This window comes from Manis javanica, chromosome 13 (assembly GCF_040802235.1).
Source record: "Manis javanica isolate MJ-LG chromosome 13, MJ_LKY, whole genome shotgun sequence".
NCBI classification, from domain to species: Eukaryota; Metazoa; Chordata; class Mammalia; order Pholidota; family Manidae; genus Manis; species Manis javanica.
The window spans coordinates 66,774,622-66,983,716 of record NC_133168.1 but is presented as its reverse complement, the minus strand read 5'-3'; the positions used below and the strand labels follow the sequence as shown (position 1 = coordinate 66,983,716).

At 40.9% G+C, this 209,095-nt stretch overlaps 1 protein-coding gene and 2 long non-coding RNA genes across 10 annotated transcripts; 2 read left to right on the top strand and 1 right to left on the bottom strand.

The window, feature by feature from the left end:
- Positions 1-4,687: 4,687 nt before the first annotated feature.
- On the bottom strand, positions 4,688-207,294 carry PLEKHG1 (pleckstrin homology and RhoGEF domain containing G1). Of its 7 annotated transcripts, none has more exons than XM_037022991.2 (17): positions 207,123-207,294; positions 156,027-156,089; positions 88,122-88,630; positions 58,048-58,148; positions 46,245-46,314; positions 38,720-38,766; positions 34,659-34,809; positions 31,390-31,521; positions 29,479-29,661; positions 29,293-29,388; positions 29,020-29,106; positions 22,705-22,738; positions 21,264-21,359; positions 19,549-19,587; positions 18,064-18,086; positions 13,672-15,310; positions 4,688-8,164 (listed from the first exon to the last, which is right to left on the bottom strand). In XM_037022991.2, the coding sequence occupies exons 3-17, from the start codon at positions 88,530-88,532 to the stop codon at positions 7,098-7,100; spliced, it is 4,176 nt and encodes a 1,391-aa protein (XP_036878886.2). In that variant the 5' UTR covers positions 88,533-88,630; positions 156,027-156,089; positions 207,123-207,294; the 3' UTR covers positions 4,688-7,097. The 7 variants fall into 7 exon arrangements, with proteins under 7 accessions (XP_036878886.2, XP_017529425.3, XP_017529418.3 ...); XM_017673936.3 differs by lacking the exon at positions 207,123-207,294 and adding an exon at positions 156,458-156,776; XM_017673929.3 differs by lacking the exon at positions 207,123-207,294 and adding an exon at positions 156,311-156,333.
- On the top strand, positions 96,889-125,625 carry LOC108405683 (uncharacterized). Its single transcript, XR_012124318.1, has 3 exons — positions 96,889-97,014; positions 99,721-100,027; positions 117,683-125,625. It is a non-coding gene; the product is annotated as an uncharacterized lncRNA (long non-coding RNA).
- Positions 133,943-151,984, top strand: LOC118973305 (uncharacterized). Of its 2 annotated transcripts, XR_012124320.1 has the most exons (3): positions 133,943-135,410; positions 135,501-135,594; positions 138,168-151,984. It is a non-coding gene; the product is annotated as an uncharacterized lncRNA (long non-coding RNA). The 2 variants fall into 2 exon arrangements; XR_012124319.1 differs by having other exon boundaries at positions 135,501-151,984.
- Positions 207,295-209,095: the final 1,801 nt, after the last annotated feature.

Sequence of the window (209,095 nt, the reverse complement as noted above, 5' to 3'; positions counted from 1 at the left end):
GAAGCCCTTGCAAATCCATTCGCTGACATCCTTTCCTTAGTGGACAGAGGTCATTTCAGAGCTCTTCGAGGTAACATTCGAACATATATAAAAAAAAATATATATATATATATTTATATCTGAGGTTAAAATTATATATATTTTATGGATATATAATGTATAATTATTAAATCATATAATAAATACATTAATACTTATAACAAACATATATTTATATTAATATGTAGTTATTACATATATCAATATAATTAGCCCATTGATAAATATCAATTGATATAACTAATGTTGATATAATTATGACATAATGTACTGATATACATAAATGTATATTATACACACACACACACACACACACACACACACATATATGGAGAGAGAAAGTGAGAGAAGGGGCTGCATTTGCTCTATACCGGACTATGCTAAGCCTGTTGGGGAATCAACTTTGAACAGGACAGGCACGGCCCAGGTCTCCGAGCTGACTGTGCAGAAGTGCAGGTGAACACAGGCATGTTAATGGAGAGTTATGACTATGATGGTTCAGAGTCTTGTAAGCTTTCGAAAAAAGAGTCACCTTCCTCAGCCTGGAGAGTCCTAACAGCCTGGTAACGCTCAGGGAAGACTTAGGAGTCAAGCTGAGGGAAGGAGCCTTGGGGAAGGAAGATGAGAGCTGAGTCTGGGCTGGAGACAGTTCTGACTGTACCTCCTGCTCTTGGGTTGGATCACAGGAGAATAAATAGCCTCCCCCTACAGGAACCTTAGGAGGAACAACATCCTCAACGGAGAGCTAAGTTTTAGCCCCAAAAGAGAAATGAATTAAAGGGGCACATGAGGAAAGGCTGTGGGAAGAAGAGCTGTGAGGAGGAGCAGGGCAGGGATGCCAACAAAGAAAGATGGCCCTGGGGGCATCCATCCTGGGAGACGAGGCCCAGGATATCAGGGACAGGAAGCATAATGACTGAAGTGATCCAGAGGCCAAAGAGACAGATGCAGCAAATACTGGGAAGGTTAAAAGCATAGCAAGGACACTTGGACTTCTCAAAGCTCAGGTTGGATTGCACTTCACGGGAGTCCTGGTCTTCTGGGGATGAGGAGACTTTGCTCTCAGAAGGCTTACCTGAGGCTTGAATGGATTGCCTGGACTTAGAAGCTCTGCATTTAGTGCAGCTTTTCTGAAACTCCCAGAATGCAGTCTGTGCTCTGTGTGTTTAGAATGGAAAGCATGACTCCACAAGGCTCAGGCTTGATCCCTAGGAGCTGGAGTGACACACACCAACACTAGCCTGCAACATCCACATTATCACCAACCAGTTCTGCAGGCAAGGCTATGCATTCAATAATTCTGTACATATCTTTAACTGCAGCTGATGATTTTCTTAGAATAAATTTCTAGGTGTATTAATTACTGGGTCAAAGATTAGGAATTTTTGATGCTATTGACCTACATTACCAAACTTTTTTTCTGAAAAATTTATAGCAACTTATATTCTCATTTAGTTGGGAGTAACCATCTTTCTCCATTCTTAATATGGGATAATAATTAAAAAAATTTTTTTTGTATGTCAGAATTTTATCACTGTTCTGAGACAACTCTCCCTGAGTCTCTAGCACTTGGCATTTCTTCCTGTCTTGTCCCAGGCTATCACTGCAAGGACATCTGTACAGCAAACAGCCTTGGAAGATACAGTGTCTCCCTTTGACAGATATATTTGCTGTCCAGAGAGTAAAGATAATTTTTCCCTGCAGGAGCGAAGATTGGGCAGGTTTGCTAGTAGCCCTTTAAGACTTGGGATTTCTAAATTCAGGGTTCCTCAGCTGTGAAACAAACCCACTGTGTGCAGAATGCACTGGGCTGCTCTGCGTTGCCCCCCATGAGCCTGGAGGAGAAAAGGGAACCAATACAAATGTGAAGCTCATGCTGTTTGCAGTGCTGGTAGTAATAAAGCTCTTTATCTCTGACCTAGGAGTCTTGTTTTTTCTGCCAGCATCCATGAAACTGAAGCAGGCTAACTTTTTAGCTTGCAAACTGAGTAAAATCCCAAATCCTGCAGGGTCCTTGACAGTGATTTTTGAGGTGAGTCTTGAGGCCCATGCAGATCTCCTGGATGAAGAGAAGTAAACAAATCTGGAAGTGGGGAAGCCAGTGGCCAAACAGGTAGGAAGCTATAGTAAGAAGCCGAGAAAAAAAAATACCAACTAGAGAAGGAGCTTCAAAGGAAGAAAGAGCACTAGACTGAGGAAAATGACAACTCAGGTGGAGATGTCCTGTGGGATCTTCTTTGCACTCAGAAAGGAAGTCTAAGCTAGAAATGGTGTTTTAGGGGACAGAGGATAAATGGTAGCTCAAGCCTCAGGTGAGCTCATAATATTAGAGGAGAATGGAATGGAGAACATTTGGTCTCACAAATTTGAGGCTTATTGAAATCAGGTGGATAATATAAACTAGTGAAGTGAGCCAGGTGTAAAATTTCCTCCAAAGAAGCAACAGGTTCTTCACACTTTCTATGACATGTTTGTTTTACTTTAAGAGGAGAAATCTTATTTTCTATCTAAAACATTTGCATTTAATTGCTTTAAAATTTGCTGACAAAGTCTATTATGGAGAACAAAGGAACAATCTTCCCAGGGGTTAAGACTAGTCACCGCAGTTTAGGGTGATTTTGTACCTTTAGATTCTCTCTTCAGATCTCACAGAGTTGCCTCAGCAGTCCAGTTTTTTTTAAAGAAGCTGGAATTTGGATGTTTATTTTAAAACTTTAAAAAATCATGCAAGCCGGAGTCAGCCTCACTGCTTGCTTCTCTTCCTTCATTGATGCATTGTCAATAAGCCATTATCAGGAAAATCAAGTTTTGTTTTATAGAGACATAAAGTGAACTTAGTCCATGGGAATGCACCACCATTGTAAAGTAGGCAAGTTTGTCTTTTGGCATAACAAAAAAAAGCTGTGCATTCCCCACCTCATCACAACTAGTTATTAGGAAAGACATTTGGTCTTAAATGGATTTCAGAGAAGGGAATGATAATCCAGTTTTCACATGACCATGTGGATTCTTAATTTAAGATGTTACTGGAAATCTCACTCAGATTAAATATCTCTGGAATTCTATCAGCCAAGAAAAGGGTCTCATAGTATTTTTTCCCTGACCTACCAAACAGGAACTCTAAAAGTGCATGATGACATTGGATTTCTGAGGGTAGGTGCTATGAATTTTAAAAAGCAACTTTGCCGTTGTTCTTACTTCCCTCCTTTGTGTCTCCAATTTGAATGTTTTTTCATGCTTTGGGCTCAAACAAGTTTTTAACTCTATCTATTCAATCATAAATATTTATTGATCACCAACAGTCAGGCACTGTGAAGAGCTGGTAAAAAACATTTCCACCTCAAGGGGTCAAGTGAGACATGCTGCTCTTTAGAATCTTCCAAAAAGAAACTTCTGAGCTCCTAAAAATGTTCTCAAAAATGTTATAGACCAAACATCCCAAATTATATTAGTTTACAGTTATATGGATTAATTGTGCAATAACTAATGCAGCAAAATTCTACATTATCTTGGTGTTCCATGCCATAAGCTATTTGTAAGGAAAGAAAAATGTGAGAAGCTAGATGTGCACAAAATATTATGCTCTCGTACTATTTTAAAAGAAAAAGTATGCATAAGAAAGCTCCAGGTCTCATCAAGGGTTAAGTTAAAGGCACAGACATATGTAAAATAGCAAAAAGCTGAAGTAGTTTCTTTTATTGCCCTGCCTTTCTGGCTGATAGAATTGAGTGCAGTTTCCACTGTACAGGTAGAGGAAGTTAGATCTAACACAGAGGAGATGAGAGCTCCTCAAGTACTGTTGACATTTGTTCTTCAATGTCGAGATGATTTAAAAGATTTAAACTTAAGGGACAAATGTTATTAAATATTTAACAGCTATATTTAGAGCTCATCACAAACCTGCGGAGTTTTAAGATTTTTTTCTTCTAAGCATTTATGTATAGACTTTACATAGGGCACAGTTTATATGTCATTCACTTCTCTAAACTGAACTATAACGACTTATATAAAAGCCCATCTATTTTCAACCTTAAGGTAGAAGAGTACGAAAGGTAAGTCTGATGGATCCTCAATGTGAAGTTTTAGAAACTCCACTCAAACACTCTAAAGAAATTTTAAAAGCCATTTTCCTCTGTATAAGGTAAGTTAGGCAACATTTATATTCATTATACTGGAGTAGGGTACTAAGCGCCATTTGGCAACAGAATTGCTTTAGAAAGTGTCTATGAGCATCAATTTATATTAACATGCTTTTGTTTGCCATAAATTTTTTATCTGTTAAAGAAAATTCAGAACATGAACTTACATTAGAAAAACCTTCATTTGTGACAAAAAGTGAGTTGTACATTAATTTTTTGATCCAATAATGAAATAAGTAGAAGTGAATCTTGTTACTACAAAGTAAAAAAAAAGATAATATAGTGATTGTTTTAACTTAGCCACCAATCAAGAAAATACCATCTCAAACATTAAATTCATTATTTAAAAATTATCCGAAGATACAAAAATAGTCTGTCACTGAAACATGGTATATCATCATTACCTGAGCCATTTTCTGCACAGCTCATAAGGCAAGACAAAGTATTATAACTAAAGGTAGTTTGGAAAAATCGTGACCTTTCTGGAGTAAACACATTCACACTATAAGTTACTTTGTACTTTACAAACTTTATTAAATAATGAGCATTACTAACTTTCATTATCTTATATACAGTATTTAAACTATGTTTTCCTAGATGCATTGTTTTTGCATGAAGAATAGAGTAGGTGAAAGGTGAACTTATAAAAAAACCAACTGAACCTTCAGCACAGAGCCCTAATAAGAACTTGACATACTGTTAAGTACAAATAACTTCCCAACTATATACATCCCTTCCCCACCTCCAAAAGGAACTTTTAAACAAAAACCCTTAATTGACAACTTTGAAGAAAAATACAAACATGATTATATATACACAGCTCTCAAAATCTGCATCCTGGATGACAGAGGTGATCATTAAAACTAAAGATTTGTCCTAGAATTTGAAGACAACCACAGATTTTATACAGTGAGACATCCACCTTCCTGCAGCAGAGTATTCCTACAGGTGACATCAAAGCCGTGCAACAAGAAACTGGTGTGAAGAATCAATGATATCTGAGTGTAAGATGCCACATTAATACGGACAATATAGAATTTGGATCATATGAACCAAAAAGCAAAAGTGGGGAACTGTATTCTTGGGACAAGAAAAATCAGGTGACTGTTTTGCAAATGCACTTCTAAGTACCTCTAGCAATCTAGGGACATACTTTCCTACAGTGCTTGTCTTTTCTGTTCCTGCTTAAATCTTAAAAACTCATACCATGTTTAAAGAAAGGCCAGAAGGAAGAAATATTTTCAAAATCATGCTATTCAATATGGATTTTGTTTTACAAGCTACAAGGTGAAAGAACAGTATAGCAAAGCAAGAAACAAGTTATTCTGTGGTATTTAAAAAAAACGAATGCCTTAGGTACCTGTTTGTAAAATGAGGACGGTCCCATTTTATGTTTTATGGTGAAGAAAAGAATGTTGATAAGATGTCCCTGATTCAAATCAGTATCATTAATATCATTAATATCATTAAATGATAAACTTAGATCCCCTTTCTCTACACATATTATCGTAACTTTTAAAATGAAAACAAAGATGGCGAAGGGGGCACAGAATATAAAACTGCTTAAAATGAGAATACAAAGGGGTCTGAGAACATTCACGTTGTATTGACTAGAGTCTTCAGTAAAATAGAATATTTTTATAAAGTAGCCATAAATTTGCCTTCATTTTTCTCTTTAGTTTCTTTGATTTTGCTTTTTACTCACAAGGTCTTGCTTTTGTTTTTCAGTTTCCTTCCATAAAGTCTCACAGTAGTACATAATATCACAAGGAACCACTATTTAAAGACCATAGTTACCACATAGAAGATGTTAGAACTTAGTAGCCAAAGGTTCTATTCTTATATATACCTCAAAACAATGAGAGAAGGCCCCATGTTTTATGTGGTTTAGAAAATAAATTTCATTGCAGTTGTTGAAAGCCTCCAGGGTATGTGCAGATCTTTTGACTGACTACGAATCTCACGACGTACTAATGAAAAACCTCTCTGGGAAGAGTAACTTCAAACTGCTTTGTTTTATTTGAGCTTATGGTTTACTTTGTACTGATCAGAGATAAGCACAAAAATAGTATAAAGGGTTCTATTATCCTCATCCAACTCTAATAGGAGAAAATAAAAATAAAATTGTTCCTAGTGTCAACTCACCTTTCTAGCAGTTAAGTCAATTTGTATTTTCTTAGACTTGGTTTTCTTTAAGCCACTGACAGAATCATTCATTCTACCCCAGAATTCATAAACATGATGAGCCGCACATTCCCCAGGCATTGTCCAGGAATGCGGGTAAGGATTTCTGTTTAATATTGGACGTGCTACATTCTAATTTCCAAGTTACACAATTTCTGCATTGTAGGAAAACCAGCACAGAAACCCTAAAATGGGTACTTATAGACTATACTCCAACTAGAGATCTCTAGCTTAAGTTATTATCCTAGGGTTTTGCCAGAAATGTAGCAGGAATGCTAGACAGAATAAGCATAATCCCCCAGACAGCTTTAGTTTCCTTTCCTTTTTAAAAGGTGAAAAAGGCTCCTTGCTGCCTTTGAGTCCTAGGATAAAACTAATCATGGCTTCTGGATAGTAAGAAAGGATTACTGCATTTCTTAATGCTATCAGGATATGGGAAAAAATATCTGACCACATTGTTAAAAAAAAGCCTAAAAATTTTCAAGTGAGACTGACTGACATGAAATATGATGATAATCAGCATCAGAAAACCTACTGTTAGGTGCTGACATTTGCTACAGTAAAATCCTGGCTGGATTGTCAGCCATTTCAAAAAGTTGTGCGGTAAAAGAAAGTCTGTTTTACACCTCTGGTTATTACAAAATTGTTTTAATCTGGTACATATAAAATACCTCTCAGTAACTGTGACTTAGGAGCATAATGAGAAGTTACTTCTGGCAGGTCCTTGTAAGAACCTCAGGCGAAGCTGCTTGAACTAAGACACTGAAACTTTTCCCTCAAAGACTGGACAATATTTTGCTGACTGGGAGACGGCCCCCTCCAGAGATAGTCATTCAGTTTGTCAGAATCGCTGTATGATGTCAGATACGGTGAAATGCCAAGCTTGCCACTTACTGGCCTTTTTGGAGTGCACGGCGTATTCAAAGGGTAAGATGTGCCACTGCTGCCAACGGTACCAGAAAAGTCAGCATCCATCATCTTGGAGTCAGGTTCCTTTCTTCGACTGTAAGAGAGCTCTAACTCTGACGACTCCTCTTCTTCGGACTTTATTTCTACATAGTCATCTTCATCTTCTTCAGTCTCTTTGAAATTGGAAAGGTAGTTCTGTGTAGCTATTTGGGAATTTAAGGGTAGATTTCTATTTACTACCAGAACTTTCTGTGAGTCTTGGAGTATGAGATCTGAGCGTTTTTCAGTTCCCTGTTGACATGAGTCAGCAATACCTGGCAGCAAATCCTGGTGACTCTCACACCTTGAACTTTTGTGTAGAGGCAGCACCTGTTTCTTTCCCATTTCACCAGGGTAGTTGATGGAGTCCATGGACTTGTTTATCAAGATGGAGGAAGATGACTGAGACCTGTTATATGGCTGAGATTTAGCACTGATTCCTTTCCGGCCCAAAGAGTTGTAAAGGTGGCCCTGACATGGGTTTTCTTTGTGGGGCTGGCTGACTACCACACTGTGTCTCTGCATGGAGCCCAGCGGAGGGTCGGACATTTGAAGGGAGGGCACGGAGCAAGCTGTGGTCAACTGTCTTGGAGTACTTTTTGTACTGACCTCTAAAGTGGAATATTTTGACTTCAAGTCTTGCTCTGGCTGGGAACAGAAATCTGCTAATTCTCCATTACTATAGGTGGAGTGCAAAAGCCAATCCTGACTACCTTGTTGGGCCTGGGAAGGTGATGCACACCTGAGGTTGGAAGGCTCTTGAGGGCTGGCCCAGCCATCCTTCTGAGGCTTACAGGGAGTCTCTCTGAATACAATCTGGTCATACACTTGGGAATACTCAGCAATCCTGGCACCTGGAAGGCAAATATTGAAACAATCAATACACATGGGATTATTTCTATGTATATAGGATTCTATGTATATAAATATACATAGGATTATTTCTATGAATGAAGAGATTTTAAAAGCATAAAACATTCTAACAAACATTAAAAATATTTAAACAGTAGACAGCACTTTTTAAATTAGTTTGAGTATGAGTAGTCATTGAATACTAAGCAACACAAACTAATAAAATAATCCACAGTTCAATAAAAAAATTAAAATGCCACCTAAAGATCATTTAATTTGATCCAATTATATCATTTAGTTTGATCTAACAATTCTGGATTATTTTATTTCAACAGCAGGTCTGCAAGAGTTCACTGTTCATAATGAACATTTCTAGTGTTCTTTATAAGCATGAAAGTGTCAGTGCTAAAAACAGGCGTCATAAAGACAAGAAAGTCAGCACTTAAGCCCTGGTCAATAAAAAGTAACTCAAGTAGTCATGGAAGGAAGCATGACCACAATCTGCCATGCAAAGGCTACCCTGGCTTCCCACCGGTCTTGACTGAACTCAGACAACTACCCCAGAGGTTTTGCTCCCAGTGGCTATTCCTGTACTTCTCGTTTCCATGCAGCATGCTGCTGTCTGGGTAACCAGGGTCTACAGGAGGTCCTCCTTCCCAGTATTTCAAAACCACATGCATTGACTGACCCACATCTCTCCTCCCATCTCCAAGAAGTCAGGAGCTGAAGTCTATGCTTCTAAGACATTAAGACGGAACCATCTGTGCATATAACTGCTAATCTAATGCTCTCTAGTACTGGGGCCAGAACAGGATTTGCCTGCTATTTCCACAAAAGCTGTTGGCACTTCCGATTAGGCTATAAGGACACTTTCCTTTCTGCTCCATTTCTGAGTATAGACATTTCTAAAGACATTAACAGAACCATTGTGTGGATAGAGAATTCTCTTGGGGCAGGAATGATTTAAAAGAGAGAGCCCAGAAACAGCAGTTTTGAGAACTGTTTCTTCCCCATTCCCCAATCCCCAATCCAGGAACCCACATGACCACCCTAGAATTCAAGAATTCCATGAGTCCTATAAATCTCTCAGAACACATCTAATCAGTCCTATTCCGGGAATCTATCCCAAATATGATGACCAGCAAAGTGACATATTTCCTTCTTCTTTAAGTTAGTCATGTTTTTAGTAACCTGCTATTAGTAAGTCATTCCTTGAATTTAAACTAAATATCTAGTTGCATTTCTGCCATTTCTTTCAAATTATCTTCTACAAGGACAGAAAATAGTCTATTATTCTGTGTACCCTTTAATTTCAACCCCTCAAATTGCTTGCTCCCTGTCCCCAAAATCAGTAAATAGTCTGTTGAACTTCTCTCTATAGATCTTATATTCAGATCCTTCAGGTTTTCAAGTGCAAATTCCTCGAAAAGACAGAGATAATTAGTTTAGAATTTCTAGTAAAAAAACTTGAGCTGTTATTCCTCAAAGGGTATTGTAAAGACTCAGAATGCCAATTACTATTTGGCAACCCCTTAAGAGGCTAAAAGTCTGTATGGACACCGAGGGGTCCACATAAGCCACCCTGAAACCTACCATGTTCCTTAACTATGAAACCCAACCAAAGGCAGCTGAACCTTTAGACAAAATTGTTGGTTAGCTGCCCACCTGAGCGTCAGATGGTTCTGCACACACCCATTCTCACCCACACTGTGGCCCACAGACTGATCCCACAGCTGAGTCAGGTAGGCTCTGAACTTTCACAAAGTTCCAGGAAGATGACATTTTTGGGGAAAGCAATGAAAGCTAATTAAAAATTTTGGCTAAATTGTTCCAGTACCACATTTAACCATAAAAATCTTGTAAGAACAATTAGTTCCTGACTTTAGAACATGGTGGCCCACATAATCTGAAACCATGTCTTATCCAAAATATCCATAGTATTTCTCATGCCTTTGTCTTCCTTATCATATCCTCTTCTTCATTTGCTTCATCAAATGCCATTTACCTCTTAAGACCCTACATAAGCCCTACCCTTTCCATGAATCCTTTTCTTCCTGATTTCTCTGACGCCTTATATGCTCGGTGAGCATAACACTTAACTATTGATTGCACACGCATGCTTGCACATACATGCACACATGCGCACAATCTGGCATTGCTAGTTTTACATGGGCTAGTTTATTATTCCAGCTAGTCCATAATCTTGGAGAATAGTCCGCACAGAGCACCAAACATCATTCTAGATAGAAACTGGTCTCAAAAACGACTTAATCACTCCAATAACTTCGGGACTGCCTTCTTTTAGGCGTATTGTTATAAATGGATGTGCTTTACCTAAGACCATATCACTGAGAGTTGAAAGGCAGCCTAGAAATCAGGGGCATAGCAAGAAAAGGGGAAGAGGGAGAGAGCCTTTGATTAAAATGCTTCTTATAGATAACTCATAATGCACACAGCTTATCATTGGATAATAAAAAGTTGACCATTTATAAATTTTGGAATAAAAAGTATCTCATAAGTTGACAATATACTCTACTAAGTTTTTGGGGATTTTTCATCTCAGCATGACCTAAGAGAGTCTATAACTTGCTTGGTGCCAATGAGAACAAGAATCCAGCTTCCAGAGATATAGCTGTCATTAAATAGATTCCCTAAGCCAGGTGTATAGGAAATAGTCAGTCCAAGAAGACACCCCTAGCCTAAAAAACTTAGTATTAGTCAGCTGGATCAAACTTCCCCATAATCCTTAGTTCTGATATTAATAGGCTTTATGGAACATGTCCATTATCATTGCGTGACAAAAGGGCTGTCTTTGGTTTATTTCTCTTTGTAAGTTTAAAAGATGGAGTTCTTATGATTCCAGATAAAAATATAAGGTGACTCTTGCTGAGAGAAATATGAAGCATACTGTTCTCGAGACAGAGGATTAAAATCAATGTTTCTGGTGTTTTTTGAGACTCAAGCATAAAATTATTTGCTTTCCCTACTTTATACAGGGAGGAAAAATCCTCAAGCCTGGATGGAGTTTTCTCCCGTGTCAAACATGGCCTCAAGGACAGTCAGGAGGGAGGCCTGACAGGACAAGGCCGGCATGCTGCAGCAGGCTCTTGAAGGCGGGGGCCACTAGACCTGGTTGAGTGATTTATAGGCGGAAATCTGGCCCAGGGCCGGTAGACCCCGGCTAGAGAGTTCAATATAGGTGCTCGAGAGTTTCGGCAGGTGAATAGGGTGCTCCTCCTTCCGTACAGCACCGAGAGCAAGCTCCTGGCAAAGTGGCAAGGCCCACACGAAGAAGTCTGGAGAATCGGTCCATTCGATTACGACGGCCTGTGCCCAGATAAACAAGAGAGAGAAAAGGGGTCATCACGTCAACTGATTGAAAGCCTAGTGGGCACAGGAAGTGGTTTTGATCCACCCAGATGGAAGACTCCTCAGGTCTGAGAGACGGCAGGCCCTAGGGACGTGCTCCTGCCAGACATCTCAGAAGATCACTTTGGAGAGGCTGTCTCCTTTTTGTTGGGGAGAACATCAATAGTAGCCCCCATGTCAAGAAAGGACCCAGACACAGAACTGAGAAAAGATCCCATGGGATCCCAGAAGAGACCAGTACGCAAACCAAAAGGGAGAACAAACCAAACGTGAAAAGAAGCAAAAGAAAACCCCAATGGGAAAACTAAGACTTAAAAGGTGGGTCAAAAAGAGGACTATTCAAGGTGGTCATAAGCCCTAAAGATTCAGCCGCGAAGGACATGCTTCTATCAGGGTTAGAGTTTTGCATTTTAATGGATGGATCGTCTTCAGAACAACCTGGCTCAGGTGATCACCACTTTTTAAACAGTCTGCTGGCCTCATCCACCACCATCAGGAACCTTGCGGTCATACCTTCTCTCGTTCTGAGGCTCACTAGCCCGGATTCAGTCAGGGGCTGCAGTGCCACTACTCCACTGTTTCGAGTGCCATCTATGCCCCCCAAATAGTCCTTCTGCAGCTGGAACTCAGTCATGTTTTCTATGTAGAACAACAAACCATCTTAGCAATACTAGTGTTGAAAAAGGGCCATGAATTAATTCCAACATATTATTTCCAGGTGAGAAATATATGTGCCATCTAGTCTCTCTCACAGTCACATAAAAATCACTTTTAATCTTTATTTAAGAACAAAAATAACAACTCAAAGAGAGTCCATAAAAATCCTCTAGGTATTAATTTGAGGGCTTAAGGTCCCTATCTGTTAGGAAATTTTACTGTATGATTTAGCTCTAGAAAAAGAGTAAAACTTTAGACAACTCTTAAATACTTCCAAACTTAAAAAAAATTTCCTACAGATTCTTGTCACGTAACTTGCAGATTCATTTAGGATTTGGATGTCCTCTTTCTATTGTCTGGTTGCCACAGAGATAAAGCAATCTGTCCCAAGGAAAGGAGATGAGTGACAGCAACCTGGCCAGATGGGCAGCATCACCATCAAGCTAAGTAAGTATCTGAATGGGCCCTGATACTAAGCCATCTGGCTTTTGCTTTTAATTGGAGAACTGTCCCCTCTTATTTGACACTGAGGTGGTTCTTTGTCAGAAAATCTAGGGCAGGGAAAGGCCACACTGCTTTAAAATGCAGATTCTTGGACCTAACCCCAGAAATCTCTCTGGATCTAGTGGTAAAAAACTCCTCAGATGAAAGCCAGCACCCTCAGATTTATCTTTCCATGAGAATTATGTGCTTTATGCACATACATCTGTGCTCTTACACCGTGTTACGTTTTGTCCTTCAGAACCCTTTTGAATTTAGCCAGAGCATGTGTACTTCTTTATAATAGAGGGGAAAAAGTCAAACCTTTAGCCCTAATTGTACCAGTATCATAACTGAGATCCTTGTTCTCTGCCCTACAAAGGAGGCTTGATAAAAAGAAGTACACTTCAGGGAGGCTGTCTGAGAATAGCAAACGAGATGGTACTAAATGTACTATTACAGCAGTAACCCAGATATATGAGAACACACCTCACACCTCAGTTATAGTGTGAACAGCTAAGAAAATGCAAAAAGGACCCCCTTTTTGTTTTTGTTAGAATAAGTAGGCATGTTTGTTGGGATTCCAGAACAAAGAGCAGTCCCACTCTACATGCTCCCAGGCCCCAAAGGCTGACGCGAGCTACTCCTCCTAACACACAACACAAAGGGAAAAGGTCCAGATGCCACAGGTTACATGGATCACTATTTTTCACACTTCAGATTACATTAGAGAAAACGTCTCAAAACGTCAAATCTGTAGTGACAAGGTTACGCACACAGTGAAACCCTTGGAGACCAACTCACACTCCTACTTGTGTGATTCCGTGAGGTGCAGGGGGAGGTTAGCAATGGCCTTGTCTGCGTTCGTGAGTCTGTGGTCTCACTCTGAGAGAATGGACCTCAGACTGACAGCCTTCTCACGGCTCCAAGGGCCTTTAGAACCTGAAAGCTGCCCTCACATCTTACTTTCAAGAAGGAAGAGAAGCAGTGGGAAGCAACGTACCGATGCCAGGCCCCCCTTGCTTCTTTTCTTCTAGGATGGCAGCCAGATCTCTGTGCACAGATTTATGCTGCTGGCTGGCCAGTGGCTGCTCCAACTCTGGGCTTTTCACTTTTAAAAGTTGATTTGCCTTCTTGATCTTCTGACTGTACTGCCTCGCCATCATAAAAACCCTGCTTTTTGTCTTATCCGTGGCCTCCATCCCAGGGTCAGGGGGTTCCAGATCTGTTTGGGACAGACGACTGTTAGCCAAGTCATAAGGATTTTCCATGGCGGGTATTTCACTGGCCAGAGAGAGCCGGTTCAGACTCAGAAAGGAGCCCTCTTTGGCAATCAGGTCTTCTTCGAACAGGCAGGTGGCCCGTCTGGCTCTGCTGGGCCTGTCTTTGAGGGACGTGAGGCAAGCAGGGCCCGCAGGCAGCGAGAGCGTGGAGCGCGCCACGTCTCTGCTCAGCTCAGGGGTGCTCTCCGAGCGCAGCCTGTCTTGCACATCATCTTTGCTAACAGGAAATGCCGCAAGGAGCCGGTCTCTAGTTTTGACTTCATTTTTCTTGATGTAATTTTCCAGGTCATTCCAGATTTCGTCTACTTCTTCAGACAGTTTATCAGATATAGACTTATCTCCTAGAGACAAGTTACAGCTGAAGGAGTTATACAGCAAGCTCAAATAGTCGTTCTCTGAGGGTCCCTGGGGGTAAGGCGTTTCATCCTCGCTGAACTGGAGGCTGTCCTGGGAGACGAAGGGCCGCAGGCTGTCGCAGCATGCAAAGTCGGCGTCCAGACCTAAGAAGGTGCTCCTCTTGGAACGCGGCAGGCTGCTGCCTTTGAAATCCGGCGAGGGTGGATCTGGGAGGCCTATAGTGTCATAGATGTTCTCCTCAACCACCTCGAGTTCCTGCGTGCTTTGGTTCGATGCCTCGAGGCCCGTCGGAGCCCCATCTCTCTTTGTGTGCAGAGAGCTCTTCCCGTGGCCAGCCTGCCTCTTTGAGAAGGCCAGCTCAGGGGTGCTCTTGGGGCGAACAGAGTCCCTGACTGATTTGGGGGGAGTGCACTCAGCTTCTTCCCGTTTAGCAACTATTAGTTTTAAGTCCTCATAACTTATGTTGTCATAGACATGATCTATATCATCAATAGTCAACTCTATAGACGACCCAAAGGGAGTCATTCCGTCCTGCCCGTCCCTTCTAGAGCCATTCTGCAGTTCTTTTCCGGGGCTGTACTGACAGCCACCACTGTCCCTGACGCTTATTTCAGGAGGGCACGTGTTGCTTTCGCCAGCACTGCTGGCCCGCCTAACAACCCTATGGCCCGAGCCGGTGGCCTCTGTAGGCTCAATCTGTCCCATATGCCAGCTACAAGGGCGACTTGAAGGGCCATCCTCACACAGCCGGGGAGAGTTCAAGTCTGAAGAGGAAAAGGATGGCACGAACATCTGGTAATCGTCTTCGTCATCCTCGTTCTCCTGTGGGGACCGGCGGCTGGGAAACAAGGCTTGCCTGATCTGGTGGTCCGTCCAGAGGTTTCTGATGGCTCCACGCCCTCGAAGTGCACTGATAATGGCAGAACTGCTTGGCTGACTGTTCCTCTGGGCGGGAGATGGCCCTGCTGAAGTCAGCTGGGGAGACCCTTCTTCTCTGGACACCTGAGGGGGACAGAAACAAATCGACTGAATTGTAGCACTGTGGATAAATGACTTTTGATGTTTCCCTGGATTTACACATTGCCTCTGCCACCAGACTATAATATTCTTAAAAAAAATGATAAGTAAAACGATGTCAACTGAATTGAAAAGCACTGGATTTTCCAAAAGGAGCAGAAAGGACTACTATTGATATTTACTTAGAAATAGACTAGGTCATTTGCACATTCTCCAAACTAATTAGTATCAGGGACATATTTTCTGCTCAACACTATACTAACCTATTGGAAATGTTGAGTGAGCAAGAATTTTTCATCACTTGCCAGTGAAACTGGGATACAGATTGTTTGCCTTGGAATAGCCAACTATCAGTATTTCTGTTGTCTGTCTGTCTGTGTGCCTGCCTGCCTTCCTTCCTACCTATCTGTCTGCCTTCCTAGCAGGGAGTAAGGAGAAGAATAGAGAGTGGAAGAATAAAATTTCATCCTGTTTGAAGATAAAAATATCCAATAGTTATTTAATCTTTCGTTCACTTTTTTTTTACATAGCCAGACAGTGAGTCATTTGAGGCCTTGGAATAAATCAATACACACACACATACACGGATATATGTATACACGCTCACCTACATATAGAGTAGTATACTTATGGCCCTCGTATTTCTCCTTTACCCTTTAGTATCTCTTTCCTTCCATTTTACTCAGACTGCACTGGTATTGTATTTATAAAATATGGGCACCAGTAACTATGTTGTATAAAATAAAACAAGTTAGTCTTAATAAAATCTCAACTTTTAAAGTGTAACAGTATGATTTTGTGAACAGCCAGTAAGTAACACCCTCTCAAGATCAATCATCTCAGAAAACTTTTCAGATGTTTTAAAAAATTAGGAGATCTGAATTGCTTTGCTAATATCAAAGTGTATTTTTAAGGTAATTAAACTTTAAATGAGATAGTAGTACTTTGGAAGCTAAAATTTTACATCAAATAGGTCATAAGGAGAACTGAAGAAGTTCTTAGATTATGAAATAATCAGTGTATGGATGGGCACAACCCAGAAATGTGTGGCTTAGTTACTTCAATTTCCCTGGAGCCATGAGGAACATTCTCTCCTGCCTTGTTTTTCCACATTCTCAGCATTATGGCTATTTAATAATAATATGATAATAGCTATCATTTACGAAGCACTTGCTTTGCTCCAAAAAATGTATTTAAAAAATATATGATCACATTTAATCTTTATAACAATTATACAAATTAGGAAACTTAAGTCTTGGTAAAGTTAACAACTTTTATACCTATAGCCATAGAGCTTATAAGTGGCAGGAATGGATTTGAATTCATGTCTTAATCCACAGTTTATATATGAATTTAGCCGCCCTCCCTCCTTCCCTGTCTATGTACATAAAAATATACATATATACACATCCATATACATACATACATACATACACACATGGCCTTGGAATACATATTCTGGAAGAAATGTTAGGTAATTATTAAGGACTCTTTCCCATTATAAACTCTTTAATCATCAGGAAATCTGTTCTCCTTGCATTTCATATAGGAGATAGAAATTTACCTCTAAGAAAAAAGTACATGGGTGTTTTATTCCTTTCTTGTTTTCAGATTTTATAAGGTTTAGTTAGCCCCCACATGAAGACTTGGTTTGATCACTATTGCAGAAAGTTCCAAGAAGCCCTTGAAATTGTATCTCTTGGGCTACACAGCGATTCCCCCACCTGCTACTGAGTGAGGCTGGGCTCCATGATCCCAGGCTGGCTGCTTAAGGAGCAGGGCACCTTCCTACCTTCCCCAGTGTGTGTTTATGAAAACAAAGTAGATTAGAAAATCAAAATTTCATCCCATATTTCAGGACAATGAACCAATTAATAAGCTTCAAAATCTTCCAAACAAAAATACGTACTACCTGAAAAAAATCCACATGCCCTAATTTGAAGAAAATCACTTAGAGACCATGTTAATTTTTAGATGTCTCACTGGATGTAACTGAACTATATAGCATTTATTAACATGGTCACTGTGGTCCTGGGCTAAGGAGTTGTGCAAGTGGAATTGTGGGGAGAGATTTTCATAGCCACATCCTTATAGATACAGGACATTAAACAAGAAGCCACAATCAGTGCTCTAAAACTTGTTAATTGAGACAAGTGGCTGTATTGGACATGTTTTACCCAGGTCAGGATGTAATACTGATTCCTGAAAAGTAACAAATTTGGATATATACCTTCCAACAGTGCATACTATTTTTATTCCCCTTCTCATAACCTTTTATCAGAGGAAGAAAAAAATGAAACTCAATATGGTGAAGTTTTACTATATGACAAATGATCACACCTCTTAAGCCAACATCAGGACTACATTATTAGAAGGGATCTCTGTGATTGAAGGCTAGTGCTTTGAGGAGAGAGCAATACTCAGGATGCAAGAGCCTTGGTCTTCCTGGGCAGAGGTACCGGGCAACAGGGGGTGGGCAGCACCAGCACGGGGCAGGCACTACATCCTGAGCAACCTTATAGTTTCTGGTGGTTAGATGGGGCAGAGGGGTGAGGTTACTGCCTTGGTTCCAAGAGATGAAGCAGGGGGAGTGAGGTTAGAAGGACAAGTCCTCACTTCAATCTGTTTCAAATGTTAAAGAATTGTTTTCAGTTGGAATATAGGCTGGAGAAGCGATAAAGATATTTAAAAGGTGCCTATAGTAAACATTTCAAAGTAAGAAATGCAATAGTGCTTACCTTTTGGATGTCTTGTGCTGTTTCTGAAAAAGAATTTTTTTTAAAGTTTGAGGATTAAAATCATATCTCATACATATGTAAGCACTCATATTTGTAGGACTTTTAAAACTTATTGTTAATCATTGAAGCCCAAGAGGCTTCTGAGCCCTTTAGACCTAATTTTCAGAAAATGCCTTTCCATTATCCTAGTTTTATATCCTTTACCATATATATATGTAAATAAAACAACCTTACATATATCTGAGTGTTAGGTATCTTCCTTAATCCCTGAGAGCAACTCATGTTAATAAGTTTCAAAGGCGTCTCCCCAAAAATATGTTACCTGAAAAAAATCCACATGCCCTGAGCTACAAAAATCACTTAAACATAAGACTATGCGTCTGTTAATTTCTAAACATTCTACTGGTTTTAATATGAAGATACAGCATTTACCAAAAGGGCCATCTTGTCACTGTGCTGACAAGTGGTGCAGCTGTGGGGAAAGGCGTACCGAGCTGCATCCTCACAGACACCCTTGATTATGGACATCTCATCTTTAAAAACTGTTTAATTACAGAAGCAGATAATGTAAAAATCCCACCCTGTAGAGGTAACCACACTTAGCAGTTGTTCATCTTTCCAGGTACCACACCCAGCACCCTCATCCCACCCCAATGCCAGTTTTTTTGTCTTTAAAATAAAGGTGCAATATGCAAGACTGCATTTCCTGCTAACATCTAGTGGACACTCTTATCAGTAGAAACATACTTCATTCTTTTTGACAACAGAATATTCCATGTAGCATTCCAGGATATGCTACAACTTATTAAACCACTTCCCACTAGATAGATGGACATATTTTATGTGGTGTTTTAGTACACATGCTGCAAAGAACAGGCACACGTAGATCTATCCATGCATGGTGAGGCTTCTGTATAGGAGGTGTACATTGTGAAATTTACAAAAGTGAAAAAAGTGAAACTGTTGGGTCAAGGGCAAATGCACAGTTTGAATTTAAATGGGCATTACCAAATTTTGCTCCAAAAAGGTTGCAGATATTTACACACCATTAATTTCAGAGTACCTGTTTTCTAATATTTTTAGCCAAGCTCATAGCTTTCTCCCCTTTATTTATTTCAAGTAAATGTATGATTTTTCTGATTACCAGTATAGATGACCTTTAAAAAAATTATTGGCAATTTGTGTTTCTTTTGTGAAACTGCCCAATTATATTCTTTGCCTTTTAAAGAAAGAGTCATTTCTCTCTTGTTTTTGATGTATTGGATTTCTTTATATAACAGGGATATCATCTTTTTATGCCTGTTATCTATGTTGCAAACATTTGGCACTTGGCTGTACATTTTTAAATGGGGCACTATTACTTAAAGAAGTCAATTAAATCTGTCAAACTGTAATACATCTGGTATTCATGTGTATGTATGTGTACGGCTTGTGGTTAAGTTAGCGGACATCAACAAGAATGAAAAAAGAAATTTTAGAACTCACCACTGGTTTTCAAGACTTTATGTGATCTTGAGGAAGGTTCTGGGAGAAAAATAAAGCCAACATATTTGCAAAACCAAATAAAGATTTTTTTCTTTATAAATGAATTATTAGTTTATGGGAAAATTAAGTGCTATTAATTTGCTATCAAATTTAACTAAATCCCCACTGCTTAGAAAGACATTCTTAGCAGCAAGACTTGCACTCCGTCATAACATAATGTCTGTCCGGGACAGACATTAAGTTGTTCAATCAGGAGCCACCTAACAGACAACTAACCCCACTAACCAGTCATGTAGCTTCCTTTGCTTTAACTACCACCTTTAAGCTGATAATGTTCAGTTTACCTTCTTATGCGACACCCCTGTCCCAAGCCTCAGACCTCAAATGCCAAATGCCAATCGGACCTTTCTCCAACTGGTCCACAGATCCAGCAAACTCCACATGGCTCAATCTCAGGTGCCTAGTGTCCCATATCGGCTCCTTCATTTGTATTCCCTATTTTGAATGTCACTGACATTACCCTTCCCAGTGGTGGGCCAGCATCATTCGGATTTCCCTGTTTCCATCCATCACAGTCTTGTGTGGTCTGAGCAATGTTCCTCCCACCCTCCCCCCAGTCACCACTGCCTTAATCCAGGCCCTCCCAGTCACTTCCGCAGAGGGGCATCATCCTTGGCTCAGTTTCCACGTCAAGCCAGCTTTCCCTTTTTGTGATTTTTTAAAAACTGAAGTATAGTTGATATACAATATTATATTGGTTTCAAGTATACAACATAGTGATTTGACAGTTATTTACATTATTAAATGCTCACCTCCAACTACTGTAGTTCCTATCTGTCAACATAAAAAAATGTTACAGAACTATAGAATATATTCTCTATGCTGTACTTTCATCCCCCAGATTTCTCTTTTTAAAATGCAAATATATCACTGCTTAAAATCCTTCCATACCTTGCAGGATCAAGTTCAAATCCTCCACATGGCTAATGTGACCTTCACGTCTCAGGGCCTCTGCATGTGCTATTCCCGCCCCATCTACCTCTGCACCACCAGGTTCCATCCAGGTCCTGTCCTCTGCTCTGTGAAGCCCTCTCTTTCCTTCCTAGAGGGTTATTGAATCTCTCTCTCCTTTGTCTCTGCACTCATCCTTGCATTTAACGCCTACCACAGCTCCATCATACAGACTGGTATTTATTCACCTTTTTGGACTCTCCCAGGAGGCTATGAACTCCCTGCAAGCAGGAATCATGAACATAACTTATTCTTGCATTCCTAGTCCTTACCCCAGTGCAGGGGGTTAGGTAGGTGTTCAATAAACATGGATTCAAATGAAGAAAGAAATTTGAGGGCTAAGAGAATACTGCATAGGGTCTGGCTCAGTGAATGAGTATTAAAACTTCAGGTTTGAATAGTCTTTTGTATGTGTCATTTACAGGACACAATTTTCCACTAGTGGTAGTAGTGGAGTTTAAGTACCCGTATGCTAATGGTGAAATGCTATGCAAAGCAAAATGTTTAATATTCAGTGGAAAATGGAGAGTTAAGTAGAAAAAGAGTTTTAGAACAAAAGCTCAGAGCCCCATCTTAAGGCAGCCTCAAATGTAATCAAATGGGTGGTGAGCTTGAAAATCAGAGAGAAAATGCCTTTTGTCTGACTGAAAGGGACTTTATTATGCCCTAAAATTATTAAATTTTGATTACAACACCCTATTTACCAGATTTTCTTCTCAGCCGATATGGAGTAGAACCGTCTTTAGAGCCACAGAATGCTTTCGCCTCTCCGGCAGGACTGTAACAGAAGCCTGGGTAATCTGTAAAGATAACCACATGCACCTGTAAGGACGAGGCATCCAGGGATTCCTTGGCAAATGGGTATAACTTGTTTTGGGTATCTATGGATTTATTCTTTCTCATCAGATGTGATAGCATCCCTCCTTCCAAAATTGCCATTGAATATGTATGTTGGGACTTTTCATTTATTATTGGGACTTCTGGGAGTGTGTTAGCAAGTCAAGCTGCCTTTCTTTCTCTCTCTCATACATATACATACGCACGCATGCACGCTGCCTATGTACTCTCCTTTTTCACGCACTGGCAGGAAGAACTTTGACTACTGGCTTTATGTTTCCTAGAAAGTCAGTTTAACTGTGTAAGGAATAATAACTTCCTACCACCACACAGAATCACCTGCAATTCAATGACACCAGAGACTAGAAAATTCCATTCAAATAAAAATCACTGCTAACTTGTTACCAAGTTCCCTGACTGACTGCACGGATGGGCCACAGCAGAGGCCAGTCAAGGTAAAACCACTGGACAACTCAGTCTAAGTAACAGTCTGGTGAGGCGTTTGGGCCGGTGTGGTGGTGGAGGCTGCTCCTATGGAAGTTGTCCTCTAGGGCAGTGGCTCTTAATATTTTTCTAGACATCACACCTTTGAACATTTGATGAATACTTTAGGTTCTTTTGTTGGAAAAGGGATTTTAATTTAATTTCATAGTTTATATCTTTTTGCCTCATGTAAGGGGTACACAGATTTTGGATTAAGAAAATCTGGTCTAATCCTGACATACTGCAGCATATTCAGTGATCCTCTGTACCCTGAAGCCTGAAGGTAAACAATCTGGGGACATAGCTGTACACTGGTCTTCGTTATATTGGAGTTTAGCTCTTTAAAAGTGGCTAAAGTTCGAGAGACTTCTAAAGATTGTAAAGACAACATACATTTCTCCAATGTCAGTGGTAAAGTAATAGAAATGAGGTCATTTGGTTCACTACTCTGTTCACACTAAGCCAAGCTCAAACTCAGTAGGGCAAGTAAGGCTATTTTCCTGGGCGGGGTTGGGCTGCTCTGGCCTCATCCTGGCCCTGGAAGAGTTGAGCCTGGAAACATATTTTACATTGTTAGCTGATATGGAGACCCAGACATGAGGCCAGCCATAAGGTGATTCACAGGTAAGCCAGGTGAAATTGAGGTAGGAACAGGTCAGTGTGTCAGGAAAGATTATACTGTTTGCAGCTCTATTTGTTAAGACAGCGAATGTTCAGCTGTTAGTTTCTTTAAATTGCTTGCAGTTTCATGAACTTAAAGATAAAAATAAAATAGATACAAGTAGAAAATGACAATATAAAGTGTGTTAAGAAAACAAAACTTACGAATGGCATCCATTTCAAGTATTGCTTGCTTGGCCTGAAAGATAGAAAGTGTAGCTGTAATTGTAATAACCTTTTTTTGTTTCGTCTTTAAACTAGCAATCCTTATCGGGTCTTATCCCAGCTGAACAAGTGGTTTTTGAAAAGCTTTAAAAAACTCAATATTTCTTTTAGTGCAGGATATTCAAATGAATCCCCGCAGTGAGCAGTGGGGATGCACAACTGATGCACCAAAGCTAAGCTTACAGCTTCCACCTGGAAAGAAGAGAGGGAAAGAGAAGGGAGGGAGGGGTGGAGGGAGGGAGGAAGACAAAGAAAAGAAAGAGGATGGAGGGGTGGGGAAAGAAGGGAGGGAGGGAGAGAGAGAGAGGTGGGGAAAGGCAAACTTTCCTAAGGTTTCAAAGCCTGGCTGATCCTTGGCATTTGTTGTTCAGTTATTGTAAAATGCAGATTCCTGCTACCCAACCCTGATCTACTGAATCAAAAAATCAAGGAATAGGTTCTGGAATGTATACCACCACCCCTCCCCACGTCACTGGAGCCTTCTAACTATTTTGAGTTGACTGCAAAAAAGACCGCTGGACATTTTTTCTGTTTTCCTCCTGAATGTTCTGTGATTATCATTGGCTAACTCTCCTGGCTCCCCACACCTACCATCTCCTTTGTGTGCCCTAGAATCTCCTGGAGCAGGAGAAACAGCTGTGATGGTGGAGGGAGAGGGTTCTGAAAGATGTGGTTAGTGATCCCAGCCCTGGCACTTAACTAGGTGGGTGCTCTCACATCTAGGAGATGTGTTTCCTCAGCTGTAACATGGGAAGATAGGGCATTCCTTTCAGGGTGACTACTAGGACCGACTAATGGGCACTCAACCTGTTTACCATCCACCCCTCAAAGGGCTGGGCTTGTAACCCTTGCCTCTGGCTCCTCCATATACTTACTTCTTCCCACCTCAGGCTGAACCTTCTGAGTTTAATGCTTTGAGGCTTCTTTTTATTGTTATTACCACCATATACAACTCATGTTTAGGGAAATATAAAAGGATAAATTAATTACGCTACCATGAGTTGTCTTGCCTGAAGAATCAAAGAAGAAAAAATTTAGTTTAGGTAGGCTTTCTTGCTCCTTAATGTCATTTGCATAGTAAAGCTTAATCTTCAAACAGTATGCTAAAAAACTCACATTAAAATTATTTAGCTTGGCCTCGACACCCAAAATGCAAGTAACCAGATTAAAAAAATGGATGGAGGATATGACCAGACACTTCTCCAAAGAAAAAATTCAGATGGCCAACAGGCACATGAAAAGATGCTCCACATCGCTAATCATCAGGGAAATGCAAATTAAAACCACAATAAGATCTCACCTCACACCAGGTAGAATGGCCAACATCCAAAAGACACAGAACAACAGATGCTGGCGAGGATGTGGAGAAAGGGGAACCCTGCTGGTGGGAATGTAAATTGGTTCTACCACTGCAGAAAGCAATATGGAGGTTCCTCAAAAAACTAAAAATAGAAACACCATTTGACCCAGGAATTTCACTCCTAGGAATTTACCCAAAGAAAACAAGATCCCAGATTCAAAAAGATATATGCACCCCTATGTTTATTCTACTATATGGAAGCAACCTAAGTATCCATTAGTAGATGAATGGATAAAGAAAATGTGGTACATATACACAATGGAATATTATTCAACTATAAGAAGAAAACAAATCCTACCATTTGTAACAACATGTGTGGAGCTAGAGGGTATTATGCTCAGTGAAATAAGCCAGGTGGAGAAAGACAAGTACCAAATGATTTCAGTCCTTTGAGGAGTATAACAAAGCAAAACTGAAGGAACAAAACAGCAGCACTCATAGATTCCAAGAAGGGACTAGAGGTTACTAAAGGGGAGAGGTCGGGGAGAGCGGTAGGGGTTGGGGGGAGGGAGAAGGGGATTGAGGGGCATTATAATTGGCACACATGGTGTGTGTGAGGGTCACAGGGAAGACAGTGTAGCACAGAGAAGACAAGTAGTGACTCTGTGGCATCTTATTACGCTGATTGACAGTGACTGCAATGGGGTGTAGGGAGGACTTGATAATGTGGGTGAGTGTATTAACCATAATTATGCTCATGTGAAACCTTCAAAAGAATGTATATCAATGATTCCTTAATAAAAAGTAAAAATAAATAATTTTGCTTGTATTTTGCCACAGTCTGTGACACCACAGTAAAAATATTTAGGTGAAGTGGCAATTATATCTAGTTTTAAAAAAAGGGGTGAAAAAAGCCTCAGTGTAGTCACCTTAATTTTAAGAAAACAAATGCTTAGATTTTAATAACACTGATAATTTTTATTATACATTCAGAGTGAGATTACTAGTTGCAATTAATTTCAAACACAAATGTTAGTTCAATTTCTGGGAAGTACACTTACAGAACAATGTGAATATACTAAATGCACAAGTCTCTAATTTCACCTCTGTTCAGAATAAGACAAGGGTTTGTTATACACCATGTATATGAATAGGCAATATGACTACTTTCAAGAAGTTTCCTGGTATCTATAAATTTGACTTGAGGAACTCATTTTTTTTTTCCTGTCTTGGTCTTTAATTTGAAAAAGTACTATTCCCACATTTTCCACTAGGAGTCAGCCAGTGACCATTAATGAATTAAAGGAATGGGAGGAGGTTGGAACTCCACTGATGAATTTCCAACAGCTGTGTTAGCATTATTAGGTCAGGGATACATACGTTTTTTGATGTTTAAAAAATTTCCCATTATGTGCTTTTTTTATTTAATAGAAATAAATCTATTTTGAAAGCTTTAAGAAAAAAATTTAATAAATACTCAAAGTTCAACTGAGTAATAATCCTGCTTAAATAGAAAATTTTTATAATTGTACAAGTAGATAAAGTGTATTATATGAGTGTGTTTTCATTGCCACTGGGAACAGTGTGGTTAAGACTTGCTCTTTGGAGCAGAGCTGGGTTTGAGTCTTGGCTCAGTCATGTACCAGCTGGAAGAACGTCTGTGATTTACTTAACATCTCTGTGACTCTTTTATTTCTCTAGGATGGGAAGAATAAGACCTTCCTCATAACGTGTTTGGTTGAGGTTGAAATAAGAATATAAATGACTTAGTACCATGTATGTGTACTCAAGAAGTTGTAGCTAAAACAGAAATGTTTAGATTCTAAAAGGATCAAGAACTTGGGTAAAAAAGTACAATTCTGTTGTGACTCTACTAACCATTTTAACACATAAAGGGAGGACTGCCTGGAACATACACATCTAGTGTGGGAGAAAGAGGACAGGTAGGCAAGCCAGTCTTGTCTTATAATGGCCTATAATTACCCTTCAGAATCCCTTTGGCAGTTTTGATTTTCCCAGTAGACAGTTAAACAATAGGTGGTGCGTATCAGAGACGCTTGGCCATTGCTCAGAAGGGCATTCCAGGGCGCAGGGCCAGCAACCCAGTGACTAACCACGAAGAAAACTCAGTCGGCTCTCTGCATGAGCTACCTCACATGTTGTAACAGCCCAATGAAGTGAGACTCATGCCAAAGTCAAAGCTCACACCTGTGCACATTCATTTCCTGGGTACAAGATCATTACTGACAGCCCCTGAGAACAAGCTTTAAGTGCTTCTCAAAATACAAAAGATAGACTCTCTCCTTCCTCAGATATCTCTTCTTATTCCCCACCAGTTCTGCTCTCATGACCGTTACCCCATTTTCTGCTCCACTTCACCCCTCTTCCCCGGAGCATGAACCATTTCACCACTCGTGTGGATAATCCAATCTTCACCGGCACCCTAGTTCCCAGCTGCTTTATTTCTGCTAACCTTTTCCTGCACTCCTGAATAGCAACATGCAATCTTAGTCGACCCCAGAACCTTATCATCACCAGGAACTGCCCTGCCTTGAAGGCAGGACTCCAAAGTCTCTTTTTCAACTACAGATCCGTTTCCATCTCCCCTCCTTTGACTTTGGCTGAACCAGGTCTCTGACTTTATGAGACCAGCAATCCTTCAACCCGTGCCCATTTTCCCAGTTGCTGTTGCTCTCCACTCAGCCTGGAAATCATGCTCAATCACCACAACTATGTGCAGATTAGCACGTTGTCTCCCCTCATCCTGTTAACCTTCCCCCTCACCGACCCTGCCGACCCCCAGCCATGGGGAACCCACATGTGCCATGGTTCCTCCACAAGAGTTTCCAAGTTGCTGAGCAGATTTTAAAATGACTTCAATACACTGAATCATGGTGGCCAGCTTCATTTGGTCTTGCATGCCTTTTGCAAACGATTTCAGTTATCCCACCGACTTGACTCTCTGGCCCATTTTCTTTAGCAAGTATTCTCAATCTCCTCACTTTTGCTCAGGAACCCACCCCGTCTCAGCACTGACATGACCACCAACTTCAGTGAAATCAAAGTCAACCTTCCCTCAAGCCTCTCTCGAAGTTTCTCCAGCGTGGGAAGATGTTTCTGACCCTTTCCAAGACTGCCCTCTATCTGCGTCCTTGGGCCCACACCCCACTGTGCAGGGCCATATTCCACCCAGCACCCCTCCCCTTATCTGTATCTCCTGCCTTCCATTCTCCTTCCTCTCAGCCTAGTTGTGTCCATGGATTTCTTCACTCACACTGTGCCTTGCTTCACCTCGCATGTCCTCAAACCACCATCTTCTTTTGTCTTTTCTGAACTTGTTAAAAAAGTCTACACCCAGTCCATCTGTTCTTACCCCCCCACCTCCCTTTCTCTTCAACTCACTGCAATTTACCCCTTTGTTTCTTGGTTGTCAAATCTAATATCTACCTTTCTGTTTGAATTGGGTTTGACCTCCGCAGCATTTGTGCCTGCTGCTCCACACCCTGTCTTTGAGATTCTTTCCTCCTTTGTTACCCCACCTTTCTCCTCCAGCTTTCTTACCACCTCCTGGGCTGCTCTCCAGGTCCCCACCCCTCTCACAGATTACTTAGATGCTCAGGTTCCCCAGGGGGCTTCTTTCTTTTTACACATTTTTATGGGCTAGCCTATCAAATCTCAGGGCTTCGGTTTCAGTGTGTGTGGGGAGAGCCTCCAGATCCTCAGCTTCCGAGACGGGAACTCCCACCTGTGCTGTACCCCCACCCCCCTCCACCACCTGAGCACAGAGGACCCCCTCTCACTCCGCCCTGACCAGTTAGTCCCCTTCGTAGCCTATCCTGCAGCTCACAGCCCCGTCCTCCTGGCCCAGCTCCTGACTCATCCTTGACTCACTGCTCTCTCTCCTCCTGCACTTGGTGGGTAAATCCTGTTCCCTCTGCCTCCAAGACGGGCTTCACTTCTGCTGCCCCCTCTCTGTTGCAGCGGCTCCCTGCAAGTACCCCTTAACTCTTTCCCAGAGTATTATGGTAACGTGCTAACTTTTCTCCTGCCTCCAGCCTCACTCCTCCAAGTGATCTGTCACACTGTTCCCAAAGTTACACTCTCAGAACACGGGGCAGGCCATCCCATCCCCTTCCTCCAAAACCTTCAGCAGTCTCCCACTGCTAGTAGTGCCCGGACCCCGAGTGTGCCTTCAAAGACCTTCTGAGCCCCAATGATGGCCTTCCACCTCTCCACCCTCACCTACTACTCATCTGAGGACTCAGCCCTTCCATCTAGAGTCTGTGTGCCATGTACTCCGAGCACCCACCTGCTCACCTCTCTCTGTTTCTGTTTACGCTGTTCCCTCAGCTAGGTTTTCCTCTCCCTTTCCCCTACTTCCTAAAAATGTTCCCCATCCTTCAAGACTGGGGTAAAAGGCATTCTCCCTCCTCTCGGCCCAACTGCAACTGAACACTTTATCCTTCCACAACCTGGTATATGCCTCTGTTAATTCATTATGTTTGGCAAACAGCTTCTGGCTTACATGGCTCACTCCCTCATCTACAAACTCCTTCGCAGCTGAGCCTGTGTCCTATTTCCCCAGTGTTCCCCCAAAACCCAAGCTAGCTCAAGTCCCCAGCGGGTGCTCAGTGCACCTTCAAATAATTCTCATAACCCTATTTTGTATGAATTGTCTAGAAATTTTCTTAAAGTCTTTTCCTTGTATTTTCTTCTTTTAAGGTCCAAAAGAAAATACAACAATTAAATTAAATTTAAAAAGCCCTCCACGGAGTTTCCCTACAATTGTGGGGAGATTGTGAATCTTCAATGTACATGGCTGGTTTAATTGACCCCATATGTATCCCATTTCTCATTTTTCGTCATCTTGAAATTGAACATTTACGGCTGGCAGGCTGCCCCCCTAGGACCTGAATTCCCTTGCATTTTCCTGTTTCTTGACCTCTTCGTCTTACCTTAGCAGGAATCTTTGCTGCGTGGTTCTCTAAGATCAGTCTCTTCAGGTGCAGAACCCATAGGCGTTTGTCTTGCTGGGATTTAGCCTAATGGAAGGAGGTTTGGACAGTCAGACAACTCACACCTCCACCATGCACAAGATTCAGATGGTCCTGTAGCCCTCTGATAAGATGGGAAACACACTGCATGGCCAGAAAGCTCTGGAAAGGCCGCCTGGTGCCCGGTGCCCATCCTCTACCAGATGAGCCTCACAGGAGGCGAGCCCGTGTTACCTGAACTGTGTGCTGCAGCTTGGCGTTCTTGTAGTGGAAGACACTGAAGCTGAGCGGCTCCTTTGGAATCATCTCCACGAGCATGAGGTTGCCACACTGAGCAGGAGACAGAGAGGGTGAGGCTCGCTTGGAAGAGAAAGGAACCAGCCACTCACGTCCTTGCCTGTGACCAACATGCAGACCTACCAGGATGTGAGCTTTGTATGTAAACGTGTCATCTCTCTTCTTTGTGATGAGAAGCAGCTTGTCAAAGAGGAAGAGCGTCCGCTCGTTCTTGGCCCGCTGGATGCGGAAGGTGCCTTCAAGCACCAGCTCTCCGTAGCTGGTCAGGTCTGGCCCCTTCCAGTTAGTGAGCAAGCTCTGTATCTCCTGAAGAAAGGAATGCGGCATGTGACTGAACAGGAGGTGGGAAGGAAGGCAGTGAGTACAAGGCGGCTCATCTGCTGAGCTTCAAGAATGGTGTCTAAGTCTCTCCAGCAGGTTTTAATGCATCTAATAGCATCTAATGATACATGACAAAAATACACATGAATGGGTGTCACTTGAGGGTTATTCCAAATGAATCAAGTTGTTAGTTGACAAGTCACCAAACACTTGTTTCTATTCCTTGATAATCCCTCTACGAGGGCTGGTGGCAGCAGCTGTGTCTTTCAACAGCTTCGTAAAGAGGCCACTGGCATCTGACCTTCTCAGATGGGCCTCCATCCCTAGACTTTCCGACCCTCTAGTCTCTGGACAAAAACCTTCAGAGCTATTGATTTGGAAAGACTGCCTTCAGAAACTGAAGTCTACACCACAGACAAATAACTCAAAACTAAAGCCTATGTAAAAGCACACAAGATACAGCTTCTCAGAAACTTCCTGATAGTAATCCCATACAGTTGGGGAAGAAAGAAAAGGAGATTGATAAATAAACATTGATAACATGAATTTGAAGTTTCTTTGGGATTTATATTACACCCATATCAACACTTTTAAAGGAAGCTGATTTTATTATTTTGAAAAATGAAAAATGAAAAATATTCACAAACAGCATTTTATTAAGTAGCCCATAAAAACCCAAAACTTCATTGACTGAAAGTATAAATGGAAATGGAGATTAAATCTGAGCCAGAGCCTGACTCAGCAGTGTCTTCAGAATGCTAAACAGACCCAGAAGCTATGAGAAACAAGACATTTAGCCATTTCAGACATTATGTGTACAAAACACTTGAATGATGAGGCATTAAACTTTTCTTACTGCTATAAAAACAGACATGGTCTTGAAGATCAGAATGTGGCCTTCCTTTGATTTTTGATAGTCAGTTGCATCACACTACACTCTGGCTGCCTACAGATGAAACCTAGAGTTTTGTTTGGACTAAATAATGTATCTTTTTTTCTGAATTGGGCACAGGTATTCAGCATAGCATGGAGTCACTCTGGGCTTTTATTTCTTACTCCAGGGATACCCAGAAACCTGTGACCAGCCTCTGAGCCTACATAACTTTCTGTTTAAAAATAGTACATCATCTGAGGTGTCCAGGACATGATCACTGGCTCATGACGTTCCCAGGGATTTGGGGCTGAAACTGTTGGTGATGGAAAGGACCTTAGCAAATACCTCCTCTGTCTGATGTTAAAAGTGAGGAAGCCAAAATGAACTGGCGAGGGCTCATTCTTAGTGAAACTGCAAAGGACCTGGTCCAACACTTAGTCCTTTTTCCTGTGCGTCCCCTGCCCCATTAGCGCACACATGCCACCTCCTGATTTGGCATTAACTAGTGAGAGAGGAATGGAGGCTTAAAACCATTTTAACAGCTTGGAGAAAGTTGCTTTCAACAAGAATTAATTACTTGAAATTAACATAAGATAAGGCCTTGGGAGACTCATATTTTTAATATGGGTTATTGAAGGGGTTATGAGCTAATTATGAGTTTTAAGGCACCAGGTAACTTTCTGTTAGATACCACATTATACAATGATCAGTATTTTTGGTGTCTTGATCTTTCTTCAGGGAGAGCTGTGATGAAGACGGTGGATGAAGCACAGTACTGGAGCAGCCTTAATGGTGAATTTGGAAAATGACAATGAGGGGCCACCGCCTAGGGAGCTCACCTGCAGCCGGACCGCGTGCTCGTGTTTCCTCTTCATGTCGTTGATGTGCCAGGCTACTCGCTGCATCGTGTCGATAGCATCAAGCACCACATCATAGCCTTCTGTGTCCTTGTCAAGGTGATTTTCGATTTCCTTAAAACAAAAACAAAAACAAAAACAAAAACCTAGTTATTTTCATCCTTTTTTTTCTTATGTAGCCAGTGAAACATATGCACCTCTCTCTCTGATTAGTTCTTCGTATTTCATTTTCCTATTTATTTACACACCACCACCATTCCTTAAAATTTTTAGATAGCTTACCAGAAATACCTGCAACAGAATGGTAAAATAGGAATAAAAAAGGAGCTAGGAAAAATAGAAGTAGATTAGAATTTCATGACAAGGAGGATAAGAAAAAACGTATACATACACAGGCCATTAAGTCTCACAGAGATAGATATTACAATTATAATAAATATGAGAGGTGATACTACAGTTGGAGATTTCTGAGCTTCCTGGTGGCCAGTGTAATATAGATTTCAGTAACACAGTTCTCACTCTTAAAAGATAGAGAATATCCTTTCTCCCAGAGGAAATAAAATGTCTCATACAGCATTTAATATGTAAAAGACTCAAAAACGTAGTGGACATTATCTTTAAAAAATACTTCCATAACAAGTGCATTTTCATGCAGGCAAGGCCTTAAAGTCCACAGGAAGTTCACTAAAGACAATCCTTTAGAGTTCTGGCATAGATCTCATGGGTCAAGTACTTACTCGCTGACGGTCAGCACTTAGCTTAGCACTCGGGTTCCCTGATCCCAGGGACATAAGGAAGGGACATGGTCTCTGTTCTAATATTTCCAGCACGTAAAATACGTAAGTCCCCGGAATCCTCAAGAGTCTATGGATAGGGACGATTACATTATTTCTTTAATTCTATGTACTCAACAGTGTCTGTCAGAGAGCTGGGTGGCCAATAATGCTTATTAAATTGAAGGTGTATCTTCTTAAAACAATAACAGAAGTCCTATATAAATATCTAAGATAGTAAGATGGTACTGTAGTCCATTAGATCATTTCTATGACATTTATCACACACAATCATTAAGTTAAAGGATGGAGGTTGAATCTTATGGTGCAACATAAGATTAGGTCCATTATTTTATAGTCAGACTTTTTAAATCTTTGTTTACTTTTACTGAGTACTCACATTCTCCATCTAGCTAGAAATTAGAAAGAAATTTACGTTTTCTTTCCACACTCAGACTCAGCTGTTAAAAGCGTCCTATGAAACTGTACCACTGAACTAACAATTCCCAGGTAAGCTCAAGCTCAACAGCAAATTTAAAAAAGCAGTAAGTTCTTCCTCTAGTTTAGAAGCAGTCCTGTTCATCAGCAGACGGGAGGACAGAGTGTGTTCTTAGGGCATCTTCACGGATGGCTACACAACTTTGAAGTGATGTGAACGACACAGGAAGAACACTCTGCATCAGCTGTGAAGCAGAAATACTTCAAAAGCAACCAGAAGTTGGTTTTCAATTAATCTAACCACTGTTCTTCCATTTTTTCCTTCATTCCCAGTTGCTAGGGACCGAATGTTTGTGTTCCCCTCAAATTCATATGATGGAATCCGAAACCCCATGGTGCTGGTATTTGGAGGCGGGGCCTTTGGGAGGTAATCAGGTCATGAGGGTGGAGCCTCATGAATAGGAGGAGGGTCCTTACAAAAGAGACCCCAGAGAGCTCTCTGGCCTTCTTCCACCACCTAAGGAAGCAAGAGTCTGTAACCCAGAAGAGGGCCCTCACTAGTGCCTGACCATGCAGGGACCCTGATCTCAGATGTCCACCCTCCAGAACTGTGACAAATAAATGTTTATTGTTTAAGCCACCCAGTCTGTGGCACTTGGTTATAGCAGCCTGAACCAAGACACCAGCTCTTAATTTGAGTGTAAGGGCTGTTTTTCCTATCAATTATGTTTTTGTAAGGATCTTGACTTGTTATATGTGACATGCATAAGTAACTGTGATCTTAGACTTTTCTTTTCGCTGACAGCCACCTTACTGTCTATAAGGCCACACTTAGAGATTAGTGAGACACACTAATCTCAGATGCCATACTAGCAGAGCACGGCAGAGATCTATTTTGGGACAGGTATTATTTAAGAATTATTTGGGCACTGAATTAGAAAATTAATCCTACTAATCTAAGAAGTCATTAGTATCAATTTAACAATTAAAGCAATAACCCTGATACAGCCTCACGGAACGCAAGATTCTCCAAAGATGAGTCACCCCAGGCAAAAAGACAAAGCTGAGAAATTTCTGGTAAAGTTAAACCATAAGAATTCTTCAAATTTTAAATGTGTGTCAAGTGAGCAACCTTGGAATGATTATCCAAGTTCAAAACCTAAAATCATTTAAAAAGAGATACATACAAATTGCAGGCATGTTGATACGGATAAGAACTCTGGATTAAAATATGCTTAAGATTTCTAATGTAGCATAAAAACAATAAAATGAAAATGATAGCTTACTTTTATCTGCAGCCTGTGAGCCACACTGGACGTGGACAATTCACAGGATTTGCCCCAGATGCTGGCCCCTAACCACTGTACCATCCTGTCTTTCTCATATTGCAAGGGCAATCTGATCCTACTTATAGAATGAAAATTACTCTCAATGGAATATTCTTCCCCCCATTTTTATCAACTTTCTTAGAGGATAAGAAATGAGAATATGAGAGCTATTTCTATCTTTGTTTCTAAAGCCTCCTTAAATTTTGTACAAATAATGGGAAATGATATAAAGAAAAGATACCCTGAAGTGATGCTGAGCTGAGCTCAGAGATCATTCATCACACCGCTATCTGTCTTCTCCCTTTTCAGTCCCTTTTCTTTGCTCGTACAAAAGAAAGTCTATGACAAACAGCTCCCCTTCCTAACTGACTCTAGGCTCATGGAAATAGAATAAAACATAAAAAATCTGTTTTTCATTAAGATGACAGCTTCCTGCCTGAAATTTCACTGCCCAGAATGAGGTACTCTTAAGCCCTATCATGATCAGAGCTAAAATCAATCTTTTTACTTGGCTGCAGTCAATGGGGCTTCAGGCCTAGAATATAAATATCTCTAATTCCTCAAAGCAGATTAGTCAGTTGTAAAGTATGAGTGTATAAAACGTTTTCATATGTCCACAGCCTTTTTGGATATATTTTTTCCCCCTAATCTTAATATATACACATAAAATCCCCATTCCCTGGAAAGTCCTCATGCGCAGACAGAAACTTACATGCAAAAGGAGATGATACTTGAGAATCCGCTGAACTGGTTTCAAGAGATAGGATCCCAGTGGCAGTGAGTGTTTCAAAGTTTCCTGACGCTCCCTGAAGAATTTGGCCAGCATCTTGTTCCTCATGCACTCTGTGAGCACAGCCACTGATCTGCAAGCAGAATAAACATTTGTATCTAAATTGCCATGCTTATCATGGGCATTTAAGTTTTAAGGACCAGTGTTAAGTGTAAATGCCCTTCAACAGGTAGGATAGTGCCACTCAAAGCTAGACTAAAATGCCTCTGGGTAAACTGGAGAAACGGTCTCTCTGGGTGCAAGAACGAGAAAAGGCACCGGAAGAAAGGCAGCGGTACCTGGACCTCCACCTCCTAGCAGCAAGCTCTTTACTTCCAGGAGATGCAGCCCCCTGGCAGCACACGTGCTTGGCAAAGGGGATGTGAGCAGGAGTCAGCCTCGCACTGCCTCCTAGCTGGGTGTCTGCTGAGTACTCAAACCGCACAGGTTAGACCGCAAGGAGGCGGCACCTTTGTATTAAGCAAAAGGAGTTCCTTCTTCACAGCAGATCCAGCCCATGCTGGGCACTTGTCACCCGCTCTGCTGGTCGCCCTTGTATAACACACAAACTGTGTGACCTTACGTGTAGGTCATTGGAGACCTCATCCCATGGGTTAACTTCCTTTTGAGAATCTTTGAACAGATCCCTCTGTCCACCTCTAACCGGCTTTCCTCATTCTACAGACAGCTTCTGAAGTAGCTACTTAACCTCACCTCTTAAGGAGCATTACCTCAGCAAAAGTATTAGAAAAGCAGGTCAGGATTCTTCTTCCATCCCAGCTCCCCCAAAGGTAACAGGTATAGCCCCCAAACATCCTAGGGGAATGGTTCAAACAACGTTCACATCTTATATGTAAAGCTGGCTAGTGAGCTTGTGGACTCACTCACTCATACATGTAAATTAAAATCTTATGTCTCATAATTTAGAAGGAAACACGTGGAAGTAATTTCAGCCTTTTTCCCCAAGTGAGTAATGTGTTTTCAGGATTAATTTTGAAAATCAGATAGAGCCAAACAACAAAATAAGACTCCTTGAAAGGTAATGAAATGGAGGTCTCCTAATTAAAGTGATTAGGATCCTTTCTGTGCCCATATGCTTCGAGAAATACCTAGTCAAATGGGTTTATTTCCCCCACATATGGAGATTTCAAAACTGTTCATCATGTAGCCTAGAGAATCTTCTAAGGCTCTTCAGAGTCAGGACCAGCTGCCCAGGAGCCCCTTGGCCCTCTGAGGGTTTGAGCACCTGCCTGAGGATAAGGCTCCTGCAGCACACTGAACCCGGAGCACGCTGAGCTCTCGATCCAGGGCACGGGAGACATCTGAGGACCATGACCCGAGGGTGCTGGGCCCCTCCCTGGGGGAGGGAGGAGGCGCTCTTTCTCTTCACAGCGAAATCACTGGGGTGTGACTGGTATGAAGAAGGTGGCACCTGTCAAGGTGTGCTAGTGACAGTTACTATCACCAGCCTGGATCCAAAGTGGGAAGAAAAGTTGTCAGATGGGCTTAAACACCTGGCACTCTTGGCGTGTTAAGGTGGGAAAGGAAACCTCGGGCCTCAGAGAGCAAACTGGACACAAGGGGACGAGAGGAAATATTTTTCTATGAAAACCACACTATCGGGCAAGAAGTGGACATGCCTGCTTCACTGAGAATGCCTTTTGAGCATCTATTCACTAGTATGTTTCTTTCCTTTTTGAATGTCAGACTCAAAATTAAAAACACTTCCTCTAGGAAAATGTCCTTACCTCTCCTCCCTGGGACTTGTTACTCCTTAACTGTACATATCCTTGGCTTCTTTTACACATTACTGAGTCCTTTCTACATTACTTGGTATTTATTGATTTGATCTTCCCTGACACAATTTTGCTAATGCATTTAGTTGAACTCTGACCTTCAAAAGAATATGAAATTGCTAGAAGGCAAAGAATATTAGCTCCTATTTCCTGCCAACACACACAGCTTAGAACCATGTTCCATCAGTGCAAGCCTCTTAAAAATTTTCTTGCACAAATGATTTTGCCTGTCCCTTGACCCTGAAACAGCCTAAAAGGATGCCTTTAGTTTGTACTCTCCTTTTTTATTACTAAGTCCGAAAAATCTTAACTTCCAAAATAGCAAAATCAGAAATTATTTCTTCAAATGACATGTTTATACTGAAATTTGCACAGACACAATTGCCCAGACAAGCCCCTCTAGCATCTCAGATTCTGATAATTGGGTCCAGAACTTGGCTGACGCCTCAGAGTCTGAATGTTTTTTCTTTCCCCCAGGAAGACACGTAGAGGAGAAGTTGAGGGCCGGTTCTGAGATTTCTCTGAGTTAGGGATGGGGCAATGCTGCTTTTTTGCTTAAAGTTCATGTGTTTTAGTTGGGGGCATCTTATAATTTCCTGATTATCTTCAGCATATAGGTGGAAACAAATACATTAGGAGAGCATTGCTTAAGTGAAACTATTAACTCTGGGTGGGTCTGTAAAGGACATGGTGATAAATGTGCTAATCTGCATGTGCCTTTGTTTTTTGTTTCTAGGGAAACCTGGGAAAGATATGGCTGGCCACCGACCAAACAGCCACAGCACAATATATCCTGACCAATATTTAGAGGATGAGACTAAAATCCTCCAGTGGAAATGATTTTGCCATCAGCAAGTCTGAGTCCCTGGCCTCGTGCCCCTTAATCCTTTGGCCATCTGGATTCCCCCAAACTGGCTTTTTGGGGCCACTCACACACAGCGGGTGGGGAACATGTGTTCTGCTTTATAGTCACAGCCCTAGAGGCTCAGCCTGCTGGCTTCTCTTCTGGGTGGATCGCACTGCCCTCTCTACTCTTGGGGATATGTTTCTACCAAGACTGCTACAGAGCATGTAAAACCTCCAGAGCTCTCATCTTCCTGGCTGGTCCCGGAGGTTCCAACTTAGGTCCTGCTGATTGTGGGAAAGCAGATGGTACAAAGGCACAGGGGCAGGGAGGATCACAAAGCTTCAGAGACATTACAAGGACAGAGTTGCATGAGGTCTGAGGTGAGAGACACCTCAGTTCACATCCTAGCTGGGCGCCACACTCATCAGCTATTGGACCCTTGAACGTCAGTACACACGTCGGAGCTTCGGTTACTTTATTCATACAGTGGGGATGTGGCAGGGGAGGCAATAAACTAGCATTGTTGACAACCTACTATGTGCCTGGCACGGAGATGGATGTTCTCCTTTCCTTTAATCCCTCAGCATCTCTGGATTGCTGTGAAAGTTAAATTCAACAACATTCTGTTTTTATAGCATTTAACAAAGTGGTTAAGGATCAGTAAGTGCTCGAAAAATGTCTTCTGCAGAAAAAGGAGATTCCAACAGTGAGACTGTGGCCTTAGGCTTGGCTCCCTTACTGACTGAGGTGGTCAGTGTATTGTCAGGATACTATTTTTGGATACAGTTTAGGATACTGTATTGTGCTCCATCACTCACTTCCTGCCCTGGCTCCCAGTGAAAACCAAACTGGAGCCACGGTCCAGGCGAGACAATGAGGCCTCTTCTCACATGAGCTTATCATGACCTTCCCTTTTTCTAAACTCCATAAAATGTACATAATTCACGGGACTTACATAGCAAAAAAGAACATATTTTATCCCCAGTGAGATTACAAAAATTCATTCGCAGTGCTTCCCAAATTCTTAAAAATATGTCACACATACAAAAGGGATAACAGACCAGAAATTACAGCCAAACACAACTGGTTTGCTTCGTTTCTCACCTACCAGTCTTTTTGGTCTCTTTCAAGTTCTTTCCTAATTTTTCCACTGCTGGCTCTGCTGGGAGTCCCAGAGCCCAAATGGATCAATATCTGCACCCACCCCCCAACCCCCGTCATTCATTCTCAGCAGGCTCTGCATTTTCTCTGCAGCATTCAGCACAATGCCAGGGACAAAACGCCCAACACCGACACACAGAGGCCTCACTTGAAACAATAAGGATGAGAACAAAGTGCTCCTGCACATGCGCAGTGCATACCTTGGATAGTTAGTGCAGTACTGGGTATAAATGTGGAACTCTTCACTCTGCAAGGAAACAGAAGAGACTGTCATAGGCAGAGAAGCACCGGCATCACCATTCACTTAAAAACAATAAAGAGAAATGGCATTTATACCTTTGAATTTGTTTCTCTAATCACACGGGCCTGTCTCCTGAGCCCAGGGCAAACATCTAAGCCAAAACATCTCCCTGTTTTATACCTAGAATCCACATACATGTAAACTCATTTCAGTTCAATAAACCCTTATTGAGCATCTATTGTGTTTAGGTGAATCTGAAGGCAAACTGGAACAAGAGGAAAAGAAGGTTTCTGCTCCAGTGCTCATAGTCCTGTGGTGGGTTTGCAGTGCACAGAAACATAAAAAGGTAGTTTAAATATTATGTACGTGTTGGAAATATGCACAGGGCATGAGAAAGCTGCTATCTCCTTTCAAGCCCTCGTGTATGCAGTCATCTCTGCCCACCGTCTCCCCCACGTTTTTCATAGGGCCACTATGCATCCTTCGACACTGAGCTTAGGCTTCATTCCTCCAAAGAGCCTTCCTTGAGCTGTCTGGCTGAGCCAACTGCCCCTACTCAGGGACACAACACCCAAATGTCTGTAGCGTTTATCAAATGACAGTGATACTTTCTGTGTATCTGTCTGTCTCCCACTCGCTGTGGGTTACTGCAGGGAAGGCAACATACTGTGTTCGTTTGGCATATAATATTTGTTGAACTACTAAATACTCCTGTCACATACTAAACTAAAAACTGTATTTCAGATCAGGATCCCCGTCTCATCTGTACATACCATGCACAGCAGCAAAGCCTCAAATGCACTGAATGTTTCACTAACCAATGTAGAGTCTTGCCTTTTGCTCTGATCATATTCCCAGTTCCCAGGTGTTCTCAGTCTTTCAGTCCCAAAGTTATCAAATTCTTCTTGCTCTTCAAAGTTACTTTTTTCAAAGGGTAAAACCGTGACCTCCATTCAAATGTAAAATGAACACTGTCATTTTATTTAACCTATTCCCAAAGATTTCGTGTAACCTTTCAATCAATGAGGAAAGCAGTAAGTAAGATACTATAGCTGGATTCAAGGGGAAATAAAAGGATCATACTTTTAGGTCGAAGGAGGATGCCAAGATGAATTGACAAATAGACACAAAACTGCTTCTTCATACAGGGATGAGTGGGTAAAGAAATCAAGCATCCCTCTATGGGACGGTATTCATTTGCATGTCTGTGGTCAAGAATCTTTTACACTGCTATCAGTTATCTACAATTTAGGGAGTTGTAAAAGAGTTCAAAGGCAACAACAAAAGGTACAGAGACCATGCTGCATCATGTAATTTAGAGGGGTAAATTGGAAAATACTTATTAACTCTTCTATTGAAGGTACCCAGTAATCTTTTCAGTTGATTTCAAAGTCATTCACAAATTTCCCTACACTGCCAAGGGAAAGAGGTAGTTAAGGGGCAGAAGCTAGGTTGTTAAACTTTTGACAGTAATTAAGTCAGAATAAGGAATTCAAGGCCAATCAATTGCTAGCTCTTGGAAACTCTAAAATGGAATCACATCATGAAAAAGAGCCTCAGGCTATTTGGTTCGTGCCCCACATTCTGCTCTTCTTACTTTCTTTTACTTCTTAAAACCATTTCTTGCTGGATTCACATGTGACTCCAAGATGGTGTCTTTTTGGGGATAACTTCAATGTTTTTATTAGTGTTTTTTCCCCTGAATTTTAAGGCATTCCTACTTGGAATCCTTTTTGTTAAACTCAACCAGCATTAGATTTAATTTTTTTTAGAAGGTTTCAAGCATATATGAAAGTAGGGAGGATGGTGTCATGAATCACCAGCCCCAATATTAACTCATTACCAATATCCACCCATTCGCCTGCTTTCCTGTCACTCTGAAGCAAACTGTAGACATCACATCACTTCACCTGTAAGTGTTTTAGTGTGTATCTCTAATAATACAAGAACTCTTAAAAAGAAGCATCACCACAATGCCTCTATGATATTTCAATAATTCCATCATAGTATGAAGTTTCCCTAGTCATTATTCATATTTCCTATTTTCTTAATTTTTTCTTTTTTAAAAAAATAGTTTGCCTGTTTGATTGGAATCCAAATAATATCTCCACACAGCAACTAGCTAAAATCTCTTAAGACTCTTCTAATCTACAAATCCCCCCTCTATCTTTTCTTCCCTTGCAATTTAGCTGAAGAAACCAGATGTTTTGTCCTGCAGTTCCCCATAGTTCCAACTCTGCTGATTACACCCCGATGGCTTCCTTTAATGTCCCCTGCCTCCTGCTCTTTTGGTGGTTCAGTGAAGGCTTGAACAGATTTAGGTTCCATAATTTGGCATGAATACATCATAATTGCATTGTATTTCCATCAGGAGGCACATAATGTCTGGCTGTCTTTCCTTTTGTGATGTTAACAACCATTGGTGATAATTGCTTAGACCTATTAACTCGTTAGGGGGTACAAAATGTGGATAATTCTAACTCTACCATTCCTTCTTCATTTATTAGCCAGATTCTTTCCAAAGAAGAACTTGCCTGTATTAACCATTTGTTGCCCTACAGTCTGGTTTCCATGGGAAAGGCAGGATAAATGCTTGATTGTTTTCCTTAATTTTCAAAACAATGCCTTTGTTCTCTAGCATCCTGCAAAAGGCTACCAGTTTGGGTTTTAAATATCACCATGAATTCCTGAATATAAACATATGTAATGAGTTTTAGTTGTTCTCAGTCAATTATCTTTACTGATGCTCAAATTATGCCATATTTAGCCAGTAGGAGACACTTCAGCATTCACGACCTGACTTACGGCCTTCTGTGTTTTCTGGCGTGATAAGATATCTAGACCATCATGTACATTTCCTACCCCATCCTCAGTCTTCATGGGGCCATTTCCTTTTGGTAGGAGGTAGTATTTGGAGACCATGGTTTGGGTATTGGAGGTGCTCTTGCTACTGCGTCAATCATTATTTCTATGCCTTTTTAGTGGACAGAGTTAGGAATTATGGCTTTTGTTAAAGGTAAAACATATCCTTAGTTCAAACTTGCAATTCAGATTCAGGACTACAGCATTTAGTTAGCCCCATTCTCCTCTGCATTTTCTGTCTCCTATCAATTCCAGTTCAATGACACAAACATAAATATTCATTTGCTTTAACCCACAATACGCCATGTACTTTCAGCAAAACAATACAGGCACCAGCATATACAATTTCCTGAAAACAGTTTAAAAATGTATTTGCTCTATTTTATCCATAGCATATTTAAAATTGACTGGAATTCCCTCTGAGAGGTTATGCCACAAACTGGATATACAACAGGCTCATTGTTTTTGTTTTGTGTTCAATTTTTGGAGACTGCTTTTTTAAACTTTAATTTTGTTTTATAATTATGTAAAATATTTACATGGTTTCAAAGTCAACTCTGAGAAAACTCATACTCAAAGAAGTCTAGTTTCTGTAACTTTCCATTCTGGTCTATTTCCTCCCTTCTCATCAGTAACCAATTTTAATTTTACAGTTTATCTTTTTTTTTTCAAGCGTACATATTCAAATACAGGCATGTCCTCCCCCATTCTTAGATTAATAACAAGCTATACCAGTGTGTATCAGAATCAACAGGTAGGCTTGTGAGAACCCAGATTATTGGTTTGCACCCCCAGAGTTTCTGATTTAGTAGGTCCAGAATAGGGCCCAACAGTTTACATTCTAACAAGTTCCCAGATAGTGCAGATGCAGGTCCAGGGACCACACTCTGAAAACCACAGGACTATATACACTTTTATCTACCTTTGCCCCATCCCTCCTAGTAGTATACAGACACTCTGTATTTGCTTCTACTGCTTCATAGTAGTACATTATGTGGCTATATCATGGCTTATTCAAACAGATTCCTGTTTACAGATATACATATTTCTACACACACACACACACACACACATATACATATATATACACACAAAATACCTATTTCTACATATTGTATGTATCCATAACTATTACTGCAAAGAACAGCATACTGAATTTTTGTCACTCGTCTTCAGAAAAAAATACTGGAAGCAGGACTGCTGGATGAAAAGGCTGAATTCAGACGTAACTTTGCTAGACACAGCCAAACTCCCATCCACAGAGTTGGTGCCATTTTGTTTTCCCACAATCATAAGACTGCCTGTGTCCCCATGGCCTCACCAACTTAGTATGCTGCCAAATTTTCAAGCAAAGTACTTTAACAAAATCTAAACTAGTTGCCAACTTTTAAAAGATGGAAGGTAAAAATACCTTGATTTCTGGCTTCTCCTGAAAAAGTACTAAATGCACTGGCCGTGGCCCCACAGCTTCACGTGACATGAATGTCCCCACATCAGTACCTACACTGCTCTAGCCCCTGCTTGGGCCCATTCATACACTGGGTTCACCTGCTGAACTCCCGACGGCACTGAAGTGTCCAGCCCTGCCTGGCTCCATGGGAAAGAGAGGCAAAGGGAATTGCTCACCGTCTTCCAGTAAATTAACACCAGGCTGGAGCTCTGCTCTGGGTTTGCTCCCACACTTAATTTCTTGCTGCTTCTTTCCTGTCTGCCTCCCACTGCACTTAACTTGGGACTGAACATGAGGCTGACTTGCCTTAAATTTAGCGACCTTCAGGATCATTTGAAATACCAAGTTTAAAAACAATGGCCTCAATGAAAATAGGTCTAAATTACTTCATATACTTGACCTACATATACCAGTCCTTAATATAGCCTCAATGCTCTGCACAATTGAATTTCATTGCATTTTGTGACACCCTGGCTCTATTCCTATCTCATATAGAGGGTTTTGATTTAAATCAGCTATATGTGCTCAATGTAAAATCAAATGCATATTTGATCTTAGATTTATAAGTTCTGTGGAAAACGATAAAACTTTGTAGGTTTATACAAAAATCAATAGTCCCTAGTTAGTTATTCTTAAATGCCCATTACTTATTACATATGCTTTTTAGAAGCACTTAGGGAAAAAGAAGGTAACAATAAAGAAACTTTACAAAAGTAGATACTTCCTCCTGATGCAAGTCTTTCAAATTGTAATTAGAGATGGTGTAGAAATGAGACATTTAATTATGAAAGAACCAAAATTTAACAGTCAGCGCTGGCCAGTTGGGCACTCAGATGTTTATTGAATGAATAACCAGAGTAAAGAAATCTGTGTGATTTTAGGGTTTCTTCTGCAGAGGGGTCAATTTCTCCCTCACCCCCAACAGGCTCACATGCATGCACATGGGTGCATATACACACACACACACACTTTGATTCCTGAGTTTGCACTGGATACTATGAGAAAGGCTTCATATGTGAATAGCATATAGGTAAGGTAACACTGATAAGAATTCACTCCAGTGATATGAATATCCAATATCAGCACTTTCTTGGATAATTTCAGTAAGTGGTGTGTGTGTGGTGTACACGCGCAAGCGCACGTGTGCACTGGCCACTGAAGGGAGAAGGGCACCAATGGAGAGGAAGAAGGTCAGGGGCAGTTATGGAGACAGACTGTCTCACTCCCACACGCTGCCCTGGATCAGCCCGGCTGATGGGCAAGATCAGGGATGGAAATGAGGGTGGAGGTGAAGGCAGGAAACCAAGGAAACCTGTTGTGGGTGTTTCCAGAGTCTGAGAGCAGCACATGCTCTGTGGGACACGGCTTGGCCTGTCCAGAATGCAACTATTATTTCTCTCCCTCAAGAGAATGGCCTCCACTGCCCTGTGCTCTTCCTTTATGAGCAGCAGTGAAGGACTATTGTATCCTCCTTTTGTCAGGAGGGATTTCTGTAACCTACACATACCACAAAAACAAGGTCAAAGATGAATCTCTTGTGAGACCCAGTGATTCAGATAAAAGCAGAAGTTAACTGCCAGCTTTACCTCTTTCATTAATGGCCTCTCAATTAAAGCAATTTTCCATTCCTCCCCAGAGTTGAGTGGCTGGTTGTGTTTCAGAAAACGTAACCATCTTCTAAATTTCAGGGTGCTGAGTGAAAAGCAGGCTGTGCCAAAACCAAATACTCCCTCGCAGTTCCCTGCTTACATGTGGAGGTGTGGAGTGCTGAGCTCGGATTTCTAATTAAACTTGGCAATATTACAATGAAAAAAAAGATTTGGGAGTTGGCAATGTGGCATATAAACAAACTTTTATGTGAATAATTAAGCCGCAGCTAAGCATATGCTGGACTGTCTTTAGTCACCTTGTGATTACAGCTCCCAGTAAAAGCCCAAATGTTTCCGAAAGCGTCTATGTTGTTTAGGTGCTGTGGTTATTTTATCATATCTTCTTCGATACATTCGGCATATCTTTCTACCCATTTCTCCCTCTTTCATTTCCCTTCTCTTTTCCAAATTTCTACCCATAAAGAGAATTAGTTATGACATAGCCAATGTGTGAAAAGTACTGTGTGTGTATACACATGTGTGTGTATTTCCCATGTTAACATTGACACACTCACTCACAAAGTCAAGAGTGTTTTCTATATAAGCCCATCAACTGCTTTTAAGGAGCCACCCTTCAGTAACACCCAGAGTGTCATGTTTTGATACAAACCACTGGGTGGCTCTGCGGCCGTCAGGAATTACCTTGTGGAACAAGCCTGAGCCCAGGCAGGCAGGGAGGACATCTCAAAGTTCACGCTGGACTCCAGAGCTCCAAATGAGGTGCTCAGCTGATCCCAAAGCACCATCATGAACTTTGCTTAAACCACATTTGAAACCACAACGGCAGAAATCACATGAAGTTTCGCTACAAAGCAATTTCTGCTAGGGGTTTTCCAAGGAAAAGCTGTTGAATTTTCAAAAGAAACTTAAGATGGGATTCTATACTTAGTAGGGAGCATAGTAATGAAAAGGTTCACCCTGCAGAGCTGAGAACTCTACCTCCTAACCTGGCACAGAGTGTGATTTGACTATTCAAGTTTTAAAAGTCAAATCCTTTCCTTGGATTTTTCTAAAGCATCAGTGAAGCTTAAGAAAAATGTAGGAAAATGAGAGTGCATTTTTAACATGTAAGAGATTAATTCTGCATCTCTTTTTCCCCCAAATGATAATTACATAGCCTAGGCTAGTGCCACATAAATAGAAAATATTTAGATTCTAAAAATTTTTGTAACTGGTCTAGGGGTATTTTATATGTATTTATTTTTTAAATTTTCTTCTAATCTGGACTCTCCTCACCCCAAGCTTAAATTTTTTCTTAGGAAAGATGAGTAACATCATTCAGTTACTATACAAGTTCTAGGAAATCTACTAAGTTAGGATTTTCTAACTTACTGGGGACAGTAACAGTGTTTTTTTCTGCTGCTGATGGAAACAAACAAACAAACAAACAAACCAGAGTGAGCTTAGTGAGGCTAACTTCATCCAAAATGGAATAAACCAGTCATTTTAACTTTCAAATGTAAACAGTTTGTTCTCAATATATTATCTGTCTCGACTGGCCCAGAGGAATGAACCAGGCTTACCTTAGACACAAAACATTCTGCTATGGCCACAGGATCATTTTCACAGTTTTCTAAATCTTGCAGAAGTTCACTAAAAAAAAAAAATAACAGAAATATTACACTATAAGACTGATGGTTGAGGATATCTTACATAATTTGGGAGGTCAAACATTTATATGGTGTTTATAAGAAATCATATTTAATTGGATAATTGAGGATCTACTGTCATTATACCCAAGGCTTAGATGAGGGACTGGCCCAAGGTCATGGTGAAGCAGGGATTTAATCACAGGTCTGACCTGCAACTCTTGCACCCAGAGATAAGCCCTGCCTGATATCTGAGTCTTCTGGGCCTTTGTCATCATCCTTACGCAGGCGCACACAGTTATTCATTCATCAAATAGCTGTCTTGGTACCAAATACTAATGCAAGGCATTAAGAACAAACACATCAGTGAGCCAAATGAGATAGGGTTGCTGGGCTCTCGGAGTTTGGAATCCACTGGAAGAGTCAAACATTCAGTGAAAAGTCACACTAACAAATTGAAAAATCACAAATGGAGCTCATGTTCCAAGGGAGAGATATGCTCTGGAAGGTAATATCTTTCCTTTGATGAGAATTTTATTTATTTATTTTTTTTGAGAGGGCATCTCTCATATTATTGATTATATGGTTGTTAACAACAATACAATTCTGTACAGGGGACTCAATGCACAATCATTAATCAATCCCAAGCCTAATTCTCAACAGTCTCCAATCTTCTGAAGCATAATGAACAAGTTTTTACATGGTGAACAAGTTCTTACATAGTGAATAAGTTCTTACATGGTGAACAGTGCAAGGGCAGTCATATCACAGAAACTTTCGGTTTTGGAGAATCTTATTTTTTAATGGTAGTATCATTATTTTAAGTAACTGCATAATATTTCATTATGTGGATGTAGCATAATTAATATAACTAATTACTAATTTAATATTCACTGTTGGATAAAATTCTATAAATAGAATTGCTAGGTCAAACAAAGGGCATTAATGGGGTAAATGTCTGCACATTTCCAAACTGCATTCTTTGCAAATTGTGTTAATATATTATTTACTATGTTAAATGTTTATTTTAGTTAGTGAGCCAATTTAATATTTACATATTTAATAAAGATTTAAGTAGTCCTATAGGGATTATGATAAATAATAATCCCTATAGGGGTTTCTTGCTTTCTGTTTCCCATTCTCTACTGCCACTCTCCAGGATAATTTTCAGCTCTTTCGGTGTTTCTAAACATGCTGATACAACATTCTCATTATTTTTAAGCTTTAGATAGTTACTTCTTAATTTCCCATTCTATCTTCTCAATGAGTTTTGTCATGAAATTTGATTAGATTAAAAGTCAGAGCTTACATTTTTAAGACTATGTAAATATTATTCTCAGCTGAGTCTCAGAATATACCATAATTACATTTTCTTTCTTGTACAACCATGTTTTCCTTGGAAAATTTGAGGGGGTTTTGCTTTGTTTTCAAAGTACACACCACTAATTTATCTTCAAACTTTGTGTCAGAAGTTTAACTCTTGTCTCACTGTGTCCAAACATCAGGTCATCTATTGGCTGCATTCCTTTTTGGTGACCTCTCTGCTGGGGCCTTGATCCTTCTGCTCCTTCCTGAAGAGGTTGCTCCCGAGGCCTGCTGGGCTGTCTCCTCAACACCATCCTGACCACGCCCTTCACCTACCTGTGTTGGACGCCTTGTTTCTTAGATATCATTTCAGATGTGCTCCTTTTTTCAAGAGATTACAACATCCAGTAGCTGTCTGAGTAAGAGTACTAGGAGTAAACTTTCTGAGACTTCCTGTTTCATTATGTTCTCCCTTCACACTTGGCTGATAATGTCAGTAGGTATAGAATTCTTGGTTGGAAACCATTTTCTTTTAGTATTCAGGAAACTCTCTGTTGCCTTATGAATTCCAATGCTGCTGAGAAGTCTAAAATCATTCTAATCCACGACCCAGGTTCCATGTGACCTGTTTTTCTCTTCTGGAAGCTTTTAGAGTGTTCTCTTTGTTAACATAATTCTGAAAGTGTTGATGGTTGGCTTTGAAGTAGGTTTTTTTCATGTATGGAACCAATTTGAACATTTGGGAAATGCTCATGAGCATCAATTCTCAAAGTGACCTCTGGTTTCCTGAAACCCCTTGGGAGGTCCATAGGTCACTATTCCTTAAAAATACAGATCTTATTGGATTTTTACTTATATTCTCTCTCGACAGTACAGTGGGCTTTTCCAGAGACTACATGAACAGTGATAACAAACCAGTGGAAAGTAAAAGCGGATATGAGATTCCAGCTGTCTTCCACTAAGTCGGACAATAAAGAGATTGTGAAAAAGTAAACAACTTGCAACATGCAAAAAAATGTTGTAATAGTAAAACTATTTTTTTAAGAACATGTGGCCTTGCTATTTTTATTTTTGAATAAGTTGATATTTTAATTGTTTCTTAGTTTTAATTTCTATCATGGTAAACAAAACACTGTAAACCATGAGCAAAAAAGCTTTTTCAGTCTTTTAGTAGTTTATAAGCCAAAATTACATTTATGTGTAATCTGGGACCAAAAAGCTAAGGAACCTCTTTTGCAGAATTATGTCTTTGATATTTCACCCCCTCTATTTTCTCTCTATTTGAAGCTCCTACTATTCACATCCTGTATCTCCTGGTTTGATACTCAAATCTTTCTTTTCCTTCCTCTTTTATTTTCCACCTTCCAGTTTATTTTTCTGTTTTCTGGGAGACATCAACTTTTTCTTCTTCTCTTCTATTGAATTTTTTCATTTCTACTAACTGTTTTGTGATTTTAAGGTATGTGTGTGTGTGTGTGTGTGTGTGTGTGTGTGTGTGTGTGTGTGCCTTTTTAGTATGCTCTTTGGATGCTTTCTTATGTTTCTGTTCTTATTTTGTGGGTGCAAAATCTTTTATGTCCAAGGATGATTATTACTATATTATTGTTATCATCATTATTTTGGACTTTTCTTTCCTGCTCCTTGCTTTTTGCTGAGTTCCCTTTACTCTCTGATCATTCTGGCTTCTATTGTTCTTATTAAAAGCTCTCCCCACATAATATAAGTTGGTCACAGGGATGGAAGTGTGGCATGGAGAATATAGTCAATGGTTCTGTCCTATGTAACATATTTCTAGATAGTAACTGCACTAGTTGGATTTAGTAATGTGTCTAACTGTTGAACCACTGTGCTGCATACTTGAAACCAATGTAAGATTCTGTATCAACTACATGACAATTTAAAACAAAGCTCTCCCCAGATATCTGGGGGATCTTCATTTGTCCTTTCCTATTTGAAGGTGAGACGCTACAATGAGAGCTGTAAACTCTGTGTAGATGTGGAGATTTTCATGGGGTGTTCTTCACTCAACGTAGCTGGTCTCAAACTTTCTGGTGTCAAGATCTATTTATGCTCCTAAAAATTCTTTATGTGGATTATATCTATCAATATTATTCAAACTGAGTGATTTTTAAAATTTGATCCAGTCATTTAATAACAAATCCAATAATTTTAATATAAATAACTTTTTATGAAAAATTTTATGAAACAAAAAAATTAGTGAGAATAGCATTGTTTCACATTTTTACAAATCTCTAACATCTATCTTAATAGAACACACATGGATTCTCATACCTGCTTCTGCATTCAATTGGTTATTATGGTTGATGTATGTACACAGAACAAAAAAATCCAGGCTCACACAGGTATGTCATTAGAAAATGGAAGAGTATTTCAATGGCTTGTGAGAAAAGTGTGTCTATTGTCCTTTGATATTACACTGAAACTCAACAACTAGTTGCTTGGAGTTTGTTGGAGTCTAAAAAATACCAATGTACTATACCTTGTTAACTTTAAAACCCCAGTCTCTCTTGCACCTTGAAAGGATCTTTCACCATTGCATGATTTCAGGATAGCCCCAACTTGAAACATTCTTTCCTAATATTCCTATAAAACATTCCCTTTGTAAGGTTACTTTTAGTTTGGAAAATATAGCTCTGATATTTGTATCAGTATCTTTTATAGAAAGATGGGTGTGATTAAATTAAAGACAGTTGGAATCTAACCCTTGGGACCTAAACACTGGATAAAGTAAGAGAAAAGGTCAAAGAGAAGAAACAGTAGAAAAAAAGCAGCAACGTTTCTGAGCCAGTGTTCCTGATGGCTGGAGGATGCGTGCACTGGGCGTAGGCTTTGTGGCCACATCTTTCAATATAAATCCTCTTTCTGAGCAAACACCTTGCTCAAGAACCTTAGAACTGGGAGTGAGTCAGGACACCTTCCAGTCCCAACCCCTAATTTTAACGTGAGCAGAATCCATCAGGTTACTTTTCATGGCTTAACAGAAAAACTCCTTGATAATATTTAACTCCCTGTATTCCAAATGCTGTGCTCAAGTTCCCCTCTGAACTTTAATTTCATCTCCAGAGTGGACTTTCTGGTAGGAGGTAGTGTCTCCAGGGATCCACCCTGGCTCTAGGCATAGCTCACTTGTAACTGAATGGCTGGCATTCATTGCTCAAGGACCACAAGGCTGGGAGGAAGCTCAGACACCTTCTGGTCCCAGTGCCTAATTTTAAGGTGAGGGAACCAGGACTCATAAAAGGGAGGTAGCTTGCCCGAGGTCACACAGCTAATAACTAATGGCCACATCTGGGGTTAGTAACAAGACTCTTATATCCCAGTTCTGCACTTTATTATAAACACATCTATTGAAAGATATGTTTCCTGATCGACTCAAGAAAGCTGCGGGCTAGACTGCTTGGTGGTGTCTTCAGTGGGAGGCCTTGTCTACCTGGGAGGTCTTGTTTTGAGTCACCTGGCCAGCTTTCCTTTAGAGCCCTTTTCTAAAATAGGGTAAATACTGAAAATGGGAACAGTGTGGAGAAAGTAATGGGACTTCTTTAATGTTCTTGTCATCAGGGTTATCGTCCTGATATTATTGGCCCCCCACCTTGTTTGCTCTCATTCAACAGTAATTATTGAAAACCTCCTATTTTCAGGTGTGGAGGTGACAGGATAAAGATAACGGACAAAAGCCCTGTCCTATGGCAATTATGTTCTGATTAGGGATGATAAATGTTAATAATTAAATAAATCAACAACACAGTATCAAACAAAAGACAAGTGTGGGTGAAGATGTGAGGAACTGGAACCCTTGTGCACTACTAGTGGGAATGCAAAATGGTGCAGCCTCTATGGAAAGCAGTTCTTCAAAAGCTTAAAGATAGAACTATCAAACTATCCAGCAATTTCCAGGTATTTATCTAAAACAACTGAAATTAGGATCTTGAAGAGATATTAGCATTCCTGTGTCACTGCAGCATTATTTATGGTAGCCAACATGTGGAAACAACCTAAATGTCCATGAGTGGATAAAGAAAAGATGGTAGACACATGTAATGAAATATTAGTCAGCCTTAAAAAAGAAGGAAATTGTGTAATATGCAATAGTATGAATGAACCCTGAGGACGTTGTGCTAAGTAAAATAAGTCAGACATGAACTAAAAATACTACATGACTCCACTTATATAAGGAATTTAAAATAGTCAAACTCACAGAACCAAATAGTAGAATGGTGGTTACTAGGGACTGGAGGGTTGAGGGAAATGGAAAAGTTTCTAAGTAATTGCATAAGCTTTCAGTTAAACAAGATGAATAAATTCTACAGATCTGCTGTAAAACATTGTACTGAGGTAACAATAATGTATTGTATACTTAAAAGTTTATTAAGAGGGTATTCATGTTAAGTATTCTTACACAACAATTTAAAATTTACAACAACCATTTTGCTAAAAAAAAAAAAAAGACCCCAAAACCTAAAAAAAATTACTATAGAAACACATACCATCACACATTATTGCTGAATTAGAAATGTTTACGTGAAAATAATGAAGTATTGGTTTTACTGAAAAACAGAAACCAAAACCTACACAATAGGACATTATACTCTGTGATAAGAAGCAAATAGGGCAATGTGTCAGAGAGCACCTGAGGCTGGATGGGCAGTGGCTCACTGGAACGCTGAGGGGGTGGTATTTGAGCACAGGGAGGGTTCAAAGAAACTCATTCAAGAAATCAATTGTGAGTCCAGGACAGAACGAACTTAGCGTGTTTTTGTGTGAGGTACTGAAAGCAAGCCACTGGGGGATGAGGTTGGCGAACAACAGGATGGGGGTGATGCAGGAAGAAGATTCACTGTCAGATAAGAGGCCATGTACTATGGGAGCACAGATGGGGCCATGGAATGTGGTGTGTCAGTCACTGAAGATACTCCAGAAAGACCAGAAACAGGACTGTCCTGCCAGAGTTACAGACTAAGAAGGTGGGTGGGGCCTAGATTTTTCATTGCATCAGTATAACTAATGAGCAACTCCTCAAGGTGCATGAGCAGGAAAGAGTGACTCATAGATTATGTTTTGTAGTCAGAGCTAAAATTAGAGTCATCCTACCTTTAGGTTCTGGGTATTTTCCCTTCTTCCTTAGCAATTGTTTCAAATATTCCTTTCTTTTTAAATGGGACTATGAGGAGAAAACTATACAGTTTTCTTACTTGAGCCCACGTCCCTTGTTTGGGTTGGTAGTTAGAAGAAACACTGTTCTCTTTTACAGTACATATTACATGTAAAATATTCTCTGGCCACTGATTTGAACCTGAAGGCAGGAACTGTATTTTGACCCTGAAGATTCTGCTGCCATGTAGTGAATGAGAGTCAGGAATGAGGCCTCTCCCTTCTGGTCAGCAATAGACTTTTCCCTTGCACCACTTCTTTTCCTACCCACCTAACTGGATCAGCTGGCATTTTAACTTGTTCCTCCACAGAGAGATATGTGTATGTGAGAACAGAAAATGGGGTGAGATTAAGAGCATCAAATGTTCAATTAATTTTATCAATACATTAGCACTGACCTTGAAAAATCCACTTGGAAAAAGCCTGTGGGTAAAAATATTTCTACCATTGTGCAGAAGTTGAAGACATTTTGGCGGCATGAAAATGCACTGAAAGAAAAGATAACTGCCCCACCTTTCATTGCCTCATTGTTATATGTATCTCATAATTCATTTTCTAAATTACATTTCAAGGGAGGGGGAAAAAAGCATGGCCCAAATAATTTTTTTTTTTTTGTCTTAACATACGTTCCTTGCTCTGTGATGCTTTCACTTGCCGCCTCAGGCACAATTAAGTGCATGCTCCTGAGAGCTCTCCAAGCACGCCGTCCTTCCTTGACTGTATGACTTACTACCTCTGCTATACAGGGGTGTCAGTCATCCTTACACTTAGACTTATCCCAGTGTTTTATACACAATAGTAATTCAAAACAGGTAACTGAAAAAAGAGAAGGAGGAAAAAGGGAAATTTTATTCTCATCTTTTAAGGAAAGAAGAAAGGTGATAATTTTAATTTGATTAAAAAATAATTTAAAAATAGAAACTCAATATGGAGGAATGAACTCTATTTCCTCATCCTTCAGTCTTAAAAAAAGGTTCAAATTATAATTAGGTAACTCTTCCCTATTCCAAGAGAGGGGTGCTGTATAAAACAGCTGGGTATTTCTTTCTTTGTTGGCAGTATTAAAAAATGTTTTGGGATTTTAGGGGCAAGTTAAAATGGGGAAAGTGTTTCCTTTGACTGACCTAGTTTCCTTACCATCTGAGAATTCCTTCCAGACACCAAACCAGAGACTTCCATTTCTAGGCTATCATGGGGATTATGGGAGAAAGAAATTTGGCTACAAAAAGGAAAATAAAAATGAAGTATCAATTATATCACAGAACATTTCATGATGGAAGATTTCATAAAATAATAAATATGTGATTCAAATCTGAATGTCTATTAATATACTGTACCACATTATGAATTGAAGGTGAAAAATCACATGCTAATTTTCTTAAAGTCAGATTAAGCATCTGATGAAATTCACTATCTATAATATCTTAGCAAAATAGGAAAAAGTGTTTATCTAAATCCTACAGAAAATATCATCCTTAATGGTAAAGCTGTTAAAGCAAGGAAGGAAGGAAGATAAGGATGTTAACATCTAGTTGACATTGTATGGGAAGGCTTATCCAAAACAATAAACAAGGCAAAAAACATAGGCAGTAGAACTTAAAAGGAAGACCAATAGTTCTCATTTTCAGACACCACTGTCTATGTAGAAAATTCAAAAGAATTTATAAATTACTATTAGACTAATGGGAAAGTTGGGGAAGTGAAGTTAACTGGATATAGTATCAACATATAAAAATCAAAAACCTAAATGAAATAATGGTTAATTAAAAAATAGAAAAAATAGTCTAGTCAAAATAACATCAAAAGGCATTAGATTTTGAAGTTGCATTTTTGAATATGATGGAGAATTATAAAACATTATTATGGAACATTTTTTAAAAAGGCTTGAAGAGATATATGCTTTTAGATGGGATGACTCGATATTGTAAAGATGTCCCTTCTGCCAAAATTAATCTATGAATTAAATATAATTCCAATAGAAATCCCAACAGAGTTCTTCATGAACTTGACAAACTAATAAAAAAAATTTACTTGACAGTGCAAAGAGTCAAGAAAAGCTAAGCCTGTGTTGAAGAAGAGCAATGTGGGTTTAATTATGGAGACAACGCATGGTCTGGGGCAGGGATGGACAGACTAATGGAACAGAATACAGAGCCCAGAAATAAGCCCATACATACATGTAAACTTCATGTGGGAGGAACATGGAACTACAAATCATCATGGAAAGGATGTTCTTTTCAATCAGTGGTGATGGGACCATTGGCTAGACACATGAACATAAGAATCTGTATTTCTTACCATATGCCAGACTTCCAATTTTAGTTAAAAACAAAGCAAAATATTAAGACTTTTAGAAAAAGAGAGTGTATTTATGACCTGAGATAGTAGATAATTTTTAAATACATATCCACATACTATCAAAAGTACATTTATTTGGTGTAGTCAAACTTACAAATTATCCAATTTCTTTTCAAAGACAATGATTAAAGTTAAAAGACAATCTCATACTAGGAGATGATTTGCAACTCACAGAATCCACAAAGATCACTAGCCAAAATTCATCAAAAACTTGTATACAACAATAAGAAAAGAAATATCCTGACAGAAAAATGGACAATAGGTATAAGCCAGAAATTCAAAGAAGAAATCTAAGTGGCCAAGAAACAAGAAAAGGTGCTCATTCTTAATACAGCAGGCAAAATGTGAAGTAATAGATCCTCTGGTGGACTATTATATTGCAGTTAAAATCAATGAAGTAGAGCTATAAATCTCAAAAACAGTGTTGAGTGAAAAAAATTGTAAAAGGTTGATACAATTTATGACATGTTTGAAATAAGTGGAAGCATGTTGTATGTTTTAAATAAATACTTACATAGTCATGGCAACAAAATCATACTTGGGAATGAAACAGCCAAGTTTTGGATAGTAGTTACAGCTGTGCTAGTAAACTGAGCCAGATCACACTGGCTCGCCTGAGCCAATTCTGCACACCTCTTCCTGATTCTGTGTTCAGTGATATCTTGGTAGTAGCTTAAAATTACCTGTGATGGAATGTTTATACCATAGAAATGTGCAAACACTGTAAATCCTAGATTTCCCCCTCCCCTGTCCTCGCCTTGGAGAACTGGTTTCCTAGCACATCACTGTATCATTCTCCACGGAGTGGGATTCAACTGGGAGGGGTATATAAGGGGCTTCCAAACTATTTACAGTGTCCTTATGCTTTAAAGACTTTCTAAAGCAAATCTGGCCCAGGGAAAGGCTTTGACAGAGTAAGGGTGGGTCATGGGTGTGTATCATATTACTCTATGCTTTACTGTATTTTGGAAATATTTCCTGAAAAACAAAATCTAGTCGGCTCAATTTTTCAGGCCAGCATGAAAATGTTTTCTTTTTTCCCACTTTAATTTTACAGATTTAAATCTTGCTCCATTCGTCACAATATTATATTATGTTGAAAAACCTGGACCTCAACTAATAATAGAAACTTTAAAATTATTTCAAGACCCAACCGTAGGTTTACCAGATAGTTATACCTTTGAAATCAACTGATGTAGGGTATATAGTAAAGAATTTGTAAGAGGCATTAACATAAAAAGTCACCTCGGTACTCTTACTTAACTAAATATAAAAGCAAAGACATTTGAGCTCTAAATTTAGAGCCAGATTTAAAAGCAAATAAAATGAATAGACACAAAATAGTACAAATAATTCAACTGTAAAAATTGCGTAAGAAATTTTTAGAAATAAAATAAAATTTTAAATAAAATAAAATAATAATATGATGGAGATTTGACAAAACCAGGTGTTCAAAGAAGGCTCACATATACCACTTTCAGTAGGCAAAGAGAGGTAGGATTTATAATTTGTATTATAGCTGAATCACACAATGACAGGGCATTATAGATTTTTATAATGGGATCTTTTTTTTTAATTTTTAAAAAATTTTGGTATCATTAATATACAATTACATGAGCAATATTGTGGTTACTAGATTCCCCCCATTATCAAGTCCCCACCACATACCCCATTACAGTCACTGTCCATCAATGTAGTAAGATGCTATAGAGTCACTACTCGTATTCTCTGTGCTATACTGCCTTCCCCGTATAATGGGATCTTTTATAATAAAATCATCATCATCACTGGTTCCAAGTATTTCGGAGCTTATCCTCATCTAGCACTGAGTCAGGCACTTGAGGTGTATTATCTCACCAAAGCTTCACAATAACAATGAAGTAGATATTCCTATTATTTCCATCTATTCATTCCACCAAAGTCTGAGTGCCTTCTGTGGGTCAGCACTGTTTAGGCACTTAGGCAGTCACGAAGCAGGACAGATCTCTGCCCTCAGGGAGTGTTGGGTGAGTGGGAGTAAGGGGGAAAGAAAGAATATCTAACCCAATGATAATTGTACATGTTAGAAATCAAGAAAAGTCCAGGAGAGAAAGAAAGAGCAGAATGTGTGTCTAAGGTGTGTGTATAAGCTGGGTACGCTTCACTGAGAAAGGAAGATTTGAGTACAGACTTGAAGTGACAAGGTCAGTTACTCCACTCCATTTAAGGACTTCCCCAAGGATACACACATGGCTCAGCTGAGATGCAAACCCAGATGAGCTGGAAACCACAGCCTGTGCTCAGAACCTGCCTACTACCTGGTCTTCCAAGCGGCATCACAATATATAACATATAACAAAGGATTTGCTTGTTCTCTTTCAGCATCCCTTGTGTCTCATTCACTACGGTAATTTTCTAAGCCCAGAGCTGCTACATAGTAGGTACTTAACACATGTTTGAATCAAATCAGTCATTTTAATTTGAGTTAATGTACATTATGATAAAGTCTTTATTGCGTGCCTTCTGTGTCCTGCCCACTTCCCAGGTAGAAAAACTTTGAGAAAACCCAGTGTAGGTGCTGATGCTGCAGCCCAAGCGTGTACGTATTTTTGGATGCCCTGCTCGTGTTGTGTTGTGTTGTGGAAGGAAGATACCAGTTTTGTGTTGTGTTGTGTTGTGGAAGGAAGATACCAGTTTTGTCAAGGCAAACAGGTCTTTCTACGAGGAGGGTGGAGTGGGATGGAGTCTTAAAACGGAGAGTTGTATAGAACAAGGATGCTTCTAGGTAGAAGACCTCATGGCACGATAGCCCACAAAAATTTACGAAGTCAAATCAGGGGTTACAGGTAAAGTTTTCTTAGGCTGTATTCATTTGAGAGAAATTTATAGTATCTATGTGAGAACAATCTTTTGAGTATTAACTTACCTATTGAAGTGGTAGATATCCTGTATATTTCCAAAAAGGGCTGACCTCTCTTCTGTCCCCAGAGGGAATTTTGATTGGTCGCTGATGCAGTCAAGGTAATCCTGTGAAGTCAATGGGAAGGATGTCTTAAACACTCCTGTCCTTCTTCAAGACATTTTAAGTTAGGCAAGAACAATCTTTCCTACCAGTTTCCAGCAATGCTTATATAAATGTGCTCATTAGCTCTACTACGGAATACAGAGTCTCTCATTTATGGTGATAATACTTACCTATTTGCAGAACAGAGAATTACAGCAAGGAAAAAGAAGATGGTATACATTAATGTATCTACCCCCCAAATGTATTACAGCTTCCCTAGATGGATATTATTTCATGGCCATAGTTATCGATAATGTCAGGGTTTTGGCTTAACAACATCATCTGCTGTTTCCTTGACTGATTTATAAACTAGCAAGATACTCAAGTTTATACAGTGGGAAACCAGAAATATAGATTTGAAATTTCTCATCACAAGAAAAAAAAATTGTTGACCATGTGAAGAGATGGATGTTATCTAATCTGTGGTAAATATTTCATGATCTAAACATACATCAAATCATCATGTTGTATACCTTAAACTAATACAATATCTAATAAAACTGGGAAAAAAGTGACAGGATTGTTTTAAACATAACCGTTAAGTCAGAAGGCTCTCTGTTGGTAAAGTAAAATTAATTCTTCCCCACATACTAATTAATAAAAAAAAAATCCTTTAAAAAAACCCCACATTACTCACTTACACTAATTGGCTATGTTAAGGAGCCATGGGAAACTTAACCTGATTTTATAAGTTCTAACACAAAACAGAGCTCCCAATCAGAGCTCAAGTGGGCTCAGACCCAGAGTGAGGTAAGTGAGTGTAAGTGGTTTAGAAGCGCTTTGAGCTGCTGAGAGGAGAAAGCCGCCTTCCTCCCTGTGTGCTAAAGAGCTCATAACTGAGTGTTCCCCCACCCCGCAGCAATGCTTGAAAAAGAACACTGTAGGAGGCAAGAAAACAATAAAGGAAACAGTGAAAACAGCTGAAATAACGTAAAATAAAAAACAAATGCAGTCCCTTGCCCTGGGCTGAACAATGTACTATGGCCCTCTACCAAACGTCACACAGCGCTCTGCAGCGTTTGGAGGAAGCACCCCAGTGATAAGCCAGCCAGGCCTTAACAACCCAGCGCTAGAAGCACATTCCAATGTCCAGCCACAAACACAATAGTATTTAGGTGCAACTAGTGAAAGGAGAAACTGAAATTTAAGAACCATCAGTTAATCGCATCTTCTCTTTTAATAAGCCACATTCATTCTCTCAGGCCCTTATGGTCTTCAAATGAAAACAGTCAGGGCTGCATTGTTAACCTTCTCAGTAGCACATTTCACAGACGGCATCAAATAACCCACCAGTCCAGGTCTTTAAGACGCAAATCATTGACGTGCATGAGCCAATGTGCATAACCTGTTTTTTCCCTTTAATAAGCTTTGTGGTAACATCGTTTCTTAAGAAAGTGATCATCTCACTAAGTAATTAGATTCACAAGTGTCACTGGCATCGCCCACCCACACTAGCAAGACCCAACTCCTTACTCTTATGAATGGAGTAATTATAAGGAGCTTAAATATCTGCATATAAAGTTAGTAGCCCAAATAAAAAATGCTAAAGAAGGCTAGAATTGAAATAAGAGTATGTTTTGAACATGTAAACTTAACTTACACTGCCTTAGAAAACATGTATTCTCTGATATTTACATAAAATTCCATGGTACCAAAAGAAGGGCTCATATTTAACTTGCACTGAATGCTTATTTGATTGCTGTTTAATCCTTTGACCACCATTTTAAAGGACACACATACAAAATTAAGAAGGTAAAAAAGAAGTTATAGATGGGTACAAAATTATAAAGTAAAACAGAAGGATATGTATAAGCATGATCCACACCAAAGAGCAAGATGAAGGATGGGACAGAGAGGATGTATACATGCCAAATTCACCTGGCTGCCTGCAGTGGGACTTAACAAGAAAACAAATAATCCTTTTTCACACTTGAAGTGCGAAGCTTGTTCATTTGCAGAAACCTGATACTAAATTCTTCATGTAAGGGAAAGATTGGGTTAAGGGGCTTAAAGAATTTCATCTGGGTTTAGAGACAAAGAACCATGGCCCACTTCCAACAAATGATGGCCCATCTCCAAAGGAAAGAGTTTCAAAGCCCCAGAGTCGGTGGTAGAGAAACTAGGTTTTTAAGGCTGCTTGTTTTTTGAAATTGTTGAGAAAATAGATTGTGGGAGTCAAATTTTTTTAGGCCACTCTAGAAAACAGATCAAAGTCATATGGCCACAACTTGTTACCCCCCACTGATCATAATTAAGTCTTTTAAATTTATACTTTAACTCTAAACCAGTGACTGAAAACTACCACATAGCCTGCCCTGTATTAGCAGCTGTAATCATCTGAAGCCAAAATGAGAGGTTTGAAGCTCAGTGATAACAGTCTATTCTGTGCTCAAATGACAGAGTAAAGACACCAATGAAATTTATTAGAGCCTGTCATGCTGCTTATTAATTTTATTGGCTTGATGTCAGCACCTGTGCCAACCCAGCAGTTAAAAAGAAGGATCAATTTAAAACGTTCGCACTGAGAACAATTATTCTCGGATCAAAGAATTCATTCTACTTTTGGGTGAGAGGGGATGGGATAAACACAAAAAAACAACTTTTCACTATTTAAAAAAAATTCTATTATACGATTTTAAACTTTATCTGATGTATTTCTTTTCTAATCAATTTATGTCCTAAAGATCTCCACCATGGTAAGTAAGATTTGTAAACCAGTGTCTTCCTCTCATTAACTTTTTCATTCCTTGTAATGTCTGTTATTGAAAATATCCAAGTCAAGTCTCATGCGCGCTATTTAAAGTGTGGCAAATGGACAAGAGTCAGTTTGCAGACTGTTACTGATTTGCAGCAAGTGAGGAAACCGGCAGTAAGCATGTGGAAGCTTTGATGGCATTTTGACGAAGAAGATCTGTTGAATCTAATGATAAATATGCGTGGCTAACTGGAAACACACACACACACACACACCACCACCACCACCACCACCACCACACACACACACACACACCACCACCACCACCACCACCACCACTATAGATGGTTTGAAAAGCCCTGGTATAGATAACCATCCTGCAGAGATGCTGTGGAATCTGGGACAGAATTCAAATTCAGATTCAAATTCAATGTCCTGGGTAGCTTGTCTAATTTCTCTAAGATGCCCTGAAGGAAGTAATTAATATCTCTTACTTATTCCCCCACCTCCCTCTTCCCCTAAAATAACATCTAAAATGTTTTAAGTGATAACCTGTTTAACATGATAATGAAGAGAGATCATAAGAAGGAAAAGATTGATTTAGAATTGTAGAGTCTATCATTACTTTATATGCCCTCTCTACTCTCCCGCGCTTCTCTCTTGTAGATTGTTCCATCATGGAAACAAAGTGAAAAAGGTTCTGTTGCTAAATCCTCTTGCTCACATTTCAAAAGTATACCTAGTGGTTTTATGGTTTGCCCTTTTTGGTCTAGTTTCTGTTGTTAGCACTTCTAAATTCCAAGCCCTTTGATGTAACACCTATGTAAGTGTTTTTGGAGGGAAAAAAAACCCTTTATTTTGGAAGAAGCATCTTTTTCTGTTCCTCCAACGCCTTTGCCTTTTCTAGAAAGTAGTCATCTGTTTATTCAAAAACCTGCCCTTCAAGTTGTACATATTACATTGGGGCGCTATTGATACTACACTAACTTATGTTTATACACCAGTTTACAGTTTAAAAGCACACTCACCTTCATTCATACAAACTGTGATCCCCTTTTTTAAGGACATAAAAACATATGCCAATGTCTGTTTTATAAACTAGGAATTTAAAAAATGAATAAAATATGAGCCCTTCCCGCAAATAGTCCCTGTGTAGTTGAAAGACAAATGTAAACAAATAAGCACGATACAGTGTTTAGGCCACACAAGTGATAAATACTCAGCTCACAGCGAAAGATGTAGCGAACGAAGTGGTCAAATCCAGGGCAGAAGGGGGGCATCAGAGACGTGATGGGGGCGCTGAGTCTTTGAGGATGACCAGCAGTCTGAGTACACATAAAGGAATAGGAAGAAGATGGCAATATCCAGAAAGATGAGAAAAATAAATTAATAAATTAAAAAACCGAGGCATAGGGTAACGAGTTTAGGCGTAGTCAGGACGTGGATAGGAGTGGGGACGGGTGAGAATAGGGTGTGCGCCTGCGCACAGATCCTGAGGGCGGGGCGCCCCGTGGGCGGGGTTGGGAGGGTGTGGCTGATGATGGATCCTCTCCATGCTCTATAAGCAGCACCCATGAAGGATGTGAGGAGACCAAAGACACCCCAGAATCAATAAAAAAAACAGAACCAAGGTATAAAACTGCGGGTGGGGAGGCCAGTTGGACCAGCCCAGTCCTCAACACTGTCCACGGGGTGAGCCTCGTTACTGGATGTGGAGAGAGAAGAGAGCCAGTCCAGGGTGAGGGTCGGGGCTTAAGGATTGCGGGGTGCTGGCTTTTAGAAGACGGCCTGGTCTCCTCTCTTCCTGAGGAGCGGGGGTGCTGTTCCCAGAGCTCCCAGGGAGAACACTTTCTCATCCACCTTGGCAGCAAGCAATTCAAAAGGCGGTGAGCTCACATCCTGGTCTCCTGGTTCGCTTGGCTGCAGCAGGGAGAGCTGGGCTGCTTCCTCTGCGGAGAAGGACCCGCCGACTTTGACCTTCTTTCAGATTTCTTCCGGGGAGGCTGGTGAGGTAAGACAGGCTCCTGCTGAGCCTGCAGGGGCCTCCAAACGGCCAACGTAGGCCTTGCTGGCTCCCTGGGACCCTCTGTACTGGACTTCCTCACACCCAGATATTTACACACTTCTGCGGTAAGACGGAGACAAGGTTCACCTTTTGGCATAGCACATCTACACACGGGGTCTTCCTGGGACTTGGGCTTGCTCACCCTGTACTTGTTAGAGGAAGCTCTGAGAAGAAATATGGTTTCCTTTCCCAGGCATTGCCCCTGCACACACAGTGCCCTTAGGGACCATCACGACAGATGCGACTGGTTCAGAATCGCCAGCCCCGGACCAAATCCCACTCCTGCACTACCTCTTCCCACTCCTCAGGGAACTAAAGAGAAGCCTGGGGGTGAAGACAGGGTGACGGGCATGGGTGAAGACTGGAGTGACTGTAGGATGCCTGCTGGGAGAGGCTGTAGGGTGCAGAGTCTGGAAAGAAACAGAACGGTCTGCTCAGAGACTGTGTGTGGAGCTGGAAGTGGTACACGGTGCAGCTTTTGGCTTTGTCTCATGTGGCACCGGCTGAACGGCAGGGCCAAAATACACTCCCATGCTTCAGGGTCCAGGGCCACACCAAGCTCCTGATCCTGAGAAAGCAGCTTTAGAGAACCTCAGTGCTGACAAGTGGCAAACATGGAGAGAGTCAGCAGGCCAGGGACCTCCAAGAAGTCTGCAGCGGTTTAGGCACCACAGGGCCCTTGCAATGGCAATCAGCGGTACAGATCCCGAGCCACAAGGCCTTGGGCAGCGCAGAACTCTGTGACTCATCCTGCTGGGACTGCACCCCTATGTGCGGGCAGTGGTGAGAGGCCTCATGGGGTCCCACAGATCTTGGAGCACAGAGAGAAGAACGCACTTGCCATCTCTTCCAGAAACAAGCTCATGGGAACTGAAGGGCGAATGGAGTCCTGAGGCCAGTGACTAGAAAGAGGTGCAGATGGATTTGTAAGTAGGGAAGAGGGAGTATACATTTTGAGATGCTGGGCTATAAAGGAAGGAGAGTGGTAGGGCAGTAATTGGAAGAGTTGAACCAGGGGTGATTATCAGTTTATCTGTCCATCTGTCTATCCATCCATCCATGCACCCATCTGTGAACCGGCTGGTGGTAGGTGTAGGGAAGGACAAGGTGGGGGAGGAAGTCTGGAATGACAAGAAGGAAAGAGCCAGCAATGCTGAGCACTGGAGAAGACAGAAGGCGACCATCAGAGTCCAAGTGGATGACGGGGGAGGCAGGGCACAGAGGGGAGCCCCTCTCCTGGGGACCTGGGGCAGCAGCCGCTGCCTCTCCAAGAGGTCAGGGCGTGGCCAAACTGACTGCAGCTTCGTTTCACGCTGCAGAAGACTAAATTCTAACAAGCAGAGCATATGAAGCAAAAAGTTCCCTGTAACTCCTCAGGGGCCCTCGTCCCCCCCCCGCAGCTGGCACTCTGAAGAGGTAACCCCGGTCACTCACGCGGGGTGCATCCTCTGGGCTGTGTTCTGGGTGTCATTATATCTGTCAAAAATGAGATTCTGCACTTAATTCACAACTTTGTTTTTTTTCCCTTATTGTATGAAAATACACATAATTCCTATATGTAAATACAATTCTTTCTTATTCTTTATAATGGCTGCATTGTATTTCATGCAATAGTTTTATTATAATAGGCTTAATAAAGATTTGGGGGGCATCTCCAATGTGCTGGCCACTGGGTGAAAAGGGGAGAGCATTCAGAAATGAGTAAGATGGGATTCTGGTTCCTCGAGGTGTTCACAGCCAGGGAGGGAGAAAGGCATGTAGAAGTCATAACAATTTAAGTGTTATAAGAATTATTTTAAGTGTGCGGTGGAACTATAGAAGAACACATTTTCAAATTAAAGAAATCCTTTGTCTTTCTTCCAAATAAGCCACGGAACATAGTTTCATAGTAAAAATTTCCCGCTGTGGCCTGCAGATAAAGTGTCAGAAGTCTAATCTTCAAGGTAATCTCTTTTCTTTTTCTATCTACATCCATGGGGGAAGAAGGCACAGCCAAAGAAAGGGGTGCTGGGGGGTCTCTGGCCACGCCATCCAGCTGGAACAGAGCTCTTATCTGCGGGGCAGGGGTTTCCCTAAGTCTATGGAACAGCCCCTCACACCGAGAGAGCGCTATGCTGAAAACACATTTCATCCTCAAGGCAACAAGATCTTCTGCCAACATTGTTGGGGGTGGGGGAGAAAGGGGGAATGGGAGGGACGGGAGGTGGAAGGGGAGAATAAAGAGCAGGGAGGAAAAGAGGGGAAGAGAGGAAGACACACGTGCACACTGGGGGGTAAAGGGGAGCAGGGGGAGGGAGGGAGGGGGAAGGGGAGAGAGACGTGACCTGAATCAAAGTTAAGAGCAGCTTCTGTTGCTGACACGGTATCAGATCTCATTCAGAGTTTTCCTAATTGACGGTATAGAGGCTGATCTTAATTGGTGGTACGTGTTAAGTCGGTGTTAATGGTTCTGAGATATTTAAGTATAAAATTATTTTTAAAAACTGGGAGGTTTCAGCCTCATCTACCTTCTATAATACTTACAATACATAAGACATCAGTAAAAAATGTCAGGAATGGCCTTCTTGTTAAGCCGTGACAAATGATACATGCGCCTGTTCAGTCCCCGCTATTGTTTCACGTTTCCCTCCCAGAAGAAGGGGGCGAGGAGGCTCCAGGCAGGGAGGAGACGGGGCAGCTGGTCTAGAAAGGGGGGAGGATCTGGCAGAGGAGGGCAGAAGTCTCCTACAGCAGCAGTGGTGAGGAGAGGGGGAACACGTCTTTGCTTGAAGACCATCAGGAATATTTGGTTTTTCCCAAAGACTTTAAGCAGAAAACATTTATGAATTGGCTGTCTATAGTAATCTAATGACATATTAAGAAACAGGATTAGCAGGAATCTATAAAGTTCTTAAAGCAAATAGACGCCTACCTTTTCCTACACTTCTGATAACTATTATAGATATTGATTGTTTTTATTCACTCCACATTGATTTTAAGAGGAGGAATTTAATGTGTACAAATAAATATAAATCTAAAAACGTTATGATTTAAATGGAGTCTGGTAAAAATATAACACTAAAATTAATTTTTTACATGGCTCTGAGTTGTAACAATTAGAAATCTTCTGATGAGTCCCTTCTATCATAACACAGCAGAAAAATTGAATTTTCTATTGCTTTGTTAAATGTTACTTTAAAAATTGTGCTTAGAGTTTTCCAATTATGTAGACAATGTTCTCATAGGCAAGAGCTCTTCTTAAGAGGGGAACATACACCTATGAAGTCCTGCTGCATGCTGAAATACTTTTCCCTTCTTATTTGAAACCATTCTTACTTCATTGCTTTTTTTTCTGTACTCTTAAATGTGATCACTATTTCTAGCTCCCAAAAGAGAGAAAAAAAAGTATTTCTGGGATGATCTATGTTCTTATTGAATGTACATAACTATAATGTATGTTTAAAATGTTCAAAATGGGCAAGCAGACAATTTGCCAGAACCAGTTTGCCAGAGTAAAGCATCGCCCCAGGGTCTCAGCAGGCTGCAGAGATGGGGAAGTGGAGGAAATTTATTATACACCTGTGAGTCCTCAAGGTCACCCTACTTCCTCCAGCTCTCCTTTTCTGTTTGCCTCCTTGCTGTGTTGACTTCACAGAGTATAGTTTTTTCACTGCCTTTTGACTCTCCAGTTTCCAAGCCAGGTAAGGAAGCAGACAGATACAATTAGAGGTGGCTATAAACCTTAAAGAGGGAGCTGGCACGGCCTGATGAGGTGGAGGACAGACGTGATATCCTGGCGCAGTTTTAAGTGTCTGCAAATGAGAAACTGATTCATCTAAATTATAATCATAGTACTGTTGGTGTAATTTGAAACACAGTAATTAAGGGAAATTAAGTAAAGCGCAAAGCGTTTTCTATATGGGAAAGAAAATAAAAGATCAGTAAAATAAATTTACATTATTAGATCATCTGAAGTTTAACTCCTCCTCACTGCTCTTGACTATTATTACTATTGTTATGTTTACATTTATTGCTAGGTCCTGAGCTCTCTGCTTCATAAGCATTATCTCATTTAAGCTTCACAGCAACCCCAGGTGGTGACTCCATTTTATCAAGGTTAGAAAGGTTCCATCACTCCCCAAGGTCACACAGAGAGTGACTGTCAGATTCAAACCAGGACCAGGGGACTATAGCTTGAGCACTGAAAGCCTGCACTACCGCTTCAAAGGCATTCATCCTTAAAGCAGGATCTTTAAATAGGAGAGGCTTCCTGCTGACTTTGGGACCAAATGTGGTTTGTATTAGGCATGAGGTAGAAGTCTATGAAAGAGAACTCGCATTACTAGGCACCTGCCAAGTGCCAGGATCATCACATCCTGTACCTGAACTGGTATCAGTCCACTCACAACGCCAAACCTAGTCCTTCGTGGGTTCATCAGCACACAGCCCAGGACACACTTTTCCATCAGCCACGCACATCAGCTTCCAACCACCTGCCACTTTACTTTCAACAATGGCTTATGTCTTTCCTTCCTGTTCACAAATTCTCTTCCTTCTCTCTCACTGGTGCATGGCTCTCTGCTCTTCAGAACATCCCACTTCACCCCATGGTCAGTCATTCCACTCTCTTTATTTGCATGCCTCTACATAGCTCTCCCCCAGGAACACACGCTTTTACAAAACCAGTCATGCGGAATCACTACAAATGAATTCTTCCAGCTCTCCCAGTGCCATGCTTTGAAGTATATTTAAAAAAATTTACATAATGGAAAGCCTGGAAAGCAGAGCATTTAAAAGCTATAGAATTAGGAACTGCTATAAAATGAAGATCAATCAGAAATGAAGAGCGAAACAGCAGGTCTGACGCATGGCTTTTATCAGAGGAAGAGGTTGATGTACTGAAATGGAATGTATGTAGAGGTGCAGGACCTGCAGAGGAAAGCTTCCTTATAATTGTGGATAAGTGATTGTGTCAGGTGTTTTACTGTTTCACAAAAGAGTGTGTATAAGTAGTAAGCTTATTAAGTGACTTCTGGCACAAATTTTGCACAACAGTCAGCCTAGATCCCAGTCGTGCTCTTCCTTTTACGGAGCTCTGCACATCACATTGGTGCACCTATGGCATAAAAGGCTTCACTCAACATTAAAATGTGGGCACTGACTTCTGTAGCAAAAACATTTCCAGTTAACAAATCAAATCACTGTTCACACTTCACTCTTAATTCTAGAGGACCAGAGATTTTGAAATAAACACACCAAATAATGGCCCATTAAAACAAGTTTGTCACATATACACCACCAGTCACTAAATGCTTAACCTAATAATATATTGGACAGTAATTAGCTATATGGCTTATTTAATGAGTTGGAATAACTCATTGCAAGTCTCTTTTACTGGGACAGGAATTGTAATATTGGTAATTCTTATAGCCATTGGTCTGTATACAGTAGGTGCTCAAATAGCATTCACTGGATGGCCAAGAAACAAGGCTTAGAGACAAAAGCCTTAGTGCGATTTGTGTTAATTTACTTGGAATTCTAACCCTAAAACAAAATAGTTTCCACCAGGCCAAAAGACAGGGGCTACTTGGCTAATATTAACTAGCAAGAGGAAAAAGCTGGAGGACATTAGTTCTCCTTCCCACCTACTGAGTTGCACAGATTGATAGTGACCCTCCAGGTTGAGCTATTCTACTTGAAAATTGCAATGCACTGATGCTGTATATGTTCAAATAAAGAATCTACACAAGGTCTGCTCTTTTCATGGGTAGTGTTTCAACCCGAATGAATGTGATTATACTTTGGCGGCATTACGTAATTTGCTGCTAAATATGGAAATATATAGGCTAATTTGTTCCGTTCATTGTATCAAAAACAATGAGTAGCCCTAAGGACATATCTTACTGCTTCTCTGGCTATACCGTTGTTGATCTCATCACAGTAAAATCTTACCCAGAAGTTATTTATTGACACAGAAACAGTCAAGGGCTTGGTGAGCTGTAGGGAAGCAGGGAGAGGCACTGTGCACAAAGTAAAATGGGGGTGCAGGTGCACCTTCATGATGGGACGTTCCCCAGCAACCAGACTCTCTCAGAGTGCTGGGCCTCTTGAATGGGGCAAATTCAAAGATATCCTTCTGTTGTCCTGGAGGCCAGGTTCCAATTCTCACCCACAGGATGAGATGCGTGATTGAGGGGAAACTGACTGTTCTCCTCTCCTAAGTCTAAAGCACAGTATCCATGGTCATCTTGCTACTTAGAACTGAGGGTGAGGAAGAGGGGGAAGGAGGCAGACTGACCTCATAAGATGAGGTTTCCATAAGTGGTTTTTCAAGAGACTGTGTCTGAAGAATTTCTACAGCAGCAATTTTACAATCTGAAAGGGAAGTATACTACATGCTTTCTTTTGGAGTAGACATGGTTTCCATCGGCTGGAAATCTGCTTTTGGATTTATCTGAGAAAAGGAGAGCAGGTCCCTGTGAGGGCCTCAGCTGCCACTGCAAAGTGGAGGAAGGTGAGCAGGCGGCAGGGCAGACGGCCTGGGTCTGGGAGCCCAACCTCGGTGGGTTATTGGCCTTGCTGAGACCCCACTGCTTCCACTGGTGAGTAAGGATGACCCAGTACCCACCTCTCCTCTTCGTTCTGATAGCAGTGGCTGCGGTGCAGCCTTTGTGTCCCAGTTGCCTCCACAGCCTCCGCAAAAGAGCAGGGAAGTGGCCAGATTGGAACCTCTTTTGGTTCAAAAGCAAATTAACTCCATCTGCATACTGACAAATCATAGTGAAAAGGTCCCCCACCACCTTTCTCTGCCCTGGATGGTCACAGTGCAGTAGGAAGGCTATGTACTTGAACAGTTTGTTTTTCACTGTCATTGCTGGGACAGGGTCTGAAGACTGTTGGAGGGACACAGGGCACACTGGTCCAATTTCTGTGGTTTCAGTTACTGAGGTCAACTGTGGCTGGGAAGCACACGATGCTCCAGAAATGGGAAGCAGCTGACCTCCTTCTGAAGGAGAGTGAGAAGGTCAAGAGCAGCCTAACGCGGATTCACAGGGCCACATCACGCACCTGACTTCAGGGGGACTTCGTCCAGCAGGCTCCCCTTGTCCACAGGGGATACGTTCCAAGAACCCCAGTGGATGCCGGAAACCTGGATACTACTGAACCCTGTATGCACTCTGTTTTTTTCCTATACATACATACCTATGATAATCTCATCGTGAGTCATTTTATTGTCTCACCTCATCATAAGAGGGGTGAGTACAGTATAAGAGGATATTTTTAGAGAGACCACATTCACATAACTTTGATTACTGTATATTGCTATAGTTGTTCTATTATTCGTTATTGCTGTTAATCTCTTCTTGTGACGAATTTATAAACCAAAGTTTATCATAGGTTTGTATGTATAGGAAAAAAAACAGTACATACGGGGCTCAGTAGTATCTAGGTTTCAGGCATCCACTGGGGGTCTTGGAACGTATCCCCTGTGGACAAGGGGAGCCTGCTGGACAAAGCCCCCTGACACTCTGAAGTTTCCCAGACCTGGGACATCTCACTCGCTTTGTCCACCTGAATGACAAGCCCTGCGTCTCCCACCCCTCGTTTGAAACTGACCCCTCCCCTCTCATCCCTGCCTTGGTTTTGTTCTCCCACGGAGACCACGCAAGGACGTCCTAACGAATCGCTCTGCTGTGATTCTGACCCCCTCTATCATTTCAGAATGAATCCAGTGTGATCTTCCTAAAACTCAATTTTGATGTTACAGTCCCTGCATAAAATGCTTCAATGACCTCTGACAGCCTTCAGCACTTGGGTCGAGTGCAGGGGACTTCCTTCCTGGCTTGCTCCCTGCCCACCTTTCTTTCTTAGCTCCTCTTCCTTTCCTCCTCCTACCCTGCAAGCCACAGACGCTCACTCCTTGCATTTTTGGGAATGCCCTGTCCTCTCATGCTTCACAGTCTTTACATATTCTGTTCTCACTGCCAAGACTGTCCCCTCTGCTGTCAAAACCTGGCTAACACTTCCTTCAAGATTCTTCCCAGGAATCTTTCTCTGATCCTTCTCACCCTCCTGGGCTGACTGAGGTGCTCCTCCGGCACTAACAATTATAATTCCATAATAAAGGAAGCTGGAGTAATCAATTTACAGTTGATTATAAAAATTTCTCTGTATTCCTTCTCCCCCAACAAAACTGACATCAACAACTCCCAGGGCTTAGCATCCCCAGCACTACTGTTTGCAGAAGGGGCAGTCGTGGAGTAAATTCCCCTAGAAGTGATCCGTCTGCTGGCTTGGGGAAGCACAGTCTGGAAAGGCAAGGGTTAACCAAGTCCCAGGCCAAACTCTGGCGAAGTGGCAAGAGTTGTATTGAATTGTAACCCGACCCAGCATTCCTCAGTGGCTCCCTCCCCTCCCTTTGTCTCCGGGACAGCATTTGTACAACCACAGCCTCTTGAAGACTCGTTTCTAACCCTCTTCCCACCCACCTAACTCCCCCTTTGCACAAGAAAAGAAATGCTCCCCTAATCAAATTAGATTAACTCCCACCATTTTCTCTACCTGCATTTGCATTTGGAACATCATTGACAAGGCTATAAACAGACCCCTGGGCTGAGTGATTTATCCACTGCTTTATGGAAAACAGAACAAAAGCAGCAGTCTTTTCAGCGACTGTTTATTGTGGGCTGCTGCAAGCCGCCAGCGCCCCTTGGACCCATCTCCCACTTAAAGCTTGTGTGAAAGGTTAACAGCATAACTTTAAGCCTCTTTCTAAAACTGAGGGAACACTTGTAACATTTCTTCTTCATCCAATGAGAAAAAAAGGCTTGTTTCAGGAGAAAATATTTTAAAGTGTAGCTTAAAGAAATGAATCCCTTTGCCTCCCCTCAACACACACACAGACACACACATTCAATGTCCTTTCAGCAGCATGCAGAGAAAACAGGAGTAATTTTGCCTCAATGTGATTGTTATTTGAAACCATAGACTTAGGCTGCAAGTCTCTTTCCTTTTTTAATGTGGCCTACTTTGTGTGTGTGTGTGTGTGTGTGTGTGTGTGTGTGTGTGTGTGTGTGTGTGTGTGTGTGTGTGTGTGTGTGTGTGTGTGTGTATGTGTGTGTGTGTGTTGATTCAAGCACAAGAATCATTACAGATAGTTTTATATTACTTTAACAAAACAATTTTAACATTTAGAACAAGCATTCCATTTTGCTTTGGGTAGACACTTGCAATTTCTCATCAGGTCTTTTAATTATTTCTGAATTCTTCCCCTTACAGAGTAAAGGTGATTCCCACTTTTTATACAGTGTCTTCTCACTTTTGTTAAGGGAACAGTTATTGTACAAGAATTTTCTCCAGGTATTGAAAGTTAACGGTAATTAATGACATTCTGATACATGCTAGGACATGGATGAACTTGGAAACATTACCTTAAGTGAAATAAGTCAGACACAGAAGGACAAAATATTGTTTGATTCTAGCAAATTCATAGACAGAAAGTAGATTGGAGGTTGCCAGGGGCTGAAGGAAGGGGCAATGAGCACAGGATTTCTGTCTGGGATGATAAAAATGTTCTAGAAATGTGGTGATGCTTGCACAACATTGTGAATGTGCTTAATGCCACTGAATTGTATACCTAAAGTGGTTCAAATAGTAAATTTTATGTTCTGTATATTTTACAACAGTGAAAAACATTTTAGAAGTCAATTATTATAATGAAAGAAATCACTTTGTTTATGAAGGTCAGACAGTAGATGATAGATATATGTTAGATGCTATTCCAAACATAAGGAAAAATTTTCTTGCTCTTCAGGCTCATTAGCAAGGGCTTTGCTGATGTCCAGGCTACAAGTCACAGTAAAATTCACCCAGGGGATGGAGGGGAGTCTGCACACATTCTAAATGGCCTTACATTAATTAATCTACTAAGGAGTTCTTTCCTCTGGCTCCTCAATGCTCTCACTTCTACCTCCTTCTACCCTCTCCCTTTGCTGTGGGCTAGGAAACCAAATAATTAAGCTTATTTTAAACACCTAGGGTAAATAGGCTCTTAGTGAGAGCCTGGAGCCTCTCCTTGGGCAAAAGACACAGGATTCACTGTTTGGCATTTCAAATATCTATTTTGGCTGCTCAAAGGACTTACTTATTTTCTGGTAACATTTCTGAGAGCTGAGGCTGGAGGAGATGTGATCTCTAGTCATCTTTAGATTTTGACTTTTTGAATTAGACTCATTTACAGAGGATGAAACTGAGGTCAGACTGGCCGTTGGTCCATGTGCCCACAGCTGGCTGGCAGCACTGAGTCCAGAGCACTGCTCTGTTAAACCTACCTCAGTGTGACTCAGCTCAAGTCAAAATTCTGGAAACAATTTCATTCCTCCATTGCAGCCCTTTATGATACTGGAAATGAATTCCAGTTACATGTAGGTATGTCATGTGAACTAAACATTGCAACAAGATATAGCATATCCTTTTCTAAATTGCAAAGTGAAATGATTTTGTGAAGAAATACCTTAACATAGATTAGCAAGCCCAAAAGTAAAGGATATTTTAAAACCTACCAGCAATTATTGGCCTTCCCAAATAATACCAATTATATTAATAATCATATAAAAATAACTCTCATTTGAGTGCTTACTGCATGCTTAACACTGTGCTAAGCATTTTGCATGGATAGTCTTATTTGCACAACAATCTATATATATTCCCATTTTATAGCTTGTCCAAGATCACACAGGGAAATGGTAGAGTCACAATTTTCATTCATCTCTTACAGATTTTAGCCTTTCATCATTTTGTTACATGCCACAAAGGTTAATCTGTGTTGATTTAAAATTGTCTACTATTTGCTTTATAATTGAGGAAAAATTTCCTTTAGGATAGTGGACCTCAACGTTGATTGCCTATTGGAACCTGAAGAGGTTTAAGGAAAACTGCTGCCACCCCTAGAAACTGGGATTTCCTTATCCCAGAGTGCAGTTTGGGTGCATAAGATGTAAATGATCCCCACATAATACTTAAGCACAGCCTCTGTTGAGAAAGAGCCCTATTTTTTAGCTGCTCCTCCTAACCAGATTTCTTAGGTGATAGTTTTTAACTGCTCAAAGAATAGCCCCTTTGAACGTGTTTATGAGGGCTTACTGTCCTCTGTGTAAATGTAGCTGACGACCAGTTAATTGTGTGTTCCTCTAAGGGAACTTTCTGATGTTTTGTTTTTTCCTATTTTTAAAGTAGGACTTTTCTCCTAGTGGATTTTCTCACCAAAAGTAGTTTTCAAAAACTCTGGATAATGTGGAATATTCTAGATGATTTTGAATACTAAGTAAATGTGTGCATTTTGTCGGTAACCTTCTCTACCTTATTCCTTTTCAAATAGGATTTGAAACTTCAGAGACATATTCAGAACAGGAGTTGGCGAAAGAGCGTCCCAGAGTATTAAGACATCTATTATCACAAATGGATGAGCCCAGATAGACTCCCTGGGCTTGCAGGAGACAACTTCTCATCCTCAACAGGCTACCTATATTTATACGCAAGTCAATTTTACCCTTGTTGATGGCTGAGATATAGGAAAGTGGGCAGTAAGAGTAATGGTTCCAGAAAATTTGATTATCATGTATTTATGAGAACTCTCCTTAATTAGTATGTAAGGGCACCCACAAAACAGTTCTTGTGTTTATCCCGTTGTTTCTAAATGAAATGTCTGGGAGACAGGACCTGAATACAGTTTTGCACTGCCAATACTTAGCTGCAGGGTCTGGAGCTTGAACCACGATCTGCTGTGGAGTCCTCATGCTGTGCCCGGTCTAATGTGCTAAGCACTTTACAGGCATTACCTCATTTCATCTGCACAAAGCCCATTGAGGGATGCAATATTGCTTTCATTTTAAGATGAAGAAACCACAGGTTATACAAGTTAAATAATTGTTTAAGATCAAAGGAAGGGACAGAGCTAGGATTTGCATCCAGCTGGAGTTATCACTCGGGTCCCTGGATCTTCATTTCCTCACCTATAAAAGTGACTGGGTAGAACGAGATAACTCATTCAACAAATATTTACTGAGAGCCCTTTAAGTGTCACACACAGTGCTGAGGGCCAGGAATAGAAGACTCACCAACAAACCTCATTCTTTCAGATTTCACAGTCAGAACTTCCTGAGTTATTTTGCACTTCTATAATTTGGTGTGAATCTACTTAATCAACAATTTTGTGCAACTGAAAATAATCTAAGTGTCCACTAGCAGATGAATGGGTAAACAAAACATGGTATATACATACAATGACATATTACTCAGCCTTAAAAAAGCAAAAAAAATTCTGATACATGCTATAACACGGATGAAACCTGAAGACATACTGAATGAAAAAAGCCAGTCACAGAAGGATGAATACTAATGATTCCACCTCTATGGCATTATACAAATACTATATGATTTCATTCATATGGCATAGTCAAATTCAGAGAGACATAAAGTAAACGGTGATTGCCTGAGGCCAAGGGAGGGGGAAATGAAGAGTTAGTGGTTAATGAGTACACAGTTTCTATTTGGGCTGAAAGAAAAGTTCTGGAGATGGATGGTGGTGATAGTTGCACAACAATGTAAAATACTGAATGCCATTAAACTATATACACTTAACATGGCTAAAATGATATAGCCATAGTAGAATTTTGTATATTTTACCACAATTATAAAAAAGAGATTTTAAAAATTCCATGCAAGCTACTGTATAGAACAATGCAATACCGTTTAAGTGGCAAAGTAGTCTTGGTGGACAAAAGAAAAAACCAAAAACATAACTGGTTAGAAAACACTTAACTAAGTAAAGTAGGCTGACAAGTTACACGTCAGCCCAAGAGGCCTCTGCCTTTTCTGGATGTTATGCCTGGACACAGTCACACCTGCTTTGGGCTTATCACATGACTTGGGCAACTTCTGCGTGATGAGTTTCACAAGATGCAAGCAACATCTTTTCTTTGGAAGAAATTTCTGGCCATGGGAAACTTGTCCCAACTGTAGATGAGTTTGTTTGGAACACAGTTCCCTGAATTCTATAATATTCTACCTACTCAGCATAACTGAATATTCAAGATGGCCCACAGCATGATTAACCCAACTGAACAGGACCTGTTTTAGCAAATCTTCAAGAGGATTTTGCCCACAGGCCGTCTTTGAAACATAGGAGTTCTTAAGCAGACCAGTAATAATAGCTACTTGATCACCTGAGTTAATTGAAATGCCTTTTCCTTAAAAATAAAATGTTGCCTTAGAAAGAGAAGCCTAGTAGAATGGGGAAGGCACTCTCCAGTTATGGGTATTTTTACAAATGCCTGATCACACAAAAGAAATGAATGTACTCAATTATTACGTCTGTGAGAAGTACAGCTTCTATTGTCTTTTTTTCCCCCAATCATGTCTCGAGTCTATCCTTTCCTTTTATACATGGTCTGACTCTGAATCTGCAAGTGTAGGTGGAAAATATCATTCTAATTTGAACATCACAAACACACTAATATTTACCCATTAAATCTCCTTGGTGTACTATGAGTTTCATGGACAGCAAATGCTTTAGTTTGTGTGAGAACACTTGACCAAATTATGCAAATCCTTTCAAAAAGAAAAGCTTCCTACAACTATTTGTATTTACAAGAGGTAATATTTGTTGATTCAAGATTAATGTAAGAAAAATCCATTTGTTAGTTTTCAGAATTATGAATAAAGCCCCAAACTGCTGAGAGAGCTTGACATTCTGTTAAACTATTTTTTCTTATAAGGTAGAATAAAAAGTACACTTATTAAGGACCTTGTCATAGTCTTAATAGAACACATCAGGTAACCTTACTTCATAATAACTCATGAACTGCAACCCTGCACACGGCTTCCTCTCTGATGTTTTTGTCCTTCCTCTTAGCCTATCTTGTATTTGCCCTGTCCGTTCTCTGTTCTTTTCCTCTTTATTGTTTTTTCTCATGCCTTTTCTCTTGTTACTTTTTGTTCTCTTCCTCCCACAGAGGGTGGCAGGTGTGGGAACCAGGTGGCTTCCACAAACAACTTGAGGTATTTTTCAAGATAAAGTGTTATATTTACTATACTAGGTACTTTTTAACCATTTCCTATGTATAAGACTGTGTCTCCATTTTTGTTAGATTTGTATCTTTTTTGTGTGTCACTGATGATGTTTTTGAGTGCTGTATTCAGAACCCATTTTTCCTACAATCCCTATTTTCCTGCCCCCGATGTAATTTGGTCCAGTGAGTGATTTTTAGGAACACATATGTCATATGTCACACTATAGCAGAAACGATTGTAAGCATTTTGAAACTCTTACAGTTCTTTCCTTGTATTAGTTCATACTCTCTCTTTCTTGGGTCTTAGACATTTGATATGGGAGTTAAAAACAAACCCCATCTATAATCTCTTCTCAGATCATGAACTCTTGCGACCAGCTAAGAAAGCCCTACTAAACCTGACTCAGGGCCTCCAATGCCCTACACATCCTTATTGATTAAGTTTGCCATCTCGTTTAGGTGTGGTCTGTGGCACCACAAAACAATTCCAATAGTAACATCAAAGATCACTGATCACAGATCACCATGACAACTGTAACAATACCCCATTTTTTGTCAAGAAGTGAGTCACAAGTCAGGATTGTCAGAAACTCAAGGGTGACTTTTCTATTTTCTGAAGTTTAGTAGTTCCCAGGGAGATGAGGAACATCAATCCCTACATTAGTAATTTTTATACCAGTGATCATTATGCTATTGTTACAAAGTTTTTAGTAATTTGAAAACTGTACTGGAAGTAAAAGGTAAACAATATAAAATAGACTACTATTTATGAATGGTAAATTTGTTGTCTACAAGTTCACCTCGGAAAAGATGCAAGTTGACTTTAACTTCTATGGAAAAGCATCCATAATGATGTCACTTCATTGGGGAGTAGAAATGTATTAAAACAATTTTAACAATTTGGTTTTTCATTGCTTACTTTTTCATCTCGTACCCAAAATTTCCATTTGGCTTCTCAGAATAGCTACAGAAATGAATTTAAAAGGAGGACATTAAATTTTCTTACAAACTTATCAATGTGGCCATAAACTTGCCACTTCCAAGCATCATTCATAATCAATGAAGCTTTTAGTCTATTATCCTTATTGATATCCTTCTACTCAGAAACTTTCCCAAACACTAGCAAGATAAGCATAATCACTGCTTTTGAACCACTGCTAGACATGGTAGCCCTTTTTAAAACTGAAATACTATTTATGGTGTCCAGTAATTCCAAAGAGCCCCATTGGCAGGATGGATGAGTAGAAAAACAAAGTAGGGGGATGGATAATGAGGATTGATGGAAGAAAGGGTAGAGAAAAGGATGAGTGACAAAGATATACAAGGAGGGAAGGAAGACCAAGAGAAGATACACTGGTCTGAATCTGTTCCAAGCCCTAAACGAAGAATTCACTTAAAACATTCCACGGGGTTATTCAGCAGAGAAAGTACAGGCACACCTCAGAGATACTGTGGGTTTGCTTCCAGACCACAGCAATAAAGTGAGTATCAAAAGAAAGCAAGCCAAATAAATTCTGGGATTTCCCAGTGCATATAAAAGTTATGTTTACACTACCCTGTGGTCTATTAAGTGTGCAACAGCATTATGTCTAAAAAAAAGTACATACTTTAATTAAAAAATGCTAGCCATCATAGGAGCTTTCAGTGGGTCGTAGCCTTTTTGCTGGGGGAGGGTCTTGCCTCAGTCCTCTATTGGAGGATGCTGATGGCTGCTCAACGATCAGGGTGGATGCTAAAGGCAGGGGTGGCTGTAACAATTTCTTAAAATGAGAAAACAATGAAGTTTCCTGCATGAATTCACTCTTCCTTCATGAACAGTTTCTGTGTAGCATGTAATGTTGTTTGATAGCATTTTAGCCATAGTAGAACTTCTTTCAAAATCGGAGTCAATCCTCTAAAACCCTGCTGGAGCTTTAACAACTATGCTTATATAATATTCTAAACCCTCTGTTGTCATTTCAACAATCCTCAGAGCATATTCACCAGAAGTAGATTCCACCTCAAGAAACCACTTTCTTTTGTTCATCCATAAAAAGCAACTCTCTACTCATTCAGGTTTCAGTCACATCTTCAAGCTCCACTTCTAATTCTAGTTCTCTTGTTATTTCTACCACATTTGCAGTTGTGAAGTATTCCACTGAAGTCTGGAATCCCTCAAAATCATCTGTGAGTGTTGGAATCAACTTCTTCCAAATGCCTGTTAATATTGATATTTTGACCTCTTCCCACACATCACAAATGTTCTTAATGGCATCTAGAAAGATGAACCCTTTCCTGAAGGTTTTCAATTTACTCTGCCCAGATCCATCAGAGGAATCACTATGGCAGCTATAATGTTAGGAAATGTATTAAATAATAAGACATGAAAGTCAAAGTGACTTCTTGGTCTATGAGCTGCAGAATGGATGTGGTGTGAGCAGACATGAAAAGAATATTAATCTCACTGTCCATCTCCATTAGAGCTCTTGAGTGACCAGATACATTGGCAATGAGCAGTAATATTTTGAAAGGAATCTCTTTTCTGAGCAGCTGGTCTCAACGGTGGGTTTGAAATATTGAGTAAATGATGCTGTAAACAGATGTGCTCTTATGCAGGCTTTGTTGTTCCATTTATACAATACAGGCAGAATAGATTTAGCATAATTCTTAGAGGCCCTAGGATTTTCAGAATTGTCCCTGAGCTTCCCCTTAAAGTCACCAACTGCACTAGGCCCTTTAACAAGAGAGTCAGAATCAAAGCTTGAAGCTTTGAAACCAGGCATTGACTTTCATTTCCAGCTATGAAAGTCCTACATGGCATCTTCTTCCAATAGAAGGCACTTTCCTCTACACTGAAGATTTGTGTTTAGCATAGCCACCTTCGTGAATGATCTGAGCTGGTGAATGACTAGATAAGGATAACTTGCTGTGGCTTCTACATCAGCACCTGCTGCTTCATCCTTACATTGTTCTGTTACGGTGAGGGCTTCTTTCCTTAAACCTTATGAACCAAACTCTGCTAGTTTCAGACTTTTCTTCTGTAGCTTCCTCGCCTCTCTCAGCCCTCAGAGAACTGAGGAGAGTTAGGGCCTTGCTCTAGATTAGGCTTTGGTTTAAGGGAATGTTGTGGCTGCTTTGATCTTCCATCCAGACCATTAAAACTTTCTCTGTATCAGCAATAAGGTTGTTTTACTTTCGTATCATTCGTGTGTCACTGGAATAGCATTTTTAATTTCCTTCAATTACTTTTCCTTTGCATTCACAGCTGGGCTGTTTGGCAAAGAGGCCTAGCTTTAGGCCCACCTCAGCTTTCTGCATGCCTTTCTCACCAAGTTTAATCATTTCTAGCTTTTGATTGAAAGTGAAAGATGTGTGATGCTTTCACTGTAACACTTAGAGACCACTGTAGAGTTATTAATTGACCTAACTTCAATATTTTTGTGTCTCAGGCAATAGGGAGGCCTGAATAGAGGAAGAGGGATAGGAAGCAAGTTGATGGAGTGGTCGGAAGACACACAGCATTCATCAGTTAAGTCTGCCATCTTCTGTGGGCATATCTTGTGGCACCCCCAAACAATTAGGAGAGCAACATCAAAGATCACCGATCACCATAACAAATATAATATACAGCTGACTCTTGAACAACATGGGTTTGAACTGCATGGGTCATCTTATATGTAAATTTTTTGCAATAAATATATTGGAAATTTTTTTTTTGAGGTTTACAACAATTTGAAAAGACATTTTCTTTTCTCTAGCTTATTTTACTGTAAGATTATAGTACATGATATGTAACTTACAAAATATATGTTAACTGACTATATTATCAGTAAGACTCTGGTCAGTAGTAGTCTATCAGTAGTTAAGTTTTGGGGGAGTTAAGTTATATGTGGATTTTTTTACTGTGTGGGGGGTTGGTACCTCCAACCTCCACATTGTTCAAGGGTCAGCCCTTGAACAAATATGAAATGTTCAAAATGTGAAATATTGAAAGAATTACCAAACTATGACACAGAGACATGAAGTGAGCAAATGCTGTTGAAAAATGGCTCTGATAGACTTGACCACTACAGGGTTGCCCAAACCGTCAGTTTCTAAAAAAAACCACAGTATCTGTGAAGTGCAGTAAAGTGAGGTATGCCTGTAACTAAAATCTCGGCAGCAAGCATCCCCAAAATCTTTCTTGCTTTCTTCCTTTTTATGTTTATTTTTAGTGATGGTGGTGGGGGACATGATGTAGGTTTAACAATGAGAATGTTTCAGTTATGTAGAATGTATGGGGAAGACTGACAGTTGTTCACCAGAGTGTTCCCTACCTTCTTTGGGCACACAGCTAGACTACATCTCCCAGGCTCCTTTACAGCTTGTTGTGGTCACCTGACAAGATTTTCACCCACAGAATGAGAGAAAGAACCACCAATGAAATGAAAAGGCAATCTATTGAATGGAAAAGATACTTGGCAATCACATATATGATAAGGGGGTAATATTCAAAACATATAAAAAACTCATACAACTCAGTAACAACAAACCAAATAATACAATTAAAAAATGCACAGAGTACCCGAATAGACATTTTTACAAAGAAGATGTACAGATGGCTAACAGACACATGAAAACATGCTCAGCATCACTAATCATCAGGGAAATGCAAATCAAAACCACTATGAGCCATCATCTTATACCAGTCAAAATGGCTATCAACAAAAAGACAATAACAAGTGTTGACAGGATGTGGAGAAAAGGGAATGCTTGTGCACTACTGGTGGGAATGTAAACTGGTGTAACCACTAAAGAAAACAGTATGAAAATTCATCAAAAATATTAAAAATGGAACGATCATATGTCTAGCAATTTAACTGCTGGATATCTATCCAGAGAAAATGAAAATACTAATATAAAAAGATACATGCATGCCTATGTTCACTGCAGCATTATTTACGTAGCCAAGACATGGAAGTGACCTAAGTGTCCACTGATAGATAAATGGATAAGGAAGATGTAGTACATGTACACAATGGAATGTTACTCAACCATAAAGAAAATCTTGCCATTTGCAAGAACATTGATGGACTTTGAGGGTATTATGTTAAGTGAAATAAGTCAGAGAAAGACAATTGCTGCATGATTTCACTTATATGTGGCATCTAAAAACAAAATGAACAAAATGGAACAAAACCTAGATTCACAGATACAAAGAACAGATAAGTAGTTGCAGAGGGGAAGAGGGTTGGAAGGGTGGAAAATGGGTGAATGGGGTCAAGAGACACAAACTTCCAGTCATAAAATAAATAAGCCAGGGGAATTTCATGTACAGCATGGGGAATATAGTCAACGATACGGTATTAACCATGTATAGTGACAGGTAGTAACTAGACTAAGGTAGTGATCCGTTCACAATGTGTACAAATGTCGAATCACTATGTTGTACACATGAAACAAAGAGATTATTGTCTGTCAATTATACTTTGGTTAAAAAAAGGTGAAAAAGAATCATTGTGTTCCCACCTTCTAAGTGTTTGTTGCTGAGGTGGCTAGAGATGAGAGGCAGAATAGAAAAGGGGAACATGGAAATGAATAGTCAACGTGAGAGTCTGGATGGTGATTATACACAGTGATTAGATGCTCTATTTGGAGGAATATGTAGGTATAGCTTCTACAAAAGTAGAAAACTAACAGGTTTGCTCCTAAAATATCATAGACCTTAAATGCTTTTAAGAAAGATTTCACTCACAGATTAGGATGAAAGCCCTTGGAGGGAAAAACAAATAAAGGGACATTCAAATAAAAGTGCTTAAATGCCACATAAAAGAAAAAGTATATTAAAAACCGTGCCAAGTGCCACAGTGTAAGTTCTTTATTAAATCCACCCACAAAACAAGCCTTCATTAAAAACAATGCCTGCCAAGTCCTACACACTAGCATTGAACACATATTTCTACCAGTATTCAAAAACTTTAGTCCAAACAGACCTCATAAAAAGTGTCAGTATAATAATGTGATTAAGGCTGGAGGGAAAGTACTGAGTGAGTATGTCTGCAAATAAAACAAAGAAAACACCTCTTCGCATCCGCCCTCTCCCTTGGTTCAAAACCTTTATCCTCTTGTCAAGTGGCCTAAGCAGTTACGGCTCGTGTAGAAAATGCCCCGCAGAATCTCTCCTTCATGGCTAAGGGAAGGATAGTGGAGACATGAACCGCCTTGTCCACACCAAACCATCTTTTCTCTCCAGCAGGATGAACAGGAAGTCAGGCTTCATCAGCAACTACCTCCAACTGGACCGTGTTGTCCTTGATGTGGGGGGAGGGGGAGTGGCCTGGGACAAAAGCCCATTTGGGTTCCATCTTACCCACATCTCAGCCACCTCCCAAACCTGCAGGCTAAGACTCTAGGCAGAGTAAAAGGGGGCACCACACCAACAACTAGGCCTAGTCACTGGGTTTCTTTCACTCTGCACAGAGTTGGGAGAAGGACTGTTTCCCAAGTGTAGGCAAGTTCTCCTTCCAAGCAGTTCGCGAGAGCAGCCCCTTCTCTAAGCTGTGGCAATGGGCAGGATAGCTCTCAGAGTGCTCCACGTCACGAAGTGTGTGAAAAGCACCTTTCTCTCTTCCACCTATCCTGAGAGTGTCTATACTCACACACAGTGAACAGAGTCCGTGTAGACCCACAAACACTGGAGCTGGGCGGAGATCAGCATTCATTCTTGTCCAGTGAACTATGCTGAGCACTTTCGACAAAGCTATGTTCAAGGCTTTGGCTCCTTAAATTTCTTTTTATTTTATTTTATTTTGATATCGTTAATGTACAATTACTTGAACATTATGGTTACTGGACTCCCCTATTATTAAGTCCCCCCCACATACCCCATTACAGTAACTCTTCATCTGCGTAGTAAGATGCTATAGAATCATTACTTGTCTTCTCTGTATACATACTGCCTTCCCCATGTCCCCCCCACCCCCACATTATATGTGCTAATTGTAATGCCCCGTTTTTCCCTTTATCCCTCCCTTCCCACCCATCCTTCTCAGGCTCCTTAAATTTTAAACATTAAGCCTATATGATACTCGATTCTTAGCTTTTTAACCTGCTGTATGGATAAAGGTGTTTGAAAAGGATTTTAGCTCTCTAGAATATGATAGAAAAAAATTAACTGATGTTACACTTAATATTTTCCCCACTTTTTTCCATTAAATACACATGTCTTCAACATCCCCAAAGATGATTAATTTAGCATCTCTTATAGTTCAAAGATGACATTCGCAGTAGGACTATAACTTCTAATTTCACAGTATTATAGAGTATCATGAACTAATTTTCCTAAAAGGTTAAAACAGGCTATAAACTATATCTGGGGCCAAATCTTATGAGCGTCTCAAAGGCTCTTTTATAGATCATTTAGAAAGATTAAAGTAACCCACTTTACCCCTAAGAGTCCCTGCTCAGTCAATCTGAAGTCCCATTAAACATGAAAGCGACCCTTATTTTCCACTTTCAAACTGTGGGTTTCTCTTTCTCCACAAATTGTATCATTGGCTATTTTACTTTTAACTTTTAAAACTTGCTTTCATATTTATTATCTCATTTTATCTGTGAATGCTTTAGGAGCCATATATAGAAAAGGAAATAACAGCTCCATTGTTCCTTTGAGTGTGGGTGATAGTCAAGACCTCACCTCTCTCCAAAATGTCAAGTGTACAAAATTAGATGATTAGGATTTGGGGCAAAGGAGCAGAAGATGGAGTAGCTACTGTTGAGGGATGTCGGAGGGGCAGGGGGCCCAGAGAGAAAGGTCTAGGGAGGAAGAGCAATAGGATTAGGAACAAAAATAGTTTAAATTTCAGAAAGCATTAGGAATTCAATTCTGAATCCCTAAATGGCATGGGAAAGGAAAAAATATCTATGTATTTGGGATTAATACAATGTCTCTCCATATGGGAGAGAAAGGTATACAACTTTCTTTGCATGTGTAACCAACATCTGGTAATCCTAGTGCCTAAATAAGGTTGGAAGGATCTCTTCTCAGAAATAAGCTACTCGGATAGTATTTGGGACCACGCTGAAAGTTTCTAAGCAAATTGTGTCTTAACTCAAATAATGTCTCTTAACTCAGTGTATATAAAATGACCTTCCACAAAAATGTTCCTGTTTAAAAATCTTCCAACACTAAATCTAAACCTTATCTGTGAGGATTATATATAGATATAGTATATATAAATAAAATGTATTACTTACAGGCAAATTAATTATGCTGACAATGACTTTTGAAGGCAATTAGTGAATGGGATTCCATAACGCCGAGTGCAGGAAGTTATCGTTATGCTACTGGATAAATGAAAAGCGACTTACCAATTATCTCTATAAATGCTTAGACTGCTCCCACCCACTGAAATCATTCTTGCTTAGAAAAAGCCAACTTACTCTCTCTTAGGTGTGGTGAGAGCTTCTCACAGTAAGTTGTCAATAAACATCCCTTTTCCCAATTTAAAACTTGCACTTGAAAAATCGAGGCTATTAGAGGAGTCAGCCACACAATTATAAAAACAGTAGAAATGGATTAGGGATACAGATTTTAAAAGAATTGGCACTTTGCATTTTAAAAGCCTGCCCGTGCAGTCATCTTTCCTGGGTTGAGTTACTACAAGGAGAAAAATAATTGGTTACTCTTCATAAGGGAAAGATGTGATAAAACGGGCCCAACCATTCTGTAAAATCATCTGTGAAGATGGTGATCTTGAGAAATAGAGGTGGTCACACATCAAAAGAGTGTAAAGAAGGGGCTGTGATGACTAGTCCCTGCCCTGCAGAGATGCTGAATTTTTCTAGGTGTGGAGGGTAAATGACTCAAAGCCTTCTAGTGACTTCTGGAACCAAGTAGCATGTACTTCTTCCTACGTGGGTGTCTCCTTCTACATTTGGGACTTTTCTTCCCAACACCCTTCTTCATCTTTCCTCTCCCTAATCATGTGTCACCTCAGATTTTCAGTGGCTTCGTTGGAAATAATTCAATTTCATTCAGATAAATAATATTGGAATTAGCCATTTTTTATTTTTTTCCTAATTAAATCTCTGCTGTAGTGAATAGACCAGTCTGTTTATTTGTGTGAAAGACTTTATGTAAAATATAGTATAGTTATAAATGGCCATCACTCAAAACCAGCAAATCTGGAGGTCAGTGATGATAACAGTTTTCATTTATTAACCACTTTACCATGTGCCCAGCACTATGGAATGTGTTTTTCATGTATTATCTATTCGAATTATCACAATAACCCTGTGAGGCAGGTACTATTTATCAGTCTCATTTTACAGTTGATTCAACAGAGGCACAAATATATAGTCTAAGGAACAAAATTAAAACAGGAGTTGGCAAACTACAGCCCTTGGGTCAAACCTGGCCTTAGAATTTTACTGAACCCCCGCGTCCATGCACTGACATAGTGTCTGTGGCTGATTTGGAGCTCCAATGGCAGAGCAGTTGTGACGGACACTTAGGGCCCAGAAAGCCTAAAACATTTACTATCTGGCTCTTTACAGAAAAAGTCCACTACTTGCCTCATGTAAAACAGAGTTAATTCATTGAAAAAGAAAAAAAAAGTCAAAAACATTGGGCAAGAACCGCTCAGAATAGAGCTTCTATTGAAGCTTTCTTTGAAAAAAATACTCTGTCTTGATCTGTTTTCTTTCATTCTGATCTTACCTTATTTCTTCTTCCAAGGTTTATCAGCCAGCCTCAGAAAAAACAAGAGTGGTCATGGCATACCAGTTCAGTAACTAAAGGTTTCTCTCTAATCATGGTGGGTTTTGCTTGGGGTTCCAAAATTTCCAAGAAAGAAAGAAAAGAAAAAAGCATAGACCAAAGGAGGCTTTGACAACCATCAATTTTGTGGGCGGTTGCAAAATTTTTGGCAGTTTCACAGGTATTTCTGCTCAAGTTCAAAATGACATCATTGTTGAAATAAAAAAAAAACAATTGGCTTGGTGCATTCTACATTTGCCATCACATGTTGTTTTGGTTGAGCATCAATTAATTTTTCTATTTTTACTGGGAAGTTATGTCATAACTATTTTTAGCAGACTGTATCTGGTTCTATCATTTGTGGAACTCAGAACATAATCATGCCTTAGAATTTTTGTTCTAAGGCCATAAGAATGTATTTGGTGGAGAATGTGCTCACTGGCAAATATTCTTCTATACTCTGAAACATATTTTAGATTAAAAGCCTAAAACAGGAAATAGGTACTAACAAATGAGAGAATGTAGCATATAACAAAGTGGGTATAGCTTTATTCTCTGCAAATTTGCCTTTGAAATATTAATATTTGTCATCATTAATGGGAATGAGTTAACATCTCAGCTTCTCTGGTAATTCTTACTTTATCCTTAAAAACCTATCTATAAGTTAAATGAATGGAATTTTCAGAGTAGCAATCTGACACATAAACTGAGCTCCATTAGCATGGATTAAGGTAGTTTCTGCAAACTTGTTTACTATAAAAGTGAACAGAAAGTATATGCTCAAGACAAGACAAAGCCCATGGCTTTTTTTTAACCCTTTACCACCTTCCCTGAAACACCAAGCAGTCCAGAGAACAGCATACAGCAGTGGTTCCCACCCTTGACTGCACATCAGAATCACCTGGGATCTTTCACAATTCCACCTGCCACCCCAGCCCAGGCCACATCCCAGGTGCATGAAATCACAGCCTCTGGAGGTGGGACGCAGGTATCAGTGGTTTTGGAAGCCCCCAGACACCAGTAGAGAGTCATGACTAAGGTAAAGAGAGCCTGATGGGCTCAGTCAGGATGCACCTGCCCTGCACGTCAGGCGGCCTGGAATCCTCCTCCGTCCATCTCTGCGAGGCACTCTGAGATTTTTGGTGGAGGATTTAACACAACATACTGGTGAACGCACTGGTACACCCTTCTTGCTTCTCACACACATTACCAATTCATAATGCAGACATTAAGAGGATTTTAATACAGGCCCTAGGGTTTCTCTTACCTTATGATCTAGTTAAACATTCACACCACTTTGGCGTCTTAGGAGACAACACATCTCCTACACCTGGCTTCACTTTATGTTTGCAAGCATATTTACCCTGTGTGACAAACTTTAAGAACAAAACATAAAACGGCTTGCCTTACCTCCACGATGCTTTTTAAATCTTTCACATAAGTCCTTTCAGTCTCCAGGATTTCCTGAACTACTCTATCCACGTAGAGGAGCTTGGGGCTGGTGGCCGATTCTGCACTTGCCTTGGTGGCCCCATTTGTTTCCACTAGGAGGTGCTGGGCCTGGGGCTGCCCATTGCTGCCCTCATCCAGGTTCTGCTGCCCAGCTGGGCTATCCTTCTGCAGCTCACTGCTGGAAAGCGGCCTGGCTGGAATCAGCTCCAGTTTTATGGCCCCTGCTTCCTTATCCTGGTGAAACAAGCCCAAGTGGCTGTTTGAAACTAAGGTCACTCTGCTCCCAAAGGAACCATGGCTGTCCCGGGAAGAGGCCGAGGACGATGTGGAGCCGAAGCTGACCGGGCGCTCGCTGTCTGAGAGCTCCATGGTCGCCCTTACTTGGGAGAGGGAATGCCGGGCTGTGGTCCTGGGAGCTGCAACTTTAGTTACAGCTGATGGCACTTCAAGACGCAAGTGGTGCACATCTGTATACATTACAAAGAAAGAAAAGAAAAAGGACAAGGTAAGTGAGGTGTGCAAATCAAGTTACATCAAACAGAAGGTTTAAAGGAGTTTAAAACCTAGCCCCCCCCCCAAAAAAAATATATATATAGTCAAAAGAAAAAGGCAGAGAGTTAGTTACAGGAGGGAATGCAAAGGCACCCACGGTAGTTTGAATTGCAAAGTTAGTTTCTAAAGTATCACCTGGGCATGTGTTAAAAACGCAGGGTCTCAGGCACTACCCCAGACCTACTGAACTTCAGTTTGCATTATGACAAGATGCACACATGAATGTCTCAGAAGGGCTACACCCATTGCCTCAAAGGATGACCACCTGGAATGACTAATGCATGCAGATTAGTCCAGATTTACTAAGTTAAAGACTCAGTGGTCAGGGTATAAGAAAGCTATAGTTTAACAAGCACCACAAGTGATTTTTATGTACTTAAAACGCACCCTACGTGATTCTTACGGAATTCTGCAGAACACTGTTCTGCATTTTCAGCATTCCACTAGAATTCCACCAAATTTTAAGCTACCATCCTGGAGCGATCATTACTTGACTTAATGGATGCTGACAATTTTACATTCTGCTTGTATATAGCATTAAAGAAAATGTCGCATGGACAATACTGGGCAAGAGAAGCCAAAATATCAAGACACACAATCCTTTTAACACTTACTCTCTCACCAGATGTCTCTCAGTCTTTGTCTGAAAGCTGACATCCCATTTGTGGTGAATATGGAATTATGTCCTATTACAGAGTATATTCTACTGACTACAGCACTCCATATGTACAGTCAATAAGATACAACTATATGATTAGATTAAATAATAAATACAACTAAATAATATTGAAACTAATTATGAGAAAAGTTATTTTTGAAGAAATGGGCTGTTAGTATTTAGAAGAGGACTTATTTTCACGTGATATTTTCTTATCTGAAAAGTCAAAAGGTCTCTTAAAACCTGTATGTAGCTCTTCAGTCTTGGGTCCACAAAGGTCATACATGAAATTTAAACTTTCAGTAGCTATTTTTGTGGAACACACAAAGCTTCAATCATCTTCATTTGCAAGTCAGGATCAACATCCCAGCCTCCCCGCCTCCCCACTACGAGATCCCAAGTTTATAGAAACAAAGTGCCATGCACTAAAGAGTGTGATTAATGAAGAAACTTACTTCATTTTGGCGGGTTACCTTACCACCAGTATCCATGTTTACGGGTTTTGTTAGAAAAATAGAAGAGTAAAACTTCTGTTTGGAAGTTACAGCAAGACAGACACAATAACAAGAATATAGATTAATGATCGCTTTTCAAAAGGAACATGAATTTGGTTTGACTCTAAGATCAAGTAGCTGGTACCAATATTTCTAGAATATAAAGAATCCATCAATTCTGTGTGTGTCCTTCCTGACTGTTTAAATTCATGGAAAATATTAGTACAAACTTATAATGCAAATACTAAAATCATGAATATAAAATAAGGGACTATCTTGGGTCAACAAGAAGGCACAGTAGGAAATGTGTAGGAAGTGAGTAATTTATCAGCATAACCACTACCACATGCTATGAGTTTGCTGCAGATTTATAAAGCTTTTGCAATATTGTTTCTGCTTGCTGTGTAACAACTTTATGGCCTATAAAACATGGATTGCTTATAGTTCTTAAAATGCACTTGCCCTAAAACACCTGATCCAACTTGAGCGTGGCAAAAGTACAAGAAGCAGCCAGGCATTCAGGTATGCTTGCCCACATTCGAGACTGGTGTTAAGAACATCCAGGGCAGTTCAAAGTAGGAGCAGACACACAAGGTTTTTTTTGCCTGTTGGCATCCATGGTAACCATAGCCATGAGGCTGACCTCACGTTCAGAAACAGGCACTCAACTTGGGAACTATATGGGGATTCTTTAAGTAAGATCCCAGGGATCTGATGGGGCAATGCTTTAGGAACAAACATAGGTTGGATACACTGTATAGGAAAGCCAGGGTGTCTGGAAAGGTCTAGCTCAACCCACTCCCCACAGATCCGGATATGCTGGTCTCCAGGGCAAATTCTGATTTTCTGCCTAGACAAGAATCAACCTTCTCTCCAATACAGAAAACTGCATTTAACAGTTATATAACTCTGGGCAACATATTCATTATTGGAACTGGTGAAAATGAACACAACAGAGGGATCCATTTCTTCACTTACTTTCACTCCAAGTTAGTCAGCCAGTATGAGGACCAAGGGCCTAAAGGGGGCCAAAAAATTGCTGGATGTTTTTAGACGAGTCTAGGTTGGGCTGTTCAGGATGACAGTGCCTTTGGTACTTTCAAAGGTAGGAAAAGTGGGATGTGAAACTCAGGGCAACGGGGGATCCCTTAATGGATGAATCTTAAAAGCACCATGAATTGGGCCCTTTTCCAAGGATGGTTTCCTATGTTCCAATACCAGGCTATATATTCTAGGCCACTAGGCCATCCTACTCTTAAGACTGCCAAGCAGGCCCTTTATAAAATAGAATTTTATATTTGGTATCTGTAGTATTTAGCCAAGCTTACTGCCCCAAATAAACACCTTCCAAAATTACCAATGACAGGAGTGAACCATTTAAAGTTAGGACATATAATGGCATATAATATGAGACTGCATTTGCTAATGGATAACATTTTTATGTTGATTCACTGCTTAGAAGATAATAATAGTTTTCTCACATAAGGAAATGTACCTCATGTCTAGTCTTGTTCTTACTGCTCTCAAAATAATTTAAGATTTATACCCTGTCTGGCTTATTCTTCCTAATACAACTCACCAGTTATTAATATTTATCTCTAGAGCTGTACTGTTCAACACAGGAGCCAGTAGCCACATGTGACTACTCAGCACTTGAAATGCAGCTAATCTGAATTGAGATGTGTTGTAAGTATAAAATGCATACCGATTTCAAAGACTTAGTATGGAACAAAAAAAAAAGGAGATAACAAAAAAGATATAAAATATCTAATGATTTTTGTATTAATTACATGTTGAAGTAATATTTTGGAATAGTGGGTTAAATAAAGCATCTTCTTAACGTTATTTTCTACCAGTTTCATTTTACTTTTTTTAAGGCAGCTACTAGAAATCATAAATTTTATATGTGGTTTGCATTATTTTAGCTGGGCAATGCTGAACTAGGTGCCTTCTAGATTATTTTATTAGTTGGTAAGATTCAAATTTACTTCCTGATCAATCCTTGTTCAAATAATAGTGAATAAAGAAGCACGTACAATTCGAGGTTCTTTTTCCCCTCCATTCATTAACACACAATATTGTTTCGAGTCAGCAGAAGTAGAGCTGGGCGTCAATCAGCGAGCACTGGATATAGGGGGTAACTGATCCCCCATGATAGACTGCAACATCCAGCAAGAGCTGCAGAGCAAGAACACGCCTTTGCCTCAAGGGAAAGATGGTGGCAGGTTGGATTAACATTTGGGAAATCTGTGGCTTTGCTTTTGCCTTCCTTCTCATCATCTCTCTTTCTTACCTAAACCCAAATACAGCGCTAATACCGCAACTCCTGAGAACTTGTCAAACATTGCTAATAGCCCACATCAGTGGCTCTTTTGACCATGAATACCAAAATAAGCTGCTCTGCTCCACACACCCCAAGGGTCTTGGTCCATCTGCCCCTTGGTGAGTCTGGAGGTGGACGTGGTGGAAGCACAGGCAGAGGAGCTTCGGAGTCCTCACGATTGTTACAACTGGAGGCACTGTTATTCCTTCCCATGCCATCCTTAATGAAAAGAAAACACGCTGTAGAGCTCCCACATAGATGTGCTATCACATGTCTCACTTCACGACAAGTCCCTCTTTTTCATTTTTTTTAGGTGAAAGAACTTTAATTCCTTGGCTTTTCTTTGCTTGCTCCTCAAACTTCCATTATTTTAATTGCTCTCCTTTGGAATGTCACTGCCAGAATCAAAAGCAGTACTTGTCGGCTCTAACTTGTCTCTCAGGCTGCTTCAGCGTTGAGGCAGAACTTTCCATTGTAAGTAAAGCCCAGGCTTCCTGTGACCAGGTTTACATGTCAGATGCAGGACTGGCGGGAGCACAGCAGACAATTCCCTGTCACAACTCCAAAGGACAGCTTTCCAAGGAAAGGCAGAACTCTACACCCAGAAGGGGCTAAGGAGTGATCAGGATTTCCAAGTTCTGCTCATTGCTATTCTAGACTTCAGATCCCTAGTCTGAGCTCCTTGGCGAGACAGTCATGGAAATCAAGAGAATGTGTTGTGCTCAAGATGCAGTGAATAGCTAAAATTATATGTAGTTCCTTATTGTACTGCCTGTGAATTGCACAAAAAGGGAGGCAACAGGGAGAATAAAGCATAAGCAAGAAGTTATTTTATCAGCCAGCAAAGTTCATTTAATACAGGGCCAGTCTTCTATAGATCCTGAGTTCTGAACAACTGACTTTCTGATTCAAAACCAAACCAAACGTTTAAGAGTCAAAGTTATAAGAAATTCACATTAATATATTTCAAAAACAATACTAAGTATTTGAGGACAATCCTCTTCCCCTAGACACTTCTGAGATAGTGGATAGCTCAAGAGATAAAAGCCACCAGACAGCAACATGAATTTCCACCTCTTGGTTTTCTAAAAAATACCAGTGTGGTTTTTGCATTAATGGCAGGGCCAGGACTGCAGTTCCTCATGTTCTTTAATGCTCAGAGTATTCAATTCGGGGCACATGATTTTTATACTTATTTGCAGCTGTTTGGTAATAAAGAGGTTTAAAAACTCTTATTACCATGTTAATTTCTTAGTTTTGACCTATGTGCTATGGTTATGCAAAATGTAAACATTAGGGGAAGCTGGATGAAGGGCGTGTGGGAACTCTGGACTATCTTTGCAACGTTTCTTTAAATTAAAAAGTTTTCCAAAATAAAGTTTAAAAATCTTCTTAGCATTCAAAAGCCAGTGAAGCAAGTATTTGTACAAGGGGATCAAGAATGGGAAGAGATGTTTTGCAAAAATGCTCTTGTTCAAACAAGAGGTGAGGGGTTGAATGAGGAACAAAGATTCCTTGAAACTGTAAAGCCTGAATATTCACACAATTTACTAGTTGATTCTTAATGCTAGTCAATGGAAACTGAGGTAGAATGACTATTGCAGTTGAATGTGGATTAAGATGATTAAATGCAGCTCATATATTAGATAAAGTCCCTCAGCTAAGTGGTGGCTCCAGAATTTCCACAGTTGAGGGCACAGTCATGCCAGTTTAGTTAAAGGGGGACCTATTGGAACTCCCTTAAGGCTTTTTATGCAGACATAGCTGTGTTTACCTTTACTGTATACTCTTTTGGTGGTGATTTAGTGTGGAAGATAAAGGAGGTTATGGGGTGAGGTTAAACGGAGAGATCAGTTGTGTTATCACTTCAAGAGCTGTTACTTGTCCATTAAAATCCACTCCCTTCTTAGTGAGGAGTTTCATCTGAGCACAACTCCAAGCCTTCTCGCCGTTAGATATGGCCATGTGGTCAAGTTCTCCTTGCCAATGGAAATGGCACATGCCCCTTTGGGTCTGTTTGTCACCATTCTTGCACATTCTTTCCCCTTTTCACTGGAACCAGGGTGGCAGGGACCTTGCTGAACCATTGATGTTATACCAATGCCTTATATTTGGGCAGAGCATGAAGCCAGAAGGAGCCTTGCAGTAACTGGGTCTGGACATGCCTTGAGCCACCACATAAAATCTGGTTGTCCTGCTGCTGTGCTGGAGAAGCCGTGTGATGAGACCACACTGATATGCAGAGAGATGCTCAGGGAACCTCCACTGTTCTTTCAGACCCCGCTGTTTGAGCGTTTCAAGCCAAGGCACCCACCAGACTGTGGGTGAGGAGTCTTTGAGATGACCCTAGCATTGTCAATCTGGCTGCAACTTCATGAGTCCCTGAGCCAGAAGCACCAGCTATCACAGCCTCTCCTGAACTCCTGACTCACAGAAATCTTGAGAGATTATCAATGATTGTTGTTCCAAACCCCAGGGTTTTGGAGAGATTTGTTATGCAGTGAGATAACCTGAACCGTCTCTATTATAACAGATTAGGTTCACCATAATATGCTACTGCTTTAACTTTATACCAAAATTATTCTAAAAAGCAAACAAAAAACCAAAACCTCAAAGTTCATTCAGATATCATTACTTTTTAAAGGTTTTTGTGGATGGAAAAAAATAAATAAACAGAGAGGTTAGGTAACATTGTGCTCAAAGTTGAACTCTGAATCAGAGACTATGGTTTCTGATTTCTAGTCCATTTTTCCTTGTATTTGGATATAGAGTCATAAAATAGCAGGGGCTCAGAGATCAGGAAAGGAAGCATTGAACATAAACTACCTACATAAAGCACATGGTATCAATGTGTCACGAGGGCCTATATAGTATGTGTGGGTAAGGGAATGAGTCGGTGCCCAACCATGTGTAACGTGAAAGCTCAGAGGAACAGCCAGATACTAAGTTACGACGTAACACTCTCTCCCGTGCTTGGAAGATTTGTATTTCTGCCCTGGCTCTGTACCACTAAGGTTTGAACTGCAATCTTTGGGTCTCTGGTTTTCTTCCCTGTAAGTTAGGCAGTGAGACTAGATGATTTCCCCAGGTCCCATCCAAGCTTCAGCAACTGACTCCAACTCTGAAATGAACAGTGAGTCACTGGCTGACACAACTGCATGGCCCATTCCTAGCTGGTAATCACTGCACACACAGGAACCACAAAAGAGCAGTTTCCCTCTACATCCTACTAATGCCAGGTCTTAGATGATGACATATGTATCACTGACTACTAAACACTAAAAAACCTCTGTTTTAAATTTAGATTAAATAATAATCTATGTTCTGGCTTCACTTTGAACAGTACTCTCCTATGAGGGTAGGCATACCAGTGTCAGGACAGCAACTCAACAGTGATAGTCAGATATTTAGGCTCAACTGTACTGAACACTCAGTTCCAATAACGTTTCTGTGTGGTTGGGAGGGAGGCATTAGGCTAAATAACATTGTCTTAAAGCAAAGGAGGAGGAAGAAAAGGAGAAATCCAAGTGACTAAAAACAGTATTCTGAGTAAAAAAAGCCATTCATTAAGGGTCCTAAACATTTTCTTAGCAAAAAAGGAGGAGGAAGTGAATTCAGTGTGTCTAACAATAGATCTATGAGTAAATGAATTTCTTTAGAAGGTACAATATAAAATTGTTCAATGTCATGTCTTTTCAAATTTTTAAGGACATAGAAAATGGTCATATATATATAGTTGAATAAACGGGGTGGTTTATGAAACATGCACAATGTGATCCCAATTTTTATTTTAAAATGCCACTTATTCACATTAGAAAAAGAAAGAATATATAATAAAATATTTATATTGGTTTTACCAAATAGGTAAATGGAAGATTTTTCTTTTGATATTTACCTCTATCACTTTTCCTCAACAAGTGTATACTTTTGCAATTTGAAAAAGTTATTTAAAGAAATTAAAATCACATCCTCAGTTTGTATCAAATATTTAACTACTTCAAATTAAAATAATTGATTTTTATACTCAATATGATTAATAAGGAATTTCAAATATACACATCTTTCAAATGAGTATCACTAAATTAAAATAATAAAATAAAATGAGATTCCAATGTGCAATAAATAGCATTGAATATATTCCATGCCTCCTTGTCCCCAGTTATTCCTCTTAGAAGAGTATTTCTCAGCAATAAACACTCAAAATGGAAACTGCATTTATTGAGTCAACTTTGGTTACCACTAACTCAGACCAAGTTTCATCACTATGGTTGCTAAGCGCAGAATTTACAAACATTTATTTTCTTCCCCCAGCTTAGCCTGCATGAACACCAGGAAGAAAGAACCTTAAAATGCCGAGCATTCAACGCACAATTTGGGATTTGAGTTTTCTTCCCAGAGTCACAAACATCAGCTCTCCAGATATTTCAACCTAACTTTAAGGAAGGATCAAAACCAAACCAGAACAAGGCAAAACCATTTAAGACACAGTACAGTTCAGATGGAGAGGAAAAAAAAAATCACCTTCCAGCCCGATCCCGTTGTTGGATAATGCTCTTCAATACATGGCATTTATGGCAGAACAGTTGTAATATATCCAAGCAAGCTGCCGTCCCTGCAGAGCACAGTGAAGAAATACCCCTGCGACAGTTTCTTAGTTTCTCACCACAGTGGACCGTCCCTGGCTGCTCCAGGAGGGAAGGACGGAGTTCGCCAGGGACCCGTTCCTTGGGTACATTCACACTGGCACCTACCTGTGCTCTACCGAGGCTAAGCCACATCGTCTGACTTCAGCTGATGCAGTGACCTCACTGGGAGTTCAGTCAGGTAAAACAAGAAGCCTTTACTAGTCTGTGCAGCTCCTTCCGTAGAAATATTGCATGAGTCAGCTTTTATCTCTCAAAACTCAACACACAAAGGCTTTACAAAAACCTGATTTGCAACTTTCTCACTGCCTTTTTCCCCCTGGTGTGCAGACCACAGACTTCAGCATCACTAAGAGCCTTAAATGAAACATGACATCACTCAGTTGAGAAACAGGACAATAGACACCACTGTGGGTAACTTGAAAATGCACACTTGACTGAGCAACACCCTGCGACTGCCATTCTTTTGTGAACATCAAATACAACCCACACTCGCCGGAAGCTGCTTGGGCTCCGCCTTCCTGGCTCTGGCGACCACTCTCATTAAACCCCCCAAAAGCAGCACCGTCTTCAGGGCGCTGATATTTTCAAGTTCACTTCCTGAATTTTAAGTTTATTTCAATGTAAATGGACACATCTTCAACTTAGGTTTTAAAGCGAAGTCTGGGGGTGGGGGTGGGGGTTGAATAACACAGTTGGAGGAAGTTTGGATGGTTTCCGTAAGAAGGCATTTAATAGAGTTTTCAGTAAGCCAAGTTAAACAGTAATACATTTAAACTTGACTCTTTTAAAAACAGTCCTTAAGACCTATCTGATCAAAAATGCCTAAAAATGTAAACCTATAAGCATTTCTTAGAAAAACAGTTCTGTGATTTTTATATTCATAAATACGAAGTATTAAAGACAGAACAATTTAACTCCCACACTTTAGTAGGAGAGACCTTCAAATGATTTTGTGTTTCAATTGCCCTAAGGCCACCTGTCCTTCAAATGCTTTATCTATTTTTACATAGAGATTCAAAAGGTTCACATTTGTAAAAGATATTGAGTTCTTTGGATGAAGATCTTCAGAAGCAAAAAAAAAAAAAAGTTTTGGAAAACTGATACCAGTGTACTATGGAGCTAAAACTCAAAATATGGATTATGCCCATGTATAGTAGGTACCTAAAACTATTTCAAAGGATCAAAATCCTTTAAATAGAAGTTCTATTTAAAGCATTCATTTGTGGTTATGGAAAAATAACATTAGCTGATCATCTTAAAATAGCTATTTCTATCATGTCTAGTAAGTGATTTTAAACTACAACATAATAGGATAATTTGTTTTAATACCTATTTCCTTTCAAATAAGGCTGAGTGTATACAGGGCTACTTAAGCCATTTTGATGGACATTTATCAGTTCAGAAGACAACTTGTTGGAATGATTTCTCTCCCACGAAATTCACCAGTTTGATGGAAATCATTAAAGCATGGATGCCAAAAAGGCGCTTTGGGAGGAAGCACCCTTCCTGGGCCATGGGGACTCTCTTAATCCTGCAGTCTGATTCCCACAGCACATCCCTGAAGGACGTCCCCCACACCTTGGCCCCAGGCCCCACTTTCTGTTTAGCTGAGTAAGAGTCAGCTCAAATCTTCAAGCTCCCTCTAACCTTCCCCAGCAACTCCAGCCCACTGCTCTTTCTGTTAGTTAAACACTGTTTACTACACTTAGTGTAAGCATCACATGGTCTCATATTTAATTATATTCTAATCATCTCTCTTCTACCCTGGATTATCAGCTTGAGGAACAGGGAACCTTCCTATACTGTACATTTGATGTTCACGTGGAAGATATAAAATCTACATTTTTGCATGCAGTAGTATATACAGAGGGTCTGGCTTCTTCTCGACATACTGGTTTTCTGTGCATATCCTCAGATCACAGCTACTTTGATTTTCAAATAAAGTATTATTATACTTAGATTTTTTTCTTTTTTTGGCCAAGAAACATACTGTGTGAAAGCCATTTCCGAGAGATACTGTGTACATTACAGATGAACCCAAACAGCAAAGCTGCTTTCAGTGCTAATGCTGGGATAGTTTGTAAATGTCTACACTGAACAAGTGACTCTGAAGAGCAGCTTGAAGTGATAGTGCTGGCCATACTGAGTCGAGTCCCATGGGTCAGTCATTTGTTAGTTCACCTGTGACTCCTACTTTAGCAAAATCATCAACTTGTACAAAAGTAAAGACCTTTCCTATCACTTGCCAGTAACTGAAACCACCCTATATTGCACACACAAACAGGGAGGGTTCATAGTATGATGAATCTAGTTTTTTCAATTATAAGCTTTTTCAGAGCAGGGAAAACACACACACAGCTTTTTTTTGCCTTTGTATTTATCCCAGTGCCACCTATTTGCTGAATGAATTAACAAGTGACTAAGGCATAGGACCTTGGAAGGGATAATACGGACACAGGATAGCAGAGATAAAGAGAAAAGAGAAGAGAAAGGTTCATTTCTCCAGCAATGCCCATAGTTCCTTCACATCAAAGAGCAGAGGGGCCTTTGGTGCTTCAGAGTTTCTTTAAGGCCTCCGTTGGCTGTGCCTTGGCATTGTGATGATTTTGCTTACCAGCCCTCCCATCTCACACCGCTAAACCGGTGACCCTGGACTCCTAGCAGTTCTTGCAGACAACCTGCTGTCTTCCCACTGGACGTTTTTTGGGCATGGAGCAAAATAAATCCCAAGACATGCAAAAGGCACAAATACTAGGATCCTTGCTGCTGCTTCTGCAAAATTTATATGCCCAAACTAACAGTAAATGAAAAGATGTTTTTGCTCATTCTCTTTTAAATGATGGTGAGATTGACCACAGATAAAAATGCATTTATGTCTTGTTAGGTAAAAACGACTCTCACTTCAAAGCAGGTCTTGTAACTCCGTCACAGCACTAGTTACACAATCGGGAAGTACACGAGCTATTCACAGCATCCGGCCACGAGTGGAGACCCAGGGGTAGCAGAGCAGCACCCACAGGATGTGTCTACAGCCAGCAGGACACAAACCAGCCAGAAGGCCAAGTGCAGTCCAGCCTTGTGTCCTCATTAGAAGATGACCAGAAAGCCCCACCATCTAAAAACATCCCTTGCCAGATCGTGCCATACGGCCTGTGCCTCCATGATGAGGAATCAACTCTTTTTGGTTTAAGGTAAAAGTCACCAGTGTAAACTCTAATCTCTCCTGGGAAGGGTTATGGAGTGATTGCCAGAGTCGTGTGGATTACTTTGAGTATACTTCTGGGAACTATGCAGGTCTCCTAGGAAGGAGGCCAGAATGGGGCTTGGTAGGGCTGGAGAGGCTAAGGCAAGGAAGAACAGATTGCATGCAGTTCTAGGGGCTTCACAAGGTCTGACCTAGTTGGGATACTTTGCTGACTTTGCAGCCAGACAACCGTTCCAAGAAGCTGGGCAATGAAAGATGAAAGAATGTTCCAGAGAAAGGAAGAAGGGGCAAAGGCATGCGTATTTTGGGATGTAAGGGAAGATTTTGTTTCAGATAATCCATATTGCATAAAGTATACTTAGAAAACAGTCTCACTTTTTTCAGATACAAAGATGCTAGAGGTTATAAGGGGGTATTTCTAAACAGCTCATATTTTATATATGGAATCTAATTTAAATGCTGTGGTGGGAGAACCTGTTTATCTTGTGATTTAAGATATTTCCCAAGACAAATGGTAAAACCAACTATTTTCTAAAGCACAGGCTACTGAACTTTTTATCTTTGAAAGAAAAAGGCGTGAGGTTACAATTTCTAAGTAGAAATCACAGAATAAATGTGATAAACATTAAAGTCCACTGCATGCTCAAACGTGCCACATAACCCCCTTAAGAGGACACACTGACCTTCCTCCTGAAAGTGAAATGCAATGTACTAACACGTTCTGCACTGTCGTGTATTAAAAATCTATACAGTCTTCCAGGCAATTGACTCTAATCCCAGAAAACGTCACCAGCTATCAATTCTGCCTTGCTATTGTTATACTAACTTCGTTAAACACACAGAAAAGCGAACCTGTTTTTTTCTTTATAGAGGATTATTTTCAAAATGCAATACAGTTAATGGTAAGTAAGTTTGTCTTCACAAATTTAAAAAGTGTTTAAGCAAAAGACATAGGTCTAAGACAGACAAAACATTCAAGTATAGGTAGAGTTAAATGAAAGTATTATTTTTTGCTAGTCCTAAAGTATTGAATCAAACAATGGAAACCAAACTATAAATAATAGTTACCAGTACAGTACTCAAATCATCTAATTGAAAATATAATTCCTCATCCCCTACTGTACTAAAATGTCATTATTAAGGCATGGTCATAAAAATTTGAGCAAACAAACATACAAAGCCCATTATTCACAACATTTTTTTCACAGACCACCCTAACCTTGATATCAATCAAGTCACAACTTAATTTCTCTGTCATCTACTGGTCTGTTGTGAAAACCAACTGAGATGGCCTGGAAGGGCACACATTCTTGGATTCTAAAATCTTGCTCTTTCAGGAATCCCTTCATGGGCTAATTTTTCTGCCTCTATGACAATCATGGACTCTATTTTTCACTCTGTTCTTTGAATAGGACATTTTGGTCTTTATTGTCTGCGGACGATGAAATCAAGCCTTAGTTATTTCTGAACTGAACAATTTTTAGATATCAAGAGAGCAATGTGTTACAAATAGTCTTCTGGTTTCAATACTAGATCAGTCCCATCTTTAAGGACAGACCATGGGAGGACTTGCTATACTAAGCACAATGGACTAATTATCCCTCCAAGAATGCAGTATGTTTCCAGACAACGTTTTTCTCCAGGAGATAATACACATCTAATCCACTCACAACTAAAGGCATTGAACACAATCTACACTTTTTGAAAACACTCTTTAAAAAATATACTTGAACTTGTAGAGGGCTTGGATACTATTTAGAAATCCTGCAGACATATTTTCCAAAATAGTTATTAAAACAAGAATCTATTATAGTTTCAGAGTAACAGCCACGGAGGTTCATAACCTGTATGTGAGCTTGCAAAAACCATTTCATGTCCTGGCAGAAAAGGCCAAGCCCCCTTAGCCAGTCTTCCCCCCCAACCACCACCATCCCTTGCTCCCCCAGCTCCAAGGCAGTGGAGTGATAGGGACAGCCCAGCCTGACATGGCCAACTGCACCCCATCCTGTAGACCCTGTAGACCCTGCAATGGGGAGATTCAGAGAGAGAATTACCAGCAGAGGGGAGGATGTAAGCTTGTGGGGGAAACAGGCTGTTCTGGGCACTTGTGATCAGTCTCTGAACGGAAAGTTCCCTGCAGCAATTGCCACAGTCCTTTAGGAATGCCACCATCCATCTCCTGGTCCCATTCCCAAGGCTACCTTCAATGTCACCATGGCTGACAGCTTCACCTCTGAGCTGTATGCCCTGAGAGCAAGTGGATTTATCCCAGGGGAGGCTATCTAACTTCTAGAACTAAAGTGCAGTGGTTGAACTTCTATTCATTTGGCTTCTGCACCAAGTCAGGAGGACAATCCCATTCAGGCAGAAATGTGCAAAAGGCCAAAGATAGATCCCACTCCAGGAAAGCAGAACTTACTCCTCTCTAAAGGAGCTGAGATGGCTTACTACTTTCCAGGATTTTTTTTTTTAACTAAAGAAGGCAATGATGGCTGCCAACCTTGGGTATTATTCCAGCGGTCTTAAACACCCATCTATTGCCATGTGTACTGATCTTTGCCTTTCAGTTTTTGGCACACACAGCAACAACCTGCTGGCCCTTCTCCCTTCACACCTCTCTGCATTGGCTAACAGCATCAACTGCTTGCAAACTGCAAACTGGGGAGCAGCACACCACCAGGTTCTATGCTGGGTGCAGTGAATGGACATGGGCTTTGCCTTCTGGAAGCTCAAGTGTTACACAGCGGTGTGGAGTGCTGCAGATCAGCAAGAACTCTATACACGAGCAGTTGCTCTCTTTTCTAAACTGTCCTGTATTTTCATACTGCTCCTCAAGTAATATTAGAAGTGGACAGTAACTTTACATTGACAGTAAAATCAAGCTTGGTGAGGTTGCCCCCACTTAGATTTCCCTTTCCAGCCTTGGAGAGTAAGCTCTGTTGGACTCATCTTTCACCTGACATTTAATTATTTGGTCTCCAAGCCGAGAGCCAAACTTGCTGGAAGTTTCTGTGAGTCTAAACACTTGCCTAATTCCCAGTTCCCACAGAGGTACATGAAGCAACTTGTTTATGTTAACAGAACAAAGGGAAGGAAACAGAGCCCTCTGTTAGGCTACAGGTTTAATCTTTATGAGGCCAAGAAACAAGTGTAACTGAATTTATTCTGGTTTATTCTGAACAGATATTTTCGAATCCTTCACAAGTATGTGAAAGAAAAAAAGAGAGGATAAAAAGCCAAAACATTCCTATGAGTGGTTGAGAGGTAGATTATGGGGGTGGGGTTTCCCTCACTATCCATTGTGATCTAGTCTCTAGGTTTTTTTCTTTAATTGTACATTATATGTGCAATTACAGTAGAAGAACAAAACAAATGTGTGTGATGGTTACTGCCTATGTGTTGACCCCTCCTGGCCCCATCTTTCCCTGCCCAGCTCCACACGCCCTGACCTCTGCTGGCTGGCTTCCAGTCGGGTTTGGCTAGGGGAGACACCAATATTACTGAGAGGGAAACAGGCATTTCTTCCTGCTGCCTGGCTGACCTGGGGTCTGGTGTTCAGCAGTGGCTGCCTCCAAGGCAGCCTGACCTCCACAGTTCCAGCCCTCCCTGGGCTCCCTGGACTATGTTGTCCCTTTGGCCCTCAAGGACCCCTGTGGGTTGTTCCCTGACGGTGGTCAGGGCTTCCTGCCGTTGCTGCAGGCTCTGGGTGCTTCCCACTCCTTGCTGGCCCCTTAGCCACACCACTGTGAATGAAGTAGCCGTTTCATTTAACTCTCCATTTGAAACAGCTAAGCTAATTCAGTTTCTTGTCAGGTCGCTCGCTGGCTGATACAATTTCATACTAACTCCAGAATCTCAGGTCAGAAAAGCTAACAACAGTTTGATTTCACATGCTTAGTCAGAATGTTGACTGTAGCTTTTTTTTTTTTTTTTCTAACGGGGGATCTTTTCCCCCCTAGTTTTATTGAGAAATAATTGGCATAGAGTAGCATACAGTGTGATGGTTTGATTTACATATACTGTGAAATGATTACAATAGGTTCAGTAACATCAATATCCTCACAGATACAATAAAAAGAAAAGAAAGAAAAAAAGGACAAGTCTTCTCTTTGTGATGAGAACTCTAAGGGTTTATCTCTTAACAACTTTCTTATGTACCACACAGCAGTGTTAGCTATAGCCATCATGGTGTACATTACATCCCTAGGACTGACTTATAACCAAAAGTTTGTACCTTTTGACAACCTTTCTCCAATTCCCCTTCCCCCACCACCTTGGTGAACAAGTCTGACCTTTTTGAAGAATTTTGGTTTTTGTCTTTGTTTTTTTAAGATTCCACATGTGAGATCATATAGTATTTGCCTTTCTCTATATATAGATATTTAGTATATCTATATATAGATATACTATATATATTTAGTATAATGCCTTCAAGGTCCATCCATGTTGTTGCAAATAGTAGGATTCCTTTTTCATGGCTGAATAATATTCCATTGTGTATATACCACAACTTCTGTAGTCATTCATCCACTGGACACTTGGCTGTTTCCATGTCTGCCTATTGTACATAATGCTACCATCAGCATGGGGCTGCAGATATCTTTTCAAGTTAGTGTTTTCATTTCTTTTGGTTATTTTCCCAGAAGTGAAATTTCTGGATGATATGGTAGTTCTGTTTTTTAATTTCTTTTTTTTTTAACTTTTTTTTTTTTGTTTGTTATCATTAATCTACAATTACATGAAGAACATTATGTTTACTAGGCTCTCCCCTACCCCGAGTCCCCCCCACAAACCCCATTACAGTCACTGTCCATCAGCATAGTAAGATGTTGTAGAATCACTACTTGTCTTCTCTGTGTTGCAAAGCCCACCCCTTTCCCCCACCCCCCACATTATACACGCTAATCATAATACCCCCATTCTTCTTCCCCACCCTTATCTCTTCCTCCCGTCCCATCCTCCCCAGTCTCTTTCCCTTTGGTAACTGTTAGTCCATTCTTGGGTTCTGTGATTCTGCTGCTGTTTTGTTCCTTCAGTTTTTCCTTTCTTCTTATACTCCACAGATGAGTGAAATCATTTGGTATTTGTCTTTCTCTGCTTGGCTTATTTCACTGAGCATAATACCCTCTAGCTCCATCCATGTTGTTGCAAATTGTAGGATTTGTTTTCTTCTTATGGCTGAATAATGTTCCATTGTGTATATGTACCACATCTTCTTTATCCATTCATCTACTGATGGACACTTAGTTTGCTCCCATTTCTTGGCTATTGTAAATAGTGCTGCGATAAACATAGGGGTGCATCTGTCTTTTTCAAACTGGAGTGCTGCATTCTTAGGGTAAATTCCTAGAAGTGGAATTCCTGGGTCAAATGGTAAGTCTATTTTGAGCATTTTGAGGAACCTCCATAGTGCTTTCCACAATGGTTGAACTAATTTACATTCCCACCAGCAGTATAGGAGGGTTCCCCTTTCTCCACAACCTCACCAACATTTGTTGTTGTTTGTCTTTTGGATGGTAGCCATCCTTAGTGGTTTGAGGGTCACTGTGGTTTTAATTTGCATTTCTCTGATAACTAGCGATGTGGAGCATCTTTTCATGTGTCTGTTGGCTGACTGTAGCTTTTTACTGGGTGGCATACTGCCAAATTTTGGCCCTATTTTTTTGGTTTATGTCTTGATTCAGGTCAATGAAATAAACACTCAATTTGAACCTATTTTATGCCAGAAACATAATTTTGAATTTGATACTTACTGATATATTCATCTACCCAACAAGTATATATTGAGTAGCTACTATGTGCCAGGCACTGTCTTAAGCACTAAAGATACAACAATGAACAGTTAAAATCCCTGCCTTTATGGAATTCATTTTTGAGCGGGGGATCTCTGGGATTTGAATGCTATGATGAAAGGATATCAATATTGGAAGGATGCTTTGAGGTTTTCTAACCTAACTGCTTATCTGGTGTTTGAATGACCACTTCTAATAGCTCACCAAGCATACTCAGTCTCTGCTTGGAGACTGTTCATTCCAGAGCATTTGAGCCCTGCTCAGATAGTCCATCACACTCAGGGAGTTCTAATCTTTAAAGCACTTTCTCACGCTGAGCTGAAGTTCAAGGACCGCTGCTGGAAAACACAAGACCAGTCGCACCTCACCTCCATTTTGAAGTTTGTTAATTATTTGAGATGCTGTCAGCCCTGCCATACATACCTGCCTCCTCATTCAACTATTTACTGAGTACATGCGCTAAGTGATTACTGGAGGCAGGGGTCAACAGGGTCAGGGCTGGGGAGCTACCTCTGTACTCTGGGAAGCGTGGGGCAGTACCTAAAAATGGCTCAACCCTCTGACCACTGTCTCCATGGGTCTCAAGATCTTGCTTTTCTGTGGCTTCCACCTAAGTGTTTTCAGAATATGTTTTAGTACTGTAAAAAATAATGAAAAGAAGCCATTTTTAGAGAATGTCCTCTGGGAAATACATGTTCTCCCTGCTCCTTCTGAGTCACACTTTAAGATGCAGCCACAATACTCTGTTCTCAAAGGGCTCCAAGTGTGGCCAAGGAGATAGATACTGAATCACACAAAGCGGTGATTGATTCTACATGAGATGTTATTTGCAGGCAAGGCACAGTGCTATGGAAGCAGGTACAGGGGGACCAGGCCTGGTTTAGGGCAGTCAGGGAAGTGTAGACTGACATCTGTAAGGGTGGGAAGTTAGCTTGGGGTGGCCAGGCAGAGCAAAGAGGCTATCTAGGTGGCCTTACTTACTTTCCCAAAGTGTTCCACTTCCTGTTGGGATGGTAGGCATTGTAACACAGGGACCATTCAGCCTTGATTTTTCTCTGGATAATCTTGTTTGCAAATATACTGTTGCACACCATGATTAATAACTATGTTTACTGTAACAGTGCCCCCTTACTAAAATATCTTCCAGTTTCCTTCTCTACTCTAGGGTCACCCCATCCTCTAATCTGCATCCTCTAATCTACCCCAGCCCCCTCTTCTTGGTTTTTCTTACTCCCCCTCCAGACAGTGGGCAGAGCCTCCTGGGCAGTAACCATGACTCTGTTCTTACCTAATCACTTGGCTAGGACCCTGTATAAGGTGTGGTTACAGTAAATCACACTGTAAACTCCCCTGCCCATATTTCATCTAGGTATAATCAGATGACAATGAGCAGCAAAGGAGCCCTATATGGAGAAGTGGGTCATGAAAGGACTGACTGGGGGAAGGGTCCCCCACTGTTTGTCTTGCTGACTCCAGAGGGCTTATGGATTGACCATGCACATCTGAGCCTTGAGTACTTTCCAGGACCAGTTGGTCACCTTTCTTAGAAGACCCAAAGCCAGGGACAACTTCCTAGGCCTGTATGGCTCCCAGCATAAGACATGTGCTTAGGAGTCTTTGTACAGCAGGACAGAGCAAAGGGCAAACGCCAGTGAATCAAGCTGCTCTGAGTACTGGTGAGTTAGGGTTTTCGCTATGACAGATGGTTATCACCCTAGTGATGTGTTAATAGAAACAATCCCCAAAGCTGAACTTATTTTGTTTAATCCAAACCACCATTTCGTGCTCATGAAAGAGTGTGCGGAAAGGACATGGGCCCAGAGTTGTGGGGAATCTTAGCTTTACTGGACAATTTTGTTATCTTGGGCAGGTTACCACCTCTCTGGGTTCCAGAGTCCATCTGGGTCAGTGAAATGAAGATGCTGGAGTCTATGACCTCTAAGAGCGCTCTCCACATTCGTGAATCTACAATTCCAGGGTTTTGGGTGATATGTCAACATAATGACCTACTTTTCAACTCCACAGATAGGTTCTCCTATAACTTGGGGATCTCTTAACTGTGGTCCCACTATTATAGTCATATAAACATGAACTGATGCAAAAACCAGGAGCATGTGGCCTTTGTAGAGGGAAATTGTGTTAAATTACCTATAGTTCCTTATGTGGTAGAACTTGTGATAGACACCTTAACTGTTTCAACAAAGGTTCCCCACAAAAATGTTCAATGTCGTCAGATAATAGATGGTTGTCTAGCACCAAGATCACCCTTTGTGCTTATTTAGTGACATCATCTCCCCTTCTGCAACACTGCATTCTAGAAACCAGGTTAGAATGTAAACTATGAAAGAGCTAATTTTCCCACAGGGGCTGCATCCCAACCAAGTACCTGCCCTAACAGACTCCTGGAATAGTAGTAATCTAAGAGTCAAAATAACTGTACAACTGCAAAAAGTATGCTCTTATATTACCCAGATAATGGAAAATATGGCTGGTTCTAAATTATTCTGGGACCCATATATTTGGAGTACACATACAATTATGGTGATTAAAACAAATTCACTATACTTGGTGTCTTGGTTGAGCATCCATGGAAACTGGGTGGGTAAGAGTGTGTAGCTGTCCCCCAGCTGGGTTTTCCCTGCCTTAACTGACTGACTGATTTTCAAGGGACCTATTCCAGGACCCCTAGAAAAAGGATCCTGACCATATCTGAAACTGGGAGTCAGCTATTTTCAGATGCACATCACAGGTTCTGTGCGGGGAGCAGAGGTCTGATGGTGATGAAAAAACTTGGTCCTGGGAGACACTGGGGAAGGAAGCCTGGCATGAAACACAGAATCAGTGCACGGACGGGAGGGTCAGGGGAAGCAATGGTTTCTGATTTCAAAAGTGGCAACTATTCAGCCATCCTGGCAGCCTGCAAATGCCCTGGAGAAGAAGAAACTGAGTGGGAAAAGAGAGAGAGAGGGAAGGGCAGGACAGTTGTAACATCTCAAGCAACTTAGCCATGGGATTCTTCTGTCTAAGAGAAGAAAAAAGAAAACATCAGAGGAAAGGGAGCCCTTTTCCCATAAAGAGAGAGAGGTAGGCATCAGCAGCCTGGGGGTTGGGGTTCAGTGGCCAATCAAGTGAATTCCTATGGGAAGCCTGTAGACTCCAAATAGCTCTGGGCAGGGGCCCCTGGCAGGGTAGGTATCCTGGGGCAAAGGGCAGTAACATCATAGGCAGGAGGAATGGAAGCTGGGGAGGCCTGCCAGAGGACAGATGGAGAAGGGGTGAGGTCTTGTCCCTGTGCCTGCGGGCACAGTTTAGTCTTTTACCCATAGGGCTGGGGACGCCTGGTGTGAGCTGAAGACTCCCCTAGAAGCTGTGATCTGAGGCTGAACAGGCAGCGGATGACGGGCAGACTTACATGGGTTTAAATTTCTTTGAATTGATGAATCAAATTGTTATAATCAGGATATTTCACATTAAATCCAGATATTTTTGCGTGGGGAGTGTTGGGGGCAGATGCAAAAAAAAAAAAAGAAAGAAATGAGAAATATGGGTTGCCACTGGTCTTATGTTCCCACTCAGCAGCAATGGGCGGGGCTAAGCTGCTCCCTTTACCCTGGCTGGGGGCTTTCCCGTTTGCTGCAGTCCCCACCACACCCTTCAGTCTTATATGGCCCTGGAGCCATTTGATTCTGGGTTAAATACATGGATGCATTTGGACACAACCCTGTATACTAGGTTAGTAGTCCTAGAACAGTTAGAATCCTAGAAACAGTCTAGTAAGAACAATTTTTTTTCTTTTCAATTTGTAGGTCATATAAAAATGAAACATATAGAATTAAAAATATCACTTGTGGTTTGTTACTGTATACAAGATTAGGTAAAAAAAAAAAAGGGGGGGGGGGCCACAAAACCAAAGCCACCGTGGAGTGAGAGGAGCGAAGGGAAAATGTTTACAGGGAGGAGTGGGGAGAATATTAGTTGCAGGTCAGGAAATGTGAATTGTTTTTGCCATTTAACCTCATTAGCTCTTATTTGCATTTTCCACTGTTTATATCAATTGAGGTGTTTATCCTACTAGTTCTTTCACAAACCTACAACATCAGTAAATATTCGGGTTTGTTCAGGGTCTTTATGAAGGAGTAAAGATAAAAGGAGCAGTTTAGTTGGGAACTCTGCCAACCCGAACTCACAAATAACTGGTATCATAATATGTGACACTGAAAAAACCCTGGGACCGTAAGACAGAAACTATAGCCCCTGAAGACTGACACATTGAGTTATCTGGCAACGCCTGGGGGTCCCTGCCATCTATAGGCCCTTATACAAGTATTGAAGTGGGGATTTGTTTTCCATTCTCTTCTGAGAAACAAGCAAAGATCAACTATAAATGTTGAAATTTATGTAACGTATCCTTATCTCATAATACTGGTTTTGTTGTACCTTTTTAAAAAACAATGGGACAGAAATGGAGATCCTCCTCCCCTCACAATAAACAAGGGCTGTAAGACTGGGTTTATGGGCAAGAAGAGAGGGATAAGCAGTCACCTTAGCTGGAATAGCATTTGCACATTGTAACCCTGAGCATTTGAGAAGACAGCCAGAGGGGTTAATCATCAGTATTTTCCCTAGAAAGGGGAAAAACTGCCCCTGCACCCTCCATCAGGGTTTATTTCTTTCTGAACCCTGGAGATAAAAGTTTTAATACACAGAGGCCTCAGTGAGGATTTGTGGCTGTACCCAAATCTTTCTGAAGAAGAAACATCTCTGATATGTGATATCTTCCCTCCGGAGCATGGGGAGGAAGGGGAGGGTGAGAGGGGATAGAAAAACAAAACCAAGTACTTTCCCCCTAATCCCGATGTGGTAGAAAAGCAGAAAGCTGAAAGCTTCCCTGAGGGAAAAAGCTACTCCAGACTGAGATGGATCAAGCAAGTCTAACAAACTTCAGACTATTTAACTTGCTTACATTTCTCTTAGTTTTGACGTGTGTTTATGAGGCCACATGTTTTCAGCACATGCACCTACTGGCTGGCCCCTGTGTGCAGGCTCAGGGGAGCCTAGACATTCACCGTGAGGGCAAGAGTGGAATAAGGCCTTGCGTCCCCAACTAGGCCCAAGGAGGACAGAGTGGTGTCCAGGTCTCTCTTCTGGGATGCTTCTCTGGAAACTCAACAGTATTAGTGAAAAGAAGATTCTTTTTTCCTTGTGAATCAATAAATCCCATTTCATGATTTTATTAGGAAAAAAGTTCCTCTGAAGATGAGCTAAACCATTTATAATTTATGAAAATGAGTGTTCTGATGGCATACCTTCAGATATAGTTTGCAGTTCATTCTCTTCCAGACACTTAGAGGTCTTTGCCTATTTAGGTATTTTAATACATCAGTTACCATAATGGTTCTGTGAACCAAATGCCTGACGAATGAAATCAGCAATTGTCAGTACATACCCTAACCTGGCATTTTCCCAGGTGTGGGTCAACACCTCCTAAATCACTCTCATGGACTGAATTGTGTGCTCCCCCCACCATCCCTGCAAACTCATGGTGAAGCCCTATTCCCCAAAGTGACTGTATTTGGAGACAGGGCCTTTCAGGAGATAACTGAGATTGAATGAGGTCATAAGGGTGGGGCCCTCATCTGTTAGGAGTGGAGACCTTATAAGAAGAGGGAAAGACAGCAGAGATCTCTGTGCTGCACACAGAGAAAGGACATGTGAGGACACAGCAGGGGCCTCCCCTGAAACCACTCTGTTAGCGCTCTGATCTCAGACTTCCAGCCACCAGAACTGTGGGAAAATAAATGTGTGTTGTTTAAGCCACCCAGTCTGCAGTATCTTGTTATGGAAGCCTGAGCTGGCTAATACAATCACCATCAGCTTGTATTTTCAACAAGCAAACAGATTGCTTGGCTCTGCCCAACACCACCAAATGGGAATCTTCAGGGATGGGAACCTGAAACGGGCTTTGGTCATTAAGTTCCCTGGGTGGTTTTTGTGCCTTGTAAAGGCTGAAAACGAGTGTTCTGGGGGGAGCTCAAGGTTGCCACCAACCCCCGAGCCCCTTCCTTAGCCTTCCCTATTTTATCACCCCAAAGAAGAAAAGCTTTGTGGGGTCAACAATAGAAACCTCAAACACTTAAAATTCAGCTCCCCAAAAGGGGAATCAAAGTTTATAAATAGGACTAATCAGGAATCAGGGTGGAGAGTAGGGCAAGATACTCTGGAAAAGCCACTTCAGTCTCTCTATTTGAGCTTGTACTGAAAGAACAAGAGGGGCCCTTGAGACTCATGTGAGATCTGCCCAATTCCATTGCAAGGTGAAAATGAAGATTTGGGTTTGAAGCCAAAGGTGCAATTTGGAGTGCCTGGTGCTGCAGATCCCGCAGTGCTCTGGGGTCCGAGGGGAGATGGCTGGGTGGGTGCTAGGTTTGCACTTGGGATCCTGGCCATCACCTCCCTCACTTCAAAGAATCAACTAAGATTGATTTTCAACATTCTGACACATAAAAATGGAGTTGGACCATCGACTGTTAAGGACAGAAGAGTTTCAACTCTGAAATTCAAGGGCAAATAGAAAATAAATATTTGCTATGGTTGAACTCTTTTTTAAATTCCTCATGAGAAGCACCAGAGTGAAGATTCTTTTAAATCAATTAAACTGAAAAGACTTGAAATTAACTTAGTTATACTATCAGGGATAACAGCAGTATATAAGCAAATTCAAAGGCACAGAATATGTTCAACTATGTAAAAATACCACATAAAATCCTGCGAGTCTTCAAAAATCAAGGTATTAAGCAACAATCAAACACTATTTTAAAAACAGCAAATTTTCTGGAGGTTGAGACAAGGGTAGTAGGATTTTTGTTTAAGAGTGATTCTTTTTTTAAAATTTTCTTTAAATTGAAGTATAGTTGATATACAATGTTATACTGGTTTCAAGTAAGTAACTTAGTAATTCAACAGTCATATATATTATTAAATCCTCACCCCAACTTGTGCAGTTGCTCTCTGTCTACATATGTTACAGAACCACTATATTCTCTGTTATACTCAGATTATCTGAGGGCTTCTTAAATTCTGACAATACTTAAAATATACAGTTTTATTCTATCTATTAAAAATGCTCTATTCTACTGAAAGAGTACCTCCTGTAGTAGAAATAAAGTAAATCTAGGAAACATTCAGCTTTTTTGTTAAATTTTACTACCATTGTGGATAGACAATTATCAAACAAATGGTTAAAAAGAACACCCAAAACAATTAAGTCTAAACTCATTTTACCCATTTTTTTTCCTAGTTGTAATGTGAAAGCAATCAGGTCTTAAGTGAATCCCCATCACCTGATTTGTAAGGACCATAAATGTCTTCTGAAAGAATTATTATTTATTCTTTAAAAATTCAGTTTCTATGCCATCCTTGGACGTACTCTACCATGGAGGCTTCCTATCAATAAAAATTTTTAGTATGTTTAATTTATTATCTAGAATTTATTTGAAAGTGTCTAAGGGCATTTCTAACATACAGTCCATGTACAGTAAGTAAAGCTCTATGACCAAAGCTCGCATTCTCAAAGTTCAAACATTCTTTAGTGGGGAAAGGATACACCTGCTAATACCTAATATGTGAGTTACTTCCTAAGTGCCAGGAGCTGTTCTACAGGCTTTAGATCAACTCTTCACAACCCCCTTAGGACATGGGTGCTATTTTCTTGATTTGTCAATGAAGACCTCCACAAACAGGAGAAATCAGTCAGTAGGTTGCTTTGGTGTACGATGCGCTCAAGCAGGGGCACCAGGATTTGAACACTGGCAGTCAGATTTCAGAGCCTGTGCTCTTAGTTACTATGCAATACTGTCTTATATATAAATTCACATCACAGATTTATAGAATTTGAGAGTTTGGGATGTGTGCCGGGCATTCAGAGGCAGGGGAGCCTTAGAAATAGTTTCTGATGAAAAATAAACCTTCCATTTTATGAAGAAAAAAACTGAAGCTGGAAAGAAGATCATTCAAGGTAAGCTAGCTCAGTGGCTTTCAAACTTTAGCAGCATTGGAATCACCTAAAAGGCTTGCTAAGCGGACTGCCGGGACCCACCCCCAGGGTCCCTGATTCTGTGGGATTGAGGTGGGGCCCAAGAAGGCCTGGCAAGGCTCCAGATGGTGCAGATGCTGCTGGATTTGGGAACATATTTTAAGAATCAGTGACCTAGTTGGTCAGTGGCTGAGCCAGAAAGAGGCTTCTGCTCTCCTCACTCCGCATCTGCCCAGTAAACGGCGGGTACCCGCTGCTCTGTAACAGTGAGGCTGAGGAAGACGGCTGAGCCTGCTGGGGCAGCCCTGGCATGCCCTCCTCCTCCCAAATGAGCTGAGACATCTGGAAGCTTCTTTCCAGCAGAATCACATTATGTGATTCACCCTAACATTGGTACTTGGTTATGATCCTCTCTACCTACCCCAGCATATAACTACTCAGAAAAACACAGATCTGCTTTCTGCCAATAGTAAGTAAGATTCTTACTCTGAGCTATTTACCACAACTTTGTGATCTAAAATTTGGCTCTTTCAGTGCTAAACATAGCAGGAATTAGCAAAAATAGCAGGGATCATGGAAAATTGCCAGTATTTATTCTCAGAAGAGAAGGACAATTAGACAATTTCAAAGTTTTCTTTTGCTTACATTAAAATTCAAAAGGAAATTTTTTGTTTATTTGTTTAGCTAGGAGAATCCATGCCTTTCACTCAGATATCTAGTAGAGTGAACTATTTTGAAAGCAGGGACATGATTTAATTATTGTTTAGCCATGTTTTACGTTCTTCGTTTCTGTGCTGTCATGGGTTGTTCTAAGGCTTAAGTGATTTAATGAGTACAAGGCATAACTGGGCCTGGCACATATCGAGTGCTCCCAGCACTACTGTTTCTATTATTTAAGAGAGCCCAGGGGTGGGCCCATATGCTTGGGGAAGTAGGTAGGGCCAAATGGCATGACCTGTGTCAGTAGACAGACTTCACAATCAAAATTCTCTCTTCCCCATGAGCAAGGTAATTTAGAGACCATGACAGTCCATGGCATAGCATCTACATTTACAAGACAATTATCAGTCATCCACCAAACCTCACAGGACTTAATACTTGGGAGTTACTTACTAACCAAAGTATCTTTTTAGAATACTTGTGAGGCCCTAGAGACCTCAGGTAAGGGTTCTAGAGAATGGTTACATTTTTACAAAAATTTTTTATTTTGAGAAAAGTATAAATCCATAAGAAACTTCAAAAAAAAAAAAAGAAACGTACAAAGAGGTCTCCTATATCCTTCACTCGGTTTCCTCCAGATAAAACATCTTGCACAATTATAGCACAGTAATAAAACCAGGCCAGTGACTTCTGTTCAGTCCACTGAGTATATTCAAATTTCACCAGTTTTAAGGACAGTTACATCTTGGCTGTGAAGGGCGTAAAAATGAAGAGAAGAAATAAAAAGGAGATGTGAAGGTAGTGAACATAATCACTGATGTTGTATCATCTGATGTTACTTTGAAATTTGCCTTTTTGCTAGCCATGAGAAGATGAATGTTAATTAAGCATATAAATTGTGTAAGTACAACTTGCTGAGAAAAGAACTTAAATTTTTTTTTTCAGAGACTGGGCTTAATAATTATAATCAAGTTAACATGTTTTCAAATCATCTGTAGATATGAACGCTTACGAGTGAAATCACTGGTCTCTTTTAAAGTGAGAGGTGAATCCAATTTTTGATATACACATAGAGGTTCTGTCCTTGTCCAAGCACACACACAGTCCGCACAATTGTCATGAAAGAATAAATAAGGAGCTTTACAATTTTCTCTATTGCTTGGCCTGGAGGGGCACGTAGGAGGTAACTGGATTTTGTTACATGTCCCAAACTAAACTTTAGAAGCCCCCCTTACAGTATTTGTTATTTGTTATAAATTAGTCTGACCAATCCTTACAAGTTCTCAAAATACTTTTCCTTGAGCATGCTATATGTTTATATATATATATATATGGAAATATTAAAACTGAATATTCTAATCAGCTGAAATAGGTAAGGTTTTACTCTGTATCTCATTTTCATAATATGTAGGAAGTCAAACCATTACAATGACAACAACATCCTTAACTAACAACTAACTTTCAAAATTGATATAACACAAGGTAGTTCAAAGTTGATCTCCTGGTTCAATCCATTTGCCAATATTTGGTCTTTAGCTCTTTAGCTGTAATATTAAAAAAAAAAAAAAGAGCCCATCAGAACAAAATGTCTTCAAAACTTCTTAAGAAGCAGATTCTCTAGATCTATCAAAAAGGACTAGAACTGCTTTCCTAGGTAGGTAACAATGGGGTGACATTTTTGATTCTTCACAGTAAGAAATCTGCTCTGGTATTAGGAAACAAAACACAGCATTTCCCCTTTGCCCAGCAGGGAGCTGTCTGTGTCCATCTCCCCCCAGCCAGGCAGTCAGTGTAAACAGATGTTTCAATAGGTGGAGAAGCCAAACTCCCCCCAAGTTGTACACAAAGAGCTGATGACTCCCACTGGGGTCATCTGAATTCTGAATGACCAAGCAGAACTCTTGCGAAGGCCCCCCCCTTCGTGGGCCAGCCCTAGACAAGATTCTGAAACAGGAGAAGCTTGTCCTGGACCACAGTGGTGCCACCACCCCAGTCCCCAGGTACCTGACTTCCCAGTTGAGTGTCCTGAAATCTCCCCACTCCTCCTTCCCCAGCCCACCCAGGACTCCCCCCTTTAAGCACTGATGCTGTAAGCGTGGCCATCCCACAAAGATTCTGTGGACAGTGAAGCAGGGCCCAAATAACCTGCCCAAGGCTCACAGCTAGAGATCTGCAGGCCTGACTTTGAGGTTAACCCTCTCTCCATTGCCTACAGCACATCAAATTGTTCTGTGGGGCTAAGTGGTCAACAATTTACTATTTCATCCATTTTTTTTAAGCTCAAGAATTTACAAATTGTTTGTAAAGGTCCCTATTCTTTCAGAATCAAACCATCACATATATTCTATTTCAGCTCTTGGAGAAATTTTAAAATGCTTGAATGTATTCATATATTTAAAAGTACTTCTGATAATAACATGGTTTCTAATCAATCTTTAGCAAAATGTAGCACAGTGTATATATGTGTCTCTGTGTGTGTGTATGCACACACATATATACACACATGTATGGGTATGGGGAGGGGGTGTGTGTTTATATATACATACATACACACAAAATTTAGAGCCACCAAAATAATCCAAACCAAGGAATTTTTCACTGACCATAGCATAATTTTTGCATTTTTTTTGTAGTTCAAAATAAATGTTATTCTTTGAAATACAACAAATTATTTTATTTGATTGATACATGTAAAGCAACAAGGACTTCTCTAAGATTGCAAGTTTGATTTCTAAAACCACCGAAACACTACCAGTGGACTCTGTCATGCACACAAAGAATACTTCTTTGAAGAATCCTTACCTTGAGACCTTTTTCCTCTGAATAGATGATTTCTTGCATATGTGGACTTACAAAGTGCTCATGAATCATTCATTTTTCAAAATCTGGTTGGCTTAAGATTCCTTTCGCGAATTTTGCATAGAGATGCTGTTGTTTGGAAACACACTCCCAAAGTGAGATCAACAGGGTTGAAGAAAACCAGACCATTGCAACAAGCGCTCATGCATCCCCCAAAGAAGGGGGATATGTGTGTGTGTGTGTGTGTGTGTGTGTGTGTGTGTGTGTATGCGTGTGCACATGCATGTGTAACTAAATATTCAAAGTGTTTAGTGCAAGATTAACAAGTGTCTAAATGTCGTCCTCTGATTTCAAATAGAAACTGCAGATTCTATTCCAGAGCTGGCAACCTGCCGTCACTGCAGGCCTTGAAGTGGCTCGTGGCCTCGGGGAGAGGGGAAAAGACTGCCCTCGCAGATCATGCTGCTTCTCCCACCCGTGGCATGGCTTCGGTGTCTTGGTTTTAGTGCTAATTCCACTGCGGACTTCCTAGACTTTCAACTTGAACTATCAAAGAGACAATGTAAAAGATATACAGACTTTAAAAAAATATTTGCAAAAGGAAGACATTCTAAATTATTCTCTGTGATCTGAATTCTTCCTCATCACAACCTTGATATAAAGCCAGGGCTCTGATCACTATTTTAGGCTGATAGTCAGTTTTCTGTACAAAGCGTGCCCTGAGTTCATGTGTTTGGTTGTGAAAGTGGTCAAGAAAATGATAAATTAACATTTTTAATGGTGAAGAGTCTAAGTTTGAATTATTTTAACGGTTTTTCCACCCTCTTTCTTCCTGACCACTCTGACTTTAAGTACACTTGGTCACAGTACAGATTATTTTTACACAAAATCCCCCTCCATTCAAGGAGAACACTTTTTTTTTTTTTTACAAGAAAACTTTAACAGCCAGATGTAGTTCATCATAGAAACTTTAGGGTCAGAGCCTGTGAAACAAGAATAATGAATATTTGAGCACTTATGTTTGTTAGGCATTCCTGTGGGCACTTGACATGCACAGTCTCATTCAGTCCTTATAAAAAAAACCTATTAATCCCCTTTCAAAAATGGGCAATTTGAGGCTTAAGTAGGCCATTTAACAAGTCCAACGTTACACAATTGGTAAGCAGAAGAGCCGAGCCAGGATTCTATCCACATCTGCTTCCTCTAGTGCTAGTGTTCTTAACCACTGCCCTGTACTTTAAAATTTCCAAGAATGAGGATCAGCAGTTTTCTCTGTAAGGAAGAAATATTTTCTGCACTCTAGGATCCTTGTCTATAGAACAGAGATGTATTTCTAGTGAATTCCTAACACTTTGTATGCCCTTATCTATAAGACCAACCACAGGCAACTCTGCATCTAAAAACCGAAGGGCAGTATGCTGTATTCTCAGCTTTTAAAAAGTTTTTCAAAGCATTAAATATGAAAAATTCCATTTGCAAAACACCAAGCTAAATTCAAGTTACAGAGGCATAGAGCTGTGACCAAGTTATTTGTAAAGAAAATGGAAACCATGTCGATTTTCAAGTAGGACAAATACTGTTCTTTGGAATGGAAACTTGTTGCTGAGTCTCACCATGAAGCAAAAGGCTTACAAACTTTTGAAAAAATAAGGTTCACATGGAAACAAAAACAAAACAGGAACCTCCAGTATAGAGACCAACAGATGCTTCATGTCTTCCCAGTTCTTTTAAAAGCCACTGTTGGCTATTAAAATGTCAATGTAGGGATGATAAAACACCAATAACTCCAGCATTTCAGGGGAAATGCTTATGCTCAAGTTTTTAAACTTTGGTTTTATGAAAAATTTCCTAGGATGAAGATTGATGGAAGTGATGACTTATAAGGATAAGCCAGCTGCAGTCACGAGGAATTGACTAGATCACATCCAATAAGACGGGAATTAGTCATGAGGACTACATGGTAATAACAATTCATGACAGCTAATACTTACTGAGTCCTTATTATGTGTCAGGTACCATTTTAAAGTTCTTTTTTTCTTTTTTAATTTAATTCTCACAACTCTAAAGGTAAGCGTTACTGTCATCCCTAACAGCCCTGAGATGAAGCAACGTCCAAAGTCATACAACTGGGAAGTGGTAAAACGGGCCTTTGAAGCAGACAGTGCAACTCTGGGACCAAGACTGTGCTCCTTTTGCTACAGTAATGCCCTGCGGGAGAGCCCTGCACCCGAGGACAGGGACTGTCCCCACATGACTGAACGGTGGACAGAAAGCAGGAATTCCTGCCGTGCTCCTTCAGCTCTTATAAACTAGACTTGTGATGCATTTCTCAGAAGGTCACAGTCTCGTTGGGTGAGCTAGTGGGAGCAGGTAGAAAGATGAAGATGAGCAAAAAGCAGAAACTACATACAAGTGGTGCCAGGTTGGTGGGGAATGGCTCCTTAACTCTTGTGTGACATAGCCTCCAGCCTCTTGCAGTGTTATTTGCATCTTCTACCCTTTCACCCTGTCTCTCAAGCTAGTCACAAGCTCCCTGAGGTCCTGACCTGGGTCAGTCATGGCTCCATATTCCCCTTATGGCTTGTGCAAAGCAGATGCCTCATAGATGCTGCATGATTTACGTGCACTGTGGACGTTTTCCCATGGAGGCTGAGCACCAAGCTGGCTCTTCATGGAAGTGATGCGTGAACGTGTACAGAGAAAGGGTGAGAAGGCAGCCATGTGTCCAAGAACAAAGCCGTGGTGGTTGTGAACAGACGGAGTCATGGGGAGTGGTTGGCTTGCACCAAGGTCTCATGCTGGACTGTGACCAAACCAGGTATTTACTCATGCGGGACCTCATAGTCTATGCCAGAGCATTCAGAGATTATTCCATAGGCAATTTGGATCACTGGCTGATGACACAGGGAAGGAAGGAATCTTCCAAGGGTTTTGTTTGCTGACATGAGAGCTTCCAAGGCCCAGAGTTAGAATGATCAGAGAGAATGTTGAGAAACAATTTCCAGGAAGGGAGGAGATGGCAATTAAGTCACACATTTAATTTACTTTTTTAACATGCTGAGTGGTAGCCAGCAGTAAACAAATACATGCGTCTCTATACTATTCTGATAGAGAAGCTTCCCAGAACTGCCTGGACTAAGGAACAGAGGTGGATTCATGTAGTTCCCTGTCTCTTTGTAAGTCTTCCTGTTTCTGCCTGCTTTATCAGAATAGTTCCACCACTCCTTTTTCAGCAGGGCTAGTCTCCTGTCCTAGGCCCAGAGCAAGGAAGAGTAATCAGAGAAAGCCATTGGCAACGGATCATAGAGATCTGCAGCAGGGGACTGGAGCTGCTGATGCCTAGGGCTGAATCTGGCTCCAAAATCACTATTCCTTCTATGAACTTGGGCAAGTTGTTGAACTGCTTTGGGTCTTCATTGCTTCATGTATAAAATGGGGACAGTTCAGCACTTAACTGCAGATTGCTGAGAGCATAAAATGAGACCGAGCATGCAAAGCATTTAGCCAAGTGCCCTGGTACACAGATTTTTCTAACTTGTATTTTCCTAGATTCTGTATCCGTCTACTTGGCATCCATTAAATTACAGGGCCACACTAACAGCCGAACATGCTTACATGTCCGCTGCGATTCAGAGCCTGTACTCGGAACCACCTCTTTATCTTACAGTCCACGCACCAAATCAACATTTCTCTGCCCTGCTTTCCCCAGGGCCAGGCACCGGACAGCTAGGGACAGCCCCTCCTTCCAAGGCCTGCCAGAATATTCAAGCAAGCTAATCCTAAGCTGTTCCCCTGTCTGGCCTTGTAGGGGCAACCCTACTGAAACCCCACTAAAAGGCTTTCCTCACTCCTTTCTGCCTCCTGACCCACACTGGAGCTTCCCCACGTGGCCCTGTGTGGCATACCACGTCCCTCCTCCTGGGACACATAAGGAATAAAAATCTTCTTTCAGGGGCATTAGACTCTGTGTTGTTACTCAGTCACCTGTATAAATTAAAATGCCATGGGCACAATCATTGAGACAATAGAGCTCAATAAATAATACATTTTACATAGACCATAACATAGAATCAGCCAATTTATCTCTTCTACTCGTCCTTTCTCTCCTTACTGTCACTTTCATAGTTCTGGCCTGAATCACAATAGCCTCTTTAACATACCTTCTATATTCAATTATTATTTACTCAGAGCATCTCTTCACATGGCTCGCTTCTAAAACTCAAGCTACGGTTACCCTCCACCAGGAAAGCTGGATGTATAGTTCCTTATGGTCTACAGATCGAGTCGAATCTCCTATCTTGGTAGTTAGGCTTTCTAGGGTCTGGCTTGGAACTACAGCCATACTGGATGGCTCAACATTCCCTACGAATGCCATTAGCTTTTCCTACCTCTGTGCTTTTGCCCAGGTAGTACCTGCCCTTGGGATCCTCTTTTTACTGTTCTCTAAATATGGAAATCACAATGTACTAATGGGGCTTTTGAGTTTACTTCTACATTATAATTGCCCTTAACAGTACATAACTAAATTAATTTCAAGTCTTCAATATGACTTAGTAGAATCTTCATGAGTTAAAAAAGACCGAAAGCCTCACAAAAGCAAACATTAACTATTAGTCCTAATTTCAGAGTTGAAAGTATCCTCAATGGTTTGGAAGGGCCAATTCAAGTTCTACTTACTTGGAAAACTCTGTACTATCTCTTAAAATTAATCACTTTTTCCTCTAATATCCATTTAGCACTTACTTAATTCTGTCTATTCATATCATATTTATTGTATTCTTTTACATTTTTTTCTCTAGATCACAAACACTTTTTTTGAGGTCAAGGACAAGCCTTACATAGATCCTAAAAGTCGTCATCACAAGAGAAAAAATTCTATACCTATGTATGGTGACAGATGTTAACTAGACTTATTGTGGTGACCATTTCAAAATATATACAAATATCAAATCGTGCTGTACACATGAAAGTAACATAATGTTATATGTCAGTTATACCAAAAAAGAAAAAAAGGAGTCTTAGAAATTATTTTGTCTTTCCAGCAGGCCCTTTGGTCTTACATGTATATAAAAGCTGCTTAGTGAATATTGAGTTATGAGACCTACAATTATTCTAATTAAAACAAAGGGTTCTTATCAAATGGTAATTTCAAAGTTTATTATGGGCAAAGTTGGGAAAAGACCTCTATAACTCATCTAAATTAAGTAAAATTACTATAGGGCAGAGTAAAAGAGTCTATTAAATTCCATCAGAAAACAGTGACAGATACAGTAAACTATTTTAAAGCATTATTGCCATATTTAGTCATTACCATTAATTATGAAGTGAGATTAATATTAATTTTGGTTTACAAAGATAAAATGCTTTTCATTTATAAACAAATCATATTGCAATCTAGGTGTGCAGTTTCTCAGTATTCACTTTATCCAGGCCTGAAATTATTTGGCCATGTGTGGGATAAGGTTAAAATTCCAGTCTGCTTCAAACCTCTCCCAGTCCTAGCTAGACAGCAACCCAGGTCCCTGTTCCTTCAAGCCCCAGCTGGCACTGAATGAGGAAATAGGTGTGGGTAGAACTCAGTCATACTGTCTTTAATGGCTACCTGAAACTTCTCCCAGGTCCTCAATAAATATTTGAACTGACTTCATCATCTTCCTCCCAGCATAATTGTTGAAAAAGAAAGTTGGCTGAGATTTATAGTTACCTGTTCTCAGTAGGTGGGTGGTTGGGCTTGGAGAGGAATGAGAATTATTCCACTGATACAAGAAGCTGATCCCAGCAGACACAAAGAAGGAAATGGTGGTTTAGAAAGAATCTTAAAAATTACTCAAAGATGATTACAGGCTGTCACTGAGAAATGAGGAAGGAAGGGCTTTCCTTTTGACTATAGGGTATATAGCTCTATAGTAAGCCAATGGTAGTCTGTATGCCTTCTGAAATGTAAAGAGCAGTAAGAACTTAGGTATGTGGTACGGCTTACAAAGCATCAAGACAGATTACACAGGTCATAGATGAAACCAGTTTCCTTACTTTATAACATCTTGCATCTCACCTTCCTGAAGTCACTGCTCTCAGTCCCTGGATGCCTGCTTCACAAAGCACAATGGGCATGGTGGATTTAGAGAGTATCAAACCACTTAGCTCTCCCTGGGCTCATCATCTAGATAAGTAGGGAGGACCACAGGGAAATGAATGCTATGCAGGTCACTCTGCAAATGAGCAACACAACCAAGCCTTTCCAGCACTCATGGGAGCTTCATTGAAGAACAGAAGTTCATTAAACAAATCACTTAGCTGCAATTTAAAATTTACAAATGTTTGTTCCCAGTTAGATATTGAGAAAGTGTGGAAATCATCTGTAGCAGAGATATCTTTAAAAACCATTCACCTGTCCATCTCAAGGTAAATATGCTGAATAATTCCTCTCTGCCAGGACCTGGATAGCCATTAGGGATGACAAGATTTTTTAAAAGATTAATCTATGGCCCCGTTTTTAAGAACTAACCAAAAATACTCCTAAGAGTCTCCTCATACTTAAATAACTTAAATACAAAAATACCAGTAGACTGAAAAATACCTAGAGTATGTAAGGAAGGGAGAATAAAATAGAAAGGAACTAAAACGTACTATCAGGCCATAGAAAAGAATGAAGTTCTGATAAATGCTATGGATGAATCATGAAAACATGCTCCAGGAAATAAGCCAGACATGAAAGGACAAATGTTGTATGATTCTACTTGTATGAAATGTCAAATTCATAGGGACAGAAAGTAATTTAGAGGTTAACATTAAAGGAGAAGGCAGCGAAGATGGGGAATATTGCTTAATGGTTACAGAATTCCCGTTTGGGGTTATGAAAAAGTTTTGGAAGTAGATAGTGGTGATGGTCACACAAAATTGTGAATGTAATTAATACCACTGAATTATACTTTGAAATGGCTAAAATGGCAAATTTTGTTATATACATTTTAGCACAACTTAAAAAAAGATAATATATCACTGAATTGTACCCTTTCAATCCGTGAATTGTATGGCATGTAAATTATATCTCAATAAAGTAGTTTAAAAAAAAAGACCATCTCTTATATGTTAGCATATTACTTTGTCACACTGTAAAGCTGCAAGCATTGTTAAATAAGAATCAGGAGACCCATGTTTGAAATATTATGACTCATACTCCTAATGTCCAGGTTTTGCAAATAGTCACTAATCCTTTTGGCAGTTCAGAGCCCAGCAGAACCTTCTATCTTTTGCATACCTGGTTAAATAACCAGTTTACTATCTTGCAATGAATACTTATCAGATTATTTTCAAAACAATCTCTTGGCTTGATGCTTCTTGAATACAGTCTTCCTGAAAAGTATGGCTGGAAACCACCATCAAAACAAGACAAATTACATCATCTAGTTTTTGTACCTCTCAATTGTCAGTTAGCTATAGGTCAGAGCATGACAGTATCTAGAAAAATGCCTGGCACATATTGGCTTTCTATACGTATCTGTTGAAGCGAAAGAACACTTGCATTTACTGGTTAGAAAACTCTCAGGACCCTGGTCAGATAAAAGCACTGTGAGGGGCAGCAGGCCAGCTAGAAAGCCCCTGGGAGCTTATTACTTCCAGCTCATACTTGCTTCCTCTGCTGGCTCTGTGCTTCTATTACAGGCCCATCATCAGCAAGACCAAAGAGTTCCCTTCTAAATATGTACACATGTATCATTAAGAAGTCCAAGGTCTAGACAGAACAGAACAAGGTTGGGTATTTCAAAAGTATTTCATGCCATTGAAAATTTGTTTCAGAAAAGGGCACAATAAGTTAACAGGAGAGTTCCATTTTGGACACTAGCACTTACTGTTGTCTCAAAACATAGTAACAGAAAATAAAAATAATTAAAAGGGAAACCCAGATGCTCATTACTTTTACTATCTCCCATACCATAGGTAATAAAGTGATAAGGCTTAGACTAGAATTTGTCAAAAGTAGGTAAAACTTCTCTGTCTTCCTAGTCAAATACAAATGCTACAGAACAAGGGTTACATCTTAAAATAAAAGCTTTTGAAAGAAATAAGGTGGGAATAATGATCTTTTACAGTGTGACTACAGAAGACACATATGTCTTTGACAGGAAAACAGAAAATAGACCTCGTACAAGTGAGTTAGCCATAATTTAGAATAACCTGAGAAGAAAAACAAACTATAGATTTCCTAATGCTATTTGAAGAGGAAAAATCTTGTAAGGTTATCATCACCTTGTTGCACCCTTAAGGAAAAAAATGACAGTCATAGCAGAGTGTCGCAAACATAGCCTGAATCTGAATTCTACCTTGACTCTGTGAGATGAGAAGCTTGGCTTTAGCCCTTCGGGGAGAGCTCCGGCTCCGCCATCCTCTGACCAGAGCCCCCACCATGGCTGCTGACAGCTCCCCTGGCAGCCGTGGCCCTGCTGGGCGACCGGGAGGGGTGGACAGCCCTGTCAGACTGCCACGGCATCATGTCCACCTGCGATGAGGTGCTACACCCAAGGCGGACAGGTCTGGGCAGTTCTACCGCCTTCGTCCTCCACCCACATTCCCACCCAGCTGGTGCTGTCAGCCCTCCTGCAGGAGGCCCAGGGAAAGTTTGGGGGATGAGATGAGAAAACGCAGACAAGAACAAATATATAAACGAGGGACACTGACTAGAGCTTATCAGTAGAAGAGGGTGGCCAATATTACAGAAGTGCCAATCTCCTTTTCATGGGATTTTTTTTTTATTCTTCATTTTGCACTTGAAGAAGTCTCATTTTTCAACATTTGAAAATGACTGTGTATAAAAAGTGGGCAGGGTGGAAGCATGTAACTATGTATCTATTTATCTTTTCCTAGCGAATTTTCTCTGCTAAGCTGGAACAGCTTTCAGACAATTGTTGTTCTTAAAAGAATCATTCTTTCAGATAAACAATTTGTTTACAATATATGAAAAGCATTTCTAATGTCCTGAGGGTTCACTTCACATATTTACATCAGCTTTTGTGGATGCGGAAAGTTGATTAAGGAACTTAATAAAAACTCACAATCTTGAAAACTCTCAAAGGGTTTTAAAAGAATTAATTCCAGTGGCCTAATTCCTTCTTTCTCCTGGCAAATTTGCCAGGGTTGCCCCACACTGAGTAGGTGCAACCTGAGTGAGCTTCACTACTGCAGTACATTGCTCACATATGCCCCCTACTGGTCAATATGCAGGGCCACATTGGTTAGAGATGTGGGAGGGGCAAGTAGAAAGTTCTAGAATCTCTTGAGTATCCCTGTATGTTACATTCATTCAGTCTGGGTGATACTAAGATTGAATTAACTGTAGGCAGCCTGAGAGGTTTTTATATTATTTTCCATCCTTATGGCTTTTATGGATTATGCAGATGGAATAATCCAAAACTGATTTCACATTTTTTCTCACTTCTCCAGTTACACCTTATTTAATAAGATCAAAGTTATTTTTGCAGGAGCAGGCATCTTCCCCAAATCCCTCCATATTCTTCATACTATGTTTAAAAAGACTACAATTTACTATATAGTAGCAGTGTTTTGAGGATACACACTTCATATATTCATTTAGTCAAAATGTGCCTAATTTGCTCATTATTTTGACATTTCCAAAATGTGGAAAAACTTTAGTATCATTGCAGATGGAGGGTAAAAAGAAATGAAGCTTGGGAATTTGAAATGGTGTGAGTGTAGGAAGCTGTTGGCTCTACTCCGTCCACACTCCGAACCCACGGCGGGGTTCAAGGTACAAGCGCTGCTTCTCATCGCCATGCACACCCCCCCTCCCTGGAGTGGGGACTCTGTTTGCCATGGCATCTTCTCCTTTTGTGTCAGAGGGCTGAGCTGGGCCTTGACAGCTGCTCAGGGAGCAATGTTCTCTGCCCTTCAGGGAAAGGGGCATAGAGGCTTCCAACAGTCTCTCAATTCCTGTGACCCTCAGAGTCACAAAGACAGGCTGAACCTGCCTTCTGCTGGGGACACTGCCTGTGGGAGTGGGGTGGCATCCCAAGAGGGCAGCAGGGGAACGAGGTCCTCAAGCCTGGGTCTGGTCCTGGTTTGGAGGTGAGGGATTTAACAGGAATCCTAGGGATGGCCTAGGGTCACTCTTCAGGGGACAAAGTCAGGAGATGAGAACACAGCACATGTATTTACCTTGGGGCATCTCACTCAGGAACTCTGTGTCCAATTGCTGGAGATGAATGGGCTGGGGATGAAGTGTGGTAAGGATTCTAGAAAAGGCCCTATCAAGGCAAGCAGAAGCCACCTTTGGACCCATCCTTGGGATGAGGTGGCAGAGATAACACAGTGATGCTGAAAGCAAAAGATTAGCTCTGAAGACTAGAGAACTAACTCTCCAAATGGTGCTCTTCATTGGGTCTCAGTCATTACAACTGCCACATACCTGAGATCCCTGTAAATACCAGACCCTGTCCCAGTGGGCTCATCAGAAGCCCAAGTGGGAGATGCAGGACTTGTGGCCAGAGCCATTTCCGAAGCACAGTGAACCACCAAATTCAGACCCAGAACCCTGCATGGCTCGGTTACCCATCAGGGAAGTATGTGAGAAAGTCAGTAAGTGGGACCAACTGATCTTCAAATAAAATTCCCCAAGCCTCACACTGCTTCTTCCTTGTATGTGTGCCTCCTCTGCATTCTCACAGCTTGCTAACATGTAGCTACAGCCCTTCCCACAGCACTGCGACTATGGTCTGCAGCTGACCCTCGGACAATGGGGGTTAGGAGTGCTGACCGCCCCCTGCCCAGTCGAATATCTGCATATAACTTTTTACTTCCCCCAAAACTTGACTACTAATAGCCTACTATTAACTGGAAGCCTTACTGATAATAGAAGCAGTTGCTTAAAACGTATTTTGTATGTGTACATATTATATATTGTATTCTTACAGTAAAGTAAGCTAGAGAAAAGAAAATGATTTTTCAAATTGTCACAAATCTCCAAAATATTTTTCAATCGAAAAAATCTATGTATACACGGACTCATGCCATTCAAATCCATGTTGTTCAAGGGTCACCTGTACTTACTTCCATCTGTCCCTCTCAGCCAGCTGTCCCTAAACCTCACTGTGCATCAGAAATACTTTATGAAATATGGATTCCCAGGGCTTGCCCTGAAGTGGCCACTTTACTAAGTCTGAGTCCACCTTTTCCTCCAGCTCCCCACACTTTCTTATGTTACCAGCCTGGAATCGATCCAAGGATGGTATGAAGAATCCAAGTTACTAGACTGTGGGCTTTTTGCAGTAGGGGACCATGACATTCATTATCGCAGTGCATGTGACCAGCGGAGTTTGCTGGAGGGAGAGAATCGACACCATGACCGGGGCCCAGCAGCACCCACCCCACATCTCTGCACCAGTTGGCCACCTGATACCTTCATCCTTCTGCGAAGTCCTCCTGCTGGCCACTACCCCCAAGACCACATCATATAACATCACCTTGCCTCTTCTCTACCCCAGGCCCACCCACATGTCACTTGCCTGTGATGTTTGGTCCAGAACATGATTTGTCAAGGCCACAGTTTCCTGTCCCTTCCAACCCACAGAGCCATGGCTCTACCTTTGCTTCAGATGTGTCAGGCCCTGGATGCTACTGAGAAGGGGTCTGCATGGAGATTCACGGCTCAGGGGACACAGAAGCATCAAACACTTTGCTGTCCTTGGTCTGCCAGCTGTAGCAGGTGGACACTCAGTGTCCAAGGTTTCCTCCAACAGGAAGCTGAGCAGTGACCATGACTGCTGTGGGCAACGTGGTCAGGAAGAGGAAGAAGAGTAATGTCCTGCCTGAGTAGGTCAACCCCGCCCTTCCCGATTCATATGTACACTTCCTGAAACAGACCCGCCATCGGCTGCCCACATCCTTCCACCTGGACACAGAGGGAAACAGCTCAACCACAGGCACATGAGGTCATTTTCCTCCACATTAGTCTTATTATAAGATACCCTCCCCCTCCTCTCAAAAAAGGGACACACTGAGGAAGGAAACACACTTTTTCTTTAGTCAGGATATCTAGAAAACCAGAATCCTGCTGAAGGCTTTTTAAAGGCTGATACGGCTCACAACAAGCTTTAGTTCACAGATGCTTGCTTCTAATTTCCTATGGTGACTATGCATTACCAACTATTTCCTAAATATCATAAACATAAATACTTCTCCACCCATCCTCTATAGAGTATGAGGGCTGAATTGGGACATTTGCTTTTTTGTAATTTCTTAGGACCTATCCTAATTCTGGACACACAGAGGACACAAATACTGATCGTGTAAACACACATTAAGCACGTCAGGCTACGATAATATGGCTGTCAACTGCCAAAATGCACATTCGGCCATCAGAATTATGACCTCCATCTCTGTAACAAACACCTCCTATTACTCCAGGAAGGAGCAGCTGGGGGGCAGGTGGGGCTATGTGCAAAGAACTTGCTCCTGCTGTTTTCTTCCACTGGGGTGAGGTGTTGGGGCTCCTGGTCTTTGATCCCTCACATAGACTTCTCTCAGGGGCAGGAATCAGGAATTAGCTCAGTGCGTGTAGGAGGGACAACGGAGCAGGTGTAATGGAGCCCCAGTCTCTGGTTCTCTTGGCAGAGAGCTGCCCAGAGGCCTGTCTTGCCAATGGGTTTCAGCCCCAGGCAAGTTCACTATGGATTCAATGTGACCAAAGAAAGGGCAGTAAAGTGTTCTTGGGGTGAAAGGGTTATACCCAACGTTATTTCCATGGTGGCAGGTCAATCACTAGAATCCTGTTCACTCAGAGCGAGTCTGCACACAACAAGCCGGTCTCTGCCTCTGGGTCTCTCGGCCGGCACGGCCGTCCTCTGGGCCTCTGTCCTTGGCACTGCCACCACTCCAGGCTCTGCTCTGCTCTCCTGCAGCCGTGCTACCATGGCACCCAGAGCACTGGGTGGAGCTCTTTATACAGAGTTGATAGCACCATATTGCCCGCAGGTGTCCAGTGAGCTAGCCGACCAGGGCCAGGTGAGAATCCTGGCCATAGAAACTTTCATTTTATCCACAAGGCCCCACAAATTTTGCTTTACTTCTTGACACCATTAAGTGTGACGAGGCAAAATGCACTTCTGTGTGGGAAGCCCGCCCCATTCAGCCCACGGCACGGGAAAGCGTCTGATTCTGAGGTAGTATTAGGATGCCCACCTGCCCACAGATAAAGGACACAGCCTCCACCACCAGCTTCACCAGTAATAAAGGAGAGGGTTTAGTCTCCACCTGCCTTACTCCTTTGTTTTAAAGTCTCGAATTGGAATAGAGGGTCTTTATTGCCCTTTCCCCCACCAAGCCCCAATATTTGATGGACTGGCCCATGCACTTGGCATTTGGGGGACAAAATAACTCCTGAGGATTGATATCTCTGGCAGATGCTGCACTCAGTGTGGGCCATTTTGTTTATTTGGTGATTTACAGCAAATTGATTTGTGCCACAGTTCACTTCAATGGTCACGCAGTTGCATTTGTGGGTGTGTGGGACCTGGTGCTCGGAGGCAAGCCTTACCTTATGCCGTGTACAATTTTTACTTTGGCAGCTGACTCAGCTTAAGATGACTTTACCCACAGGTGAGTGGCTCTTTCCAGAGCCTCACCCTCATCCTTTCCACCTTCATTCCAGATATTCAAATCACCACCACCTCCAGGCTTTTTTTTTTTTTTTCACTTCTTAACTTTCTCTCAAATGTGACTTACTGTTGTCCATCTCTGCCCTGGTCATCCTTCAACTGTCCTAGTATAATGTTCTCGTAAATATCAGCATTTAAACCTCTTAAAGCATCTCCTGGAGGGTATAGGACTATCACGCTGCAACCTTTTCAAATTGCAAATCTGATGTCACCCCATCCCTACCCCAGCCACTGAAAACACTTCTGTGCCTTTTCTTTTCTTCATGGACAATGATCAAATCTTCAACGTGGGGTTCAGCACCCCACATGTCCAGTCTCTGCCTCCTTGTTAACCTTATGGCTTCCTCTCTTGTGCTGGTCCAGACTCATGACTGCTCTTGAATTTCCTCCAGGGAGTCATGGTCCCTACAGTTTGCTCTTCTGCCATGAACAACCTCCCACCCACAGCTCCGACTGACCTGTTAGACCACAGTTCAGCCACCACCTCCTCAAGGCAATAACCATAATTGTTTCCTTTCTAGCTTTTAAAATCTGCAATGGCTATTTGGTTTATAGTCATCTCCCTAGTAGTCTATTCTGTAATATTGATGAGGGTGGGAGGCCATGTGTTTTCTGCCCACATCAAATCCCCATAGCCTGGAATAGTGCCTGGCACACAGTATATACTCAATGAATCCTTATTGAATGAATGCATTAGTGTTCTGGGGACTTTGGTACAATTAGTGTGCATATTTCTATCACAGCTGCTGTAATTTTTAAAACATGCTATTATTATAATTAGGTGCTAAGTTCTGGCAAAGGAAGCAGCCCATAATTATAAAATAATTCCCATGGGAAAACATGATCTACTTTATGACACCTACTTTATTCTATGAAGTCTTTGAAGAGAGCACGGTGGTGAAAGTGGATTGCAGATCCACATCTCCAATTCAGATTAAAGATTCACATCTTTTGTGCCCCTATGAAATCCTATCTACATTGCTAAGCATAGCCATAAAGCTCAAGAAATTTAACACACCACCAAACATCGCTTTGTAGCTTAGTATTCACTACGAGATTTAAAAACCTAGGTTAAAATATATTAAAAACTATTAAACTTGTACTTTGTTAAAAACATAGCAACTAAAACAAAATTAAGGCAATTAGGCCTTCTCATGCTAATCCCTTAATACACTGCAAAATGATTACCACATTGACTTTCTCCTCTACATCAAAGTAAGGCAAGACTACTTTACATTAGAGGGATACTTCACTTACATAAGTAATTTAATCAGAATTAGTTCAACATATTGATTTTGTGGAAAATCATCCATTAATAATTTTTTTTTAGGAATTTATTATCTATATTCCCAGAAATGAGAGGTGATGAGTTTAGACTGATTTCCAGTTTATAATTAATTAGTATTCAGAGGTTTCAGGCTTAAAAACTGCAGGGTCAATGTTATCCTAATATGATAAAATCCAAGTTTTCTAACCATTTTTAAAGGCACCTAGTAATGTTTTGTCTTTAATTCACATACTCATTCATTTGTTCACAGACGGTTGGAACAGATTCCAAAGAAAACCTCAACATTTGGCAATTGGCAACAGCCATCTGCTTTAGCAAAACCTTTGTTATTTGTAATTCCATCCTGAAATTTGAACTTCGTAAAATTTTAGAACTCTATATTAGATTGGAGCAGAACCTTAAACCAGAGAATGTGCCAACATTTCTCTCTCTTTTAAAAAGGGTATGTGGATTAATTACAAGGCGCTGATTGACCTGGATTAGTCTTTATCCCTGTCTGCACAAAATTAATTCCTACCACTTACATCAATTAGATTGGGTCAAGATGGGTAATTCAGCCTGAACCTAACATAAAAACTTCTGTTTACTAAGGCATTTGAAGTTAACATGGATTATTTGTGTTAAGAAATAATTCTTGTTTATGTATGGGGAGTTATTAATGGCATAAGGATTTAGATTTCTCCATGTTCACTTTCTAGAATTATTAAAGCTTGTTCAGTCACTGGTAAATTTAAGTGTTCATTTGACTCAGTTTTAAAACATTTGACTAGAAAAATTGGAGAAACATATTTACTTTTTTTTTTTTTTGCCACATTTTGTCTTTCAGTACTAGATATTACTCATACCAACATTTAAGGGGCCACAAATATCACTTACATTAAGGACAAAGGAACCCATTGGAAAGACCTTATAAGCCGTTCCTCTTTTGCTGAGAGTATCTGGTATTAGACTTTTTAATTCTGAACAGCTGACTAACTGGGTTTTCTGTCTAAGAGAATTTGGACCATCCCAGACAAGAGCACCTTTGCCGGGTGAGCTCCTTCTAGCAGCCTCCCTCTCACTTCCCAGTGGTATAAGTCTCTCCCTTGATGCCACTGGAGGTATAACCCTCCTCTCTCTCCTCCTCCACTGTGATTGTTGAAGGCTCCCAAATTTGGCAGTCCCAGAAATCTGTTGTTGTTTCTGCAGACAGCAAGGAAGTGAGCATAGAAACACAATTTTTTTAAACATAATTTTAAATGGTGGTAGCTACTACTATTAATGAAATAGTATAAAAGATAGTGTTACCACTAAACATACTAAGGATTAAGCAGGCTAATAGATATTTGCCCCAAGTTAATGGAAAACAGACTATTCACACATCAGATTTCAGAATTTAGAATTTCTTTCCCAATAAAACATTTTATATGAGGGGCATATGTTAGCTGTTGTGGTGAACACTAATGCACCCCTAACCTAGTCTTGCATCTGTGTGTATCAGAAAGGGGCTCATACCATGAAAATGTCCCTAGAGAGGGTGATACATGAATTGAATCCAGAAGAACAAACAGGAATATGTAGGAGTCAGCCAGCCAGGATTGGGTGAGGAGCAGGTATACGGAGTGCCGTGTGCAAAGATCCATTTAGGTGACTGCAAGCAGTGCAGTAAGGCTGAATCTGTGTGTGTGTGTGTGTGTGTGTGTGTGTGTGTGTGTGTTTGTGTGATCTCTGTTTTAAAAAGAGTCTCTCAATGAAGTTGGAAAACAGTTTGGAGGAAGTAAGAACAGGAGTAAGGAGATAAAAACCTGCTACGACAGAGATGATGGTACCCGGATAAAGGCAGCTGGAGTGGGATGCATATGGCATGGAAATTGATTAGATGCGGGTTGGGTGTGACAGGCAGGGAGGGGGCTGAAGACTGCAGGTGAGGCCCTTTGGGGCTGGCACTGCCATTCACTCAGAAGAGCAGAGGAGTTTTGGGTGTGGGTGTGGGTGATGCAGGAACAGAATGAGTTCTCCACTTTAGGCATTTAGGCTACCCACTAGTATATTTTCCTCCCTTATAATTCCTTTGAAAACATTTTTGAACGTGTAGTACTTCCGCGTCTTTGAGGTGTTTCAGTAATTCCTTCAGATTAGAATCTATCTCCTTCATCTCCATGTCTCACAGCTTCTCACCCTGCAGTTGCTCTAGGAATGCCTGTCTCCTTGACACCTTGGAGATAAATTCCCAGAAAGAGTGCTGCAGAATGGGAGAGCAAGACTTTAATAATTCTCATTATATGCTGCCAGGTTTCCTCCAAAATGATTGAATCAATGCACATTATTAACAACAATGCATGAACACATCCGTTTTTCCCTACAACATTTCCAGTGTTGACATTTGCTCACTTGGTTGGTGTAAAATTTTTCATTTTAAAATTTATCGAAGTCAAATATGTCTTCAGCACTGGTTTTCTATTTGTTTCCTTTTGGGAGAAATAACTGTACCCTTTAGAATCTTGTACCCTGTAGAATCTGATGTTGTGCTCACATTTAAATAAATCCATATGGGTGTGTTACCAAGCTTCTCATTTTTTGACCAGCATATTTTGCCATTTTGTTGCTTTCATTTTTTCTTTTGTATTATATCTGTGGTTAGTACCTTTATCTTTACTAATTCTGTGGTTGATTCATCTATGTTTAACAGGTATTTCAATCTGATATCTGCAAGAAACATTTATGTAGGTCCATTTTTGCTACTTAATTTTATCATATCAGTTGTATATAACCTTCATGATTATTTTTTCACTAAGAAAAACAAGTTTTATCATTAAAGGCGGGAGGCCAAAATAAATTCATCTTGGGAAGGGGGTAAAAGATACAAAATCCTCAAATATATAAGAAATGTGAAAAACCAAAAGGTGAGGTTGTAAGTAGAACATTCCTCCTCCCAAGTCCGGACCCCACTCCATCTAGGAACCTATGGGTAAAATTGTAACATTTCCAGAAAATCTCGCCTGGCGTTGGTTCATTTGCATATCTCAGGGGTGGAGAGAAGTTCATCTCCATGGGCAACCGAGGGAGTGTCTGAACCTGAGAGGTTAAGGGGAGGGGCTTGCTTGCTCGCCTCTTCTGAAGCAGGGGAGAGAGAGGGCGCTCCACTGAAGTTTGTAAGCAGTAAACAGGTTGTAAACTTTATTTCTCCCTTTGACTGATTTCGGTTTTTAGAGGTATTTTGCCCCAGGATTTTCTCTTCCCAGACTTACAGAAGCATGAGAGAAAGAACAAGAGAAGTAGCAAGAGCATATAAGCACGTGTGAACAAATCCACCTCGGTCAGTACAAGTGGCTAAAGGTATGTGCTTTGGTGTCTGACAGATCGGGGTGTGAGCTCTGCTTCTGACACTGAGGAGTGTGTGACCTTAGGCATGTTTCCAAATGGGGTCAGGGACAGTGGATTGAAGGGAGCGAGAATAAGCACAGGAAGACCAGTCAGGGTGGTGCAGGAGAAATGATAAAGTGCATGCAGAGCCCTTACCCCACACTGCCTGCTGGCACCTGGTGAGCTCCCAAAATGTCACCTGTGATTATTAAATATTTCTCAGCTAGGCCACTTCATCAATTCATAGGAAAGTTTTGAGTTTACCACTACATTTCCAAACAGGAAACAGTTCCCAATATGTGTGTGCCTTTTCTTAGGAAATGTGTGAGGTGTTACCTGGCATTATGCAATTTGAAATAAAAGTGAAGCCCAGATGCCATAAACGTAGTTGTGCAATAGTTTCTAACAACAGCTTGACCTCGCTAGCTCTCTGCTCCTCATTTAGGTGGATATCTTCTCAGATAAGTTTATGAAACTCCCCGGTAGCAAGCTGATTCTGAGAAAGTCAGGGGGAAGAGAACTTGGCCTCTGCAGTCATTGCTTCTGTCATCATTAGAGTAAAATAGCAATTATCCAAATTCCTCAAGAGATGAGAAGTTCTGCCTAACTGAACTTTCTGGTCACTTTGGGGTTGACAACCCTTATTAACATCTTTCAACCTTTGTTAAATATTATTTTTCCTAACTGAGTTGTACAATTTCCCACTTCTTGAAGTAAGTATGATGTCCAAACTAGAATTTAGCCTTCCTCTGATGCTCTGCAGACTCTTGCTCTGCCTTGGAGTCAAGTCTGTGAACGAGGAGCATCGCTGCAGACTCCGGGGAGGAAAAATGTCTGAACAAGACTGACAGAGTAACACACTTTTCTTAAATAAATTCCTCATGTCTAAGTGCTCTGCGTGAGTGCTTGGAAGGGAGCATTAGATTTTTTTCTAGAAAGTGAGCTTATATAAAAAAATAACCCACTAAGGTCTTTGGCTTATCTAAATTTTACTCAACAATGAGTGGTTGTAATACCCTAAACAAGTGTCTGGTACCCTGAGAAGTGCTGTTGAATATACTTAGGCATCTAATGGCAAGCTTTTTCTACAGACAGGCAGAAGAATATCCACTTTGTCTACCAGGTGCTTCATCTAAACCCTGACTAGAATGGGGGGCTGAGTTAGCTACAGCTCTGCAGAGGTAACACATTATACAGAATGTTTAAAAATAATGTAGTACTAGCCAGATGTGCATATGCCTAGAGATAAAAGGATCTTTTAATAGAATGGACCTTACTTTAAGAGTGTATTTTGGAACTTGTATCCATGATGATTTGCCCTTTTTAAAAGGAGGCTAAAGGTTAATTTTCTATGGCATAAGAACTGCAGACAAATGCCAAAATCCTATTCCCAGACCTACATTATATAATCAGAAATAGAGCATTCAAACTGCATATCAAATAGTCTTACTTTCTGGCAGACTATGAAAAAAATCAGTTTCAATGTTTGAAGTAAGCATTTGTTTATGTAATGCAACCAACCATGACTGCCAAACACAATAATTAAATGCTTTAACAACTGAGAAATCTTGCCAGAATATGTAATTTGAGGGGGGAAATATGCAGAGAGTTGATTCATAGCAGCAAATGCTGAATTATTTATTTCATGCTATGCAGAAGCAGATACTCATGCTGTGAGTCTACCTGCAGAAGTACTAAAAGAGAAAGGAGATGGTCAGAAGGGGCCAGTTACTTGATTTAAATTGTATCTTACTTTTTATCTATAAACAGTGCTCTTTCTTCCCACCCAAACTTGAAAAATGAGGAGTTCCCACCTTTCTTTCATTATAAAATTAACTGTGTGGAAATGAAATTAAACACTACAAAGAAACTACAAATCATCGTATCTTTCTCTCTTCATTCTTTGAATTATCAACCAAAAACTTATTCAGTTTGGACTGTGTCTGCATTTCTTCTCTGGCGGGGGAGAAATGTGACCTTTTTAATCCATGATAAAGGAGTGCCTTTTGGTCATTTGCTTTTGTAAAAGAATTAATTAATTTTAAAAAATGGAGTGTTATACCTGTTCATCTTTAAAAATTATTTCCAATTCTAAAGTCTCTGATGTGATTTCCTGCTACAATATGCAAAGGAAAAATCATAGTAGATTAACAAATAGCTGAAATATTTGTATCATGCTTTAAAATGACTTAGAATAATGGAAAATATTCCTCAAATATGTCATACATTATAAATAATATAATGTATATATATTACATGTACCTAAATTTTTAATATGTATATTTACATATTATATAGTTTATAGTAATTATATTACAGGTGTCAAAGCAATAATGACTTGAATTTTTTGAAATCTCTTATTTTACCTATATGCTACTATTGGTAAAACATTGCCTCAATTTAATATTGGGTTATAGCTACAATGAGCAACTAAATTAGATCTTTTCAAAGGTCTCAACGTCTAATACAGCTATAAAATCATCCTTAATTTTAATGTTCACTCATCTCCATGACAAACAATATAAATGCCCTCTGGCTTCTCCCAGGAACTTAAATGAACAAAGGAGAAAGCAGCAGAGGAGGCGGCAGCGAGTTCTAGGATTTGCATAGTACCACCCAGCACCTGGTCACATTGATTATTCATGTGGACATCCATGGACCCAGGCTATAATTTTCTCCATGGTATAAACAGAACCCAGGCAGAGGGAGTCCCTGCACCACATATAAATGGTGAGTTAAGTAAGGGAAAAATTAGGATGAAGACTTCTGGTATCATTCTCCCTTTCCATTACCCAGATAGTGTTTGGCAACATTTGCTCACCCTTTGTGTGCCCTAGAGGCTAATGTCTTCAGTATCAGGGATCCCTTGGCCCAAGGGACCATTAGCTTTTTACTAAGCCTACTGCAAAAGGGTCCTAACACTTTTTCACTTTTACTTGCAATTCATTTTCTACCCCAGAGCTAAGGTGTATCTTCAAAATGTTGAACTGAATTACATCACTCCCATGCTTAAAACCTGTAAATGTATTCTCATTGCATTTAGAATAAAAGCCAAACTCCTTAACATGATCTGCAAAGCCACGCACAATGTAACCTTCATCTGTCCCTCCAATCCCATCTCACTGTCCTACTTGTCTGTGCTCCCGAGCTTCCAGCCTCTCTGGCTCCCCCTCATGTCCCACCTTCAGACAGGACTTCCCCAATCTCCTCCTGCCAACAAAAGTCTGTTCTCTTGGAGTACTAGGAGTATTCTCTCAGAACCCACCATGGTTTCTAACCATATACTGTGATGGTCTTTAAACTTGCCTTTCAGCTCCACTAGCCTCTAAGCTCCCTGCAAGTGTCACTTATTCTAACCGCTGTATCCTCGGCACCCACAACAGTGCCTGGCTGGCGTACGGAGCCCTTCCGTGTGCTGGCTGTGAAAGGCTGAGTGTGCGCGGTGTAGGAGGACTCCTAACTTGACCGGTTCCTCAACAGTCTTGGGCTTTGGCTCCTTCTTTCTCATCATGGCTGTGCCTTCCCTCTTTGAAGGAGCACTCTTTAGAATGGAGGAAAAAGAAGCAGCCTAAGCATTGTAACATTACATTATTTGCCTCAGCCAAATGGACTACTCTCTGAGCTCAACAGTGAATGGGCCCTTTAGCTATGAAAGCTTATGTGATCCAGTGTATCCCCATTATTCCTAGGAAAATTGGAGAACCCAAAAGTTGGCAGTGTGAACCGAAGAACGTGGAAACATTTTTTTATAACCCTTAGCTGTAGGGTTCACGTGTTGGCACAATTCCAAGGAGCTCTGTTCACAGAGGCATTGTGACCAGCCCCTGGTGGAGTGTAGAGAGCAGACCTCTGTGTCTGCAGGTGGTGGCCCTGCTCAGCTCCTCGGTGTTTTCACTTGGGATTACTCTTCCAGCTCTGCGCTTTTCTCCTAGGTTTATTCTTTGTCACAAACCCAACATTTATCTTACATATGCCTTTAAAAATATGATTGAATGAATCATTTTCCTTACAAAGTCAATGAAATACAAGTCAGTGAGAGGCTATGAAAAGAGAATCTACTTAAGTCAATCTTGTATTAGAAAAACACCCCCTCTCCATTACTGATTGTTGAAAATTGATTCCTCATTGTTTATTTACTTTGAAAACACAAGCACATATGAAAATATTGCATAAAACCTTTTCCTTGATTATTTTTATTAACATTTCTATCAAAATCCATGGGGTTTATGAAGAAAAATAAACCCCTATTTCATTGAGGGAGCAGGGATAAAAATTAATAAAGCTACCACTTTCTTTAAATACAAAAAGCCCTTAGTAATCCCAGGAATGGTTTCAGGAGGAAATGAGAAATACATCTTAAGGTCAAAATCCAGGTTAGTGCAATGTCAACACGAAGGACACCTCTGGTAAAAGCCTGACTGAATTTAAGAATCATTCTTTACAACTGCTTCACAGGATTCTGCCAAAGAACCTGCATAAACAGTTTAAATAACTTTAACATCCAGTAGGTATTGAAAGTAATTTAGGTAAACCTTTACCCCAAACAGCATCCCATAATTGCATATGTTAGTTAAAGAGTTAATTCTCACCTTACATTGAAGCCTTAGGTGTTCAAGCAGAAGTAATTGCAAGGGGATCAGGCATAAAACTAAGAGAATACCCTCTATACAAGCTCAAATGCCATCTCAGAGTCTCCTCAGCCACCACCCATCCAGGCAAAAGTCATCTCTTTTTTTTCTTTGTTCTTACTCATTTTGTACAGTAAAGACACATCCCAGCTCTCTGCAACTATGAGCCTTGAAGGCTCTGAATTTGTCCCCCTTTATTTGAGGGCTAGTTCTAAGTCAGGAATCTCCTTTTGTCTTTCCTGAATCCACAGTGTAGCTGTGCAAATGTTTGAGTTTTAAAAGTGAACGTGGGTATTTATAGTGATCTCATTTTAACCATCCTACAAATCTAGGTGGGGGAGAAACAAAGAAGTCTGGAGAAGAAGGCGTGAGTTAAAATGTTTAAAAATAAGTTAGGATTAACAATTGCTTTGAGTCATCACTGCCATAAGATAAAAAGATGAATGCCAGATGTATGAAATGCATATCACAATAATTTGGCTCTCATTTTCTTTATATTGAAGGTTAAGTAATACCTTCTGTTTTGTATTACTTTGTACAGAGTAGAAGGATTGGAGAAACTCTGTCTTGCGTGTCATCAGAAGATGAAAATACTTTTCCAGAAACAAATCAAAATTTAAATAGATGAAAGTAACACAATTTTTTAAACCTTTACTGTACTCTTTCCCCTTCCAAATAATCAATTTATTTTCATTATTACACATAAAGCGTGCTGATTTTAAAGTCTTTTGTGCAAGTATTTCAGGTCAGGCCTGATTAGGAACGCTGCACCCCAGCTGACTGGAATGCTAAACTCTCACTTGGTCCCGAGCCAGAAAGACTCCGTGGAAACCAGTCAGTCCCAACAGATGGAAGAAGAGTTGAGCGCTCGAGAATTGCCTCAAGCAACCCAATGACAGAAACTATGCTCAATATGGGTACAATTTCTTAAACAGACTATTAAATTTTATTGGAGAAGAGCTCTAGATATCACAAAAAATCCAGGAGTTTACGAAGGGAACTGTGGGCTCTCAAAAACCATAATTCCGTCTTTGGAACTAGACTATGGGGAGCTGAAAAACATGTGAAGAAGCTATAAAGAACCAAATCACTTTTCACTTTGTTTCAAAGGTGCTCTGGTTGCTTAATGCTCCCATGAAACTTTTTGGTTTTGTTTTTAGAGAAGTTCCAGGTAGGGCAGCTGATGGTTTATGTCATTTCTTGGCAGATACAGACAGCAGTGGGGCTCGCGTGCAGTCTGAGTATGAGCAGGCACTAGGCATCCACATGCACAGGAAGCCTTCCCTCATTCACAGAAAAGCTCACACCCAACAACAACCAGCTTAAGAAAAACAGCAAGTAGACTTGTAGAAGCAATTTCTGTTTCTTTTATATTCCTGGAAAGACCTATTTGTATATAAGTATCTTATATACAAGTCAGCCTTCAAATACTTGCGCTCTTTATGTCTCTTTAGACACACATTTCACACACAGACAAGAGGTCTTGAACCGTTCTACACTGTGGAGTGGCTGAGAAATCTGTTGAAGGAGCAAGCAGTGCTCAGCAACAATAAGACAGTGTTTTTACTTGTTATTGGGGGTGGACTTAATATCACCTTTACTTCTAAAGGAGAGTCAGCTGTGCTTTTGACTGCTTCCTGTCCTTCCACAATTCTGAGTTCAGTTTCTCTAAAACTTGCCAAGCATGGAGGCTGCAAAAGGAAACCCATGGGATCTTAGGTAATTTTAATGCAGGAAATTATTTCTGCCTGAATTAATAAAACATACTGTGTAGACACATTGTTGCAAATAGGAAAAATTAGACTGCTATGAACAAGGAAAATTAATTATATTATGGGAGGTTGTAACTGGATTCTGTGTTTCAGATTACTCATTTTCAAGATATTTTATAATGTTAAGAGTCTGTGTAACAAGCAGAAGTCTATTCTGCCTACCGCCCACTTTAGTGTAATATTAAGGCAACAAAATTCTTTTTCTTATAATAAGTTTGCTGAAAACACAAGAGTTGATAGACTGTATCATAGAAGCAAACAACGTTCTTAGAGTTGGGCTGATCTTTAGTTAAAGACTAAGTACCCATAAGGTCACATGGAGATTCTTTTTAGAAAGTCATAGCTATAGCAATGTAGTATTTTAAAAGGCTAGTGATCAAATATTTAGGATATCAGAAACTTGAAATCTTAATTAGGTAGCCAAAGGTGATACAAAAATCAAGCCTTAACATACGTTTAAACAGGCCCAATTTTCATACTGTAAGATTTAAATGGTTGGCATCCTCAGTTCCAGAGTAATTTAGCAAATACATTTTTAAAAGTTCACCTTTCTTATGGTTCATCAGTTTAAAATACGTGTGCGTGCATATTATACATGTGCATATATGTAAATGTGTACACACACGCACACACACACACTTTGTGGATTAACAAAGAATCTCATAAACGCAGTTGGTATGACAGGGACTATACTAGGCTGGAAGACAAGCCACCTTAATTCCAGCTCAGTCTCTCACACACAGGGCATGTGCAAATTTGGTGGCATTACCAGCTCTCTCTGGGCCTCAATTTTCTTCTAAGTAGTAGGAGAGTTATAGGACTTTTTGGTGTCTAAAATGACCTCATAGGTATGGCTGAAGTGAGCACAGAGAATGGCAGAGACACTAGGCTCCTTGGTTACCTGGAAGATAGAATTCTGCCCCAAACAGAGAGGAAGGGCATTTCATGAATATGGCAAGACAGCAAACAGAGGCAAGTTAGCAGCGAATGGACCAGTGCAGCAGGGGAGGGATGGGATGGGGAAGGAACAGGAGGACAGCCGGACAGAGCCAGACCACAGAAGCCCCGGAAGGGGGACGCCAGTGTTATCTGTGGTGACCTCAGCTCATTGAGAGCACGGCCAAGTTTACTCTTGTTCCAAAACTCTCTTCTTTAAGCAACATTCCAGGCCAAATCTGTTGGCTTACTTCAGACAACCACAACTCCACTGGACTGCAGAAAGTGGAAAATATGACCTTTAATACATTTGTCCACTATTTTATATTTATATTCAAACTTGCCTCATTTACCCAGAAATGAAGACTCAGAAGAAATGTATGTCCGTTGCCATGTTTTATTGTTGCTTCGGTTATTGTTCTGGCTTCAAATGGGGGACTTCTTGCTTAAATGAGGACATTTCCAGTGTGGAAAAAGGGAAGGGGATATCAGATCATCTATCCGACAACCATTTTCACTTAAGAGGTGGAAGCAAGGCCCCATCACAGGCAGACAGGTTCACTGAGGCCAGGTTTATACATTACAAATTTCCTTGGTTTTCTCTGTGTTTTTCTCCTATTACCTGAGCTCCAGAGTGGGGCTCCCCATGCTACCTCAACCAACTTCCCTAGATTGGCAGACCTTGAGGAATAAAGGAACAAATGCCAGCAGCAGCTGGGGAATTGTACTACCTATTTTATAGCTAACAGAAACAGCAGTCTGTGCTGGCACCTTCAAGAATTCAGAAAAATGGTCCAGTAGGAAGAAGGACCCCTGCCTAACCTTGAAATTAATTATTAAATCAAATCATTAAAGCCTTGACACAGGCAGGGAAAAAAGTTCTACTTTTTTTCTAAAGGTTTCTTTTTGAATGACAGTATTGTAGGGAAAAGAAGACATTAAGGAATTTTGTCCTGCAATGGTATAATAGATGACAACATATGTAAATGACTTGCAACTTACAGATTGTGTTCTAAATTATTCTGAATCCAGACTCAAAATCTGAAGTCAGGAATACATTTTCCCATTGACCTAGCATTATAAAGGATAAACAGGTTACAAAGACACCTAAATAGTCTATTTAACTTGGCGCTAAATACCACCACGAGCCTGTCTTTCTGATTACAACACAGTTCCACCCAGCTGTCCAAGCCTGAAGCCTTGAAAGCCATCCTCAGCAGCTCAATTACTGGTCTGTTGCCCTCAGGCCCTGTCTCTACAGCCTGTGTCTAAGTCTTAAAGACAGATGAATAGAGAGCAGAAAGAACTTTCTAACCAAGTAAATTTCACTTAAACTCTATGAGATATTGAAAACCTCTCCTTCAATTCTGCACAGACTATAGTATGACTCTGCCACATGCTCCAAGGAACAAAGTACCAACTGGCCTAGGGTGGGCTCTGTCTATGAGTGTTTCTAAAGGGTTGTGTTGGGTGGATTGTGGGCCCCCTCCAGTCATGGAGACCTCAGCAACTTAGACCAGAAGATGAAGACAACACCACAGCTGTTCATAATTCGAGACATACTCCCCCTTCCCCACAAGGTGCCAGGAAGTAACCTGAGAAACTCTGCAGAAGGATGGATAGTCTGAAGTAGTACAGGGGCATAAGAGGCAGGAATTGACAGATGATAGTCAAAACGACATGTTATTTAGAAAACAAGAATGCAACAACTAAGAACAACAGTCCCACTTCTATGGGCACTGTTGGTTGCTTACCCAGCATCTATTCTCCACTTTTCCCCACCCACCAACACCTTGTTGAGGTATCTAACTCCTTGTCTCTTCCACTCACAGTCATCTGGTGTAGGTGCAGCTGATCCCATCCCAACCCTACGGGTCGATCCTGATTAATCTAACCCAAATCAGTGCATAGCATTCTTCATACAGCTATTTTGCTCCATGAGGCAGATGCCTTCCTCAGACTAGAAGAAGGGACTTGTTCTGTATGGCTGTGGAGAGTTCCTCTCTTTCTCCTGGTGATATGAACAAGGGAATCTGTTGATCCATTTGGGTTCAGCTGCCATCTTGTGACCTTTCAAGGGAACCTCCCCAAGGAAGAAGCCAAGGAAGGTGGCAGAGCAGAAAGAAACTGGAGCCTCAGCCCTGTTTCCAGTCACTGAGTCAATGAAGCTTATAGCCGCTCTCCCACAAGAGTAGTTCAGTAATTGCTTTTTGTTTTAGTAAATCTGAGTAAGAGTCTCTCTCCATTGCAGTTGAAAATGTTCTATCTGATAAAGTGAAAAAAATAGTGGGAAAAACCCAGTACACCATGAAAGCACGAAACCTTGGGGATTGGTGAGTGGGAGGTAAAAGATGTAATAAACGGGAATGTGCTTTGAATGTTGGGAAAGAAAGTGCCTTAAGTATCACCAGCATTTTCTTCCTGAACATACACTGAACTTTTAAAAGAAAAAAGCGTGGAATGTAAGTCCTCAATTTGCTGTAAACCTAAAATACAATATGCTTGTCATTGCTCTAAATGGTTCACCTGGGAATTATATTTTCCTGAATCAAGATACCATATTATTTAACCCATTGACTGAGCAACTGCTCAATATTCAGGAATGAGCAAAATGAAATAATTTACCTTTAAGGCTAAAACCTGGGGAGGAGGAGAGAGAATTAATCCTCTCTCTATACACATAAATGCAAACATTCGGTGTTTAAATTGATGTTCCCAAATAAGCCTGAATGAACTCCTGAGAAGTAGTTGGAGATGATTACAAGAAAAAGTTCACTTGGCTCTCTTTCAAGATGGTCAGAAGAACGATCAGGGAGGAAGAAAAATAAATTAAAGTGTTCAATATCTCACAGCAGGTCAGCCGGTCATGTCAACGGACCTCCCTACCATCTGTGTTTTGTACTCTAAAGTGACCCCATGAGCATCGTAATCATTTCACAAATGTTCAAAGTTTTTCAGCTAGAAAAGCCTCATGTTTGTAAAAAATCATAAATTGGATGACTTTGAGATTTTTGTGTGTGTCTTAAGAAACACATGGTTGAGACTGGTCTCTAGGTATGCAAAGTGGTAGAACAGTTCACTGAGTTCCAAAGGCAAAAGGCCCTGCATCCTCCGTGAGAACCCAGCATTTTATTCTTCTCTTCTCAGCCTCCCTCAACTCCACGCGTACTGGCAGAACCAATTTAAAAATGGGCATGTTCCAAAGATCCCTGGTCAATGATAGTTTATTCCTATAGGAAATGTGTTTTAGGTTCTAATGGTATATACGGCTCTCAGCTCTGCCCATTAAAGCCTCTTAATCCACAATGAGCCTTAAATGTGGGATCTAACCGTAGGTATCAGAATTTTTATGAAAGGATATGTCTAAGATGCCAAGGGGTGACGGGGACTGGGAAGACGAGCGGGAAGCAACAAGGAAAGGCAAGGATTTCCTTCTTTTCCTTCTTCTCTTCTTTGGCCTAGCATCGCCCATGACTAGGAAGCCTCTTATGGGGATGTCCAAGGGAACAGGACTGTCACAGTATGCACACTCCTCTTTCTACAGCCTGCTCTTCTGAAGTGATTACCCCTCCCTCTTCTCCCTAAGGGGTGCTGACAGGCCATTATTCTCATTGTCTTCTTGTCCTCCTCTCGGGATCCCCATGCTATAGCTTACTGATCATTTCAAAGCATTCCACCTAAGCTGTTGCCACAAAGTAAATAAATAAGGTCTGGGTTTTAGAGTTTCAAAATTAAAACTGGGATAAAATATAAACATATAAAACTTTGAAGTGCTATCTAAGTGTACTATGCTTCTATTACTGCTTTGATGTGTCACTGAAGCTCTCCTGAATTATTCTTATACACCATTACTCACATCTGTATTCCTGTAGTTTCATAGCTCATATGTGTATTAGTAATGGGAACTGGCCCCCAACATGGTCCCAACTGCATTTCAGGTACAGTATGGGTACAATAGGCTCTGTTTGCCTGAGGACTTTCCACACATAGTTTTGTGACAAATGAGGAAAAAAATACATTCCAAAATATTTTACAAATGAATGTGTAGAAAACAGCCCTGCCTTAAATTGAAGATTGCCTGCACATTAACATATGTGGTGTATACACATAGTTTTACCGACTGAAATTTTATTAATTCCCAGTCTACAGAATCCTAGTCTTGAATATTCAAAAGTTCTTCAACATTTTTTGAAATTTTGAAAAATTTCTTTCAAAAGGGCATTTTTCTGTGAGATCTTGCTACCCAGTGGCGGTGCACGCCCAGCCTACCTGTCCGTCTGTGCCCTCTGAGGCTTTATCTAGCATCGCCTCATGGACTAAGGAGTGAGACGGAGAACACAAAGCAAACAGTCTCCTCCCCGAGCCAGGCCTTCCCCAGGAGGACACCTTCCACAGTGGGGGTGTGCAGCTTCCAACTCTTCACCCATCCCTTCCTTTCCCCAAGAAGGATGAATGCCATTCCCCCAGGAAGGACTCTTCCAAAGGGCGCCACACTGCTCGATTTCACAACTTCAAGCCAGGCGGTCCAAGGAGACTTCTTTCCCTGAGTAAGTATCTCAACAAATAACTTTTTCTACATAGGCAATATATGGCCAAAACTAGTATTATGCCCTTTGTTTGGAAATAGACTTTGTATAAGTGCATCTAAATGTGACTATGGGATGAAACACTTACCTTGGCAAGTGAAACTTGCCTGCAGTTTGTTTCAAATGATTTTCTTTTTACCAATGCTTACATTGTTTAAAGAGAGGCCCCCTCACCTCCAGTTAAAATTATAACTGGGGTATGGAGTTTTAAAAACTGGCTCTGAATATGGGGTGGTTAAATAAAGCTAAAAAGCCCATAATTAACAAAACTATTTATTCAGTTTAAAAGTGCCACATTTTTATCTCTAAAAGAGATATTCTTCTCTGACTTCCTCAGCACCATCCTCCCCCCAGCCCTCCCCAGTGGAAAAGCTGGTCAGTGGGTGGGGGGCGAAAGGTATCTGAACTGAAGGGGCAAAGAAGGAAAATGAAAGTCTGCCCAAGAAAAAAAATAAAACCTGGAAAATAATAGTTATGAAGAACATTAGAATACTTCCTAATATGGAACCCAAGAAAAAAAAACATGACTGTAAAAATAGACATGTTTTAAGATTGCCCAGGGTTCAAAAGACATTTTTATCAGAAACACTGGATAACAAAATTTCTTGGTGTTTTAGATTTTATTCTATAACATTCTTCACATGCAGAACTAGGAACAAAGAAATCTGGGCTAATTATGTTAGATGGAGGCACCTTCCTGGAACCCTTTATACTGAAAAACCAAGTCAGCTTCTTGATTTTGTGTGAATGTATGAGAAATTTCTTAATTGTGAATCAAAAATGTTTGTGAATAGTTATGTATAAGGCACCAGGCTATGTACCATGAATAAGACCTAGTCTTACCTTTGAATTACTTTAGTCCATTAGAGAAGGAATTAAAAGCACTTGAGAAGATATTTCAAGAAGGATTTTTAAGATCACAAGGCAGTGAGGCAGTGTCAAGAGGCACGACGTAATTAAAATTGCTAAATGAATTGTTCAGAGTCTAACTGATACCATGACTTCCAAGAAAGGCAGATAAAATCAGGTTGGGAGTAATTTAAAAAGGAGGAGGAATTTGAGAGTTGAAAGGATAGATAAGGTTTAGATAATTATATTACTGCTACTGCCATCTATCTCCATTTGAGGGCCTGCTAGGGGCCAGGCTCACACCACAGTTGGTACTGTACATGCACCCTCTAGAATGAAGTGAGTTTATTGTCATGATTTTACAGATGAGGATGACAAAAATCCTGCCCGAGGCCTCCCAGGAAGGAGGTGAGCAGAGGTACACACCCAGCTCTAGCTGACCCCACGGCCTGCTATGTTTCTTTCACACTGACTCCGAGGAGAGGACAGTTCTGGGTGTTGCAAAATACACTTTTCTAGAACAGTGGACTTAAAGATTTGGAAAAAAAAAAAAAGATTGGAGTTCACAGAATAAGAACATGTCGTCGTGAAGCTTAGGCCAGACACCTGACATAGTTAACCGAGCACTTTGGATAGATGGGGCTGGTGGGCAGGAAAACCAGAGAGCAAGAGACTCCGGTCGTTCTGCCCGATGTGGCAGCACAGAGGCACACGGCACGGCTGGGTTGTGGACGGCAGTTCATATTTCACGGCAGTAAAGAAGACACTAGTATTGGAGCTGCACTTGGGTATTTATAACTCATCCTGTTTCAAAAATTACTAGTTGTATGACTCTGGGCAATGACTTAAATTTCTGAGAGCTTCAGTCTCCTAACCTGTTAAGTCCAATTCGTGGTAAGAACTGCACGAAGCTAAAAGATTTAAATAAGAAAAAGTATATACTGCGCAGTGTGTGGTAAATGCTCAAATGTTCATTTTATTCCCTTTATGAAGGCTGTGGAAATGGAAAAGAAGGGATGAGACAGATGGTGGGGTAAATTTTGTGAGATCTGTGACCAATTAGATATGGGGGGTGGGGTGGGGAGGAAGACGAGAGAGAGATGGCAAACACACATTTGAAACAAACCTGCACACACACAAAAATCTTCATTTCCTCAAATAGGAGTTAGGAGGTAGTTTTTAGGAATAAGTGACCTTAAGGGTGACTAGGAGATCCCCAGTTGAAAACACCCAGAAAAGAGTTAGAAATGAGATAGAGGGCTTAGGAAGAAAAGGGAAACCAGAAAAAAATGATTTGGCCATCCTTTGCCTAAGAACCTGGTTACTATAATATTTCATTTATGAGGGCCTGTGAAATTGTTAAGTCTGTTTTCTTTGTATGACTATGCTTTAGAAATCAAAGGAATATATAGGAAGTTACAACATTTTAAGAAACCAGACTCCACATTTTTAAAAACAAAGAATATTAAAAGAAAATAATCTATTTAATACAGGACTTAAGATCAATTGCAATTCTGCATCTCTCAATTTTAAGACACAATGATTGCCTCAATACCTGACTTAATTTTAAAGTCTATCACAAATGTAATCATCCTCTAGAACAGGCTTTCCTTGTGGCATAGAAGGCATGGTGGTGTAAGGCAATAAAACACAGATTTCTAAAAGTATGCGTACTTTGGAAAATGCAACTGAAAATAGCAATGGCTGGGATATGGAATGAGACAGGAAGAAAGAGGCCAAGACAGAGGTGATGTCAGTGTTACTCAGTCATCATGAATGCAGACCTGATTACCTTGAGCCATGATGGAGAATTTTGTTTTACTGACTTCTTAAGCTTGATGAATCCAGTCCCATGCTTCTAAAAGTTTCTCAGATATTACAACTAATTGTTCCAGGCATTGGATTCATTATCTACGGCTGGTGAAAGCAGATCTGGCAGCCCTGAGGACATCTGGTTCTTTTGATATTTTATGGGATGGCCTTTCCATGCCTGTTAGTGGTCCCTGGGCAAGACTGGCAGATCCACCCAGAGTTCATCACCCACTGCAGATGTTAAAAATGTGAAACCTTCAATAATCCTCTGTGATCCCCAACTTCATGGTATATGATATTCTACCTGGTTTCTAAACTACAATAATAACCTTACCCCTAGTTATATAACCAACAGATAATCTGTTAAACTTGATAGAGCCAAAGTATAACTTTGGAACATATAATGGAAAACCTGACAGAACTCAAAGAAAAAATAGCCAATCCACTAACATAATGAGAGCCCCAAAACAGCTCTCTCAGAAAATGACAGGTCCAGGACAGAAGAAATTAAGTAAGGATACTGATGATTTAGATAATTAAATGATGCTGATTTCATTGATAACTTCATGCCCAACCAATAAAAACATAAGCATTAAGACATGCAACATTCACAAGTAAACAATCTTTATGGGAAGTACATCTCTCTAGATCACATTTCTCACTCCTTTGGTAAATTTCTGGTATCACCTTTGTCATATGTGGCTTCACAGAAAGCTTATTTGTTTGGTGTGTTTTACCTTCTCTGACTTACTTTATAACGTCTTCGAGGGAAGAAGCCTTGTCTTCTCACCTCTGCATCCCTCATAATGCTTAGTGCTTTATTCAAAGCAGACACCTATTTATGAAACGATCATCCTGAAACAGATCACTTTTAACAATGTAGTAACAACTTATGCTAAGTTATTTCATAATACTTCTCTTACAAGAATGTGTTGCATAAGGAGTCCACCAGAATCTATCAAACATTACTAGATTGGAGGTATTTTGAGAGTAGAAGATCTAAGGAAACTTTCTTCCACATTTGAATTTCAAATGGACTGAATGCCATCCTTTGCTGATCCTTGAACCACTGGCTTAGCAAAACACTTCAAGATGCCCCATAAGTTTATACAAGGTACCTACAGGTCAGTGTGAGGGGAGGGCAGAAGGTGAGGGCCACGCAGACTGCGAACCCGAGGGCTGCCTCCATTACTGGCCATCAGATGGAGCATATGTGGCTCCTGTACAGGGCCTCTTGCACCAGCTGTCCTCTCTCCTGGCTCTTCCAGAAAGGACAAGTCACAATTACAGCTTCAATTCATCTATAGTCCTTCCTATTATGATATCTGTACTTGTGCTGGCCACTTCCTCTTTTCCATACTTGACTTTAATCTGCATTTACTAAACTACCGTCCTCAGAACAACATAGTGATAGGTTAAAAAACTAAAAGGAGGTCAGGGTGCTCTGGAGAGAGGGAGGAGGTATTCCGTGTTTCAGTAAGTTTGGAAAGCCCTGATTGTAGCACCTCCTTGTTGAAGACATACTGTTCAGGACAGCATGACAATATCTCTGCAGAAAGAAGGCCGTGCTTAAATCCCAAACTTATTTGACCATGAAGCCCCCTCTCCCTCCTTGTTTTTGGCAGAAACCTGTTACCATAACTCCACAAAACTGAGAACATGCTGTCCTGAGAATCCCCTAATGCTCAATGCCAGGAACAGGAACTAGTTCCTCATTCCAAAGGTCATCCCTGCATAAGAAACAAGTACCCTTAAGAGGAAAAAAAAGTATGTCCTTTTTCTCTCCAAAATGGCTGGGGACCTCCCTGTACATTTCACCAGCTATGAAGGATCTACAATGAGGAGGTCTGCCCCCTCCACACATCCCCACACCCCCAAAAGGGTGTCTAGTTTTCACACCAGCTTGAGGTATGCAAACTTGTAGATTTTTTTTTAAGTATTTTAAAATTTCTGATTGTGCCAAAATACACATAACATAAAAATTTACCATCTTAACCATTTTGAAATGGACAGTTCAATAGTGTGAAGCACATTCACTCTGCAGGGCAGCCAACCTCCAGAACTCTTCAGTAGGAGTTATCTTTTAATAGATGAGACACTTAATATTTAGATGGAGTCAGATCTGTTCATCTTTCCGAATGCTGTCATTTTGTGCCATATTTTTGTAACTGCTGTATTTGGCTGTTGTAACACTTTTAATCTTCAATTATACATTTAAAAATATTATCTTCATGACAGTGTTATGTCAAGAAGTATTCAGGGGATTTTGCAATGAATGAAACTGAAGCAGAGCATCGCAATGACTTCTTAAAGATTCTGCACTGCACTAAGCCCCTGGCCTCTAGCACGGTGCCTAGAGTTCCCCTGGATGGTTGTATTATTAGCAACGTCTAGCTCAATACAAGCTATTTATTCACAATGTGAATCATTTATGCTGTAGTTACTGATAGTCCTTTCATTAGCTGCTTTCCGACAAATCTATCAGCCCTAAGTAAGATATTTCCAGGGCCCTGAGAACATGGTGACAAGGTCACTTAGAGGACACGTGAAGGCATGTGCTGTGCTCCTTCCTCCCTAAGCATGCCTTCATCATACGGTTTGTAAGTCTTAGGGGAAATCAGCCACAATATTCTGATCTCACAAGGCCTCCAGCTCAAAACTATGTACTTTTGAGGTACCACAGAAGCAGCTGTGGACCCGCATGGGCTCAGTGCAGGTGCTTCCTGCAACTGCTCCTGGAAGGGCAGTCAGAGCCCTCAGACAGGGAAGACAGATCCTGGAGTGACGCTTACCGTCCAGAGAGCATGGCCACATTACAGGGTCACAGACACCACTGCAGCTGTGCTTAGTGATGACGAGTCTGGCAGGGGTAGGTATATGAGCTCAGATTTATGACAGCTCCACTAAAAAGCACCCCACTACCTGTTCCCCCATTTGGCAGTGTAAGGGACTTGGAAACTATCAGTGAGAACAGGAAAGACCAGGATGCTGGAGCACCGAGGCGTCTGGTGCATGCCTTGGAGCATTTAGTTGGCATCTTTCTGCTCTTTGGGCATCTCCATGTGGTGCAGAGTTAGCAGGAGCCCTGCCAGACACTCTCATCAGTGCCTGGACAAGGAGGCACTGAGAATAGAATGCAGGGGCAAGTCTATTCAGAAAAAACATATGTGTATATATGACTGTGTGTATGCATGTATTTTTTCCGTGATACTTCGAAAATGTAGTCTTGGAGCTGAATCCCATGCACACACTCCCTCATGTCATACCTACAGAAAAATAACACAAGCTAGTTCCCCTTGAGTCAACAAACCATGCAAAACTGGCCTATATGCCTCTCATTTTTCATAAGTTTTTGTAAATCAGGATCACCTAACCAAATACCACTAGAGAAGGTCAGTTGATTCCTTCCGTTTACAACCCTAGACTTTTGTCTTCAAGAGCTGGAGAGAAGGTTACTTCTACCTAGAATTCTCTTGCTTTCCTAGCTTAGTTTGATAAAGTGGTGCTCAATGCATATACTAGCTTGCTACCCAAGAGAAGACAGCTCTTATATACAGTTTGTGGTAACAGACATTATTTTATATTGATGCACCATGTACATTTTTGTGTACGTGCCCAGACACTTGCTAGTTTGAGAACTAGAGGTTCAGCAGGTCAGTTATATATCCCAAACAATTTCAGAGTACTTCAGAGGTATACCATGGCCTTTCTGAAGCTGGACATTATCTCATTCATTCTTTCAGCAAACATTTGAGCTTCTCTTACACGTCTGCTCTTTCTTGCTAGAGTATATAGCAATGAACAAAACAGATAAAGATCCTGGCTCTCCGGGAGTTTATATTTCAGTGGGCACCTATTTTGAAAAAGAAGTTCCTCAGGCTTGCAACACAGGTACTTCAAATTAACAGGTTACTTTCATAAGATATTCTATGTACAATTTATACAGTCAGTACAGTTGAAGAGTAACAAAATATTTTCTCCAAAACTAGATCATGGCTTCTAGAAACAGACAAAACCAGAGCAATCATGATAACTGAAATGTTGTATTACTCAGTAATACAGATCAGCAACTAGGGAAGAACTAAAAAATTCTAGACCCCCACAGCAGCAAGGAGGCAGGGTGAGCGACTGGTCTCATGGAACATATACCCCTGAGGCAGCACTTGTTCAAAAGGGACCAAAGACTTCTGAGTCAAGTCTTGCTTTTCCTTCCCTTATTTCCATATCATATTACAAAGCAAACAGAGTATCAGTGGGTCTCTCAAGGGAAGAAGTATTTATTTTATGCTAGGAAAACAGAATGAATAACCAAAGTTATTTCACCTAACAATACACCACTTCTTTCTTTAAAGAGAGAACTTGTGTCTCTCTGATGAGCAGACAAGTCTATGAACTCTTTTGCAGAGACGATAATCATTTCTAGAAAAGAAATGATTACTGCTCTTCAAAAAAAGGGGAAAAAGAGCATTCAAGGGACTGAATGTCATGTAGGGTGTGCCTGACTGTGACCCAGGGCCCCACAATGGCTTTTGGGGTCTCTGGGTACTTTGGCCCTTTCCTCCATAAACAACTCCAAAAATTGTATTTTATGATTGCATTGGTATAAAGGAAAACATAATCTGGTCTGGGTTCATTATTATATATTTACTACTATTAATTCATGTTTGTTTGTTTTGCTTTTAAAAGAAATTAAAACATTTTCATCAGCCATGAAAAGTATCACAGACCTTAGGCATTGGGTCTAACGGTCAAGTCAGCTCTAGACTACAGACTCCGGATTTTTAAGCTACTCAGCACTCTACTCATTGGTTAAGCAAAGGAACTTCTGAGACGTTTTTGCCAGTCATGAAGATCTGCAGTAAGAAGGCCATTGTTTTACCAGTTAACAAAACATTGGTGAATTCTCAACGCTGACACAACCAAAGTCATCTTTACTCCATTAAAATACCATTCACCATCGTAATAACTTTGAGTATTTCAAGAAGAATACTGCAGTGTGTCAAATATTTGCGATTCCAGTAAAGCGCTATTATTTTTCTAGCTAAAGGCAACAAAATTATAATGCATCTTTACACATATGCTTTTAATTTATCTTACTGTTCAGTTTAAAAAAAACCTAGTGTAAAATTGAAAGCTTAAACTTATGAGTAAAAAATGATAATGCTAAGGTTATTAGCCTGAAGTTCCTCATCTATTCCTCTTATTCTAGTAAACGTTCCATACCTAGTTGAGCAATGTTAGTTCAATATTTCAGGTCTTGACAAATGGCTGATAATGTGGTCAGAGTCTGATAAATCAAAGTACTTAGGAAAGAAAACAGTAAAATAATTGCCTAAACCTAAAAAAAAAAAAAAAAAGGAATATCCCCTTCCTTCCTTTGCCTTTTATCATCCATTGTGGTTTTTTGAGTACTACTACCACAAAATTGGATTGAGATTTTAAATCCTGAAGAAAAAGAAGAAGTTAAAAAGGATAAGAAGAACTCTCTGGCCAATAAAACAAATTTAAAATATGACCTAAAAGACTGAGTCCTTAACAGTAAAGGGACAATGGTAAGAAATGACTCCAAACTGGGTCATACTATGGTTTACTTTTCCTGACTCCAATTTGCTTCCTCTTGGATATATTCTGAAGTATTCATTTTCTTTCCTATTTCATCCTGCAGTTATAATATTTGTTACTCTGTCTAAAAAAAATAGTTAAAAGCATGAAAAATGTTACTTACATGTACTTATATAAAAATACCTAGCAAACTTCAATTATGAATATATTAATCCTTTACCATGTTTCATACTCAAGAGGCAACAATGAAAACAGCTCACTTTTATAGTTGAAATATTTCCAATGTCTTCATTCATTCATAGATGCGCACCATCTGTCTTCACCTGTAGGAGAAACACAAAAAATAGTTTTTTACTTAAACATTACCTCCAGCATTATTTCAGTGGAACATGGATGAGATATCAGGGCTAATTTTAAGTGGCAAAAGAAAAACTGGCTGCAAAAAGGCCAGAATTTTCCCTGGAAAATGCCAGATCTATGCTACTAGTCTGTAATAATCTGTAACAGTAACCATAACAATTTACCTAAGAAACAAAAAACTTACAGAACGTGGTATTAGAAAGTTACAGCTGCCCCATTCTTGACTTTTCCCCTCCCTTGAAATACTCAGAAAATTCTAAAGAGACTTGAACTTTCAGTAGCACTAAAAACTGACTTCTGCCTTGCCAGAGCCAGGAAGAACTTCCCCTACCTGGAGGAGAAATGAAACTCTGAGAAGCAAAGAAGAGTGGATGATTTCACTCAGTTTCAGCCACAGTATCCTTATCTCTGAAACACAAGTCTTTCACAGGATGTGAAAAACTTTCCAAGGCCGTAGCCACTCTATCCCTGAGTGCCTCTCCATGGCTCTGTCCCATAATTACTTTCACTTTCTCACTCTGCAAAGTAGTTGGGGTCGGGGTGAAAGGTCAGGGGGTGAAAATTACGTCAGGTAAAATTTGGAGTCACTGTTTTCTGGTCATTATTTTTGAAAAGAAAGAACCATAGATGTTTCAATGTTTGTGGAATTTTAATGGAAAAAAAACAAATGAGCTTAGAAATATATCAGCTGCATAGCTTCATGATAAAAACTTCCTTGAAAATGTTCTAGTTGATTGAGGGATGAATTAAAATTAAAAAATTAAGAGTGAAAAAGTAATCACATAGCAGCATGGATGGAGAGCATTAAAAGCAGGTGAACAATGAATAAACTATGCTAACTATTCTAAAACAGTCCAAATAGAGTGACCGTTTTTAAAATTTTTGAAAAAATGTCTAAAAATACTTTACTGTAATAACTAGCTCCATCTACATCTCTGAAATCCTGGGTCATGTTACCGAAAAGGGCAAAAAAGTGGGAGTAGGTAATGAAGTAAGCTGATTGCATTTTGCATATGTGGAGTAAAAAAATGCAGTTTTACTTATGACATTAGTAAGTGCTTTTTTTAAATTGAATTAGAGAGCACAAAGAAATGACATATCTAAACTTAGTTAAGTTTGAAAATAGCAATAAATATATGAAAGTCTGAAATAAAAACAAAAACAGGAATTTATCATTTAGATATTTAAAAAGCAGTCACAGGTTTCATTACTGAATGAAATACCTCATAGGCAGATTTCAGGCAAATCTCATCTTCAAAGCCAACGTGAAGCTAAAATTATTAGAGGAATATATCACAGACATGGATAAGATTTAAAAATTCACAGTATTAAATAAAAATATCCTTGTGAATAACTTTGACCATCTCAATGGAAACAATTTTCTAAGGCAGTATTTAATTATTAAAAATGAGCTGGAAATATAAAAGCTGAAAAACTAATAAACATGGCTTACTCCAAGAATTAGATAATTCCCAAACTGTATAAAAAGCAGTCAGGGTATAGAACAAGGTGGTGGTGGTGGGGGGGTGCTCCTCAGTCTGTTTGATGAACCAGCACAAGCTGATAACCAAACTTGGGAAGATACAAAGAGAGAGAAAAAAATTTGACTTAGGTAAGACAGAAGAATACTAATTAAAATGCTCAGAAATCCTGACTTCTAGTATGTTAAAATAATGACACAACAATATTAAGTGGGTTTATTGTATAAACAGATTCCCTCCTCCTCTAATAGGTCACAAGAGATCAACACAAATTCATGTGTTCAAAGATGCCAAAATAGCAGTGATCAACTCAGCACTTACAGCTGATAACCTTCCAGTGATCTAGAAATGGAAAGATCATTTACCAGAATTTTGAAAAAGATCTAAAGCCAACAGACAACATTTTTATTAAAAAGTCAGGGATAAAACAAAAGAAGCTCACAATGCATTTAGTAAAAGGAAATGGACAGATGAAGTTACCACCATCATCAGCAGGTGACAAAGCTGAATACCTAGAAAACTCAAAAGAAATATCTAATACAACTACAAAAAACTATTGGAAGTAGTAAAGGTGCCATAAGATGATGTGAATCATCATATATATAAAAAGCAATGTTTTATGTCCAGTGGCAGCAAGGACCAGACAAGACAGTTTGAAAATAAATCATACAGAAAACTTACGCTTAAAATGAAGAATCTATATAGAAAACATCTAAGGAAATCTTCAGGACAATGGTTTCCCCATCAGAAATGATGAAAAGTACAGACAAGGTTTTTTTTAGAGAAGGAAAAAAAGCATCATCTAGCCAGGATATTCAATATGAGGTAAACCAAGGAATTTTTATTTTTGGTCTGTAGAAGGTGAACTACCATTATAGGAATATGAGAACAGGAAAAGGCTTTTACAATCAGCAATGCTTATTTATAGGTGAGTGCTAGAGGGCTTTAGAAGCTGTTCTATAAACTCAAGACAGGATTTTTAGAAAAAAACACATTAAGAATATTTGATTATCCGGCCTTAAGTGCAAAATCCACTAATATATTGTATACCAGAGCATTAAAAACGAATACGATTTGATGTTAGAACAAAAAACCCCCACAACACTTCAATCACACTTTTAATGGTTGAGGAAATGTTATAAATAGCCACTGATGTTACGTTTGTGAAAAGAAAATGCTGATTGCACTTCACTGAATCATGGTAAAATAGGTCACATTTTATTGCTTTTGGCTAAAGAACAATGTTAAACTTATAGTCTGGAATACATGCAAGGTGATGTTTAAAATAAGTTACAGAGGCAAAATACAACTAATGTGAGTTTAAGAATAAAAATAAATAAAATGTCAGGGTTGGTCTCATAAAAAGGAGACACAGGTCCAAATACGTCATCATGTCCTTTCAGCTACAGTGCCTAAAATAAGCTTACCTTTAATTCTAAATAGAATGAGGACAGACACTAAAAGCTGTGTGTCCCTGACAATTACTATGGCATCAGTTTAGTTATTCAGAATGAATGTTAATGAAATTATCCATAAAAGGGACCAACTTTGCTCTTACATGGAATGGATAAAATAAAACGCCTTAATTAGCTTTGCAGGACCATAATATTCAGTGACTAGGTAAAAGCAGCCTTTAATGGTATGAGAAGGCATGGTTCAAACAAGGGATGATTTAAAAATCTGATAAAAATACCTCTACTTATGATGACTGTATAAAGACCCAAAGCAAAAACATCTTCCCTTAAAATATCAACTATTTGGAATAGAGAAGCCCCCAAAATTTGTTCATAAGTGTGAAATTTGTTATCCTTATTTCTTGGGTAAAACACAGGCCCTTCATAGAAGAAACAAAGTGAAAGCAGAAATGCACATAAGAGGCTACCAGAAATCAAGGGACTTTAGATCAGGATAGACTATATGTAGCCAACAGTCAATTTTTATTTCTAATTTGCTATCTCTAATTGGCCATTTCTTGTTCTGAAAGAAAGTCAGTGGGTCACAACCACTTAAAAAAAACCCTCAAATATTGAAGTGGAGACTATGGAGAAGGGGTACAAATCTTTCAAAAGATTATATTTATTGGCTTCCTAACCAGTAAATACACTAGTTTTACCCACAATTTGATTAAATTATGCAGTGAACACCTGGTAAGTATCAGGCATGGGCTACAAAATGAGTAAAGCATTGTGTCGCTAAGGAACACATCTCATATTACAAAATGGATGTGTTCTTGGAAAAACTACATACATCCGGCAATTTTTAATAAGTTGAATTGTTTTTAGCAGTATTTTAACAGACATGTTAGGAAAAATTTGTCAAAATGAAGGTTTTACTTACTCAGTCCTGATATTATATATCAGGCTTGCATCTCATCAGTCACTGCATGCTGTGTATAAATGAAATTTATGAAATGAGTTGAACTTTTAGACAAACACAGTTTTTAGTCTGTATTGATCCCTGGTTTCTCCAGAATCACACACCAACACTAGATAGAACTGCTTCAAGTTCTTTATACATATTAAGATATGTTAGGATGATATCAGATGCTTCCCAAATCTGGGCTACATTTCATGGTATATTGGCTGTGCATTTTTAAAAAAGGAAACCAAAACAGATAGACAACAAAACTCTGCATACCAGATTTTGATGGCCCAGACCTGAGATTCTACCATTTTCTATTGACTCTTTTTTTAAAGAGACTCATAGCTGGCATTTTACTTGACAATGGGTTGCTAATTCCAGTATTTAATCGGAGATTAGGAATTCCACTAGGTGACCCCTTCCTCCTATTCCCCTCCATGTTGCTCTCTTTTTCATTCTTACAGCAAAGTGGGCTCCTTAATAGGAAAAGCTGGCCAAGTAGAAGTGGGGATCCCAACAACATTTCCCTTTATTTTTCAATGTTGGAGGTGCCACTTGGCAAAAATAAGAAGTAGTGAATAAATGACTGGATAAATGATTTCATCTGAATGCTACCCAGCCTTTGCCCAAGACAGCAGGCTTTGAGAGGATGCATGCCAGGGAACAGATTGGATGACAGCTCTACTGCAAATGCTATAATACAGTTGTCATCACTTTCCTAACTCACTTTCCTATTACCCAAAGGACCCGAGCTTCTTCTAAAATGCTTGGAATGCACCCAATACTGGAGCGCCAATGATGTACCAGGCATAGGTGCTGAGAACCCAGCAATGCCTAGGACAGATTCAGTTTTACCCTCCCGAACCTCCATCCATTGGACGGGGGCTGGGGGGCGGGGGTGTTACATTTAGCAAACAACCAGGCCCAGAGACAGCTGCAGTCATACAGCAGGTTCTTAAAATCATAAAAGTACTGCTAATCTTAAAATTTGGGGCTTGGCAGCACACCAGTGGAGAAATATTATGAGTAAGGCAAGAATTTCAAAGATACTCAGGTCCATATATGAATAAGAAGAAAGGAGACAATTCAAGTTATAGGGTTTCAGCAGTTTCTGTCCCTAATGAAATGGAGGAAGCCATAGAAATGGGTGAACATTTCTAATCAGAAAATTTTTATAAGCAGCACCTTATAGATTAGAATCCAAGAGCTTCTTTCAACCTAGATCGGTAACTTTAAGCAACTGAGATATGTTAGCAAGCACCAAAAATGAACAATGTTAATTCCCTAAAATGAACAAAATTCAGATGGCTGTGGTTTCTAAAGGTACAATGTCTCATAAGTAAAACAGATTTTAGTAAAGGGTTATGGGAGATACTGTGTTTCTTATGCTGGTTATTTAACAGTCTAATATTTTGGGAGATAGCTTTAGAAATCCAAATTTGTAGTTGCCTGTTTATCTAATGGTAAAGTACTGATTTTTTTTAAGACCAGGCTTCTGTAAAAACATTACTTTTATTCAGTCAAGTGGAAAAAACTGTTACATCACTCTAGAATGTTATATTTAGAAAGATGATTTCCTTTCTCTGAAGGCCTTTTTTTTTTAACCTTTCCACATCAGTCAAGAAACACAGGCTTTGACATACCAGTTTTTTAAAAATGAACTACGAAATATATTGCTGAGTTTTTATTTAACATCCACCTTGGGGATATTTCAATGAGCTTTCAGATCCAGGGAGGAAAAAAAAAGGAAACAGGAATTTGGAGGGCAGACTTCCATAAAGCATTTTACAGTTCCTACAAAACAGTGATTTATTCATCTACATGTTACCTGCCATTACAGCAACTAGTACTTCCTGGAGGTATTTGGTTGTTAATGTGGTCTGTTTTTACTTCTGAAAAGAGGAAAATGCTAAAATTGAATTACGCAGCCCATGAGGAAAATAGTAGGGTGATAATTGACATATGCAAAGAAACCTTGTCATTTTAAATCTGTACCTGAGAAAATGATTTTTGCTTTTATTAAGTGTGTCATTGCATATGTTGTATGTGCTTATACCATTACTTTGCTGATTTTAAAAGTTCAGAGTTAAAATTAAAATGAATGCCATTTCAAAAATATTTCAGAAAGTCTACGTAACAGATTAACTTTTCTACATAATGCACTTGGTTGCTGAACCATTAGGATTTTCTTCAATCTACCTTGTAGGTTTAGATTATATTAAGTCTGGTTTATTTTTTTGATAATTAATCTTATTTGGAATAACTATATGTGGCTTCTAGTTTCTAACACCATGAGCAGATTACTATTTCTTCAGATTCTGGTTATGTGCATTTTTAGCCCAGATGCTCAGGCATACATATGTTGTAACATTATGGGCTTTTGGTCATCTGATATTCAACCCAGAACAAAGGGCAGGAGTCTAGCAGTGTGCAGAATGCTGGAGAGAACACAATGCCACTCTTTTCACTATGAAACTGAAATACTTTTGCAAGTGAAATATAGTACCTACTGCCATCGAATTAGTTGAAATTGTACTTTTTGACCTAAATGTTAAGCAAGTATATTTGCTTAAGCGGATATTTGCTTAGCATATGTTTCCCCTATTAGATCACATGAGACGCCATTTCTTTTGTACATAACAGTGTGCCCAATGCCTAGCACATGGTGGGTGCTCATGAGGAATTATTAAGTGAGTAGCTGAGTGAAACATGCTCACTGAAGAGGTATTTTGAACAGGGTTTTAAATGGGAGAGTCCAGATGATATATAAATGTTGGCAGGGCAGATCTTTTGGAGAAGAAGGTGTTGAAAATAGTGGAACAGCAAAACCCTCAAAAGTTTTCCTGGAATGACAAGGAGGAACTAGGCCCCAGGACCCAGTGTCAAATAAGGTCGGGACACTTGCTGTTACGACAAGGGGCAGGCAGATGGCAGTTAGTAGGCTTGAAGGCAGGCCATGGCCCATGTGTCCTTGGCTGATTTCTATTTTCTCTGGGAAGTAAGAGACAAGATCATCTCTGGATGTGACAGGCAAGAATGTGTACTGGGGAAGAGTAGGGAAGACTAAGTCATTTGGAAGAGTTGGGCATCGACTGACTAAAGAAGGACAGTAAGTCTGTCCATGCCTCACTTGGTGTCATCAGCGACCAGGTGTTGGCGGGATGTTGGCCTGGCATGGGGGCAGAGAGCAAGCAGGATGGCGAGGTAGCATCCCAGGAAAAGCCTCGGCTTTGGAATCAAGCCCAAGCTCTGCTAGTAATGAACTGTCTGACTTGGAGGAATCATTCCATTGTTTTTGGCCTCAAGTTTTGCCCCTTGTGAAATGACAAGATTCCATAAAAACCTCCAAGGTCCCTTCTAGCTCTAAAAGTGCTAAATCTTTATGAGATAACAAGTAAATTAGTCTAACAACAGCACAATTGATACAAAGTGAAAATTTAGAATTGGGCTTAGTCCATGGCCACATGACTTTCTGACATGAACTATTATACGACCTCCCCTCCAATCTACAGCCAAACATACTTCCATCCTATTATATACGATCACCGTGATCATGAGATGTCTTTCTTCAGTCCTTGCACAGGCCCCCACTGCTGTCTGGGTGCACCCAGGCTCCTCAGCCCAGCTCAGGAAACCTTTTATCGTGGGTTCCTGTCACTCACGGTTTTACTTGAATACTTACTGCAAAACTGTTTTTCAAAAAAAAGAGAAAGGAGATTTTTCTCTATTAAAGTACAAATAAAATAAGGGTTGTTCTAGTCCCCTAAACATACCTATTCAATACTTTAAGGATATAGGTATTGCGGTTGTTATTTTAAGACAGATATTCCAGTTAAAAAACACTATACTCGGAGATGTGGGCCAAGTACTTCTCAGTAGCAAGAGTGAGATTTTTGTGGCTCAGTTAAAATATACTAAAGTGAATTCCTTTCACTTTTCAAGGTGAGCACAATGTAAGTAAAAGCCTTTCCAAAAGAAATGGGCTTTCCAGAGGAAGTGAGGAAAGAATATAAACAGCATTACCCCATTCATTAAAAGAATGGTATTCAATATGTTTACACAAGTGGTTCTCACTCTTTAAACTTAAGTCTAAATATATTTTAAAAACTGTATGTAAAGTAGTAATTTACTGAAGCCAAACCACAAAGAAATTTCAGGAATGCATTCAGGTTATATAATTATATTCCCAGCTATATAAGGAGAATTTGAATAGTTTCTATTTTGGTCATCTGTTGACTAATTGCTACTTGGAAGAATTTGGGGACACAAAATAACTTGAAAAATTAATTTTCAGTTCAATTAAGTTTCTAGGTAAGAGATAGAAATGTAAGCCCCTAATAACTAATTAGTCATTTTCATGCAAGAGATACCTGGACACTGGAACTTATTCTCATGCCCAGGAATTTTCCTGTCCTCTTGACATCCTTATCTGCCTTCATTTCAGGCTCCCTACTCTAGCTGTGGTGTCCCTCAGCTCTTGAGAGGGGAAGCAAAGGCAAGAAAGGTTCAAGCAAGGGTCAGTGAATGGTAACAGAAAGGGGAGGCTGGTTCTGGCTGGGCAGAGGGCGTCCCAGAAGCTTCAGTGTCGATGGGGTTGAGGGAGCGCAATCAGAAAACCCTTTAGGGAAAAGTGGAAGATGGAAGGAGAGACATCCAAAGATAGTGGGAAAGCATAAAAAGGCAGAAAAGCCTAAAATGTACCAAGGAACCAAGATAGGTAACAGTTGGAGCTGGGGTTTTGGTGGAAAACAGTAATATATGCTATCTAAAAATTAGCAAAGGTGCATTTGATGCTGAAAAAGAAATTTTAAGCAATCCAAGGAGATCATCTGTAAATATCATTGTTAAGAATAATACTTTCTAATGGCTAGAATAATATGCATAGATATTTACATGGAAAAAAGAACAAGAATGGGGAAGCTCTCAGATTATAAACAAATACGTGCCAAAACAGAAAACTCAATGGACTAAATAACAGAATTTGTATTGCTAAAGACATGTTCAGTGGCTGCAAATTTAAGCCATGAAAATCTCCAGAACATACTGCAAAAAACTAAGAGTAGAAAAATATGAAAAACACACAGAATTGATTCTAAGAGGTCAGAATCCATCTAGTGGAGTTCTAGGTGAAGAGTGCGTAAGTATTACTGGGGAGAAACTATTCTGAGCTAGAGGAGACTTCACAATGTAAGGGCCAAAAAAAATATTAATGAAAAAAAGTCATTGGTGAATATCATTGGTGAAAACCAGTCTAGCACTAGACTTACTTTCTACACTAGATTGTAGGTATCAGAGGGGCAATCCCCTCAAAGTTGAGGACCTATCATTTTGATTCTAGACTGAAATTATCAATCAAGTGTGAAGGGAAATCAGACATTTTCAAATATGCATCTTTCCATCCATGAATATTATACATAAAAGGTTATTCATAAGGTTGTCTACCAAATGAAAACAAGAATCTAAGGATGAGAACAACATGGAATACAAAAAACAATAGGAGCCAAATATAACCCAAAAGTAGACGAGTATCTAAAAAGAAATGAAGCATTTGGAATAATCTCCTTGAAGTAGCAAGTAGATCCTTCAGTGATCCAGGCAGAATGTAATTTCATTCTCTATGGATATAATTATATTATTTGGCTTCACAGGGAATAATATTTGTATACTGGCTCTCAATTTTTAGAAACAATCCATAGACAAACCAAACATTCATAGTTATACTGTAACGATAAGTACAGCGAAAGTATTAAACCACGATACTATGAAAATTATAGTCTAACACATTGGGAGGTTATAGGTAAGGGCAACCCTCCTGGGACCCGGGGGGTTCCCAGACATGGGACTTTCAGTGCTAACACTGGGAAAGTCCTGGGCAAACCAGGACTAGCTTGTCATCTTGGTCACTGGGGAGAAAAGATGAATGAAGGATGCTAACAGCCTCATTTTGCAGAGCAAAGGTTCAACCGATGCTTCAGAAAGGAGATAAGTTGGTAACAACCAGCAGGAATACAGCAACTGTTAGTAGTGGCTGCACTTGAGGAATGAAGTTTTTAATGCTTGATTTCACCCCCTTCCAAATGATTTAGAGTTTTAAAACAATACACCCATTTAGAGTAGAATAAGTCAAGTCTAATTCATGAGGCATCTAACTTCTAACAAAGACAATGGTTGAAAATGAGAAAAAGCCAGGGCTCCAAACATGAAAGCTAACTAAAAATGATTAGACAAGGGATTTTTATTTAAACTCTGATTTGAAAGCAAGAGTATAAACAACAGCCAAGGACAGGAAGCTTTGTTCCCTTGTCCAGGGGCAGTGTCCATATGCTGAAAATGGATGGTCACAGGGAAGGACAAGAGGAAAAGGTCCTCTGAACCCCAAAAAAAGGAACCAGTTGAGCTGAGTGACTCATGTGACCGGCCATTAGCTGCTACACTGTCACCAGAGCCGCTGCTGGGTAAACCAGAGGGGCCCTGGTCTCTCCACGTAGAAGCTGCTAGAATGACCCGCTGCTCCCTCTCTCTAAGTGCGACTCTTTATGACTGTTAGGTATTAAACTAATTTTTTTAAAATGCTATGAATGACATACCATGATCTGCTTATGCCAAAGTTGTAACATTAAAAAACCCCAAATAGGGCTTCTTTTTATGAGCATTAACACTTCGAAGTTTGTCTAAAGACTCTAAAGAGGGATTTATATCTATAGATAAGTGTGTGTGGGGGTCATTTGTTTGTTTGTTTGTTTGTTTTTCATCTTCTAAGAGAACCCAAATCTTAGGTATGCTGATCTACAGGTATTTGCACAGGAAGCCATTAACTTATCAACAAATGATAACACAGTCATGAAAAATAATTGTTTCATTCCCTTCAACTCAAAAATGCCCTCTGTGTACACCCAAAAGATACGATATTATTTTAAATTTCAAATAGAAGAAGCCCAGAGTCCTGCCTTTTTTAAGTCACTAACTACCAAGCACATAATCAAAACCCATTATGAATGTTCTACACTGCACAGAACTACAGCCCTTGACGCCTCTAACAGCTTAATGGGTGCCTGCCAAGTTGCTGCACACCTTTTGAGTTTCCTTATTTTAAGATACACTTAACATTTTTAAAACATACCTGAAATCAGGATACAGCTTATAATTAACATGAACACGTAACGTTGCTGAATGTACTTAGGCTTCCTGTAAAGCTGCTAAATCAATGTATACCTTAAAAATTCAGTCTAGAAACTTCCAAAAATAGAATATTCATAACTCACTGGAAATGGCTATGATCATGACATTTTATCTGAACCATGAAAGGAATATACAAAAATCTAGCTCCAGATAAGCTGAGAAGCTGGTCCTACAAATGAAGACAAAGGAGATTAGAAATATTAAAAAGGACAAAATTAGACCCAAACAGACAAATTTCTCAATTCTTTTGAACTACAAGGTACATACAATTGATCTGAAAATTCCAAAAGGAAAAAAAAAACACAACAGAACTATGATTATCCATTCATGGCTTTATACTTTTTAATTACGAGAATCCTAAAATTCTCATTCACTTATTCCAGGGCGTCAAAAATATTTCAATGTCTTTTCAATATTTCAATATTTTTATTTAAAGTGAAATCAGCAGGTAGGTAAGTCTCCACAACTCCCCAAAACAAGTTTTTTACAAGGCAGCGAAAGCTACAGTTGACTTGCACTCCAGGAAACTAATTGAAATGTACATGAGTAAACTTAATGGAATAACTTAAAACATTTGTCTGAAATTCAAACTATTCTCTTATAAGCCCTTAACAGGTAGGAACCGTACCCTGCCTCCGTTTTCATTTCCTCTGATCCCCAGTGACAGCTCTATTGAATATTCAAATTAAACAGGACTGAGAACTAATTGTTTTTCCAGGTGAAGAGTCACTCAACTACTTTAAAACCTGGGGTTTTTTAAGTTTCTGCATCCAAAAAAAAGGCCTCCTGACTCTTCTTGGAAGGTTAGCATTCTATAAATTCCTACGCAACTTCCCTGAAGTCACTTACAAATCACAGCCTTGGAACTCCCAGGCAAAGATGCTGGTGTTTGAAATAATTCAAAAGCACAGAAATGAGCATTCACTGTATTCTCTACAAAATTAAAGATTTATTGTTCAATTGTCTCATTACTTCATTACTTTAGGGGGCTTTCTCCCAGAATTAGGCTAAGAGAGTCTGGAATTGACAGTTAAGTTTTTCCATATGTCTGATTTTAAACCAATTGATCTAGTGATGAAGAAATTGATTTATTCTTTCAGTTAAAATATTTTAGATGTTTATTTCTATTCACTTTTTTTTTAAAGGCTTTATCTCAAAGCTAAGTTTCATGCCTCTACGCAGTGAATAGCCTTGAAGTGGTAATTATAGAGGTCAGCATGCCAGTGGATAACTTAGGGTGGACACACTATGTGCCTTTTGAACTTCCCATACATTTTCCCTCAAACTACTTTTTATGAGTTCCAAATGCAACTTCCTCCCAGCCTATACATATGATGGTGTTTCAGTGATGCTTTCCTAGTCTAGCTTTCCTAGAGTACTATAGGCCATACATTTTCCCTACTCCACAAAATCATCTTCATATTTGTTATCTCTACCACTCCTGAGGTCACTTGATCACACACTTTGTTTTAAAAGGCATGCAGGTTAGCCGACCTTTTCTCCCAAACCAAACTACAAGCCAGTCTGAATGACAGTCCCTTCTATGCCTCCTACTCACTAGCACTTAGGTGGGACTGCACACATTGACCAGCACGCAGTAGGTCCTCACATGTTCTTGGATGGGCAAGTACGTGTCATAGCCATTGATCTACATTCAACACAGTCCTCTCGTCTCAGAAGGGAGAAATAACCGGATCGGATTTTTAATATTGTGCTGGACACTGAGACTTCTCTCAGCCACACTTCCTTGAGTTAAACGTGATATTATCACAGATTCCCAGGGACATCATGCGTGGGTTTCTCTCAACACCACTTGAGTTTGTATTTTGTTGTTGCTGGGAGTTTAGACTGCTTCTCATTCTCTTACAAACCTTAAAATTAACAATATATGAATATCATCATTTAAAAACTGAGGAAACTTTTGTGTTTAAGTTATTTATTAGGGACCCACAATAAAGTGACAGTTCCACTTTTCCAACACTTCCTGCACCCACCCCTCAAACCCCCCAGTCCCTGCTTTTTCTCCTAGTGGCTCCCTAACCACCTTCATAACAATTTCCTTCACTCCCTTCCATCCTTGAATTTTGCAACTGCCCAGGAAGAAAACAACACTGAGTTAGTTTCCATCTTTCTATTTCATCTGTCTCTGAGGTTGAAAACTAAAGAAGAATCACATCCGCACCATGACACTGTGATAAATCCATGCTTGCCAACCTCAGCTGGGTTCTTGATGATCTTCACCCATATTTTGACATAATTTTTTTTTCCTGTGCCAGTATGGACTGTGCCATGCTTTATTGTTGTTTTTTTGAGGATTAACTTAGATTTTCAAGTATACAACAAAGTGGTTCACGAGTTACCCACATTATTAAATCCTCACCCCAACTAGTGCAGTCACTATCTGATTTTGACATAATTTTTTAAGCAAAAGTTAAGTGAACACCTATTGTGTGCCAGGGACTGTGCCTTTATCCTTGGTCAGCTCCTGCTATATTGCTGTATTCCTCTCTGCAGCCCCTCAGACCCCCCAGATCACCCCACTCCCCCCACTCTCAGAAGCAGCCCACTCTCCTAAGTTGAGGAAAACCTGGCCATCAGGAGGGGGTGATCAGAACTGAGGAGGCCGACACCTCATCACCAGCATCTTTTACCCTGTCTGCATCTCTCTCTCCCATGCATCCGAACTCTCCCACTCCACCGGCTGCTTTCTCTCAGCCTGTACAAATGATGGTGTCTCAGTCATGCTAAATAGCATCCCCTTTGGACCCTGTACCCCCTCCCTCCTTCCCTCGGCTATTATCATTTTCCCGACTTGATCACAGTCTTTTAGGGTCACTGATATGATCCTCTACTTCCTCCTCTCTCACTGACTCCACTCATGCTTCTATTCTCTTGTCTGGCCACAGAGGTGACTGGGGCACGGGTCTTCGGAGGCTCCTGAATCTTACTTACAGCTTTGAGCAGAACCTTCAGAGTTGTACCTCCAACTGCCTCGACAACAACAGCTCCATGACTGTCTCTCGCGAACTCCCCAGCTGGGTGAAGGCCCACGTCCCCCTAGGCCTCGCCTGCTGTCCTCGGCCTCCTGCCGCCCTTACTCTGCACTGACACCCTAGCGAAACCGCACAGCCTGCAGCACCTCTGTTGATGCACCTTTTCCGCATCCCTGGACCCTGTCCTGTCTCTCCTCGGCATGTCACTCCCACCCTTCTGCATCTGGCCAGCTCTCTTCCATCCTTGAAGACTCAGGGACCAATCACTTCCTTCAGGACGGCGCCCCTGAGCAGTGCACTTCCAGATGACCCTGCTTCTATTCTCTTTTCTGGCCCAAGAGGTGAACAGAAGGGAACTCTGACCTTCAGGGCAGAAGCTCTGTCTCATCTGTGGGACCTCAGGCCCAGAGTCACTATTCAAAAATGTGAAACTGGATTATGAGCCTTCAAAGGAGAGCGAATCCATTTTTTTGTTTGCTTCCAGATGTGAAGTGTGTTTTTTGGCTTAGTAAAAATAAATAAACTGTGCTTTAAAAAAAGAAAAAAAGCATTGCATAAGGTATTTGCACAGAATCGTCTAAAAGCCTAAATAAATAATTAAGTCATTAGCAAAATATCAACTAATTTAGGAAGGGGACATTCACATGAAATCATACTGGAAGGGCACGCACACTTCACCATGGTATCCTCCAGCTGTAAGCCAGCAGTGTTTCGGTAAATAAAACCAATGATGAGTAGCATGTATTATTTCATGGCAAAACGTCTTAGAAGTATTCTTCAGCACATCACTTCAAGGTGAGGTCTTCATTCCCCTCCTCCTTGTCTTTTAACCACCAGTGCCTACTTAGATAAAAATTAAAAGTTTAAGAAATGATTTTCTGTATCTCTGTTTATTGCTTCCAGAAGCTGGACTCACAGTAAACTGTAGGTGTTATGACTGATGAGGCACTTGGATTTGCTTCACTACAAAGCTTATTTTCTAAGCTCAATATAGTCAAAAATATTGGCTGCAAAAGGCAGGCTGCAGACCAGGATGTATAGGATAGTAGGATCCTATTTTTGGAAGAAAAAAAAAACAAAGAAATGCCTGGAAGAAAACATCTGAAAGGATCTAAAACAAAAATTTCATAAGTGGTTGCCTCTGGCTGGTAGGATTTAGGTGTATGAGTTTTCTTTTTCCTTGTCCCCAATTATCATGTAGCACTTTTATACTCTTTTTTTTTCTTTTTTTAAGTCCTTTCAATAACAAGTAAACAGATGCATTTCACAGACCTCAGAAGCTCTGATGCCCTCTGAGTCCTCACACTGTTCACTGGAAGAGCATCATCTTGAAGCCTGAGATCAGCCTTGAGGCCAGTCAGATGTTTCTGAGGGCTGGGAAGGCTTAATATGATAATGTTGGACAGGGATTGAAACTCAGGTGTTTACATATTTGAGCCTGACAAGATTTTCTAAATGCATTTTACATGTTCAGTGAATATTTCCACTATACTTGTCACCTAATTCTTTCAAGACCCAGTTCATGTGGAACGTTTTCTGGGACTCTTTCTGTATTAGTCTGGTTTGGGCCAAGTGCCCCTCCTGTTTACTCTCAAACTTTGCATACATCTACCACCCTGGCATTTTTATTCCTGCCGGAATTCCCAACTAATGTGTCCAGTGGGTCACTACTTTCCTCTTTTACTCGTCACCTGCAGCACAAGAACAGTGCCTGACACATGATAACAGAGATTCAACAAGCATCAACTGAATGAATTCATCCACCCATAGAGAGTACTCTGCTTGATCCTGGGGACAGTGGGGCGGTGGCCCTCCCATGATGGGTGTGCAATACTCTGCCTTCCCAGAAGCCATGAGACAGAACACCCAATAAACTGGCCAATCAGGAGGCCGTTTAGTTGTACTGGGATAGCTCAGGAATGCTCATGGGAGGGCAAACAAGAGCATTCAGTCTTTAAGCTCAAGCAAGTCTTCAAGAGAGAAAGGAGAACTCCTAGGAGAATGTTGAAAGCAAGGGTCAGAGGCAGGAAAACTTGTGTGTTTGTGACAGACACATCACAAATAAGCACATTACACATACTCCCCAACCCCCTGCCACTTGGCCCAAGTCTTCAGGTGCCTTTACTGTTATTATTCTGTCTTTCTCCCTCTCAGATGGAGCCCCCAGTGAACAGGGAACACGTCATTCTTCTTCTGATCAACAGGGATCAACAGTGACCACCTGCTGTTCAACTCAGTGTTCACTTTCTACACATGTCTATAGTGACAATACATCATGGATGGCCTTACCTTTGTGTCATTTTGTAGATATATGTTGTGGATATGTCACTTATCCTACTATATATGCTAGAGAACAGTGTTATAACTTTAATTTTGGGTATTCCCAAAGTGCCATTCACATGGTAGTACTCAAACATGGGACTGATTCATGTCCCAACAGAAATATCACCTAATATGCAAAAATCAAAAGCGTATTTCAATGCTGTGCCCCAGCTGGGTCACAGAATACCAGTCAGGGTGGTTTTCATAGTCAAGGATCCAGATTCAGATTCTGTTGGATCAAGGTGCTTGGTACTTGAGCCAGCTGCCTCTGCCGGCCATCATTCGTGCTCTCCCATGGTCAGGCCTGTGATGCCTGTTAGAAGCTTAGTGAATTTACCTCCTGTTTGGTGGGCCATCTACATCTCCGTATTGGCAGACCTGTTGTCAGAGGGGAGTCTCCTTCCCAAACCTCCCTCTTGTTTCCTTCTACAGAGTCAGGAGTTCTCACTTATTCATTTAGTTGAACTGCAAACAGTTAACAAGTTTACACTGTGTTTGTAACCATGAAAAGCTTTGTTGCCACCAATGAAAAGCAAGTAAACAGGGGCATTCAAAAGGCCTTGTTCTCTGAGTCATGTTCCCAGCAGCTGACACTCACAAGTGGACACCAACCCCAGGGCCACCAGAACCCTTGTCACTTTCAAATGTCCATTCTACACACAAATAGAGGACTACTTTGTTTGGTAATAATTAAGAGAGGTTTTATGAAAAAGCAATTTCAAAAATGAATAATAAGGTTTTGAAAAATACAAAAATATTATGCTATCACAATCTTTGTGTGCTATTTATGCAAAAGATGCTCCTCCCCGGAGATTGTGTGTTCAGCGCCACCAACAGATGGTGACCATGGAAATGTAAAATTTGCCCTTACGGTTATGTCTGAAGCCACTTTTTCTTTTCTCAAAAGGAAAGTGGTCCTATTTCATCCTATTCATAATAGAATGTGATCGTGTGGTCTAGATTAGCACTTCATTTAGATCTTCAATGAGCCAAGAAGACTTGTAAACATGTGCATGTCCAAATTATTTATTGTTCTTCTTGCACCATAATAGTTCATATAAAAATGAGAGGAAATTTTTATATTACCATTTAGCTCCAAGAGTCTGAGACTTATATATTGTGATGTTTACATATATATATTTAAATAAAATATGTACATGCATGTATATAAACATGTATATAATACACGGGATATAGATGTATCACTGCTCTGAAAGTCAAAGCCTGTGGTATAAACACAAATGGCCAAGTGGTCAGTCTGAAATTCAGGACATTTGATAGGCAGTATCCCAAGTGGGTCCCCAGAAAATAACAAGCTTTATACTCATAAACTGACTTTCCCATGACAAAAGTATTACTATTCAGCGAAATAGTGGAGAGTCATACAGAAACCAACTAGCTTCACTGTGTCACTTTTGGTCAAAAAAGCATCATGACTGTAACTGAGAACACAAACATTAAAAAAGTTCCCACAACTCTCAAGTCAGATCAAAACATATGTGTCCAGTCCAGGTCTCCACAGAGGGGTTCTTATTGGCACAACCTACCTTCTGTACCCATTTTTCCATATTTCTTTACTCTGGTTCCAGCCATTACTCTCAACAGCTTCAGCTTGCATGCTGAGGTCTCTGAATATCCCCTGATCTAGGGTCTCCCTAACCTCTGGAGTAGACCTCCCACAGCTCTGTCTCAGAGTGCCTGCCAAGCCTTGCTACGCGAAGCGTGACCAGGCACAAGGGTCGTCAGCAGCATCATGAGAAATACAGCCCTCAGCCCTGCCCCAGGCCTCCTGAATTGGAACATACATTTCAACTAGTTCCCCAGGCAACTCCTACACAGAGGAAAGTGGAGACATGCTCCTCTAGACTTGACCACACAAGATAGACCTTCATTGATGGCCTCCAAAACCGAAGTAGATTCTCTGACCACAGCTTCACAGACCCACCCCACCGCACCACATACCCGCCCAAACACTCCTTTCTAGCTTCTCTAGAAACTCGATTTTCACATTGCCCGTTATAGACCCCTCCTTCCTTCCACCTTCTGTTGCCCTTGGCAGATGTTTGCTCTTCTTCCTCAACTCGTGCCAAACCTCCCTTGGGCTGCCAGGCTGTGGAGATCCCCTGGGAGATGGCTCTCAGCAGGCCGGCTGGGTCCTGTCTCCCACTGGAGCCCAGGCAGCCACAGTGAGTTCTGCAAGCAGAGGCCAGGCCACAGTCGGTACTGAGGATTATGGCGTCCAATATGGACTCAAGCCAAAGGACTGGCAATGATTAATAAGCCAGGTGCTGCAAAGACAACGTGTCTGAAGGAACTTACAGCTAGGAAGAAATCAGGTCAGGGAGTCACAAAGGCAGCAGAGAGTATAAAGACTGATAGCTTTTGGAAGTCGAAACAGGCGAAGGGTCAGCACACATCTGGAACTGGATAAAAATGGATTTAACTAAATGAGTCAATGAGACTGAGACCCAGAGTCAAAGCTTTGGAAGAAGCATTTGCGTTAGGTGCACAGACCCACACAAACACAGCCTTCCCCTGAGATTCTAGACGTATGGCCACGGTGGGTAACTGGGAGAACAGCTGTGACCACTGACAAGTGAGGGGAGCTGCAGATAAATGCTGTCTTGCTGAACTGGCAGAAGAAAGCTGTATTAGCTGTCCTAACACGCCACGGGCCCTCAGCCCTCCAGGCCTCCTGCCTCCCCTTCCACACTGGCGCTCCATGGATGCGCTCAGCTCCAACTTCAGGCACAAGAGCACCCATCCGGCCAGAGCACCCTGGACACTGTCTCCACAGTGTGTTGTTGCGTTGGTTCTTGCTTTTCCCCTCCCCTCCTCACACGTGTCCTCAGAGGAAATAGTTTCTCTCTTCAGTAAAGTGAGTCTAAAAGTGGGCCCACCATAGAAACACACCATCTCCCCTTGCCCTCTCTTGAGTTTCTTTCTCTTCATTTCCCAGATCAGCCTAGAGCCATACCCTTTTACTGCTGCTCATCCTTCAGGCTAGTCCTGGTTCTGTTCCTTTTTAAAGGAAAGCCCTGAGCAGAGAGAGAATTTTCAATCGGTATATTTCTTCCACATCTGTCCCCTGTGCAGGTTCATCTGCTTCCCACCCCACTCCTGCGTGACTGACAGGGGCCTCTTCTCTCTGCTCCTCCTCGGTGGCAGTCGCCCCTGACTCCTCTGTAACACGGAACAGCCCTAACCTCTGTGAAAGTGTCCTCTGGAGTTATCTGGTCTGAACTTGCCTGGAGCACTCTCAGGGTTCTGCTGTCTTCTCCACGCCCCTTGCTGGCCTGATTTCTTCTTTCCATCTCTCATGGCTCAATATGGGTTGAGCCAGAGGGTTTCCTTCCATCTTTGCTCCCCGGAGCACTGGCAATTGGAAAGAGTCCCTCCCCTGCCACACACGACCCACCCAATGGGGAAATGAAATCCTTAATTCTCACTCCTGCTGCATGCTATTCAATGTTAGGTTTTCCATATGCATATACATTTTTCCCTATAACATTTTGTTTCTACATAGATTTGACAGTTTTAAAAGATTTGAAAACCATCGTTGACTGGTGTAAGGAAACAAGGCTTCAGAGTTCCTGGCCCTGGCTTTGGAATTTACTAGTGGTGTAACCCATCAGACATCAGCTTCCTCATAACTTGCCATGAAACAAGAGTACCCTTCTTGCAGGGCTACGTGGAGATACAGAGAGAAAATGCACACCAGTCCTGACATTTATGTCCCTCGTGTACGATGGCCTCTAGACTGTCTTCTGTACCAGCAGCAGATGCCCTAGCCTTGTACTTGGAGGAACAGGGCAGGAGCAAGAGGGCAGAGAAGCCAGGAGGAGAGGCCTGGCCATCCTGGCGGCACTTCCTGGGGGGTCTGGGGTAGCCTGGGTGGCAGCCTCAGCCCTCTTCTCTCCACCATTCCCACCCCAGCCCCAGGCCAACGCTCAGGCCACCCCAAGTCTGACTGTCCACTCTAGCCCCCGCGCCTCTGGGACAAGCCGTCTGGGGACTCAATTTGCAAGGCAGATTGTGAAAATGTACAGAGAGGTGAACTTTGAAAGAACTCTTTAAAATTACTTTCTTTAGCTATAAAAATAATAGATGCACACTGTAAGAAAGTCTAAGAGGAAAGGGAAAGGGAAAAGGCATCCCTTACAGCTCAGAGACGGTCATGGCTAATACTGTGGGCTGTCCTCCCAGGCTTGTCTGTTGGTTTATGATGGAGACTGGGGATCAAACAATTTAGTGTATTCTGACCTTTTTTTTTTTCACTGAGTATTACAGTATAGGTGTTTCGAGGAGAGAACTGTCAATTAGTGACCCTTTGTTACTTAAAACAAAAACTCTTCAAAAAATATCAGAAATGCCGCACTCTTGTTTTAAGAGCCAGAGAGTCCTGAAAGGGGTGAAACTGTTCCGTCTCAGTGCGCCAGGGGGCAGGGAAGCTGGGGGACAGCTGGGTGGCAGTGGCAGAGAAAGCAGGCAGCCAGCCTCTGGGAGCACCTGCGGCTGAGGAGCCCTGGCAGGCAGCTGACCCCACGAAGCCCTGGTCCTTCCACCTGACATGCAACCGCCCCCTGTCCCACCCCCACCAGCCCCAATCCTCCTCTTCTCACCAGCCCAGTTCAACCCTTCATGCCCATCTTCAGGAGCCTCCACCCCTGCTCTGGACCATCTGTAATCCTCCTGCCGGCCAGCTGGGGAGTGGCTGCTGGCAAGAGGAGAGGGAAGCTGAATCCACTGTGGCAGGGAAGAAGTGCTCTGAAATGCAAACTCAGAACTTGTATTTTCCTAGACCTCTTACTGCACATGGTAGTTCGGTGCATCTCGCTAGGTGACCGCAAGATGCTCCCATGATGGCATGAGTGTCCACGCCACAAGAGTTTTTGACAAATACCACCAGGGGTAAGATACGGTTGGAATGCTGGGCCTCTAGGGGTCCCATTACTCACTGTGCATAGGTGTTAGCATGTCCCCAAAAGGGCAACCTCATCCATTGCTTCACTGCCCACTGTCCCATCTGTCACCTGAAAGCAGGCCTGGCCAGGAGCGTGCTAGAGGGAGAGCAGGTGGAACTGATTTCTTGGTTTTAATTAGAAAACAGAGAGGAATGGTGGTGGTAAGCTATGGTGTAATAGAAACAAAATTCTGCGAAGTTGGAGCTGGAGTATAGATTTCTTTATAAACAGGCTGGAGAAGGACCTGGGGCCTATAGGTCTTGGGGCGATACAACCACAGAAAACCCAGACCTGTACTCCACGAGCTTTTGAATTCCTGGGTGTATGAAATTTTCTCTGCCCCTTTTACTCTTCCACAGTAGTTAGTAAAATCTCTGGCAGTTTCAGCTTTCTCTTCTGAGTTAGAGGAATTATCAGGCTTTTACCCCTGCCACTCCATCGAGACCATTTACTGAACTGAAACTGCTCAACTGCCAACCTCCTCCCTGCAAAATGCAATGTTGGACTCAACATTCTACTTTACTTTGCAGCCAGCGAAATCTACTTTGTCCCTTGGGCTCCCAGGAGACCGCACCCTCCTGGTTTTCATCCCCTGCTGGCTGCCCCTTCCCAGTCTCTTGGGGCTGGGTCTCCTGCTCATCCATCCTTTAAGTGCTGTGGTGTCTTGGGATCTGCCTTCCAGTCTCTTCTCTGTGTCTACATTCTCTCTCTGGGAAATCTTATCTAGTTCCATAGTTGTAAATATCATGGATTTACTGGGAGTTTCTAGGTGTGCATCTCCTCCGCAGACCTCCCTCCAGAATCCCAGATTCACACATCCTAGTGCCAACGGGGCACCAGCACTTAAAGCTGATGCCTGTTTGAGACCCAGCATGACCACAGACTCCTAATTTCTCACCCTCGCTGACCTGCCTTTTCCCCATGTTCCCCACCTCAGCAGAGGATGCCAAATGCACTCGGATGTTCAGGCTATCGCCCTTGGCTTCATCCTTTACTCTTTTCTTTCCAATGCCCTGCAAGCTATCCTCAAATCCTATTGCGTCTACTCAGTCGATATTCAACCACGGTTTACCAATTCTACAGCTCCCACCCTGATCCGAGCCCTGTTATCTCTCACCCGATTGCTCCAAGCCTCCTATTTGCTATCTCCTTGTTTACACTCGTGCTTCCCAAGTGCTGATTCTACACACAGAAGCCAGAGCAATACCACTCTTATGCAGGATCATGGCACTCCAGGGTTCAAATCCCTCCAGTGGCTTCCCATAACACCCAGAGTAAAGTCAAAATCCTAACCAGGACCTTTTCCCTGAGTGCCGGTCTCCCCTGGTTCTCCCATCTGGGCAAGGTAGAGACCGCTTTGAGGACAGCACTATGGGAGTACTGCTCAAATATAAAGGACGGTTTCCTCAGAGATCCTCTCAAGTAGCCAATGGGCTCAACCACTAGGAAAAGGCTGGACAAATAAGTATCTTTAACTTGTACCTAACAATAAAACAAGGTATTTTTTTGTCTGATTATAAATTTCTTGAAAATCCTGAAAAATACAGAGAAACTAAATAAACAAAATAAAAATCAAAGTGTCATAGCTCAAGGATAACTATTATTAGCATTATTATTTTGGTCTAATTTCTTACCATTCTATTCTACGCAGTACTGAGTTTTTAAAAAATTGATCATTCTTTGTTGATTATGTCCTCTCCTTTCTAACATGTCTTAAACATTTTACTTTTATCATTGATAGTTCTTTGGAAATCTTCATTACACATAGTAGTTTCTTGAATAAATGTACCATAACTTATCCCATCCTTCATTGATGAAATTTAAGGTTGTTTATTGCAGCAATATAAAACCTTGTATATAATCAAGTATACAGAAAGGCTTATTTCTTTGGGGCATAACCCTAAAAATGGAATTACTGGGTCAAAGGGTACAGACCTTTGAGGCCTTGATACATGGTGTCAAGTGGCCTTTAGAAACATACTTCAAGTAGCAATGTGTCCCTATTATTATTTGATAAATAAATGAATCATTTATTCAAACTGTCCTGAGTATGCACCACCAGGCCATACTCAAAGCCATCTCAAACCTTGCACTGGTGCAGTGAGTCCTGCCCTCTTCACATCCACACTGGTTCCTTGGCCGGTTACTTCACGGCGCTCAGTGTCAGCTTAGCCTCCCAGGTAAGAATTCTCAGGTTTTTCTCTATCAGTCTCTCCGCAAGCCCCATCCCCAAGAGCATGTGCGGGCATGTTCTCTCTCTCTCTCTCTCTCTCTCTCTCTCTCTCTCTCTCTCTCTCTCTCTCTCTCTCTCTCTCTCTCCCCCTCTCTCTCTCCCCCCCCCGCCCTCTGTCTCTGTCTCTCTCTCGGGCTAACTTCTCCATTTCCATTCCTTCTCAGTCTACCTGGAGGCAGCACCATCTGCATGGGGGGTGAACACTGCATCCCCACTGGCTACTGGACAGAACCTGTGTAACATTACATGTCTTTGAGTCACCTGGGGACATGGGTACACCGCAGACTCTTATTCTCCAAGGTAATACAATGATCGTGCTATTACCTTGTCCTCTCTGCTAGATTATACAGCCGTTAATAGTAGGAGCAGAATATTAACCAACTCTATTGAACTCAATGAATTCAACCCCAAGTCCCTCTGGTTGAGTTAAGTAAATACATAATCTAGATATAGAGGGTATAAGTCAGCAGCCCAAGGACAAGTGTGTGGTGGGGGTGGTGGGGTGGGAGTACATGAGATTTCCTACCTACATCCAATCCCCAAACAAATGTCATTTGCTGAGGACGCTTTGAAAATTGATCTCAAAGGAATCTGAAGAGAAGCTAGGATTAGAGTGCTATGTGTGGAAAGCTGCTACTTAATGCTATTCTTCCAGCCAAGGGGTTTTCTATGGGTCAACATCCTTTTTGAAGTTTATACCAAGAAAAATAGACACATATTAAACAGCAGTGGCAATTTACAGTAAAACAGAAAATCCCACTCAGAGGAGAAAACAGCCAGGAACCTATTCCATTTCAAACCTCTGAAAGTGAAGTTCAAATGCCTGAATCACTGCTTCATTGCTCAGTTCAACTACAGAAACAGCATTTCCGCAGACAACCATTCCAATATTACCAAACCTTTAAAACATTTACTTTGGGTTCAATCTGTTCCCCATATGTCAGGACTAAGAACAGTTAAAAAAAAACTGCAGTATTGATTCTGTACAAGAATGGCTTCTATTTTAAAATGCCATTATCACAGGGTTACAAGCATATCATTAAAAATAAATATTCAGGGAGGCCTCTATCTGTTCTTAAGACAGAATAAAGCCTGCATTCCATAACACTCCTGGCATATTATACAGCAACATGTTTGGAAAGCAACAAAGCCACAATTGGTTATTATTACCTCTGTATTCTGGGGTTTCAGTTTCTAATGTTTGCAGATGTCAATAAACTCTTCCAATAGTCCTCAAGGCAAGAGTGATACAAATCTCTTCTAATTGTGGTAAGCATATGTTGACACATATATTTATATTCCACCTTGCCAGACAGGACACACATATATCCAATTTTGTTAAACCCATAATCCTAATAAACAAAATCTATGTGTCAGTGTTGGATTTTTCAGGTATGTACTAATTCTTTTAACTTCATATTTGCAGACAAGACATGTAATGGCTTTTTTTTTTTTTAAAGATAAAGGTCAAAAAAACAGCACAGTTTCCCAGAATGAAACCAGATGTTTAAGTTTCTTTCTCAAAAGTGATGTTAGTGTTGATTTAAAAAAAAAAAGACCACTGCTATTAGTGTGTTCAAATTTCTTTTCTCTTCACTCCTGAATGTGCAGCACAAAAGTCCTTGGAAATGTTCAGTTGTCTTAATGGAAGAAACCATGATAATCTTCTTTTTGAACAAGGGAGAAATTTCAATTTGGAATAGGGACTGTTGTAATTTTAGTGAAACTCAGGAGTAGAGATAATGGTGCCTTTGATTCTCTTGCAACTGAAAATTATTTAAGAGCAGATTTTGTAGCTTATAGTAGACTTTTAAAATATTAAAATCCTCTTTCCATCTCTTTCTGCCATAAAAATGCCTTTCAAGACACAAATATTTCTCATTTTTCAAATAAATATTTTGTCAGACATTCGACATAGTATAAACAAATTTGTCTGTTTATGGACTTGCTGGCTTGACTTGTTATATCACATCTCTAGAAACAGGCTCTGTGACCAAATCCTTCCCTTGATCTATTACAAGAGAACTCGCCACACCATGGAGTCTAGACAGTGGCTTTTCTGTCTTCCCTTCCTTTCAAAGTGTCCCATTCACCCTGGAGCATGGTTTACTTGCTACTTTTCTTTCATGAGCATTCCTGAGTTTACTAACAGTTGAATACAAAGATATCTAACCTTAAATAGTTTTCTATAGCCTTGACCTAAATGGAGGGTAAAATGCCACACACACACACACACACACACACACACACAGAGAGAGAGTTTCAGGATGGAAATGGAACAACTCCTAACACTAGATAGGATGTTGTCCCTCAAACACACCAAACAATGGGCTTGAATTCTTTGATACCAGGCCTTGAGCCTTTTGAAATGGAATTGATAAGCCCCTATTTAAAGGGATTTACTTATCTTAGTCATATCCCATAATACTTGGCTGGTGTCATAGCTGAACCTTGAAGATATAAAAAGTGCTTGCAACAGGCTTGTGGGGTCAGAAAAAGTGCGTTAGCCTGAACATGGGTGCAGCAGTTGGGAACCACTGATCTAATAAAACAAGAGCTCTTCAAGGGGAGTAGAAGAGAGCCGTGTGTTCCGCCTCTTGCGGCCTACAGCGTGCAGGGGCCGGGAGGGTCCCCCACATGCGTAAAGTCCGGCAGTGACTGCCTTTGCCTGTACATTTCTTGTTCTGATCCTTAGCCCCTGAGCAAAGATCTCAGCCTCTTCTTCCAGCTCTTTCTCCCATTACTGCCCAAGTCACAGAACGATGCTCTGGACAGTCTAGAAGTGCCCATCTCTGCTCCTTGTGGGTGGGGTCCCAGCCCCCCACCTCAAGGGACTCCCATTACAGGAGAGCCTTCCCTCCCTTCCTGTATCCTCACCACCCAAGCCTCTGTTTTCCTCTTTACTACTTTCTGTAAGGGGGAAACTATAGCTACGTCATACAGTGGCTGGGGGAGCTTTTCCCTTCGCTCAAAGGCACAGGCAGTGAATGGAACCCACTTCCCAGTGTCCCCACCCCCTCCTTCTACAACACAACACACGCAGGTCAATACTGACTCGGGATCACAAGGCTCTGGGCAGATCTTTCAGGGCCATTCAGGGATCTTTCAGTGAAGACACAGGGAGAAGAGAGTTGTTTACAAGCTAAGGAAGAGGCCTCAGAATGAAACCAGCCCTGCTAAACCTTGGACTTCTAGCCTCTAGAACTGTGAGAAAGTATATTTCTGTTGTTTAAGTCACCGAGTCTGTGGTACTACAGGGTAGCCCTCACAAGCTAATATACCATACTAGGATTAGTTCCCAGTTTTCTTGATCTATGACTCAATCACGTTTCACTCATTACATTTGGTTGTTATGGAAAAATTATGGGCTTTCAGTTCAGGCAATCTGGATCCCAAATACAGAGTTCTTCCTTGGCTCAAGGGGGCTTGGAAGCCGGCTCTTTATTTCTGGGCTTCCCTTCTCTGAGCAGAGAGCACGGCTGATGTGGTGAAGGAGGCCGACTGTGGAGGCTGAGGAGAACCACAACCACAGAAAGCCTCTGTCAGAAAATGTCCCTCTTACTTCTTAATCCAGACAGAACTACAAAAGTCTCTGTTTGAAGTACCGATGAAGAATTGATCACTATACCTGTGAGGATCATTACGATGATCAAAGTCTCCCCACTTCTTTTTTGCAAACTAAAACTGTCCTGCTTGAATTTCTTCAGAGAGACAGTCCTACAGCAGCAGTCACACTGTCAGGTCCTACGTGATGTACGGAAAACCTCCTTTACCCATGAGGACTTATCCGCTCAAGGTAGGGAGGGGCGGTGAAATGGACATGATTGAATCATTCTTATTCAGAATGAAAGGCAATATTTGAGCACTCACTCTGCGTTGCATCCCGTGCCGAACAGTGGGAATGAACTCATTTGCTATGCAGAGCAACTGTATGACGTAGCTATAGTTTCCCCCTTACAGAAAGTAGTAAAGAGGAAAACAGAGGCTTGGGTGGTGAGGATACAGGAAGGGAGGGAAGGCTCTCCTGTAATGGGAGTCCCTTGAGGTGGGGGGCTGGGACCCCACCCACAAGGAGCAGAGATGGGCACTTCTAGACTGTCCAGAGCATCGTTCTGTGACTTGGGCAGTAATGGGAGAAAGAGCTGGAAGAAGAGGCTGAGATCTTTGCTCAGGGGCTAAGGATCAGAACAAGAAATGTACAGGCAAAGGCAGTCACTGCCGGACTTTACGCATGTGGGGGACCCTCCCGGCCCCTGCACGCTGTAGGCCGCAAGAGGCGGAACACACGGCTCTCTTCTACTCCCCTTGAAGAGCTCTTGTTTTATTAGATCAGTGGTTCCCAAAATTCCCGCAGGATCCTTTTACATCCTTAAAATGATTATGGACCCCAAAGATCTCTTGAGTATGTGAGTTATGAATTCTATTATTTCTTGTATAAGAAACTAAAACAGAAAATTTTTCAAAACTGCCTTATTTCCAAATAACAATCATAAATCTATTACATGTTAATATAAATAACACTTTAATGAAAAATAGTATTGCTTAAACATTTAGTGAGATGAGTGGCATTGTTTTACAGTTTTTGGGTCTCATGAATGTCTGGCTTTATAGAAGGCAGCTGGATTCTCCTATCCACCTCTGCATTCAATCTATTTTGATATCGTCAGTCATGTAGTCTGGAAAACTCCACTGTACCCTCAGGACAGGAGAGTAAATAAGGCAAACGATGTCTTATTATAAAAGTAGTTTGGCCTCCTGGACCCTCCTAAAAAGGGTCTTAGGGACTCAACATGCAGACTCCAGACCTATTTTGAAGACTGTTGATCTAGGGCCTAATGATTTTAAGGGGTGGGGAATTTCCTAACAACAAAACCCCTAATGCTCCACTAATGCTTTTTACTGAGGAATAATCAAAACAGTGCCTGCATCCTCATAAAGTCCTATCAAAAGATGGCACTCTCACTGGCCCCACAGCACAAGCTTTCACAAAACTATGTGATGTTTTCCCCCGGAGGTTATTTAACTTGCAAAATGAAGAAAAAAACAAACTCCCCATCTGTTTTCCTCTTTCTGGCTGCACCTGTGTGGTGTAAAAAACGATAACATCAAATGTGACCTCAGTGTCACTAGATGAGTTATACTAGAGTGAGGTTTGGGGTGAAGAGAAGTGAAACTTCAAGAATGTGTCCCTGACATACAGGATACTTAACAAACCACAGGAGTGGCTCAGCATGCTTGCTCACTCATTTCCTACAGAACAACAACAAAAAAAGATGTGAATTAAGGCTCCATATCTATTGGACACAAAAGGAAGTGGCACGTCCTGACGGCCCAAAACAACGCAGTTGACTAGGTCTTTCTCCTTAGAAGGGGAGGGTGCTGCTATAAAATTCCCCATTGTTTTCCTATCCCCTAAAAGGGCTGTATACATGTTAGGCACTTGGGAAGCAGGCATTTGTCAACCTCTTATTCCAATTTAAGGGAAAAGTTTCCAATTTCCTGTAAAATACTGTGAGTACATTCTACAGTGGGCCTCAGATAACATCCTCCAGGAACAAGTCCCCTTCACAAACTTGTCTAGGACCAGGGGAGAGGGTCCTGGCACTCCACACTGAGGCGAGGTGCACTGGCAAGGGGCCGGACCACCTTCAGAGGAATCACACCTCCTTGGCCTGCCTGAAGGCTGGCTCCCAAGGCCCGGCTCAGTCATCTGCTCAAGAACAGTGGCACAGAGAGGGGAGAATTCTTGAGGTCTTCTCTGCTACCTGAGAAGCTCTGGCACCAGAGACTGCCGCTAGAGGGTAGGGAGAGCTGGGGAGACAGGCAGAGGTGGGCCCTCCACCAAACTGCCCCCTGAGCCCTGACACGCTGGCACACAGCCCGGGACCTCCAGCTGCTTTTATTTTTGCAACTTTCCAAAAAAAAAATCTGTCACTGGGAAAGTGTCCTCTTTGTTATTGTAGGTGGTGTAACAAACTATTATTCTGTACTCTGGGGCTAAAATGTCCACGTCATAGAAAACTTAGAAAAGTGCCTAATATGTAATAAATGTTCATATAATATTTTTGCTCTTATTGAGATTCACTCATTTAACAAAAGTATACTTCTAATATCCCACAATATGATACCCTTATTCAGTAATTTGCTTCCTTCCACATGGTAGCGTGTGAAGTGCGGGCTGACCCAACTAAGCAGACCCCAGAGGTTGACCAGATTCTCAGAGGAGGGGATCCTGTTAGGGACCAGTAAGAGAAATAGAGGCTCAAACATGAGTTGGATTCAAATGTGTTTCTCATCTACAGCTCAAGGTCAGCTGAACAAACACAATACCACAGGACACGAACGGGGAGAAGCATGATGTGATAAGGTGTAACTAACCCTTGCCACTATGTAGTGAACGGTAAGGTATCAAGTGACAAGATGGAAAATGGAAATGGAAAACAGGCATAAGGTAAAGAGGAAAAGATGTGCAGCATAAGTAACTGCAGATGTGTACTTTGATAGCATTCATAATTAGATACTTTAGATTGGTCCTTCTTAGTGCCTATTAGTGCTCAGGGCCAAAGCCTACACTGACATGGAGTTTCCCAGTTTTCAAGCCGTGCTCTCAAACGGTTTTAGTTGTGGCTAGGTGGACTAATAGCATCCCAGTTTACAAAGACAAGCCAAGCTTCAGAGACTGTGGCTCACTTACTACCTCCCTGCAAAGCGGCAGCTCCGTCATCCTGACGTTCTGAAACAGAGCCTCCCGGCACAAACGCTGGCACCCACCAAGTATCTTTATTACACAGAATTAGAGCTACCATTTGAAGACTTGCTATTTGCCAGCCACTGTTCTAACCACCTTATGAGTATTAACTCCATTACTCTTTGCAACAACTCCAGTAATGTGTTTCAATTAATAAATGCATTTTAAAGCCAGAAAGCTGAGGCATTAAAACTAAAGTTGGGAGCCATGGAGATTCAGTTCAGGAAAGAGAAGTCAGAGGTTCTTTTCCTTGCAAAGGCAGGATAAATTGCATAGCTTTTTTTTACTTCTTCTGGCTATCACTTTTTAATATCAACGAAGGAGATTTATTTGGGTAGCGGTAAGAAAAAGAGCCTTCCCTGACTGATCTAAATTCCTTGTCTGTCCTGTCCCCCTGTCTCACTTTTCTTCACTGGGTTGGCCATTCCCGGTAACGTTTGCTTTTTATGTGTTTGCATCTGTCTCCTGCAAAGAATGCGAACTTCTCGTGGGCAGACCTTCAGTGCTGTTAATCCTTGTATCCTAAGTGCCAGCACAGTGAATGAATGATGCCTGGCACAGATGGGCACATATTTACTGAATGAACACACAAGTGCCTACTCCTCACTACAGCAGAAGTCTAGACATCTTTTTAAAAAAAACAGCTCAATCAAAAAGATTGGGCAATTTCAAAGATAAGCAAAGTAGAACACACAATTGTTTTGTTCACCCCGACTTGGAGTAAGTGGGTGTGGAATGCCTGATGGTCACAGAGGGAGTGACAGTGTTTACACAGAGCCCTTCCCTGCTTGCACAAATACCCGCGGGGTCTGGGGGAGGGGGCAAAGGCCAGGCCAGGCGGCTGCAGCAATCTCCTGCGGAATCAGGACCTGCCAGGTCTGGCCTGGGTGTGGCTGGAATGGGCAGGGGGGCCACTGAGTCAGGGTGTCTTCCTAAAATGAGAAATCTGTTGGGTTGCCCAGAGTTTGGGGCTTCCTGCTAGTGGCCAGGCAAGGACTTTGAGGAGTATGGATTTAGAATTATTTCTAATGATCAAGCCAGAATTGGTGTCTTTCTTTCCTTTCACACACATGAAAATCCCCTTTCAGATTGAAGACATAATAAAAATTATAAAAATATACACAATACAATAAACAAGAGTGAACACAAATATAGAAGAAATAAAATGAACACAATCAAAACACAAAGATGATGATGATTGTGTGACTGTGATTGAATAAAATGTGGCATTTATATAGAAGATGCAGGAGCATAAATGTTAGTGTTAATGCTACCAAAACACCATCCTGAACACAAAACTCATCTTTAGGGGAAAAGAAATCAATTTATGTCAAGAATTATAAGCAGTCCAAGCAGCAAATGGGATGTCCTCTAAGAGCTCTGTCATCCCAGCTACAACACAGAGCAGGGTTTTCCAATCTGCTCCTATGAGAAGCAGAGTACTGGTAATTTTGAGACCTGGTTCTCTGGAGCTATGGGCAGCATAAAATGGGAGAGAGAGAGAAAAATAGAAAATCTTTTATATCAGATGAAAGAAAGCATCTAGAAGCATGCATTTTATTTTGTTTATCCCTCCACCTACCCATACAAACCTCCCTTGGGTCCACAGAGGTTCCTTTCTCTAACACTGACTACCTTCCCACTCAATCATCTTAAATAAGGAGGGTCCCGGTGGGTATTAGGAATCAAGCAGTTAACTGAATTAGTTCAAATGAAAACATCTATTTCTACATTATTTCTATTGTCCTCTGAGGGAGTATGAATTCTGAAGGTCTTTTGTTGGCTGAGCTAAGGTGGATGTGAACAAATGCAAGGGTGGAGAAAGCTAAAAAACCTGTCTATAAGGGCAGGCAGAAGAGTCCAGGAGAATGTGAAAGAAAGTGTGTGAAAGCTTTATGGGGCTGCACTGTGGGGAGGTGGGAAAGGCTAGAGTAGGCAGAAGCTATGCAGAGGGACCCGGAGCCTAGAGCAGAGATGACCTTTTACCACCACCCCTCCCCAGCCTTTAGCTGTACGGATCTCTCAATAGACAGAATTTTGAGGTCATTACTTGAGTCAAACTGTCCAGGATTCTCAAAACAAGTCTAAGTTATTTTTTGCTTGCCATAGTTTCTTCCCTTTGATTTCTGAACACTCAGATTTGTCACAAACTCAACACTCTCTGTGCTCCCTCTGCTGCTATTGTCCTCAGCCCCAGGTAAGTAAAAAGCCTCCAGGTGGTCAGAGGGTGAGCTTCAGCAATAGCCAGGCAGGAGCTGAACCACCTTTTGGATTTTAATTGTCCTTAGTAGCTTGGAGACCACCTTTTTTGGTTATGTAAATGTATTTGCTCCACACTTGCACAGACATCGCCACTGCTTTTCAAAATATATTTCATAAGGTCAAAAACTTCCCAGATGACCACTCTCAGTTATGCTCCCTCTATGCTTCTGAAGACTGTGAGAGTCAACACTCTCCTACTCTGGACTTTTCCCTGAGCAACTCAGAAGAGCCAAGGGTTAAATTTTAGGACTTCTGCAAACCAGCTGTGAAAGCCATCATTAAAATGTAAATGATATAAACTTAAAATTAAATAAGTTGTATTAAAAACAAAGGTATATTAACACTCGAGCTCATCACTTCTTAATTATTGGACTGTACTTGACTGTTACCTATGCTCTTGAGGTGATCGTCCTCTATTTGATATGTTGGAGGGACTACAGACAGTATCAGTGGTGTGCTAGTGCACATTTCTCTCCGACTCTGGGTTCAATTATGCCACATTGGTAGCTTGCAAGTCACGGCACTGGGAATATTTACACCATGGAAGTTGGCAAATGCTACAAATCTGGGCTTGATGTGTTCTCTTCATGTCTAAGAAAGTGATGGAGAATATGTTAAAAATACATATTAAAACATAAAAGGATGTTATATCTGTACCTGCTACATTATATAAGTAGCACCCAAAATGAGAGAATAGTCACCCAATATCTTGTTCGGCAGAGGAATCATTCATGTCACTGATCAATGAGTGAAGCTCAGACATACAGCTTCATTGTTCCACTTTTGTCTTACAAATGTGAAAGTATCTAACAACATTCACATCAAAATTACAATCACTTATTAGCAGGTTGGAGATGAATTTAAGAAATTCAGCAAACACCAACAAAAGCATTCTATGGGTCAATTTGCATTTTATTATTCTTTGCAAATTGTGTGCTATGTGTGTGGTGACATACACAGTAACCATCCCCCACTGCAGCAGGTTGTTAAACATTTACCAGCACACACCATATTCACTTTCTATCCATTGCTCCTGTGTTTGTATGCATTCCCTCGCCCCTTAAGACCTCTTCCCACACCCCAGGCCCTTTTCAAAACAATGCTTGCTGATATGCCCAGCAGTAAACTGCAATCATTTGTCTATCAACTGCCCTCAGAGAATGGAAGGAAATCCCTTGCATTTGTAAGACCTGGTGAGCTCTCTGCTGCTCCACCTCACAAGCTCACTCCCAAAAGTTGGCAGCTATATTCACCACTCACCATCAGCATCCCTGTCCTTAACTTGCCTGGGCAGCTTGAAAAGATAAACACCTTTCAATTAGACAGAAATCCTTACTGAGTTCTACAGGAAACACTGCCAAGGAGATTTGGAGTTCTGGACTTCCAAAGGCTTCATGACATTAACAAATAAGCCCTCAGCCACTTGAGTAGTTAGAAAATTGTTAAAGTACATTTGGCTATGCTGGTAAGGAACTGATTAATACTTCTCATCAATTTACTTTTAAATTTCATTATGACCTCAAGGTTGATTTTGGAATTCCAATAGAAGACAATTCCACTGACTCAACTGGAGAATGGAAGTGCTGTCTTAGCAAAAATGTTTTAAAAAGGAAGTCGCTTAATTCTTCCCTGGGCCACCACAAAAACAAGTGTGATTAAAGTGATTGTTGTGCTTCAAACTCAGTGAAGCATAATGGATTCTATAATCTTCACCAGCAGCATGCCACCAAGAGTGTTTTTTTTAACTTAACAACCCTCTAGGTCAGGATACCCTGTTACAAAGGATTTCCTGTAATTCTCTGGGAACGTGCAATGGGAGAAAATTCACAGAATCTAGATTTCTGAAAATATACAATTTTACTCAATTACACCACTTCAAGTTCTTAATCTTGGCAAAAATCTCTGTCATCCAAGTTCTTGATTTTCTTTCTAATCCTCCTGATAAAGTTTAAATCAACCTGCCCTCAATTTAGGTCTTAATTCTAGAACTTCAACATTTATCAGTAGTTTTTTTTCCTATCATAGTAGATCCAGAATATTGCAACCTCAATTACTTCTTTGATGAATCAATTCAGTCCACAGCTGGAGTCTTTTAAGCAAGTGTCTGATTAGTACACTTCTTTGACAGAAAAGCAAGTTCTTATGAGACATTAGGCTGAAGGAGGCGAGTAGACCACATCAGTTTTCGGGTGTCTCCTGAGGTCTCCATGAATGACTGGCATCCTGTGATAACCAGCATCTTTAGAAGTTTCCTCTCCAGAAAAGACTGCTACTGACTGTTAAACCAGTCCACGCCAAAACGAAATGTTTGTTGGAAATGCCCAGTTATTAATCCAATACTAGTACCCAGTGTTTATTTGTACTTAATCAAGGCATCCCACTGATGTTAAACAATTTAGATACGGTTTTCCATTAAGAAGACATCCCAATAGTCAGTCGAGTACTTCAGTAGCTACCACAAGCAACAGTTCTGCAAGGCACTGGAGCCATACAGCTCAGCCGTTCTGGCCACGGCGCTCCTTCCCTCCAGAATTCCATGCCTGGAATCATCACCTTCCTTTTCTCCTATCAAGGAAGTTGCCCCTTAACTACCTCTTTTTTTCTGCAATAATGCAACTCAATTTAAATTAGGCATCTGGCTGCCATAACTAAGATGATGACATCTCTCAAGCCATCAGATGGAAGGGGCTTAGGTCCCTATGAGCAGAGAGCTGCGTCCTAGCCTTGGACCTACTCAGACCTGTGATTCCTGTGTCCCTCTCTCCCTGTCATACACAGCTGAACCCGCTCCTTACCCACCCACCCGGAATACTATGAGCATGAACACAGGGGACAGTCTGCTGGGGACTCATACCAAAGCTGCCGTTGCTTGGGCTGGGTATCTTTGCGCAAGTTATCTAGCCTGTTTTATACCTCAGTTTCTTCACCTATGAAATGGGAATGATTGCACATATTTAAAGTGCTTTTGGGAATGAAATTAGTAATATTTATGCAAAGCCTCTGGAACACTGCCTTGACCAGTAAGTGCCTGGCCAACGTTTGCCATCCTTTCCAGTGCCACATCAAGCAGTCCTGGGCCCACTATTCCTTGGTTCCACAGAGAACTGGAGGCAAATGGGAACCAGAAGGTAGAGCTTCATAACCCCCACCGTGGACCCTCAGGCTGCCTCCCTCTCCCCACCTCCACCCCCAGGTGTCCTGCTCCTTCCAGTCTCCTTATTCCTTGTTTAGAATTTCCACTGTTCTTCCCAGCAGACCCCCCACTGTAACCCTCTTCAGTCTGGTTCTTCTCATGAGAAATTCTACCCTATATGAATTTATATCTATATATTTTCCCTGCTGTGAGGACGTAAGTAAATGCATATTGAAGATTTCTATTGGGGAGATTAAGAAAGAAGATGGGCTGTGAAGAAGAGGAAGGGAAATCAAGCAGATGCCAGCTTTCTGAGGGGTCAGGGAGGCCAAGGGGCAGCAAGCAGAAAACACTACATGGTACCTTGGGGTTGGTTTGAGGGGGGGTTTTGAGCACACACTCGCAATGTGGAAAAGGGCTCAGTGTTGCACATTCTGGCACAAAGCTATCAGATTGGATCTAAAGCTTTGCAACCCTCTGTGCTGTGGAGACGGATTGAGGTTTGCTGAGGTTACAGGTTATCTAAACCTTATTTACCTCAAAGAGCAGGATAATCTGTTTCAGATAAGGTGTAGTCTTGGAAATATAGGGCAACTACTTCAGATGATGAAATAGGAAGGCATTTCCATGTATTAGATGAATAATGGAGAAGAAACTAACCTTGTGTCTAACCATATGAGAAATGAGGTGCCAGTGTGTTGCTGACAAGACTAGTGGTGACCCTGGAATTTTTTAGGGAGCACAATGTGTCCCACAGTAATACTTAATATGAATCTAAGATATAACCCAGTCAATCATTCAGAGGTGGTTAGGAATGATGCTCTCATTTTGGAGAGGTGATAAACCGAGAGGTAATAAACTTACAGGATAACTTTTTCCCTAGTGTTTATGAAAAAGAGAAGGCAGAGCTCTAAGGATTTTGTTAAGTCTCATTATTAGAAGTAAAACCTTTTTGAATTAACCCTATCTTGGGAACTCTTGCCTTGGAGATGACCAACAGGAGTGGCTTAGCAACAAGGGAGAGATCACCATTATCTATTAAACAGCTGCTAAAGGCTGAGCGTTGTATAAGGGTTTATCCATTATTGTTACATGTTCATAACAACCCTATACAGCAGTTATAATTACGGCTCTCAATGTAAGAAAAAATGGCCAGTCTGTAGTTCAATTCACATTCAACCGGTGTCCATTCACTCTAGAAGTAGGAACTATTCTCTGCTTAAGAAGGGGAGGAGGGGGGAATTTCAGGCCACTCTAAGGCAAGGAACAGGTTCAAAGACAGCCCACCCCAGGTTAGAACTCTGAAGGTATTTGCTCAGACACTCTACAGTTCTCGCAAGCATTAGACAGAACTATGCCTCAGTTTCCTTATGGGTCAAACGGGCCTTCTTTTATTAGCCAAGGATCACAATCACCACTTACAATATTTATTGTCTTCCAAAAATAAAATTTTGGAACACAAGTTATCCACTCATTCATTTAAATGTTTCAGGGACTATGATGTTCTTAGGATGTGGCAGCTAACCAAAACAGGCAAAAAACAAAGCATAACAAAACCCTGCTTTAATGGAAATTTGACTGTGGACAGGATAAGAGTTGACATTAAGAAACTACTATTATTTATTAGGTGTATTAATTGTGTGGTGGTTACATGGAAAAGCATGTTCTTCCAGTTGGAATTGCATATTGAAATATTTATGAATAAAAAAATGTGATTTTTTACAACCGGGACTTGCTTTTACTACTCCAAAATGGGGGAGGGAGGTTCATAGGGAAACAGATGAAATGAGATTGGCAAAATGTTTATAATTGTTGAATCTGGAAGATGGGTACATGGGAGTTCATTATACTATTTTATCTACTTGTGTTTATTTGGAAATTTCTTTAATTAGGAGATGAATTTCACCCTCCATCAAGTTTAAAAAGATAAAGAGTAATTTATGATGCATCAATCAGACAGATATACATGCATGCAGAAAAGTAAAGCAGGGTAAGGATGTGGGAAATGCTGAGAGAAGAGTAGATGAATACAGCTGACCTTGAACATTGTCTGTAGCCCCATGCAGTTCAAAATCCATGTATAATTTCTGACTGTCTCAACGTTAAACTACTAATAGCCTGTTGTTGACTAGAAGCCTTACCCATAACATAAACAGTTGATTAGCACATATTTAGTGTTTTATATGTATTATGTACTGCATTCTTACAATAAGGTAAGCTAGAGAAAAGAAAATGTTTCTTCACATTGTCACTAATTTCCAAAAAATTTCCAATATATTTACTGAAAAAAATCCATGTATAAGAGTACCCACACAGTTCAAATCCATGTTACTCAAGGGTCAACTGTATAATATTTCTACATGCATGTAATGTTTTTTTTGTTAAGGTATCAGTGATATACACTCTTATAAAGGTTTCACAGGAAAAACATTGTGGTTACTACAGTCACCCATATTATCAAATCCCCCCTCATACCCCATTGCAGTCACTGTCCATCAGCGTAGGAAGACATGCATGTAATGTTTATTTGTTTTATACATGTAAGTTAACAAGACATGGATGTGTGATAAGCTGCATCAGGGGGAGGCATTAATGCACATGAAGGTGATTAAAAGGTAATTAAAAGACACCTGGTTTTCTGAGAAAGAAGAGAGTAATCTGAGTTTTCTGAAAGATGTCAGTCTTAAAGAAATGTTAATGAAAATAATAGCTGATATATATCTTCCTTTTCTATATGTTAGAACTAGGTTTTGCAAGCATGTTAAAGAATGACTGGATTTTATCCCCAACATAACTCCAGAAGCTGGTACCATTTCCCTTGTCTGTAAGATGCTGCCCCTAAGCTGAGGGAGACTAGATAGCTTGTCCGAGGTCCTGCAGAATCTAAGTGACGGGACCCAGCTGGAATCCAGGTGGTCCAGCTCCAGAGCCTGACTGCTTAACTCCATAGCACACTGCCTACTTTCATAAGCAGCACTTGGATAATGAAGGATAAAAGAAGAGACCTAAATATTAAGCAGTGACTTGATTATTTTCTGAGTGTCTGCCCTGCCGAGGGAGAGCCTGGGGAGGCAAACTGAGTGGAGTGGAGGGCGGATATGGGGCAAGAGCCAAAAGGAAGTTTTGGGAGCAGGAAGGTGCCAGAGAGCAGCCACTGCAGGCAGGAGGCACAGCGAGCCTCCCGACTCCCCCCGCCCACCAACAACCACAGAGGGAGCTGCTCCAGACCCCAGGAGTGTGAGGGCAGGAACAGGGGAGGTGGGGTCTTGGGAAGATTCTCCAACACTTCTGCCCCACCTGCCCACCCACATCCACACACAACACTCAGGCTGCTGATATCTTTCTAGAACACAGTAGAATAATTTCAGCCAACCAGAACTTATCTTACTTAAAGGCAAGAGAAGGCAATTGCCAAGGTGATAATTAATTTATTTTTAAAACACATATAAGTTTCTCCCAGTGCTAGGCACTATTCTAAAACACTAGAAATATAGTGTAAACAACACAAGGTCTCTCTTCTCATGAAGAACACACAGGAAACACATCTATCCTTCGTGAGGTACTGATAAGCAAAAGTGAAGTAGGGTCAGGGCCTGGCTTGCAAGCTGTGGGGGCTCCTATCTGATAAAGCATGACCAGGAAGACTTCATTGATTTGGAGACATTTGAGCGAGGAACTGAAAGAAGTAAGAGAGCGAGGCTTTGATACAGGAGGACCACTGCTCCAGGAAGCATTTCATGAAAACCCTCCGAGGCTGGAGCGCATTTGGCATATCTGAGGACTGCCGAGACCCATGAACCGAGGCAGAGCGAGCAGTGAGGAGGGGCAGGGGCCAGACCGGGAAGGTCTCAGAGGCTGTTCCACAGATTTGCTTTTGACTGAGTGAGCTGGGAAACACCATTGGAGGAGTTTGCATTAGCCGACCTGTGAGCAGGATAACTGGCTGCTGTGCAGAAAAGAGGCAGCAGGGGACATGGGTCTAAGCAAGGAGAACAGCTGGGACTCTGCATGAATCCAGCGAGGAGGGTGTGGGGACTGGACCAGGTGGGAGTAGTGGAGGCTGTGGGATGTTTTGGAGGCAGAGCCCCTAAAGTTTGCCTACAGATTGGACCTGGGATATAGGAGCAGGAATGTGACCAGAGAAACACGAAAGGCTCTCTCACTGGGACTTTGCTCTCTCCCCTATGTTCTGCCATCAACCTTTCCTTTGGACTAAGTCATCAGAAGGGGCCTCTGTGGAAAATGCATTCGCTGGTTACCTTTGTGTTCCAATCAATGCTGGCTCAGCAATTATTCAAATGGTCTAGACAGGAGATAAGCTTCTACAGAGATGGGAAGGGAGCCTGAGTTAAGTGAATATGGACTGAGAACGATTCAGGAAGCTATTGCTAACTGATTGGACAAGGCAGGAAAGGGAAAGGAAATGACTTATGTGGCCAATGAGCTGTGGGGTTATACCTAAGAATTGGAAAAGGAGGGACAAAAACAACCCCAGGAAGTTAGAGGTAGGTCTGGAAATAGAGATTATGAGCCCAATTCTGGGTGGGTGACTTTGAATCAATTGTGTAAGTGAACAGATAAATCCCAGAAGGCATGAGAATAAGAGTGGGAGGCTCAGACAGGCCTATTCCAGTTTTTCTCTTGATTTATTTTATAACACACTAGGGTCTCACTATTTGAGCCAGAAATTTTAAATCCAAATGTTCTAAGAGAAATTTCATTTCATTTCATTCTGAAACCATGGTAACTAAAATTAGACTCCCAGAATCCAATTCTTTTTGACTTGAAGGGATCCTTCAAAGACCTGCCTTAGTAAGATAAATTTACAAATAACAGAGCAATTATTATATGCCACTTAAAACAACCCTGAAAATGTGGTTTAGCTATACTCATTTTTTTTTTTGCCAGTAAGTGTTATATTCTGAATATGAGAATAACAAATACAGACTTCTTAAACTTGTTTTTACATTCCTAGGCTCTAAGTTGGCAAACTAGAATTAAAGTTTTAACACAAAACCCATCTACACACTTGTTTTGAACATCAGACTTTTCAATTCCTCTTTATAGTGGATGTAGAGGACAGGCCAAACTTCAAGTTAAACAAGTAATTAAAGTCAACTGTGCGCCGGTGACCATATTCTCTGCTGGGAACACAAGGATAGATATGGCATGATTCCTATACCATGGAGATTCACAACCTACGAAGAGGACTGAGGTTCCTTCACTCTGTACAAGAAGGCATGTTTTTAGAGTCAGCATTGGACTGAGGTCCTGTCTGGAAATGCATAGCAGTCACTTAACTGGCTTGGAGCGTCAGAAAGGCTTACTACTGCAGTTTCTCTGACAGCCATTTCTATTCCAGAATAAACACTGTTGGATCTCCAAGTGCATTATGAACACCCATATTTAAGAGCACCATATTTATTGCAGTCCCGTACCACTTTTAAACCAAAAGCTACTGGACTCCTCTTACCAAACTCAACAGTTTCCTTTCTTCAGCTCATTTGTGAAAATGGGGATTCTTGCTCTGATTTCTTAATGCGCATTTCAATCAATAGAAGGAAAAATTACTTTGTTCAAACACCTGCTTTCCAGGAGCTCACAGTATTGGGAGGGAAGACAGACAATTAAATGATCGAAACTAGCACACTGTAAGTACTACAAATGAGGTAACAAGGATGCTAAGTTACTGGAAGGAAGGGGTACCTAGCTCTGAGCCTATCTGGCACAGCTTTACAGCCCCCGCTTCACTCACAGTGCTCCCACCCACTGGCGCTCTGGTTACTTCACTCAGAGGAGCCGAAGGAGAGAAGGCAGTGGAAGCGTAAGATGGAGACTGTAAGCAGGTGGGTCAAAGCAAGTACGAGCCACACTGCTTCCTGATTCCCATACATTCCTTCTCCTTGAGCTGCACACTGTCTTGGCTGACATTCCAGCTCTGAATCAACCTACTTCTCACCACCTCCTCTGCAGGCATCCACTCTGACCCACTGTGAGAGCTTCCCAACTGTTCTGCCTACTTCCAGAACTTCCCATTACAGCCCTTCCTCTGCACAGCAGCCGGAGAGGTAATAGGGCATTCATCAGGTCTTGCCACTCCCCTGCCACAAACCCTGGCTTTGCACTGCACTTTGAAGCCACAGCGGTAAAGACCTTTGATGTTAGAAAAACCCACACAATCCAGGCCCTGCCTGCCTCTCTGGCTTCATCCCCACTTACCGCTGCTCCCCTCGTTCATGCATACAGCCTGCCTTTCTTTTCCTAGAACTCACAGCGCTTATTTTTTAGGGCCGCCATACTCATGTTTTTCCTCTGCTTAGATTGTTCTTCCCTCAGATCTTTTCAGGGTCATTTCGTATTATTTAAACCTTGGCTCAATGTTACCAGCTCAAATAGGGCTTTCTGACCTCCCAGACAAAGATAGTGCCTTCACTCCTCCACCTTATTTTCATGTTTTCTTTTTTTAAGGCCTTTATTACATAGTTGTCCCCTTTCAGTCCAGATTTGGTTTGTCTTGCCGGTCACTGTATCCCCAGAATTAAGAAAATTGTATTTGTTGACTAAACTAATCTTAATCTGAATTCCCAAGTATAATGAATATTACATCTCTACTAAAGTAAGACAAACAAGAATTGTATTCCTGTTCCCCCTCTAGAACTGAAGGCCTTTCTTCCACTACCAAAATGGCTTTTCCCAGTTATTTTCATGTTGGTTTATTGCTGCAGCTGTCTGGTAGCAGGGAATGAAACTTAAGTGTGGCATCCAGTAAACATAATAATAAAAAAGTCACGATGAAGGACTTACTGTTTACTAGATGGTATCCATACATTATACATTTAAACCTCATAACATCTTTATTGTATGGCTTTATCCCCATTTTAAAAGACATCTTCAAATATTTTCCAAATGATATATAGACTGCCTGCTCCCAAGACTAGTCACACATTTCAACTCTTAGTATTCAGACCTTAGAAAAACAAACTTATCTCTTCCATGCACACTATTTTCCCCACATTTAATGTCACAGAAACAGTGTTTTAACTACAACTACAATAAGTTAGCAAAGACAGCTAGTAAGTATTAGATTTGGTCGCCATATCGTGCATATTGAACAACCAAATAATTTTCTCATTCAAAAATAACAATATATAGCTCCTAAATATTTGCAAAGAGTGTATTCTGCATATATAATAAAATCAAATTTGAAATTAAGATCAAACCAAGGGGAATTTGGGAATAGTTACTGCTAGTGATTATGCCCCTAGCTAGTACAGAAACATGCTCTCTTCATTTACCCAAGAAGGGAAAAACCAATACCAGTTAACTTCCTATTTGTAAATTTCTCAAACCACAGTATTAGATTACACATTATCACATCCTGACATAACAGGCCAAAAAGCAAACAAATCTCTTTTTGCTCCTCAGGGGTATTCTGGATTTTGAAGGCATTGCTATTATTATATAATTCAATTATTATATAATTCAATATTTGTTTTCCTATCAGGATAAGCTCTAAATAGAAACAAATAAAAAAAAATAAGTGTGCTTTATAATAATGACACTTTTTGGAAGCCTTCTGGATTCTAAGTTACTAGAGATAATGTTTCGCTGTGATAGGGCACATCTGTAGGCCACTGGGTGCCACGTGCCACAAAAACATTATTTTCACATTACTTTCCTTGCCTTTTAGTTTCGAGATCAGATGTCATTAAATACTGCGATTAAATGGCATTCCTAAGAGTTTAATCTAACCAACTGTTAAAGGAGAGAGGGGAAAATAAGCATTATCTTATATAGACAAGAAGAAAGGTGGAAAAAAGCCAAGACCACCAAGATTTTACTCCATAACTACATTCTAAAAGCTTCCAAATATTCCCAAAGCACTGTCCTAATCAGCACACAGCCAATCCTAACCAGCCCATTTACGCACCCATTTCCCATCTGCTCCCTGCCCACCTCATCACCCTTACAGCTTCACCCTCTTTTACTATTTAGCTCATAATTCTCTAAAAACTGTTCTATGATAGGAAAGGTACAGTATAAGAAAAGGTTTTACCTTTTTAAAAAATTGACTTTAAATTCTATTTTTCCTCTAATACACTCCTCTGCCCCCACTCAATAATCCTATATATCTGATTTTGACTCTTAGGGTTCATAATCCACATGTTTAGTTGATCCAATATTTTAAAAGTATGAAACACCTGAACATTTAAACTGTAAACTATTTCAGACCAGCTCCCATATCCTCCTTTGAGATTGCTTTGAGGCGATGATCGTACTTTAGCACAAAGGAGATACTTAAACTAATAACAGGTTTACATGATAAAGAGAAAAGCACAGGATCATATATTTATGCTCCAGATTACAGTTTTCCCTCCCCTCCACACAGCAGAGAAGCATAGATGTTAGTGTCTGAGCACTGTCTGTAATCACACAGTCAAGGAAGGCTGAACTCTGTGATGGCCTCAGGTCAGCCCTTTTACCCCTTCCTCATGGCCTCACATCTCCCCCTTTCCTCTTCCACCCCAAACAGCTTTCTAGGGACAGGTTCAGAGATAGCCTTAACTCAACCTAAGCCTGGACTGTGGTTCATACGCCTCCCTGGAATGGCTACAAATGGCCTTTCTTTTGCATCTACTTGTTTCCAAAGATTCTTATTTCAGCTTGAGATGGGTGGATTTTGAAGACCTCCTAAAACATGAGGGCTTCAGTCACATGAGAAGGTAGACAGATGAAGGAGGTGGTTCTCGAAGGCGCAAAACGGTCTGCACTTTGCTTCCCACTTGGCCAAGTGCTGACTGGCCCTCCCATCCAGCAGGGTACAGTTGGCAGAGGGTATGAGGTGCTGAAAAGTGCCTCAAATAGGCTCCAGGAGGTTCTACGGGAGGCACACTCACTAGGTGTGGAAGGCCAGCATGCCACTGAGTGCTAGAGACTTGGGTTGAAGTTAAAATATTGAAATTAAAATCAAAACAGCATGAGAGCACACTTTAGTACAGCTAGAAACAGCCAGGTATTGTCAAAGCTCCCACTGAGTCATCCATCCAGAAACTGAGGAGTTAAAAGGAATCCTGGACAGAGGCGGAGAGCTGGAGGAGGGGAGACAACAAAGCTCTAAACCAGGGACAGAAAAAGATCTTGATGAGAATTCAGAGTTTAGAGGGTAGTCAGAAAGGAGATTTAAGCAGGATTTTACTCTCTGAACAGGGAGGATGGTGAGGAAATGTTGGAAGAGAATACTACATGAAGTATGAAAGCCCAGAGACTTGCCAGCGGAGGGGAGAGGTTGGCTCCAAATGGAGTCCCCTCCATTTCGTTATCAGAAAGGACCTGCTCAGTCAGAGGAATGATCAGCTGCTTGGGATACAGAGGAGAGAAGGAGTATTTATGTTAAATTAAATCAAGAAAACAGAAGGAAGTAAGCTCCAGTTAATGCCTTCATTGCCCTTAGGAAGGCATTTGTGGGCATTAAAGATTCACACATCTCTGCAGACAGCTGCCAAAAGGAATCATCCCACTGCAAGAGCTGCTGGGCTCCGCCCACACCCAAATTATGTGTAGGTTGATTTCACTTCAGCAGGATTCACTAACATGCTGTGTCCATTTTAATGACCAAGCAAATGTTTTAACTATTTTAAAAACACATCTGATCACAAATATATTACAATAATTTACTCTGTTACTATTTTACTCTTTGCCAGGTACAAGTCAACCTCTCAGAGCTAAAAAACAGGAGAGAAACTCAGTTACAGTGTAAACCACTGGAGCCAATCTTGAATGAAGCCACAGGGCAAAATAAATTTACTCAATGGATATTTACTGAGCACAAATATCAACATATTTCATTGATGCTAAAAGGCACATTTTTCCCAACTTATGGATGCATCTTACAGTCAATGTTAATCAGTTTCATCAACAGCATTTCTTCTTCCTCAGAAGTACATCAGAAAATGGTGCATTTCAAGAGCATCTTAGACTTGATGAAACAGGAACTCTCAATATAATGAAAGTTGCAGTTCAAATGCTACCTTCTCTGAGAGGCTTCTCAAACTGCTAGTCTCAGGTGACCCATCACCCTGATTCTCTTCCTTTACCGATCACATCTCTATGCAGACTGTGTCTTCTGTGTTTACTGCTATGCCTAGAAGAGCATCATTATAGGCATGGTATGTTCTCAATAAATGGCTCTGGAATGAAAAAAAGTTACCATTTATTGAGCAATTACTCCATGTCAGACCCTGAATTAAATGTTTCACAGAGGAAAACCTCATGTACTCCTAGTAATCAAGAAGTCATTCTTAATATCTACTTCAAATATAGGACAGCATGTTAAGTGGAGAAGCCAGTAGTGGACCTCAGCTTGGCCTGACTTCCAAATCAGACACATAGGCACCATGCTATCCTTTGTATCATATACAAAGCCTGAAAACAGCTTTGTGCTTGATTCTGTGACTGGTCCAAAGATGAAGGCAGACCCCTGCAGCTACAGAGAGGAATAAAACTGTTCCCTCACCCTTGAACGGTAATATTTGTCTGCTAGGGATCACCAAAATCTTCTGTCCTTCTAAGTGCTTCATGGGTAAGAACCTGTGTTACCATAAAGTGCATGTGCCTATATCTCTGCCAATAAGATGAGGAGAGGTTCCATGGAAAAAATGGGTACTTAAACTTGGTATGAAAGGATTCCACCATTGGTGAGAGAGAGCACGGCCCACCTAGAGTTCTGTGAGTTTTCCTGACAGATAAGGACATAGGATATATACATGGGGAGGTGCTAGAGGAAAGTAAGCACATGGGCTTTAGGCACCGTGATGGCAGGTTTGAACTTCATTTTACACAATCGATGATCTTCACCCATGATGTGTTTTAATGTGCACTTTATGACATCCCAGCCAAGCTGCTCTCCCCATTCAGCAGCTCACTCCAGGAAGAATGCTAATATTTTGCACTGCCATTCTTGCGTCAATTGACCGCTAGGTCTAACAGAGACTTCTAAGCCCGGTATAAAAGAAAATACTAGAAGAGCAACTGGAAAAAGAAGTGAGATCCGAGATTTGATTATAACTCAGTCTATTTGGAGTCAGCTTAGATAAAGCCTGTGACATTTGTCATTTTGGGTCTCCACAAAAATAGGATATCACAAACACAGAATATTTCATTTAGCATAGAGTTGGCAAAAACAGCTGCAGGACAAATCCAGCCGGCAGCCAGTTCTGCATGGCTTTCAAGCAAAGATTGGTTTTCACATTTTTAAAGGTTTGTAACCAAACAAACAACCCTCCCCCTAATCAAAGGTTTTATGACAGAGACATACAAGGACCACAAAGTCTAAAATACTTACTATCAGCTTTACAGGAGAAGGGCTACCACCCCCTGATATAGAACTTCTCGTCCTCCTCCTCCATCTCTATTCACAGGTCATTTAAGTCAGTGCTTCATGTGACTAGACATATAGAGAACTAGACCCATGTACCACTTCAAAAATTAGGGCCAACTGAATGGTATGACTTACTGAATTAGTAATTCCTCTTATGAGGATTCTAAAGAAGCAATGATTAGATTCACACCCATTTCAACTTGATTTGTCTTTGATATTTTTAAATGATGTCCTTCTTACACTTAAGAGCTTGCTAGCTTTTGGTCCAATGCTGCAATGGTTTGATCTTCCTAATGTTGGTGATAAGTGGCTCTGTAGGCCCTGTAGCACCCTGATTATTAAAGCTCACCAAAACAACTTTCGTAATTAAAGACCCATGAAAACCCTAACTCTCCTCCTGTCTGGCTAGTCCATCAAGTGGGTGTAACTGGGATCTTTTCAAAACTCAGCCTAACACTGAACACTTTCAAGTTGCCTTACCTGTAGGATTATACTGGAAGGGGGAAAGAAGCAGAGGGTTATGGATTCTCGCTTCTATGAATCCATTACACTTTAGCTTTCCATCAAACAGTAATTCAATATTTACCAAAAGAAGATGATTAGGTTTGGAAAATTTTACTTGGCTTGTATCTCATCAGAGAAACATTTTTTGGTAACCTTGTATATACAGATTTAAAAGATACACAAACATGACTCAAACATGGCAGCTATTCTAGATACACAGTCAACTCCTCATTACGGGGCTGGGAATCACCCAGGTATACTGGAAGCTGTTCTGCAGCGTCTGGATAACCTGTGGCCCGATTATTCTACAACGAACCTGGGCCCCTCACTGGGATGATTAGCCTGTATTTCTATTGGTTGCTCTTCATCAGCACCAACAAAATAAAGCTGAACATGTAGTCAGCTCTTAATTACTTGAAAGTTGGCTCTGCCCTCAGTAAGTTCTACTTGGCACAGACATCCGTGGCTCTGAATGCCCCAATGGTTTGGGGTCAGCTTTTCATTTCATAAAGCAAGACTGATGTAGGCTGCAGTGAAACATTAATATGTAAAATGCCTGCCACACACACGTACTAGACTGCTTAAGCTTTTTTTTTTCTGTCCAGAAAATGGCTCCATTCCCTTCCCTGAGTGACTATATGAACATTTTGCTTTAGACACCATGTTTTTCCTCAGTCAAAGGAGACAAGTGATTTTATTTTTTCTTAAAGAGTGAACCATTACATTTAATTAAAAACATGTCTCCATACCACCATCATTTCTAGGTAGTGCAGTTTAGGGGAAAGAGGAGTGAACCTCGGTTAAATCAGTCCTGTCAGTCGAGAGCTGTGCAAAAATCATTCACTCAATCCTGGGACTTGGTTTATTAACAACAATCATCTTTAAAGCACGCAATGTGCCAAACCCCTACTGTGTTTTACTTCCTTAGTAATCATCAGTGCTCAACATGACTCCAGATGGAAAGGCCATTGTTTCCTCAATTTATAGAGGAAGAAATGAACAAAGGTGACATAAACTGGAGAGAGTGATCAACTGTGGCTTTACACTTTCCTGATTATAAAATAACCTATGTCTAATTAATTGCCTTAGAGGGGTCAAGGTCTCAGTGCTAATGAACTGCAGAAGCAAACTTCATATGCAAGTCAGCTAACTCCAGAGCACTTGTTCTTAACCACTAACACGTTCCCAAATCTTCAAGATGTAGGGACTGGACTAGGTCATCCAAGATCCATTCCAGCTTTAATATTCCACGGCTGTAATCATCCCTGCAGGAGGATTAAAAGACGACAATTGTTTGAAAGACTGACTACCAGCAATCAAAGGGCACAGGGAGGAGAAATCTGCAAGAAATGGACTGAAGCCATGAAGGATCAGAGTATACATCCCGGAACCGCTTTTAGTTTACTAAGGGCTCAAAAGATTTAGGTCTACTCAAGCGTTTCCCATATTTATGCGTCAGACTACAAACCGCTGTCTTAATTAAATCCCTTAAAAAAAGTCATATTCTCAAAGGGTGAGAACAGAATAGTACCGGTTATTCTTGGTTTTGAAAAATCATGGTGCCACTTCCTATTGATTAGTTAAAAAGTGATATTTGAAGTACAGATTTGAACCTCCCATGGAAATATTTAAGCTTATATTTGGTAACATCATCTATATTAAAGTCACTGAAGGAAGCTGGTGCGCATGATGATGATGGAGATGAGCAGGATAAAAAGATCAAGGAAAGCAGGATTAGGGCACAGACCTGACCACCAGATAACTGTTTCTCACTCCGCTTTGCCCTTCAGCAGAGGGCTTCAGGCAGTAGCTACAGGAGGGAAAAAGAAGGTAATGCAGTAACTGCTGGTGAGGGGCTATCGTGAGGAAGCCAGGAAGATGTGTAAACATGGGGGGAAACATTTTTTCAGGTGGTCTGGTGGCTTAAGACATGCGGGCCTCAAATAGGACAAACAGCAAAGTGACAAATTGAGAAACTAGACTCAGAGATGGTATCAGACTATCACTTCTGTATCTAAGTCTTAAATATGGCACACCAAACAAATGCCACTGGAGTGGGGGTGAGGAGTCGGCATGAAGCTTTACAAGCAAGCTGGTTCCTAAAACCCACTTTATGAGCGTGGAAGCCAGGGCCACCAGAGGTGGAGCAGCTGCGCAGGCCTCACCTGGCAAAGCCGAAGTTAGAATGAAGTTTCTTATTTCCTGACACGATGGTCTTGGAAATATTTTAATAGCATTTAATCACAGTCCAAAGTCTGCAAATTCTTTGAAAGTGTGCCAACTATAGAAACCGGGAAGCCAGAAGATGCCGATTTTAACACTCGGTAACTTTTTATAACATTATGCCACCCATCTAGGCCTGGAATTCTGTTAGATGACAAATTCGACCTAGAGCCAACATTCTGGTCTCCTCGTTTAAATACGAAATACAAGGCAGTTCTGTACGCAGGCTGTCGGAAAACCCCCAACCCAACCCAACCCCCAACCCAACCCTCCCTTCTGAGATCGACACTGTCCTCAGTGATGCCGGCTACGGACAGCTTTCCTGCGACTCACACTCAAGCGTTTCCCCAGTCTGCGCAGTGGCCCCGGCCACCTGAGGGCGGTACAATGGCAGCGTTAAGGACCAGAACTTCATGAAATACCGGCTCTACAAACGAAACTCCACCAGCGCATTAAAAAAAAGTCACCCACTGCATTGTTTCCAATGAACGGAATGAAATACAACAGCTCCACGACTTTTCCTCATTAGAACCTTCTTAGGCTTCTGGTTTCAGAACCAACTCTCAACAGAGGACACAAAGAGTGGGGCGGGCATCCCCCTCAAACCCCAGCCGTCCTCCGAGGCCAGAAGGGCCGGCCAGGTCCCAGCGGACCAGGTGTAACCATTCACCCCGGTGACGGACAAGCCACCGGCTTTCCATTCTCCGCTCCCCAAAAAAGGGGGCGTATTTGCACAACTGGGATACAAAGGCTAGCGTCTTCAAAGGCAGGGACCCTCCAAGCCCCACGCGCCCGGCGCCCCGGCCTCTGACCCCCGCGCTTCCCGGTCCTGGGGGCCCAGCGCCCGGACCGGCGTCGCGGAGCTGAGCGGGGGCGGCGGTCGGGGCCGCTTTCGGACCGTCCCGTGTGAGCTGGGGGGCTGGGCTCTCCGGGGCGCGCAGACCGCCTCTCAGAGGGGCACAAGTCGCGGCCACCGGGCAGCCTCGAGCGCCGGACTGGAACCGAGTCCGGGCCGCGGGGTCGGAGCCCGCAGCCGGGCGGCGGCGGGGCGCTTCCCCACACCGCCCGCCGGCACCCGGAGGGGGCGCGCGGGGCGGGGGCCGCCTCCACCTGCGGGATGGGGGCGCCGGGCCGGGGGTCCCTAGCGCCGCTCGAGCTCCCCGGGGCTCCCGGCGGGCGGTCCCCAACCCTGGGAAAGGGGCCGAGGGGCGCTCACCCGTGTAGGCGCGGCTCCGGCGCGGCGGCCGCGCTCGGCGGCGGCGGGGAAGGCGCGGCTGCGCTGCGCTGCGCGGCTCGGGCGCCCCCGGAGCGCTGCACGGCCGCTGGCGCGCGGACTTCCTCCTGCTCGGCTCGGCGCCGCCGCCGGCCCCGCTCCCCGGCTCCGCCGCGCCCGGCCCGCCCCTCCCAGCGCCGAGCGGCGGCCCCGCGGTCGCGAGCGGCGGGTCCCCGGTCCCTCCCTCTGCCCCGGGGGAGGAAGGTGGGGAGGCGCGGGGAAGGGGGGGAGACGCGGCACTTGGACTTGTCTCTGGAGCGGTGCCAAAGAGAGCAGTCAGATTACAGCCCGGGGGAGGGGATTTTTTTTTTTTAATCCCCGCTACTGTTTTCGCAGACGCATCACTTTTCTTCATTTTTCCGGGATCCTCAGCTTTAGCTTTCTCGTGACATGCTAATTTCCCGTATGATTTCTTTAAAATAATACAAACGGTGGTTCTATGAAGCCAGCGTTCTAGCGTTACACAGAAGCTCTGGGGTAATAATATGCAAAGAGAAGGGGAAGCTCGTTGTTTTTCAGGCATTACCCTGATCACCTCAGTTAATGTACTTTGCTTAGAGAAAGTAAAAGTGAAAAAGGTGGCAAAGACGACTAACCTTTGTAACAGCCAGATAGACGTTTAAAGGCGCCGGCTCTGTAGTAAAATTATAATTTAAGTCAAAGTTACCTGAGATGAAGTCAAAGGCATGCCAGGTGATATCTTAACACTTATATCCCGTCAAAGACGCATCGTGTTTGCCTACTGACTCCATTAGGTTTTGTAACGTATAGGAATGCACTTGTCTACAGACCCTCAGCTTTACCAGTTACTAGCTGGGTGGCCTTGAAGGAATCATTTAACCTCTCTGTGCCTCAGTTCCCTAATCTGTAAAATGGGGTGATAGTTTCTGTATCACAGAGGTGCTGTTTGTGATTTCCACAAGATAATGCACAAGAAGGGCTTAGGAGACTGACTGCCTCACGCACAAAAAGCAGATATGTTAGCTATTATTGTCAATTCCCCCCTTACCTGCTTTTATACATGTATGAGCTTATGGAGGTTATGATAAAGATCTGAAACAAAATAAGGTTTTGTGCAGTAGGGCCACACAGGGTCACAGTTCTCTTCCTACAACATGCAGTTTATGTTCAGTTTTACAATTTATTTTGTCTCCACAACTGACTTGTATTATCTAAGGCTCTGGACTGGGTTATGCCTGGAATACATTTACTACATAAGATTTGCAATGGGACTAAAACAGGTATCTGCCACCTTCAAATAATCATTTCAGTAGGTCTTCCAATAATCTTGTGAGGTCAACAGGACAGGTGCTGACTTCTTTTCACAGACAGGAGACTGGGGCACAGGAGGCTTCATCAAGAGCCTTTCTAGTACATGCAGTTACACAAAGCCATGCCCTTCACCTGTCTCTCTGTTGTTACTTGCAATAGAAGTGAGTAGTCGCACCTCGCCTGTAGACAGCCCATTTGTGAACTGGTACCACATTTGTGATCTCTATCAACCTGGTGAAGCAGGAGCTAGAACTCACTGGACCCTCAGAGTGCCTCAGGCTCAAAGAAACTAACTGATGAGTGTGTGTGTGTGTGTGACTGATGGTTGGGTGCTGGGGACAACTTGGAGAGGAAGAGAGGACAGCTAGGGTTTCCTGATTCCTTGAAAAATGCTTTCTCTGCCATTGGCCCTGGCCCACATAGGCACACATTTCTTAGCATGTATGACTTAGAGTGAAGCAGTTAGTCAAGCATTATCATTTGACCACCAGTTGCACTTACTAACCTGCTCACCCTTAGGTAGATAACAATTCTGAACTGTGGTCCTTATCTATGGCCTGATTATCATATTTCCTATCCAGTCCACTTCAATTCACCTCAGTTTATGAGGTGGGAGTCAGGAGGCAGAATGTGAAATCTCTTTA

Bases quoted from the DNA above. Each gene is read 5' to 3' on its own strand.
- PLEKHG1 (XM_017673921.3), bottom strand. From the start codon at position 125,730: ATGGTGGGGGCTCTGGTCAGAGGATGGCGGAGCCGGAGCTCTCCCCGA. The intron at 88,631-125,645 runs GTAGAATTCAGA...TAATGTATACAG, and splicing joins TCTCATCTCACAGAGTCAAG to ATGTGCACCACTTGCGTCTT. The intron at 22,739-29,019 runs GTAAGACGAAGA...TCTATCTTTCAG, and splicing joins CAGCAAAGATTCCTGCTAAG to GCCAAGCAAGCAATACTTGA.